The following is a 287422-nucleotide window of genomic DNA, read 5'->3' as shown; positions in this document are numbered from 1 at the left end:
TACAGTGAGAGCAGCTAAAAATGACCCTGCAGCTTCAGTTGTCTTTCAGGGACGGCATTCTGTTACTGCTGCTTCAGCCCTCCTTGAGATTTTTTGCTTACTTGTGTTCTTCATGTTACTGTTAAACAATACTAGGTTGTTCAGATACATTGATGAAACTTGTATTTTTTTCTGGAAAAAAACATAAGTGTTATTTACTTATTTTTCTTTCCCTTGCTAGGGTGAGACCACAGATTTTGAGTTGTTGAAGCATCAGCTGTCAGATCCAGACATAAAGGTAAGAGCCTTGGTAGTCAGGGGCCTGACGATTTAAAGTTCAGCTGTCTGAGTGTAATTATCAGACAAGTCATTCTGGTGCTTACCCAAATCCTTTGCTTTAAATATTTAGCTGCATTTAACAGCTTTTTGCTTTGTGGAAACTACTGGGATTAAAACTCAAAATGAAAAAAAAAAAAGCAATTGTCTCTTTCTATGTATATGTGTCTTATATGCAGAAACTTGATAAATGATACCTCATGCTCATAGGCTTTTTGCTCTAGAGTGAGGAACTTTTTGCTTTATCATGGGGTCTTTCTTTGTTCCAGATAAGCATCAGTGACATAGAAAGGCAGTGTCTTTACTTCTGTAGATCAAACTATGGTTTCTGACTTTTGCAGCCTTTAAGTTGCATGAATTTTTACCTTCTCCTGTGCTCACTTAAAAACTTGTTTAATCAAGTAGTAAGATACATATGCATGTAGTAGCTACACCCAGAAGTATTGTTTCACAGCTCTTCTGTATAGCTGTGACTACCCACCACATTTGCTGTCTTTCTTTTTCCTTTTTGTTTTTCTTTTTTTCCTTTTAATTAAGCCACAAAGCTGTGAGAAGAATGCTGCAGGAAGCATGCTGTATTGAGTTCCTTTTCTCTCTAAAGAGGACATTTTGTTAAATACTTTGTTTTTAGCAGGCCTTTTGGAGGGTACAGGCAAAATCAGTGTAAAATTTTCTATGTAGGTTTGCTACTGTTTCAGTATCTCTCTTATTTCAAGACTTGAATGTTCCTTCTGCTTAAACTAGAGCAAAAAGAAAAGAAAATTAAGATTGAATGCCATTTCTTTTAAATATGTTCTATGTGAGTGAGGTTTGCATGCCTTGCTCAGTCTGTAGCTTAAGCCTTCCAGGCAGGCTGTTGGTTTAGGAGTTGGTTTGCATTTATTCTTGCATTCAGGAACTTCCATTGGTGAGGACACATACTTAAAGAAATTCCTTGCCTGTTGATGTGAAAATAATTATCTGTCTTTGACTTTTTATTTTAAGGTTTTAGTTATTTTCTGGTAATAGGTAATACTGTTTATTGGAGTAGTTACCTATTTTTTTTTCTGCTTATTTTAAGGATGCCCAGATCCTTAATTGGCTGCATGAATTTCGAGCTTCTGTTGCATATTTGACCAAAGAGCTTGAGCAACTGGTCAGCATTTTGCTGGTAAGTACCCGTTTTTTATATGGGAAGATTAAGAGTTTAGTACTCGCAAGATTTTTCTTTGACACCTGGGTCTTTGTTTACTTTCAGAAGCTGCCATGGTTGAGAAGAAGCCGGGAGGTAGTGGAAGAGTATCTGGGGTTTCTTGGCAATCTAGTGTCAGCACAAACTGTCCATCTTAGGCCATGCCTCCGGATGATTGTATCACAGTTTGTCCCCCGTAAGTTACTTTTCTCTTAATCTTCTTTGTTTGCATATCAAAATGTCTTTCCTAGATAAATTCTGTATAAATATAATGCATGACACAATTAATTATTGGGTTGGGTTTTCTTGCAGTTGATTACTTTCTTACCTTGAATGGTTGAATTGTGACACAGATAGTTTTCTGTACCTAGATTTTAGAAGGCATATTCTAGTGGCTAATACAGACCCCATTTATGAAGATGTCTTGGAAAGGGATGAACCATATAATGTTGTTATTACTAAAACTGGAAAGCTGCAGTGAGGATTATGTCAAGAACCTCCTGGTTCTGTGAATGAAACAGGTTTTTTTGATGAGCTTCTGCTTATTTTAGAAAGTCTTCTGGGTAATTTTGATGCTTTAGTTCTGATGAAGACTGTCGTCCAGTGTGTTTGATTTGGCATTGAAACCGTTACCTGTAAGGTTTGTACAGTTTTGATATAATAATCTCACTTTTTGCTAGCTCGAATAACCATCAGAGAAGATGATGTGGATATTTCAGATTCTGATGATGATGATGAAAGTGAGTATAAAGGAAGCATGGCTTATATATGCTGCTGTAATACCTTTACTAAAGAAGTATACAGTGCATGTTGCTCCTTTTTTACAAAATTAATTTAGCTGGGTTAATGTCAAATATTAAGAAACAGTACATCCTTAAATTCCCAAGTCAAACACTTTCTTGTACTCAAATCAGTGGTGTGGTGACCTGTTCCTTGTTACTTTCGAAATACTCCTGTTGGTACAGTATCTTTAGGAATAAGGCTGAATGCATAGGAAAACATTCCTTGTCTTAGATTGTTTCAAAGCCAAATAAAAGGTAGGAGTTGTTTGTTTTACATTTTATTTACCTCAGTAAAACTAGGTAGTTTGGGGGATTCTTGAGTCTTTTTTTGTTGTCTGCCTGTGATAAGTTCAAATACACTTGATACTTTTAACAAACATGCCGCATAAATTAGTGTGGTTATTGATAAGGCAAACAGGTAGCTAAATGTATTTCGAGAACTTCCTGGTTTTTTATCTTGAATGCTGGAATAAATTTCAGTTCTGATTGTGATGACCCCGCTACTCTTTCGCTGTTCACTTGTGACACTGTTTGGATAAAAAAAAGCTTGTTATGGAAGCCTAATTATCTATTTGTTTTACTCTTGTGAAAATGAGGCATAATGTTCAGATAGATTTTATTTAGTTACAGACTTGGATTTAACATATATTCTAAATACTTGTGTATTGTGGGATAAATTTTGGATTCCAAGTTTAGTGTTCAGTATGAGAGCACGTAACAACAATACCTGGCCTTGGGGCTGGCAGTGCATTTAAGGTTTATTGATTGTGATGCCATGAATTTTATCTGGAATTATTTTTCATGCTTATTTTGGTAGTAAGGCAGTTCAACTTTAAAAAACAACCAAACGCCTAGCATTTTGGCAAATGCAGTTTCCTTGGGAATCTTTAAAACAATTAGTTGATACAAACTGGTTTTGCTGGATCCTGATTTAGTTTTCTGTAACCAAATGCATGAGAGTACTTTTTTCTTTCTCTAGACCTTTCTGAAAACTTTAATACATGCCATAGAGCATTGCAAACCGTTGCAAGATACGTTCCTTCGTAAGTATATAATCCTGTGGTTTTTGTGTGCCCTTTCCTTGCAGATTTAAAGCTTGTGAACTGATGAATTGGGGTTTTTTTTCTTCTTTTAATTGGAAGTATAGTACTTGGTTTCATTGCATGATTTTTCCTCATATTCACTAATTGGTGGAATGCTGTATCCAGTCATTATGAAACTTCCATAGACATCAGCAGCTGAAAATCCAGATAATGGAAATAGGAAGCAGGGAAAGTCATGTTTATAGCACCGTATTTGAAGTGGCTTCTAACAAGTCCACAGTGAAAGTTTGCCACTTCTTAACTGTTCTGTGATCCTTTTTTACAATTACTTACCTTAAAATAAAGTTACTGTGAAATAAGCTTATTCTAGTCTGTCTTTAGAGTGCTGGAGCTTCAATATTTGCTCTCGTATTAACCTGTAACTTTTGGTTGGTTTGTTTCGGGGATTTTTTTTGTTTGTTTAAATTGTAGGACACCACAGTTTCTCATGCCGATACTTGTGGAAAACTTTCCTTTCATTAATAAATCGGAAAGGACTCTGGTAAGAGCTTGAATATTTTTGTTTATTTGTTCACTTGTTTTTTAATGTATAAGTATAATCTATAGTATGACAACTGATTTGGTAGTGTTGAATGCGGATTTTTGTTTAAGATGTTTGTGTGGGTTTTTTTTTAATATATATATATATATAGGTGTGTCTTTTTAGTATAAGGTTGTCTAAGCATACTTAAGTTCCTTGTGCATAAGCATTATGCTAGTCTTTAATGACATAACTGCATATCTTTTCCACAGGATTGCTTTCTTAATCAATGCACAAGATGGACCTCTTTGACGATGAATCTCAGGGTTGTATAGTAAGGAGACGGTAGGATACCTGTCTCATTTGTTGTCAAAAATGGAAAGTATTTATCAGAAGAACAGGGGATTTGATAAGCAGAGAGAAAGCAATGGATGATATAGATGAAATCCAAGTTGCCAGTAGTGTAGGGTGTTAAGTTGTTTTATTACATCTTTGGTATAGTGGTGAAAAACAAGCTGGAAACTTTTGATGGGTTACAGCTCTTGTGTGATCTTTGTATTTGCTTGTTCCAACTTGATATGTTGGCACTTTATTTTACAGAAAGGCAAGAGTCCTGCTCCACCAGCCGAGTTCAGTTGGAGCTGTGTTTCAAACTTATAAGTGCTGAAGAACCCCCGAAGTTCTTTGTATACCTTGCTAGTTTGGGTTTTTTGTTTGGTTGGTTGTGTTTTTTTTAAATCCAAATAATGTTGGGCACCAGTTCCCTATCTGTAAAATGAGGGGGATAATAGCTCGTACATGGTGTTAGAGAAGAATTTTTATTTGTTTGTTTATTTAGCAGCTCAGTGAGGAGCAAGTTGTGAAGAAATTCATAACTGTGTTTTCAGGGCAAGGTTTGAGTGAAGTGTAATAAAAATATGGTCCATGCATTGTTTTTAAATATTTCCAATTTATACATTCTCATTAAACTATCCATTTAATGTACTGAGTGAGCCAAATGGCCTGTGGAAAAATCATATGTGCTCATGTAATTAAAGGTTATTATAATGCATATTCACAAAGAGACTATGGTGCACTTAAATGTGGCACTTTACCTAAATTTATGTATTGACTTGACAGTTTTGCTATATGAAAGTTGCAATGTTGTGTTTTGTACATACGTGTGTATACATGGGTGGGCACATGTGCACTTGTCTGTTAACCTGTTTGAATTACAATCAGAACGACTCTGAGGAGACTTACCTGTGGAATTTAGAATTGTTGTCACTATATTATAATAACCGGAAATGAAGATGTATTTAGTCTCACTTTAAACAGTTCTGCTGGATCTGGTTCTAGATGTAGTGAGGAATATGCTTGTTGTTTTTAATTTTCCTAGAGAAAGTTTAGACATAAACTCCTATGGAAATGAATAACTCTTCTTATAGAATATTTATACTCATTCTGTCTACAGATAATTGGATAAATTTGCATGGAAATAGTAGATTAAGAAGTTAATAATAACACAGCTTAGCAATTGAAAGTTGATGTTAGGCTTACACATTAACTTATTCTAGATTGAATACAGTCTGTTTAAACCTGTTTCTGGCTCTTTAGATAACAAATTAAGAAGCTTGTTTTCTAAAAATCCTTGGCAGAAATGAGACTTTCTGTTAACATTATTATAGATATCAATTAATTTTGTATTATAGGAATGTTATGTTCATAACCTGCTACGAGTTACAGTGTACCTTCCAACTCTGAGGCTTCAAATTCTGGAGCTTATTATTGAAAAGCTGTTAAAGTTGGACGTAAGTTTGCTCTACATCATCTTTTAAGGAAGCTTGGTGTTAAAATACACAAAGTGAGAAATTAAATATGCTTCGGTATTAAGTGCAACAAAAAATATGTTGCAGTAGCGTTCACGATCATGAGTATAAAACCAACCAAATTTGCACTCCATTCCCAGTCTCAAGATGTTCTCACACCTGCGGGTAACTATGATGTATACTGTTATACCCTGCATGGAATCTCCATGGCAGAATCAAAATAACTGTTTCATGGTGATCAGTGCTGATGTGCAGAGAACTTGCTTCTCTTTGTTTGGTTGATTTGTTTTATCATCCCTTTGAAGTAAAAGGATTTACAGTCTTAAAGACAGGAGGAGTACCATTGTAAATGATCAAGGCTTTTTATTTTGGAGAACCTCAGCACGTAACAGTCTGGGGAAAGCTTACATTCTGGAGGTAAAGTTTCAGGCAGTTTGGAGTGCGTGTTTGTGTAATACATACGTATCATTCCCTTTTAAAATGTTTATTTAGTCGAGGACAAAATCTAGCTTAGAAATTGTCATTTCTTCATAAATAATAAAGGTTTCATATTATTGTCATGGTCTTATAAAAGTTAATTCTTGTTTGCCACTGTAGGTTAGTACTCCACAGCAAGATATTGAAGACGCTGAAGAAACTGCTAATAACTCTGATAGTGAGGAAAAATCTACAGAGGAGGGACTTTTTGACATGGTTGGCTATCTTGTTCTACTAAAAGTTTTTTGTTTGGTTGTTTTTTCTTTTTAGTAAAATTCTCACTTTTGAGGTGGCTCTGAGCTAAGTGTAGGAATACATTATTGTTTTGTCATTACTGCGCTGCACACAGCTCTTGAAACCTGGACAGCTGACAAATGATTAACGTGTTCTCTGGTTATTGACTTTATTCATGTAAATACCCAGCATACATGCAGTGAATCAATTTAATTATGTAAAAACACAAGCAGGTATACATAAAGCTAATCAAAGAATTCATGGTAGTTGGCTTAGTTTACAAAAATTTGCTTACACTAAGCTATGTAATTAGATACTGCTTTTTCAAAAAAAAAAAAAAAAAAACAAAACTTTAGCAACTGGAATAGAAATTTAGTTTCACTTTTCCTGTAACTGCTGTCTTTATGATGTTGTGTATATGAAAGCTGCATGACTGCCATTTTATCTGCCAGGAGGAAGATGAAGAAAGAAAAGGAAACAAAGTTGTCTCTTCCAGTAGTGAGAGAATGGCCCATCCACTTGCAGAGCGCCTTGATATTTTGATGACCATCCTGTTTTCCTATATTAAAGATGTTTGCCACGTGAATGGTAAGAACACTGAAACTATAATCAAATTTGTTGTTTTGCTAACAAGTAAGAAAAACATAAGAGGAGTTTTTGCTTTCTGCTGCTGGTGCAAGATAAAGCCCTCACCCTTTAGTGGCAGAATTCTGCCATCAGCAGGCTGTTGGCCACATTCCTGCCTTTGCCCGGTGTATTCCGCAGAGGATGCGAAGGTACACTTGTGACTTCAAAGGTCTAGCCTTCAGTTGGAGACATTTTGCTTAGGTAAGTATGATGCTGTATCCAAACTGTGGCATTACAGTGTGTAAGGGTAAATAGAGTTTTGTTTTTGAATTGTGCTGCAAAACTTAGGGGATGAGAAATACCTTCTGATTAACCATGGTGTTTTATCATTTGCTCTACTGTATGGCTTTGAGTATTAGAATTATGGATCCTTTCAACCTCACAAGGACTGGAAGTAGATTAAAACAACCAGCCACGTCACTCAATTGGAATTGCTACAGCAAAGCTTTGTGTTACAGGAAAAAAACCTGAAAGAAGTGTCTTACCCTGGCATTTATTAAGGGTTTGAATTTCTTAGATTTTATGTATTTAAAACAGTATATTTAGAAACCATTTTGCTGTATCTTCTTCACATAAGTCAGGTAACTTATTTCTTAGTGTTTTCTTCTGGCTCTTCTGAATTAACACATTATTGTAAAGTTGCACGTCTACCAGTTTTATACATGTATATGTGCATACACACAGAAATTCTCTATATACACCAATGTAAAAAGCAGTAGAACCGAAGATCTGGAAGGTCTTACTGTAAATATTTTTTAGATGTCAGATAAGCCTAGAAGCCAGCTTGACAGCGTTTCTTTACGTATTTCTTACTGGATTAGAAAGAGATTAATGCCACTTTTGCAGCATGAGGGCAGGAAAAAACCCTGAAATGCCTCATTTTGTTCTGTTTTCTTGTTTTGTTGTGTAGGCAAGCTTGATATCAACAACACAAAGGATTTGTATCGGGATCTGGTTTCTGTTTTTGACAAGCTCATTTTACCAACCCATGCTTCATGTCATGTACAGTATTTCATGTTCTACATCTGTAGCTTTAAATTGGTGAGTAGAAGCTGGTTTTAAAATGCAGTGTCTTCTGTCATTTCTGCATCCTTGTTTTGGCTTTTTTTCACAAAAAATAGTTGTCTTCTGCTGTAATTCTAGTCTGAAGGTAGTACAAGGATTCATTAGTATTTTTCCTTTCTTTTCCTTCTCTGTTATTCCTTTCTTCAAGTTTTTCTTTGTGGTTGCTCTTCCCATGTTGTTCATAAACTGCAAACAGATGGAATCAAAGCTAGTGTGAAGGAATTTGGTTAACTCTTTTACAAGAATTGGTTGGACTCTTGAACCTGAGACACAATGCTCCAGCAAGTTTCTTCAGCATCCCAAAACTGTCTTAAAGATACTGTGTTAGCTCTTCAATTTGAAATTTGTGTCTCCTGTTTGTTCCTCCCCCCATTTTCCCATCTCTCTCAAGCAAACTACTGTTCTTTCTCATACCATATAGAAATAAGAACAGGCATACTTTTTGCATAAGAGTAGCTAAAGATCCAGTTAAGCTAATGCCCTGTCTCTGACAGTGGTGAATAGTGGATGTGTTGGAAAGAATATCAGAATGGGGCAAGCATGTTACGAGGGTAGGATGGCCCTGCAGAGGGACCTGGACAGGCTGGACCAATGGGCTGAGGCCAGCTGTATGAGGTTCAACAAGGCCAAGTGCCCAGTCCTGCACTTGGGTCACAACAACCCCATGCAACGCTACAGGCTTGGGGAAGAGTGGCTGCAAAGTTGCCTGGCTGAAAAGGACCTGGGGATGCTGGTTGACAGCCGGCTGAACATGAGCCAGCAGTGTGCCCAGGTGGCCAAGAAGGACAAGAGCATCCTGGCTTGTATCAGGAATAGTGTGGCCAGCAGGAGCAGGGAGGTGATTGTCCCCCTGTACTCGGCACTGGTGAGGCTGCACCTGGAATACTGTGTCCAGTTTTGGGCCCCTCAGTACAAGAAAGACATCGAGGTGCTGGAGCGTGTCCAGAGAAGGGCAACAAGGCTGGTGAAGGGTCTGGAGCAGAGGCCTTATGAGGAGCGGCTGAGGGAACTGGGGTTGTTTTGCCTAGAGAAGAGGAGGCTGAGGGGAGACCTTACCACTCTCTGCAACTCCCTGAAAGGAGGTTGTAGTGAGGTGGGTGTTGGGCTCTTCTCCCAAGTAGTTAGCGATAGGACAAGAGGAAATGGGCTCAAGCTGTGTCAGGGGAGGTTTAGATTGGATATTAGCAAAAATTTCTTCATGGAAAGAGTAGTCAAGCATTGGAACAGGCTGCCCAGAGAGGTGGTGGAGTCACCATCCCTGGAAGTGTTCAAAAAAACGGGTGGATGTGGCACTTTGGGACATGGTTTAGTGGGCATGGTGGTGTTGGGTTGATGATTGGACTGGTGATCTTAGAGGTCCTTTCCAACCTTAATGATTCCTAGTTTTTACTTTCATTAAAAATTATCCAGCCACCAAGCCAGGAAACACAAAATTGCGACTCTACCCTTAATTGGTTTAGTGGTGGACTTGGTAGTGTTAGGTTAATGGTTGGACTGGATGATCTTAAAGATCTTTTCAAACCTAAACAATTCTATGATTCTATGATGCTTTGCTAGAATACTCTTTCAGCCTCCAGCAGCAGTCCGGTAACTTCCTGAGCCAAAGTGATGTTTTTTCATGATAACAGCCCATGATGGACAAATTAAAGGAGACAATATCTCATGATATTATGCTTTTTGTGCTGCTGTGAATTTTTGGCATCATGAACTTCTGTGGCAAAAAGTTCCACAATATAACCATGTAAGGTGAAGAATCACTTTTTTTCCTCTAAGTTTGGCTTCCTGCTATTTTCATTGGATGTCCGTGACCTCTTCTGCTACAAGAGACAGTGAACAGTCACTTCATGCTTACCTTCTTACTGCTTTTGGTTTTAAACACTTCTCGTGTATCTATTCCTGACTTTTTCCTACACTTCTGGTTCCATTTACTTTTTACAACTAAGTATAGAAAAAAACACAGAAAAGAGTGCCCTTCCATCGTGTGTCAGAATAGTTATTACAGTTATAGGTAGATTTTTTTTTTTAATGGTTTGGTTATGGAAATTATAGGAAATCCGTATTAGGCATTTATTACTTAAACAGCGTCATCAGCATAACAACTCATGATTTCTATGTATCTTGTTTCCAGGGGCTGGCTGAGGCATTTTTAGACCATCTTTGGAAAAAACTGCATGATCCAAACAATCCTTCAGTGATCAGGCAGACTGCTGGGAGTTACATTGGCAGCTTCTTGGCAAGAGCTAAATTTATTCCAGTTGTGTAAGTTGTTTTGATATATGAGCAGAACCAAACAATTTATGATGATTGCTGAGGTTAAGTACAGAATTCACAGAATGCACACACAGTGTTGGTCTTCTATTCCCACTGCTTTGCCAGTAAGCCTGTGTCAATAGTCTTGTTTGTCCTTTCTACCGTACTGTTTCAGTATTGTCTTGAAGTTTCCAGGAAAGTTTTGCATTTACAGGATGCAGACTAATGATTGCTGGGATTCATGACTTGCTGTTTAAGGCTTTACTTACAGAGAAATGCTGAGCACAGGTAGGTTATGTTGACTTCAGGTAGAGTCATGGATGCCTGGTATATCTGATGTTCAGAAACAGATATTTTTAATGCCCTATGTTAGGCTTTTTATGTAGACTCTGAGACAGGGAAGTCAAGTGTTCAAGGATTTGATACAGATGGATTAAAATACTTTGGCAGATGGGTGAAAATGTCTTCTTTTGTACATACACATTCTGTATTTTTATGCCGTTCAGAGTGGGCTTGGTGACTTTAATGTTGAACTTAATTTGATATTGGAATTACTTGTTGGACATGGGAGGCATCTCTCTCTATACTACCTGTAGCCCGGGATTCTAATTGTTCACTGTGCATTTCAAACGCAACGTGCGTTCATGGGTTCATCTCTTCTGGCATCTTGTGCTTTCACTGATTGGGGTTTTCAGTGCTGATACATTGATTCATTTGATGCTGAGATAGAGAAAGCTCATAACAGAATCTCCTTTTCTACAATGATATTTTCTTACTGATGTTTTTATAACCACTGAGATCCTTGAATACTTGTTTAACATCTTTTCTACACCATTTCAGGTGCTATTTTTACACTTGTTTTTTTTCTCCTTCATTATAGTACAGTAAAAGCATGCCTGGATCTTCTGGTTAACTGGATGCATAAATACATTGATAATCAGGATACAGGGGCTAATGCTTACTGTGATGTAGCTCTCCATGGGCCATTTTATTCTACATGTCAGGCGGTGTTCTATACACTTATTTTCCGTCATAAGCAGCTTTTGGATGGCAACTTAAGGAAAGGTGAGTATATTAGGCTTGAACGGTATTGGGACTCCTTTGCAAGTTTTACTGTTGATATGTTTGTAATGGTCAATTCAGTCAAGTATCTGATGGCAAGTTTATGTTGTGCTCTGAATAAAATGAGATGGCTTGTACACCTGTTGGACTACCAAGCTAAATAATCTTCTTTTTCCCCACTGTTGAAAACAATGCAGATAACTCCTCAATGTTGATTTCTGGCCCCGCTTACTAAGCATGTTTGAATTCCAGCTGTATAAAAGTAGTGTGGGCTTCAATTAATAATCTTTCTTGATGACACTGTGCCTCTGTCAGTTCCTGTAATGGGTGTGTAAGTGTAGTGCCTGTATTAGAAGGATCCCTTGGCTGTGGCAGGTTACTGAGAGTACATTTTGTGCTGAACAAGCTGTGGGCTAGATCTCTACGAGAGCACCCTAGGATATGCTTCTGTGGTGTTGTGCAGAGTGCAGACTGGTCAGACTGGAAATTCTTAGAAATTAAGTTAAGATTACAGAATATATAACCTGTATTTGTCAATTGTTCTTATTTTGAAGGTCTGTCATATCTGCAGAGTTTGAATTTTGAGCGCATTGTCATGTGTCAGCTAAACCCTCTGAAGATTTGTATACCCTCTGTTGTGAACTTGTTTGCTGCCATTACCAGGTACCTACTCATTTATTTTGATTTCAGCTTGATGAATGTGTATGTGTGAACATGGGTTTTGTTAGGAACAGTATTGACTGTTATCCAAAAGAACTCATATAACATTGCCTATATTCTAGGTGGGATAAGTTTCATTTCTGGTTCAGTTTCAGTGAAATCCTGCAGTACTGTGAAACTGATTGTTTTGTGTTGGAGCCAATATGATTCTACTTGGAGTGAAGTTTATAGGAGTGCAGAGGAAGATAACAGACTCCTTACCTTGTGACTATCTTGAAAACTAATTTCAGTTAGAAAATGGAAGATAGAAGTGATGTTTGTTAAAAAACCAAACTTGTATTTAAATACCATCTGAAATTTTTGCTTTCTGTGTGCTAGAAATGCTTATCTTTTCTTTATTACCTTTTTGAAGGAAATACCAGTTGGTGTTCTGCTACACAATTATCGAGAGGAACAATAGGCAGTTCATACCAGTTGTTCGGAGTGGCACTGGGGGTGACCTTGTGCAGACATGCACTAACCCACTTGACAGTTTCTTCCCCTTTGATCCCTACATACTCAAAAGGTATAGTTTAAAAATAATCAACTTGTTTTGGCCTAGTAGAAAACAACAAACTAAAAACTGTAAGAAACTGTCAGTGTTTCTACAGTTCAGTTTGTTCCCTGATCTTTAGTACTTTTCATGTGGCATATTTTAATTAGAGATTGTCAAAGGTTTGAATTGAAATTTACCCCCACTGTGACATATGGCAATGAAGAAGGAACAGTACCCAATTTCCTGGAAGGTCTAGTTAATATGTTTGGTGACTTTTCTTTTCGCTTTCCTTGTTTCAAGCAGTCTCTAAAACATTATAATGTTAGCTTCACACATATTTTGTTGGAGCTGCGATGGTGCTGTGTCATTTTTTTTCTTGGTTTTGTTTTGGGTTTTTTGTACCTTGAACGTATTGCTTCTTGATTGGAGACTTATTTAAAATACCTTGCTTTATTATTGAATAGTGGATTATTTGCAGCTTTTCAAAATGTCTAGCACTATCATGCTTTAATCACTTTCTAATGTTAGAGGGCAACATTCTGGCTGCTTTTTTTTTGCCTCTTAAAAAAAAAAAATCCATCTTTACAGAAGGGAGACCTTTCTTAGAAGTAGAAATTATTAAAAGAAGCCATACAATATTCTAAAAATCTGGAAGAAAATTAGGGTTATTTGCGAGCATAGTGTAGCTCTTAAAAATACCCAGCTAGGCATTAGGAGACCTGACTATCAGAACTCCTCAAGCACACTGTTGTAACTTATACCTATCAGCAAAGTGGAGTTATTTCTTCATGGGATTAATTGGGGATTATATAGGGATTAATTGAATAGTTTGTAAAATGCAACAGAGGGCTATCAAAATGCCAAGCATTTTATATTGTATTATTAAAATGAAACACGTGACTTTTACTGAATATATTAACTGATACTGTGTTTTAACTCCTCTTTCAGATCAAAGAAGACTATTGATCCTTTTTATCAGTTTTGGGAAGAGCTGAGTGCTGAAGATCTTGAGAATCTGAAGAAACCCATTAAAAGGGTAATCTTTTCTGATCAAAATGCAGTTCAGCTTTTCCCAAACCTCTATCAGCTGGTTCTATTGCAGGATTAATTTTTTTTTTAGTAGATACGAGTACACTGAACACTTACGGGAAGCTGTGATTGAAATTCGGAAGCTTTAGGGATTGATCCATCCTTGCTTTGAGAACACTTGTCCCCTCTTCTGCAGAGAAGTTAGTTTGGCAGCACAGGACCACTGTGAACGCTTATGAACACTCAGAATATAGACACGCTGATGTCACTGGGAAATCCACTTTGCAGATACAATTTAGTTCCCGTATTTCATAATGAGAGTACATCTAATTCCTTTACCATTCCAACTAGTCATGACAATTGTAGTACAACCCAGGTCCTGAATTATGTCCTTCTAAAGCTCTGTGTACCTTCTTGCAGAACGTCTATCCTATGTTAGATTTTTGAGTTCTTCAAACAATGCGTTTTTCTTTCCTTCCTGTGATAACACGTAAAAATACTTTACAGTGTTGTAGCTTTGTTAACTGACAACTTTGTAAACTTTCCTATAGCATTTTGATTAGCAGATTTGATTGTTGTAACATTTCAGAATGTATTTTAGGAGTACCCTTTTTGGTCTCGGCATTCATTACTTCTGCCAAATCTTAACAAGAGATCTGGAGTGTCTTTCTGCTCTCACTGATCCTTTTAAATTTATGCAGGGTACTTCTGAAGATGAAGATGATGACTTTTTGAAAGGAGAAACCCCTCAAAATGATGGTGTGGTTGGAATTGCTCCAAATTCTTATGAGTCAACTACCCGGAGCCCAGTGAGCAGCATTGGCTCCCCTCCAGACTGTTATGTGCCGTACCCTCAATGACGTGGAGAATTGGAAGTGAAAAGGTTGAAAACTGTGTGCAATTTTTTGCTCTGTAAAGAGACTTTAGCTCAACTTTCCAAACTCGCAAATGTTTAAGTAACTACCTTTAAGAAAAAACATTGTTTCTTAATTATCAGATTTCTACAGATATGTTATGATAAAGTCATATATTGCTAGAAAAGCCTAGAGAATAAATAGGGTGATATTTTACAAATTTCACATTGAAATGGTTTTTATGACTTACAAGGATTTTTTTTATAGTTTTTCCTGACTCTTAAAACTCTTGTTTACTAATGTTTCTCTACCAGGTTTTATATAAAAGGGATGAAATTCTGGTCTTTCTTCCCACAGATTTGTGTGGGGACCAGAATTCCATTGTCAGTATTTAAACTGTACTCTGATGGCTGGTTTTCAGTTGGTTTCAAAGTAATGGTATGATCCCATGATAGGGAAGCCATGAATTGAGTCTGACAGTGATTCTTTTGCATACATCTCTTAAGCTTTTCCTATCTGTAGAACAGTATTCGGTAAAGCCATGTGATAGTGGAAAGTGTATTCGGATGATAAGCATTATCGTTCCTTAAATATGTAGCTGACACACAACTTTCCCAGCTATGAAAGTTTAGACTTGTAAAAGTGATGATTGTTGGAAGTGTTGAAAATGACAGAGTAGCTGAATGTATAATTTGTAGATAGTTTTCTTTGGGGTCTTTGTGAAGGACTCCGAGACCCATATTTATTTTCAGGATTTGAAGTTTATATGTGAATGCTGAAAATATAAAAAAAAATCTTCCCTCATAGAAAGAAAGTGATGGTATCACTGGCGTCTGTGTGTTGTCCATGTGTCAGTGTAGAGTTTCTCTGCATAGGTTTCTTGTGTCCTTTTCATGATTGCTGGCTTTTAGATTTGAGTAAGAATATAAACAGTGTGTGGGGGGGAAATGTTATTTGTGTAACATTTAGTTGAAAATTTTATGCATTTGGGACTGAACTCTAATTACCCTTCTTTAGAATCTGAACTTGGAGGCTTTCCAGACAACACTTTTATTCAAAGCCATTAAAGATTGATGCAAACAGTGCAATTCTTACACTTTTGAAAAAACACATCTCCCTATGTAACTAAGGATCTCTCTGTGTAGTCTAGCTTCTCGATGTTAGGATGTTTGTTCTGACAGACTGCAAAACAGTTTTGGGGATGATACTGCAAAATGCATCAGTGGATCTGTTCATTGTGGGATAAACTGAGATTTAGTTTTTTGTTTTAATTTTAGTCCTCAGTAATAAACAGTAGATTTCTATCTGAAATAATTGCATTCTCTCCTGGTGTGGAAGAACCCTTCTCACATCAACAGCAAGGAAAGCATCCTTCGAAGGCTGCCTTTTTTTGTTTGCGCTGTTACGTCTGTGGGAATGAAGTCACTCACTTCTTACAAAATGAGGCTGTGTAAAACTTTCCAAGTTGTAATACCAGTGTTGTGGTTTAGCCCCAGCCAGCATAAAAAAAAAACCAAACCATCAGCGTGTTATCGGCATTCTTCTCATCCTAAATGCAAAACACAGCGCTATGCCAGCTACTAGGAAGAAAATTATCTCTATCCCAGACAACCAGGTACGTGATTCAGGAACTTCCACATCTCATTAAAAGCAAAAAAACCAAAGACGTAAGTGACACGAAGTATAACATTTAAAATGTACAGGCATTGAACTGTCTGTACTGAAGTTGCATGGTTAACAGTATACTAAAGGGACTTACTTAAAACAAAAATCCAATTAGGAACTCTGCAGTGTTTTTATTAAAATCTCTTCTGTGATAGATCTGGTTTGCTTAGTGTAATTGCAGACAGGTGAGCTGGCAGGTGCGGGCGTTTTGCTAAAGAGACTTTGTTCTGTAAATCCTAATAGTAGAGGAATGCTGATTCAGAGGTGGAAATTTTGCCTTACCTGAGAAATACAGCGTCTCTTCTGGAGAAAGTATCTGCTGGAACTGTTTGCTTTTGTGCAAATTGGATTGGGAAGGTGGAGCTGGGGTACGGGGGTTGTGACAGTCCCCGGTGCCCCGGCTGCCCTCTCTCCCCGCAGGGTGAATTTAACTCCGCTGCTACGATTGTTTTTCTTACTGTTCAGGCACGGACAACCGGAGGGAAAATCCCTGGTCCTTAAGGAAAATCTGTCGTCTTTGGGCTTGTCTGAAAACTTCTGTGGGTGCGGGGGGGAGGACAGTGGCGTGGGTTTACTTGTAAGTTTGGGACTTTTATCGCTGCTATTTCCAAAACGATTTCTTAGAAGAGCTCGTGGATAATCTCGCAGTCGCAGAGGGGATTTATGCACCGTTAACGCGTTAGAATCGCCAGGCGCTAACGTGACCGGGTCTCTTTTCCCTCGCTGCGTGCCTCCGGCGGCGGCCGCTGCTTCAGGCACCGCCCCGGCCGCCGCCCCCCGCAGCGCCCGCCTCGGCCGAGCCCCCCCCGCCGCCGCCGTTTCCCGGCGCCCCGCGCGGCGACGCCCGGCGCGGCGCGGCCCGGCCCGGCCCTCGGCAGGAACCGCGGAGCCGCCGCCGCCTCCTGCCCCGGGCCTGGGCGCTCACCGAGATGCCGCTGCTGATTAACGGTGAGCGGATCGACCTGGCCCGGCCCACGGGGGACACGATCCGCGCCTACCCCCACCTCGAGGTGAGGCGGCGGCGGCGGCGCGGCGAAGGGGCCCGTGGTGGGGCCCGCCCTGCCCTCAGGGGCCGCGGTGCCCGCGGGAAGACCCGCCGCCTCGGCCGGGCGAAACGGGTGGCGGAGCGGGGCGGCCCCCGGGCTGAGGCGGCGGCCCCAGGCTCAGGCGGCCCCGGGCTGAGGAGGCGCCCGCTGAGGCGGCCCCGGGCTGAGGTAGCCCGGCCTGGGGCGGCCCGGCGGCGGGGGAGCGCGGCTCTGCACCGCCCGTTCCCCGTCCTGTGACCACGAAAGACACGGGTTGGCTGAACATGAGGAAAAGCCGCGTGCCGGGGCGGGGCAGCGGTGAATGCCCTGAGGCGAGGAGCGGCCGGAGCTGCCCTGGCGCTGCCCTGGCGAGCCGCTGGCTGCGGGGCCGGGCCGGGCCGGGCCGCCCGCCCCTCCCTGTGCGACAGCGACAGGAACGGGTGATAGAAGCCAGCGGTGTAACTTTTAGGAAGGCATTAACCTCGCTTTCAGTGCATGAATGTTGTAATCCTAACGGCGGACCGTGGGTCAGGAGCTGCTGAGCAGAGCTGTTTGGGAAGCTGCTTTTCATCAGGAAATGCTTCTCTGTACAAACAGCTTTTGCAGAAAACCAGTGCTGGTTTGATAAAACTGTGAAGTGGTTTTTTGAGCCCCAGGATGGAAATTCACTGCCTACCCAGCAGGTCTGTGACGGAGCACTGCGGTAGTGAGAGCCCTCCAGTCTGGGTTTTCCATGCACTAAGCATGCTGATAAATAGCGATATTTTGATAAGTACTAAATAAATATGCTGGATTGTGGCAGTAGAAGACTGAAACTTTTACATTTCAAAAGTTTCCTGCCCTGATTAAACTTCCAAGATCGGCTCTGGTATTGTCTAATCTTGGCCAAGTCCCGTTGCTTTTTGTTGTACCTCCATTTTATAATTTATAAAGCAGGGGAAAGGGTTTTGTTTTTTTATGGAATGATGGGATTTAATGATTAACTAAATCAGTGGCAGGAAAGTGAAAAATTCTCAAAATTCAGAATACTCCATGATACTCTCTCTGACCTGGCTCCCTTTGCTTTTCAGAGGTGATGTTTCTGTCAAGTAATGGATACACCTGAGAATTCAGCCACTGTAGTCTCTATTATCATTTATCTTTAGGAAAAGGCAAAACTTCTAAGAAGTCAGCCTGCTCAAATTGTGGAACCTAAAGGTCTTCTATATGTCCAGCAGAGAGAATTTGCGGTGACTACCCCTAAAGATGGTATGTAGGAACATAAACATGTTTTCTTCTGCTGAAGCAGTGATTGTGAGAGCAGAGTTCGTACAACGTTCCTCTCCTTTCAAATAGGTTCTGTTTCCATTCTTGGATCAGATGATGCAACTACCTGCCACATAGTTGTGCTCCGACACACAGGTATCTTTAAAGGACCTTAAGAACAAAGCCTGTAACTCTGAAGTAATGAATTAGTATTGGCGTATGCTGCATTAATAAAGTAAACTGCAATTGCATTTGTATAAACTTGAATCTCAAAAAGTCACATGATGTATAAACTGAATGACGCGTTCAAAGTTGGCATCTTTAGTGTCAGAGTTTCCGTGTTCTGTTTGCTCAGTGAGCAGCTCCTGAACTTGATCTGCTCTTGTGCCCGGTGGGTAGGGGCAGTTGCAGACCTTGGCTGTGTTCAGCAGTTCAGGCCTGCAGGGTTTGGTGGAATTTGTGGAAAGATCCTCGCTACGTGCCTGGATTTCTGCCATTAGAGATGTTACCTGGTCCTGGTTAAGAGGGCACTTGTACCCTTCACGGGAGTTCTGGTGATTCTATAATGGGGCACACGAAGAGGTTATTGCCTCATTCAGTCAGCCTGTGTCTTCTGCTGGAGGCTGCTGTCCTCAGAGGAAGAGAAGGTGCTGGATGCAGCTCTTGCGCTACTACAGTAGCGTAAACTGTTACTGATTCCAATTACAATTGCATGACAGGCTCCACCAATGCCATGAACTCTCTTCTCATGTCTTCCTCAGGCAGTGGAGCTACCTGCTTGACACACTGCGACGGATCAGACACAGAAGCTGAGGTGTCACTCATCATGAGTTCAGTAAAGTCTTTCTCTAACACCACAGGATATGGAAGGTCAGCTCTGCTTTTTTGTTTCTTGTGTGCTGTTTTTCACAAAGGTTATTGTGGTTTGTAAGGTGGGGAATTTTTATGTGATTATATGGGGTTCAGACAAGGCAATTCTGCGGGAAATATCTCTTGATAAGGACCACACATAAAGTGAAAATTATTTCCTTGATGACGAATTTGAGAGTATTTTTAGCAGTGGTTTAAAGCATGGTTCTGTTCTGAATAGTGTCTCTGTAGAATGCCATTGTGAGATTTTGTGTTTACTGTTTCCCAGTTAACTCTTGTTTCAGATGAGCAAAATTTTCCAAACAACTTTTTTTGGTTTTACATTCTATTTTTCCTTCCAGACTGTTGGTCTTGTAGATTCTCTTGGGATCTGCAAATCCATCTGGGATTTTTCTAAGTCCCACATTTAGAAAAAAGAAAGGGGGTGCGGGGATGGGAGAGTGGGGGAAAAAAGCTCTGTAACAGAATTTAGCAAACAAGATTCATTCTGGATGTGGGGTTTTTTTGCCCCTGTAGTTTGAGACGAACAAAAACTCAGTGAACTTAGAAGATACGGTCTCTAAAAACTCGTGGTTTGTCAGGACTTGTCTTTACATAGACACTTCTCATAGACACTTCTCAGACAAGAACCCTGCTGTATGGTCCAGAATAGTTGTGAGGAGGTCACGGGAGCAAAAATCTTCATGTTTAATTAACCCTTTCTTGGGGAACTGAAAGGTGGTTACTAAGTTTGGTCCAAACCAGCGGTGCTGACCATCGGAGATACCACTGGGTTAGATAGTACTGCATGCACGTAATACCTCTTGAAGTTTTTAATTCGTGCTATTTCCTGGATGATCCCTGAAGTGTTCAGAATGGAATTATCATAACTTGCTATGTAATGCAAACCAAGTTGACGCATGTGACAGTAACAAGTGAGGCTTCTCTAATGATTGCTTTGCAGTCTGGGCTGGGGATTATTTTGTAAAGCTATTCACTTTGGGATGTCTTTTTAACTGCTGTTTCCTGTTATTCCATCTCTGTTAGGCTCGAAGTGCACCTAGTTGGAGGTTTCAATGATGATAGGCAGTTATCACAAAAACTTACTAATCAGCTTCTTAGTAAGTCCACGTTTTTTCCACTCTCATGTCCAAAAAATAGTTCTGACTGGATTTGGGTAAAATTTGTTTGTAATCTGAGGCCCCTGTTTTTTCACGGAAAGAAATCTGGATTAATTTGGAACGGTGTTTTCTCTGCCTGAGAACTTGGTACGGAGAGGGGTTGGAGTGCTGAGGCTCGCATATGGCTGGTGTGTGGGATGGAGGGTCTGGACTTGTAATTTCTTCCTGGCTTATATTCTAGTGTGTAGAACTGGAGTGCAGGTCAGCTGGGCTTGATCCCTGGCTCTGCTGCCGATATGCTACGTGATCTTGGTCAAGTGTCGTCACTGTCTATACATGTCGGTGACTTCATTAGTTACTATTCATTTCGTACCTTAATGTGATGAGGTAAAATTTAATTATTGTTTGGAATTGGCTGATGAAAGATGTAATGTCTGGTTTTAAAATCTATAGTCCAGAGAAGTGATTGCAGTGCTTTACAAATTGGAAACGTAACGTACCTGGTGAGCTGTTAAGTGCTCTGGCTCGTGCTAAGTACTTCCGCAGTGTGGAGGCCTCGGCCCCACTGGAACGGGGAAGGGGCAGGGATGGGGGTAAATGTCAGGATTGGAGGGAGGTGGCCCAGGGAGATAAACAAAAAGGAAAATGGAGCTGGCAAAGGTCCTGGGGTGCACCCTCGTGGCCATCGCACCGAGCCATTCCTGTTAGCTGTGTTACGTGTCGTATGAGAGCTCTGTACAGAATGAAGTATTTTGGTAAAATTTTTTTTTTTCCCAGCCTTCTGATTTTCATGTATCAAGTTACAATTTAAAACAGTAATGTTGTATTGCTATTAGAACTTCCAAACAAGAGAAGGTTTTTGGGTTTTTTTCTGGTGTGTGGGATGGTGAGAAGCATAATTAAAATACAGCTAAGACAAGACAGGGTTTGCTCACTATATATTTAACATTTTCAGAAAATGCATTTAAATATAAGCTGTTAAATGTATAGTGATCTAAAGCAGGGCTGATGCGATGCCAGAGCTAAAGCAGTGTCCGTAAAAGGAGTAAGTGGCAGAACACTTTACACAGAGTAGCCATTTGTGATAGCAAAAACATGCTAAATTAGTGTTACGTTTAGTAGCTGTGGCTTTAATTTGATAAAAGTTAGTTGGAAGCAAATCTGCCAAATGCTCTTTGCTCTGTTGCCTTATCTAGGATCAGTGCGTTAGGTATCTCTGCCCATCTGCGCTGCAGTGCGCAGCACGGGTAATGCCCCCTCGTCTGTATACGGCACCCGCTTTGCCACCAGTCACGCTTACACATTGCTGCTATCGTTGTTGCCATAGGAGCGTTCGATCTCCAACCAGATGACGTTCATTTAGTGACTTTCTGCGTAACAGGTAAGACGACGTTTCCTTGGGTTTTGAAGTATCTTTAGCCACTGAAGTCAAAGTGCAGGGCTCTTTTCACACATGGCTTTTTTATCTGTCCTGTAAGAAAGAAGAGCATTTTCAGACCTTTGACCTGCCGGGCTGCTAGGCCTGCCTCCCTGCAGGTGTGAATGGATTCATAAACTCATTCAGTCAGCTCGTAGTGTGTGACGTCACATAAAGGAAGAAGTAATTTCCTCTTCTTCATATCATGTTCGGGTCGTATGTCCATCATCTTCACATTTCAGCGCTGTTGGTGACTTACACCTTTGAAACCTGGCGTCATGGTAGTTTTGCATTGCGGGTTTTTTTCCTGTAAATTGCCCGTGCAGAAAGTGGAGCGACAGTTGGCTGGAGCTGGCCGTACTGTTAGGAGACAAAGAGTTCTACTCCAGGCCCCAAGCATGGTGTTACTGACCTCTACCTTCTTTTCCGTATTTCTTTTAGGCTTCCTTGGGGTTTTTTTTCTGTCTTTATGCAACATCAGATCTGTTCTTCTCTGATAACACACAACAAATGAATGCTGCTCAGAAAAAAATCCAAAGTCCTAGGAGTTTGACTTTTTTTTTCTTACAGAACTAAACGACAGAGAAGAAAAGGATATTCACTTTCCAATCATTTATGGAATAGGTGAGTTAAATTAGAATTCAGTTATTTTTTTGTAACTGGATTGCTTTTCAGATTTCAGTCGCAAATGGGCTGCTTTTGATGACTAGGTAAAGCCTGTCCTAAAAGTTAAGGGCTGCTGTTGGAGGCGCAGGTAGAAATGGAAGTTTTCTTCTGGTACCGCAGTTAGGTGGATGCACGCACGGAAGTGGCTGTTTACAAATGCAAGCAGATTTTTTTTCATTTAACTGTACTTACGATTTTGTCAATATCAAGCTACTGTACTAGCCTTTGGGGTTAGACCTCAGCCTTCTTTCCATTATTCATTCTGTTTTTCCTAATGAGTGTAAGTATCTCTGAAAATGTTCTTCTGGACTATTGCACTGCTGCCAAAGCAAAATAAGTAGAAATATGCTCTCGCAGGCTAAGGGGTCTGAGGTACTGAGAAATACGAGAATAGTATTTGGTGGGTTCTAACGTTGCTGTAGCACAGTCGTGTTGGGGACATGGTCATTTTAAACAAGTGTTTTGTAAGAACGAACTGTTTCTGTATTTAAACTCTATTTCCTACCAGCTGTGAATGTTAAAACAGCAGAGATTTTCCCTGCAACCTTCCCAGAAAAAGGGCCGGATGAGGATTTGCGTTCAGCCCATGTTTTAACAGGAGCAATGGTGAGTAAAAATAACAGGGGAAGAAAGGGTATTTTTGCTGGAAGGGGAGATGAGTTAGGGGCAATGAAATGTCAAAAGTTTGAGGAAAGAATACAGCGGTAGTGTTCTGTTGGTGACAAAACAACTGAGAAAGAGGGAGGAGTAGAGGCAAAGGGTAACGGTGGGGATCAAACCGCTTCCGAGCTTTCAGCTGCCAGGGTAAGCCTTGTCGTGGAAGCGCAGCTCTCACCTGATGTTACGACTAGCCCTACAGCTTGCAGCAGGGGAACTTGCTCAAAGCTTCAGGTCATGGCCATAATCCCAGCAGTATCTTTCAGTTCTGCATTTGTTGTTGCAGTTTAATGTCTCATTTGTCAGAATAATTGGTTAATCTGAATGAAGTGGGGCCGAGCTAGCACACAGTACGACGGCTAGACAGAAGCTGCAGCTTAAGGCCTTGCAGATTAAGGGAATTTGCTCTCTCTTTCACCTGTGTAAGCTCCGTGTTGTTACAGCTGACTAACATTTATGATGCAAAGATGGAACAACTACATATTGGGCCTTATTTCTGGAGGCCTTTCCCACATGTGGATTTCTGGTTGGAACAAGATGATGAACAGATTTTACAGGTACCTGCAACTGACTTTTGCCCCTCCCCTCCCCCCCCCCCCCCGCTGTGTAGAGAGAAGGGTACGGTCTGTCAAAACTTCCCAGTGTACTGCTGGGGAGGGTGGGAAATAATCTTACTAAAAGGCAGAATAATTGAGACCTTTGTATTCTGAATGTCAAGCAGCTCTTGCTCCCATCTTGTTTTTCAGAATCTTTCCACATCGCCCCTGGCTGAGCCACCCCACTTTGTTTCCCACATTAGATCTACATTAACATTTTTAAAAGAACATCCATTTCCATCTCGCTCCCTGTTTCCTGACAGGAAACCTCGCATCTACAAAAAAAATGAAGAAGGGCTGTGGGAACAGGTTTGTTCTGACAAGATCTAACCTGGAACCAACCACCACAACCACGATTTGTTGCAAAAAGCATATTGCTGGTCACAAATACTATTGTTCCTGTGCTTTTCAAAATAAAGTATTTTGACAGAAGTAACTTGCTTTTTCTGCATTACTTATGTAGGAATTACTGCTCCTTTGAAGTAAGAATTTGGCTTTGTTTATGTTCCAGTGCTCCAGTACAGTAATCTGAGTGGCACAGATAGAGAGGTGGCAGTGCTGAGAGACCGAGAAGGGAAGGCATTACGTTGGTGTCTACTTTTGAAAATTATTTTCCACCCAAAGTGAAAGGAAGTTGCACACACTTAAAGCTTACTAAAACGTAGGGAAGCATCATTCAACAAAACTTGAGTAATAATTTGAAGACTCTTTATTGAAACATTGAGATAGTATCGAAAGAATGAAGCTCACTCCAACAGAACTACTGGTTTAACACTTCCAAATATAAAAACATTAAAAATTAATCTTTGTGGTGATAACTTTATCCCCAACAAATTACTCTTATTAACATACTTCATTGCACCAAAGAAACCAATAAGGAAGACTAGTCAACTTAATTGTTTTTGCACTTTAGAAAAATTGCACTCTGATTTACATAAATTACCCCAACAGCAAAACTAACCTTGTTCATGGCATCCCCGCCCCACAGGATCTAGAAGCTGAAAGTCAAATCAGGCAACAGTACAGTTCAAAAACCCCAAATTTTTCAGATTATCCAAGTCAGTTCTGCTACCACTACAGCCATTATGGTGTAAATGTATACCTTTTAGGGGAGGGGGAAAAAAACCCCAAACGAAACACAAAGGAACAAACTACAGTACTTGTATCCAGTTCTATAGCAATGGGATGGTTTTCCTCAAAAGCTTTTCCAAAGATCACCTTTCCACAAGAGGCTCTGAAAATATGCAAAGTGCTTAAGATAATTCTGTCAGGGGGGAGGACTTCTACACCTTAGCTTTTTTTTTTTGATTTATCCAAAGCTTTGCTTGTGCATTAAGTAGTCCTAGACACTATGATGTTGTGCTGTAGTGTAAATAACCTATATAATTTCTTTGCGTCTGTACAATTCCTACCATAGGTAAGTTACTGTTATTCAAAAAATAAGTGTTGAAACCATCACAAGTGTATTGGGTTTTTCAAGCTTTACTACAGCTAGCTTTAAAAATACACAACAGAAAGAACTCCAGTTACACTACATAAATGTGTTCAACAGTATTTGGTTTATAAACGGCGTGCAAAGGAAAACAACGGTGTGTTGGTGATTCTTTCCAGCGGCAGAAGCAAGCAGCCGGTCAGGCATGCAGAGGCACTATTTCTTTCTAAAAGGCTGAAACCTCATTACCTTAGCCCCCACTGTACCGAGGGCCTTGGCTGAATGGGTCAAGTTGTACAACAGCAGGAAAAACCGTCAATGGTGAAGTACTACACAGGCGTCCATCCCTAACGCTCGCCGCACCGCAGCCGGTTGGCAATGTTTTTATGTAAGGGTAAAAAAGAAGCAAAACAGAGCTAGTGTGACTGCAGTAGATGTTTTGCAGGAGGCAAAAGTGATTTTTAAACATTAAAAAAGTGAACAATTGGCAACTGATTATTTTTTTAAGTGAATTAACGTAAAATGAGATCACTTTACAATTATTGGGTACAACTGTATTCTTAATCTTGTGTGTGGCTGATTGGTTAGTTAGCAACTATTATCATGCTTAGATTCCTACAGGAAGGATAACTGCCAACTGCTTTTACAAATCTTTACAAGCAGTTAAGAAATTTCCCTAGTACTTTGGTGACACTGACAAGTAGAGGATTAAAGCAACTGTAACGAGTGTACGATAAATCTCTGTCCCACAGGGGGAATTGATATTTGTGCAAAATCCCAGTTAATAAGTTACAGTAGTTATTACTGTACTAGCATGTGGCACTGTTCACATTTTAAATGCATCATTAATACCCAGGGCACGGGCTTCCTCTGCAAAGTCTGAAATCCATGCTCTGGATTTTATCTTTGACTTTCTTGTTCCTCCACCTTTGTGCAGTCGCGTGGCGATTTGTCACTTTGAGCGTCCTCAGTGTCTGTCTTTGTGGCCTGTGCCGCCTCCTTCGGCTCCTCTGTTTTTTCTGTCTCCAAAGGTCCTTCCTCTTGGCCAGGGGACAGAGCTGGGGGTCTCTGATCCATCTTCTCCAGGTCATCACAGTGGCTGACTGAACTGGTCTCACTGAACGCATCAGAACTTCTTAGAGACCTTTTAAAAATTTTCTGACCTGTGAAGTGTTTGAAGCATACAGTACCAACGAAGGCGGCAAATACAAGATGTGGTACACACAAGTTAAGTTTCAAAGAAAGAATCTGAATTTTACAACTGCAAAGAAATAGCTTTTATTTGGGTGCTAAATTGTACCCTAAACATAAACATACTTGCTTGCAGTTAAGATACGTATGCAAGGCGATAGCACCTGTTATTTTATCCTACGTGCACAGAGACTTAAAATTCAGCTGCAAACCAAGCTGTCCATATGCACAGTGAAGTTGTTCTAGGGTAAAAACTTGCACTGAAAAAAATCGCAGGCTGGAAGCCAACCACCTCAGAAGGTGAGTTAAAACTATGGTTTCCCTGCCAGTCAAATCAACATTAATTACTAATATAACTACACAGAAAGTATCACAGATTTAATAGATCTTCACCTTAGAATGACTTTGTCCACAAAATATTAGGTAGCAACAGAAATACAGTTGCTCAAATACATGGTTACACATTAGTTACACTTTTATTTCAAATAAAACTTTCGGCTTGTTTACCTGCTCATTTTTAAAATCTCAATAACCTCATAATATTCCAGAAGAAGATTCCAGACTTCATAGGCGGTTGTTAGTTAATGGGATAACAACTTCCTGTAGTCCGAGGAAGAATTCTTGGGGAGAAAACAGATGGGGCTGGTGTTCTGTGCCATGTTTAAATTAAGGTTTTTAAGGCAGACTTAAGGCACTAGAAGGTGAGCTCTAGTTCCAGATATTATGGGAGACAGAAAATCATGTGGGTCTTCCTGTGTCGCACAACTCAGCCAGCAGATGTTTTAGCAAGTTTTAGAAATAAACCTAAGACTTCAAAACTTACCAGGAAGTCTTTGCTTTGCAAGGCTGGCAGTAGGAGTTGGTGGTGGAGTAGTGCCTGTTCCTTGGGCTTTTGATAGGTATGTAGCTTCTGTGGATTCTAGAGAACCTGCAGGTTAGGAAAAAAAAAAACGTATCAAGTTGAATATAGCAAAAACTGGACAAGTTTTCTGTTCATCTGTATTTATAAGGTGTGTAACAATCTTATTTTTACTGCACATTTCTGAAACTGCATGTGCTAGGTTGGGATGGAACGGCCACTCGGTGGTAATCCATTTCTGAGTGCCTGGGGACATGAGCGCGGAGACTTACAAAGATGAACAAATTTCCCCTCACACTCACTTCACAACACTGCTACACCCGATAATCCCTTTCCCCTTCTCCACTGGGCACTTGACGTATTCCCAGCTGCAAGCTACTGAGCAGTGCACTTGGAAGGGGCGTCTAGTTATGGGGGGGGGAAGTATCCCCAAGGAAGCCTTGCTGTTCCCTGCCATAAGAGCCTTCCAGCTGGTGCATCAAGAATCAGAAAGATCCCAAATACAGCAGAAAGCCTTCCTGGGCGTTTACAGCGAGACACTCAAAGCTGGGCTATTGTTCTAGGTCCGGCAGACACTTTGCCGAGTTCAGGAATATTCTTAAAGACTGCCACAATTTTTACAGTGAAAAGTTATCATTTCAGAAAGTAATTACGTTAGTACACCAGTCTTAATGATGTAAGAGCTACAGACAGTTCTTTTCACATCACCAGACATGAATTACAAATACATGAGTGAAATAATAATTTTTTACATGGTAATATTCCATTCATTACTGTCTCCCACAAAGCCACGTTCACGCTAGTCCTCAGCTAGTTTTAGCCTGTCCTTGTCAGACATTGCACTATTTAGCAGGCAAACTAGTACTTTCTCAATGTGGCAATAGCCAGATGATATCTCAAACCAGGATTTCAGAGACATCAAGTTCCAGTAGCACAGCGGAACATCCAAGTGCCACTTTGCAAGCACGCTCAAGAGGATACAGGTGCGTATACATGGGGTAGCAACGTTCCAAGACCTGAGCTACCCTGCTAGCTTACATGTATTTATAAACATAGCACAAAGGCCAAACTTTTGCAGCATATGCAGCCAAAAGTCACAGAAATGAGTCCTGCATTAATAAATGCCAACGTCTAATACAGCTTTTTTTAATGTGACTCAACATGCAAGAACAAAATGTAAATCGTACAAGTGAGGTTAGAAGATTGTCATATTGGGCGTTACAGAAATAGTAAAGAGCATGTTCTTTTACGTCCTGAGGGTGGATTGTGTCACTCACGATCAAATCAGCACTGTGCTGCAATTTTAGTATAAAATTGGAAACAGTTCGAATGACAGCATAACATGGCTGCAGATGCACTGAGTCCTACCTGCTGTTAAATTAAATGTTCTTCCCTTTGGCGAGGCTTGGAACGGAGAAAACCAGTTCAGCACAGAGCCTACTACAGGTATTTGTCGTAGCAGTCCCTGCAAAGTACACAATGAAACACTGGCTGGTGAGCAAGCTACCTACGTCGTGACAAGTTATTTCAAGTTACCTAGATAACTGATTTTATAGCCTTACCTCTTCCAGAAGTCGTTCTTCATTTGCTTTCTGAAGCTGAAGTTGTGCTTCCTGTATTCCTTTTCTAACAACTTCAGTCATGTTTTCCAACAGCTAATAAAAAAAACAGAAATTACATTATTATATATATTATTTGGACTTGAAACTGTCTTTTTAGTTCAGATTTTGAGGATGCGGATATTTTTCTACTTTAAGACAGTATTTGACAAGCACTATTTCATTATGACAGTAAATTAAAGAACGTATAGGCTGACTGCAGGATTTTTAAAAGATGCACCCAGAGGGCAGAAGGTAATTTTAAACAGAAATGGTATATATTTTTTCTTTTACTTAGAGACGAGCCTGTGACCCAAATTCTCCAAAGATCTGCTTAGCACATAAGCATTCGTCAGATGCTGAACCTGACTGGGAAGAATTTTTAGGTTTATAGAGTAGATTTTGGTTTCTCTAAGTGTCGAGTACTTAAACCACCCTCACAATAAGTCTAACCAGGTATGTGTCAGTTTAACTACAGGTTCAACTTTGTTTTTCAAATTTAATATACAACTGCCAATCTGATCCCTGTGGCGTCCTATGCCAGCACCAGTGATGTTTTACACTGCAAAAGACAAGCAGCTTACTGGGAGAGCTCCAGAGGCAATAAATGAACAAGCCCAAGAGATCAAAAAACAAAGTCACAATTTTGTCACATGCAAGACAAATGCCAATTTCCGTAACTTAATACGGGCTTTAATATTGCACAAGGCCTAGATGACAGGCACTTCCTCCAAAATGCCAAAAATTAGGGTTACTGTCAGTTAATAAAAACAAAGGAAAAAGAGGAAGCTGCTCCTTTTCCCTGGGGGAGAGGCAAGCCAAGAACTGACCACCACAGCAAGCTAAATACCCCAATGTACTGGCCTCAGAAGGGAGTGCAACTGAGTTTGCAGGTGACAGCAAACTGGGTGGGAGTGTCAATCTGCTGGAGGGTAGGATGACCCTGCAGAGGGATCCGGACAGGCTGGAGCGATGGGCCGAGGCCAGCTGTATGAGGTTCAACAAGGCCAAGTGCCCAGTCCTGCACTTGGGTCACAATAACCCCATGCAACGCTACAGGCTTGGGGAAGAGTGGCTGCAAAGTTGCCTGGCTGAAAAGGACCTGGGGATGCTGGTTGACAGCCGGCTGAACATGAGCCAGCAGTGTGCCCAGGTGGCCAAGGCGGCCAACAGCATCCTGGCTTGTATCAGGAATAGTGTGGCCAGCAGGAGCAGGGAAGTGATTGTCCCCCTGTACTCGGTGCTGGTGAGGCCGCACCTCAAATACTGTGTCCAGTTTTGGGCCCCTCAGTACAAGAAAGACATTGAGGTGCTGGAGCGTGTTCAGAGAAGGGCAAACGAAGCTGGTGAAGGGTCTGGAGCACAGGCCTTATGAGGAGCGGCTGAGGGAACTGGGGTTGTTTTGCCTAGAGAAGAGGAGGCTGAGGGGAGACCTTATTGCTCTCTACAGCTACCTGAAAGGAGGTTGTAGTGAGGTGGGTGTTGGGCTCTTCTCCCAAGTAGCTAGCGATAGGATCAGAGGAAATGGGCTCAAGCTGTGTCAGGGAAGGTTTAGATTGGGTATTAGGAGAAATTTCTTCACGGAAAGGGTAGTCAAGCATTGGAACAGGCTGCCCAGAGAGGTGGTGGAGTCACCATCCCTGGAAGTGTTCAAAAGAACGGGTAGACGTGGCACTTTGGGACATGGTTTAGTGGGCATGGTGGTGTTGGGTTGATGATTGGACTGATGATCTTAGAGATCCTTTCCAACGTTAATGATTCCTAGTTTTTACTTTCATTAAAAAATAATCCAGCCACCAAGCCAGGAAACACGAAATTGCTACTCTACCCTTAATTGGTTTAGTGGTGGACTTGGTAGTGTTAGGTTAATGGTTGGACTGGATGATCTTAAAGGTCTTTTCCAACCTGAACGATTCTATGATTCTATACAGAAGGGGTTGCATTTAGAGTACAAGGAAGAACCACCGTGTTTTCTCGTCCAGTCAAGGTGTTTGTCTTAAATTTTGGTTCTGCCTTTTAGTGTGCTTATCTATGTGTCCTAAGGGCTTGCTGGTACTGGAGTAGGGTTTTTTTTTTTCTAAAAGCTTCCCTCTTGTACCAAACATCACTTATCTAAACGATGCAAGTGTCATTCTCACCGATTGGTTCTGCTTCTCAGTTTTGGATCAATTGGTGTAAGATCCTTTCAGTACCACGGATTTACTGTAGCTGGTTCCAAGGACTGCATCTTTCCAAGTCCTCCACTACTCTTTGCTCCTCCCTAGAAGCTTCAGGATCAGAGTGGCCCATATTCCAACATTTGGTTCCTAATCTCTCAACTACAACAGTTAAAAAAATGAAGGTACTCTACAGGCAAGCCATCTTTCATCTCACCCTCAAAACAGCATAGGAAGTCAAGAGTGGGCAGAAAGTCTCCAGAAAACACTGTTAGAAAAAGTTTCATTGCCAAAATCAACATATGCCTATGGGCAGAAATAGGCAAAGGATTTCTGAAGTTCTATTTATTTTTAGGTGAGGAAATTAAATGCCCAACGCTAGAGGAATGAAAGGACATTCATTTGCGATGCAGGTCATTTAGGAATTCTACTTAAAGAACATTTGGAGAACTCTAATCAGGTAAATGCTTTTACAAAAAGGAGTTGCATCATCAGCTTTATTACTTCAAAAGGTAATTTGTAATTTCCATTTTTCAGCCACTAGTTTAAAATTTTTCACACATTTTAGGGCACAGTCTTATTTTAAAGCTGGTATAAACAATCTCAATCCCACTGCATCTAGCAGTGATGAGAAACACCAGCTCACAATCAGCCCCCACCTTCTTTTTTTTTTTTCTCCAGCTTAAATTTTAGTGATAAAATGAGCCTATTTCAGTACTACTGAAGTTTTTCATTGGAACTACTGAACACAGGACCATGAAAAAAAATCAGACCACAGAAATCAGGTCATCCACAGAATATCAGAATCCTGTAACAGGACTTTCCTTATGTGGCCACAGATTATTACTTCCACAGTAATTAATACAATTTGTTGTGGGCAAATACAATTTTTACTTTCACAAAGAACAAAACCATGTCCTGAAGCCAATATGGAAGAGGAAAAAAGAAGGCGCTGAAATGCTGTGTGACTTATTAATACATACTCTTGAATTTTCTTCAATTTCTCTGCCTGTTGCTGCAATAGTTTCAACTAACTCCGACACGTCCAGATCATCAGTTACCATGCCAATATACACACAGTTCTTCTGCCCTCCAAATTCTGGACCTGTGAGCACAGGGAGAATCAAAGTCTTTGTGATGTACAAAAATGCATTCTCGCAACAGGTGCAACACTCATGCTTGCGAATCTGGAAATCCTAATACATACACACACACACTTCAGTAATTAAGGGCAGTATCTGCATAGGTATAAATTATGCAGACTGAAAAAGCTCAGCCCTGTGGGTTTTCAAAAAGAGAAAAAACCCAACATCTAAACAAGAAAAACAGCAGGTATTTTATATAGCCAAGGAGTTGTATAACAAATATTAGGGTTGAATATGCTTCAAACTCATTACTTTCTGCCATTTACAGATTACTTGGTTCCACAATTCTAGGGCACTTAATTTTTGAAAGCTGACTAGAAAAAGATCAGAGTTCTGAGTAAGCAAATTAATATTATTTCAGCTATAATGTGACACTGTAAATGTGAAAGTGCTGCTAATTATCATGAAAGTCACCTGAAGCTTTTAATCTACCTACAGAAAGCAGTAAACTGGTCAGTGGGTTTTGAATAAGACCTGCCATTCACTAGATACAGCACTAACTGAGAAGGCTCAGTTATGAAGAGGAACACTGCAGCTTTTGTTCCTTCTGACAAGGAAATGCTTTTTGGTTTAGTTGCTCATAAGGCAGTTTTCACAAGTAGTTCTGCAAACAGTGCACCTTGCTCACCCTGCTGAACATTTACCAACTGAAACAGGGCTGAGGAGGAAACAAAGTTACAGATGTTGTTTCCACAATAACCACATATGCAGCAGTGTAATTTTGCATTATGATGACCTATGTACGAATGACCTATTGAACCGTTATAATACAGCCACTAAAATGACTGTTAGCTTGAACAGAAGTTTTTTAAATAGTGCAGTTACCCAAAGAAAAAGTGAGATCCGACTCCAGTTCATTTAATTTTTTCAGAAGTTCTGTATTGATTTTTTCTAGTTCTTTTTCTTGTTTGTCATCATTCTTCCCATCGCTGTGATAGTTGTATCTTCAAACCAAGCCAGAAGATGGTAATTTCACTTTACAGTACATACAAAAATATATAGACATTTACCATGTTTCTAGAAATTTCTGTATTTTACGAACCAAAAGCCTCAAAACATTACAGCTTAGATCAACAAGTTTATTAGCGGGGGTGGGGGGGTGGGGGGGGGTGGGGGGGTGGGTGCTGCTGCAAGCTTAACTGAACACAACGGATTTCTAGGTAATATATTGATTATACTTCAACTGTTTTGACTACACAGAATCCTTCCCAGCAGGCAGTATCGGAGGATCGGAACAGACACTTGAAGGGTTTTATTCAGTATATTAGTGAATCCCATTATAGATAAAAATCAAAGTTATACAGTAGGATGCACTTGCATATTACATATCCATCTAACAGATCCACACACTGCCTCCAATATCAGAACTGTTGCCCTAATTTTGCAAAACAGCTCTTCAGCTTTTCTTAAAAAAAACAAAACACCACCAAAAAACACCTCAAAGTAAGCAACATTAAAAAGATATTTTTTTACAAAGCACTCAAAAGCTTCAATGGGAGCAAAGCCAGATACTAATCAGCAACCAAGACATACAAATCGCCACTAAAAAGATCACTTATTCCTTTCTGTTAATGCACAGTCTACCCAAACAGATAATGAAGAAAGTATTGAAAAATTTACCTTACAACACCTAATCCTGGCCAGCTGAGATCTTCAATATACAACAGGCCAACTGTTCTTCTCACTTCTTGCTCAAATTCTTCTCTCAGTTGCAATGTACTTGTCAATACTGGTATCTTCATTTTTAAGCAGTCTACTAACTGATCAACATCTTGTATTTCAGTTCCTAAAACTAAAGATCTGATGTATTAGTGTGTGATACAAGTGAACGGACATACACATAGATGTCTGAATTAAATAAGTAATCTGTAAAGAAGCCATGCTAAGTCGATCATAAATATAACTTACAGAGAGTACTGAAATATCTTGATCTATGTAAGAGTGTTTTTCCTTCAGTTATCTAGCCACTGATACCTCAAAATGGAGAGAGCTAAAGATTTCATAGAAAATAAGCTAATAAAAAGGATTTTCTGATGTTACAAACTAATAAGGACAATACCCTTTTTCATTACATAAGTAGCTAGAATCAGAAAAATTCCTCTTCCCATAGCCAAACAGACAATGAATTAGCTTCCATGCTGTTTTTAAACAACCCACCCCCCCCCCACCCCCCCGAAAAAATCATCACAGCATCACCAAATCATTTTACTCTAAAATCTACTTTTCAGTGTACACCAGGATCCTCTCACATCAGTGTCGAGTGTTTTGATAGCCTAAGCTATTCACCACACAAGCTAAAAGGAGATACCATGCATCACCCTGAGCCCCTGCAAGTTGCTCTGTGCATCTGCTGAGTCTACACAAAGTACATATACAGTGCGGGCTTAAACATGAAATTTAAGACACTTTCCAAAACACAGATTTTAATTTTTTTTCCTCCTACACCAGTAATTATAGAAACACCTACAGGTTTAGTAAATAATTCTTCTAGTTAAGTAGTTATATTTTGAACACATGCACCATTTCAGTGTTGAAACACCTGTGCAGAAAGGTCAAGCATCATCTTCTTGTGTTAAGCAGCTGAGAGAAGGAAAGGTAGGGATAATTTATCCTTCATATTTCTTTTATAATTGTCAGAAAGGAAGAGTTTCTCCCCTTGCTTTTCCTAATGAATTTAAAAAAATAATCAAAGTCATTCTCTGCAGAAGTAGTGATGCAATGTCACATACAACAGCTGAGCTACCTCTACCACACCCATTGTCAAGGCACGACAGAATGATAAAGCCAGGATAGTTTTGTTTTGCTTATTAAAAAAATCCTCACCATAGGAGAATATACTTAAGCGTTTCTTGAGTATATCTGCTTCTACACCCGCAGATTGTTCTACAATTCTATAGCAAATCCCAGTTTTTGCAAGTGGCTGAATTAAGTGACTGTTACCTGCAGAAGTCATTAGTGGGCTAAAACGCACACATGTGCCTTCATCTTCCAGTTCTACCACATCAACTCCACTGGCAGGAACCAGCTGTGCCAACTGCTCTCCTAGCTGAAGGGATAAGGGACAGTTAAAGAAATGTACAGAGCACGACCTCCTGCAGTTGCTGAGTCAAGCTAGACTCTTCCCACAGCTAAAGAGAACCACACGCTAAACACAGTTTTCTCTATTTCTCAAAATCACTTCCTGTAATAAAATACTTTAGCTTGCTGGTAATATGACGAAGTTGGACATATAGTTAAAATCATGAAAATTCAGGATAAGCTACAAGCGTTACAAGTCAGAAGTTTCTGCAAAATTGTCATTAAATATGCCATGGTTACTACGCAATTGATCCAAAACAGTTATGTGCTCAGCTCTCTGAAAGCATGAGTTTCTAGAATTAATTCTCTTAAGATCTGGAAAAGAAAGGCTGCCTATTCATGAATACACAGACATTGTCAATGAAGTATCTAGCCGATTAAAGAGTTCTAAAGTTTTCACATATTCCCACAAGACCAAGGAAAAAAACCATGCGCTACCAAAAGCTTAAGATGCAGTAGTAATTTCAGTCATAATTACACATAAATTAATCAGAAACGTGAAAGCAACTTTTCTTCAAAGCAAATTCATCTTTTCAAATCCACAATGCCCCCTAGTTTTGCGAAGGATATCAGATCAAGAATAACTATCAAACTAGTCTACCAAAGGTTTTATAATTACTGATGAAACTCTGGAAGCATGCCATTGTCACTTCTTTTTTCCTCAAGAGAAAAAGTATCCATTCTTACCCACTGATTCAAAGTGTCATAAATGTGTCTTTCGTTGCTTATTATGGGGTGCTGAATAGCTGAGGCCTGTGCAGCATGCAAGGTTTGATCTGAATCCAAAGATATAAGAATCACAGAAGTGGATTTTTATTTACTTAACTAAACAAAAAGGCAACCTAAAATTTAGATAAAAGACAATTACATTTCCCAAGTAATGTAACACATCTACACAATGTACTGGACCTCAAGCAGACTAACAAGGATTTTTTTTTTGTTTTTTTTAAAAATGTATGCTGAACATGACAAATTCTAGAAGTAAAACAGAGCACTGAATATACTAGTTTTAAAAACAACAAATAAAATACTTTTCTCTGATTTGAGGTTCAAATGCCCCAATGCAAATAAAAACAATGTTTTCACAAAGCAAAACCCTGTCACAGCAGGCTGCAATATTTAATTCGAAGCATTCAGCTACTTTTTTTTTTTAATCAAGTTTTACTGATTACTTTCTGTTTTAAACCACACAAAAATAATATGAAGGATTTAAGAGACCATTATACACATAAAACATGCAGAAATGGCCAAACATCTTACATCCTTATAATGAAGGTTGGTGACTTCTCCCTAGTAAAGCTTTTCAAATAAATGCATCAACGTACAAAGCAGTCCACCCAAGTCACTGGACCAGGATGAACAGGTTTACTTTGTAAGTGCAACCACTAATTAAGATTAAAACCAAAACCAAGCCTCCCCCTTGCCCAACACAAAAAAAATCCACAGACAATGAAAATCAACACTCATAACAAAGTTTTCTAGCAGTCTTTTGCCTCAACCCAGCTGGACATTTCCCCACCCTTAGAGTGTGCACACACAAACAGCACAATGTCCTCCATTGCAAATGACAGGAGAAAAATCCTCTTTCTTGGACAGCACATCTAAGTAAGGATGTTCTGCTCAGAGCCACATGTAACATGACTACTGTATACCCATGACAGTATTTCCAGAGCTGTTGCTAATGTGTTCTACTATTTTTAAAACTATTGCAACAGCAAGTGTAATCAGTAAAACAGAGAAACATGGTTCTTGCAACTAGCCACTAGACGTTTAAAAGGAACAGAAAACCTGAACAAAACCGAGGACGATCTTCCCCCATCAGTACACTCAAACACATCTTGCAGCTTATGAGAGACTTCCATCATCTGCTCTCAAGACCAAAATCATATGCAAAACTCTCCTCACTCAAGAAGGCAGAAAATGACTTGTTATGAAAATTTAAAACACTGAAGTCTATCTAAAAAAAGAAGCTATCACATGTATGGATTCCAGCACTAGATTATGACCAGCATTCACAACCTTTCTAAAAGCATGTTACACAAAAGAGAAGTGCACTACATAACATTTACCTCATCAAATTAATTTATGAATTAGTAGTTTAAAAAACTATACAGAGTTTTTCTGGTTTTGTTTTTAAATAAATCACATACCTCTATTTGAATATTCCCGGAAGAACTTGAAAACCACCACTGGTGAACTCAGTTCATCTTCAACCTTAAAAAAAAAAAAATTAGATATATTTTCACATTTTTTTAAAGATTTAACATTGTACATAATTCCTTAGACTGCTGAGCAAAGCAGATAATTTTGTTTTGCCAGCAGTAACAAAGTTCACACTATCTCAGTATTAGAAGTTAACTCTAGGAGTGTGACCAAACGTATCTGTACACACATGAAAGTAAATCATTATTCAGTTAAAGCAGGATTGTATTGATTTAAGGTATGCATAATTAAAATTTGGGCACTATAAAGCAAGAAACCTAAGCAAGTTCATTAGCAAATATACCATACTAAATAGTTTATTTAGCTTTAAGTATTTTCAGACATTAACATTAAAAAAAAATTCTCTTGGAAATCGCCCCAGATTCATTGGAGAACATCAAGAAAGTTCCAGCAGGAATAACAAGATTATAATTGACCCTGCTTTGTGGGTAGGAGAAATGGACTGGGCAACTTCTGGAAGCAATCTGAGGCTACGTTTCACAATCCTAAAAATGCAAGATTTAAGTAGAAGGGGGAAGTGCCACAGTAACTTGAACTCCCAAGGCCACTAATACTGTTGGAAAAAAAATTTTTTACAAAAATTGTTATTGTCACTCAGAATGATCCATGAATTATTTCTTGCCCCAGAAAACTAAGCTGAATATATTTTCTCTACATCAAGTGTCAATTAAATTTAGGGGCCAGGGAGTAAAACCACCAAACCCTGTTGAACAGGATATGTCACAGAAACTGAATTTGGAATGAATACAAGATGTAATTTCTAAAGCTATTTCTGGTGCAGAAACATCAGCTGGGATAATTTTTGTGTACAATTTCACAGGGTTCACAGTATCATCTCAACAGCAGGGTCAGATGCAGGCAGAATGTATTAGAGAGGCTTATGGAAACTGGTTTCATAAATGCATTACTGAACAAATCCATGTTTTAAATGGAATTAAATCAACCTCTGGAAACAATTTCTGGATGTTGTTCTGTCAGCTCCACTAAGTGCATGAGTACCCAGCAATGGAACAAATGCAATCTAGAGATCACACACAACCAAGCTGCACAATTTCATTGAACACCAGAACTTAATTAGAAAGATACCAAGCATCTTCAAAACAACAGCTATGATTTAAGTAATATTTTTAAATAATTTTTTTAAAATCAAAGTTATTCTTATCATTTATCAGGCAAAGACTAAGCTATACAACCAAAGTATTAAATATAGACTGTACCGAAGTTTTAATGAAATCCAGGTTTTTCAAGTTTTCCAGCAACCTTTGACTCTAAAAGACCACAGCAGAAGGAAAACAAAAGGAAGAGGCAAAAACACAGTTTTAGAAGTTGAAAATTATTCTGAAAAACATTAAGTAGTCACTACCATAATTTCTGTTTCTGAGCAAACCCCTACAATGCATCAGAGATTCATCCAGTTCTTATTTGCAAATTTAGAATTTAATGGAAAAATATTTTCTGTTTTTATTAAAACACTGACTACAAAGTGATTTTCATTAAAATAAAGTCTTGGCATATTTGTTGACAAAGTTCCAGACATAATACAACTCCGTTGACTAACTAAAGCACGGTGTGTAGCGGAACAGTTAATTTTCTCAAAGCTACCATAGCAACTGGTTATGATGGCTTTCTAAATTATTTGCATTAGAAAAGACATTCTTACATTGTGGTTCAAGACAATTAATAGACTATTATAAAAGCTAAGGTCAACCTTAGATGCCACAAAATCTTATGACTAAATGATACTTTGTCACTCTTTTAGGTCTTTCATGCTAATAGCTTCTTCACTAACCATTACAGAAACTTCCCATTTTGCCCTTCCTTGAATTTTTAGTAAGTGCTGTACCTTAAGGAAAAATGTTTTGCATATAAACAATGTATTTAACTAACACATTATATTAGACTTTAATTTTTACTAGGGTAAGGACTCAACTTCAAAAATACTGCACCTGCCACTGTATCTGAAGAAGTGTTTTGAAGTCCTTTTTGTCAGGCATTTGTAAGTTATTATTACTTGAATCAATACAATGACAAGTAGAGTAGGAAAATAAGAAAATCTTTCTCTGAACAGCTTTCAAGCAAAACAGTAAAAATACAGAAGTGACTATATTGTTTTACTGTTTAGAAAAAACAAAGATTAAGTATTTCTCATTAAAAAAACCTAATAAAATACACAATCTAACAGTAAAAGCACATCCCTCCCCCAAACACTCTACAAACAAATGAAAGCAGAGTAACACAATATGAACCAATATGCTGTACTGTCAACAACTACAATATCTGTAGTTGATTCTTGTACAACACATCGCAATAATCAAAAATATGTATTAACAACTATTATAAAAACATTCCTAAGTGTAATGGTGTTCTGTGATAGCCATCTGGATATCACTCGTACTATTATTGCTATCTGAACTTTATTTCTGCTTGGAGACTCAAACTGTTAATTCCGATGGTGAGGATTCTTAAGAACAGTCTCCAACCCATACTCAAAGAAGTAAAGTATCCATAAACAGTGTGCCAACAAGCTGTTGCTTACTAGTTGCGAGGCATGCTTTATCCTCTCCACAATCCCATCGTGGCCCAGGTACTGCAAGGAGAGCCACAATGGCAGGGCACGGAGCTTCTCTACAGGCTGACTTGATGTCAGCCCAGCCGCTAAGGACTAAAGAGGAAAACAAACAAACCACTATTAACCTCTCCAATTATTCCATTTTTGCCAGCTTTATGCAATGTGTCACAGCTTAAATAGGGGAGCTTTTGCAAGTTATAATTTAGATGCTTATGAAGAATAAGACAGTACACTGTGATCAAAATTAAAGTCTCAAGATCTTGAGAATAATGCCTGAGAAGTCAAACATACCAAAGATGGATCCTCATGCCTGTAGAGTGTCACTGCAGGTACAGCCGGGAGACCCAGCCAGGAACCCAGAGTAAGAGTCATGCTGTCACATTTTGTAGCAGCCTGAAGGTTATTACAATAAGCAGAACATAAGCCATATATATTTTTATTAGATCATGACCTTAAAATCTATCTAGAAACTTAATATTGTGCTATAAAGTAAAACATACCAGTACAGAAGAGGAGACATAACCCAAAGCCAAAGTTGCCAAATTCACACTAGAAAAATAAAGTGGTTTTAGCACATATTAAAAATGTATTAAGAGATAGCATTTTAATCTTCAGTTTAAATATTTCACGTTGATGCATAAAGGGAGGTAATTTTTGTTCATATATTTTTCATTACCAATGCAGCAGCTGTTGCTACGTGGTATTCCAAGATTGAAAACCCAAAGGTAAAAATCCATTTCAATCTAAAAATGTTTCAGTCCAACCTTTGGTGAAATCATCCCCCGAAGTCCTACCCATAATTCAGCATCAATTTGGTATTAGAAATAAATAGCATGCAAATATAACACTATACAGTGAAGTATCAGGAAAACCAGAGTCTCTTAACTCCAGGCTCAAAAAAATTAATCTTAGAGCAATGGAGTCTTCATTAACATTATCCAAGTTCTTGGAATTTCTTTTCCTCTTGGTTTAATCCTCCTCCCAGTTATGCTGCACACTGCACCTGCAGCTGTCTTCTTGACAACCTTCATTAAAGTGTCATCTCTTCCACACTCATTTCATTCTCCTTTCTCCTTCCCAATGATCACTGTATAAACGTGTCCCCTGACTTGTCCTATAAGGTCTTTTTATTCATATTCCAAGCTCTTCAAAGCAAGTGCAGATAAGATTACCATCTGAGTAAAAGTAACCACTAACCTACGTGGAAATAACCACTACAATGAATTATTCCTGTATGTGTAAAACAATCTGTATCTCATACAGTGACAAAATTATAACCATATAAAATGCTTCACATGGCAAAAATAAAGATGGTCCTGTGGCCCTCTACCAGCTGGTTAGCTGCAGAATTATGTGCTGTCCATAGTCAGACTTTGTAATGAATATAGTTATACAGAAATAAATTTCAAGTTTCATACCCTTCTACATGGAGCCACATACTATACTGCTCACAAAGTTCCTTCAGTCGGCCAAGTTTATCTGTGTGCCCAGCACCTGGTGTCCCTTTGTTGAAAAGGAAAAAAGGCAATCACAAAGGATAAGCATGCAAACTAGGACTCTACATAAAAGGAGCTCTTGTACTGTCATCAAAATGTCCCACAAGAGCAGGAAAGAGGATGTTTAAGAAGAGCCTACTACACAGTATTCGTATCTGGTTCATTGTGACTTAAGAGCAACTGGAATTCTAGACAAAAAAAATAAAGATACTTGTTTTGCTTGTTAATATGTATTAAAAATACTTAGAAAATTATATGTCCTAGGCACTAAAAGACTCAGCAGCCTCAGATAAGAAATGCAGACATTTTTAGTATGTTCAAAGTATGACCTCAACTAAAGGAAACTAAACCAAGATTAATTTCTTAGATACTTTTCCAATTCTAAAGCAAGTAACAGTCATCTCCTTCATTCGAACAAAATTTAAGTACGTGAGCAGTTCTGTTTAATTAACCAGAAGAAAAATACAATTTTTAAAAGATAAAGTTGATGGCACAAGAGATTTGCACTCGTTAAAATAAGTTCTAGTCATATTAATACATCAACTGACATAAGCAGAACTGTAGCAGTACAATCCAACTTTAAATCAGTTAAACAAAAACCCCTCTAGACAGATAATTATTGTGTGGTCTTCAGATATTTCTTGGTATTTCTTGACATGCAACCACTAAGCTGTTTAAGAAAATATATTTTTATTTTGGATTTTATATATATTTGTAAAATAGTGTGATTTTTTTATTGTTTGTCCATAGCACTTACCAGCATTGGCCACAAGCAACAAAGGCAGTTTTCCAGACTCAACATCATCTTTAATCAATCTGTCCAACAAAGCAACATCCTGTTATCAATAAGAAAAAGATATTTATTTATTTATATTACAGAATTGTTTCTGCTGAACTGGAAAAATGCATTAAGAGTGAAAATGGACAGCATTCCAAAGTTCTGGAAGATATTCTTAATGACTTTGTGGCTTGCAGTTTTTTCTTCTCAAAGGTAAAATAACCCAAAGGTCAGATAAAGCGTTTGGGAAAAATACAACACAAATACATCATGTTGTTTGTAAATGTTCCTCTGACTACACCTATTCTAGAAATCTTGAACTAAAAAGCACCATACCATATGCCATTAAAAATATTTTGCAAATGACAAGACCAAGGTACAAGCTGCTGGCTTTTTAGAAGATTTCAATCTGCAATTTGTATAGCTATAACACAGAAGACTTAGAGGTTGAAAAAGTAATTATTAATGTACTGTTAAATAATTACTAATAATATTTTAAATAATTAAATAATTCTTAAAAAAAAAGAAAAAAGAGCTCTTAAGGAAGACAAACTTACCATTTGATGTTGAGATCCAAACATAGTGTTACAAGGCACACGGCACATGCAAGAAAGGGGCAACCCTAGCTGCAATAGAAACGATGGAGTTTCAACAACCAAGGCATACTCATTTCAGTGTTCCCAGAAATACACACAGTGGCAAAAAAAAAAGTAAATACGACAATAAAAAGCTGGATATCACATTATAAAGTAAGCTTCCTGCTAAAACTTATAATCAAATTAATAGCAGAGAAAAGAAAGCACAGGAGAAACTGGAAAAAAACAACAGTCAACTTTTCGTTAGCACATCAACTGTGTTCAGTTTTTCTAACAGAGACACCCATGCCTTGTAAAACAGCCTAAACTCAATCCTCCTTTTCTTGGTCACCCTTGCAATTAATACATCTTATAAGGAAACACGTGCTTTGTGCGTGGGCCATTTTCCACTGGAGGTTCACAGTCACTTTACTACTGAGTAGAGATCAATCTGCCTACTTTCATCATACAGCTCAGCTGACTACTCATGCTGTTAAGTCTGAAGTTCTTCCTTTCCCATGGAGGCAAATTCCAGACAACTTTTGGATCATTAACACGAGGGGGAGCTAGGGAATCAAAGTCTCTCTTACATTTTGATGTTTAACTTGGAAGGTCGCTTCACTTGGAAGACAAGTGAAATCTAGTTGATCATACTTATCACTGAACAGAAGGTTCAGCAAATTAAGAGAGAGAACTACAGTTACAGACTAGTTTGTTTTTATCCTTTAACAGAAATTGAATTAATGTCTGATTACTCAGTTCCAATTGTCTGCTCTACAATATACACTACTTCTCAAAACCTAAGATAAAATGCTATCACTTTTAAGTTCAGTGATCACCTAATGTGGACAGGTTACCTTACAAACAAAAGATAAGGCACAACTGTTAATAGCAGTATCTACTCTGTACTCAGAAGCAAAAGGCTCCCAAAATACTGATTCTTAGCAGTATTTCTTGTATCAAGAAGTTTCAGTCAATAACTACGTGCAACACTTGGCTTACCAAAGGCACCAACTTACACCAATGCACTTTTACCACCTACTTCCCAAGTCATTTTGGCCACGACAAGTTCCATCTATGATACCGTTTTTATGTCTCTGCAGTCTACATTTTTAATCTGTTATTAGTACCTCTGCCTGCCTTCTCCAAAGGCTTGAAAAACAAAGGCCCTAAAAACTTGACTCTTCATTTCAGTGCATGTTTGAAAAATATCACTAGTGCACTGAATGTTAGGTATGCAATAGGAAAGTCTGTATATGGCCTCAATTAGCTTATTTAAGTCTACAAACATTCATGCAAATAAATACTTGGCAAAAGCAACAAGCTTTAAACACAATTAGGATAAACTGGGTTGCTTTAAAGCACTGGATCATGAGGGTAATTTCACTATCCCAAACAAGACTTTTTGAAATGGGATCAGCACAGCCTACTTCTACTGTTTTCCTCTAAAAAAATGATAATGCTTATTGAAAACAAGAGTACAGGGCTGTCATTCAGTACAATATTTGCAATAACTCAGTGTTTGGAAATGCAGTATGTTTGGGGCTTGGGTCTTTTTCACCATGACCAATAGCTTACATAAAGTCCAATGCAATCTAGAAACAACCACTCATTTAAAAAAGTTAGCATATTTCCTTTCACTGGAAATATTCAGAAAATTTCTCTCCTCCCACTGTATCGTTGCTGCAAAATGCAGACTGTAAATGCAACCTGAAAGTACTTTTTCCAGACAAATGCTTTTAAATTAAACATACGGTCCACTACAGCTACTGAGGTTACCCCCAGTATGGGCTTTGCTTCCTTTGCCTGTATTTTATAATTATGTTGGAAATCACAATTAATAAAGCAATACCAACACACTGTATAACATTTTTGTATTACCAGCTTGCAGATATTTGCCTGGCATCAAAGTATGGTTTCACCTCAGACTCCGCTCCCCTCCCACCCCCCGTTGTGTTGCAGTTTAGTCATATTGCTATTGTTTCTACCATGAGGAAAAATAAGTAAGTTTTCAAAATCACCATAGTTATGCTTTTCCTAAAATCAACTTTTCTGAGGCCAAAGCTCAGTCCTCATTCTTCACAATGACCCTTTTCATACTGTGTTTCAACAGGCAGACACATCATCCTAAGTCTTAGAAACTTATATAATTTTATAAGCTATAAAAATCTACTATGTCCATAGAAAGGCAAAGAGGAGATGAGGATGAAGGGAATCTGCTCATGAGGAACACTGATCAAGCAAATGTGTGGAAGGAACAGGAGAGCTGCAGAGAGAGCCTGCTCAGCTTGCTTGGGGATAGATGTATTCAGTCAACATAGTAACATTGGGAAAAATCTGGAAGAAGCTTCACTTCTAACAGTGGAAGTTCCAGGCAGATATATGGATCTAAAGGAGAACGTTCACTGGCCCCAATCAATTTACACGACTGCTGCCAGCGGTATACCAGACTGTACTGCAAGTACCAGTCTCTTGCAGGAAAAGTCTGAACGTATTTTTAAAATCTAAATTTCAAAATCTAAATTTCAAGTAGGCAATATGAAGCCAAGTAGGTTCTACTTGCAGCTAAAACCCCAACTAATTCACTTTACCTGATTGCAGAGAGCTTGGCCCAAGCCTGTTCTAGCTGCAGAACTAATGTATATGACAGGCTGCTTAGTATATAGCACATTAAATCCTTCTACTGTATAATCTTCATAGTGTGTGTGAATAACAAGTCGACAGATTTTTAGGAGACCTTCACGATCATCTTCATGATAATATGCTGATCCGTTTTCATACCTGCAAGAAAAGCCAAGTAAATATGACCAACAAAACGAATAGCCAGTTTAGTGACTAAAATAACACTGACCAGCAAAGGAGCTCGCAGGAAGACAAAGATGATGATTAAAAAATCCTTCTATTTTCCCAGGATAAAGTAGGGTAGAAGGAAACTTTGATGAGACAGGAAGAGATTAACAATGAGGGAAGCCTAGTATATATCTTAATTTATACTCAGAGATAAAGTGAGAAAGACAAAAAACATCTGCATTCCTAAGGATTTCCTTTACAGAGTTCAAAACCTTGCTTACTAAGACCAGAGCCAGGAAGGAAACACAAAAGGCTTCATCTGGATTTAATATATATGTAAATTCTGGACTGCTAATTTTAAAGAGCATGCAACCTGACATTCTTTAAGTTAAGTTAGTAAAATTGGAATGAGCCACATAAAGTAAATGGGCAGAAACTTGCAAACTTTATTATGAAATCACAAATCAAGATATTTTGTAATACCCAAAATTACTGATGTCATTTCTATTTTAGAGAGTTCAAAATAAGACCACAATTTAGAACAATCTATTCAGCACACTGCAAGACAGTTTTCCAGATGTTTTATACATGTGAGTTACATAAATTAAGTATATTTTCCCCCAGGAATATTGTAATGATTTTATGGCTATTTTGACTTCAATCTGATTTATCAGGCATGTTTCCTTGGGGCTCGTAGCTGGGGGGGTGTCTCTGTGTCTGCTCCTCCCCCACCTTTTTTTAACCCTTCTAAGAATCAAACTCAGATCAGCTTGTTAACATGTATAGTCAAGAAAGAGGAGCAAAGTAACCAAAAAAAGAGATAAGGTATGAGTGTTCCATATTGAGGGCAATCCCTCAGCTGTCTTACCTGTAGAAAAGGAAACAGCAACAGTGAAAGTAGTAGGTGTGTCAACTTATGAAGCAACTTGCAAGCTAGATTTTTCTTTTAGCATTTTTGTGCAACACGTATATCAGTGGTCTTGCACAATTTAAGAGTGGCATTTATCAACAAATTTACATAAAGGCCCTGAAACGTCTTAGGTTATCACAGACTATCTGATGCACAGATACTGCTGAGTGTTCCAGCATTAAATTCCAGAATGACCCACATGCAAACCTTTACACAACAGTTCTGTGATCTAACATGGGCAAAGGGAAATTCCTCTAGTGTTGCTTATAGCTACAGAAAATGTCAAGATGTATGAAGCAGTTCACAAGCACGGTATTTGGTCAATGCTGCTGTCTATGGGGTCACAAAACTTTGGGCACCACAGTCCAATAGATACTCACCATTAATCACAAAATTGCAATGTTATTGAATATTTGATTCAAAACAGAAATGTTTCTTTTTGTTATCCATGCCATTTACAAACATCACTGACACACTCTCTATACACGCACACATACATTTGTCAAAATAGCTGGATTGCCTGCAACTTCTCAAATTTCATCATTGCACAAGGTTTCAACATCTTTAAGTCAAAGAGAGATAAAGATAGTAATTTAATTTATAAAATAATTCTGATAGAGGTAAGCCCATAAATGTTAAGAAAAATCCTTTTTAATTCTAACAACTAAATTTGGGTTAACCTCAGTTTAACTATTTTTACCATTTCATCTTGCACTGTGCTAAAAAAAAATTAATAAATCTTCTCCTCAGTAGCACTGGCAAGATTTTCTGAAAGATACAGTATCATGAGAGGGGGAAAGCAGGTGGTTTTTTTGCTTCAGGAAGAAAAAAAGGAATTTCTGATCAGTGAATCCACACACACACACACACTCCAACACCTCCACACAGCTGATTTCCATTCTTCTCTCATAGAACAGTTTAAGATACCTATGCTACATGATGAAACAGGCATTTACGAAAGATTTCACTGTACTGTAAATTTCAGTAGTGTCACCTACCATACCTGGAAAAATAAACTAGATCCAGTAAGAGCAAAGGAGAAGTTAACTGAAAACATCTTTTAAAAATATGAAGTACCCCAAGCCTCAGCAACATAGCATATGCCTCAAGAAACAAGGATTTAGTTAAATGTTTGACCAACTATATGTCTGCAACTGTACTTTGGCACATTGCTCTACCATATGGCAACCATGTTACTAATAAATTCCTGCCATTCAACAAGAAGTCTCTTTTTCTTTTTTTTGAATTATATGATGTGTTTCAGAACTTTCAAAGAATATTTGTAAGTTTGTGGCACAGTGGTTTTTTTTGTTGACATCCTCGGTCCAGTCACACACATTTTTAAACAATTATCACTACCTAGTCATACATAAGTTATTCACAGTGACTCACCTGAAAAGCCTGCAGAGCCAGAGAGTAGTATCAGAAAGGATCCTTGTCGTAAGTTTTCTCAGTCTTTCCCTGTCCAGCACCGATATATAAGCAGCCAAACTATGTCCCAGTAGAGCCATGTGACCCTGTTCACCAACATTTTGAAGTCTGCAAGCCAGAACAGAGGAACTGCCAACTAAATACAAGTCATGAACATCACAGTAATTTTAGGTTTGTGTATTTTTATTGTAGAGTGGCAGAATTTGTTGGCATGCAATTTTAAATATTTAGCAGCAAGAAGTACAGTATACCACAGTCACCTTCCCGTCATTGTGTATTAACATACTAAAATGCCAGGGTAGACAAAAGCACTTGCACTTCACTTGGCCTAGCTGCTTACAATAATGCCTCAGCTTCTTTTTTAGCCAATCAGCTAGCACGAGTTGGAACTAAGCACCTTACCTGCACTGGGACTTAAAATCTGCATTGGGACTTAAGTGCATTAAACACATACCTTTCCTCACGCAGAGAAAACTCAGGAGGCTTATGATCAGTATCTTTAGAGGCATAGTTTTCATTAGTTTATTGGGCTTTTGGGGGTTTGTTGGGGTTTTTTTGTTTGTTTTTGTTTTGGTTTTTTTTTAATCTCCAAACTGTTTTTCAAATGTTAGTTTTCAATAATCTTCTGCAGATTAGTTAGTATTATTTCCATTTTACAGAAAAATGGAAAACAATTTTTTTTTTAATTTATTTTTGTTCTTTAAAATCTACAGGGAGAGATGTTAAAAAATTATTGGTATTCAAAGTTATATAAGACTTTCAGACTTAAAACAAGTTTCAGAAAGTAGAAAACAAAATGAGCTGTCACATCAGAAACAATTCCCTTGTATAATTCCATTTAGTAATTAGTAATGAAAGCTTTATAATTTTAATCAAGCCAAGCCTAATGCATTATTCTAGTTCACCATGTAATTTAAGTTGCCTTTTAAAAGTTACATGGTTACACAATATCTTTATAGTTTAAAACACTTAAGTGTGAAGTTCTATAATAATCAGAATATTACAAAATCAGGTATCTTCCACATACAATAATTCATACTGGCTTTACCGGTAGGCCTGTGAAGTTTCCTCTTCTTCCTCTCCATGCATTAGGTTCTGAACTAACTGAAGTATGCTCACCATATCCTGGCCACTGGTGTACCGGTGAGGGGAAAACAAAAACCACATATTAAAAAAAAAAAAAAAAAAAAAAAAAAAAAAAAAAAAAAAGTACCAGCATCAAATGAAGATGCCATCTGGGACACTGCCCAGTAAGACATGAAGACAACACTGCACTTTTACAGAATGCTGAGTAGAGCAACAAAAACAGTTCTTTGCTCTCAGAAAAACAGATCATGAAGATGATGTTGCTGAATCAATTAATTCAAAACCCTACTTAATTATAGTAGGACACTTCAATAAGTATGAACTCAGACTCACAGGAAAACAAATCTACTGAAATCTGAAAATTTGGACTGAAAAGTTTGACTTGACAATGTTTCATTGCTTATTGCTACACAGCAAAGTAAGGTAATAGCTAAGGATCCAAATTTCTCTTCACGTTATCCAGCTTCAGCTCACAAACTCAGCACATCTCTTAAACAATTACCTACAAATATTAGTTTCTGGTGAACAAAAGCTACATTGGACTTCTGACATGATGCACTCTAGCATGGTAAAACTGGAAAAGACCCACAATGCTTCAACTTGTATAATTCCAACTAAAATTTACAGTAATATAAGAACTTACACTGACAGTTGAAATGGCTTTTTATTCTTAGGAAAGCTAATTCAGTGTCTCCACTCAAAACCAAGTTTAGTTTATGTACACAAAAGACTTAAATAGGTTTTGCAATATTTTCTGAGGGCTAGCTTGGGCTCCTGCAGGATCCTCTTCCAAAGAGGCTACAACCAATTTACATCTTAGTTTTCAGGTACAATGAACTTACCTGCCTTATGCACGAGAGCTCCATATAATTTTTTAAGACAGCTGTGCTGAAAAGATGGGGTGTTTTTGTTTTGTGGAGTTTTTTTAAGGTTTTCTACCTTATCAGTCTCAGCTACTACTTTTTTTTTTATCTGGGTGTTTTAATGAATCTTTATTCTATAGCACAAGTTTATATATATTTAAGTCTCAATCACAGCTGTATGTACCAATATTTCATTAGATTCCAACAGTTCAAAATTTCAGTCACCAAGGACAAGTAATCTTTCTCTTTTTCCTACGTGAGTATGGAAATAGTTGGTATGACGACAATCTCTTTCCCCCCCTCCCCCCACGTGAGTACGGAAAAAGTTGATATAATGCCTGGCAACGTTCATGTTTGCATTAATATAGAAGTTATTTGGAAAACAAACATGTTACATGTATTTTACAGATTCTGAAAAGTAAAGAGCATTATCTAAAAATTGTTGTTGCCTACCTGCCTTGGAGTGGTCCAGGAATATCCTTCCGCACATACTTCTTTTCATTTTCCTCCTCCACTTTTCTAAGTTAAAGACACAAGAATAAACTGTTTGTGTTTTATAGCATCAAATATGTAGTTGACTTTGACTTGCAGAAACACACAGACATGTTTGCAGTCTATGTCACTGACAACAGTTTCATAAATAAATCAGATGAGACGAACACAAAGTTTAGCTCAGACTGAATTAAAGAGTGCCTAAGTTTTGGTTTTTAGTTCTTTAACAGAAAACATCAAACTTACAGAAGAGTTTCATACATATAGAAATTAAAAATTACTTGCACAGCAATAGGAAAAAAAAAAAATCTAACATATCCGAAAAAAACAGACTTGCTGGACTTGCTCTGAATATTACACAACACACATAAAAATACATATTTGTTTTTAAAATCCCATCATTTGAGAAACAATGGTGATTTGTATAGGTGTAAGCTTCAGAATGACAATATGACCTTAAACTATTAGGAAAATTAGTTCTTTCCTGCTTAATGTCAGTGACACTAATAATCCTCCCCTTAGCACAAATAGCTATTGTTTTTGTAGTTGTTATCCTTTGCACATACCTTTGATTGTCTTCTAGCATCTTCATTGCTTCATTCAGATTCTTTCCCATTTCTGCTAGAGTAGGGTCGACCATCTTTCAGGGAAAAAGATAACAACTTTTACGAAAAGAACAAAAGAAATACTTATCTTACTACTGTCCCCCCAACATCCTCACTAGGAATTCATGCATCAGGCAGATTCTTTTAGTTAGTCTGTGTGTACTTATTTAAAAATAACAATACATTGTATATCCTGAACTCAAAATATACAAAATAAGAACATATTACTGACCTAAAATAACCCAAAAGAACACTCAGTTGTGATCTGGACTTTATTATTGATAGATCCAATTTTTTTCTCCACAAGGAGAACTTTTTCCAAAATCCTCCTTAATTTCTAGATACCTCTTTTGGAGTTCAATGAATAACGACAGAAAGAGCATCAGAAGGCAAGAAGGATTTGAGAAGTGCAAGGTGTTCAAGTAAGTGCTCATTACAATGCTTTAGCTAAAAAAATTGGCCACTTCAGTGCAACTGAGTGATTTTTTTTCTTTTTCACAACCATTCCACACCAGCAATAAAACTTCAACTATTCCCTGAAATGTAAAAATTCACATCCGGTCCTATCCAAAATTAAAACAAAACAAAATCACCAAAAATCTTCTAAAGGAACACTCTAATCTTTCTACAGAGTATGGAAAATAGATACCCTAAATACAATCACAAGTCTGTCAGTGGCAAATCTCATTTAGAAACGATCCTTTTACTTCACCTGCACCAAAAAACCCCTATTACCATATTCTCAGTTGAGTTGACCCTGACTTGGTAATGTTAGGTTAATGGTTGGACTGGATGATCTTAAAGGTCTTTTCCAACCTAAACGATTCTATGATTCTATGACAGTCTGCTCTCATGATGTACAGACTCTCATTTAAAAAAAAAAAAAACAACCCACCACCAAACAAGAGAGCAATCAGCGAATAAGTACAACACTATTCTTGCAAGAAAGTTACCTTCTAGAAAAGAAGTTGTTTAGGAAGCTAAACACTGAAAAATGTGACCAATGGAGGTTTTAGGTCATTAGGTATTTTGATGCAAATTCAGGGGGAAATTTGCATAAATTGACAGTTTGTTTTTTTTTTTAAGATTGCCAGTTCAACTAAGATGTATTCAAATGTGTTCAATTAATAAATACTAGGAGAAATTTAAAAAGCCAACATTTCTTACCTAGGAAACACAAGAAGATACCATTTAAGACTGCTCTAGCAAAGGCAGAAATAAAATGGCAGTTTTCCCTGCCATTTCCCCATTCAGGTTTCCCTGTCAAACTTTTACAACAGTCATTTTCAAAACAGATGAGAAAACACCTAATCCAAATACTCTTGTAAATCTATTTTTTCCTATTTCTGGTACCTTTAAACCAATTTTTAATCTTACCTTACTGGAGAGATGCCCTTTAACTAGTCAAAAGAGTAAAACTGACCTGCAGCAGGCAGCTTAAGACAGACTGACATGCAGAAAAGGTTTATCTACCAGCAGTTGCAGCCCTCTAGCTACACAGAACAGGTCAAAAATCCTGAATTCATTGCTGAAAACCAGGTAACAACAGATACTTCTTAAAGAGACCATCAGGACAGAAGACCTTTAAAAATTGTTGAACTTATTTCCCCTGAACCAGTGACACGTTCAAAGATGAGTAAGTAGTATTTTCCAAAGAACTGCTTTTGCTTTGAATAAGCCTCTTTTATGAGCTTTAACCCAAGAAGCCTGGCAGAAGCTTGCAACTGACACAAGAGATCTAGACAGGAACATTTATCCATTTAAGGATTAGATGCCATCTAGAAGCTTCCAGAGAACATGAAAGGTATCATCCAGCAGTGTCTGATTTACCTCCAGTGGTTGATATTAAACTGTATTTGAAAAAGAAATATACCCCATTATGAAGGTAGAAGGTAACACCACTGATAAGATCCATCACATTAGACAGCAAGAAATCCTAAGATACTCAGGTGACCCCGTTACAGAGTCTCTTCTCCCCTCCTCTGCTTCCCAAATGTATTGTAAGCATAGACTCCCCAAATTCAACATCAACCCTTTTTCAAAAGGTCGGCCCACATACTCAAGCCTCTAGTAGTAACCCTTTAGATTATTGCTGAGGTTGGGGGGGGTACTAGGGGGAAGGGCGGTGGCTGTTTTAAAAAAAAAATAATAATCCAAAACAAGTTTAAATATTTAAACTTACACTATCCATACTGCAGGCATATAATATCTCATCTGCTACAGTATTTGAGAAACAGTAATCCTAAAGGCCTGCACATGCTTTCCATCACGGCTGATGGAAATGCGTGCAACTGTTGCACACATGCAACGCAGGCAAATATGTTTGCTCATGCAGATGCAGACACAAAAGCAAATCTAATTACAGAAGGCAGTGGGATTAATTTACTTGAGGATTTTACACGATTTTCATCCAGAGGACTGATCAAGAAAAGAAAAAAAAATTAAGTTGAGAGTTACCATATGTTCAAAGACTAATTTTACCAAAATATTTAGAGATTTAACTCATATTATAGCAAGTAGTAGGTGTCTGAAAGAATCAGTAGCCAAGCATGGTCACACTGGATCAAACCAAGATTGACAGCTCTCTGTATTCTGTTGCTTTAGAAGTGGCCAGTAAGAAATGTTGGGGGGAAGAACAAAAGAATAGTGCAAGTATTCAATAATATTTTCCCACAAGAACTCCCAGCATTTAGCAATAAATGGGTTTTTACACTTCTGGCTTCTACAACATCCACTGGCTATGAGGTCCACAACTTACTTAAGCACTGCATGAAAAAGTGGTACAAATACAAAAAGTTCAAGACCTCATCACAAAGATTAAAAAAAAACCCACACACTGAAAGCATTTGATACTCAGAATACTATATATATATATACACACACATATAACTAGAAGAAAAATTTAAATATGATCATTGGCAGTATTTCCATACATTTTCAGTGGTTACCAGAGTTGCACCACATCAAAGAAACTCTGAAAAGAAATCTTACCTAAGAAATCAGTTTTGCTCCCAGGAGACTTTAAGGGAGTAATTGACTAGACATAATTTACTGATTGTGACTATTTCGCATACTTTAATTCAGGTTGCCACAAAACGTGATCCATGGCTGGAAGGTAGTTATTTGCTTGAACCTTCCTCAGCATCACATGCAAATATTCAAACAGATCTGCTGTAGATGAGGACACAAGATGTAGAGGCATTACAAAAAGGGCTCTGAGCTGCTTTTGTTTGTTACTAACACAAAATTCACCTGCTGGAATTACATCAGATGTTAAAACCTGCGTATGCCTACCTTGTGACTCATCCTGTCTCGCTTACTAGTAATTACATGTGCATGAAACCCTTCTGCCAATAAGCTGGCAGAATACATAAAATACAATTTAAAAAGTCATAAGAAGTTATGCTAAGCTCCATAAAACGCTATGAAATTGAGCAAGTCTTTGAATTCTGATATGGGTTTAATTGGAAAATGAATCCCTTCTGGTTTTTTTCCAATTGCTAAGTGGACATGCAGCAATTTATTTTCTCCTTTGAATTATGGGAAGCCAAAAAAAAAAAAAGAAAAACCTTTTACTGCTGCATACTTAATTTTATATATGCTTCCTCCTCTGCTCACATTAGTAAGGGCATGGAGGTGGGAGCAGAAGACTATCTACTTATTTTACGCAGCAAGAAAAATAGGTGTGGCAAAGTTGCAACAGCAAACCACTCAGTTAAGAAAGGTTTCTGAACACACTTTAATAATATGCCATAATAAAGCAGTATGTTGCGTTAGTTTAGTCTGTAAATGAGATCAAGTGTGTATAAAATCCAATCAGTAATAACCAGAATACTTTTTCCATGTTCTTGAACTGTTTTTAGAAAGCCTGGCGGACAAGTTCTTGAACACCTCCTGTAACAGAGGACAACACACTTTTTGAGAGGGTTAAAACAGCTCCATTAGACATTATATTAGCCTTACTTTCTGCACTCAGTCCTTCCCCTGGCGTCACAGGATCTGCCTCTGATCAGTTAGGTGATCCTTTCACCAGATGAGTTACAAGACATGCAATGTCCTTTCAAGCTGTAAGAAGGCACCAGCCACAGCTGCTTCCTTCAAGGTGTCCATTCAGCACCCTGACACCTCCTGCCTCCTTAAGCCCTTCAAAGGTCCTGACATTCACTACCCTACTTTGATTTTTATCATTTGTTGCCTTCAAAATGTATTATTCCAATTCACTAAGGTTAACTTGCAATAGGTTTGATTTGTGGTTACTTCCCTGTTTTGTAACTAATCCATTACTATTTTTTAAGCACTTTGAACTGTAAACTCCTTCTGGTTTTATAGGCAGTACGTCACACCTTTGGGTCACTTGGCAACTGGGGAAGCATAAGGGGCCATTCTCCAGCTGTGATAAGACTGAACGTTAATTACAAATTCAAAAAGGAGCATGTTGCTTCGTATACCAATGTTTTACAATCTTGATTTTGCATTTCCATAGGCTATACTCCTAATGTAAGAAAGGGACAATTTTTAAACAGTCCACATAAACTATTGTGTGTGCAAAGAAACTCACAGGGGTAGCTCATTATATATTTCATGAGAAGTCTCATTTCCCCCTACATTATTATATTTGCCAATAAGAAAGTTTTACCATCAAAACCCAAGAAATGTCCTCAACAGTAAATTAATCTCAAACAATATCAGTATTCTATCAGTATTCTTCAGCCAAAAGAACACTGGGTTTATTCTCCAGGCTAAGAAAAGTTTTAGATAAAGCCACTTCATGACTCTTAGGCTTGAATGAAAATGGCACTGTATCAGCACAAGGCTTCCACTTATAGGTATTTGCTTGTTTAATCTTTATCAATACTTCCCTGACATGCAGCAGGATTTGCATGCAGGTCTGCTGTCACGAGTTTCCGTAAAGTTACCAGGATGTTGCGGTAATTAACACAGTAACAAAAGACAAAAGTCACAGGCTGAGCAAGAAACCAAAACAGTTTTTTCATGTTTAGGGAAAACACAGCTGTAGAGACAGCAAGAAGTTACAAGGAAAGAATTTGCCTTATTTTACCAAAGTCACCTAACTTGAAACTTAAAGTGTTAAAATCCTTCAGAAGATTGGTCACTACTATTAAAATATAAATGGGGGGGATCATCAATCCGTTAGCCAAACTTCTGAAATTTAACACAGGCTTCCAAGAGAACTTAAATTTGAAGTTCACCCCAAAAAACATTTCTGGATTTCAGCTAAAATTCATTCTAACTATACCACTTATGACACACAATATTATTACATAAGAAACCCAAAACTTTTGTCTGATAAAACAAAGATAATTTGCAAAATCAAGCTATGAGATTGTTGGTGTGCACACCTGCATGTCAGATTCTACAATGGTTTTCCTCACAATCCTGTTGTGAAATGTTTTCAATTCTTGGGAAGTTTCTCATCTGCTAAGAAAATCTTTTTCCATCTGCAAGAACCTAATGACTGTAGTCATTCAATGTCACCATGCATTACAGCTAATTAGGTGATTCACAAAAATGCCTTCTTCATTACGAAAAATACAAAATTTTGACAAATTTTAAGACAAGTTAAAAAGTACTTATCATTGACATCCAAATAAGTACATGTATAAATACACGAGGAGAGAATCCATGGTTCAAATAAAAGACAGTCTCAGATGTATTATGATAATGCTTAAATAAGCACAAGATAAGTGGACACACATTCTCTGACTATAAACGTATCCCAACTTGGATGAATTTCAAATGCGTTTAGAAAGAAGACTTCTTATATATCATGCCTAAGACTAGATAAAGTGCAGATTGTATGGATTTACAACAATCTTAATCAAAGACTATTTCAGGAGGGCACTAACTGCTAAGTGGCTAGAAGACAGTAATAATATTGTGGCAGAGGACTACAGCTTTTACCATACATGGGGCAAAAAGCCATGATAAACCAGAGAGGAGGTAAACCAAATGATAACTCTTCATGCACATCTATTTGCATATATTGAAAAATCAGACATGCAAGTTTTGCAGTTTATAGACTATTCCTTACATCAATAATACAAATAACCAAAGCATGGACTTTTATTCTGCTAAGAAATTTAGGTGTTTAATTCTTACACAGTGTTTTTATTGCTTCTTATGATGACCTAGTCAAACAAAGTTTATAAGGACTCTGTCATACTACAGGACAAACACTTGCCCTGTACTAATGTGTCTTCTTTAAATAACTGCACATCGTACCATTACTTTGCTTGAGTCCAGTTGATAAAAACCATATTCCAAACTAGTATATTCAATTAAGTTTTACTTAAGTACTTAAAACTTTTCAGACAAGCAGTTGTCACTGTAACTTTTGTCGGCACTAGTAAAGAACTTAAGCTTTTAAAGGCTATGGAAGTCTTTAACACTGTATTCTTCACGTGGACTGTAATACATCAAACCATTTTGCTACCAACTTATTAACCACATCAGAAAGATACTTTCTGGATTTCCTTACTAGAGCACATCCCATTCAAACTCCTCTAGCCAATTCCAAAGATTACATAAAACTGAACATGCTGTGCACAGTAAACGATGCAAAGGGGAAGGATGCATTAACATCTCTTAAGCACACAAAGTGTAAATTATTTCAAACGTATACTGCCCTCAAAGACATAAAACAGCGGCGATAAGCTATGTATGAGCAGCCATTCCATCCTCATTTGGAGGGCAGCTCTTCAGAAGCACAGCAGGTGCCATGCAAGCCAGCAGAAGCGTGGCAGGTCCCAGATTACCAGATTCTGACTGACTCACAGTGACAAAGGCAAAATAAGTTTTGTCAGTCACTTACGGCATTACAGAGTCAGTATTTGCTTTGTACAGTAAACTGGACAGAAGAGAGCAAACACAGGGCAGCAAACACCTCCAGTATAAAATGAAAAGAAAAAGTCAAATAATATTTTCTCTACTGTCCTGCTGAAGGCTAACATTCCCAGGAAATAAGCTCCATCTTCTTTTTAAGAAAACAAACAAACAAACAAACCCCCATTGCCAAAGCATTTCCTGGTAGTTATTCAGACTTTTTATAGATCCGGGGCACAGAAACAGACGGCGTTCACACAGGCGGCGCACGCCAGGCGCCGCGGCCGGGGAGCGGGGGGGGGGGGGCACGCCCGTGGGCTTCACTGGGGGCTCAAAGGCTTCGTGAGGCAAAGTTGACTCAGGCCCGTGTGGCGCAGCCCCCCTCGGCGGGGGCGGGCCGGGAGCCCCGGCGGGGCCGCCACACCGCCGCAGCCCAGGGGCTGGGGGAGCGCGGCACCGAGCCCCGGCCGCTGCCCTCGGCCCCGGGCCGCGGCCCCACCGCCCCGTCAGCGACGCGACCGCCGGGGCCCGCTCGGGGCCCGCCGCGCCTCAGCACCCCTCCGCCCGCAGGTGCCCCGGGCCGCCCTCTCCCCCGCCGGCCTGGCACCGGCGCGCCCCGCAGACCTTCTCCAGAGAGGCGTCCATGGCCGCCGGGGTCCCCGGTGCGCGCCGCCTGCCCGCCGGGCACTTCCGCCTCAGCCCCAGCCGGCTCCACGCTGGCAGCGCTGACGAGGCCGCGGCGGGCGGGGCGGGAACGCGCTCACCTAGGGAACGGCGGCAGGCCCGCCCCGCGCCGCGGCCGAGACCACCGCGGCAGACGGGCGGGGAGGCGCCGGGGCAGCGGCGCCGCGCGCCGTGAGAGCAGGGGCTGGGGAGAGCGCGGGCCGCTGCCCTGCCTCCGCGCGCCGCCCGCTGCCGCTTCCCCCCTCCCCGCTCCAGCTGGTGGAACGGCCCCGGAGAACGACCGGGGAGGTGACAGGTACTGGCGCATGCGCAGCGAGCGCGGCCCGGGCGGCGACGGGCTCCCGCCGAGAGCGGGCGGGAGCTGCGCGGAGGCGCCGCCGGCACGTGGCGGGTTCGAGTCCCCGCGGCGGCGCGGTGCTCCGGGAGGGTTCCGCGTGGCTCCAGCCTTCACGGACCTCCCGGCTGTCACCCCGGCCCGCGGGGGCTTGCTACGGTGGCACCAAAACCCGTCGTGCACGCACGGGGCCCGCAGGGGGACGCTGCACAGCCCCGAAGAACGGGCTTCGTCCGGACTCGGGGGGACCCCGAGCGACTCCCGCCCCGGGCCATAGGAGAGCACGGGGACGTGCCCCGGGGCAGGCGGGAGCGCAGCACGCAGCTGCCTGCGGGCTCCCGTCGGACAGGCAGTCCCGCAGAGCCGAACCCTCTTTTCCAGAGCTTTATTTCTGTTCTTTCAAGCTAGAGTTATTTTTCAGGACATATTCCTCTTCCTTTTAGCGCCATTTATATTACTTAATAGCACAACTTGCAGATATCATTGACGTTCTGTTTTTTCCATGGCCGTTGTGGTTTAAGCACTATTCAGCAATAACAAAAACATCTCTGCATTATCAACACTGTTTTCAGTACAAATCCAAAACATATACTAGCTACTATGAAGAAAATTAACTCTACCCCAGCACGTTCTCCACCCCTTATTCCGTAACATTTACGTCATGCTCAGGTCTCACACTATCCAATACATCCTCATTACCCACCACCGCCCTTCCCATCCTTTGATAGAATACAGGTATATCACTCCCTTAGTCTATGGACCACCCTTGTAAAATGTCCATAAAATGTCCACAAAGTGTCCACTGAGTTCATTTAGACCATGACTTTGGGCTCCATCTGTTAACGGTGGTCACTCAGGACAGGAGAGGTGGTGTGGGGTGTGGAGTTACTGGTCACCAAAGCCAGCTCAGGTCGGGTCACTGCTGTGCTTGCACTGCTTCTTGTAAGGCTTGTCCTCCATTGGTTCAGGTGGTTCCTGCTATAGCAATTCCCGTAACATGCAACCCAAATCATGGGTTATGACAATTACAGGCCTGTCAGCCTGACCTCGGTGCCGGGAAAGATTATGGAGAGGTTCATATTGAGGGAACTCAACAGGCAAGTGCAGGTCAACCAGGGGATCAGGCCCAGCCAGCATGGGTTCATGAAAGGCAGGTCCTGCTTGACCAGCCTGATCTTTTATGACCTGGTGACCCACTTGGTAGATGATGGAAAGGCTGTGGATGTCATTTACCTGGACTTTAGCAAAGCTTTTGACTTTTGTATCAGGAATAGTGTGGCCAGCAGGAGCAGGGAGGTGATTGTCCCCCTGTACTCGGTGCTGGTGAGGCCACACCTGGAATACTGTGTCCAGTTTTGGGCCCCTCAATACAAGAAAGACATTGAGGTGCTGGAGCGTGTCCAGAGAAGGGCAACAAAGCTGGTGAAGGGTCTGGAGCACAGGTCTTATAAGGAGCGGCTGAGGGAACTGGGGTTGTTTAGCTTAGAGAAGAGGAGGCTGAGGGGAGACCTTATTGCTCTCTACAGCTACCTGAAAGGAGGTTGTAGTGAGGTGGGTGTTGGGCTCTTCTCCCAAGTAGCTAGCGATAGGACGAGAGGAAATGGGCTTAAACTTCACCAGGGGAGGTTTAGGTTGGATATTAGGAAAAATTTCTTTACGGAAAGGGTGGTCAAGAATTGCAACAGGCTGCCCAGAGAGGTGGTGGAGTCATCATCCCTGGAAGCGTTCAAAAGACGGGCAGATGTGGCACTTGGAGACATGGTTTAGTCTAGTCTACCCTTGATTGGCTTAAGAGTAGACTTGGTAGTGTAGGTTAATGGTTGGACTGGATGATCTTAAAGGTCTTTTCTAACCTAAACGACTCTATGATTCTAGTATTAGTAGTAGTAGTAATAACAATATAATAATAATAGTAATAATAATATACAAAGCAAGTGATGCACAATGCAATTGCTCACCACCCGCCGACCGATACCCAGACAGTTCCCAAGCAGCGATCGCTGCCCCCCAGCCAACCCCCTCCCCCCCCCCAGTTATATACTGAGCATGACGTCACATGGTATGGAATAGCCCTTTGGGCAGTTTGGGTCAGCTGGCCTGGCTGTGCCCCCTCCCAGTTTCTTGTGCACCTGGCAGAGCATGGGAAGCTGAAAAGTCCTTGACTAGCATAAGCAGTACTTAGCAACAACTAAAACATCAGTGTGTTATCAACCTTATTCTCATACTAAATGCAAAACACAGCCCTATGCCTGCTACTAGGAAGAAAATTAACTCTATCCCAGCCGAAACCAGGACAGTTATTAAAATGTATTTCAATATAGAAGCCATCCGTGCCTATTTGTAGTCATTCCTGGTAGATTTCATGATAGTTTGAAACGCATTCATCCCGGTTGCTATTAGGACACAGAGTGAACTACTGCCTCCAGCCTGGAGATGGTTCCCTAAGTCAAGGCTGAGCCCATTGCCAGGACCCCGGGGAAACTCCGGGCGCTCCCGGATGCACTCGTCCTCTTCTGCGGCCAAGGGCTGCCTTGCAGGACACAAGCCTCCCTAGCTGTAAGCTCACTACACGGACTTCGGATCCGCTTTGTGGCAATGGTTCCGTGTGTACAAAGCTGTGTACACGAGTCCCTTGAATAAACATACATCACTTCTGGCTTTCTCCTCAAATTGCCTCAATAGCAAAGGGCAAAGTGGAGGAACTGCATGGGCTGCTGCTGCTGCAGGTGTGCATCAGCCCTGCTCAGTGAGGTAACAGACACCAGACTGCAAAACAACAGCAAAATTGAAAAGTCGTAACCTACTCATGTAAGCAAGCAATAAGGAGATAATTAGAAAGATAATAAGCAAACACTGCCTAGTTTTCACTTGTCTCTGAACTGCTGCAGCAATACTGCACAGTGCATCCAGGGTGCATCTAGACCAAAGCCCAGGACGCACAGTGACCTACTTCTTCCGAGTGAACCCACAGTCTCCTGGAAAATAACGCCACGAAGCGAGGCGCGGGCGCCCAGCGATCCCCCGCGGGCAGAGCGGAGACCGGCGCGGCCGCGGGGAGGCCGAGCCCGGGGCTCGCCGTGGGGTGCCGGCCTTCCCGGGCAGGGGCAGGGGCAGGGGCAGGCGCGGCGCGGGTGGCGCCCCGGGCGGGGCAGCCCTGAGGGGGAGCGGGGACCGCAGAGATGGCGAGGGCGGCGGCGGGCGGGCCCGCGCGGAGGAGGAGGAGGAGGCGGGCGGGCGGAAGAGGCGGCGGGCGATGGCCGGGGCGCTGCTGCGCGGCGGGGTGCGCCGCTTCCCCTGGCTCTGCAACGTGCTGCTCTACGGCGGGCTCTTCGCGGCGGGCGACGCGGCCCAGCAGCTGTGGCGGCGGCGGCGGCGGGGGCAGCCGCCCGACTGGGCGCAGACGCGGCGCGTCGCGCTGGTGGCCCTCGCCTTCCACGGCAACTTCAGCTACGTCTGGCTGCGGGCGCTGGAGCGGGCGCTGCCCGGCCGCCGCCCGCCCGCCGTCCTCGGCAAGGTGCTCTGCGACCAGCTCCTCGGCGCCCCCGTCGCCGTCCTCGCCTTCTACATGGGTGAGTACCGCCGCCGCCCAGGCACCGCCATCTCGGCGCGGCGGGGGCGGGCGCGCCGAGCAGCGGGCGGCCGGGGGCGCGGACCGCAGAACCCCGGCGCACGCACGCCGGGCGCAGTCCTGGAGAGCGCGCACCGAAAACGGCGCTTCGCACCCCGGACAGGCGGGGGTGGCTGGGTTACCCCCTGCCCGCCCGGCCTGCCGGGCGGCGATCGCTGCGGGCCGGCGCCCGCAGCCCCAGAAGCGCCGGTGTGGGGCTGCGTGGTCCTCAGGCAGCGCGGCCGGTGCGCGCTGTGGGTCCCCGCCGAGGCGCTCCGGTACCAGGCCTCGGAAGGCGGCGCGGCCGCTCGCGCAGCTGCGCTCGGAGCTGCCCGGGGAGCGGCTGGGGACCTGCGAAGGCCGGTCGCTCTCCCCGGGCGCGCCCCTGGGGCAGCCCGGCGCAGCGCCGCGGGCACCGTGCCGCTCCAGAGCTTTAGGTGAGGGGCTGCTGTGCCGGAGGGGAGCCCTGCCTCGGGCTCGGCTGGGCCCGTCGCTTTTAATTAGTTGCAAGGAATTGAACACACCTTACACGGATTGTGCCGCCCATCTCTGCTTGAATTGCTCTGCTCGGTTGTCAACATCAGCCGTCTCGACAACTGTAAATGTCAAGAAATACTGTAGTTCAGCAAATAAACTGGACCACCTCCTGCTGCGAGAGTATATAGAAATACAGCATACTACTAATGTATAATCTCAAAAGCTAACAAATAGGAGAATTTAGGTAGACTAGTATCTGTTTCAAGGATAAACATGAGGGAATAAGAAAAATAATAGCTGAGCCTAGTGTAACAGAAGGCTCTCATTTAATTTAAACTTCATGTGGAAGAAGAGCAAGACGGGTACTCTTTTTGCCTGGTATTGAATCATAGAATCATAGAATCGTTTAGGTTGGAAAAGACCTTTAAGATCATCCAGTCCAACCATTAACCTACACTACCAAGTCTACTCTTAAGCCAATCAAGGGTAGACTAGACTAAACCATGTCTCCAAGTGCCACATCTACCCGTCTTTTGAACGCTTCCAGGGATGATGACTCCACCACCTCTCTGGGCAGCCTGTTGCAATTCTTGACCACCCTTTCCGTAAAGAAATTTTTCCTAATATCCAACCTAAACCTCCCCTGGTGAAGTTTAAGCCCATTTCCTCTCGTCCTATCACTAACTACATGGGAGAAGAGCCCAACACCCACCTCACTACAACCTCCTTTCAGGTAGCTGTAGAGAGTGATAAGGTCTCCCCTCAGCCTCCTCTTCTCCAGGCTAAACAACTGGGAGATTTGCGTTTTATGACCCTGACAGGGGAATCATTCAGTGCATGATTGAAGAGGAATGAAGCGAAGGAAGAAGTTGAACACCAGACACTTACTCTCAAAATCCTATCTGCCTGTGTCAGAATGTAAGCAGGGAATTGCCCAAGGACCAGAAGGAGTTGAAGGACCACAAAAGGGTAAAAATCCCTGCACTGGGTAGCAGTATGATGTCATAGCAGAATAATGTATCCGTTGAGAGATACTGATAACCTTGTGGCATACAAATACCTAGAAGGATACCTAAGTTGGACTAAGCGACTTTGGGCCTCTGCTTATGCGCGAATGTGTAGCTTTTCATTTTAGATTGATTTGTTAAAGCATGTTGTCTAATACCTTTGCTTAATATAGGTCACATCTTCCAGTTAAGGTGGGTGATCTTTGAAGAGCTTCTACAGCTCTTAAAAAGATGTAGTCTTAATTTGACACCTGAAGATTCTAATGGCTTGAAATACCGTTTAAAGGGTTTATTATTTTGAACCCTTTAAACAATATTTCATGTGATGGTATTTAATTCAGTTAATTTATTTCCAGTTTGCATGTGTCTAATATGTAATTTCAAGTCATACCGCTTTTCTCTTGATCTTGGGTGTAATGATGGGGGCCTGTCGTCAGGTTGTGTTTTCCTAGAGTTAAGGGGAGTTTGGATCAATTAGAATTTATTTAAAATTTTGGAATGTATGTGGAGGGTTAAACAAGTAGGTTTTGAAACTGTTCTGCTTGTGAATTCTAGAGTTTGGATTTGCTGTAGTTATTTGTGAAGGTGAAAAATCACATTTGATTATGGCTGAAATTTAAAAAAATTAGGTGCTCTTTTCCACTGACTTCAGTGATCTGTAGGCACCTAAACTCCTTCAAGGATCTGAGCCACTTTTGGCAATTCAACAATGTGCAGAATGCCTTATTCTCTCTCTCTCATGGGTGTAAAAGGTACTTTCATCATACCTGTTCCACTGCCATACCACTGGTGACTTATGTGGCAGTAGAACAGCTATGATACACCATCTATACAGTATATTCCAGGTGATCTATGGTGTCAACGCCGAGCAAGTCAATAGATGAAGAGATATGATGTAGCACTATTAGGTAGCCGGAATGGTATTTTTTCTTTGTAATGATATCAGCTTTTCTTCCAAAGCTATTGTAATACATTTTGAGAAGAGTTTGGGATATCATTGAAAAAAAGTGAACATTTCATTTTTGTATTTTTTCCTGATTGTTATAAATGTTTTGCCACTAGGTATGAGCATCCTTCAGAGAAAAGAGGACATCTTTTCAGACTGTAAAAAGAAATTTTGGAATACGTATAAGGTGAGGCAAGCAATTCACTTATCTCCCAGCTAAGCAAAGAAATAATATTCTTGGATAAAATATTTGAAATACTTCTTCCTCCAAAAGCCTTTGTTTCACTCTATTATTTGATTACATGTAGGAAGCGTTAAGTACCAGCAGTCATGGGAAGTCAGGGTAGTCTGGAGCAGGCACTGCTGCCAGATGGGTGAAATGATGCCATTTTAAAAATGTACAATGTTTATATACATAACACTTACACCCGGCTCCGTTTGAATGAGTGCCCTACAATACAACACTAAGACTGTACTACCTTTTATCTTAAGAAGTACCCACACACCAGTGTTTAGTTAGTAACGCTGCTGACATCACTTACATGAACACCTGTTAAAATCATTAGTTAGAGAGACATCTTTTTTAGGAATCATTTTCAGCCTGTACTTTTCAGTGACAGTCTTCTCACTTTGAGAAACACGATCCCTTGTTTTAAGAAGACTTTGGTATAAATAGCTGGTTTTGGTTTGCATTTCTACATACACAGGAAAAAAATTATCCATGCTACCTCAGAGCTGAGCAAATTAAGAATTTGAAAGATTTCTCAGGTGCAAGAAGAATGATAGAGTAGCAGAAAAAACATAATAGATGGAGAAACTGTGATGCAATGTGAGTTTCTCTTCACACTGGAACTATATAGGTAGGCTAGAAAAGGATTATTTTTATTCCTATGGACAATGATTCTAAAAACAGTGCCTGCTATATCCTATCAAAACATAAAGTTTCTATTGACCTTATGTTTTATGAGTAAATTATCCATTGAGTTTTGCAAAAAAGCCTTACATGTATGAGTAACTAGAAGGAGCATTGCAAGTGTGAAATAAATAGCATTCAGTGGTATTTTTCATTCATGACTGAAACAAATGTTCACATATTTAAACATTTGTTCACCCATCTGGTAAATGTGGTTATGTATCTGGTGTCAGGTGACTATGAAGATTTAACTGTGCTTAAAGTTTTGTATTTAAAATGAGTTAGAATAATGTGTTTGAGAAACTCCTGGCATAGAGGCTCATGAAAATGATTAGAAGTTTCATATTGCAACCTCTAAGTTAAGCAACTTAATTTACAACTGCACAGTTTTTATTAACTTTACTCAATTATGTTTCAGTGTTTGCTAAATGTGGTAAGAAAAAATTAATCATTGTAGTTGAAGTCCATAAGAATAACAAAGGATTTGTTTTCATTTCAGACGGGACTGCTGTACTGGCCTTTTGTGCAGGTGAGTTTTTAGGGCAACTCAGTGAGCCGTTTTTTCTCATAAAACCTGATCCGATGCATTCATACTATATGTAACCCAGTGAGAAGTCAGTGGAGTTGTTGGGTGTGTAGGTGTAAGACCTAACAATGCCTGGAGCACTAACTGAGCTCTCTCTCCTTCCAACACAGCTGTCAAACTTCATTTTGGTCCCTGTTTACCTGCGAACAGCTTACACTGGGCTCTGTGGCTTTGTCTGGGCTACCTTCATTTGCTTTTCCCAACAGAGTGGAGATGGCACAGCAAAGTCAGCTTTTATGTGGCTCCAAAGAGAGAAGGTCAATGCAGATGAAGAATCATCAGAGAAATAAGCACTTTAGTTCTGAACGCTTGTTAAACTGAGTTTATGAAAATCAGTAAACCGCACTGCAGCCTCATTGCTGTGTTTAGAATAAACATCGCAACATTTGTTGGTTAGTATAAGCAGTGGAACAGTTTGTCTTTGTGCCTGTTTATTTTTCATAAAAGAGGCCAACTGTATATTGGCATTTAATTATTTTCATGCTGCCAGCCCATCTCTTCTGGGAACAACTGACTTACAGGGCAGTGTAAGCATTTGCACATCATGTCAGACTGCCTCACTGGGGAGAAATATTAACTGTAATTTAATTTTCAAGCAACTTGTAATTGCTAGAAAAAGGGGAATAGAACATTAAATCATCAGTTGTCGGACTTGACAATTGTTATCAGTGCAAGATTGCTTTTGCAGAAGAAAATTTAATTGATTTCTTATTTAAAAAGTGACATTGAATCTGTTTTATTCAGAGAAAACAAAAGTGCTGTGTTTGTAGGGACCACTTCTCTATAGGGGCAAACTTGCTTTATTCTACATGAAAATCTGTATAGCAAATGAATTATTTCACAGAATGTACAAACCCGATATATATTTGTACATCTTTTATCTTAACTGGGAGAATAAAGATAACAAACTTTGGTCAGAGTTCTTTGGGGTGGATGCTGCATATTCACACTTGGGGGAGGCGTCAGTCATAAGCAGCTCCTGCACGATGGAACCTAACTAAATACTGCAGTGAGCCTTTGCTGTATCTGTCAACAACTTCCTCCTTTGCCCCTCAAGGGTCAAAGTATGGAAGAGTACATGGGAGTCTTGACACCTTCACTCTTTTCTACTGTTTCATTATGTTCAAGATATAATGAAGATTTTGAAGAAAAGAGCATGGGAAGGAAGGTAATATGAATGCCAGAATCCATCTCAAAACAATCCAGCTATATATAAGGAACTTCCACTTCTTCTTCAAATGGCTTTTAAAGATTCCTGTTCATAGAAGACATTGGGTAGCTACACATAGGGACTGGGAAAAGGTGAAAATTAATTATAGATCTGCTTTGTCAACTGAGGATCAGGTCTGGGTGCAGGTGTGCTCATTGGTATTTTTTAAAGGTGCATCTGTATCTCAGAACAGGAACTGTGCAAATTTCTGTGATTGCAGTAAGGTGAAATCAGACCAGTAAAGGAGTCCTTGGTTTATTAGAATGGGATTTTATGTCTTGAAGTTACTAAATTCTAAGCTTGAAACAGTGTCTGATTTAACCGATTTTGATTATGATTGTAAAGAGGAGACTCAACCCTTTTTGTTACAATAATAATAAACCCCTTTGAGGAATGTCTGAATTCCTCAGTCTTGTCTAAACAGTAAACCAAAGCCTGCTTAGGCTATAAATGTACATTCCTTTGGCCAGCAGCTGTACTGCTTACAATTATTTGTCACTGTGGGAGCCCAATGTTGCTTAGCTCAGACAGGGAAAGGAATCATGCAAGCACTGCCCAATCTATTCCAGGTAAAATCAACTTGTTTAGCATAATCCAGTGGGCAAGAGTGATGCAAGGTACCCGTATGGCTTTGACTACAGGACTACAGCAGATGGGAGGCGGGTAGATGGCAGGGGGGGCTGCTTCTACAGTCTGTTTTGCTGGCAGACAGGTGAAGGTGCCTTCCCTCTCAGGACAGACAAGTCACTGCAATTCCATCTTCAGCTGCACAGGCAGACCTGGAAGAGGACACTTGCATATGATCTTAAGGTGGAATTCATTTTAACTGACTTTTGTCACCTGTAGTGTGGACATCTGCAACTTGGCTAATCAGTTTAAGCTCTGTTTACAGCCAGTGGTGGAAAATAGGCAGTTTTAGACATCTGTTGAAGGGTATGGTGAATTGTGCAGTGTAAGTGTCTATTTCTTTCCATCGATACATGAGACTCTCGGGTGACTGGCTGCTGTGTAGGTAGCTTCATTGTAGAAGCTCATATTTGGTGAGTTGAATTCCCCTGGTTGGTGTCTATCTTACATGTCCCTATGGGAGCAATGTAGTGGGTGTTGCTGCGTGAATCCCACAGTGTGAATTGGGCGGTCCTGATGCTGGACATTCCAGTAGGTGTAGAAATCCACAGAGGAGCTAACTGCATTTTATCTATCTATTTAAAAAATGAAAGATGAATGAGTAGATGTTTCAGACAGCTATAGCTGTGAAATTGTTATTGTACGTAAAGTCTTCAGGATAAAGAAGCAATTTCAGTAGTGTTTTTTCTGTTGATATTTTTAGGATCAGAGTAGTGTTTTAAAGTCTGTTCTATTCAGTGAGACTTAAAAGTTTCAGACAAGGTGCGCTAATTAAGTATTTGACTTTTTTTTACAGATGCTATTTATTTTTATTTCTGCTTGTGCCTTAAGTGTTTAATGATTAATAGAAATCACTTGGAGAAGGGAACTGGGAAGTAGTGGCATTATGAGGAGAGTGAAATAGTGGTGTTGATTTGCTGTAAGCAGTATGCAATGTTCTGCTGCAACTCAGTGCAAAAAATATTTCTGCATGGGTATAGTTGGTAAAACTTAATCTCCAGGTGCATCGAGAATTTAAAACTATTCTCATGATCTGTATAATGCTGCTGCTTTTCTTCAGCAGGAGTACTTAATGAATGGAAGATCCATCTTTTATTTTAAATGGCTTAAAAGCTTATACAAGCTGTGCTTTATTACTGTATGCTTTTGTGCTGCTAGCTTTTTACTTGGGAATTTGAGCTAAATTCTGCTTTGTCTTCAAGTTTCTCTGACTGTGGGCTTCAGGGTTTCCCTCCACATTGCTATTACTTGAAGTACAGTTCTTTCATGTAATGGAAGCCTGTAGCTCTTATATTTCAGTAAACTTCAGATTCTGCATAATCCTTTCATTTCCTCTGTTTCTCGTGTTAAGGTACTTGACAAGTCCCTTTTCATATTAATTTTTTTTTTTTTTAATTATGAGCACTGATTGGTCTTATGAACATTTCAGACCCACATAATACAAAACAATAAAACTGTGTTGGGACAAATTATCAGTGTGCATAAATTAATGCACATTCTAAAGATTTTCTGCCTCTGTCAATTTGGTCTGAGGATCTAACCCCTTAGTTGTTAAAGACTTTATTTTTTCTTGACAATTTTTTGGCTTAGATGATTAATTTCACAGAATAACAGAATGGTCAAGTTTGGAAAGGACCTCTGAATGTCCAGCCCAGGTCATCTAGTCCAACCCTATTTGACACATGTATAAACTTTTGTTTGCTGCTTCTAGTAATTCAGTAATTTCTTAAAAGAAAAAAAGATGGGTGAGACTTGTCCTACTGTCTCTCCACCACCCTTTCAAAAACAGTTGTATGCGCTTCATGACTATTTCAAGGAATTGCACTGATCTTACTGCCATCTGAACATGCAGATTTCCATAACCAGAAAGATGAACAGAATTATACATCACGTAGGTGCTCAGGAAGGAGGGAACACACTGCCAATAGCTACTGGGCATGCATTCAGGTGATGTTTTCATGTCATGGGTCCTCTCTAAGAGCAAATGGGATGAGAAGACATTTATATCAAGTGCAGTTCCAGCTTCATGCTATTCTGGATAGCTGTGGAGATGTAGTGTCTGAATTTGATAAAACGAGAATTTCAAAATGTATTTTTCTACTGCAAATCTTTCATGCAAATGTACCTCCTGTGCTTACTGGTATGTGAAATACATCCTCTAGGCTTGGAAAATCTGTCTTTTTCACAACAGAAACAACCATCCAGTAACACAGCATAAAATAACCACATTCATACTGCAGCGAAGGTGAAACTGGCTGTAGTTTGTTACCATATCTGATATATTAAGTTCTCTTGTATAGCACAACCCTTGAATGCTACGCAGCTTCAGCCTTCTGATTCTCTGCTCTAAGTGCCAATGCTTTTTGCTCGTGCTGCTGCCTCTACTGCTAATGCCAATCCAGTGAGATGTACAAGAAATACTTGAATTTGACTAAAATAATGAATTTCAAGTTGACTGAAAAAATGTCTGTGTTTTTGCAAAGGCTTAATAAACATTAAATGCTATTCTTTGGCTCTGTCTTTAACTAGTGTGTGTATAAAGCAAGCCAGGTCTTATGCAAAGTTCTTATGGGATCTTCATGGGCCACATGCAGCAAAAAGCTCAGTTTGATGTCATAGACCTTAACACAGCAGCAGAGTAAAAGATAAACAGGGGTTACTCACTCCCTTTAAAGGTTAGGTCCATATATCAAGTCATGTGCCACTTCTGAACAAATTCAGAACTCCCATCATCAAAGCCATATGCTGAAGCCAGTGGACTTAATTTCTCTTTTATTAAAATGAGGTAAAACTTTGATGATATTACCTGTTTAGATGATTAATACATTTGCAGAAGGAACTGAGGAATTCAGGCAGGAAAAAGGTATAAAAAACTTCTAAAGAGAACAGAGGTTAGCAATGGGGTCCTTATTGAAGGACTACACAGTGTAGGTTGTGTGGGATACTCTTGAGAAGGAAACTGTTCAGAAGATTGGAGGCTGAAGGGAATAATGTATTCCACAACTGGAAGGGAGGCACCACCTCCATTCCCTGCTGTTAACTTCTTGTATATTTAGAATGAGGAGGAAGCTTTATGGAATGGTTTCAAGTTGAAAAATTCTGTTCCATAGACTTCATGGCCAACAGGGACAAAAAAGATCATTCAGTCTGAATACTTGCATAATGTAAAGCGAAGAGTTTTTCCTGAATCAAACCAGTGATGTCAAGTCTCATGCCATCTTCTAGAAAGGTATCCAAAGACTTTAAATAATGGAGGATCTTAAGAAATTATTATGTATTTTTATGAAATTTTATCACCTACCTAAATCAATCTAGCCTTAACATTCTAATAAGATGTTGTTACTCCCTTTCTGACAAGATTTAAAGAGTTGGTACAGCAGGCAAAGCCTTCTGTATGTATTTAGTGGTAAGCTGTTAGAGATTTTGTTTATTCCTTGGATAAACTACAATAGGTTTAGCTCTGTTAGCCCCTTGCTAAATCATTCTTCAGGTTCTCTTGTGAACCCTTTTTTGCTGTGCAACCTCTAATTTGAAATGTAGACAGCAACGCTGTAAAGATTAATCCCAGTGTCTGTTTCACATATGCCTCACATAGATAATATTTTTTCTACTTCTGCTTAATATTCCTGTGCTTCAGCAGCCAGACTGTATGTGCTCCCTTAATTTCAAAGTTGCTCTGAGAATTCACATTCAATTGCCAGTCCACAATGATCAAAGTTACTGTAATCCATTTTAAACAAGAATGAAGAATGCAGATTACATATCTGTATGAGTGTTGCATATAGTCTTCAACATCATCCACCCTAACACTGCCTTCCCTTTTTTTGCAGTTTATTAATTTAATGTGGCAGTGCCCAAAAGGCTTGCACCATGTATCCAGATAGAAAAACAGACTTCATTGCAAAAAGTGTAGTAAAAGGCATCATTCCCCTCTATGCAACACTGGTAACAATTACAGTTTTTTGTGCTGAGAAAAGTCTCAGCACCAGAAAAGACTAATGAGGTGTGGAGTATTTTCGGAAAAGACATTGTGAAGGACAGCTCTGCTGTAGCAGTGGGTACATGAGAGAACTTCAGAAACTGAAGAATGGGCTTTTTTGTTTGCTATGTTCAGGGAAAGCTAGTTGTGAAATGGGGCTGTAAAACAACAGGAAAAAGGACAGCAGGTCAGAGTCTGTGCGCACACTCATGGTTTTTGTTAAGTGATGTAACATGGGACACCTATGCAAATGCTCCCCTCTGCCAGGAGAAGACCTTAAATATGGGATCTTGATGCAGTCACTCTTCTCCATTTTACACTGTCAAGACTGATTAAATCAAAGAGAGACCAGGAGGGAGCATGAATATGTAACCTAGTAGGTAGTTGTCACCAGAGATACAGGGAGAGTTCCTAGTTCTGTTACTGTACTTTATCCAGTTACAACAGAAGTAAAATGCATAAGCACTCAGATGGCCGTGATAAATACAATGTCTGGCCCATATGGACTCACAAACCATGCACACAGAGTTCTACACCACATGAGATCCTTTATCTGTGGGGGAAGTGTCAGCTTTGTTCTGAATTGTGTGTTCTTTTATAAGGTATAATTTGGCGGCAGGGTAAATTAAGTTACAACATTCTTGCCTGGAATCAGTATATAAGTAAGTGTCTCACTATAAGTAAGATGTGCATTTACTGTGTGCGTACGTAAGAATTAAACCCTCACACTATTACTTCTTAGATTTGTCAGGAAAGCATCCTTCCTCTCATCGCACAAATATTTAGAAAAGAAAATACAAGCTTTTTCGTGAGTTGTTCTTTTTCCACCTCTAGTCTTTTCCTTTCTCTTGTTCTATGCTGGCCTGGAGAAATCTACCTCTCAAAGCCTGGTTCCCTGTGGTATTCTTATCTTACCATTGCTTATATCTCTCTGTGAAGTAAAAACCACCTTTACTTATCTACTGAGGGTGTTCAGCTACTTCCATTTCATGCACAAAACACCATTAAAAAAAGTTCTAAGCTATTTCATGCATGATACACCAGTGACACTGAAGGATTTTGCATTAGTTCAACATCTAGCTCAGAACGGTCATCATACAGTAATGAATTATTATGTGTTTTAATTACACCTGGTATGATACAGCAATTACCTATACAGTGTTCTGCTTCCTGTTTTGGGGCAGAAGTTGAAAAAACAATGTAATACAGGTTCTCTATTACTGAAAGCCAAACTTGGAGAGAAATTCAAGTCATTAAGAAACCCTTTCAGAACTCAGGGCTGTGACATTATAGCTTCCAGTTCCAGTGAAGGAGGTAGCAAAATGCTCCACGGAAGTGATGGGCATGCCTGTTAGGATGCAAGGTAGTGGAGCACATACAGTGTGTAGGAACATGGATGAGCAAGACGCTGACACAGTCTTTCGTGTGCCTCACAGCTTGTAAGCAGTTTTGAGCTCTCTATGTAAGATTCAAACTTGTGTAGGTAAAATGGAGGCTTACAGAAAGTGACCTTTACATTTTGGACTAAGTGAAATGAAGAAAGGCTCAGGCCGTAAAAGAGCTGTGCTTGGGGGTGCATGCTACTGTGTTTGCACATTTTATACAGTATGTTTATTACTTTAAAATGGACATGCCCACATACACACTGAAATATTACTTATTGTCCGCTGTGTTTGCAAGTCTCCTAAATGTCCCAGACCAATTTATCTCAACATCTAAATTTACTGAACTCAAGCATCTGTTTTTCTATGTATCTATGGCCACCTGTCACTGATACAAAAGCCACCTGCACAATAATGACTCACCTGCACAATGAGTCCAGTCATAGTGCTGGAGTTGGCTCCAAATGCCAAAAATAAGACTCTTACATGGACGACTTACTGCCCATGGTATTAGTAACATATCTGACAGATGCTATAACAGCTTTTTCTGTAAAATTTGTACCTTAAAAGGAGAGAGAAGGTAGAAAGAGTTTACTAAGAGTTTAGAGGAGTTTGTTTCTGAAATCTGTGTTATGGTTGCAACTACAGCCATTGGTCTATGCAGATTGTTTCCATTCTTTCTACCAGACATATATGCCCTGCCTCTTCTGCTACTGCATCTCCTGAATTTGTGCTGTGTTTCCTGACCTTCTGTACTGAAAATAGCTGAGATGAATCTGAGTAAGTGGAAAGTACTGTGCCAGCTTTAGTAGTCTCTATTACTCACCTCCCAGGAATGTTTGCAAATAGGCTCAGTACAGGTACAGACAAGATTGTCAAACACGGACACTTAAAAACTTGGTATAGTTGAGCATAGACCATTGATTTATCAGTTCAGTTTCACCCAAACCATATTTTAAACTGGCCAAATGTTTAACAAGCTATGTCCAGCCTAGACTGTGTTTTGGGAGCTCAGTCCTGCAAGGCTCTGTCTTGATTTGAGATAGAAAAGCAATTAAGTACTCCTCCTTCTTAAAGTTATCTAAATATTTGTTAGATCAGACCCAACTTCACAGGATAGATCTCCAAATTTGGATAAGAGATAGGCAGTCAGATGCTGTAGCTCCAGTGCTGCCAGTTAACATGTATTGCACACAAGTCAAATCATAAGCAGCAATATGCAGAGATTTTAAAAAATATAAAATTTCCCTAGGAAATGTCCCTAGGACACGAAGTACTTTAGTACAGTTCAACCCAGACACTGTGAAGCATGTCGTATCTAACACATAATTAGTGGCACACCGTTCACTAAAATTTGCCATTAAATGCTCGTCTTTTGCTTCCATAGCTCTATTAGCAATTCAGCTTTGGAGAAATAATAAGTCGAATATATAGTCAATTTTCTTCTGGGTGCATGTTTGATGAAACAGTTAATGCACATAGAAACCAGCACTACATTCATACAACAGTTCACATGGAAACATTACTAAAAATTTAAAAAATCAGAATAAGATGACATTTAATAGGTGTTCGGGCAGAAATACTTACGAACACTCAAATATTTGGATCACTGTCATACCTCAGACTCATGACATTAAATTCGAGGCACCTCATTTGTCTTTTAACAAGCTCATTAGAATGCCTTGCTTGCCTGCAATACACACTGCTTTTAAGCTATAGATGCACTTTTCTACCCTGACAGAGATGTAGGGTAGCTGTGGAAAAGGACCAACATCCTAGTTACTTTGCTGCAACTATTATGAATTATTTATGAAGTTACTTTAGCCTAAAAAATATTTCTAAATGAATGGTTCGTATATGGAAAGGCTGTAATTCTAAGTAAAGAAATAGGTATAAAAAAGGCACTAACTTAAGCATGAGCTAGGATGCCTAAAAAGGGAACAATATAATAAGGACATGCATTGGCTTATGAATCCAGGCCCTCACTCTGCAGCAGTTGTGCTACAGCAGATCCTCTTTCAAGTGCAGAATGGCAGAGCCCAGGCTTCTGAGAGTTCCTTCATGCTAACATGAAATTGAAGGTGGAAGCTTACAGCAAGAAAGTATTTTCTGTATCAAGGATCTTGTAATTTTTAGCTATTGAATTTCCCTTTTTTTAATTAGATCTTATTTAATTATGACTCTAAAAAGCAAATGAGATTTACTCTGGTCTAATACAGGTCTTTTAGGGAGAGTGATAATACAAATGTATAAGAAATATACTTAGAATGACACAGTCCTGATTTTCTGTGATAACTTGAATTCATGATACAGTAAGATCCCATTTACTCAGACAAGCTCATACTGTGTTATGACATAGGCTAGGGACACTACACATTAGAACCATTCTCCCCCACTATGTAAAGCTGTCTATATAGACTGGTCATAACCAGAGCTGCACAGATCCTCGTTCATTAGTAAGCACTGTGCTGAGTAAAGCTTTGTCCATTTACCCACAGTGCTCACCCTGGCCATGTGGCACACCAGTATGTAGCAGGGATTCTGGCTGCAGCAGCCTCAGACAACCCCTGTACTTGGTTATGGCAGTCTGATTTCTACTCATGCCACAGGACAAAGTTGGGTCCTTGAAAAAGTCACGAGTTGGCTCAATTTCAAGCACAGATAAAACCCATTATTGCAGGGATTATTTTATGTGAATGGTGTCCTACAACAACCCTATTGTGTTAAGGGCTTGTGTAGATTCTTTATCTTAATGGTGGCCCTCTGTCTTTATCCCACAGCAACTCTGCTGCATAGGATCATGCAGGGGAGGAAGCGTCATGAAGCTAAGCATGTGCTTCTAAAATATGTTTGACTATCAAGTTTGCCAACAGACAGACATTTTCCTTTAATTCTCTATCACAGCCTTTCACCTGTGCCAGGACATTTTTGTGCCATGCATATGCCTGGCAAGTGAGATCTGGAGGTGGCAGAGGCTGTCGCACAATAGTGTGAACGTGTGGAGGCTGACACCCCCAGGCTCCTAACGCATTGCTGAAACAGCTTGTGGGGTGCAGGGTCAGAGGTTGCACAGAGTACCAGGAGTAACTGGGGAAATTTTAAGGATCTGGAACTGCAGAGAACCCTAAGAGTTGAGGGGCGAAGATTCAAGAGGAGGTGTTTTCACAGGAAATAAGATTAACCATGACATCAAATATTAAGAAATTATGGTAACTCCTCCAACACAGAAATGTTATGAAACAAGACTTGGTGTGTAAAAAAATATTGTAGGACAGATTCATAGGAGTCCCACAACCTTATGCAAGCAGTCAACTCACACAAGCACAGTGCCCCTTCTGTCCCTTCTAGATGTGCATCTGGGTATTTATGCATACAAAATGGAGTAACTGTGCATAATCCACTTAACTGCATTTTGTTTCTTCGGCTGAGTTGCAGGTTTTTATTATAATGATAAATCAACGAAAAACCTGGGCAGAATTTTAACACTTTCTGTTATTTTTTTTGTTAGAATGACAGTACTGTTTGACAAAGAACAATGACCTTGACTTTTACCTTCTACTGCAGCCCACCCCAGACCCACAGAGCAACTTCAGAAAACCCTTTTGATACACTAGATGTGCTCATAAAGGCAAAAGAGCTCTGAGAACTTCAGGCTGTGAAAGCTAAGATGCTTGAGAAGCTCCATGAAAGCAAAGACCATTTTCCCCCAGCTGATTTACAAGCCATACTGCCATTAGGGATTTTGCCTGAGTAAAATGTGCCTGTTGTTATATAGTGTCGTGTCTGCCATGGGACATCACTGATGTCTAATGGGGGCCAAAGAGCAATAGACAGGAGAGTGGATTTGCCAACTGCCATTGACCAGCTGTAGCTCCTGATGGCAGGACTTAATTGAGAAATGGGAACTAAAGCAGTCAGGGGAAATGACCACAAGAGCAAAGTGCACCTCTATTTTTCTACCAGGCATTATCTTATGAGCAGTGAGAAGAGACCTGAATTTTTATATTTTCTTCCTTAACACAGCTTTCAGCAGAAGAAAACCAACCTTTGTGAGTGAAGGAATGCATATGTATTGCTGAGGTGCACTGAAGGGCATCATCAGTAGGGGAGAAATTTAATTCCACTTGTAAATGCAGCAGTGAAAATGCTCCAAAGTCACAATAGCAAAAATGCTAATCTTAGAACATTAGCAAAATAATTGGTACATACTTAGGCCCCAGTCTTGCAAAAACTTCTGTGCAAATGAACTCAGCGGGACTGCTTCCACATACCTGCTCTTATGTTTAACAGTCTGCCAGACTGGGCCCTTACTGGGTTTTGTGACTTTTTCAAAATGGACAGGTGAAAACTTCCTAGTTACAATGAATCGCCTCACACATTCTTTGCTTTACATAAGTAAACTCTGTGCATCGAAGTTTCTAGCTAGTGGGTGTTTTTCTCCCATACTAACAAATGCAGAGCTTTAAATATTCAACCATTTCTAGGATCATTCCTCCATCTCCTAAACAATGCACTTGGATTATAATTATCTAAAAAACTTGAAGGGATGGATTGAAGCTAAATAGTCCTCAGATCCACCAAAAATTGGCCCTTCTCCCTAATCAGCCTGTTTCCCTTAGTCCAACTCTCATCCAGATCCCAGATGGGCTCTTATCTTCCTCCCACACTTGTGTTCCTCACTTCTACAAGTGAGTCAGTCCAGCCCACCCCTGCAGGCAGCTGCACTGTCACCCAAAATCAGCTGTGTAGAGTGCTGCCACCAGCTTTTCTGCTTGACTCACAGCTCTGTTTGGGCTCCATCTCTAAAGGTCAAAACCAATGAGGATGGAGCACTGCACAGTCAACAAGAGCTCTTCCAGCATGTCCGGTGCTCAAATCATGGCATGTCCCTGGGGAGCACAGCTGACAGAGAAAAATCAGAGTGCCCTGAAGACCTTCTAAAACGTTGTCCAACTCATTTTAATTTGTTAGCTAATTCCAGTTCTCAGAAAAAGCAGAGAAATGATAACAGAGATTTCAGTGTTATAATTTTAAAAGTGATGTGGAGGTTTTCTCTCCTCCAACATGCGAAGCACCCCCCAAACAAAATTGTTCATGAGTAAAGCAGTAATGTGTGTCAGTCCAGTTAGTAAGTACATCACCGAATATAGAGGTAGTACTTCTGAAACATTGATGATTGAAGGGTAAGGCAAAGTTTGTAGGCAAAGGTAGGTGACAGGCAAACAAGTTTTCATGCACCCAGTATGCATTCAGCATTAACAGTACCCCACGACCCTTCATAAATTGGGCAAGGAGTGGTAAAACCCTGATTTGCTGTGGGGCATTGGACAACCTGCCTAACTCCTGCTTCATTGTCTTTACATCAGAAAAGATACCACACACAGTAAAGTGCAACGGGATTTCACCAGGAGAGGTACTCTCCAACTGTAAAATGCTGTTCAGGGTATTTATCCATATGACCTCCCCTACAATAAAGAAAAAAATTAATAATAACAACAATAATTATCACCACACTTGTACTTTCTGCATAGTCATTTCCTTCTCTTCTAATCCCAGCAGACTGCATAAGCAGCAAAGCTGCATGCTTATGAAAAATACATATGGTTATGAGAAATACAAAATCCCATCCCTTGTTTGGGTGCTGTCCTCTGGCTTTTGGCAACATGATGCTGGAATGAATCTTACTCCATTCAGTGCAGGACTTTGAGGAAAGCCAAAGGCTGCATGTAGAGCAACCTGAGATGTGTCAGACTGCAAAAGCCATGAGTGGCTGTGGATTTTACCATTATTCCCCAGCTGCTCAGGCCAGGAGAGGTGCTCAGTGCTGCACTGGCCGCAGGAAGGACAGTCCTCCCGTGCCCTGGCAGTGAGCGTATTTACTAACTCTCGCTTGCCCGAGTCGCTTCGGCAGTGCGATGGGAGTGCACACCGCAGGTGCAGGGACGGGCAGAGACAAAACCAGCTAGCGAGGGGCTCCAGGCTGCACGGCCCCATCGCTGTGGGGGTCAGCCTGCCCATCCAAGCGGGAGGGAGGGAACCGACCCGCCCCGGAGGGCCCGGCGGGCGGGGCGCGGGTGCAGCGTGTGCCGGGTGACGGCCCCCCGCGGGGGCTTACGGCTCGCATTGTTTCCCTGCCTTCCCCCGCCCCAGCCCCGCACTGAGCATGTGCGCAGCGCCCCTTCCCTCCCTCCCGCCCGCGGGCCTCCGCTCCGCGCAGAGGAGCGGTGAGCTCCGCGTCGTCTCCGCGGCAGTCGGGCCGCAGCCCCGCTGGCATGGAGTGAGCTGCGGAGCCCCGCGCCGCCCGGCCCGGCCATGGAGCTGAGGAGGTCCATCTCGGCCAGCGCGGAGGCCGAGAGACCGATGAGGCGCTACGGGGCAGTGGAGGAGACGGAGTGGAAGGCGGAGGCGCTGGGGAGAAGTGAGTGGGGGGCGCGGGTGCGGGTCTGCCTCGGCCAAGGCAGCCCCGAGCGGCGGGGGGCGGCCGGCTGCGGCGCGGCGGGGCGGTGCGGTGCGGTCCTCCCGGCCCCGCGGCCGGCGACGAGCGCACGCCGGGGGCTCCTGTTAGCAGGGCGAAGCCGCCTGGGGCTTCTCGGGGAGGAGGGGGTGTGTGACCGTTTTGCCCTCTGAGGCTGGTGCTTCCCGAGGGGGCTGCGTCGGAGACACAGCTTTCCTCTCTCGAGGGACAGGGGCTGGAGCCGTGCGGGTGCAGCTGCGGGCACTTCAGCGTTTCCTTGCGAAATGGGTTGCTCGCTGGCTCGCTCCGCAAAGTGAAGCCATGGGAGGGTGGCTGAGGAAGGATGACTGGGACGTTGGCTCTCCCTAGTTGTTTATTAGGTGGGATTTAGTATGTGGGTTTTCATAAATATTGGTGATCTTTATTGTGCTTCGCATTTGAAAGGCACAGATGACAACCACGTTATTCCCTGTTGTTATCTCAGGCAGAGGGTACAGGAATACAGCACTTAGTTCACTTCTTTAGTGGTTGCACTGTATTTATGAGCTCAACAAATGCTCTGTGGTAGAAGAGCTTTCTTGAAATCATAATTTTCCGGAAAGCAGCAATTGACATAACCTTTCCAAAGTGCTGATGGAAAGAGTACTTAAAAAGATATGTAGTTGCCAATTCAAGTTATCCATGGGACCTTGTCTTCTCTAAGGTATCAGTTATTATTCTTTTATTGGCAGAACTATCTTCTTTACAACCTAATAAGCCTGTAAACCCCTTCTAATTTTCCAGGTAACCACTGAGGCAAGAAATCTTGAAAAGACTGTCAAAAAAGCTCTGTACTAGTATAAAGAAAAATATTTTCTAAGTTTCATCAAGCATTTGATTAGGCCACAGGGAAAAAAAAAAGCTTTTTGTGTATCTGTTGTGATACCTTCATCTTGGCTGATACTGGGGTTGCTGAAATTCTTGATTCACCATCCATCTTTTGATGTGATGCCTTTTAACATCCCGTGGCTTTGGAGCATCCTGGTAGCAGATTTTAGCCAGCACTTTTGCTATGTTTAGACTTTTCAGATACTGCTGTGTTCTGGAATCATACTTCACCTCTGGCTTCAGTTTTTCATGCATATGTTATTGTCTACCATATGCTGATGACAGGGGTGTAACTCTCCCACTCTGATGCTTCAGTTGCAGTGTTGGTTTTGTTGCAGTGTCTGGCATAGGTTCAGGACTGAGTAACTCCACACTTTCTAAAATGGAATTGAAGACTAAAATCACTGTTGACTGAGTTGGTTGACTCAGACACATGCAACAGTTTTGCAGGTTCTCTGGCATGATACAAACATGTGCTTTTCTTGTTCTCATAAATATGTCTGGTTTTGTTGCAGAGCTCAGGAGCTGAGTGCAGTGCAGCACTTTTAATAATAACTGGTAGCTGGAGGTGACAGAAGGGTTACATCTTGCAAGCTTTGGACAAAAGATCATCTGTTTGGCAGAGGGCAGCGCAGAGGCTGAGTGGGAGAACCGATCTGCTCAAAAATATGTGCTCAGCATTGAGCTTCCACCCAAATCACAGCTTGACAAGGTACCAGAATGGGCTGTTGGCAGGACTAGAACCAAGTGTCCAGGTGTCTGCACCCTGCCTCTGCTGCTGAGCTGCCCTTCTACACACTAGATTCAGTTTAATGAGAATATTTCTCTGTGTATAACAATTTAGATATAGAATAGGAAGTAATCTAGAGGCCATGGTCTGTTCTTTGAAAAGTAGAAAATTATTATATTAAGACTTCGCTATTTGAATAATTGATCTATTTTGTTTGCTCATAGGCTTTAACTTTCTTAAAATACTGTGGAAAATGCTATTCATGGTAGCTGTTTTAGATGATCCCTACATACCTTTCTTATTTTAATACTAACATTGACTTCTGGTCACAGTTTTGCATTGATTAAAAATAAATAGATCTTACTATTTACTTTAATGGTCCCTTACAGCATAGGTCCTAAATTGCATGGCACGATGACAGTAGTCTCCAGAAGGTCTGGGAAGAAGCTGAAGAAGCGTCATCCTCTTTTTTACTAATGTCAACAATTAGCCTTTGGTATTTGCATATCATTTTACATATGAAATGCTAAGTAACAGTATTAACAAAAGCAGAAGCCTATTACTGCATATACATTTGTTGTTTTTACTCTGACGATTTGTTGTGTCTTAAATCAGGATCTCTTTGGATGTAGAACTTGTGTATCTGTACAACACTCGGCACAAAGGAGTGCCGTTTCCTGGTCAGTGCCTTTTGATGTGAATGTAGTCACATCATAAGAGAATGTACATCCTGATTATGTCCATTACAGAAAGAATGTCAAGGAATTTAGGTAGTTTCTATTTAATTTGTTAAATGGAAAGGGAGCTCTGTGCTAACTTCTCTATCTGTGGTACAGGAAGCATTGCTGGTTATTGGTTATAACTAAAGATGAGTTTCTTCACGGCAGTGAAACATAACATCATGCACTTTTCGATTGTACAATGGCCTCTTTCAGCCAGATTATCAATGGAGTTAAGCTGGTTCACAGTTGCTGAGGATCTGATGCCCTACAACCGGAGGGTGTAATGATCTCCAGTGGGTTTGCATGCAAAATACGAAGCAGATTGTTTAAAGGTGTCCCTTTAACAAGATACTGAAGCCTTTCTCTTCACATACAGGAAGGAATTTCCAAGGAGTAGAGAACATTAAAAATTACAGTTTACCATGTACAGAGGAACTCATGCATTTTCTAGTGCATGCATGTAAAACACAGTCAGGCTTATAAATTGTCAGGCTTGTATAATAATAATGTGGTTACAGCCTTCTCAGTAAATGATTTTTACAGTATAGTCTTGGGGGGACTGCTTTGAAGCAGAACACTCAAGCATTTTGGTCAGTCCTCATTACCAAGCGCACAGCTTCATTTAGAATCATCTGTCTTGCCGTCGGCAGGGACTTATAATGCCCTGATTAAATAACTGCATGCCACACCAGGGAAATAGCCACAAAGAAACAAAGCAGTTTTTCACCATCCTTCTGAACACTGCACTTCTCAGATATATTTCTGCTGACCTTTTCCTTCCTCTTTCAGTTTGTATGAGGTCTGGAACTAAATGCAAAATTCATGGTGAATGCTCCAGCTTCAGTCAGTATAAGGAAGCAGAAATGCCAGGAGACTGCAAAGGTTATGTTTTGATGCAATTTAGTGCACCATGAAATTTGCTTATTGTTTTTATTTGAATGGTAACTCAGCGTTGGAGGTAAGCCGCCACACTCCTATATTGCAGAGGTCCACCTTTTCAACTGTCTTTGAATATGAAGTGGAGATTAGGAGAAAGGGGCCCTGTTACAGGCCAGCACTGAAGAGGAAGATGGAGATTCCCAACATGACACTCAGTAATAGCATGAAGCCTTTGTAGCCAGCTTTACTTGCTCTCCCTTTGTGCTGTGAATGTTGTATCACAGATTATGTCCAGGCAAGGTACTGCGAGATGGCAGTGCACTCCAGAACAGCACCAGTGGGATGATTTTATCTAGTTCTGAGATTGCTCTGGATTGTTCCAACAGCAGAAAGATAGTACTGTTCCAGGTTCACAGAGATTCTGGGCTGACACATGTGAAAGCTTATTTCACCATATTCAGTTAGTTTATCTTGAAAACCTTTCTAAGCTCGTTAGCCAGAAAGAGACTCTTGTATGTATGTATACGCTCCGCTGCTGAGCACTGAGAGTGGTTCAAACACTGAAAATAGGCACTATTTAAGCAATTGCATTTCTTGGCAGCATGGGAAAGTGCATGGCTTATATCTATCTGGAACATTTTTGGTTCAAGACCAGTTTGTTTTAGAAGTGCTATTATGCACAGAGATGGTCTTTCAGCTTGCAGAAGCTTGAAAAGCTAAAAAGAAAGTGACCGTAGATTGCAGTAACATAGCTAGTGGTCCTGTAGCCAGGTCGTCTTTTCTCTTTGGTGAACAAAGAATAAAGAAAAGGCATTTATACACTTGCTTTATCTAATCTACTGGGAACTGCTTGTGTCACCTTTAAGGCCTGAGGTCATTAATGGAACAGAATGGCTGCATCTTAGAACAGGATCTAGCTCCTGATGTATTAATATTGCTTAATAACATTTTGTAAAAATTCTGTTGCGATACTAAAAAATCAATCAAGTAGCAACAGAGAAACATATCTGTCTTGCACAGCAAAGCCTGCACAGCTAGTGTCCTGTGATGTCTATCTGTCATTCTGGTCACCAACAAGTAGTTAGGATGGATTTGTATTAATCATATGCCTCTATGTATTAGTTAAAAAGTAGGTAAATGCCAATTTGTTCTTGAATTTTTGTGTCAGCTTTATAAAATTTGGAGATTTAATACATCTCTGTATGTCTAGCACAGACAGACTGGATATTATGTTGGTTCCTGTGAGACATCAGTGTACTCCTGTGTATTCATGCTGGATTGGTCCCAAGTGACTGTAGAAGAGCAAACTTATTTAGACTCTTAACAAAAGTGGATGCAGCCCTGGTACTTGGTGGGGGGTACAGCTGCATGTCCTCATTCTTCTTCCTCCTGTATTGCTTCATGAGAGTGAAAGGTGACTTGTGTTGTCTCACAAGACAGGGAAGGAAATGCGATTAGAAAGTTGTAATGGTGCTCAGGGCTGCCAAGTCAGAAACTACAGAGCAATGCTGGGAATTTAGGAGTTCTCAGCATGAGGGAAGACTCATGAGTTGGGACTGACAAGGGGCTGAAGTTTACTCCGCAGTGCCCACAGCTAAATCCAAACCTGCATCAATTATAGCTGTTTCTATCATTCCATAGTTAAATATTCAAACACACACCTTTGGGCCTTCTTCCATGAACCCCACATCTTGCACAGACATCCACAAAGCATAAAAAAACCCCTCTCCTTTGCTGTAACACCAGTCAGGAATGCAGTATGACCCTGCCTATCATGCTCTCGTGATACTGTCCCCCAGTGTCATCATGTCTCCACTCTGATTAAAAAAATAATTAAAAAAAAAAAAAAGACGTTTCACAGGCACAAACAGAATTTATGTAGCCCAACTACCACTGCTGTTCTTTCACAGTGATGCCCTTGTGTTACTGTAAATTCCCCTAAATTGTTAATTGTATCTATTACTGGCAATAAAACAGATAAAACAGATTAGGCTCATTCAGACCATCTATTAAGATAGGTGGGAAAGAAGCTAACTGAAGGCTATACACAACAGCATTTCTTTTTATAGAAGCAGCAAGTCTGCTGGCTTTATGAAGGTCTGAAGACCGGTTTCAGATAGAGAATGTAATTAATATTCTTTCTATGTCTCCATTTAAAAACCAAAAAGACTGTGTAAAAATTTTGAAAAGAGAGTGACCAAGAAATTCAAATATGACTGTAAAACACTAATAGTGAATCCCACACCTTTTTAGAAAATATTTGACAAAATATTGTAATCAACAAAGACAACTGATTCAAAGGATGATGCTAGTTCTAGATTTTTTTTTTCCTGTTCATAATTATTAATGTTAACATATTTATATTATAGTTCAAGAGGAAAAGCAGCCTGTGTCTGATCTGTGAAACCAAGACAGAACTCCTGCACTGAAAATCAGAAAGGATTTCTAGAAAGGATTGAGGCCGTTTTCTACAAAACAGTTGTAAAACTCATCTTCTTCAATGGCAGTCAGATGGCTCTAAAATTCTCCTACACAGCTTAGTGTTTTTACAAGTCACTGGTGATTTTGGCTAGCAGCATGCACATACAATTTATCTGCATTTTCATTGCTTATCCCCTCTTACACGTACTAAGTCCTGAACCTTCTCCTTCTGCAAACTATTTCTTAAATACAGAACCTACCACTTAATAATCTCTACCAGGTCATTCCTGCATCACCTGTAACTCGTAAATGAAGTTTTTGTTTTACTTCATTCTTGGTTTTGTTTTACTTCACAAAGAGCCAGGAGAATGATTTACAGAGTGAGACTAATCCAGTTTATACTACCTACATATTGTCTCATTTTTCTAAGTCCTCCTCCTACAGCTGGGTGCCCAGGCAGCTGCTCAGACAGAGGACGAAGGAAAAGGGAGAACTGGAAATACTTTAGTGCCTCAGAGTGCATTCCTGCTAAAAAGTTGGTCAACAATGGGAGGAACTGTGACCCTTAGAACAGCTTCTTCCAGGTGCTACTTCATGTTGGTCTCCAAAGTCCACAGAATTCTGTAGCACAGATCACCATAGAAATATACTTTCCTATCTGGTGACAGAAATAACATCAGTTAATGGGCTACCCTTGCCCCCATAGTCTTCCTATCATATTTCATTAGTTTTGCCCTTCCTTCACTTTTCTATCTAGCTATGGGGTATGTATGTCCAAGGTTTCTCAACAGAAAGTGCAGCTAATTTACTGCCTAACTTGTCCCATGGTTCTGAACATAATTGTCTCTTGACAATGCTTTGTATCCTACGGAGTCCAAACTGTCCTACAAAACACTGACGAATGAGAAGAACAACCACCAAGCCCACCCCAATCTAATGAAAGCCAAAGGGGCTGAGTGTAGCCGGAGTCTGGCTAACTCTGGATAGGGGCTACCTTGCAAAAAACATGTTGGTTGTTATGGATCAGGATCTTACTGCTGCACATCTACTTGCATATGTCAGCAAAGACATTTGGCTGAGATACTCATAAATCAGAGGGTTAATGACTTCCAAAATCTCTGTGCCCAACTGTGTGTACCAGGCAGAAAATGAACACTTAATGTGTAATGCCAGTGCCAGCCAATAGTTGTTGGAAAAGTTATAGGTGAGGCTAAAGTGTCATATTTGGGACTGTTGCTCATGAATTTTCCTATTTCCTTTGAAGATATTTTACAGAAAAAATGCATTAGACCTGGAAAGTAGGACACTTTGAACTACACACATCATCCCTGCTGCTGGTAGCCTGTGGGATTACGGACTCTGTGTAATTTTTTTTGACTGTGTTTGATAATTGATCCCTTAGTTACATACCATGTTTTCATCAGAGTAACCACTTGTGAGAATGTGTGTGTGTCTGCCTCAAGGGTGCGTTATAAAACAGGATTAAAAACTTACATTCATTACATACTGTGTATCATGCGTGAAGTTTATAGAGTTTTCGTGTAGTTACTGAGCACAAGAAAGGTTGGAACTCAGCACTCCGTAATCGTGAATCCCAAAGTGCTTTTCCTCTGTAGCTGAGTATGTTCCATTTTCATAGAAGTCTGTCTTAGTAAAATAGTCATAGAGTCGTTTAGGTTGGAAAAGACCTTCATTGAGACTCAATAAATAATGCTAATTTATTTCCATGAAACATGTTGTGCTGTCTAACTAGATAAAAGGCATAGCATAAATGCATTCAAAACTCAAAGATGAAAAATGTATGCTTGGAGGGCAAACTATGAGAAATCAGCAGGAGTACCCTTGGATAATTATGTTAGTTGCCCTTCAGAATCAGCAATGAAACATGAATTATCAACATTTTGTCAGTTCATAAAGGGCAAAATATTTGAGAAAATAATTTTAAGAGAATTTGTAATTAAATGAGGATGAATGATTTTCAGCGAGACAAGTTGCTCATTGCAAAAGCCTAATGATCACAAACACCACCAAAATGCAAGAGGTAATTTGCTATTGTAAGAATATCAGCAGTGTTTAAGGATCTTTTTATTGCCATGAATCCTTCCTCCACCCAAACCTTTATTCATGAGGGATTTAAGAGGTTTTGTACAGACACATTTGGGTTTTTGTATACTGATAAAATTGGAACAAAAGAATCTCCTTATAAAATGGTTTAATGGTTTTGTTCATCTCTTGGAGAAAACGACTCCAAAACCAGAAAAGGAATCAGCAGTCAGTTCTACCACTAATGCCCTTTCAGTACATGAGGCTAAAGTAAGTTTTAGGATAATTGTATTGAAGCCAAATGAGCAAGACGGTGACCTGACCTCCCTGGGAAATGACAGATAAACCTGACTGACAGTTTCTTAGCTACAAATACAAAACGCAGTCATGACTTTACTGACATCAATGGAAATTTCCTCACTGATTTCAATAAAAGCAAAACTGGACTGTGCTCTGTGCCTTTGTCTCCTGGAGCCCTGTTCACCTCAATTCTCTTTAGAAGACTCTGGTGAGGGAATTTGGGGATTGTGTCAGTTCTATGAGGACTCCCCTGGGGATCCGTGTCAGGCTGCCCTGTGAGTTTGGTGTCTCTGCCCTCCCTTCTCACTGGGCATGTCCTGCAGAGCCTTGGCAAGGAGCGATGAGCGTTCACTCCTTGGAGAACCGTTTGCACTGGCAGGGGTAATGCCATTTCAATCTTCTTGTTTCTGAGCAGTGAATCATTAGCTAATACACTGGAGCCCCTACGGTGAGTGGCAAACTATCCTGTTTCACAGGAGAAAAGGAAGTCACAGAAATAGTTATGCATTTGTGCCCCCGCGCTCCTTATCCAATCTGCAGTTTCCCTCCTCTCATCTTCTACCATGGATTCCCATACAACTTCCTCTGGGCACTGTGCCTGGGAGGGGACTGGAGTTACTGCAGTTTGGCAGACTCTAAGACGGAGACATTTTCCTTCAGGCTGATACTTGTCTGTAGCACAGACAGAGTATGTGGGATGTGATAGTGAAGGGCAGCCATGGAGTTTTGAAAGCCAGTGAAATCAAGATCCATTTGTCTCTGCCTTGGTAAGCTGTGAAACATCCTGCAATTACAAAATTTCTTTCTCTTGTACAAAGAAAATGTGACAGCCTGCTATCCATTTGTCTCAGTGATACAGATTAAGACTCTGCTGAACTGCCTTTGTTTCCTCACCTCTGAGACGTCCAGGGAGGCAGTCAGCTCAGCCTCATATCAGCCCAATGCCAGTCATGAGGAAGAATGTATTAGCATATTTAAAGAAAACTGAATCAAAATTAAGTATACAAAAGCAATTAACTTGGTGAAAACAGAGGCTGCTGGAGCATGACTGCACATCCACAGATGAAAGGCAAGTGCAAAACATATTTGTTTGCCAACTGTCATCATTATTTTGTGTGAGTTGAAGAGATGGAGCCCTGTGCTGTTTCACCTGAGCATACACTGAGAAAGAACCAGCCGGTTTTGGCACTACTGGCTTTGGCAATTTCATCTTTAAGGAAGGGCACAGCTTTTGCCTGTGGCTCCCTGGAAACACTGTGTGCCTCATATGTTGGAGAGCAAGTTCCCAGTATGATTCTCTGCTGCCTGGCCTTCCACTTTGCTGTCGGACTGTACACGTTGTATGCCCATGGCCTTAGGAATAGCAACATTCATCCTCCTGGGAAATTACTAGTCTCTTCTCCTATGAAATGTGAAACGCCTTTTTTCTTGGCTTCTGAGGAGCATCTTCTCAATATTTAATTACTTGCTGGAGTGGAAATCTGTTATGTGAACCAATTCCTTTACTATCTGAAGCAATTCTCCATACCAGTATCACTTTGGCCTTTACTGGATTGGACTTGTATGTCTGTATTTATCCAATGGTTTTAAGGTTGCCTAAATTTATCTGCCAGCTGCCGGGAAGATGTTTAGACCACCGTTAGAAAACTGTGTTATTAGAGAATCACGTCACGGGGCGGGGCGGGGGGGGAGGGGAGGGGGGGGGGAAGAAACAAGCTTTCTGGTATGCGATCTGATAATTTCAAAGGAGAATATGGTAAATATGTGAAATTTAGAAAAGTCAGTGGCCATTTTACTATTATTTCACTTGCAATATATGCTGCTCTTCAGCAATTGATGCTCATAGGAGAAACCATAAAACCATATATTCCTAAAGAGGTTTTGCAAGACTTTTTAAGACTGAACATTTCGTTGACTTTTTTTTTCTGAAACAAAAAAATTAATGAAGATAGAAAAAGTCTTTTTAATATGTCAAACTAAATAAGCTTTAAGAAACTGACATTAGCTGTAGCTGGCACTGTTACAGCATTTGAAACTTAAATGCTGAAGCTTTGTGTTAGTATTATGGGATCAGAATGTGACTCTACTGAGGAATAAAATGGAAAGCCACAGGCTGTTTCCTTTGACCACTGAGCAAAATGACAGAAGTAAATGAACAAGTAATGGGTGTTTCTTAATATTGCTTTTTAATTCTCCATCTCATAAGATGAATTGATGAAGCATGAATTGCTTTCCTTGGAGTGTGGCTTAAACCCAGTCTTGCTCCAGATGGGAATGTGCATTGATTTCAGTGGGAGCTCCACACTAGGGAAGGTACCTATCACAGTATCTGACTGTTCCAGTTTCTATTTACAGCCTCCTGATAGTGCTGCATCTCTGCAGGGCTGTGGCAGAGTTGGGCATGGAGATCCCTTCCTGAGTCTTCCTGACTCCTGGCAGTCTTCCTGAGCCAGGCTAAAATAGCTTCTTGTAGATAAAGGTCTAACCCAGTGCCACTGAATAAACTGACAATGAGGGCTTTTGGGTCAGACCTTCAAAGGCAATTTTCCCTCATTTTTTGTGTCTTGTTTTGGATCCATTTTCTCATAGGAACAGCTGTCAGATCATATACACTGTGCAAACTTTCTCACCAGGCTGCATATAGCTGCATATTCTACCCATTCTCTGAAGGATAAACTGCTCTTTAACGTGCACAAGGTTGCATTTTCAATTCATAACATGATGGGAAGAGGTGAAAGGAATATGCAAAAAATGAACGGTAACTACATTGTCAGCATCATGATTTATTTGAACGTAAACCAAGTTTTCATTTCACACAGATTTATTTTGAAAAAGAAAATATTATTTTAAGCAGTCAGTCTGTTCCCCTGTCCCTCTGTCCTGCATTCCCCTACCCCCCAGTGCAAAGGCATTAAAGAACAGATACTGAGAGCTGGGTACTTTAGGTACAAGCAACTCCAGTCTCTTTCGCACAGCTTTAAGATAATCAGAGATACACTAGAAAAGATAGCCCCTGTTCTTACAAATCAGACCTCTAGAAATAGGTACCAAGTGCAGTTTGATTTCTGGATTTTTTTTTTTTTCTATGTCTCTGAGGCACTGGAGGCCACTAGAGGGAGGAAAAAGGACTGGTGCTTGTGGTGTGAGAAGCACTGAGGTACATGCAGGCAGTCAGTGACCAGCATGGTCCTTTTTATTTCTGTATTTATAAAGTGAACAAAGTGTTCAATAGCGATGTAACAGTGGGAGTAGGATGATAATTGGGGGAGGAGGGGAATATTAGGGCTTGGCTACATTTTATGAAATTATTTCCATATACTAACATGGGGTTCTGATAAAGATGGGTGCCAGAGCTCTTATACTGGCTCCAGCAACATTTTCCACTACATTGAATTGTTGTCTTTGATATACAGACACGGTGTGCTAGAATGAGTGACTGTGACTCAAACCATAGCACTCCTACTTAGGGTTTGTATATGCAAAACTGCAGTAATTTGAGGACTGGACAGACCACACCTAATGCATATAAAGCATTCAGAGTTTGTGTAGTCCAAGTTGTTTCTGTTCAGCAGAGGTATAATGCAAGGGTGCTGAAACTTCAAGCTAATTCCCTATCAAAAATAAAAAGCATGTACGAGAGCTCTTCCAACAGGAATCTTAGCCAGGCAAAGTATTTTTTCAAGCATCTTCCTAGTTTTATTTTTTTGCAGTGATTTTATAATTGCTGATGTGAGTGTTTTCTTCAGTAATTGTTATGAAATTTTATTGTGTTTACCTTTTATGTAGAATAGTCTGGATATAAAATACCTTGGTAATAATTTCTTATAGTGAAGAAAATCATAGCACTTAATTTCATTGTTTTAAAATTATGTGGCTAGTCACAACAGAGTAAATCTAATGTAACTGTTTTCATGCTGGAATGGTGTTACACCACTGTGTTGCAAGCAAAAAAACCCTGTCTCCTTCTGTGAGCCCTCCACACGTATACGTATTTACACCAAAGAAAACATTGTCCTTATAGCACGTTTTCATTCACTCTGCAAAAGGGAGAAAAGACATTTCTTAGAAGTCAAATCATTTGCATGTTTGTAAGGAGGCCATCCACTGCCCTTCACAGGAGTAAAATATACAAGGACCAGGAAACAGAACCCCTTCTCATAGAATATCCTTTTAATAATTTACCCAGGCTTCCTTATTCTGGAGTGGTAGAAAGGCAAAATATCCCAGCTAGAAACCATCTACTAGAACAGATGATCAGAATTCTCATCAGTTTCTAGGTACTATGGAGAGTGCTCTTTTACAAACAGTAAGGACAGTTTTCTGTCCAAGAAGACTGGATAGCAATGACATTTCTGTGCACAAAACCAGGGCATTATCAGATGTTGGCTAGGATAAGGTGGGTGTTCGCTGGTAAGTCAAATAAAGAAACAGGCAGCATGGAGATGGTCGTTTTGAGATGTGTATCTTTCTAAATGAATCAATATTGCCAATGAGCTGAAAATTGTGCGAACAGATGCAAATAAAATAGCTTGAACTATTTACAGCAATACTTGAGTATTAGTTTATACCCCAATCTGCACCAACACAAATTAGGTCAGAGATGATCAATTCAGAAGAAAGGTTGGTAAAAATGGGACTCATCACCAAAGGCTTACTTAATCCAGGAGGTGATTAACTTTGCATAATGACTTCTGAGGAAATAATTAAAAGGAACTTATCTTTTTTTTTAAATCAAAAAAATCCTCTTAAAAATGATAATTTGTAAATGGAACTTAAAATTTCAAACAACAGGTAAATTTATTACTTAATCCAGTAGAATTTACTTAATCATACTTCTGTAAGATCTATTAGTCTGCAAATAGCAACATATACGGACAGTGGTCTGAGGTTATAGTGAGTGTGTTTTGTCTATTCAGTCTATCTGATAATATTTCCTAAATACAGTGAATATTATTTTCTTGGCTGGTTGCAAGAAGTTTTCATATAGCAACAGGGGAGATATAAACACCTAATAAAATAGGAAAATCTCATTGTAAAGCCAAAGAATTGAATAGAAAAGATTACCTGAGGGGGAAAGAGGAAGAAAAAAGGAAGCAATTTAAGCTAAATTCATTTTTAAACCCAACAGATTTCATGCTGGTGGCATCCCAATATTTTACTGAATGACAAATCTGTTTCTAGCTCTTTTTGAGCTTATGTTTAATTCATATAGGGAATTTCCACTTACAGGAGTCTGGTCTGTTGGTTTTGTGGTGGCTGATTCCCAGAGATGTGTATGTTCAGCATATGTCAAAGATCTAGACTTCAAGCTTTGTAATGTGGAGATGTACTGAGATCAGATTCTGGGCTCAGATGAAAAAAAACAATTAGTTTTTCTAAGACCTCCCTCATAAGAAGGCTGGCTTCTCATATGAGAGACCTCCAACTTTGCACTAAGTATTTGTATCACACACATTGATTTTTGCAAAAACAGGGAGAATTCTCTTTCATTTCCTGGTGTGAGGGGATGAGGTCACGTATTACCTTGGTACTGAGAATTTCTCTGGGCAGCATTTTAAATGGGACACATTCCCAGGCTGGGTGTATAATTAAGAGAATCTTCTCTAAGGCTGTGATATGTGATACAGCTGTGACTGTGATAAGAAACAGCTGTTTGTTCAAGAAAGTAAGCAGCTCCCTTTCCACCCCAAAGCTGCTCAAATCTTGGGTCTAAGCTGCTTATGAATAAAGCACAGCAAATTAGGGGCCTATATCTTCCCTAAAGAGGTAGGTGGGGAGGGGTGAGGAACTGGCATGGCCATTACTCTGTCCCTCTTCTTGGCTGGTGGAAAGATTTGGCAGGTGCAAGTTGAAATGGAAAGATGTACAGCAATTTACTACAGACCTTCTGAGCCAGGAGGAAAGCAGAGAGCACAGCTGGATGCAGAGCCGCTTGGCTGGTGCCCCTGCTGTCAAGCTCAGAGAACGCCAACCTCTGCACCAAAGCTGCCTGACACTCCTCACAAAATCCAGGTCAGGCTGAGGCAGGCTGGACAGTAGTAATGACTTGTTATTCACAAACAAATGAGCTAAATCGCTGGGTTTTCTGCAAGCAGCACTTACTTGAGTACTGAAACAATATCATGTAAGATCAGTTAATTTGTCTCATCTGCAGAGTTTTTTGGGTTTGGTGGGTTTTGGGTGGGTTTGGGGTTTTTTTTGTGTGTGTAGGGGGAGAGAGAAACCAGAACAGAATATTAAGAGAAGCTTCTGGTTTTAGACCTACTGGGATATTGAGGGCACCCTTCTATCAGGTTAGGTCAATAGGAGAGTCACTAATATGAAATACACAGTGGTACATCTCCTAGAATGAGATGGAAAAATGCCACTCTATTATTTCAGTTACAGCAAGACAAATTAGGTTGCTTAGTTTCAGACTGACGTGTAATGTGGTCTGGGGGAAATTGCTTTCACACCTCACCTAAAGTCACTGGCCAAATGTGTGAAAAATCCTGTTGTCAGAGCATCTGGCAACAAGGAATGTGGTACTGATACCCAAACTAGAGTTTATTTAAAATTGGAAATAGCAGTAGGAAGTCTGGAAAACGTTCTTGCACAATTCAATTACAGTACTTTGTTACATCTGTCATAATTCTCTGCAGACCTAATTATATGGACAGCTCTTCTTTAAATCCCATTCAAAACCACTTAATCCTCCTTTATACACAACAGAAATGGGCGGATGAGATACTACAGGCTATTCTGCAAATGGACTATACTAATCTTGAAAAGAGAGTTTGTGACTCAGTTCATGCACTGGAGATGCTGGAAACTGAAGTCTGAAATGGTCACACTAACCAAGATGATGCCCTTCCAGTGTGCTGCAATTGCTCTGAAAAATTTCTGTATGTGAGCAAATTCTTTTTCCACTCTATCAGAATATCTGAGACACCAGTAATCTACACTCTAGTGTTGCTAGATTTTCATGTCTCATGTGTGGTAAGAACTGTACTGAGGTGATACTAAGCTGGCTACTGAGCAGTCACTTGCAGACCAGCTGACATCTGAAGATGTGAGCTGTAGTGACCTTATCACAGCCACCATGAGGGGGAAAAAAGTTAAACCTGCCAAATTTAGAATCTGGATATTTGAAAACTGTCTCAACTCAGCAATGCAATTTATATTAAAGCAGAGGATTCAGTTTCAGCTGAGTGGAGAATCACATGTGAATCCACAAATAATGTCTCTAGGGTTTCTTAATTCAATGGGACTTGAGTTTAAAAAGGATTTTATAAAAAGACATTAATTCCAATCTCCCTTTGCTGTTTTCATGATTCTGTTTTCCTCATTTTTATGCATTTGCCCTCTAACAGGCTGAAGAGATGTGTGCAACCTTGTTATCATTGACTGTAATAGAAATTGGCTGGGGCATGCAAATTGCCTAGACAGAGTCATGGAATCAACTTCAAAGTAGCAAGGTTGAGCCCTATAATTGGAGTGTCAAAGCCCCTAAGGGTTTTCAAGACCCAATCTGTGAGTGCCATTTAGGGTAATTTATGTTAGTGGACATACTTCTGCATACCCTGAATTTATTCACATCAGAAGCACTTCCTGCAAATTTCAATCACATTAAAAAAAAAAAAAATCTGTATTTTTGACTTAATATTACGGCACAATCAAATCAGGCCTGGGGCTTTTATCTCATTGTTTATGGAAAGACTTTCACAGGAAGTTATATTTATCTTACATTTTCAAAGAAACATCTAGTTCAATATTAAGCTCTGACTCCTTAGGCATTTATTGCTGAGAGTGCTGAAATTCTGTTTCCTGATCTGTAAATATGCTTTGTATTAGCTTTTAAACTGCTGCCATAGGGGGTACTACTGAGGAAAAGTCCTCCCTCTCCACCTAAAATTGACTGTTTAGGGGACTATCCAGGTTATTGTAAGCCACAGATCAAAGACATGATATAAAAATAGAGAAAGCTAGTAGAACTCTCAGTAGTAGAAAAAAACTACATGTAAATCATAATGATAGTGCTATAAACCAGCACCAAATCAAACACAGATTTACAGCTAGAGAAGAAATTATTCTAGTTACAGATAATTAGGTAGTAAATTGTCCTATTGTACTGAGTCAGTTCCTTGCACAAGCAAATACCCTTAGATCCAGATGGAAGAATATGAAAGCAGAGATGGTGCACTACCTTGAAGTGATAGTTTAATTTGATGGGATGGATCCTTATGACTTCATACATGGAGAAAGAGTCTGGAATCTTTGTGTGGGCAATGTCTGACTGCAGAGGACACTGGACCTCAAAAAGCTAAATCCTACCTTAAAGAGTAAAACCCCAGATAATGGTCAAATTAATCTTTTCTACTTCCTGAGTCCACCCTCCTGCAACTGCAGACAATAATACAATACCTGAGCTTATTCACAGGACCTGTCTGGGTTTTTTTCCCCCCACAAAATGAGGCCAGACCCTTTAAAGATCTGTATGTTCTGATCTTAGTTTAAAACAGCTTTCCTCCTCCTTTCTTCCAATATCCCACTTGAAAGACTGCTTCAGAATGTTATTGCTTTGAATAGTTACTAGTTTCCAGTCTAAGCTTATTCTTCACCTCTACTTAATTTTACACAGCCATTATCATTTAACATAAAAAACCCCTTTCTCCTGTCCTTGATCCTTTCCCCTTAGCTAATCAAAATCTCCATCTTCACAAGTAGATGAGTACCACAATTTTGACAGCATCAAAAGTCAGGAGAATGCTGAAATCTGAAAGCTTAAGTGCAAGATAAAAAAAATGGAATTTATCATCCAAATACTGGATGGCAGTATAGCTTTTAAGATACATTAAGTCTGAATATCACATTAAGTCCTGTGCATCACATTAGATTTCTACAAGAACTCCAGACAGGTTCAGATTCACAAGGTCCTCATTGTCAGGGCACGATGAACAACTATTGAGAAATGAGCTGTTTTTTCAGGAGATCATTACAACCAAAATGAAGTCTTCTATGCACAGAGCAGTTTCTTAAGACTAGAGAGATCTTTTTCCTGGGGGAAGTGTAAGATTAAAGGGTTGCATAATTACCCACATAGGAAATTGGAACTGTCATAAATTGACAAAAGACAAAGCCAAGAATAATTACTGCTTATAAATTTCTCAGGATAACAAACAAGACAATTTAATTGATGCTTTTTTTGAGAGGCAAGATCTTTATAGATCTTATCGTTATGGACTTGTGCTGATAAATATCTTTAAATAGGAAACAAGGGCAGAAAATGGTCCCTCAATTAGAAAGCTGGAACCATCATTTAACCACAAAACTTCCAGTTAGCAAAGTACTGAAGACCATCCTTAATTAGCAATCACTTTTACTGCCTCAATGTCTATTTCTGGTTGGGAATATGTAGTTGAATTAGAAAACTCAAAGCAGGATCTCTTTCAGGTTTGGTTTTTAAACCAGCCTTTCTTCAGTGGAATACTACTGGATCTACAGAAGTACAGTATAAAAGATGCAAAGCAACTAAGAATCTCATTTGGGCACTGGGCAGGTACAGGCACTTTCTTACTCAGATGTAAAAGGAGTCATTGTGTGCAATACTTTGAGTATGATGCCATAGAAACCAAAGGACTTTGAGAGTTAGAGGAAGGAGTTAATATTCAACACTGAATCTGGCATTTATATTTCAAGAGAAATCTCAGTGAGACCACAGTGTACGAAAGCCTGAAATGGAAAAGAACAGACTGCTGCCAACAGGCTTTTTGCAAAGGTAAATAATGAAAAAATAAAAGGTCAAAGCTTGAAGATAAGAACAGGAACATACAGGATAAGCAATGAGAAGAATCTTTTAATAACAAGAAGCTCTTAGATATGTTACAGACAGGGCAGTGATTCTGGAAGTGCAGTGGGCAATTGCACACAGTGCTTTTTATAGTCTCTGCTTACCTAATTTTAAAGTGGGGTCATATGGTAGAGTGTGAGTGAGACACTTTTGAAGTGGAAACTCAGGTTGTATATGTCTAGACTGTAAATCTAACTGTGATAATTTAAAAAAAAAAAAAAGTACTAATGACCTGGACAAAATAAATCCCAGTATTATAATTGTGCTATTGCACTCAGATCACAGCTGACTGTTCGAACAGAGCCATCTCCAGTCACATCAGATGATTTAATATACCTTGGAAGGAAATGATAGGCCAAACAGAATGATCTCTGGTGGTTTTTAGCAATAGGGTTTTTTTGTTACCATGTGATGATTCAGGGAGTCATTCAAATTCTGTTGAATCCAACAAAATTACAAATGTCAGTTCTGTCTTACTAGTTTGCTTTTTTCTGGCATTGTTTTTTCCCTCAGCATTGACCAAAGGCTAGCATATCACAGCCCAGCTCCACAAAATTTATCAGGTTGTTAGTCAGTTTTAGAGAATACCAACAGATTTCTACAGATTTCTGAAAAGCCAAGTCTGAGCTTCCAAGACTTTCAAACTTATTCTTCTCCTTCAAAGGCAAAAATACCTGCATGCCTGGAAGGGTAAGTCATATATGACACATGCAAAAATTTAAAAAAGAAAAAAAAAAAAAAAGGCTGAAGTGAAAGACTCCTGTTGACTTCAGTGAGCCTTGGATTAGGGGAAGGGACCTGCAGAGCTAATCATCTCCACAAGACAAATTCACACTTTCTTGTCCCCTCATCTCTATGGTGTAGGGCTTACTGCTAAGATTTCTGCATAGAAGAAAACTCCCAAGTTTTGTTTTGCTTATCATTTTGAAGTTAGTTACACGTGCTTAGTGAATGCTGATCAGACTATTCAAAGATGGCAGAAAATATATATAAATTATAACAGATGCAAGCTATGCATAAAACTGCACACACTCATTATAAGTCGTGGTAGCCTATTATTGGAAAATGGGAAGGAGTAACTATATATTACATAAAGAGATTGATATTCAGTGTTGAATACTAAACAAGACTGAGAGGTGGTCAAATACTGAATGACAAGAGGCAGATGAATAGAGCAAAAGAAATAATCATAGTATCCATATATGACTTCTTCCAAAGGTTGATGAATTTGACAAATTAAATTCAGCAAATTAATTCAACGAATTAATTCTGCAAAATTTGAAACAAAACCTTCCAAAATTGGTGTATTTGCCATATGATAAATACATCTTTTTAGGTTGCTCATGCCTTTCCTAGTCTTTACTAATACTGTTAATATGTCCTACAATCAGATGATTTTAATTTTGATTACAAAAAAAATTAGTCCATTTCCATAAGCAATCTGTGCAAAACCAGCTATCAACCTAAGGGATGGCAGAAAGTGTTTTTTGTTCTTTCCTTTTATTCTTGCAAAATAAAAATATTTTCACTGCAGCTGATGCTGCAACAGTGCTTTTCCCAGTGATTCTAACCATTACTATGAAAGCAGGATTTCCTCTCCTCCCACAAATGGCAAGTTTAAATGTGTGATAATTAATTGTGATCATCTCAGAGAAATGTTGTGCTTCTCTACAGGTTGTACCAGAGCGTGTCTCTTAAGACACAAAATTCCGATCTCTTGACTGAGGAGCTGCTGAATGGACCACAGATGTGAAGGGATTGCTCTAGTCTAGTAGTTTATCTCAGTACATAAGCGATCTTTATGCAGCCCAGCACAGAGCTGAGGTGGCCAGTACTTTGTATTTCAGATTTAGTGCAAGTATAGATGCACCACAGTTCCCCATGAATCAGAAATATCCCCCATCTTCTTTTTCTCCTTCCCCAAATGACCGTTCAGAAGCAGGGATATTTGGTGACTGTGACACTCCCCGAGATCCTGGCTTCCCAAAGCCAGACACCTGCACCATGTCCAAATCAACCCTGAGCCCAGGCAGTCAAATGAGCAGGAGTGGTGGGATGTGCTCAGCACCATGACAGTCAGGTTACTTTCACACTGGTACTATCCAATGCCACTTTTCCCTTTCCCCCAGTCTACCCATTTTAAATTGCACAATGTTGCCTGCCTGTTAAGGAAGCCAGGAACAAAATATATTGCAGCTGTTTGTATTGTGTTTAGCTATTAGCTATATTTATATGGTAGTTCCAGCATAAAACATTGAATAAATGCCATTCCACACACATGCCAAATTTCATCATTGTTAGGATTCACAGTAATAGAATGCTGCAGCAGGCTAGATTAGGAATAAGCAATTAGATGTAGCTTTTTTTCTGCAGAGGTTAGTTATTGGCCACTGCATCCTGCTCCAGATGGGTTAAATCAAAAGAGGAAAAAAAAAAAAAATCTCTGGGCCTCTGAATACATTTGAGACAGCAGTAAAAGGTATAGTAAAAGGCCTGGCCACAAGACTAGCCATTCGTGCCTCCAGGTGACAAGCTAGTGACAAACTAGAGAAATGATCTGATTCTTTTCACATGAACATTTTTATCTGGAATATTTTGTCCTATAACAATTTATTTTTCTGCATTATGCAACTATTTCAATTTCCACCAAGTGTGCTGTTTTTAAGTTGCACCATCTCGTTATCTCTTCATCTGTCTCTAACCTGTGCCTCCTGCTTACTTCTGCTTTGGCTCATCAACTAATAGCAGTCTTGAAAGTCTTGATTTTGATACCTGAAACAGCATTAAGAGTGCACTTGCTGCACTGTGCTCTATTAGCATTTAATATACTTCAGTGAAAAAGGATTAATCTGAGAATTTCATTGAATTTTTGAGAAAGACCCAAAAGTGCTGACCCAGATTTGGAACAAAACTTAGCCATTAACAGTATTTTAAGAAGGATTATCTTATTATTGGGCAATTTAAGGGAGTGGAAATAGGCCTCAAATTGCTCAGTTTAAATCCAATCCAGGACAACAATGACTTAAAATATTTTTCAACTGAAGCACTGTAATTGAATGGGCTGAGCAGCCAGGTTTGTCACTGAGTGGTGTGCACGTTAGAGAAGCCATGCAGCTGATTTGTACTGCAATCCTTTAAAGCGCTCTCAGCAGTCATGGATTGAACAAACACAGAGTCTCATTGAAGATGGTGCATCCATGTCAAAGATGGAAAAACAGTGGCAGAGTAGCTGGGCTATTACCCTTACCTATGCTGGAGCTCTTCTGTTGCTAAATGACTGAGATGACTCTTCAAGGCTGAGTGACTGATAGTTTCCAACAGCAACAGATTCACAAGCAAGAAAAAGATAAACAATGGTCTGAAGAGACACCGTGATCAGCAGACCTTGTACTGGCTCTGCCACAGACTTGCTATGTATCCACAAGCAACTCATCACTCAGCTCTTTCTGCTTCTAGACTGCAGACTGCCTGCATACTACTTTAGGTGTTCACGGAGTAGAGGTCTGATTGCTCTTCAATGTGTGGATACTAGCAGAATAACAATAACATCGTTTTGGGTTCCTACAGCACAGGTTTGGGACCCTTTGTGTTACTGATACACCTCACCTTCTCCATGCCTCTGTGTTTTACAAAGATGATGACAACAAAACCCCCAAATTAGAATTAAACCAGCTAATGGTTGTAGAGCACAATGAGCTTGTCAGTGAACAATATGGTCGCATCAAGTAGCAGCAGGATTTTTGCTGATAATTAGTTTTTCCTTACAGCATTCCTTACCAATCTGTCTGAAACTATTGATACCAGGGGTAATGCATTCTCCCATTTCTCATTGTATCACTTCAGGTTTCTTTTAAAGTTTCCTTTGCACTTAACTGACTTAATAGGCATTTTATTTTTTTGTTGCTTTTCATCACAGGTGGCTAATGTTCCATCTCTGGCTGGCACACTGAGGATGAAATGCAATCATTAAGTTAATACCCAGTTTAACTATACCAGTCTGCATTTAAATGGAAGCAAAAATATGCATAAATACCTTCAGGTTTACCTCTTCAGTCTCTCTCATTATATGTAATAGCTTGATAATTTTATTTCTACATAGTAATTATTTTCATGCTAATATCTTTTTGTGCCTACAGTAATATTCTACTTGTTTCTTTGTCACTGAAAATTAACCTGGAGATTGCACAGCAGACAAAATAGTTTCATCCTGTCACTGGCTGTGACTAACCTCAGTGTTGCCTCCACTTTTGCTTTATGAATTTTGGCTCATTACTAGAAACAGAGCTTAATAACTATATATGCTAAAAAATAGTTGAGTAATGCATGCCTGCTTTACATAAAATTAAACATTTCTTCTTCTGTTTATGAAAAGGTAAGAGACTTCTGCATGACGCTGTTCAGAATCATGTCTCAAAGCACTAAAGGTGTCATTCCTCACTGGGACAGAGCTAGAGCTTTACTCAAAGGCTTAATAATGTTAACATATTCTTTCCCAAGTGGTTTACATCCCAGGAGCTCAAACCATTTTATGCAAATCAATTAATTATCCTTCAGCATAGCTGCTGCCAGGTAAGCCAAACAGTTATCCACAATATTAAAAGAGAAATTCAGACACAAACAGGTTGGTGATTGGTGGGGATCACAATGGTGAAGGTATGAGGAGGGAATCCTGACCTGTGGCCTCTTCAGAGGCTTGTATTTCCAGAGTGTCTTCACACCTGTGCTCTACTGTTTCAGGATTTCTGGGAAATACGGTGTTCTAATTTTTCCCTCAAAGCCTGCCTTAAAAATGCATACTCTTCAGAGGGGGCCAGTGGGTGGTATACTGCAGCTGTGTTGGGTTTATGAGACCTATGGACTCACCTATATAAAGGCAATTGGCAGCTGTCAAAGGAGCTCACTTAGTCTTTACATGTTAGGAAGGGAGGTTTAGAAAAGCTGGAGATTTGATGCAAAAATGGTATCATTCCTTAATAGTGCACAGGTGAACATGCATAAAGTATGGATTGACTTCAGTTCCTTCTCCTTGGAAGACCATGCCTACCCCTCTAGAACTGGCTCTTAATCTCTTCCAGCACCACAGTGTCTCCATACTCAGTTCTCTATATCCTCACCTTCAAATTTCTTCCCATTTCAACTGCCCGGTCTGGTTTTTCCTCTCAAAGTTCCCTTAATCCAGCTCTTGCCAATCCTTCTCCCAGTTTGCGATCTCCATGAGAATTAATCACCTTACAGTATGTTCACAGCACATGTACTGCTATGAAGATAAACTAAACCACTACTTAGATCTCTGTATTATTCTGGCTACATCTCTAAGTTTGCAGACAAGTTGTGAACTAATATCTTATGGTTTCTATATTTATTTCTCTCCACTTCCAAACTTGTGGTGCCTTGCTTACATTTGTGATTCTTTTGAAAACATTGCATAATTTTGGACAGCTTCCAAAAATATTTTCTCTGTTTCAAGCACATGTTGAGTGGGATGTGAAGGAGAATCTGTAACTGTTCTGTGAGAGGTCAGACTAGACTATGGCTTGTCACACTAATTCTTGTGTTGGCTTTAGGCACATACTCAGGACATAAGGCTTGTTCATGATTCCCCTCCTGAATTACTGAAATCACAGTATGATAGCTGATGTGATCCAAGGGGTAACACTGGCATTTACAGCTAGAGTTGCAGAGTGGAAATAAGATAGTTACTTTTTTTTTTTCCTTTCTGAGCTCTTGAGAACTGATTTTAAACTATGTATGTATGTGTAATATATTTGTGGCTTATCTTTCTAATTACCAGTATTATTGGCTTTAATTCATGGTAGCATCAGAATAACTTCCTATCTCCTGCTTAAATACTTTTGGAAAATAAATTTGCACCAAAGCTAATTATGCTGCAAGCAGTTAAAATAACTCAGCAACCCTGAAAAGCAACAAGAGGCAAAACTATACTTACAGAATCTTTGTTCTAGTTTCTTTTGACTGATGTCTGATAATGATGTCTGATCTAGTGAATATTGAATTATAATTCTGCCCATCTGTTAGTGGTAGCACAGCACGTTAGGTACTCTGCTACTAAGTTCAAGACTTTGCTGTGGTTCCTCTTTCCCACACCCCCAGATAAGGGAGTGAGGGGAGGGAAAGGGTGGGGCTGCACACAGTCCCTAAGGCATTTTCAATGGTGTTCAACCTTCCTCAAACAGATCTAGAATTTCCAAGGTTTTTAGGTTCTATTTCAACATCTAAGTTAGTGGCTGGGATTTCAAAAGACTCACATGCTTTACAGTGTGAAGCTAGCCATTGATGACACAGCTGGAACAACACTTCTTAGGACATCTAGGCTATAGCTCAACTAAATATACCACAACAAACACAATGATTTCTAATAGGAAAATCCATCTTCTACAGGCAGCAGGTGCGTGTTCAGACACACAAGATAGCCTTACTTTACCAACCAGTTTTGCAAACTGAGTTTTAAAGACAACTACTGAGAAATGGTTCTTCTGTCATGAAAGACGTTTCAAAATCTGTGTCACTTTTTTGCTCAGGATTCTGTTATCTTGGAAAAAAATAGTGATTTTTAATATGTATTTGCCTACTTCCTTCATTATGAACTGAAGCTAAAACCTACAGACAGTACTAGCCAGATAACTTTTTAGAAAAAAATTATATATTTTTATATATAAGTAAAATATATTTTCTTTATATCTTATAGAATTTCATTACTTTGCTTCCATTTTGGGAGAACAGGTCTTTGTGAACTAAGCTTATGCAGGGGCTGTGTTTGCTGAGATTTTGTAGTTTCATTCCTACTCCAAGTTTCTGTCAGAAATTCTTGTCAGCTGTTTGTGCTTAGTCTGTCATGAGGGACTTCGGAATTCATCTCCTCTTAATTAATCGAACAGCTTTTTTTTTTTCTGATACTTTTTGTCTCCTGTTTTCTGCATAATCACACTGAGTACATTTTGACCTCTCCATTTTCCTTCTTTAAACCAATACAGCTGAAACAGGCCTGCTTTCAGGAATATGTCTCCATTTGGGTACCAAAACATGCAGGCACTCTATTTTTTAGTCTCTAAATTCTTGTTCAAAATGAAGGCCAAATATGGTGAACCCTTAGAACAAGGTTTCCCAGAGGCCAAGTTGCTCCTTCCCAAATCCACCTTCTATAAATTGGTTCCTTCTACCTTCAATGAACACAGTACATAGCCCTGTTTCTCTCTGGATCAGAAGAGGTAATACATCAGTTATAGAGAAATAATCATAGAAGGACGCTGGCCTTACCAGTTGCCAAATAATTACTACAAAGTGCTGTTTGTCTCCTCAATTGATTTCAATGCCCTAGTGAGAAACACTCAGCCCCTTGAAGGATTAAGCCCTACATAATTTCTGATCACATCCCTGGTTCCTCTCCAGTGGGTCTGGGCTTCAGCTGTTAGTCAAGCTGAGATGGTGAAATGGCATGGAGAGTTAGAAGAATTAAAGATGGGAAACCTTCATCAGTTTGCATTGCCTGCACTTGTGCCAAGATAGGACTCTTCAGAGTTGCAAGTAATTGCTTTGAGTGAGTTTCATAGCAGTCTATGGCTGTTCTTTCAAAGTCTGTAGTGATATCAATTAAGGAACAGTGGCTATAGTTATGTACTGGGCTGGGATTCCTGAGAGGTACGACAGATTGTGACTAACAAAACGAATGTCACTTTGGCTTAGGGATTCTTTCACTTCAAAATGGTTACATTGAAAGTAATAAGCAAAACAATAGAGAAACCAGTCACTGTAGCATTCAGCTAGAATATTCTTTACTACTTGCATTAATTACACCATAGTCAGATAGCTCTGTGATTAAATTTACATTCCTAAAAAAACCCATTAAGACAGTTTGACTAGCTTAATTCATTTTCTCTGCTTTCACACACAGATCAACTTGACATCATTTCGATGGCTGAAACAACAATGATGCCTGAGGAAATTGAGCTTGAGATGGCAAAGATCCAGAGACTTCGGGAAGTCTTAGTCAGAAGAGAATCAGAACTCAGGTTTATGTAAGTATCAATACTTCTGGGAAAACACTATGCAAAATTAATCAAAATAGGAAAGAATGCTATTTAGAAGACTTTTATCTGCTTGACATTTTAGAAGGAAGAACGATAAAGAGCATCCCAGTTAGGTGAACACTTGCAAAATGCCATTGGGAAATGATTTTTGTAGTTGCAAAGGAAATGAATTTTTTTATTCAGCACCTTTTTTATTCAGCATGATTTGCAGAAGACATAAAAGGGATCTATTACTTACAAAAGGAAACTTTAGCAAAGTAAGTGTCTACAGAGCATATTTTTATACCTGACTTCAATCCTTTGTGGGAAGGATATTTGTCTGAAGAAAATATGAACAGGCAGAGGATTTGGAGCTTCCACAGTCTAACCTAATTCAGGCTTTATTCCTCACTTCATTAGTGGTCTTAGACAGTTCATGTCACAAGAGACCACACTGTGTTCTAGACTAATAGCAGCCAAGATTTGACATTTGTTAAATGGAAGCCATTAAGTTATGAACACAAAACACATTTTGATATATCAAATTAAATAGTAATACTCCGAGAGAGATTTTTCAAAACTGCCAAAAGGGCCAGGCATAGGAGCCTCACTGAAGGTTAATGAAATTAATCCAGTTCTGATGATGAAGTCAATAGGATTTATATTCCTAAATCACTGAATTTAGAAGACCAGGACTTATTAATAAAGAGTATATTATTTTGAAGTCCTGTCTGTCTGTAAGTACCTGAGGTCAGAAACTAAGACCTTAGCTGACGGGCCAAGAACCTCAGTAGATGTAAAACCTGCTGAAGCCAGACCCTTGGCATTAATGAAGCTACAGTAGCCTGAAAAGACTCACTTGCTGTCGTCTTCCTTTAAAATACAAAGACAGGACTGGTATTTTAACCCTTACACCTGGAGGTTAATTTCAGTGCCCTGACTTGCACTGCCAGAAGTTGAAAGCCTCACCCTCAAACAGCACAGACATCTGTCTTTGAGTGTTATCCAAGACTTCAGCCCAGAATCACTGCTTAGACACCTTTGGAAATAAGGACTGGTAATAGTGACCCTGACCTTTAATAATGCTGTAATGGTACAAATAAAGTAAACAGGAAAGATTTTGTCACACCCACTCCTGGTAGTCAAATAACTACTTGGTTATTGGCTTGTACATAAATTTAACCTGGAAGAAGCCTCATCACTTGACCCTGCACTTCTCTTGACATTTTCTGTATCAAACAAAGCACTGAAATAAACTGTCCCAGTGAATGAGAGCCATGGAAGACATCTGCTTGTCATCGTCTTGCATGTTCTTCACTTGTTCTGTTTGTTCTTGTATCCAGTCTGTTCTTTTCATTTCCCCCATGCTCACACTCATCACAGTCTTTACTCTGTACTGCCTAGCAGGTGTTTGAGTAATGAATTTAACACAGAGAAACTGGCTTATTGAAAAGGGACTATAACTGACATTCATACTGTGCAACTGTATTCTTCCTGCATTAGATATCATCCAAACACACTCTGCCTAGAGCTACCCCAGAGCACTCCCCAGCCATTCACTGGCTGAGTGAGGAAAGCTCTTCTGAGCATCAAAGTCTCCACTAGGTTTGGCCCTAGGTATTAGCAAAGTAGGCAAGTGGCAGAGGCAGGAAATGCCAGAGATGGCCCCAATTTTTTGTCTTTTCTAAGTCATGGAAAGCCAAGCTTGTTGCTGCTGCTGCTGTCTTCAGCAAGAGGGACTGAGGTTTGTGCCACTGCCACAGACCCTCTCACTCCTTCAGCAGCACCAGGCCAAGATGACCACTTTTCCAGGGATATTCACACAGCTTTCTAGCCCGACGGCTCCCTTCTCTGTGGCAGAATATCCTGACACTGCTCATTAATACTTGAGGCAGTTAAATTCAGTTTGTTAACACCACTGAATGAAATGGTGAGATAGCATCTGTCTCTGCACTGGGACTCTACTTGCAAACAAAGACTGCACTGATCATGATATTTCAAGCCCCGTCTAGGCTTCCCATCTTTCTAAACCCATTTATGCAGGCAAGTTCTTCATACTGGCTCATCAAGTGTGAAAGAAAAAGCAGACTCCCTCACTCATCAAGGCTTCCAGAATTAGAACATGCTTCCCTTAATAGCTTTTAGGAGTCAAAAAAATTGTCTATTTGACTTTATCTCATTTTTTAAAAATGTTTTTACATTTTATTCCTGACAAGTGAGAAACATGTTGCTAGTGATGCCCAAGTAATACAGCAACACCTATTCTTTACTGCCTTTCATTCTGGATAGTTTACAGTGACAGAGGGGCTCGGTTGCATTTGTCTTCAATGACAAACATCTTTTAATGACAACTGTCTTTTAATGACCTCTTGCTGAGATTAACAGCACAACTCACAGTTACCTCAGTGGTCCAATTTTTCTATCTGTTTAACTAAGCAAATTTACATAAACTCTAATTCATAGATATATTGTGGAAGACTTTATATGTGGCCATATTAATTTTTTTCATTTTTTTTCCTGAAGTAATGCATTGCCAGTGTCCCAAGACCAGAAGTCTATATGTAGGTCATGAATTTTAGTAATTGTTTTCCTCTGACAGAACTAGATTCCCCTGTGAATGACCTATACAACCAACTGCATGAAACTGAGCTGCCTCAGACAGGTTTAAGGCAGACTCGACTTTGAACATGTGGCTCCTAACTAGCAGTACTACACCTATGCTCAGACCACTAAGTTCAAGACCAGCTTTAATGAGAACCATATCTCTTTAGTTCTTGTACCTGCTTTAGCTTATCGTATAACAAAAGGATAAAACATACCTATAGTAATGGAGAAAATGTGTGGTATGTTTGTATTCTTTTTTTTTCCCCTCATGCTGTTAGCAACAGAGTAGAAATTCTTTTGAGTTAAACTGGGCTTTTTTTAGTCCTTATAAAAGCTTGAACGCAATGAAATAATTCCATATCACTTACCCATTCAGCCACAGCTTACATCTCTAGCTACATTTTTAAAAGTAATGGTTCATTCTTCTTACTGTCTGTCTCTGTATTACTGATTTTTTTAATTCATATGTAGCCAGATCTAAAGCTAGGACAAAGTACGTTGTAGCCATGCTTTAAAAAAAGTAAATAATAAAAATAAAGGAAATAAGCTAGAGGGCTTGTGCTCTGAGTGTATCACCAGCCCTAATGGTGGCCATGGCTCCCTCCTGTTAGAGGCATACAGCCTGTCAGCTTTACTTACACGCCAGCAACTACCACAACTCTTCACAGAACAGACACTGTATTTTAACGATATTCACACTCAGGAATAAGAAAACAAAACACTGCAAGCTAGACCTGTTGTTGATGGTAATCAGAGCAACTTCTTCCCCTGTCAGAGTGATGCAGGTTTAATCCATGGAAGGAACTTGCTCTAAGACTAATTGAAATTACTGTTTTCCTTGAAGAAGACGCACAGAGAAGATTGAGATGGGATAATAATAAAACTCACATTACTGATGTTTGAAACAGCTCTGCAACAACATGTGTTGTCTTTAACTGTTACATCAATATTTTGCCCAAACAAATGCAGTAGCCATAAAATAAGGGCATTTGGCAGAGAACTGCTCCAGGTTAGCGTATCAGCCAGTAAAAAAAACCCCAAAACCAAAATACAAACCCAACTTAAAAAAAACCCTAGCAAGGTCTAGATGCTCAGTGGACCTGGTGTTTGTTTGCATTTTTCACACTTCTGTGCATGAACCAGTAAAAACTTTTCCTGCCGATATGCGAGATCATCGATAATGTAATATTCTTTCAGGCAGTTCTTCAGCTGTGATCTATAGAGCATGCATGTCTCTTCAAGCAATATGAACTCTACATGAGGGAGTCTTTAGCAAAAATACAGACAGCTTTCCTTGCTTTGAAGGTTAAGGCATTGAGGCCCTATTTTTACCATAGTAATACCATGAAGTCCATATTCCCTCTCCCCACTGAACAAACTGACACCAATGACTAATGAAGTCTGTAGGACAGGACAACAAAAGGGATAAAATTAAATATGTTGCTCCGATGTCACTACACAAATGTTACATTACAGTATTCACAGTTGGTAACACTTCAGTATCTAAATAAAATCTTTACTGAACAGTTCATCATCAGTAAAAGCTTTAGAAGAGTCACCCTGTAGGGGTGAAAGAAAGAGTGGGATGGTGAAATAAAAGCCAGATACTTAATCATCATTATTATTTCAAAGCAATTCCTAAAGTATTTGAGAATCAGGCAGTGGGATTAAACTCAAAAATAAAAGGATTTAATAGTATTAGACTTAAAAAGTGGTACAGAGTAGTGTTCAAAAAACATACAAAACTGTATGTGGGGTTTTTTTCTTATACATACTCAAGCAGGCTCTGTGTCTCATCTGTTAGCCTATGACTATCAAACATACTATTAGTTTAACAGACCCAGATTTTCCGTTTTCAAAATTAAAGTGAGGAAAATTTCAATTATATTTGAACAAATTTCACATACATTTCTGTGATTAAGTATTGAGTTAAAACATCAAAGCTTGTTTTTTTAGTTTATGAATTTCCCCCCACCCCTTTTCAACAGTCGCACTGTGAATAAGTTGCTTTGTGCTGTACTGGATATTAAAATTACTCACAATCTTCACTCCAGGCCATTGACAGAAAGGTTAGTCTCCTCAGGAAGAAATTTTCCACCTTTAGAAAGAGATTTGGACACCACATCAGCAACAGCAACTCACATGATACTGAAGTCAGTCACCAGATAAGAGACTTCACCTGCCTGCAGGTTTATGATTCTGGTTAAAGAAGGGAAAGGGCAGCAAAAATTCCTTTCATAAGGGGCACACTTCAAAGTTTAGAGGGAGTCCTTCATAGAGGCCCTTCCACTGCACAGTCATGCAAGGCAGTGCTAACTGCTTGCCCTCACAGGTGAAATGAGCTCTGTGGCTGCATGACACAAAATGGCTGCCATTCTGTGGCAGCTCAACCACACAATACAAAATGGCTGCCCTGTCTGTGGGGCCACTGCAGTGACCCTTCCCCTGACACCCACCTTCCTCTTGCAACAGCTTTGAGGAATTTTTTTCCTTCCTTACAAACTCTGTGTGCTTCCCTTATTGTCTGCTGGGCTGTGTGGCATAGAGGGCCATAGGCTGCCAGCTAAGGTGCTCAAAAAAAGCGATGTTTTTCTAGCGACCACCTCCAATGTCCCTGGCTCCAGTAGGAGGCAACAGAGCACTGGCGAGTGCATCTCAGGGAGTCTTCATGAAAAACAGGGGATGTTTGGATGCAGGGCTGTTAAATACATGTGTCCTCTACCTGTCCTTCAATAAAAACACTCACTGCTCAGATCACCCCAAGTACAACACCTAAGGCGGCCATGTACCCTGGTCCAAACCTGAGCTCAGTGCCATTTACGGGGCACAGCTCTGAAAATTAACCTGTCTGGCAGACATCTACCAGCAGCTTCCAGAAACTGCATTATTCCTGACTGGTGGACAAGTCAGGTATGTACTAATATCAATCAAAATTTTTTTTTTAAATTCAGAAGATACCTTTAAGAAGGTGTTGCAATTTGTCTGCATCTCTATACCAGGCCTACAAATTATGTCCACAGCCCCACAAGGCAATACATATTGTTTTTTAGTGACGGAACAATAATTTACTGTTGAAGGGGAATCCCTGTGTTTGCTCTTAGACAAATACAGGTATTTCTGTAGTCTGCCTTTCACTGTGTTAAAGAACAACTTCCCCAAAATACAGAAGTGAATATTCAGTGAGAACAATGGAAACAGGATTTACCCTGTTTAAAAATGAAACACCAAAAATTTTTAAGTGAAGACCACAAATATCCATACAGTTTCAATACATGTGATTTTTCTCTCTTTTCTCTGCTTTGTAGTCTTTTGTATGCTCTTTTGTCTCTGCCTTGCAGATAGAAGTGGAAACTCCTTACTGGTGTACTAAACATAATGTGAGACCTCATTTCAGTACCTAAAAACTGAAGTACTTAAAAGCAAAGATACATTTAAACAGCGTAACTTCGTGGAACTCTGAAGTGAAGCAAAAACATACAGTACAGGATACTCCAGTTGACATGTCTGATTTTCAGATTTGTGAGGTTTCTTTATTGCAGAACACAGCTTTTTAATTTTGCTGAGTGGAGCTCAATAAAATTAGATGTGTGACAGCATGTTCTTAATCTGTCCCCTGAATTTTTTTTATTTGAAAAGGGAAGCAGCTGAACTCTCACCTGTTTAACAGATCACATGCTATATACCACAGTGAAATAGTTCATCTTGTAGCGTATACTTTAAAAGAGGCCAGCTTTCTGATAATTCTTGGTTTTCTTTTTATCAATACGAAGAAATAAAGAAAGCAAAATCAGCTGAAGCAATTGATTAACAGGTCATGATGTTTCTCAGACCTTGGTGCAAATTGCAAGTGTCCTGGTTTCAGCTGGGATAGAGTTAATTTTCTTCCTAGCAGCAGGCATAGTGCTGTGTTTTGGATTTAGTAGGAGAATAATGCTGATAACACACTGAGGTTTTAGTTGTTGCTGAGTAGTGCTTATGCTAGTCAAGGACTTTTCAGCTTCCCATGCTCTGCCAGGTGCACAAGAAGCTGGGAGGGGGCACAGCCAGAATAGCTGACCCAAACTGCCCAAAGGGCTATTCCATACCATGTGACGTCATGCTCAGTATATAAACTGGGGGGGGTTGGCCAGGGAGCAGTGATTGCTGCTTGGGAACTGTCTGGGTATCAGTCGGCGGGTGGTGAGCAATTGCATTGTGCATCACTTGCTTTGTATATTATTATTATTATCATTATTGTATTGTTATTATCATTACTATTTTACCTTATTTCAATTATTAAACTGTTCTTATCTCAACCCAGGAGTGTTTCTCGCTCTTACTCCTCCGATTCTCTGCCCCATCCCATCGGGGTAGGGGGAGTGAGTGAGCAGCTGCGTGGTGCTTACTTGCTGGCTGGGGCTAAACCACGACAGCAAGTCAGATAACAGCCTTTGTAAGCCTGTCCTTTGCTTAGCTCCATGCTGTTATTTCCTCCTTTAAAAAGAAAAGGAGGGCAGCTGCAGACAACTGTACACTTCATATCCAGGAAGTCCGTACTATTTCCAGCTGAATACCTGCTTGCTATGAAGAATTACCTAAAGTCTACATGGAACCAATTTTCACATTATAAAATCAAGCCTTCCTCAATTAGGTAATGCCACAATTTACATTGTGCAATCACATTTTAGCTCAGGCAACCATAGTCACAGCAAAGCAGATGCACTGTGATTTGCTCTGTAATTACATTATCAAATACTATTTTTGTCTCAAGACCCTGCCTCACTTAGTGCCCAGGATGGACCTCCTGAGGATATGTCAAGGTTATGTAGCAATTGTGGCTGTTTGTAGCATCTCTGCTTCTATGCTACTGATATTGTGAAATTTCACAAGATTATGCCAGCAGCTGTTGTGACCATCTCCAGCTAGCCCATGAAATTAAAATATAGCTTAAAGCCATCATATGCTATCTTCAGCTCTTCTGGGTTTATTTTCAGAAAAGCTGAGGACTCAGCATGTATTGATATGAAGGAGACAATATGTACAGAAAAGCATCAGCTTGTAGCTAGCCAGCATTCCCCCTCATTTGCTTCTCAGTCTTCTCTCAGCTCATTTCTTAAAATGTTCTCTATAAAAAGAGTTTTGGGTCAAACTGTAAATTTTCAATCTGTCTTTGCTGTTAAGGAAAGCAAACACACCACTTCAGAACATGTACACTCCCTCCCTTTCTCATTCTCCTGCCCTGCTTCCTTTTTTTCTTTCCTGATAAGATAACAGACCCAAAAGCTGAGGGAGCTGCTCAGGCAGCATCCTGTTCATTGAACATTTATTGTGTTACTGCTATGGATACTTGTGTGTGGGTTCAGAAACAGTTTAGGATTCCTATCACTGGGGGGCATGGAAATCTACTGTGCTGAAAGACACGATTGTAAAAATGGCTAATCCATGTGTTAGCTCAGTTTAGCTGACAGAGGAGACAGACAGCAAAACCTCAAACCTCTACATGATATAGGAGCAGATCAAAATGGAACCTCAAAATCATTTGTAGTGCAAAATTCATGCATTTTAAAATGTATTAGCATATTCTGACCCACTAAATATTAATAGTATAGGTGAGGTCTTATCACCAACAGTTACTGCCTATGCCTGTGAATAGAAAAGGCATGGAGTTCTTATAAAATATCATTCACTGTCATCATGAAACGCTCCTTGGGAAATCTGCCAGTGCCTGATAACTGCTGGCTTTCCAGATGGAAAGCAAAACCTGAAGTCAGCTACATTGGATGACCTTGCACTAAAACTGTGGAATTTGCTTCCACCTGTGATAGCTGTCTTGGGAGTGGTTATTTCTGCCATGTAGGTGATACTGAATGGCGATTTTTTAATGTATAGGGAATATAAGACATTAAATAGTAAGCCCTATTAGGTTGCTTTAGGCAATTACTGAAAACAGTGTTACTTACCTCATTAAACTTGTTTTATCTCTAGAAGTATTATAAATATAACACACAGTATTTGCTTAATGTCTGTGTCATTATTACATTGCTAAACTAATACTATGAAAAAGCCAAATCCACCTCCACATTGACTTAGCAGAATTAAAATTGGTCATTGTCTATGTACATTCCCACTACACACTATTAGATGACTCTCTCTTCTCCAGAGTGCTCATAATACCTAGAGCATCCAAATTCTCCATGGATCCATTCTGGTTTTTAGACCGTTTTACACTATTATGTTTGCTTACTTGTAATCCCAGGAACAATTACATTTTATGTAGATAAGTTTGCTACAACTTGATTTTGCTGTGGTAATAAACTCATACTAGCAGTCCCACAGCTTCGTTAGCTGTCCAGAGTACATAATCAATCCCTGGTTTTGTTTTTTTTTCTTGCCTCCAATCAGGCTTACTTTTTCTTTACTTGCCTTTTTAACCTTTATCCTTTTCCAACTTTGCAAAAAACCCATAAATCTCTGTTTTGCTGCTGTGACATTGATGTACCCATTGCTAGTAGTAGAGGTGGGATAGCCAGTAATGGTCATTGTATAGGGTATTGGACATAATGGTAGAATCTCAAATTTAGGTCAAATTCATCATGGAGAAAGATTTATAGTCCATATTCCTTCTAAGGACAATAACACATCAACAGAGGTCAGATAGGATTCTCACCTTTATGTCTTTTGTGGTATGCACAGCACATTGGTATTTTAAAGTACAAAAAGGTAGGTCTGCTGATTGCCTGGCTTTATGCAACCACTGCAAAGTGAAGCAACATGAAGTTACATGAGAACTGCAGAAGTTAGAGGTTAATTCCTTTGGTGATAATAAACTTCAGTAAACCAACTTAGAAATCCTACATTTTAATTTAGAATGAGTGCAGTAAGTAGTAGACTCACAAAGTGGGAACATGGAACAGACAGTCTGTCATTACTGGCTAAACTCAAAAAGTAATACCGTACGACAAAGCCTGCTTAGGTGGAGTGTTTCCATTCTGAAGTGAGAAAAGGCAGCAATGATTGCTGTCTTTGTATGAACAAAGTTCATTTCAAATTTTAATTACTTTTTCAACCAAATATTTTATCTCTGTTTCTAGTAACTCACTAATGTAGCATCAACTGTGACTTTTCAGTGGCTTAATGCCATGTATGGCAACAGTGACACACACTGAGCATCACCCTTGGCTAATTTTGATTCGTTCTGTGCTCCTTTTTGTCTTTGTACTGTGTATTATCTATTTTATCTCCTCTAAGGTTAAGCATGGAATTCTCTTAGGGCTGTTTACTTATATGTACAGCATCTAGTACTTTTCTCTGAGTTTGGCACCTAGCTGTTACTCTAGTGCAAAGAAATAACACCAACAAACCCAGATTTTTTTTCATGAATAGAGTTGTTGTTGCCAATGTTTTCTGATAAGATCTGTCTTTTCATGGAAAGGAGTAATAAATCTTTTCTCAGTTCTGCAATCTCAACAATACGATATAACTTACTGTGAATTCCTTCCTTTTTTTTTCCTGATTGTATCTTGCTCTAGGAACATAGGATGCACTTTGCGATGCTGTACAGGAGGAGGTAGTTGTATGATGATAGATATTTTTCAATAAATATACACGTCAGGTTGTTGGATTCATAAGATAACTTACCATCAGGGAAAATACCAAGCCCAGCTTTAAGAGGGATACCACGGCTGTCCCATTGGTATAGCGTGGTGTGGCACACACTCTTCTGCAAGATAGGATTAATTTGTGGCTGTGACTGTATGTCCCCATTCACCTTTCCCATCCCAAGCACATTGCAATGGTGTCTCACCTGCAAATATCCAGAGTCCTTGAGGAAATAACCAGGAAACTGTAAGCTGGGAAACTGTACAACCTGGTTCCTGTAATGGAAGTTGTCAGATACTCAAAGCTTGAGGCTTCTGAGGTTAGGACAGCATTTCTAGGGGACTGCCATGGATCTAGGAGTGTCAAAGATGTCAGTGTGCCCACTGTAGAACTGGGAACTCCTGGAAGGTCCAGCTCTGGTGAAGGTCTCCCAGCTCTTCAGATGGGAGCCTGGAAGCCTCAGGAACATGAGTTCAGGACAGAATTGCAAAGCTCCAGACTGTGCACTTAAAGCTGAAAGTATAAATACAAATCAGCTCTCAAAGAGGAAAGAAAAATGCTGTCCTGGTTTCAGCTGGGATAGAGTTAGTTTTCTTCCTAGTAGCAGGCATAGTGCTGTGTTTTGGATTTAGTAGGAGAATAACGCTGATAACACACTGATGTTTTAGTTGTTGCTAAGGAGTGCTTATGCTAGTCAAGGACTTTTCAGCTTCCCATGCTCTGCCAGGTGCACAAGAAACTGGGAGGGGGCACAGCCAGGCCAGCTGACCCAAACTGCCCAAAGGGCTATTCCATACCATGTGACGTCATGATCAGTATAGAACTGGGGGGGGGGGTTGGCTGGGGGGAAGCGATCGCTGCTCAGGGTCTGGCTGGGTATCGGTTGGCGGGTGGTGAGTGGTTGCATCACTTGTTTTTCCTGGGTTTTGTTTCTCTCTCTCGTTGTTGTTGTTATTATTATTTCAATTATTAAACTGTTCTTATCTCAACCCATGAGTTTTCTTACTTTTGCTCTTCTGATTCTCTCCCCCATCCCACTGCGGGGAAGGGTGAGCAAGCAGCTGTGTGGTGCTTGGTTGCTGACTGGGGCTAAACCACAACAGTCCTTTTTTTTGGTCAACTCCCCACAGTATAGCGGAGCTATATAATGGAGCTCTGCAGAGCCATCTAGTTTGCCCTGTTTGACAGCAAACAATCAACTGCAGAGGAAAATATGACATTACACTTCCAACTGTATGGCAGTAAAAATGGTACGTTAAAATACTCAGAAAGGGAAGGCATTTTTTTAGTGGTGCATAATGATAAACATATCATTAGCAAAGTATTTAATGAATTGTAGACTTAGTACCTGTTAATCGAGATGTTTGTGTCTTAGAAAAAAAAATGTAAAAGGAGGAATTTTCATTATTATCTCTGTTGGACAGCTAGGAAAATAATTATTTAATAGAAAATTTCCTTTAAATAGCATTTTCTACATTGAATGTGTGTTGTGGGTGTCACAAATTGCTGTTAATAGAAGAGGAAGCAGTTCTAGGTATCTTTAATTTTTTGACAGTCATTTTTAGATCAGTAATTTAGCACTGTATTCCCAAATGTAACCTTTAATCCCAAACTGGTTTTGATTTCCCACTTCTTGGCTACCTGTGGTCTGGTTTGCATGAGTGGATGGTAGAATAAATTGTCTCCCATGTGACCATGTATCCAAGATAATGTATTCATAACACATCATGCATATATAGTACTCACAGTTACTGTGGCCCACCCTTCTGCACAGTTGATCTTCCCATAGGCAAGGATGCTCTGTAATATGTAACTCTTGACCTGTGGTATTTCAGCGGTCTGCTCTCACTTGCCTTCTGCTATAAATAGGAGAGTATAGATCAGTGATGATTCAACAGTGAATTGAAAAGTCCTGAAATGGACTGACTGTCAGTGTTTAATTTTATACCAGATGCCTTTATATTCTTTTCAGCTTTGATACCAAATAGTTGCTCTTCTGGTTTTAAAAATAAGAAAAGGTCAAATATGGAGGCAAATTAAGAAGGAAATTTACCATCAGTTCTGCTAGAGACAATACGTAGCCAAACCTAGAGTTTCCTACTTCTGCTGCATAATAACAAAAAATAAAACTACTAGACCAGTTTAAATGAACCATGCTCATAAGTTGGCCCTACGCTTTTACCTGCAGTCTTCTGTATACTACTGCAATGGGGTTAGATACTTCTGAATTTAAATCTCACTTCTCTATTATATGTTTTTAGACAAATTAACTTAGTCAATTTTTGCCATGTAGAGAAATATTCCCCTCCACAGTGGGGCATTTCCAGGAACGCTCCTCTTGTTACTACTGAAGTTGACAGTAAAACATCGTAACTGGCAGAGGAGATGGCCAAGCTCAAGAGAATTTAACAATGTCAGTGAGAGCGAAATACAGACAGCTTCTTTAGACACTGTTCTGAATTTCTGTGAAATATGCCTTAAATATGACCTCCAGGGACTGAGATTTTCAAGTCCTGCCATCTTCAATTGTCTGAAACGACAGCTGAATTACAACATTACTTTGCAAGTTGCAGTGCAGTGCTTCTATCCACTGTTCCTCCATGAGAGAGCACTTTTAACAAGAAAAGATAGACACACTTATTTTAATAGTTAAAGTTAATCATAGGAATTTTGATTTGTAACCTGACCTGCCAAGCAGGCTGGTCAGCAATCTGTTATCTTAATTGCCAGCTCTGTGTCTTCCAGCCTGAGCAGCACCAGGTGCTGAGCTAAATAACAAGGTGATAAACACACACCATAATGACTCAGACAACGTGTGCTATATTCATTAAATATTGCCTGGGATTTCACAGATTTATAATTAGAAGCTTTAAGAAACTAAGATGAGTTGACAGCGACAAAATGGAATCAAATGTAGAAGAGGGGCGTACATAAACTCCTTGATTTCTTCTATTCCCAGAATACTTTCACCATTCCAGATTCCCCACAGCTTCAGTCCTTATTTTAACAAATCTGCAGCCTGACAACACATTACCATCTCTGGCTGTAGCAATTCTCTTTTATTTCTTCTGCACAACTCTTTACTTCAATCACCCAAATTTCTCCATCACTGCTGGCTGCTCTTGGCTGGTGTTCAGCATGTTAATTGGTGACACCACCAACAAGCTGATCTTCTTATCCCTATATTGAGACCTTCTCCAGATACATGTAATTATGTCAACTTGTGACATCTGATTCTTAGGCCATCTCCTAGACTGGCACTATCAAAATCTTCAGAAACTCTTAACAATTACAAGCATTTTACTTCTGGGACAAGAATATATTAAAACAGAACTAAAAATAACCTAAGTGCCTGCAAGCCCTCTTGGAAGAGAGGGAAGGAAACCAACAAAACCACTCTACATTCATTTTTTAACTTCAAGCACTTTAATGCAATAACAGAAAACAAAAGAATCTCAGACCTCCTCTTATAGACATGCTAGAGGGAGCACAGATCTATTTCTAGCTTTGAAAGACATTCAGCAAAGGCAGCAGCTCTCTAGACACACTGAGCTGCTCTGGTTGTCCTGAAATCAATGAAAACAATATTTGATGCTGATGTAGCTGTTATTAATAGTTCTTACTCTTGAATCTTAAGCATTTGACAAACTTGTTGACCATCTCTTTTTCTTTGGCTGACCATTAAGGTGAACATTTAGTGATTTTCTTACTGCCTTTTACTATCATTTTTGCTTTTTTCCCATCCACGGCTCTAGATGGCACCTAGGTCTTACACTAGGGAACCTGGTTTTCTTCCTCAGCTGAAAAGATGACAGAAAAAATTAGCTGTTATGCAATAATTTCTATTGAAACAAAACACTTCTTCTGTGTCCAGCACAGAATGTTTCTTCTTTAAGTCCTGTCTGCCATTATCTTCCACAGCCTCCGAGACCTGCCAGTGCACAGCTGAATGGGAGGTCTCCTCTCTGTTTCCTTGCCTTGCTCCCCCTCGGTCCAGATGGTGCATGGCAGAGGTGACTCATGCTGTCACCTCACTTGTGGATGTTATGGGAATGACAGCGCTCAGAGCATTCTTCTCCTGGTAACTGGACCATAGAAACATGTATAGGGGCTGAGTCACTGTGCCAGATTACTGCAGACTCTTCCGACCCACTTATTTTCCTGTCATTTTGTGACATGTTCAGAAAATCTTTTGCTCATGCTGTTTATTCATTATGAGCTATTTTATCTTTTTTTGGGCAAACAGAGAGTCTGCTTTTAGATTTTGATGATATAGCTTGCAATTCCAAGAGAGAAAAGAATAATACATGCTTAGCGATATCTCCAAGCATACAGAGGGTGTCTTGCAATAACCCATCAAGAAACAGAAAAGCAGAATTGCAGACAGTGTGTCAGGAATACATGAAAAGAACACTGAGAATTCATCCCTAGTTCAATACTATTGCAATTACTCCAGGAATGAATCTGGGCTCTTAATAAGACAAATGTTTTATCATACTCGTAACTCATGTGTTTAAGATTCCTGGGCAGACATTTAAAGCTCAGCTCTGGAGGAAAAACTGACATATTATAACTGCTGTTTGCTTTTCTAATGTTTTGTCTACAACATCAAAAACGATTTCACAGGGACTGGAAAGAATGTACTATCTATTCCAGAGAACAGAGTTCAGCAAAGGTTCTTTGTATATTGCAAGTTTTATACAAATGTCTTGAGCAGCTTTGCATATAACTTAAACAGGCCTGGAGGGTGTCATTTCAGTACCCTATGCCATGGTGTGTCTATAAGGAAAAAGCCATTGCATTCTGCATAAACCAACAACCTGACTGTGCTGCTCTCCTTCAAGAAAAGCACCAGGTGCACAGGGAGCATAACAGTGCTCTTAAATAAGCTGGACAGTAGTCTGTGTAACCTCCTTTTGCCCATCCTGTACTCTAATAGAGTTGATTTTTAACATAGGAGAGAAAATACTGCAAAACTAGGCTCAGCATGTTTCTCCAGCTTCTCTGTAGAAGGTTAGGGTACCCAAAAAAGTTTTGTTTTCTCTATTCTGCAGATTCCTGCTCTCTTTAAGATTCCCAGAAGCTCTTTTTACTTTCTAAAAAGAGGTCTGATGGTAATACAAATATGCTCTCAGTCAAACCCTGCTGACTATCTAGCTTTCAAATGAGAAACCCACTGGGATTTGATTTTTTTTTTTTCAGAAGCAGCATTAACTTCTCCTGGGCCTCCTGTAACTGCTCACATCCAAGAACCAGAGCATAAGGGGGAAAAGAGAGGAAGGTTCATAGTAGCAGTACAGATTGACTGGCCTTCCGAGAGCTTTCCTTCACAGGAGTTCCTCCTCTTCCCTTTTCTTGGAGAGCAACAAGGTGACTCTTGCCCAGGACTGCAATTGCAGCCCTACATTCAGTATTATTTGCTAGTAGATGTGCTTTATAGTTACAAGCAACTATACCTCCTGCTTTCGTTAAGTCAGATGGATGAAGCTTTCACACGGTTTTTATGAGTATGTCCCACAGCCCTCCTTTAGGCATTTAACCTTTTTTTTTTTTGTCTCCTAATCAGTACCATAGAGTGGATGAAACAAAGGCTGTTTGACACAGATGAGAGGAAAGATGTTCCATGTCTTAAGGGGATTGGCACAGATGGTGGTTTTGGTCTTTGTCCATCATCAAAATGCACTAGCCTACAGAACTGGGACTCCAGAGAGATCATCTGACTTCCAACTTTTGGAATTCAGATTGTCACAGAGCTGTTACAGCCCTTAAGTGCTTGGCCATGTATTTACTTCTCTCCTGTGAGTTACATGGCAGGAATAAAGTTTAGGTCTTAGGAAGAAGAGATGCTAAGAATATATATGGAGAGTGCTAGCTATATGCTCTGCAGTCAGATTAAAAAAGAGCCAAAATAATGGGAGGAAGTGCAACTACAATTGCAATATGAGGCCAGTACCTTTGCCACAAATTGAGCATCGGGGCTGTAGGGATTACTGAGCATCGATGATCTTGCTCACTTGGAACATACTGCCAATGATATTTTAAATTCCTGAAAATCCTGAGAGAAGAGCAGTGACATTAGCTTTTGGGAGTTCCTTGAGGAAGGCAGGGAGCCAAACTGATAGAGTGAAGTATTTTAATTAGTATATTTCCAGTCTTCCCAGAATGAAGCCAAATCTACCCAATTGGGATATTAAAAAAAAAAAAAAAAAAAAAAAAAATCTCCTCTCTCTGTGTCATGGAGATCTCTTTTGTAGAAACTCACTGTTCTCTATTTGAGGATCTGGCCACTTTGCTATCATATGAATACAGCAGTTCAATAGTAAATGTTTCTGGCCAAGAAACTGTCGTCTTTGTTAACCATGGTCATTTTCCTCAAATATATTAACTCTCATTATATTACTATGACACCCAGACTGCATGAACATTGAATGGATAAGGAGCTGTGAGGCTTGCTCACATCCCAGCACATTTTGAATATTGATTGTCCTGAGAGGATAGTGTTTAAGATTGTTAATTGATAGAAGTAATTTCAGTACCATTTAGCATGGCAGATCTCAAGAGTAAAACAGGCTTTGCTTGTGATCAGCGTGAATAATATGGGGACCCCAAGTAAGAATAATTATCTGTATAAACATGTCTGCCTCCAAGTGTCCTAAACACATACAGCAGTGAACTATGGACTAGCTCTGAGGCTAGCATGCTGATCTTCCCAATAAAAATAAGTCTTACAAGACAGATGTATGGTGGGAAAGCAGATCCCCAGCAGAGGTGACAGTGGCACATAAACAAGGAAAAGAGGTCAGCAGTACAGATTATTATTAGAGGTATTTCACTGTCATATTTTGGGAAGAAAGAAGTAAAAAGGCAGCAGTAATAGCTATCATAGCACAATGAAAGTAGCAGAAGAGACAAGATGGAGTTAACCAAAGCAGCAAATAATAGAAGGATCAACATGTTTTAATAACATGAGCAAAGCAGCTGAAGGACAGCTCCCTGCAGAGACCTGAGTTCCATGCAGAGGCAGCATGGAGAATAAAAGCTCTTGGGTTGCAATTAAAATCTTATTTGTGCCAGAAACACCTACTTTTTCCACTCCTGGCTTAATTCAATAATTTGACTGCATTATCCTTTTTGCGCTCACTCTCACATACACACTCTAACCTCTCAGGTTTCTTCTCTTGAAATACCACTGTGACAAGCCATGTTCTGATAGCACTTCAGCTACCTTCAGGTGCTTAGGCAACAGGCAATCCACCCTTCAGGCACAGGGTTATGAAACAAGGACTCCGGAGATCTGTGGGCAAGGATAGTGTTGGTGACATCTGAGTTGAAGAAAGTACAATTAATCACAAAGGCTGTTTTCTCTATTCTTCAGGGTGTGATTTCAAAATGGAAGCCCATGATGCAGCCCTCAGAACCAACACCTGAACCTTGGTTGCCAATATGGCTGAGACACTAAAACAAAACATTTGCCGGGAAGCTAATGTTGAAGTTTGCTAGCTTCCAGGGGAATAATTCAGTATAGCAGCTCTCAGGATAGGTATCAGTTTCAAGGTGCAGTTTCTGCTAATGTTACAGTTAGGGTTTTTTTAGCCATCTTCTGTGTCTTAACATTAATAGACTTTCTGCACACGTCAGGGATTTGAAGCACTCACATCAACCATGGAAGACATTCACCTGAGGTGCAAGACCTCAGAATAGTTATATGCCCAATTATGACAGTTTCCAGATCTTTGCTATCAGGGCTAAGTTATTAGTCAGGTCACAAAAAAGTTGGTAGTAGAATATAAACCTTGTCTTAGCTGTGCCAATAATGTATCAGCTTCTGCTGCCCCTTCCCAGGCTCCCTGTTATTCTCACCCTTGCTCTTTTCCCTAGTGAAAACTGTTGCTGCACTATGTGCAATATGGCACACCTGTCTTTTTCCTGACTGTTAAATATACAGTTGCCTGTTCCAGAATGTTCGGTGACATTCAAGAAAGCAAAAGGCATCTGAAATAATCTGCAGTGACAGATATGACCTACAGACAAATTAGATCCCAGTAAGAGAAGTAATCAAGGACTCAACAGGCATTTAGTATTAAATACCTTTGCTATCTGTTAAATTTGGTGAACAGTATTGGTATCCCAAGGTTAAACCTCTGCATTTCAAGCTGACGCACAGGTCCCAGGCAAGGGACAGTATCGTATATTCAGATGAGATCTGTCTGATCCCATCAACATAGGATGGATTTGCATGTCTCTGACCATGCTTTTTCTGTTTCTGCAGGATGGATGACATCCAGCTGTGCAAAGACATTATGAACCTTAAGAAAGAGCTGCAGAGTTTGGTAGCAATCCCAGGTAATGGCTATCTCCAACCCAATATTAGGATAAGGCTTGGGTGATGCACAGGTGGGGATGGTGTCAGGAACACACCTCTGCCCCTAGCAATCAGAAATCTACCCCCAAGGTTGAGTTTCATCTCTCTTTCCTCTAGTCATTTTTTTCTTCCCATTTTCCTTCCTATCTTTAATCTCCTGGTCTCTAAATTTATTTTCATGCTGTATTTCACTGCTCCCTTGGCAGCAACCCTGCAAATATCACTCAAACAAGGTGCACATTTCTTAGTTCTTGCACTCCCTTGGCAATCTCAAGGGAACCAAGTGGCACAGAGATTGTCAGGTAGAAAAAAAAGACAGAGTGCTGAGATACCTGAGATTAAAGGGAGAAAGGAAAGGGATTTATAACCATCACTGTGAATGTGATTGTTTTTTTTCCTAGATACACCAATTCATTGTCACACCTGTAGTTAAATCTACCTTCTAGAACAGAGTAAACCAGGTTTCTACAGAAAGCAAGGGGCAAAAGTCTGCTTTGTGTTTTGCCTTAATTCTCTGCAAATTCACTGCTGTAAGGAGGGGCAGATTTGTGGGCAGTTTTGCAGTCCTTAACTCCAAACTCCAGCTGAAATCAATAAAAAAATTTTGCTTCACTACAGCTTTGCTGTTTTAGATCATCCACAACAGCCCTAACCTGTTCAAGAGAAAGGTATAGACAGATCCTGCAAAACACTCAGCAACTGCAGTGGGCCACTTACCCTAGATATTACTGTATGGCCTCTGGCACCCTTCAGAAACAATTTGCTGCTGCCTAACTGTTAAGGACAAGTTTTGACTCTGCTTTGGTTATCCTCATTTTTTCCCCCACGTTTTATTGTGCAATTTTAAAGGACAACTTCCTTCCCAGAAAGAAGAGAGAAGGTCACTCGTGAAATAGGAAACAGGGGTCTACTCTGAGGCCACATGTTCCTAGTTGTATAAGAACTTCTCCACATTTCTTTGCACCCAAAAGTGGATTATAGTCTTTCTTACCTTTTCTTTCTTTATACTTCTTAGTTACTTATAGGCCACATTTTTAATTTCTAATAACACTGTTGGTGTGTTACTGGTTTAAATGATATTGGAAAGGATTTTGAATCCTAGAAAATATCTATGAATGATTCCCCCTGCCTTGCCAGTTCTAGTCTGCAGCGTTCTTACCCTTACTTTTAACTGACAGTTAGGGTTGATCAGTTTTCATTTTGTTTCTGGGCTTTTTTTTTTTTTTTTTTAAAAACCTTTTAGAAACTATTTTCCTGTCACAAAGTCTTAAGCAGAGATCCACAGACAGCAGTTTCTCCTTAGCACTTTGCAAATCTCAGCAAACTTAAGTATGCGCAGTTCCAGCAGCACCACCTTTTGGCAGACTCACAAGAAGAATACTTTGTCTTAATGAAGACAAAGCAGCTGCTGGCATTCACACAGGACTAGGTGCTGACACAGCATGTGCCTAACCTAGGAAAACACTTTCTGGAAATGGGTTCATTCATAACATCTCTATCATAATTTTCCTATTAGTGTACAGATTTATATAGAGACACCTGTGCTTTGGTTTCAGTAGACAGCAGCTGATACGGTTTAGCCAATTTCAGTAGACATGGCATCAATACACAGCACACAGTACTTTGCCACAATTCAGGATGCTTATATTTGGCAGGCAGTTTCCTGAAGGATATCAGGGAGAGCACATCTCAATCTGGGAAGAGAACAGATTGAAAGGAAGTAGAAAGTAGCTTCTACCTTCAGTAGTGAGGAGATCCCTTGCTCCATAGACCTAAGAGGCAAAGCAAGAAAAAGCAGTGATTTCTAAGCTTTCTCCTTTTTCTCTGCTGCAAATTCAGCATCTCCGCTGCATTAATCACAGGAATTCTCCATTGGTAACAATGTAGGGGTCTTGAAATCTTCATAGCAGTCAATAACCACCTTCCTTTATTATTTCTAAAAGATAAAACACAGAAAATACACCCCAGACAAGGCAGCCTTATGTTCCATTACAAATTATTTCCTCTGCTACTGGCAGACCATAATTTAAAATTCTCCAAGGAGTGTGACTTTGAGATTGAGACTTACAGAATTTCATTGTCCTAAAAATATATTCAAGGTGCTTTTATCTCGCTAAGAAATGGATTTATTGCAGAAATTCCCAGCAGTAAGCATCCTGAAGCCCATGATCCAAAATTAAGCTGTATTAAACAATTATTTTCAAATTTCTGATTTATTTAGCTGTTTAAAATATCTTACCAGTTCAATCAGCAGACATAACATAGCTTGGGTGCATCAGACTGTAGGCAGCTTGCCCTTCTTCCCACAACTCTTACTATACTTAATTTTGTGGTTCTCTAAATGCAGTTCTACTGCTCAAAACCAAAATTCTTGATTTAATGCAAAGTGTCTTCTCAGTTAATCAAAATTTTCAGCTTCTTGAGGAAATACGTGGGCTGGGATTTGCCTCTGGCTTTCTCATCTCTGCTCCACTTGCTAGGTTTGAAGATTTCTGTCTTAACTACGTTTGTTTAATAGCCTTAAACTACAGCTCTGTAATCCCCTAATGAGTTTTAGTTTGTGACAGGCACATCTTTCATGTCACAAAAAACATTGTTCATAGACAACCTAGTCATTACAGACTGGCCAATTAACAAGGACATACATTAATTACTCAGATTTTTGAAGCACAGCAAAAACACTTTCATTTATTTTTCCAAATTTCACAACTGATGCTATTTGTGTGGATTTGCAGCTCACCTGCCTTCCCAGAGTAGAAAAAAGTGGTGCAGTCAACAGCCAAAGCTGTCATGAAATACAGAGAAATGGTTCCCTTTGGTGTGGTCTCATTTCCCCTGAGGTCAAAGGGATTTTGTAGCATGGCCTTTAATGAAGCATCCTGGACTGTTTTCTTACCAAGGCTCTTTAAACAATTCAAAGCAGTGTCTTGCAGAGTAATTTAATATTAAAAGTAAGCTTGGCAAGCCCCACAGAGTCTCCAGACCATTAAGCTGATCAGACACAACAGCAGCAAGTAGAAGAGAGAGAAGAGGCAGTAACCAGAACTTGCTGGGGTTTTGGTGACTCAGGTCTGAAGAACCATTGACTTCAATCAGCAATTCATTCTTAGACAGCTGCAACTCCCACCCCCTGCCCCACTCCCTAGGACCCAAAGTAATAGTCTTTTTTCTCTGTTTTTGACCAGAAAAAGAAAAAACGAAGATGGAGAAACAAAGAGAGGATGAACTGATTCAGAAGATCCATAGACTGGTACAAAAAAGAGATTTTCTTGTAGATGATGCAGAGGTGGAGAGATTACGGTAAGAACAAAAAGCAACTGAACTTATTAATGAGATTTCACAAGTCTAATACTACACTGGAGTGAGTGACAAGATTTACAATCAACACTGATGGGAGAAAATTGGTCCTTTAAAACAACTTACCAAGTTAAAAGCCTCCTACCCCAGTTCCATAGGAAAAACATTTAAACTAGATTACTGCACTTCTGTGGCTCTGTCTCATTAATGATTCAGAAAGTGCCTGGGCATTTACCATTAAGAAAAGAAGGATTTTTGCTGCTACCAGAGCATCCTCTTGGCATGAGAAGCAGACATGAAATGGAATACTACAAGGGGCATATTTGTAGACATTAAAATCTGTTGGTTTTTTTTTTTTTTAACAAATTATTAATGTGGTCAGGTTTTATTATTACTATTCTCACCCTGCCATAACAAGAAAAAAAAAGAGAGAGAGAATGCAATCACTAACACAGGTCTACCTAACCTAAAGCATAAGTGAGTTCAGAATGGTTTCATCTCAGTATTTTAGCCCAAAGTTGCTGAGAAACCTGTGGTCGTCTTCAAAAGTTCATTTCTAGCTGTTTCACTGAGATCCCAACACTCTACAAATAGTCAGAGTTTTGCTATTACTCCCCTGACTCTTTCAACAGTAAAGATTCAAGGCTCATAAATCCATTTATCCTAAATGACAGTATCTCTTCCAACACATTTAAATTCTAAGCAAGCAAAGGACAGAAGAAGGCTTGCCAGAGTCCTGCAGCTGATCAAAGAGCTGGTCAAAGTCAGCAGCTGACAAGAAGCCTGAGCTAGTAACATAATCCAGAGCTCTCAACCACTAGTTTCATGTGCAAATCACAAAAACCTCAGCAGCAGCCAGACAATACAGAAGCCCAGTTGTAGGCTACTGAAAATGTACTGCTATGCACTATGCAGATGTGAATACATCAGTGTCAATTCACATTTGTGGTAAAACCTGAGGCTTTTCTTTAAAACTCTTGATAATAAAATCTGCTTTTCCTCTAAACTGAGATATTCCATCAGTGCACTCATTGTTAATGTTTAAATAACAAAATAGCAACTACACTAACACAGAAGTATCATTAATAGATACAATCAAGGTTAGCAACACAATCTTTTTATTTTGGGCTTAACACTGTCATCTTCAGGCAAAGAGAAATATAGTTGGTTTTAGTAAACACTAACAGCAGAAGACCATGAGATCCAGTCTTTTGTCTAAGCAGGCCTTTAAAAATAAGCAGTACAATCACAGCAATATGTATCCTCTGCTTTAGTTTGTAGAGGAAGCATTGTGAAGCACTTGTGAGGCCAACTTAAAATAGGTGATACATTATTGTTTAAATCTGCTGACTAGGGAATATAATGAATCCAACACTGGTTTCATTTAGGCAAATATTTTGCTCTTTAATAAGCAGCAAAATTAAGTGTTTTTTAAAAAGTTCATTGTTTACTAGTGATTTGATCCTAGCTACTCTAGCTTTTACTGTCCCATTTACAGATAAAACATTGTTATTTCTGTAACAGATACATTTTCCTTTCTTTCACCAGAGAGAAAGAAGAAGACAAAGAGATGGCTGAATTCCTTCGCACCAAGTTAAAACCCTTAGACAAAGCAACACAATCTCCTACCAGTGAGTTCTTAAATGTTAAGTAAAACAAGAACAATAGGAGAAACTCCAAAGACAACTGGATAAAAGAGCATTATTCATTATGGGCCAGCCTCTGCCAAAAGCTAGGTTAATCTAGCTAGATCACCCTGAAACAAGATAGTCAGCAATTGTTGACACACTACTTAGAATTCAGGTGCCCAATTACCCCTTAAAACTGAATCCAAGTCATCTATGGCAACTTTAAAATTGCTTTGTATGTTTTAAATATGCAAAGTATATTTGAATACACATTGCCACAACCTGCTTTTGTTAGCAACTAGATTTATTTTTGCCAATCATTTTCCCATCTGGTTCTGCAAAAATAACTGGAAAAAAGCCCTCTTAAGATATATGCTAGCGTATCTAAAGCAAAGTTTGCCTGTTTTACTGCAGGGAAGATGGAAACTAGAGAAAAGACCGCAAACTTCCACAGCTGCCCCAGATTTCTTACATCTAACCAGCATAAATATGCTTTTCTATCACCTCAACCCAAATCACTTATTGGACAGAACTACAAACACTAGTTTCTCAGAAACTAAGCAGATTACACAATCCCTTGGAAGCTTTTAGCTGCAACTTTCAAACAACACAGTCACAGCGTGAGCTCTGAAAGTTAACTGATTTTAAATGCAATGTTAGAGATAAAAAAAGATTCTTTTCACTCTGAAAAATTAAAACCTACTTTTATCTTGTTCTCCTAATTACAACATCCAAGTTGATAATAAACCAGCAATATTTTTGTTCTTCAGCTCCTTAGTTGCTGGGATTTAAACACAGTAAGATGACTTTCTGTGCAAGGACCTGTTTTCTGACCCTGTGGCTGTGAACAGGGACACCTGGATTGAACAAGATGCAAGAAGTTTACCCTCCCCGTTGAGATGTCTGGACACTTTAGCCCCTCTTGACTCCCTCCCCTGAAGAGCAGGGCAGGAGGGGGAGCAGTGGTGGGCAGGAAAGGCTTGCATTCTTTAAGCCAGAAGTAGGAGCTCCTGGTTTTAATGGTGTCGTTTTGAACATTGCAGGCAGCCCAGCAGAAAAGAAGGCAGAACCTCCTCCAAGCAAGCCCACCATTGCCAAAGCAGGATTGGCTATTATTAAAGATTGTTGTGGGGCCACACAATGCAGTATCATGTAGCTCTGGGCTCTCTACCATGTTTGTCTTTTCAAATGTTCTCACTGAATGAAACTGTAGGGTGAGGGGAACTACCAGCGTCCTGCTAACGGAATCAAGAGCAACTGGTACAACAGTAATACATGGAATGTACAATGGCAGGTTCTTCACTGTTGCATGGATCGCTCAACACGCATGCCTAAAAACAAAAGAAATCTATATAGTGGCTGTCCAGTGACCAGAAAAGATCTGTAGTAGAGTCAACAAAAACACCCCAGTGATAAAAGTGAATGAAAAGAGGATATATTTCATCCAATAAGGTGTAAACCAGCAATTTTAACAGGCCATTGCTTTGTAAGAATTTGTTGTACACTTTTCCCCCTTGACAAACAGCACTCAAAAATTGCTGAAATACTCATTTAGGCTACTTTTCAAAACAAAAGCCACAAGTAGCAATGCTGTATATAGTGCAACTGATAGATGAAGCAACTTTAGGATAACTGATGTTGCATACAAAATACTTACCAAACTAATGTGATGTTCAACTACTTTGCTGTGGAGTTTTGCTTCCAATTCTTCCTAAAGACAAGGAGGATCAGTGACAAGGGTGCTGCAAGTAGAGACAGACTTTTATATCACATATGATTTCTGAATTACTCAAGTCAAATGAATATTGTTTGCAGCAGGGAGAATAAGTCTCTGGTAAAACTTTAGCAAGCACAGCTACGGTAATCTGCAAGTAGATGATGTAGTCCAAAGCTCTTTTAGATCTCCACCTCACATGGAGTTGGAGAAATACCCAGAGAGTTTTGTCCACTATTAGAAATTACGTGCAGTATGAGATTATGTATCACTGGTAGGTTGCTGGGAGGAGAGTGGAAGACAAACAAAATTCAACTAATATTTAAACAATGGTTAAAACAACTATTAATTGCATATTTCATGACCATAACAAATATAAACTATCCAGCATAGGAAGACACTTAGCCACCCAAGACAAAGTGACCACAAGACACATATACAAATACAGAAGTAGATATTTGTGATAGGAAGATCATAGTCTACACAAAATGGGTTTAAAATTAAGGGAAATACAGAAAGACTTATCTGTGTTTCACCATTAAATGTGTTTCTGGTCTCTATGCAGATTAAGCCTTGTGGAATCTAATATCTTTATATTAGCTGTAAGTAGCTGGTTTGTCTGTGTGATGGTATTCCATGTAAGTGTACTGTGATAGGTGTAAATAGTAAAATAAATGTACATGGATCTAACGTGAAAATCTCAGGCTTAGAAATAACAAACAGATAGCAAAAAGTCCCTAAAATAAAAGTGTTTCAAGAGGAACTCCCATTTTGTGAAGCCACCTAAGTGAAATGTGCACTTATATACAAAGGAACCACAGTTATAGGAAAGCAGAAAAAAATTAAACAGCTATTATCCAAAAAGGATAAACAGTACTATTGTTTAGAGAGAAAGTATCTTATTAAGGTTCAAGAAGATAGACACCATCTAAAGGAACTCAGACTATACTTGTACAAATAAAACATAATCCCTAGCATTGGACTGATTCAATGAAGAACATTTGCATTTCCAGAATCACTTGTTTCAGTATTGCAGACTCACTTGATAAAGAACCTCCATCACTAAGTTGTTTAAGGATCAAGAAGGAAAAAACACAAAAGGTTTCCACTAAGACATGAAGCACTTTAATTACTTTGACCAAAGACGCAGAAAAGAGGACAAAACACATCCAAAGGCTGAACAGTCATATATAGTTATTGCAACCTTGTTAATACATACATCATCACATTAAGCTCTGTAGCTGTTAGTATCTACTGTATCCGGTATGGGTTGGGCTCTGTATAGCACCTGTGTACACTAACCAAGTTACAGGGAAAACTGCTTTTAAGGGAGAATACACACCGGAGAGGAAGACAGACCCACTGGCTTCTGTAAAATTCAACAGTCTCTTGAATTTGCTGGTACCAAATTAAGAAATCAGGAATTACCAGTATCTTAAGACAAGAGGCAGGTGTTCAGCGCTGTTAAAGGCAAATGGAAGTTAGGAAAAAACCTGTAGCGAAGCACCAAACTTAAAGCCTTCGGAGGATCAACTCTTAAAACCAAGTGTTGTGAATGCTGGTAAGTAAAGGGTCCTGAAGAAGGATTTCGCACACAGTTTTTGTAAGGCAAGAGGTGACATGCACATTAATGTTTAAACCAGGCTGTTCTGATGATCCCTGCATGCTGCACAGAATCTACAGTCCCTTAGGGAAGAAATGTGAAATTGGAAGAACATAGGTTTGTATGAAAAAGTGTCATTAACACGAAACGAAGCTAGACATTTCTGGGATGTAACACTCATGACTAGGCTACAGAGCCCCCTCCTTTATTTAAAATGAAGGAGAGAAAACACAGCAAGTATGAATATGTAATATTCATATACAGTTAGCACTGGCAGCCAGTGCCCCAAAGGGACTTGATCTATAGCAGTATTAATGAGAGTGAACTTCATTTTCAGAAGTTCTAGCTTGGCTCAGCCAGAAGGTTTTATTTGCGTGAGTGTGTTTTGGTTTTAATTAGCAAATGCTTCAGTTCTGTTTTTATTTGGGTGGGTTTGAACAGCTTGCCTGCAGTGCACCAGTGGTTCCTTTAGAAGGGTTTCAGTGATGCTGCTTAGCAATGAAGTCCTGGATTTTTTAGACTGTGAGGTCAAATTCTCAACTGTGTTCACCACTGGCTTACAGTGTTGTCCATCCAGAACACAGCAGAGCCCTAATGGCTTACTTCAAACATAATGGTTGTAATTAAATGCATTAAACTTAGGAAGGAATTAAGTGTGTAAAAATCTTGGTCCTTGTTTTTAAAAATCAGACTAAACCACTAAGTATTCCCAAGTACAATGAAGGGCTTTAACTTCCATGATCCTATGAACATAGCACATTATGCAATCCCCATATGTAAAATCAGCAGAAAATATCAGACAAGTATCTTTAGGTGACTACATCGAGTAACTGGCATCATTTCAGAGCTGATTCTCAGATATCTCTTACTGTCTGCAAAGAGGGACATCGGTTGACTGAAGCACCCAAAATCTCTTCTGGAAATCGTGGCTGTTTATCACTTCAGAAAGGCGGCAACGCATCAGAAAGAAAATTTAAGGTGGATTTGACACACTATTTCCTCTATGCACTGGTAAACATGGTTATATTCAGGAAAGGATCTTGGTCTACTGAGAAAAACAGAAGTGCTGAAGTGCTATTTGTACTAATCACCAATTCTACCAGCAAATGGTTCTCTTGTACCTTCCCCTAGGCCTACTGAATCTCTTCAGCAAAGTTAAACATATTTCCAAATAAACTAAGCTGCTGTGTTATAATAAGCATACGTTTCTTCCTGTTACTGAAGGAAATAAGTAGTTGTTGAGTGGGATGCACTTACTGTGCTGCTATACTTTTCAAAGAGAACAAGGTTATTATTCTGTAAGAAAGGAATAACTTGCTAAGTTAGTGATGCTACTGAAAGAAAACTAAAGGATTTTATCTTACTGAAAAAAACAGTTTCTCCAATGACACTCCACAAACAAAAACCACCAAAAAAGCCAATCTCATTATGCTCCTTGATGCCTTTGAAACCTCACTGCAGCCCAGAGCACTGCATAGATAAGAACACAGTTCCCAGCCCTACATTGAGAAGATAAAGGTCCCAACATATTTGAGTATCAAAAACATTGCCAAGCCAGAAGGGCTTAACAGCAACTAGAAAAAAAAAAAAGAATCAGCCCTGTCTGGTCCGCTCACCAGAGTGGTTTTACAGATGCTGCCTGAAGGCTCTGGAGATCTCTGGGACCAGAGACTACATGACCAGATACAGGGAATGAGATGGAATCAAGTGCATCTAGGGGTGGATCTCATGTTGCTGCTTTGCTCTCATTGCCCCAACCTTCCTCCTGTGGGAAGCAAACACAATGAAATAAAAATTTGTATTAAAAAAGTTTTGGTGTTGAGAGTCAACTAAGGAATATCTAACAGCAATGGTATTAAATCATCTGAACAAGAGGTGTGGAAGACAAGTTTCTCTCCTCCCCCATCTCCCAGAATAAAATAATTCAGCTCAACAGAAAGCTTTAAACATAACCCTGCAGCCAACTGAGGAATCCTAAGTAAAAAATCAGCAATACACAGAAGAGAGATTGCATCATCCAGACTTTCTCTGCCTAATTGTACCCTGGTGACAAGTTACCAATGTCTTGTTAACCAAGACACAGTCAACAAGAGTTAACAAGTACTTTCATAAGTACACCCCCTCCACCCTCCAGAAAGAACAGTACTTTACCTAAAAAACAATGTTAAGTTGCATTTGACTGCAGGCTGAAATGTGGGGCTGCAAAAGGTAACTAGGGCATGCTTTCATGCTTGTGGCTGGTGACCATAAGTTCATGTGTGATTCAGGCTTTGTCACACTTTGTCTTCCTACACAGGCATAAGAGCATGTTTTTGTTTGCAACTAAGCAGATGGTTAAGGAGAACAAGCTGAACAGAATACTGGGAAAACTGATCTCAAACCATGCCACTTGAAACTAAAACATTTACAGCAGACTGAAATCAATTACCTCAAATTACGAGTTTGAGTTTATTCTACACAAGATGTGTAGAATACACATATCCTACCCATATCCTGATCCATACTCCCTGCTTCTGAAGCAGTTAAAATCTTCACTAGTATTTCAGAGGCAGCTCTTGAAAAGTAAGAGTTTGACTACTGGCTCCAAAACCAGAGAGATCTCAGATTTTTTTACAGTTAAGACCAAATTAAAATTCCAGCTGAGAATGAATAGAGAACCTACAAGTTAGACTCACTAGTAAACAATTATCACAGAAAATATTCCTGGTCATGAAGGAAAATATTTTTCTTATTAGGAAGGAATTTGAAGGAATTGAGTTCAGATTTTTTTTTAATAAACATGATTATTTCTCTTACAGTAGAAAGACAACCACAAACTCATTACACACAACAACCCAGAGAATATGTATTCTGCAGTAGAGAGTCTTCCAAGATGTGCAAATAAACCAAGTTGCTCTATGTGGTTTGCAAACAATGGAAAATTTCTTGGTGCTCCAACATATATAGTAATGTCAGCATTTGAAAAATCAAGTGCCAGCAGGTCACCACCAAACTCTCACATTTCAGGAGCAGGCTGAAGAAAAAGCAAAGCCATTTCTTCTGTTTTGACCTTGAAGAAAGGGCACCTCCCTTTCCCATTCCAGACCCAGCATGTATTCCCAAGCAGCTCAAAGTCCAAGCTACTCTTCCAGAGTAGTCACGTTACTTAAATGAACACAGTCCTACTCTACCCCAGCATAAATGCTACCCTTGTTACCAAGATGCATCTTGTTCCACATAATCCCTTCAATCCAGTAAACAGCCAGCCAAGCAGGCTGCTTTGAAACAGGATCATATCATAAAAACATTACTTTAAGGTCCAAAACTTACTCTTCCCTCCACATGGATACGACACTTCACATAGGATCTTGAGAACACCTCAGTATCTAGACCTGGACCCACACAGCCTAGGCAACAGCTTACGAATAAGGAAGCGTCTAACAGTAGCATTTCCCTTACTTTTAAGCTTGCATCCTTTACAGGATTATTAGTTTCTTAAATAGAGGCAGTAATACTTCATGTGAGGTTGAACTAATTGTGATGAGATGTTTAAACTGATACCTAAAAAGTAAACCTCACCAGCTACAAAAATCAGTTGATTATAATGGGCTGATGTTTTACAGGATTAGGCTTTCAAACCTACATTGACATGCTTTAGACAGACTCATTCCAGCAGGTGGTACAGCTAAACAGAGAACTTTCAATTCAGGATTTTCAAGTTACAAGAATAGAGAGCCCATGCACCACAAAAAGCTACCAATGATAGCAGCAATGCATTTAACTGTTTTTGCCCTCACTTAAAAACATCAGAAATTCCATTGACTGGAAGTATATGCTTAGTTTTCCTCCTAACAAACAAATCCTAAGAGTTCCACTGAACGGGCCTTTCAAGCCAACAAGAAGTGACTGGATTTGAAACGCAGAAAAAAGTTTTATGACTACTACTATTGAAGCTTTTGTAAACAGACCTATATCCCATTACTATTTGCTTGTGCCCCTTCAGACCAGAAAACCCCTCTGATGGCCTAGCTTTGTTTCACTACGCAATCAAAGCTACTCTAATAAAATGCCATATATGCCAAAGTTCCTCAGCTACTTGACAACATAGAAAACTGTCACTGTAATCTTATCTTCTGTAACTGAACAAAATAAACCTGATGAACTCTTACAGCCCTCAATCAACTTATATTGAGCAAATACAGGTCTATGGAGAAGTTATAGCCAGGGCACAAGATTATCCAGTGAACTGCAACTGCCACAGGCACTGTTGAACACACTCCTCGTGAAGCATGAGACAGCAGTGTCTTTATTAGCAAAGCTGAAGAGACAAACCGCAAGAAAGCAGCAGTCTTTACCTTGATTTACAACTGCTTAATTTAAAACTAAGTGTATCAACTGAATGAAAAATTCAACTTGCTCATGGAGGTCATGAATGTGACTATGGATTTGAAATTATAATAATCCACTTGTTTCTCAGGCAAGTTCATGCTCTTAGATAGTGACTCATGTCCAAGAGAACACAGACAAGTATGTCACCCCTGGAGGCAAGCAAATGACAGATTCTTTCCTGCAAACATCTTCCCTTTTAGGATCTGAGTTAGCATCTTGAGTAAGAAAGAACACCCTGTCTCATTAATGAGCTCATGGTGCTCCAAGAGCCTCTGTACCAAGACCTTATCCAACTGCAACCAGATTCCACACAAGTTAAAAGTATAATGTATCAAAAGGTTTTAGCAGATTTACCTTTAAGAGATCATTTACACACCTGAAGAAAGTTAAAAAGTAGAAATACATGTCCTTAGAAAGCAATGGCAGAGTCCAGAGTCAAACTGAGGGTGGCTGTTGTTGACAACAGTGCAGTCTGGAGGAACACCACTGCAGCTCCCCCAGCGTCACTGGCAAGTGCCTCAACGCAGGGACAGTAGCAGAGCTCACCCTGCATTCCTGGTGTCCTTTCCCACCCATCAAAACGTGCTCTGTGTCCAGAGCACCGGGAATCCGGTAAGACAGTTGCCATCAGGCTTTCAGAGCTGGAACATATTGTGAGAACCCCACCCATGCCCACAGCAGTCATGGCAGCACACAGAGCTTCAGCCCCAGGAACACCTCGGTGACCAGGCCTTGTCTCATGCTGCTCCCAGCCTATTTGATAAAGCTGCATGTAACAGACCTGCAGGGTCTATGTCAGAGCTAGTGAAATAATTGCTGGCCTGTTGACCGCTCCATTTTATGGCTTGAGCTTCTACCAAAAATTGCTCCAGGTAAGTTCCAGGGTAGTTTAAGAAAGCTCAAAACCAGCAGACATGATTGCAGCTAACTCCAAGTTTCTTGGAGCCATTACCTCATCCCATCTACATTGGCAAAGCTGTTTGTTGTTTTGTTTCTTACCAGTAGACTTCATCACATAAAATAGGTTTTCTGGCAGAATGCCTTTTTTTTTTTTTTTTAAATTTTTGAATCCAGTAGCTGAAGGGCTGACGAGACTTGTGCCCACAGCATGACATATTGTCCTGGCTTTGGCTGGGATAAGAGTTAATTTTCTTCCTAGTAGCAGGCATAGTGCTGTGTTTTGGATTTAGGATGAGAATAACCTTGATAGCAACAACTAAAACATCGGTGTGTTAAGTAGTGCTTACACTGGTCAGGGACTTCTCAGCCTCCCATGCTCTGCCAGGTGCACAAGAAATGGGGAGGGGGCACAGCCAGGCCAGCTGACCCAAACTGCCCAAAGGGCTATTCCATACCATATGGCATCATGCTCAATATATAACTGGGGGGAGTTGGCAGGGGGGCAGCGATTGCTGCTCAGGGACTGGCTGGGTATCAGTCAGTGGGTGGTGAGCAATTGTGTTGTGTATTATTATTATTACTTTATTTTTATTATTATTACTACTACTATTTTACTTTATTTCAATTATTAAACTGTTCTTATCTCAGCCCAGGAGTGTTTCTCACTCTTACTCTTCTGATTCTCTCCCCCATCCCACCAGGTCAGGGGGAGTGAGCGAGCGGCTGCGTGGTGCTTAGCTGCTGGCTGGGGTTAAACCATGACACATATAATAGTGCTTGGACCCACTGGAATGCCTGAGGCTTTATCATATCCTGTATCCCAGCATCACTGAATAAGGCTGTAGGCAAGTCAGCTCAGCATTACTGTATGTGCCTGTCCTGGGGGGGGGTATCCACCCCTTATTCTATACCATCTACATCATGCACAGGCCCTCCCCTTTCCAATGTGTTCTAATTAATCACCACTGCTTTCCCTATCTTGATATATATACACGGATATAATTCCCTTCGTCTATGGCCCATCCCTCTAAAATGTCCATTGAGTTAATTTAGCCCATGACTTTCGATACTGTCCTGAGAGTTAATTTTCTTCCTAGCAGCAGGCATAGTGCTGTGTTTTGGATTTAGTAGGAGAAGAATGCTGATAACACACTGATGTTTTAGTTGTTGCTAAGTAGTGCTTAGGCTAGTCAAGGACTTTTCAGCTTCCCATGCTCTGCCAGGTACACAAGAAGCTGGGAGGGGGCACAGCCAGGATAGTTGATCCAAACTGCCCAAAGGGCTATTCCATACCATATGATGTCATGCTCAGTATATAAACTGGGGGGGGGGAGTTGGCCGGGGAGCAGCAATTGCTGCGGGAGTGAGTGAGCAGCTGCGTGGTGCTTAGTTGCTGGCTGGGGCTAAACCATGACAGTGCCACTGCCAGAAGCCATTCTGCTTAGTATTAATACAGGTTCCAAATCTCAAGGTAAAATGAATAAATGTCAACTCTAAGTCTGCAACAGCTGATGTTTCTCACCATCTTTCTTCCTGAATTACTATAGACTTATTTCTGGCACCATGTCACAGCTTACAAATTGCTTTGCTTTTGAGCTAGCAAAGGCTGCTCTACAGCCTCCTTAGACAGCCATACAAGGTTGGATTATAATCACTCCAAAACTATGTTTGGCACAGACACATTTTAAAGGAAATATTTTGAAGGCTTTTGCTTTAGGTCTATCTATGCTTTAGGTTTATCATTTCCAAAAGGATCACCTGTATCCTCACAAGCAATAGGAACACTCCAGTTTCCACCATTTGTCTTGGGACTAAGAACAGTCCCTTATAACACAAAATACAGAGCTAAGCACCAAAAGTATAAGCCAGATGCTTTTATGCCTTGCTGTACATACGCAGACCATCTGTAAAAGCAGGAAGACCATCCTGGTGCAGGAATACCTTGCTCAACTTTTCAGGTGGCAAGCTGTCTTAGTGACAGCAAGGAATTCCCGTATCTGTCATCTTGCTACTGCAGTTACTCTTGCTGCAGGCATTACCTATGCTTTCAACAAAGTCCAGGATATCTTGAAAGTCCTGCAAGATATGGGTCCTTCAATATACTGACCACAAGCTTTTAGAGATACTGTTTTCAGGAAGTTTTCCTCTTCCTCCCCTAATCCATTTATGATTATGTCATCCTAGCATTCTGTCCTCTGAGAGCATCCCAGAAGTTTCCACATACTTGTCATATTCCACCCCCACACCTTTATCACCACACCTAAATCAGCATTTAAAAAAACGCAACAGAAAATATGAAAGCAATCTCTGCTTACAGGGCTATTATGTGAACTGTTCCTCTCTCTCCTTTTGCACAACTTGACTGTTTCTTCCTGAATTCCCTTTACAGATTGTATGTTTATCCTACTCTTCAGGTAAAATTAAATTACTTGCCTGCAGTCTGATAAGGTGCTTAGGTCTCACTGCATAATATCCACACTATCCTCTTTATCCCAAGTCTGTTGGCAACAACCTTCAGTCATCATTTAAGAAACCTGTCCTAATAGCTTGAGCTTAAATTTGAGATGTCTTCAAATGCACCAATCTGCACTTCAAAAAACTCTCCCTTTAAGTGCAACCAGCATGGTCAGGCTGCTTCTGTCAAGCTTGTCACTACTTATAGCCAAACTGTTTAAATGCTTTGGGAAAACAAATGCAATTGTCAGTTGCAATTAGCCAAAAGAGGAAGAACCAAACAGAATCTTTCTTAGATAGGTATTCTAGATACAATGCAGCTAAGGATTAGATAGGACTAGTGGAACATCTAAAAAAGACCTTAAAAACTGATCTACCCTAGAGAAACCTTTTTTACTTTACAGAAAATGCTCAGAAATAATACCTAGAAAGTGGCATCTCAGAAATTTCTTGTAAAATGGCATTGTCTATATCAATCTGCTTCCTGTAGCATATGTATAGGACTACAAACCATTTTAATAGTCACTTGAATTAAGGTTTGGGGTTTTTTCTTCCTAATTTTCTCCATCTATGTAATATTAAACATAAAACCAGCCCATACAAGAAGGAATACTATGTTAACAGTAATGCACACTGGAATAGTAGAGACATTGTGTCTCATCCTCTGAACAAATAACCAGCTAAATTGTGGGAAAATGTCTGAAAGATCACTAGGTGTCTCAATTGTTCCACAGCATACATCCACTCTAAGACATCACACTATACATTAATAAAATGCTGACTTTAAAGTACATCAGCATTTAACTTTCTATGGCTACAAAGACTGAACAAGCTTTGAATGAGAAATTACTTAAAGCCAAAGTTTTCAGACTCTAGTTCTCAAAAGGTACAAAAGATTAAATAGTCAAATTGCAAAAAGGTTAGCTGCAAAGACACTTAACACATTTCAAGTGTCAGAGGCAAGAAACTAAGTGACAAAATTAAAAGGGTTACTCTCACAGACCGATAAGCAGGCTTCACTGATAACTGTTTTTCAGTTGCTCACATTTCTGTAAATGGCAATCTAAGCAAAGCAAGGCCGTGTTTTTCCCTTCAAGCAGTCAGTTTTTTCTCTCCATACCAAAGTCCTGAGACTCTAAAATACAGAAAGCAATCTGTCCTTTGTGGCCAAAACCAAAGTCCTCAGCCTATTCTACAGAAAGATTGCTTTCTGTCTTACTGTTCCACACCCAAAAGCTTTGCTTTGTCCAAAGGAAAAGCCTTTCAGCTCCTCTGTTCAGAAACTTCAAAGGCTGAGAAACAGCCTTATGTTCTCTGTTCTCTTAGACAGTCATGCTTCCTATCAGCATTATTCCACATCATACCTGAAACATCAACTAAGTCAGTCACTTCCCTAATGCCCTTCTCTGGCATTATGCCCAAGTTGTTGTGCCTTTTTTTTTTTTTAATTACAGTTAATAGAAATAGGAGTTAAACCAGAGTTCACCATGCAATTACACTCTGTCCTGTTACATTATGGCAAACAAAACAAGCCATATTAATTTTAGAAAAAAAATCAAGTTATTTCCATCATGACTTTTAAAAACTTTTTACTAATTTAAACAGATGGCTTAACATAAAATGAGAATGAAAGAAGTGGCAATGTTTGCAGCATGATTACAAAAGAACAATTAAAGTCAAACTCACCTTTTGAAGTTAATCACATACCGGGTGGTATGAGAGATTTTACTCATGCATACTTAAGACATTCACAACTACTGAAAGAATGAAATTAGAGTGGTGATTATACGGTTTGTGGTGTTGCTTAAGATGCTATAGAAAGTTTTTAAAAATTGCCTGCCCCTCCTTTTAAAGAGTGATATTTATGGAGAGTTTCCTGCTAAATAAGTTTTTTAGGTAGTTACTTTAAAATTGTTTACTGAACAAGCAAGTACTCTGCAAGGTCAAGTGAACACTTACCTACAGCAGGCCTGACATTTACTCTAACAGACTGTTCCACTTAACAGTTCCATTAAGCAAGAATATGTAATAAGACCACAAAAAAACCAAAGAGAAAGTCAGGAGCAGCTCATCCAGCTCTTTACTTTTGTCCATAAAGCTGTGAGATAACAAAACAGTCCAATTTAGTTGCAGATTTTTCTTTTAAATTATTTTGTTCGATTCTGAAGTAAAGTTCAAAGCAATCTAGTGAAGCTGCAAAGTAACTTGGTTGCCAGACTTGTAGTTCCTGGATAATTACTATCTTCAGCAAGCTGGAAAACAAGGTTATTATAACTCAAAAGTGACTTGTTAACTTTATTGCCCAGTAACACTCCATATGACATTATTCACATCAATTTTAACATTTTAAAGTGAGACAAACTCAGGAGGAACACCTCACTTCCACCTGTTGCATTTACACTCCTTTCTCCATTTTTCTCTTTAGGCTGATAAATAGGAGTTTCCTTCTAAAATAAACCTTAAACATTATGTTATATGAAGAGCAGTGAGAGATACTGAGAGCATCTGCTAACAGCTAAATTGCAAAAATTGGGAAAGCCCTCATTCTCCAGAACAGCAGGTTGTGGATTTTTGGTGTTTCTTTTGTCTTCACTGAAATCCCAAGTTTTAGCACTCTGCTCTGTCCGGATAATTAAACTTAATGTGACACAGCAAGTTAAGGATACTAGGACAGGTTTTTTTCAGGTCTTCAGACAAGGACAAGGGTTATGCTTGCTTGAAAATTTTATTGACACAACTGTTTGGTCCCAACACACAAAACAGCACTTGAGCCACAAAAGAAAGTGTCCAAACAAAGTAGACAGCTAAGAAAAGAATTTTTTCTTCTCCTTCCCATTCCAAGAAAAAGATAGTGCATAAATTGAGGGCTTCAGTGACAATTTTTTTTGAACAGACATGAATCTGAAGTAGTACATTTAATTGTTAAATTAAAGAGTTTCATGGTTGTAATGCTTTTAAATCTGTAAGTCACATCATTCATTTAACCCTTTGGATAAAAAAATATATTGCAATTCAGTTAGCTATTTTGTTACACTATGAACACAACTTCTCAAAAGTATTATTCTATTACTTTCAAACAGCGATTTCATCAGAATCACACATGAATCCAGAAAAGATATGCTGACCTCCATAAATGGTATAACCACCACATTCACTTTGACAAATACCGTATTTTCCTCTGAAGCAAAAACCTGGTTTTCTTTAGTACTCCAGATGACTTGTAGCTACATCTCATGAAAAGATAATTTCAGGTTGGTCTTTTCTCCAATGCATGCTTTTCTGAAACAAAGATCTAGACTGATCAGTGTTAACCTTATCAAACTTAAGGTGAAAGCAGATATTCTTGCATTTAACTCATTAAAAGCATTCCAAGAAAGCTTACTTCTAAATTTCTCTTTCCGTAGCAGTATGTCTGTAGAGGTTTAGTAAGGTCTCAAAATACTGTGCCATAATGCTCAGAAAAACTTCCAAGTGTTTCTCTGCATTCACAATGGCTATAAGTTCACTACTGGTAATGCTTGCCTAAGTTTAAAAGATTTTATAACAAAATCTGACTAGTAAAATTCTGTCTATAGCCATTATTCAGTGGCATTTCCTGTGGCTGGCTGAGAAATTAGAGCCTGTGTTCCATCTTTTGTGTATTACAATAGAATCCACCTAAAAAAATATTCAGTTGGCCAGTGGAAAACCTCTAGTATAGGTTCTTTCACCACTACAAGCAATTTGTTTGCTGCCTGGCAAATACAACCCATTGTAAATGCCACGGTTACCCAGAATGGGTATAAAGTCTCATACACTGGACATTTCTGCTAACTAGAGTTAAGGCCATCCACTGACTTAACCTCTCTTCCAAGGCTGGCCCTTTCAAAAGCCAACACAAGATACCACAAATTGAAAAAAGCTTCCAACACTAGGAGTAAGTTTTAGAATAAAAACAGACACAGCTAAAAGACAGCACCATCAAAGAATAAGCTTCCCATTTACTGAACATGCTTAAAAATAGAAAACAAGGTTAAGCAGAACAACCTTAGCATTTCCACATGTAGTTAGAACTTTCCTTACAGGTGGAAATAGCATCAATACCTTCCATCACAAAACGTTTTAGTAAGACCTGCTCCATTATCTGTAATTTATGCATTAAATGCATATTTCAGAAATATCAGAATCTTCCTAACTTCATTTCTAGACACAATAAAATGTGTGTGTCTGTATCTTAAACCCACAACACTAAGACAGTCTTTTCCTTAACCAAATCGATGCCAGACTGGAACTAAATATAAAAGGGAAGCTTAAAGCATCCATATCCTGGAAAGCTCCTAAATGGAACTGAAAGCTACAGAAAACATTTAAAACAAGTTTTACAAAAAAATCCACATAATCTTCTACAGACATCTTTAGCCAAAAGAATTTCCAATGCAGTTACAAGTCATCTGAAAGGTCAGAGAACAAGTTTCTCCTCTGGAGTACAACTCCCTCACTCTTGTCATTTCATGTCAGCAAGTTAAAATTTCTCAACAGGCTTTTGAAAGACAGATCATGCATTTTATTAATACTGTCTGAAACAATACCAGTAAGCAACAGCCTATAGAATACAATATGCTACATGTATGATTACACCACCAACAAGGCTTAAAGAAAATAAAATCTGTTCCATTTTAGTTGAATTAATATTTTGCTTTTACTGAACACACATTTATGAAAAACTGTAAAATTTAAGAATAATTTAATGAATGCCAGAATTTTTTTTCAAAATAATAGAAAAAATCTGCTCTGCTAACAGCTGTGTTCAGTGTAAAAGGAACAAAATCTTCACAGAATACATTAAATACAAATTAATTCTTCTAGGCCTTTCATTAAAATACGTAAGGGCTAGCGAATAGCTTTACTTTGTGCAGAGTCCATAGGTATTTGTCTTTCACACTAAAAAGAAAGAGTTAAAGCTTGGTTACAGGTGCAAGTGAAAAGTTTGCTGCCAACTTCACCTTGTTTTTGTGTTGCTTTTTGGCTGGGCTGTCCATTGCTTCCTTGTTTAGTTGGGTTTCGGAGGACTGACAGGGAGGCACTGAAGCACTCTCTATGGTGTTAGACACCACAGAACCAGAGGTCAATGTTTCTTGAGCTGTGGTAACAATTCTTTGTTTTTCCTCTTCTGTTAAAATCATTATCTCTAAAATAAATAAGACAACTCAATTTATTGATGCTTTGGTCTTGAAAAATAAAGAATATTTCTCTGATAATAGGCAATAAAATATTTAAGAAGAACTTGTCAGCCTGATTTGAAGCCAGAAGATGTGTCATGTTCACCTCTGCAGCTGATGTGATGTTTGCTTGTGGCTCCGTCTGCATCACATACTATTTAGAAGGTTTAATTTAATTCTCACACATTAAGTCTCTCAGTGCTCAGAAAAGCACTATGAAATTACTGTGGTGAAAAGGTTGCTACAGGCTGGCAAAATGCAATTTTAGTGGTGAATAAGGTCCCTATAAAATTCACCCCACAGAATCACAGCAGAGTACTTATGGTCAGTACTCAAGAGTTTCTGATGAAAGCCACCTGCATTTTCAGCACATCCCATTGTGCGATATATATACATATGTATGTATTTAAATGGTGCTTTATATAATCAACCATTTGTCTGATGCTTCATTTTCCAAATTGTGTAAGTTATCATCCATAAGTAATACCACATACGCAAGCAAACTCTTACCAGAGAGAGGTGCAGGGCGTTCCTCAAACTGAATGAGGTCTGCAGACTCAAGAACCACTGGATCAGGTCTCAGTTGCGGGGATGGTAGGCAGGAAGGAACTGGCTCACACAAGAGGTCAACGGGAGATGTATTTGTGAGGCAAAGTAGTTCTTGCTCAGTTTGATTAGAAACTACAAAAATAAGGAAATATCTTTCACAGTATCTGTAAGCTGTGAAGGTGTCACTATTTCAGAGTTGATAAATGTAAAGTCTTCAGATGTGATTCTGAGGATTTGAGAGCTATGCTGTATTTGAAACACTAATATCAAACTAATTCAATTTATGCTAACTAACCTCAGATTCATTCAAGAGTTACTTTGCTGGATCAAGAGCCTCTAATTACAACACAGCAGACAAAGCAATAGTATGTTAAAATTACTGCTTGCCTGAGTAAATATACACCCCTATAGTAAAATCCAGTATCTGCCAAACTTGAGTAATAGAAGAGCTGAGGAAACAAGTCCTACAGGAACAGTCTTTAACAGAGAAGGGCCAGCTACCAGACAACTCCCCTGCAGACATACCAATATCCTATGAACTGTTTATGTACCATCTAACACATTTACGTGTGAAAATTAAGCTGAAAGTTTCAAAATAAAGTGACTTGCCCTTATTAAAAGGGACAAGCCTAGACTTCTGAAATAATAACTCAAGAACCATTCCACAAGTTCTCCAACCTGCAGGTAGTAAAAGAATTGGAGACCACAGCAAGATATGAACTATGAGGTCACCATTTCCCAGTTATTTTTATTTGGAGACAGATTTATACCAACAGGACTGTCATTACTATTATTTGCAAGAAACAAAATCAACATAAAAACACCACAAAAGAGCACTACATTCTCATACGAATACAGGAGATATTCCTAGCAGAATCTGCTACTGACCATCTTTTCTCATTAACTTTATGCTTATAGACTTAAATTTCCACCAAAATACATGGGAAACAGTATTATAGCAGCTATGTATATGCTGACAGCTGAGGACAACAGATGCCCTTGTCAAGGGGACACATGCCTAACTACACACTTTGGGAGAAGTTCAACAGCTTTCAAGCCATAAAGCATTTCTACAGAAGTTCAGATCGACTAACTCACACAGCTTTCCCCATGCTGCTTTCATTACTCTGCTTATTTCCCCTAAAATAATAAATTTCTTATATAAATCAATTTTGCATTACCATTGCTAGGTGTTCCTAGACTTAGTTCCATTGATGAAGTGGATCCTGGGGTCTCCATAATATGTCCATTATTGTCAGCAAGTTGATTTCCATGATCATCCACATGATCAGCAGGGGGAAAACTAGGTGAGCTAAAACGAGCTACAAAAGGCAAGTTCATTTGGTTCATTTACTTCAAGTCATCTCTTAAAAAAAGAAAAAAGGAAACTAAGATAATGCTCAAAATTGAAATGGCTTACTTTTCATATCATTCTTTAGTACCACAATTCTCTTATGGCCATGTCCTTTAATCCAGACCACCTATAGGGAAAAGAAAAGCAGAATTAGACATCATACTAAGCTCAAAGACTGAAGTGGCTTACTCACTGCCTTTCATCTAGCCTTGCACTGGCATTATTTCTAAAAGTAAACTAAATCATGTTGCTAGTTGTACTACATTACCCAAGTAAAAGCTTTGTCTTAGAATAATTGATGCCAAAGGCAAACTACAGGGCTAGAAAGTGTACTAACTATGTATTAACAAAAAACTGTATGTTTAAACATGGAGTTGCAAAATTCCATTTTGTCACTTCCCAGAAAGATTAATTTACTTAAAGGAAATCTTATAGTCATGAACTGGGTCACAAAATTATCCTAGAGCACTTAGGACGTGTGGATGACAAGATGCCGCAACAAAATTCCACTATGTGGCACTTCTGACAAGGCCCTACAACTCTTCACTCATAAAACAAATAATCTACCCTGATGAAAATGAAGCTTCAGTACTGTACAGTTGTTCATTCATTCAAGACAGAAATCAATTATCTCACTTGATAAAGATGCCAAGGATGTTTGCAGCCTCACCATGAACAGTTCTTAAGTGAAATTTGACCAAAATATGTAAAAAGGAAAATGTTTTCTTGTTCTTATTACACAGTCCACATTTCTCAGAAGCTATTAAAAACACAACCAGTATAAACCTCCTTGGAAAAGGTACTCCAGTAATTCACACCAATTTACAGAAACCATAGTTGTGTAACTATTTTTAATCCACACAGAAATCTCAATATAATTGTGCAAAAAACAGAATTCTTCACACCTGTGGAATTGCTCCTAAGAGCTCTTCTAAATTATTGCATCCATATGTTTTAGGTTGCAGCACTTCTCCTGTGTATTTGTTATATGCTACTGGGAACTCATGAAGAAAAATCTGCTGATAATGGTAAGTGTGAAGTAAGGACCTTACATTCTTTGCAAACATATACAGATTTGTAAGCTTCACATATTCTTCTGCTGCACCATTAGTAAAAACCTATTAGAAAAAGAAAAGAGAACGAATTAGAGTGCGTAATTCTGTATCCTCTAGTCACAATATCTTTTCAAAGTATGAAACACACTAGAAAGAAAAAAGAGCTTACATACCTCAACCAAGTAAGGCAGACTCTTCAGGAGTTCAGTCAAGGTCATAAATCCATACTCACACGGATTAAGCGAAGTACTATGGATTGTTTCATAATGCTGTTTAAGCTGTTCAACAGAGAGAAAGGATGTTCCATCCCAGGACATCAGCAAGACTAGCAATTGGGCAGTCAGTGTCCGCAGAGATTTTCTATTTATCAGCTGAATTTGCTTGCCAGACTCTGTGTCAACAACCTAGGAAAATGAATTGGGAATGAAGTTAGGGAAGAGATTAATTTGTAAGTTGTGTAGCTGGGGTTTGTTTGAGCACAGCTGTATCTGACATTACATACCAGCATCTGATACTGCCCTAGCCAAAAGCACACAGGATAAAGAAGCTTTTACATGGAAAAAACTTACTTTAAAGATACAAAAGCTGTGTAGCAGTTTCTGTCCACATGGTAGACATGATTTTACTCTTTGTTCCAAACCAGCTGGACCTGACTGAGCTCCAGCTTGGACACCAGCTGCTAAATTAACAGAATTGGAGCAACTAAACCAGCATGCCCACATCCACATAGATGTAACCTTTCTTTTCCACTGACATGTAAGACCATCTATCTATTTACATTCAGAGTCAAAGCCTCAAACCATAGATCAAAAAAAACCAGGAATATAAAACATTAGGAGACTGATAACTACTATAGTTATCAGGAAATGATTGCTTTTACACAGTTAGAAGTAGGAAAAAAAACAATTTGTATTTTTAAAATAAGTACTATAATACAACATTTTACTCATTAATTGCTAAACAAGCATGAGTTTTCCCCAGAGAAAGTTGAAAGGTAACAAAAGAACAAGGAGAACATCATAGGAATATAGAAGCTATGTTTGAAATCCCTTGGAATTTCCTCTGCCCCCCGACTTAATGAAATATTGTTTCTAGAGTACAGTATTAAGCACACTGAGACCTATAGCTTGAGACAGGAAATACCTTAACACAATATTACTTACCTTTCAGAGGAATAAACTACAAAGATAAAAGATTACCTTTACAACATGGCAAAGTTTTTGCATTAAAGCTGGAACTGAGCTAACATCATAGTCATGAAGACGCAGTGTGTATCCAAATGTTTTACTGTACTCTGTCAGTAAATCAGTCATCATAAGGCAGTTATCTTTCTGAGACCGCAGCAGTTTAACAAACTGGGCAGCAACTGCTTTGACTTGTTCCACCTCTGTGAGTGTGAGAATTTTCTCCTCCCCACATTCCAATACCTACAAAACAGAAATTACACTTTGTTAAAGTGATTTGCCTAGTCTGGATGAAAAAAGTGTAATCTGCAACTAAAATTCAGTGCTTGCAGGCAATCATTTGCTATGTAGCAGGGCTCAGCTACCTCAAAAGATACCTATATAGCAAGCAAAACTATGTAATTTCTGAAATACAACAAAATAAGCAATTAAATAGTTATTAACTTTAAAGCAAGTTTAACACAACTTTAATGAAACTTAGCTCTAATTTTCATGCACTGAATTTTGTAAATTTAATCCAATTTAGAAAACTTGAATTTGTTAATAAACTTAGCCTGAATGTGCTAAAAGCCTCAGACTATTTTACCAAAATAGCTATATCAAAGACTTTTTTTTAAGAACAGCTGTCTAACATTACAGGTGCACAGTTTATAACTCACACTAAAGTTAATGAGAAATATAACCCCTGCTGCAACAGTTGTGCAGATCTTAAAAATGCTTTAGTACAGCTTAGAATTTCAGAACTTACAAGCAAGACATCTGGTATGGCTTCAAAGAGTTCAAGTAGTTTTGTAAAACCATAGTAAGCAAGCTTGCACTGACGACCGAAGTGGTGGTGATAAGAAGGAATAAATTTATTGAAGGGCATTCGAAAATGGGGTTGATGGCGCAGTAAGTCTACTACCTCTTTAGAAAATTGTTTGGTTCTTTCAATTTCTTCTTGTGTACGTTCTAAAATTAAAAAACAAAGGAAGAGCTATGTACCAACACACTTACAAAATGCAACAGTATATAATAAGAAAATATGGTGGTTGATTTTCAGCTTAATCACATATCACACCAAGTCACTATTTTCTTCTACCACTGAAGACCTTTATTAAGCTTACATGTTTAAAGTCCAAAATAATCAGGTGATCAGCACTTTAGAAGATACTAAAGAGCCAAATATGTTGGTATTTTTGCTGTCTGGAAACAACCCACTGTCTAATCATTCCACAGAGTTTAACTACATGCAGAAGTAGCAACATCATTTTATGTGTTTTGCCACCTGCTCTCCTGTCTGTTCTAAGTGCTCCTAGAACAACAAATTCATTTTGCTAGAAGTTCATAACCAAGTTTGAGGGTAGAAACACAATTACCAAAAAAATCTAAGTCACCCCTACATATTTTAGTTAGTACTAAAATAGTCAAAGAACAATTTCTTTGGCAATAGTAAAAACATATCCATGGACATACCTCTTCTGGGAATACCAATTACCATTTCATTGTCTTGCTGTGATAAACAGATGGTTGTATCTGGAATTTCTGATATAATATCAACCAGTTCACACACTCCATACTCAGTAACATCCCAGTCCTTAGAGAAACACCTGGAAGTTTCAGAAAATTGTATAGTATAAGCATTAATGCATGCTGCATAAGCAAAAAACATGTAAGATGAGAGAATAAGCCTCAAATCCTAAAAAAGCGTAATTTTCATATCGGCAATAATACTAGCATGTGAAACAAAGGGGAAAAGTACTCTTAGTTCAAATTATCTATCCATTCTAACCAGAAAAATAAGATACACTGATAGTTCACATGACACTGGAAAAGTGAGCTGTACATACCAACGAGTGGATGCCTCAAACTAGTCATGGTGACAATATAAATTAATATTTTTCAAGCTCAAGTTTTAAGTGATTTAAGAAAAATATAATTATGTTATACAGCTCTATATGGCTACCCTTTCAGTCTGTATTGGCTTAATAGTTACAGACATATGCTCTTCTTAAACAACATTAGGTCTCAAGAGAAGGCAGAGACCATATCCTTGAAAGCACCGTATTAAGGTTTACAATACCATGTAATATATTAAAAGGTATTGTACTCTCCCCACCTCACTAACAGGAATCTCTCAGAAGCAAGGACACTTCACATATATTCTTATTCAACAAATGGCCAGAGCTGACTAAAATGGAGATGCACATTTAGTAGATTTAGAACCAACCAATAATTTATTTTTGCCAATAGTGGAAATCTAAGTAGAAGCATGCATTCCCAAGAAGGAGCTGTCAGCACATGCAGCACAATAGCATACATGCAAAGGCAGACCACATGTAGCACTAAGATGCTATGGTTTCCTCAAAGCACATTACAGACTACTGGCTATCTTCATATTAAGGACTACTGGCTATCTTCATATTAAGGACTACTGGCTATCTTCATATTAAGGACTACTGGCTATCTTCATATTAAGGACTACTGGCTATCTTCATATTAAGGACTACTGGCTATCTTCATATTAAGGACTACTGGCTATCTTCATATTAAGGACTACTGGCTATCTTCATATTAAGGACAGCAACATTCTTGGTTCTTCAAAAAACACCCCTATTTTTTACCATGCTAAAACAGAATGTTCTTCCTGGCAATAGCAAGACAGGTATTACTCCTCATTTTTGGACCATTGCTAGATCCAGTTAAAGTAGTAAGAGTATCTATTGACAATCAGTCTATTTATTTTATATTTCCCTCAAAAGAAAGCCTAACACTAAATTTCCCCTTTATTGTTCATGTTAATGTGCCATGACCTGCTTGCTTAAATCCAACCTTGCAGTCATGGCTTCAAAGAGAACTAATGAAATACAATAATTAATTTCAAACTCCAATAAAGTGAAATGAACCAAGTACTAAAGGAAGCAGTAAAGTCTGCCAGAAAGCTTTTAATTTTTGTTTTCATTAGAAGTTTGAACCTCCGCTTCGCAATGAGGAGGTGATATAGCTGCCACAGTTTTGTACTAAGATTTAAAGTGCTGACTTGTCTTGCACTAGGTTTTAAAACCACTGTTGATAGACATGCCCTGCACGCTTGTTCTTGTTTCATTAAAGATAACTTACCAGTGATAAGCCTGTAAGAATTCCCTCACAATAACTTGCTTACTGGCCTGAGATTTGAGAAGCTTCAGTAAGTCTTGAGTAAAGCGCTTCACTTGAGCTCTGTGCGTTAGGGTTAACAAGCGTTTGGAACCCATACCAAGAATCTGAAAGAAAATTTTATTTGATCACTCACATCTAGCATCCTCAGTAAATTCTTTTACAAGATATTTAGAGGCCAGTTCTAGTATAGGTAGGCTAGAAATAAAGGCAATAGAGACAGTGTTTGGAAAGGCAGCCTCATGAAGCCATATGCTTTCTGTACTAAGACACATTTCATCAAGAAATTAGGAAATGCTTCTTCCGCGAGTGCTATTGCAACTGTTGCACATTTGTATTAGGTATTTTAAAATTCTAGAACCCACTGGTGGTCAAAGTAGTAAGCTGATGTGACCATAGTGTTTCTTTTTTTGTAACATAAGGCCACATGACTTATTTCACACAGAAATCCTTCAAGTCACAGGCTACCCATCACAGCTAACTTACAAGCACTCAGCATTTGCTGTGTTCTTATGATAAATAGCACAATTAAAGCCTTTTACTCAAGTGCTAGCCACAGGCTAAAAGCACCTTCAAACTTTATTCCCGAGGTTTAGATTAAATAAAGCCTTAATTTCCCCAGAAGCTATTTTGAAAGGGTGAGGACAATTAAAACAACAAAACAAAACCAAAAAAGACAACAATTACACTCCAAGGTTCAGTTAACCATCTCTTTCAAGGTGGACTAGGTAATTGCATAGCATATATTATACAATACCAACCAGTAATTCAGACAGTTGAAGATACAAGTACAATTCCCCAAGTTAAAAGGAACAGTGCCATATAACTCACTTGCAGTACATGAGGCACTGCTTCAAGCAGCTCCATTAATTTAGAATACCCATAGTCAGACACACGGCATTGTTTTGCAAAGTGATGATGGTACGTTGGGATGAATTTACTGACAGGTATGACGCAGGATGGTTGGCTTTTAAGTAGATCTATCACTTCTCTACTGAACTGAATAAGTTGTGGATTACCTACAGGGCTCTTAGAACGTAGAAGCCACGGATCTAAAAAAAAAAAATAGTATTACTGAACCTTTCACTAACAGTCTTCCACTAAACACTGCACTTTATTCACGACACAGGCTAGAGCACAGGAGAAAAAAAAAGAATGAACATTCAAGCTAAAAATTTCTCTTTATAAAAAGTTTAACAATAATACAAGATGTTTAGTTTATGCTACTCTTAATTTTTTAGCAGAAAGATTAGTTCAGAGAAAAAATTTTGAATAGAAATATTTACCTGAAGTAGGAGGCGGTGGTTTGTTATGTATCCATTTAATAACTTTAATGCCATTTTGCGCAGTGGCAATGTTAACTCCAGGAACACAGGTAATTAGATGTTCTAAAGGAACACCACCCTGTCCTTCCGGCACCATTTCCAGATCATTGAACTCTGACATATAACAATCAGGAAAACTTTGGAAGAAAAAAGCTTCCATTATACACTAAAATACCACTATAACAATTGTCCTAAAAATACCACTGTTTTCAGACACTTCCTGAGCAAGAGGCTTCAACAGCTTACTAACACATTACAGAAGTCTCTATAAAATGCACATTTTAAACAAGTGTCTTTTTTGCTCAACAAGAATTCAAAAAACAACAACTTCATAAGGCACTTATTTGCTGTAAAAGATACCACCTTACATAAAAAACAGAGTTTTTATACAACAGGTAGTTTCAGAGTATTACAACACTAAAGTTTTAAATCTTTAACCTATCAACCCTTACACTAAAAGCCTTTAAAATTAAAATACTTTACCTTAGTAAAGGCACAGTACCCTCATGTGTCTGTAGAAGACTGTGAACTTGGGGAGCAAATGTCTTCAGAGACAAAATCACAAAAGGAATTCTATAAGAATCTGGATCAAACTCATGCTCACTGTAAAAAGAAGAGGTTGAAGTTTATATGCTCATTCTACACATAGCTTTATCATAGTATGCCTGTGCTCACATACACACCCATAGTAAATATTATACTATATGCACATAATATACTACTACCTGACAATACCACTATATACAGTCACAAGCAGCTTCCATCTTTTCTTCTTCACAAAAATTAATACAGCTACAGCAAGTTTCCAGAAGAAAAGCAAAATTTAGAAGACCACATTTTTATCATCATTAAACTTTTCAAATTAAATTTTAGCAGCACATGCAGTTAACAGTGAACACCTAATAACTACTTTAGTAGCACAACCTGGCTGCTATTGAATAAAAAATTTTAATGGTTGGACTGGATGATCTTAAAGGTCTTTTCCAACCTAAACAATTCTATAAAACAAAAAATTTAATATATGGCTTCAGGAAATCTTCAACCCAGTAGGAATCACTCACTAAATGTAGCTGGAGGACAAAGAAGAAAGATCAGTTCCAGCTATAATTCTGTAATAAAATTCAGGCTAATAGAAATCTCTAGTATGTATAGCCTTCCTATATAACCACAGGAAGGTAGCATACCTTTCAGCTTCTGCTTAAAAGGTATTCAATCTTGGCAGCCATGCTAGAATACAATAATCTTACCTGAACAGACTGATCCATGAGAACTGCCCAGAAAATTCTGTGCCACCTCACTATTTTCTGCCTGACTTATTCTTGTAAACATATAAACAGTCACTGGAGCATGCTCTATGAATATATATACACACACCCCTCAACTTTAATATACCTGTAAGTGTTAAATGCTGTTCAAATATTTTTAAGATTTTGTAGTATTTTATACACAGCTTACATAAAGTCTTTATTCAGGCAATGCTGCTTACAAACAGGCTCGTGATATTCCAGCTCTTCAAATATTATAGGACTACAGTTTGCTGATGAACCATCATGTGACTGTGAAGATCCCAATGGACTCTGCCGGGCTTGGCTGCTGGGTAAAAGGCACACCAGCCGCCCACCTCCTTGGTCACGGATTGCCACAGTATCCGTTAGTTTATATAAGTCTGATACAATTAACTTATGCCCAAATCTAAAAGAAAAGAATTTAAATAAATACACATTATAAACGCAGCTAGAAAATGCAGTAATCCGCATTTTTGTTTAAGAAACAGGAATACACTAGAAACTATTCTATGTAAAATGTTAAGGTAACTAATCTATTCGTCCCAATGTATTAAAATGAAGTAAAATACTGAAAGTATAACCCCCTAAGAAAGGCCAGTAATACAGCCATTGCTCTGGATAGATAATATGCTGCAACAACAAAAAAACCCATAAAAGTCCATTCTATTACTCTCTATAATTCACTGTAAACAGTCACACAAGATCAGATTCTTTTTAGAAGTACTAGAGAAAAAACAACTGAGAACTTACTTTTTTTCATAGATTTCTGTGAATTTGAACACAGGCAGACAACAAGCAGGTGCATCCTGCAGAATGGACATTGTTTCTGAGCTATAAAAAAAAGTTTTGTAACATTAGCACAGAATTAATCTGTTAGTATTAGTCTCCAGCCCAAATTGGTGAGATATTTACAGATGCAGTTTATGAACTATGAATATAACACGACAAGGTACATTCCCTTCCATCCCAGCATTACAAACATTGACAGTTCAGATCAGGGGAGTGCAAGTAGTAACATTTCTGCTAACTCATTAGGTTACATCTCTAAGGAGCTGCATCTTTCATAGGTGGTGGTAAGATTTCGAGCATCTATAAAATGCAACATTAAAGCTGCAGCATTAGAAGTTACCAGTCTGGTCATTACATTAAGAACTTTGAACAGGCATAAACCAAAAGGCAAGAATGAAATAAAGTTGTAAATTATACAACGGCAAGTAGTACATAGTTGTAGAATACTCAACACTCCAAGCACTATTTTCACTGTAGCTTTCTGTGAAAAGAAGTGAAGACAACTTTTTTTGTAATGCTTTCCTTCAGTAAGGAAAAAGTTGAAACAGAAAATACTTGTATTCTCACTAGCATCAGCACTCTAGTTCTATCATCTTTCATATAGAAAATGGAGATCAAAGAAACACCAACAGCATTTAAACTGTGAATCCCACCCTCAAAGAGAAATTCATGTGCACTTTCTTGGAAGAAAGAAGAAATAAAGAAGCCAAGTGTAATCTTAACTCAGCTATACAAACTAAGTTATAGAGGTACATCAGTATTACGAAAGAATAGTGGTGAAACTATAAAACACTATTAAACAGAGATCTAGACTCTTCAGATGCAACTTAAAATATAAGCAGTGTAAAAATGCTAAACTGAAAACTAGCCTACTTGTATTTAACACATTAATCAGGTCATAAGACAGATTTTACTTTATTTCCCTATCATTCCTTTGCTCAGCATTTTAAATGATCTCTCAGCTACTAAATGCATGCTAGAGCAATTAAGAGGATGCCAAAGTGCTTATTACCTAAGTAGAGAGAGTGATTTACTAGCAGTTCCTGTTGCTAATGAGACCTGGATCCTTTTACTGCCAATTTTGTATCTGTGAAGACTGTTGACAGCACTGATCGCTTCTTGCAGATTTTCCATCTGAACTGTAGCCTTCAGCTGGTAGTCTGTATGAGGACTGAGCTCTACGCTTTTTACCTGAAAGGAAGAAAACACCTTATACATTTATCACAAAACATTAACCCAAGGCAAGCCAACACAAGAGTAGCACATTCTTGCTTTGGCCAAGAGCCAAATACAATGCAAACGGGAACCGAGTATGATGAACCATGGCCAACAGGACAATGCAAACAAGAACTGAGTGCAATAAGCCTTGGCCAAAGCAAGACCATGATACTCGTTTAACACAAGCACCATCTTCCCATGTAGAAGATTATGCCAGAAGAATGTCATCTACAGATCAGACAGAAATAAAACCGCTGCAGAAATGACCTCTCCTTGCATAGTTGCTTTTTACCGATTCACACCCTCCATGTCTTTTTTGATCACAGAATCATAAAATGCTTTGGGTTGGAAAGGACCTTTAAAGGTCATCTAGCCCAACCCCCCTGCAGTGAGCAGGGACAGCTTTCACTAGATCAGGGTGCTCAGAGCCCTGTCCAACCTGACCTGGAATGTTTCTAGGGATGGGGCTTCCACTACCTCTCTGGGCAACCCCTTCCAGTGCTTCACCACCCTCATTGTAAAATATTTCTTCCTTATATCCAGTCTAAATCTATCCTCCTTTAGTTTACAACCATTACTCCTTGTCCCATTACAACAGGCCTTGCTAAAAAGATTGTCCCCATCCTTCCTATAGGCCCCCTTTAAGTACTGAAAGGCTGCAATAAGGTCTCCCCACAGCCTTCTCTTCTCCAGGCTGAACAACCCCAACTCCCTCAGCCTGGCCTCATAGGAGAGGTGCTCCAGCCCTCGGATCATTTTTGTGGCCCTCCTCTGGACCCACTCCAACAGATCCTTGTCATTCTTGTGCTGAGGGCTCCAGAGCTGGATGCAGTACTCCAGGTGAGCTCTCACCAGAGCAGAGAGGCAGAATCCCCTCCCTTGACCTGCTGGCCACGCTTCTTTTGAGGCGGCCCAGGATATGGTTGGCCTTCTGGGCTGCAAGCACACATTGTTGGCTCATGTCCAGCTTTTCATCCCCCAGTACCCCCAAGTCCTTCTCCACAGGGCTGCTCTCAATCCCTTCATCCCCCAGCCTGTGTTGATATCGGGGGTTGCCCCGTCCTCAGTTTTTACTGTGATTTTTAAGCTGACATTAGGAATTCAACTTTACAGCTTAAAAAGGTTATGCAGCTAAAGTCTAAACCTCTTCCCTGAATGACTAATGAGCCACTTACTAAGAATTTTATACACAAAACTTCAGAATACCAGATCTATGAAGACCACATGCAAATTAAGAATCTAGTATAAGTGATGATCTAGTCTTTTTAAAGGAAAAAGCACAACACTTCCTTTTAACAAAGTTGGAAAGTCATGTTTGGATAGCTTTCCCTTCCTACTCACTTAAAGCTAGACCACAAACATGTCCATAAATACATAAACAGGAAGTATTTAAAAAACAGATTTAATAAAGGTATTTTAGCCTTTACCTTGCCATGTCTTGAGAAAATTTCTTGTAAATTTTGCTGCAACTCTTTTCTGGACAATCTGTAATCTATATTACTGATCTGAATGTCTGCACCATTTGCAAAAGGATCAGGGCAGTCTGTACCACTGGTATGATTTACTACATTAAATGTGAGTGGAGATGATCTGTTTGAGAGGTTTGGAGACATACTCCTGGGTAAAACAAAAACATTTATGAGCTAAAGTAGCTATTGCACAATTCTGATATATACATCTCAAAATTAATCAGAAAATAAACACAGGTCAAGTGCACAAATACAGCACTTTGAAGGTATTTTCCTAGTACATATGCGTGCAGGCAAAACAAGTTTCAACACAAGCAAAACATCACAAGACAAATATTTCCTTTCTTCACATAAGAAATAATTCGCTTATGTTTCAAAGTCATCCAACTTAATATATTTGACACCAAGTCTATTATCTTACTAACACATTAAAAAAGTCAAATTCATTGATGTGATTTTAGTAACTGGCAAAGGCCAGATAATTGAGTCTATGAGATTTAATGGGCCTGGATAAATTTCTACTGGGAATGTCAAAGGCACTAAAATTAAGAGGAATAAAATGTCTATAATACCTCTGAAGATTTTTCAGAAGCTTTAAAGACAAAGTTTGCAGGAAACAATTGCCGCAGAATAAATTTCTGAAAGAGAGTTCACTCCATCTTATATTTACATCCACCCTCTGTTAGCTCTTATGCAGCACCATCATGGTTTCCTTTTTGCCTCCACATAAATCAGCGTATTAAAGTAATGGGCTTAGCATACGCAACTCCATATGCAGCTGTCAATAATCAACATGTATACTGAAGTCTCACTTCACCTCCCAAACAAGACACACTTACCGAGATGACCAACAACTCTGAGGCATGAGTAAAGGACTGAGCTGTCTTGAGGCCGTCAACTTACTGAAAGCAGAAGGATAGCTGACCTGAAATACAGTTTCATCTTTATCTTTTTTCTCTACAGGGGAATTGGTAATGCTCCTGGAAGCAGAGGTCTCTCTTCTATTTACAAATATATATAAAAAAAAGAAAAAGAAAACACATTATGTTGCAGAATTTACATTGAAAAAAGTGTAGCTAACATTGATGTCTTTATTTTTAAACGTACTTCTGACTACTTTTACAGGATGATTCTCCTGTTCCAATTTTTTTGGTTGCCAGAGACACAGGAATCGCTGCATTGGAGTTACTCTGAGGAGAAGGAATTTGTTCTCTTAGATGTTCTTGCTGGTTTTCAGTATTTCTACTGATGGTCTTTGATTCAAGGCGGCACAGCTCCTATAAGCAGCAGATGAAAGGTCAGCACAAAAGCACCAGACATTCCTTGCCAGAGACTTTCCTTGTGATGGAAACCTAGATAACTGACAAATTTTTCTTTAACAGCATTTTCATTGGCACTTCGTAACCAGGAATACTTTATTTTCTGTGACAGAAAATAGTAAACTGTCAATTAGTTGAAATATTTTTGCTGCACTGTAGATCCACCCTAGTTTTCCTTAAAACTAGCAAAGTGGATCACTCTAGATTGTTACACTCAACACCAATACAAAAGTCAAAACTGGCCTAAGATTCAAGACTCAGTAAGTACCAGCAGCATTTCCAAATTGAGAAAAAGGTGGCGGGGGGGAAAAACCAACGTCACTATACAGTACAGTTATTCATTAAATAGGACTGACAAGATAAAGCTGTAATGAAGCAATCATCAGAACATGAGGAAAAGCAAGAATACTGAACAAGGTAGAACAATACCTGTAAACTTTTAACATTTGTGGGTTTGATGATAGATCCGTGAATCTGGAATCCTCTCCCAGCAGAGCCTTTGGTACCAGAAGACTGATCACTTGAGTCTTTGTTGAGGAGGCACAGCTTTGTGTTCTTGTTAATTTTTTTAGGAGACTTCACCTTTTCAGTTCCCACAAAACTGGAGCTTTTTGTTTCATTAAGTTCTTTGTTTTTGGGAGTAAAAGACACTACAATCCTGTTACCAAAAACATCTTCATTTTCCATTCGCTTCCGAGCCCGTTCAGCACTTTCTTGATTTAAAAAACGGAGAATTGCACTGCTTCCAGAAATGCTCAGCACCTTCCCTCCACAGTTGTCTGACAAACGCCTGAGTCTATTACTGACACTTTTGCTATCTCTGTTTGTTGGCAGATTATAAACATATAATAGTGTATGGCATGCCTGTTTAAAGGGAGTAAGATTTTAATTTCATTATGTCAGCAAACCCTCTTGTTCAAAACCAGTATCTTTACACTGATTCTGGTGACACGTGCTCTCCCCCCACTCCCTCCAAGTCATTCTTTTTGCAGCATTCAATTTGTTTGGAAAACTCTCATACCAAGGTAGATCCTCAAACTTCCATCTCCAATATAAATTATAGTCAGAAGAGACTACAGAGTCCCTGATCAATGGACCAATACCTGATCAATTCTCCAGGTAAGAAAGCATCGCTGTTTGCAACCCAAGAATTTTATATATTCTACACATGCATGCGAACACATAATTCAGGAAATTATTTCAAAGAAAGAAAAGGCCATGAGTGCTGTGCAAAGACAACACAGCACATCCAGATGGAATCATCAGGAAGACAAAAACCCAAGAAAACAGTAGACAGTCATTCAAAACTGTTAAGAAAGCATCACAGAGCTGTCTTAATGCACAACTAAGCTCTTACCCTAACTTTCTGCCAGTGAAAAAAAAGGCATGTAAAATACATTATCTGATAAAATATTTAGTGATAAGAATGTGACCTTGATATTTTACTTATTTTAGTTAAGTACATTCTTCTTTTATTATTTCATTTTTTCAGTCTTAAAGCAGAAAGCATACATCCACATGGTAGTAACTGAAATACAGACAATGGTCAAATATGCAGCAGACATCATGTCTCACCATAAAAAACACACACATAATTTCAGCCTGCTCTCCCCCTAAATTAGGGAAAAAAGAAAAGAAAGGTGACACTTAGAAATGTCCGTTGCATTAAGAATTAAAAAAACCTTACCGGCATTTTCAGTGGTAACCTTGGTGGCAAGTCTGAAATAAATTCTTCAAAACAAATAAGCTCATGGGCATGATGTAAGAGCGCTTCTGAAGCCTGGTTTTTATGTACCAAAATTATCCGAAAACCATGTCGATGTCTCAGGTCACTGAGTTCCAAAGCAAAGTTTACATCCGCTGGAAAGAAAAAGGAAAAATAGAATGGACAAGAAAACACATGAAAAAGCTAAAAAAAAAATCAGATTAAACAAACAAAACCCCAGATCTCACTTGACAAGTTCTATTTATCACTGAAAATTTCCAATGAAAAAGCACCAACAGCTACAAGGCTTCTCAATAGACATAATTTAAATCAGCTCTTAGCATTCAGTCTCAGACAAGGGCTTCCTTTTAATAGCAACTTCTAGCAATTTATCAGCAAGGCATTGGACTGGTACTGTATACATCTATAACAAACATTTGTTTAGCTTTAGGGAGAAACCCAAAGCAACACACAGCAACAGAATAGTTGAGTGGCTTGCATATTTAGCTATATAGTAGGCTGCTACAAGAATAAAACACAAATCAAATACATTTTGCTCAAAGCATTCTGAAAGATTACCATAAGGAAGACTCAATGTGTTTTACTTCATTAGCTTCCTGCTGAAGCTGTCTAACTTTAGACAGTATTTATACACATACCTACTGACGCTCAACAAGACATCAGATTCCAATGCTGATTTAACTAAGCCAAGTTCTCATCTTACTGTGCCTACTTTTCCCTTGCTGCCACTGACATTATTAAGATTCTCAAGCAAATCAGTTAAAGCTGATTCTAAACACAACCCCTGGAAAGCAGAATAGTGCCATATACAAAAGTACTGTTGAAGAGAGGAACTGAATTCTGCACTGTAGATTAGTACCAGAAACACTTACTTGACACAAGAACCACAGTGGCAGGTGCAGTGTGTGTATCAGCAAATCTCCTAAGACTCTGTCTGAGTTTGTCATCAGCAGCATTCTTTGCTGTAGCATTGATGTGTGCAACAGTCACCTGTGGAAATACATACATACATTTGCTCTAAAGAAAAGCTTGAATGTGAACTATGCTTGCTTAAATTTAGTTTTTTTTTTAAATTAACATAAATACAAGCTTTCACATGCACCCTTTATTTAGATAAGTTAATGCACACGTGCATGAAATACAACATGTATGGATCTCAGACTGTTCTAATGAGCCATAAACTTCAACCCTAGTTTTTCACCAATGTCTGAGGGATGACTTCTGCTGTTCTGTGTTAAAGATCACCATTTACATACCTTAAAAACATTCCATAAACCCTCATTTGAAATAGAGGGGTGACAAACAGAAAGTACTCACTATCAATTCATTTTACCACACAAGTGGATAAACTGTCAACCTGTTACCAATCTGCAATTTAGGGGGTGGGAAGGGAATTTCTGACTTAGAAACCTGCACAAAAATTTAAAAAAATACCAAGAAATAAAAGGTATTGATGGAAAAATACGTAGTGTTAAGGGTGCCCCAATCAATACCACTAATTTACAAGTGTCCTCACTAATCAACACAGTATTCACTAACAAAAGTAAAAAAGTTAAGTTAAAAAGTTAGTGATTTAGTCACAGCTTTGAAGGATAACACAAGGAACACCACCACCACTTATTACTGGATGAAATAAAAATCCTCTGTGAACACTAAAACTAAAGCTAAAACTGTAACCTACATATAATGGAATCAGTTTCGGTTTTAAAAAGTATCACACCAGGGAAGTTCAGCATTAAAGGCCCCACCCATAAACCAATTACAAACTCATGCACTATAAAACACAGAAGCCAACATAAACCTTTAGTGAACAGGAATCACTGTTAGCGCACTCAGACTACACAAATCCTCAAGCAAGAACACCAAGTAGACACCGTTTTGATACCTGGCAGTTGTTTAGCTCCTGAATAACTTCTTTATTTTCTTTACTAATGTCACACACACAGATGAATTCTGCCTCTCTGTGACCTTTAAAAAACTTTTCACGAATCCTCTGTACAACTGCTATAGCTGAACGGCCAGTGGGAACTGAACAGTTTTCAATATCCCAGAAGACTCCAATGGGGGGCAAGTTTTCCAGAACTTGGCCTGTTATTGCAACTTCTGGAGACCCTGTACAGGTTTAACAACACAGCTCATTTTAATCTCTGAATACCAAAAATGTTAAACTTAGCATACTATAAACTTTGCACATGGGAAGCTTTATGCTTTAGAGAACAACATGTCCAGGAATGCAAGTTCAGTTTTATTTTCTTAAGGAATCAAAAAAACCAAACCAGGTGTTTTCAAAGTTTCTCTTTACAGGAGAAACTTTGTATCTCAAATCAGTCTTAAACAGAAATTTAGTCACTGTTAAGTTAGGATAAAGATGCAAGACAACTTCATCTTTACTTTTAAACTCTCATACAATAAAGTAATGTATTTAAAAAAAAGTGTTATCAAATGCTGAGATGGCATGTGCCATGAGAATTGGCTGAAGTGTCACACTAAATTCGTGGGTGCTGTATCAGTAACAAAGTAAAACATGAAAAATTTACAGTGTGCATTAGATAAAGAATCTAAACAAAACTGGATGAGATTACCACTATAGTGACAGTGATTATAGAAAATTAAGGCAGTATGGAACAAACACAAAGGTATCCTACAGATCATGAGAGTGAGGTTAAGAGTTTTTGCTATTACAGGCTAAGAAGTGCAAATGAAGTTTCTGGTGTTTCAGCACTCTGAATATCTATTTAATTTTGAATTAACATTATACACCTATTCCACCCCCACAAAACAACTGGAAAAGAAACACAAGGAATGACACAGAATCATCACAGGTCAAAAAACAATCTAAGAATTAAAGTTAGCCGAGAATATAAAATTAAGCACAGCAGACAAATGTCACATTTGTTTGTGTGTATGTTGACTAGTTATTCTTCTACAACATTCACTGGAATTGCATTTTGCAAGGACACTTAATTGGGGTGTTGCACCTAAAAAAAAATCTAAAATTGGGTGTCGTCTTAAAATGATAGTAAAACTACCCAATTCCTTATTCTTCTGTGACTTTAAGTTTGTAACTTTCATACTAGCTATGATTCTGTAATTGAAGCAGTGCTAACACTGTAGAAAGAACATGTAATTATTTCACCCAGTGTTTTCCTCTCAAGAACACTGAAAAAAGCTATATTGTAATCATAAACATTACACCTTTAATACATATGAAGTGACAATAGACACTACAGACTAAGACAAGGCTTTTCAAAGTAGGGCTGAAGATAATTTATATACCACCAGAACAAAATTGCTTCCAAGTCCTTAGATTTTTCTTTTTCTAGTTCTTAAAATGGTAAAAAATATAATAGTAAAAACATCAAAACTCTATGCTAACAACACAGTTAAGTTAACTAGGTAGTCAAAACAGCTAAGTCCAAGTTATGACTTTGCAAAACAGAAACAAGAGTGTTTGGGTTTTTTACTGTTTAGTCTTCTATGACTTTTATAAAAGTTTCCAGAGAACAGTGCAATTTAAGAGAACTCTTCATGTGCAACAATATTTAAGGAGAACATCCACTAAGTGCAAGTTTCAAACAAATGTGGTTTACCATATTTCTGTGGTGATTTGCCAAGGCTGCTCGCCAGCAGCAAACTCTTCTCATTTCCTGCTCGTTTGGTTCCACAGCCATTACATATTGGGATAGGAACAGGTGCAGTCTGTGCACTTGGAAGAGGAATATTTGGCCAGATTTTAGCAGCATCAACTAGGCTGTTCCTGGTTGGCTGTTGGGATAATTTTTCAAAATATATATTCATTTAGTATACAGTATTAACACATACTATTCCATGCTAGAAACATAGTTTCCCTCATGCAACAAATGCAAGTTCAGATGTACTCTACAAAGTTAATTAACAATACCATCACTGCATGAAGGAAGCTTCTATCCTAGAGTCTTTCCTAGCATACTTAGCTCTAGATTTCCAAATGCAAGGGAAGATTCTATTAAACTGGGCACATTGAGACATGCCATCTTTAAGAAGTACTAATATGTATCCTAAAAAAAAAGACCTAGCATGTGAAATCAGCACAATTAACCATACAAGGCTGAATCATCTCCCTCTCCCCAAAAATAGTGGTCATAATTCCAAACGTACTGAATTCACCATTTAGTTTATTGAAATGAAGATATTTCACTTCTATATTGGAAACTCAAATTTGGAAGTTTAAGTAACACATCTTGCAAAGTTGAGTATATTACTTCACTTGAAATTCCTATTAAAATTCAAACACAGTTTTAATCTGTTGTAAAGTGTACCAAATCAGTATTGAAGTATAAATTACAAATTTGGGAAGACTGAACCAAGACCTATCAAACCAAAACAAAACTAGAATATCCTTATAGCATCAGACATTTCACCCAACTTACAAATGGATGTTTATTGATCAGCTGCCTAAGGGTACATGTTGTTAGCCTTTTGTCAAAGTCACTCTATGGAACACTGTAATTGGAGCTGTCAAGAAGAGGTAACTGTCTTTCAAATCCAGTCAAAATTCTGCTCGAGTACCTTACAGATCCCCTGTGAGCTAAACATTGTGACAGCCTCTTTTGTCTTCCTATTGAACTGGAACTGAATTTTACCTCAGAAAAAGAGATCTTCAAAAAGGATACCTGGTATATTTGGACTGTGCATGAACAAGGAGGATGCAAGCTGCAACCCATGGAAGCTGATGCTTTGCTCAAGTAATATTATTTCAACATTAACCATATACCATGCTTAATGAATGAGAAATGTGACATGTACAAACCTTGCTCAAGCAGTCATTGCAGTAGTGGGAGCCCTTTAAACAAACCGAAGGTGCCATGTTTAGGTGCAAAGGGTTGGCGCACACACGTGATGTTAGCTCCGACTGTGCAATATGCTCATCCAAGTGGCCTGTAGCCCCACTTGTGAATTCAGAACAAGGAAAGTAGCCAGAAGATGTGCAGCTCTGAAGGGCTGGAAACTGGTGCAGTTTGTGCATGTTACCATGACAGGACTGGAAATGGAGTTTTCCACAACAGGGCAGATGTTGACAGGAAGATACACTGTTTTCTGTGCACATGCCAGGGAACTCACTTGCAATGCCTGCCAAATTGCTTCTAGCTGGAGGGTTCTTCAGTGAAGATGCAGACTGATAAGCAAATCCTGACCCTACTTGACAAGTAATCGTCCCAGTGCTTTTTGAGTCTAATATTGTGCTAGGGTGAATCAAATTACCACCACCACCACCACAATGCATTTGTGGAGTACAAGAAGAGTCAGAGCCATGAGCACAGCAGCTTACTTTCGGGCCCGGTGAAAGTGGTATTTGCTGTTGCTGAAGAGGATGAACATCAGGAAGCGGTACTGCTGGAAACAGTTTAGAGCCAGCATTATGAGGCGATGAAGCATCCTTCAATTCTACAGCAGCTTTCTTGTTCTCCATGTAATCTTTCTGGAAAATGAAAGCTCAGTTACATTCAGATACATAAATAAACCAACAATTTTATTGTATAAGCAAGCATATTTTTAGACTGTTACAATTTTGATAACGGAAATTTTGAAAAGTGTTATCTTTATGATTACTATTACCTCACTGTCTGAACATGTAAAATATTAGAAGAAACATGCCAGTTATGTGTGCCAGCCTGAGGTATATTGGTTATCAGTGGATTTTGGAAGGAACAAAACCAAAAAGCTGTAAACCAAATAGAAAGGTCTTGCTTTTTGAAAAGGAGAAAACTGTTAGGCTGAGAGATACTCTGCAACTGCAAAGCAAAAAAAAGATTTATTTCCTTTAAGAGCAAACATAGATGGATGCAACGTAAAGTAAAAAAACCCCACAGTTTGGAGCTACATAAGTAATCACCTTTTATTTTGAACAAAGACTTTAAAATTGTATTAGTTTTAGAAGTAACACATTAAAAGACTAAGACTTTAAAAAACTAGAAATTACATCAAGAAGGTAAGCTAACAGAGGACAGAGAAGACAATTTTCACAACTATAAGCACTTTTCGCCTACTCTGATTTAAGATATCAAGATGTACAGACATAAAGGCATAGAGAGAAATACAGGTTTTTAGGTGGTAGGGTTTTTTTTTTTTCAAATGGCAGTAGTGAAAACTAAGCAAGGTTATGAGAAGCACTACAGTAGTCAAGGTCAGTAGAGCTAACCTGCATACAACTCAGTGCTCCAGAGCTTTAGGCCTGTACTTTGGAACAACTTCTACTTTCCAAATTAATTTAATGCATTTCCTACTACACAGTAATGAATAATTGATTACCCAAGTTCAAAACCATTCCTCTACCTGATGCCACATCTTATGAACTGAAGATACATTCTGCCAAAAATCTGTCTGGAACTGGTTTATATGTTAAGTTCCAGAATATATGGCAGCTCCCTTCCTAACCCCTGACACATGAGAATAGCAACACAACAGGATACATGCTTATCTGTTTCCGCCATGTCTTTTACTTAAAGTCAGACTGAACGTGCACGAATGAGTGTTACTTAACAGCTGGAGCTTGCTTGCTCAAGTCAGCCATTGTGTTGAACTATTCTTTCTACTCCTTAGCATTTTGCATCTGAAGTGCATAGAAGCATATACAGTTACAGAACAGGAACATTTAAAGAAATGGAAAGAAGGAAAAATCAGACATTCATGAAGAACAGTATCCATAACTGTTGTAACTACTATATAATAATAGTAATTCAGAAAATTCTAAGTTTGCCTCCAAACTAAATTGATAAAAATCTGGAAGCATGACAACTACTTCCCTACTCTTTAGCAATAACTTCATAGAGCTTTCAAGAAGCTGCCTTATACACTTTTTAAGCAGTCAGTTGTATTATTCCAAACAGAGCTATAGAGACTAAAGCCTTTCAGGCAAAGCAACTTGCCTGCTTTCACCAACACTGATGACAGCGCTGTGAACACAGCTAAAGACCTTAAGTTCTCAGGTAGATTTTGTACTTACCATGGTAACTGCTATCTCCTCTTTCTCCCCTCCCCACTTGCCCCCTTTAGTCAGCAACGACAATGCCGTCAGTTATACAGCTCTGTACCAGGATATCAACTATGCTTTTAGTAAAGCAATGAATTACCGTTTTCGCACTGCAAGGCAAAGACTTTTCAGCAGCAGAAAAGCAATTAGAAAGTTTCCAGAGCCATGGTTTAGCATCATTCTCTTGTTGCTGAAGCCATCCAAATGATCTATTGCAGAGGTTGTCTGCTTCTCTGTTTCCTTCCATCATACAGCCAAACAAAAAGGTTCAACATTCTTTCATCCCCCCTTCCTTTCATTCTTCTCACCTGCTAAAGAGAAAAAAATGCATGCTTTACATATCTTTTAAGGTAAGACAGAGAAAAACCACGGTGGTCTTATGAATTCCACTACTGCTAGATCACTGAACCTATATTATTTATGTTAAATTTAATTATGCATATGGGACATGGCCTTGACTATTCCTGTTTAGTGCAGGAATATTTCTCATGACCTGCAGTTCAGGTGAGGTAGTCTGAGGAAAACACTATTTAAGTCATTAGCTACAGAGTCCCAGAAATGCATTGCTGCTGACATGAAATGATTCCCTGAAAATGTCAGTGCATTCTCCTGGCAAAAGAAGCCAGGAGGTAGGTTTTCAAGAAAATCATCAGTAAATACCAAATAGGTGCAACTGAACTCAGCTGAAAGAATTAAACTGCATATTCATTGCTTTTCCACTGGTTAACAAAACTACATATACCTGTATTAAGGACACAGCATTTAGTGTTTAAACAGAGCTTTAAATTATTAAAGTTATTTACAAATACTTCTAATTCTCAAGCTGCCCCGCAGCACACCACACCAGTTTAGCTTTACAGAACCACAAAGAAGCAAAGCAACTTGCTTAAGGCCCAGCCACACTGTACCAGGAAAAGCTATATTTAGTGATGAAGTCTTCTTACCCTCCAACAATATACTGCCTTCATTAGGCTACACTCCTTCAGGTTTTTTGCATTTAATGTTAAACGCAATAACCATGGAATACATTCCATGGCATTACATTTGCCCCAGCGTTACTTTTAACCACAAAAGAAGTGTGACTTTTTTTTAAAGCAGAAATGTTTATTCACACGAACCCCAAGTGCCCCAAAATTATGTTGCATAAAACATCAAGTTAATCAAGTTCCCTAGAGCATGTTACTTTCAAAAACGTCTGGTAGCACCAATTCGTTCAGGAATTAAAACGGTAACTGCAGAAAATCAAAAGTTATGCTAACTACACATGTCCGCGCGTTGCCCTCTGCGGCTCGCAGCTCCCTGGGTGCTTCCAGCCCGGCCTGGCCCGCAGCCCAGGGGGCGACGGCGAGGCCCGACCCCCCCTCCGCCCCAGGCGGACAGCCCCAGCGCGCCCCAAGGCGCTGCCGGGCAAACGGCCGCTTCCGCCCGCGGGGCGGCGCCGGGCCGAGGCCGTTGTGCAGCTCCGCCCGGGGGACGGGCTGCTGCCCGCGAGGGGAGCGGGCCCCGTCCCCGCCCGGCCGCGGCGTTCCGCCGGGGCCTCCCCTCTGCCGCAGGGCGGCGGAGGCAGTCCCGGGCTAGCGGGAGCCAGCGGGCCCGGCTTGGCTCGGCTCTGCCCCCGCCCGTCGCGCCTCACCTGAGCCGCCCCCAGCGCCGCCGCCCCTCACATGCCGCCACGGCCCCTCACACCCCTTTGTTGTCCTCCCTCCTCCCTCTCTGCTCCCTCTGCCGTCAAGCGACGCCGAGCGCCGGAAGCCAGCCCGCTGCCGCAAAGGCGACTGTCGTAACGCTCTACTCCCTCCTCCTCCTCCCCGGCACGCAGCGGGCCGGGCCAGGCGGGGAGCGGTGGCTTTTAAGCCTACCCTAGGCCCGGGGCTCCCGGGCGGGGCGGGGCCGGGAGACACCCCGACCCGGGGTAGAGGGGCTGCGGGGGTGCCCGCGCCCAGCTGGAGGGTGCCTGGGGCCGCCCTGAGGGGATTGAGGGCGGCACCTGAGGGGATGAGGGAGGCCCCGCCTCAGGGACGCGCGGGGCCCTCCCCGGCGGGACCGCTGAGGAGCGCCCCTCTTCCCCCCGACGCTGGGGCCCGCCCGCCTTCCACTGAGGGGGCGAGGTCTCGGTCCGGGCGCACCCGAGCCCTGGCCTGCAGGGCTGGGCAGAGCGGTAGGAGTCGGCCCCGGAGGGGTCCCCGGGAAGCCCTGTGGAGGGGCCTGGCCTCCCCGGCAGGTACCCGAGCAGGTGTGCGCGCTGCTCAGGCACGCCGCAGGCGGTGAGGAAATTGCCACAGCGTTGAACTGGGCTCTTCGAGGTAATCATTTTTTGACGCCTTGTGCAGAATTTGACCTTTCACTTAGAACTTTTTTTCACACACACAGGAATCTTTGTAGGTTGCTAGGGATGGCCAGTTCTAACCATTTTCAAGAGCCTGTTCCCTTGAAGGCAGTATCTAAGCCCGAGGACAGCAGTTAAGTGTCTGTACTGCTCAGAAGTCTGCTGTTTGCTTATTTTAACAGAAGTGTCTGCCCTCTCCGTACTGTCCTCTGTGTTGCTTTGGGTATCATTAGCTGTGTATAAAGAAATTCCCCAAGTAAAATAGATACAGCTTAAAAACACAAAGCAGTTACTGGCGAGCAAAAAAGAACAAGCTTCTAACAAACCACTGGATTAGGCATTAGTGTGGTCCTGACTCCCTGATAAAACACCTGAAGTCCGCTGGCCAGAGAAGCATCAAGAAAAGGCTGGGCCTCCACTGCTACCTCAGTTTTAATAACTTGTCATTCACTGGGTTTGTTGATGTGGGTGACACTGACAACCCACTGAAGATAACTGGGTTTTATTCACTTCAGGATTTTATAACTTGCCACACTGATATTTCTCCTCTTGAATCCTTATGCTACTAATAGTCCTTGTCTCAACAACCCTACCTCTATTTGTAGTTTTACTTGTCTTTTTACAGACACAGGTCTATCTCACAATTTAACAGTTCCCTCAGAAGGCTGGGCCGAGGCTATGCAGCAAATCATATCATCCAGGGTGGGCTTGGTCCTTGGCATGCAGGTAGCTGAGCCCCTCAAGGAGGGGGGTTAGTGACAGAGCAGGGTGAGTGTCTACTTTAAGGTGGCTTAACATCTTCTGATCATAAGTGATATCATGGTATTAGGCTAAGTTGTCATTTTGCCTTCACCTTTGCCTAATGGGCTGCGGCCACCAGCAAGGTTAAGAGTCTCCTTAGTGACAATGCTCATATCTACATCCAGTCTTGCCCCTGCCACCATGGTTCACTCGGGGTGTAATGCTACTGTGTATCAAGGCCTTGAGTGGTGTTACGTTTTGCTTTGCTTAACAAGCCAGCACTATTAATGAGCATTTGACAGTTTCATCAAAAATTTGTCAGTTCAAGATATCAGAAGGGTTTTAAAGTAGTGAGATTCTGTTTATTGCTTAAGCATATGCAAATCCAATTTTACATATACAGACAGCAGAGATTTATATAACATCTTTAAAGAGACAGAAATAGGTTTCATTGATGTTAAATACTTGCTCTTCAGCGATAGCAATATTTCAATATCATATTCTAATACGTATGTTTATCACATCTTGTTATGAGTATCAGTAATCCATTAAAAAAAAAAGTTCAGTAGTTTGTAATGACAATTGACGATCAGTTCCTGTTCCATCCATAGAGTGAGTGGTTATGTGGCAAGTTATTTAATTCTTGCAGCAAAGCAAATCTTTTTTCCCATAAGAAGCTTATTGTCAAAAGATAAGGTGTTGCAACCTTACCAGAACTTGTATACATTTTTGCCCACTTAGCTTTCATGGAAGAATCAGTGTGGCATTCTCATTAAAATAACCAGCACGTGAACCCTAGCACCACAAAAATCTACCATTTATTAATTATTAATCAGCAAACTAAAAATAAATGCATAAAATAATTTCTTCTTCTCCTCTACTAATTTTAAAACAAATGTTTTCATTCTCCTTGCAAATGAGGCAATGATAGTAATTATAGTAACCTTTTTTTTAATATTTATTGCTTGTATACAGTAGTGCCTCTGAGCCTCTGGCATTTGTTAGGGTGCTGTTACACTGTTTTGGAATTGGATGAGAGGCTAAACAGCTTCCTCAGAGATCTGAGAATTTTTGCTATGTTTTACAAGCATTTCAAGGTGACAACTATTAAAAGTACTCAGGTATACCTTTGATATAATCTGTGTACTCATACTATCCTCCAAGATTTGTTCCAAGAGTTGAAGTAGAATGTCCTGTGTCCCCAACTTGTGAATAATGTGTAAATTTTTTAATTACTAGGGATGTACTGCAATAGTATGTGGTTTATTTTCTGTAACTTATCCAATAATAAAAATATTCTTGAGTAATGACAGAATTGCAAATTGCTGTTAACCCAGTTTTTTAAATAGCTGATTTAGGTTTCTGTTCATAGTTGTATAATAGTTCATCTCCATTTACTGCTGCTGAACATCTGACCTCAAAATATAATTATTTTGTTGAACACCTGACCTGAAAGTATAATTGTTTTGCTCACCCTTTTCAGTTAAAGTCATCTTAGCTATGGATAGATTTCTCCTAGTGGAATATTCTTGCAGAAAAGTGTCCATCCTCGTTGTTACAATCCCAGTCTTGTTCTACAAAGTCTTTGGGAGAGGCACATTAAGTCTTTTCAGGATCAGACTCTGCTCCAGGCCTGGTATTGCATGACAGAAGTAAATGAAACTGGGATAGGGGCCCCTGGGTGTGGGTGCCTATCATCCAGCAGTTTGTAAAACGTGCTGCAGGGGTGTGAAGTGATGCTCAGTGACAAATGGCCATATGTATGTGGGCTGGAGTGTGTCTACACATACGCGGTAATTTGTGGTTTTGTTTTGACTCAGGAAACAAATGCCAGACACACCTGATGACCAAGTGTTTGTGTACACTGTTGGGTAGGAACACACCTAGGGCACTTGAGAAAGCCTCCGCATAGCTCAGTCCCCTCCATATTGATCCTGCGTGGTGAGGGCATGGCAGGTAATGTATTGACTGCGCTGAGCTGCAGCTCCGTCGCATTGTCTGTGGGGAGCTTGTTCCCCCCGCGGATGCTTGCGGCTCGTTTTCTGGAATGATGACATCATGCTGAGATGTAGATGAGCGCAAGTGTCTAATATTTCATAGACTGCTTTGTCCTTGCGACACAGGCTTCAGTGACGCTGAAGCTTGTTCCTTGGTTGTGAAAAGGGGACTTAAGTCTAAAAATGTTGTGCTGGTATTAAATAGTTACAGTCACTGTCTCGCTGCTTGCTCTTTCAGAAGAGGCTTTGGAATAAACAAATAGTATATGGTGTAAAGCTTTTCCTCTTTTAGAACATTTCAAGGGAAAACGCGTATTTAAAATTACAGCACGGTGGCAAATGCTGATTTATACCGGTAACACCTTAGAAGATGCAGGCCCTTGCGCCCACTGTAGCTCATAAAACACCGATGAAAGGGTTTAGCGTGGTTCACGCGTACCAGGGCTGAGCGTGAGCATGCACAGAGCACGCAGCCGAGGACGGGTCGTCGCTCCCGCTCCGGGGGCCGCGGCTGAGGGCCGGGGCCGGTAGCGGGGGGCCGGGCCGGGGCCGGCCGCCCCCCCCCCAAGCGCTTTTTGAAAGTAACGAAAGTTTCCAAACCTCCCAGCAGGCGCGTTCTGGCGGCGCTGATTGGCGGAGCCCCGCGCGGCACGTGACCGGCAGCCAATGGGGCGGCCGTGTCGGGCCGGGCTGGGGAGAGCGGCGGCTGCCGGCGCGGAGCTCCGCGGTCCTGCGGCGGCGTTGGCGGTGAGAGCGTGGAAGCTGCTCCGCGCCGCTCCGTTCCGTTCCGTTCCGTTCCGTTCCGTTCCGCTCTGCGCCGCCCGGCAGCTTGCGGGGGGGCGGGCAGCGCTCCGGGGCTCCCCGCTGGCGGAGCGCCCTTGCCGCGTGCAGAGGAGGGAAGGGCGGTTTCGGTGCGGCGCAGCGCAGCCCCTCCTGGTGTCCCTCGTCCTGCGGCGGTAACTGGGGCAGGGTCGGGGAGGCAAGGGGAGACGGAGCCGGGACCCGGGACCCGGCTGTCTGCGGCCCCCCTCCTTCCCGCATCCGTCCTTGCGAACCTGAATCTGCTTCTGGAGTTGCTCTCGCAGTTGCTGGCGGGGAGGGGAGGGGAGTGGAGCGTGGGAACCGTGCCCGCTGGCTTAGCTCCCTCCCGGCCTCGCGCCCCGAATGGGGATGGGATGGGAATGGGATGGGAATGGGATGGGAAGCCCCAGAGCGCTGCCTAGCCGACCTCCTGGCTGGCAGCTGGAAGCGTCAAGGTCAGGCATTTCAGGAGAGAAAACTTTGCGGAGTTTCGCTTAGGAATCGCTGGCAACTCAAAAGTATTGGAGCTGGACTGGTGTCTGGAAAGACGAGGGCTTTGCTGAATTAAGCCTTTTGGTCGAGAAGACCCTGAGAAGATGATAACTCTTTTCAGTGCTGGCTGGGGGATTCTGCAGTAATCCAGGCACTCCGATGACCTCTTCCTTTTCTTTCTCTCTTGTGGTGATTTTCTTTTGTATTGCTTAAACAAAAGAAAATGGGCCCTTATGTTACAGGAGGACCCTTGCGAGGGGACTATTTTAAGAAAATGTAATTTTCATGGGATGGGAAAGCTATTTTTCAGGAGCAAAGAGTGGTTTTGTTTTAGTTTACAGTTAGGAAAAAAAAGTCTAGTAGGAGCTTCATCATTTCTGCCATGGATAATTCGGTAGTATTTATGGTAGTGTTTTACTCTTAGTTTTTTTATTACAATATGAATTGCTCTGACTCAGACCATCAGGCCTTGCTACAAAGATAGGCCAACATTGTTTACCAAACTAAAATGTTCTTTTGTTTAAAAAAAAAAAAAGAAAAAGTATTCGTTATGCAGGGTTGTTTTGAGTCCTTTATTCTAGGACTGAAACAGAATCTAAGTTGAGGTCCTCATGAATTTGGTGAACTCAGACTCTGATTCCCAAATTGAAGTTCCTTCAATAATTTCCTGTGTGGCTTTTCTTAGTGTTTCTTTTTCCTTAAGAATTTTGCAATTCTGCTCTCACTTGTATGAAACTGTTTCCTGTGACATTTATGCTGAGGTATTTTTCTCCTTGCAGAAGTCCCTTCCCCACCCAGGAACACTTCCACTTCCTGTATGATGCAGAGGTTTTGTAATGTCTGTGACCAGCACTTGTGCTGCTTGCACGCAGGAAGTCTGGCCAGATGTCTCTTCTGGCTTCATGTGTGCGAAAACAAGTAAGATGCAGCCAGTGTGTGCCTGCTATAGACTGTGACTTTCCTTGTTTTTTCCACGTTTGTCAATGTGTAACAAAACATTGCTAAAACCTCCTTCACCTCCCTCTCCCTCCCCATTTTGTAGTAAGCCTAGACAATGAGAAGTTCCTAATTGGTTTAATTTACTTTCCAGGCATTCTGCTTACTGTCTCCCAGCTGTTAAAAATCAAGGGGGGGAGGCAGCAGGGGGAAAAACAAAAAATCAAAGCCCTTGCCTTTCTACAGGCAGTTTAGAAAGATGTATGTGAGTGTGTTTTGTTTTGTTTTTAAACAAATTTCAGAAAATCAAAAAAAGCTTTAATACTTTGTCTAAAACTTGGAATTTTTCTTTTCAGTTTAAGTCTGTATCTTTGGTTAGTTTGAAAATCCCTGTAAGCTGAGATGTATTGGAGGTGTACAGGGAACCCAATACATCTTCCTTGTGTGTTGCGGACAAAAAGCATGCGCCTGTGGCGTGGGACAGTAGTGAAACAATCTCTGCCATGTTATGTCATCTCTGTGGAATAAATATAGGTCCACAGTCCTTCCATATATGTGCAGTTTAACAATTAATTTTAAATTATAAGTATTCTTTAGTAATGGTAACCATGAAACAGAGCGTACTCTTAACGGATAGCATCCTTAGTGGGTCCATAATCTCATGTTTACAAAGACATACTTAGAAACCGAAGGGGACAGCATCTTTATGCTTCTGTGAAAGTTACCAAGGTTCTGTGGAACTCTCATATCTTATGGCTTGGTTAGGGAAAGTTCTCTTGTATGTGACCATGCAATTTTAAAAAAATGCAAATTAGTACATTCTTCTAGTCCTTCCAAACTGCTGTATAAAAACACAAGTGAGAGCCAGATATGAGCATATTCAAGCTTTTGAGGCCAACAGGAGCTGTGTCTTTTGGTTCCAAAGGGTGATGTGAAAGTCTTCGGGGGCAAGATGTCTTGCACTCCTTCATCTTTATCTTGTCTGACTTCTTTTTGTTGACTGAACACAAATATGAGATTTATTGTAATGTTTGTGTCAGAAGAATTCCTATTTGGAGACTTCTGAAATATATTTTAATTTGTGTAGCAAAACCAGGCATAGCCTGGGTGGAATCTGTATTTCTTCAAGAACAGAAACTTCCTGTTGTCCAAGTGGTGAGGAATAACCATCTAAAGGAAGCACTGGCTTGCTGTTCTCTGGAGTGGTTTGACTCCTTTGTGGTACTGACTCCACAGTAATGGATGCTGGTCTGTCTTTTTTTCTCGTTGCATCTGCATCACTTCTTTGTGTCTGGCCCTCCCTCCCTGTCCCTCATCTGTAAAAGAGAAAATTTTTTTTCCTTACAAATGTGCTGCAAGGATTGGGGGGGGTGTGTGTGTGTGTGTGTACACAGTGCCTTGAGCATAAGGGGGATGCCCATTAACATCAAAGGCACTTTCAGTTCACTTAAAAAATAATAGAGTAGATGTGTTGTAAACTATCCTAGGTCAAGAATGTTAATTATGCTTGGTCATGCTTTTCTTTTTAATGGGCAAAGGTACTATTTGGAAAGTCACTCCTCCTTACACTCCTTTTCCTCTGTTTTTTCCCCAGTGGATACTTCTGTAAATACATACAAAGAGCAGCAGCCTTTTGTGTCAAGAAACTGACATTTTATGTCAAGAAACTGAATTATAAAAACTAAAGCTTAGTAACTTTTCCCCTTGCCTGCCAGCTCCCCTTCTAAATAATAATGTAATTTCTGTGAGTGTGTAGCTGTTACTGTGCATTGAGGTGGGTGGGCACAGCCCACTTAGCTGTGACAGTTGCTTACTCTTTGCTCAATAATCTCCTGAAACTCACCTAGGCTGTGAAAAGGACTTGTGCTTTGCAGCACTGCTTGGGTATGTAAGAATTGGGCTTTAGATCCCCAGACTACTTTGAGTACTTGATACTGTTGTCTGTAGTAGAGGTAAGAACCACTTATGTTTGTCTCAGTAGAGTTACCAGATAGATAGCAGGCTGTTAATCCTGTTTAAACCAGGTGATTTTTTGGAGAGGACAGTCTGGACACAGGTTATGAATAACTTTTTCCATTGCGTTCAATAGATGTGCAGTGGATGCACATTTTCTTTGGCTATGACATGCTGCTCAGAAGGCCTACTCCAGCATTTCTTGAGTATCATAAATAAGAGTAGAAGGCAGGACTGATGTCTAAATGATCTTTGAAGGCTTTGGCTATTTTCTTTCCTCTTTATTCCATCAGAATTACCTCTAGGAAACGTTTTGCTCAGTAGATCTGGAACTAAAACTTGGTAGAAGAACTGTGTTTCCTCAGTCATTAGGTTTCAGCGATACAGTTTTCTGACAACTGCCATTGTCATGAATGGTTCAACTCCACCTTTATTTACTGTCCTTGATGTATTTGTGTTTCTATTAAACTGATAATGTCTATGTGGAATCTTTGCCTCACCCAGGGTTGCACATGGACAGGTTATCCAGACCATTAGGTCTGATGTTTCTCCATTGTCATATAAAATTGTATTTGCTAGTGTTAGAGTGCATAATGTACATCAGAGGGCACTTATTTAATTGTGGTGTCTAGATGCTTAAGTCTTCAAGTGGGAGTGACCAACTTAAGGTTCTTGATTCCCTTGTGGCTCTTTCACGTGTCTTTCCCATTTGGGACTATGTCCTGTGACTGGGTCTATGCTGGCACAGGGACAGCTGGATTGCTCACTGGGTTGCTGCAATCTATCTGCATACCTAGTCCAGCCAAGTGGTATCCCACTAAAACCTCTGTGGAGCTTTTATCCTCACTTCCCTGGGAATTTCTGGAGCTACCTTCTCCCATGGCCCTCTGAGGTATCCAGGTATATTGTGGCTCTCAGCCATACATGGACTGCGATATTTCAGATATAAAGTCGGGTAGTTTTGTCTATGTTGACCTAGGGAGAAATTTTTCACATGTCCAGCAGTTATGTCCATAAAAAGCTTTGGTGTTCCTGGAAATATTAACACAGGAAATTAGTATCTTGAGTACCTTATCTATGTCTCTGAAGTTTCTCTTTAATTTCAGGGTAAGTGTCTTTAGGATTGTTGAAATCGACGTTAATTGCACTGTCTTTGCAGTTGAAGTTGTGCCTGAGATGTCTTCTCTTTCACTTGTGTTCTGCATACATTGGGACAGCTGTGGCTAAAGTCTGAGGTTTGGTGCTCTGTGCTGTGTAGTCAGAGGGTGGGGAAGGTGCTCACTGCTGGGGATGTGGTGTAAGCATGCAGCAGCCTTGGGAGAACTAGGGAAAGGGACCTGATTACTCAGTAGTGATTCTTCCATGTTTATCCAGCAGAGTCCTGTCAAGAGTGGTCTTTAGTTTGGTCTCCAGGCATGCAGTGACTTCCTGGGAGGAGGGGTGCACTGCTCTGCAGCAAAAGGTACTGAGGTAGCTCACTGCGTTAGCTCTTATGCTTGATCCTTTAACTTTCCAGGGGGGAAGAAATGAAACAGGAGTTTTAAACTTTGAGGACTCATCATGGAAGACTCAGAAGGACATAACTTCGGCTCAGTGGAAGAGGAAACCAGATACTGGAAAGAGCAGGCTATGAAATACAAGCAGTGGTAAGGCAGTGGCTTTATTCTTCTAAGTTGTTTGATAGGCTGCTGTTGTGGTTTAAGCCCAGCCGGCAACTAAGCCCCACGCAGCTGCTGCTCACTCCCCCCCGGTGGGATAGGGGAGAGAATCAGAAGAGTGAAACTGAGAAAACTCATGCGTTGAGATAAAGACAGTTTAATAGGCAAAGCAAAAGCTGCACACACAAGCAAAGCAAAACAGGGAATTCATTCGCTACTTCCCATCAGCAGGCAGGTGTTCAGCCATCTCCAGGAAAGCAGGGCTCCACCATGTGTAATGATTGCTTGGGAAGACAAACGCCATCACTCTGAATATCTGCCCCTTTCCTTCTTCTTCCCCCAGCTTTATGTGCTGAGCATGATGTCATATGGTCTGGGATATCGCTTGGGTCAGTTGGGGGTCAGCTGTCCCAGCTGTGTCCCCTCCCAGCTTCTTGTGCACCCCCAGCTGCTTGCTGTTGGGGTGGGGTGAGAGGCAGAAAAGGCCTTGGCTCTGTGCAAGCACTGCTCAGCAGTAACTAAAACATCTCTGTATTATCAACACTGTTTCCAGCACAAATCCAAAACATAGCCCCTTACTAGCTATTGTGAAGAAAATTATCCCAGCCAAAACTAGCACAGCTGCGTAAACACTGCATGCAAAGACATAGATAGCACCACATAGGGGAGTAAATTCAAGGTAGTCAGGCTATCTTGAGTGGTAGCAGCAGCAATGCTTCTGCATAGAATATGGCAGCCCAGAGTCCTTTATGCTTATTTGAGCAGTGAATCTGTGCTGCTGTGGCACTGATGGTTTTGGTCCCTGCTCTGGTTTGAGTCGGACTGTGTGTGCTCAAGTTGTGCCTCTGACTGCAGTCTGTGGACAGCCTGGGTAAACATTACTTACTGCAAGACCTTGTGGGGGTGGATGATCTGGGCCATTGCAGACAGACAGATGCTGCTGCTCGCTCTTTATATCTCTGTGTAGATCCAGAATGGTTTGACATCATGTAGATGGACGAGGATCATCCCTGGCTGAGAATGGACATGTTTTGCTTTTCCCTTTAGCTCAGTGTGTTGTTCTAAATGCAGTAAAGGGTGAAAAAAATCCAAACTTTTTATATGCTGATATTGGTGGGACCTTCCTTAGACCAGGTGTTCAGACCTTTCAGTGCTGCTTGTTTAGCTTGCTGGAGGATTATTTCAATGGCATTGTTGAAGAATGTAAGAATGCCTTTCCCTCCATCTTTCTCTCTTTTTCTCACTTTTTATTGCTAAATGGAAATGGCTTTGTTCATATTTCCAAATAAAAAATTGAAATGAATAATAGATTAAATACACAGATGGTAGTAGACAATGTACAAGCTAAAGAGACTCCACATGTCCTCAACGCCTATAGTGTGAAGACAGACTTTGGGTTTTTTCTCTTTATTTGGGCTTTTTTTATTTACGAGTTTGCTATGGAGTGGCTTTCCATGCTTGAGGGGGAAACAGTTGTGTATGGTCCTCTCTTCCTGTTGAATATATATGTTGGAGGAGGGCATAGAGCGTTCTGTGTTAAAGGGCAGTATTTTTTTTTTTTTTTTACCTTGAGTGTACAAGAGGTATTTTTCTTTGTTCATTATGATGAGTTCTGTTGCTGGAATTGCTCTCTAGTGCTGAGAATACACAGGAGGAATTGCGTGAATTCCAAGAAGGGAGTCGAGAGTATGAAGCTGAACTGGAGACTCAGCTGCAGCAAACAGAGTCCAGAAACAGAGACCTTCTGTCAGAAAACAATCGTCTGCGAATGGAACTGGAGTCAGTTAAGGTAAGAGTGGATGATGCATACAGTATCTGTACATCCTAAGTACAAAGGTAAATGAGACAAGCGTGTGCAGATTCAGCTTGCCTTGTGGTCAGGGACCTTCAGTATTGCAAAAGAATTGAACAGAAAACTGCAAAAAAGAAAATCTCTTGTCTGCTTTGAGGGTGCTGGATACCTTGGTAATGTTCCTGGACCCTTGTTCATGGGTTGTGGTTATGTGTCAGGATAGATTTGAGTCAGGAGAAAATTGTTTGCAGTAGAGTGGAGAGTAGACATGTACAGAGCTGCTGTTCCGTTCCTTCTCCCATCTACTTAGTACTTTTGTTCACAGCTTTCTTGTCTGCATTGTGCAGACACAGATAATACTGCAGAACAATCAAAATACAAACATTCCATCTGTGTTCTTGCATTACATAAGAAAACTCAGTAGTTTTAAACCCTTTTAATGTAGTTGTGTGTTTATTATCTGGCATTCCAGATAAGCTGGGAAGCAGCAGATGGTGGGTAACACATAGAACTGAGAGGCATAAAACAGTTTCAATCCTGGTTTCATTACTGAATCTGTCTGTACTTGGGGGAAAAATAATTTGTCCTCTTTACACTTGGTTAGCCTTCTGTGAAACTTAAGAACCAGCTGAAAAGTGTTAAATTCCATAATTATAAAACATAAATGATATGAATTTATTGAGATTGAACTTCTTACCAGAGTGACTTAAGAAATAATGAAGCTATCTAAAGTATGAAGAGTGATGTGTCTGCCTCATTTCAGTCTCATTAACTAGTCCCCTGTGCTGGTTGACAGGTTTAGGAAATACTGGTAAGTTTTCTTAAACTTGGAAAAAAAATTGTCACTGAAATTGGTGTGCCTTTTAAAAGTTTGATTTTGTTGGCCTTTTACTTCAAGGTGAGGTATAGTCATGCAAGAAACACTACACTGTATTTAGTAGGGCTAGGTCAATGTGGAAGCAGAGATTAAATTAATTACAATTCTTCTACTCAATTGGATGCAGTAATGAACTATTGGGAGTGAAGGTATTTGTATAAGTGATTAATCACTTATAAGTGATTCATCACCAGATTAATCCAGGTTTGCAATGCCTGTTGTCTAAATTACTGTCTTAAGGAAATACTCTTCCGTTCCAGGCGGAGGTTCTGTCCCTCTAGCACCAGCTTAGTGATTCCACTCTGCCCACCCACACTTTTTGATAGCAAAACCTCCAAGGCTTGTTTCATTGTATTTGTTACGTTGCACTGATCTTTGTTCTTGCTGTATTAGTGCCTTAGCAGTATTAAATGCTGTGCATGTTGTATGGAGTATTGGTCTACTGTTCCGTGTAGCCTCATAAACCTATGTAAGTTGATGGGTTTGGGGAGAAGGCATAAGTTTGACAAAAATAAAACCTGCAGCTCATTTAATTGAGGAGGGTGTGGACTATTTTCTTTCTCTAGAGGAGCTAGGATGAGAGGAAGGGACAATGAACCAGCCAAAGCAGTCAAGAATGAAAATAGTAAACAACATAGAATCTCAAAAAGTGGAGGGTAAACATATTTTAGAAAATCTTACATTATTCTTCACAGTAGATAACTTTATTAAAACATATTCTACTTGAAACGAACCTTTTAACAGTTGGCTATTCATACAGCCTGAAAACTGCAGTAACAGCCTGCAGTGAAGGAACAGAGACTCCATTGATGGCCAGATCAGCTGATAGTTTATTACAATTGGCTAAAAACAAAGACTCAAACCTTGCAGTTCTGGTCTTTTATCTGAATCAATTCAAGAGCAAAGCATTAAACTCGTGAAGCTATTGAGCAGCAGTGTTAACTGAGCCCATCAAGGGTCGGTGTCTGCATCTAGGTCAACACTAGTGAACTTTGCGAGGCCCACACAGCTTGTGGCTTTGAGCTTACCAGTGTGTAACTATGCTTCAGAGATCCAGAATTATGGCAATGTCACCGCACTGTAATCAAGAATTTCTTAATTCAGCATGGGTATCTCTTTCCCTCCTCCTTGTCTATGCATTTCATGTGCTAAAATAGCTGTCTTCAAATTACCAGTCATGCTAGACTACATGCCATGGTTTTCAAATTCCAGTGCATGGATTTGTTTTCAGTGAGTTCAAGTGTGTTGTACTTAAATTCTGGATGGAGAAAGCACTTCAGGAATGCCACTTGTACAGCAATCTTGGAGTTTCAAAAAAATCTCTGGCATGTTGAAGTGATCTGATAGCTAGGTGGTGGAGTGTAAAGGGTTGCAGTAGACAGTGTGCTGTGAAGCTTTCCCTGTCACATGATGTGGAGCTAATTCCTCATATAGCAGCAATAGCAGGAGATATTTGCTTTTTTTTTTTTATATATTTTTATATTTGATGGAGAAGCTAAGCCTTCCTCCCTGCCTGTGCCTCTCATAAATGTACCCTTGCGTACATGCTGTAAAGGAGACAGTTTGTTTTAGGTTCACATCCAAAGCATGTTGCATAACTGCACCTGAAATGTTTTGTGATTGACAACTCTGAACCTGCTTTGGGCTCATAAAACCACAGGGGCAGTGGAGAATCCTGCTGGTTCCACAGCAGTATGTAACAGTGCCACACTTGGATATTTTTTTTTTTCCTTGTTATTTAGGCTCCTAAGTACTACTTGGCTTTTTATTGGAGTTGAAAATAAGTGGCTTCTCTTGCATCTTGCTTTGTGCATTGCTAAAGCTCTTGGGGCTCGAATTATGCCGAGTCTCACTGTCTGGGAAAGCAAGGAATGTCCCTGTGTTGTGTAGGTCGGGAACTGCTCCCCAGCACCATTGTTTGATAAGGAGTGACAGGAAGAGCTCTTGTCTGCTGGCAGCCCAGAAGTATGTAAGCAGTTGGCTTTGTTGGCATTTTACCATATGTAAGGTGATGTTTCTCAAAGAACTTCACAGCATCTGCCTCTGCCTTTAAATGGGGCTCATACAATGCCACAGAAAGAGAATGTGCATTGCTAAGTCCCTGATATGCTGTTTGATTTGCCTTTGATTAGGAAAAGATTGAAATGCAGCATTCAGAAGGATACAGGCAAATCTCTGCGCTGGAAGATGACTTGGCACAGACAAAAGCTATTAAAGATCAACTTCAGAAATACATTCGAGAACTTGAGCAAGCAAATGATGACTTGGAAAGAGCAAAAAGGTGATCCATGTTCTGTGTTTTCTTTTTCCACCCCTGGTCTGTCTTGTGAGCATGGTGTCACTGAGCTGTTTGTGATGCTGTGCTCGTTAGCACTGCCATTCTGAACTAATCACTTAGGTGATGATTGTGGTGAAGAGGTTTGTGGCAGGTGGGAAATGCGATAATTTTTTTTTTCCTCCCATTCACCCCACTGCACTCTTTCATATCTTACAAGCTAAAATAAAAAATAATAATAAGCCAAAGCAAACCAAACCAAACTGCAATGTTATCCCTTTTCTTGTGAGAGGGAGTTCCTCTATGTTCTTTGAAGATCTGATAGGGACGTCTTGTGCACTCTTTTTCAGAGCCACTATAATGTCTCTGGAGGACTTTGAACAGCGTTTGAACCAAGCTATTGAAAGAAATGCTTTTCTGGAGAGTGAGCTGGATGAGAAGGAAAACCTTCTGGAGTCCGTGCAGCGCCTGAAAGATGAAGCTAGAGGTTAGACAGAAATTACTTGTATTTCTCCCTTTCTCCCCTCCTGGCTTGTAGCTGTTCAGTCCTCTCCATATATCTTAGAGCTTGGCTTTTAAGTTTGCGTCTTTTAAATCTGCTCTCTGAAATGTAGAAGCAAATGAGGAAGCTTCAAGACTGTTCCCCCCCACTCCTTGAACTCCTGACCTTGTTCCAGAGCAGCTCACAGAAGCAGAAGTCTGTTCCAGCCTTCTCCTAATCTGTGGTGATGCTTCAGGCCCTTAGGGGGTTAAGAAGAGCCAGTCCAGCTGGGGCATGTGCTGGTCTGGCTTCCTGTAACCCACGAAGGTCAGCTTTAATAACTGTTAATGTCATTGTTTCCTGGCCTGTGAAAAGTGGAGTCAATGAAACACTAATGGGGCAGTAAAACAGGAGGGCTGTGACTAACTTCTAGTTACCTTTGAATAGCCTCATGTGCTAGCTTCTTGATATCTGTCAATAAGGCTGGGTGAGAGAGAGACCATGGAACTGGAAAAACACGTATTTTCAGCTCTGCTCAGATTCTGTGCCCTTGAGTGGTTTCCATAAGCTACAGCCAGGCTGTGGGGCAGAAGTGCTCTATCCCTTGGCAAGATAACGGTGTGGCTTCCACCTGGGTTCAGCTCAGGTTTCCTTCATGTGGAAACCAGGGTAGAGAAAAGGGTACAATAGGTAGGATCTCAACCTGGCAGCGAGCTGGAATGTAGCCAAGGTGTGCCAAGTTGCTTAGCCTCAGTCTTGATCTGCCTCTGCTTACCAGCCTGTAACATTTGGAAAGGAGTTAATTCCCTGCCTCGAAAGGAGCCTTGTGAAAGGGTATGAAAATTAAAGCCAGATAATAGCAACTGAACTAATACTACAAAAACATCTTGAGTCACAATCCTAGAAAAGCCTTTAGTGATCATGCAGATTTTGAATGTACACCTGGAGTAATCTTTACAAGGATAAGTGACTTTGCCTCCCTTGTGGAGGTGAAGCAATCTTTTGAGCAAAACAAACTTTCTCATTGTTTTTTATCTTGGTGGATACGTACTCCAAAGGCTTGCTTTGTGTTGCTTCCTTCATAGATCTACGACAAGAGCTTGCAGTGCAGCAGAAGCAGGAGAAACCCAAAACACCAATGCGAACTACCCTGGAAACAGAAAGAACAGACACTGCAGTCCAAGCATCCTTGTCTGTGCCTTCAACTCCCTCAGTGCACCGGGCACCCAATGTCAACATACACACACCTGCGACATTTAGGAGAGGTGACTGACAAGGAACCAGCACAGAAATACTATTTGGTGCTCTTGTTTTTACTATAGTTTCTGGCTAAAGGAGGAATTAGAAGAAGGGAACAGAGTTGAGTGTTTCAGTTAAACACACCTAAAGCCAGTCACCATGCTCTCAGTATTCATGGACTGTGATTTCTGGGGTTTATTCATAGGCTGTTCATTTCCATTTGATTTGAACTGTCCAGTAATAATAATTGTGAGGGACAAGATGAGCTGTTGGGACTTTACTATTAGTTTACAACTGTCCCAGAGATGTTGGGCTATCTTAGGGGAAGGATTTTAAAAACTTCAGTGTGATCTTTAATGTCACACTCATGTTACTTGAATTGGCTTCTCTGTGAGAGTAGGTGCTCTTTGAGAGAGGCTTTCGTTTTACTTTGGAACAGCAGGACACTGACAAGTCATCCTAGCTGTCTGTACTAAATGACTATATCTCTGCTTTCATGTCAATAATGTTACTTATTTTTTTGTGAGCACTGATTATTTCAGTATTTCAGACCTTCAACACTAGCTCTCCCATCTTCTTAGTTAAAAAGCCAGAAATTTGTGCAACGGTGTTCATGTGTATGTATAAATGCAGGGACTTGTACTGTCACATTCTGATGATTTGATATTATAGCTCTGAGCACTAACAAAGTTTGATTGTGGGCTTCAGTACGCTTAATCTAAAATTATGTGTTTTGTGTGGAGGAATTAATGCTTCTATAAAAGTGAGAGGGTTTGGAGATTTGTAGTAAAATGAGAGATGATGGCCCTCCCGGAGGACATATCCCTCTGGTGCCACTGCAGCAACAGAGATGCAGAGTAGGCTGGTAGAACAGATCTCTAGAAACCCAAGCCACAGCATGTCTAGAGACTTTAGCTTAGGATGGTGTAACTTGAGCTGTCTCAGGGAGACAGTGCTTCATATTCCTAATGGATATGAAGGATCTGGAGGTGAGGTACAAAAACGTGAAGATATTGATGTTTCCTCTGCTCTGTATATCAGGCTGTCTTCTGACTTCCAGTGTCAAAGGTTTTGTTTGGGTTTTGTTTGTTTGGTTTTTTAAAATGAGTAATGTATCCTTCTTTAACCTGCTCTGCAGGCCTTGAGGACAGTTACAGTACAACCCCTCTCACACCTGCTGCAAGAATATCTGCACTTAACATTGTGGGAGACTTGCTGCGAAAAGTGGGGGTGAGTGATTACCTGCTAGCCAATGCTTTTGGAAAGGTAGAGCTATCTGAAACTGCAGCCAGCACTATTTGTGCTGCTGCTCAGGGGAGACTGGAAAGAGTATCTTGTCCCCAGGTTAGCTAAGTGTGGCCTTGAAATTTGGTCTGGACTTTTGTATGTTTCTGACCAACCCCTAAACAAAGATGGACCCTGCTCTGCTTTTCTAAGACTTTATCCACATGGGGTTAAGATCTTCCTCTACAAATTTGGTGTGTCTTTCCACACATGAAAGTGCATGTGTGGAAAGAATAAATTGGCATGAGTAAATTAAGAAGGGATCTGCTCCCATGAAAGGCAGAGAAGAAAGGCTGGTGCCTGCTGTCCAGAGGGCTTCTGGTGAAGTTTGCCTTAAGAGTCTTTTGAGCAAGGCCTAATGTCATGTTAAGCTGTAGTTTGACATTTAAGGTAGTGCTGATGCTGGAAGTTATCCCATTACTTCCTTCTGTTTTCTCCCTTATGCCCAGTGCTGTGTTGGCACAAGCATTTGTGTGACTTTTTGATGGGCTGAGCTGCAGAACTGATACAGCTGGAGTCACCCAGCAGCAAAGGTGGAGTGATGTAGGATGGAAGCATGTGGTGGAGAATAGGGCATCTGTGGCTCAGTTCCCTCAGGTGTACCACCTAGTACGTACAATCTAATATGGGTCTAGGGAAGCAGATAGCTCAAATGAACATTTAGTAATCTAAAAAGTGATGCCTGTAAGAAAGATGTCAAAATCTCCCTGAGGAGGCTGAAGATTTTGTGTTCCTGCTGGTGAACAGCATCAATTCCTTAACCTCCCCTACAGAAACAGAGATTTAGCTTTAGAGAGATGGCTGGCTTTATCTCTTCAAAAATTCAGAACTCGTGTGGTGCTGGGGTTTAGCAGGTTCCTCTACTAGACAGCTCATTCTAAAAGAAACAACAAACCCCCACAAACACTCTTAATGCCATTTTGGTGTGCCATAATGCCGTCTTGTGGAAGAGAAGGGTGATATCTGACACTTGCCTCACCTGTGTTTACATTAGGCTTTGGAGTCCAAACTTGCATCTTGCCGAAACTTTGTGTATGACCAGTCTCCAAACAGAACGACGGTGTCCATGTACATGAACAGAGATGTCCTTGAAACACGTCTGAGTCCTCATCAGCCTCTGTGTGATACAGGGTGAGTGCTGTTCTCTCCTGTTGTGTCTTAGTGAGAACTGTTGGTGTTAGCACTTAGTGACTGGTACTGTTCCATTTAGTATTAAGTCTTTGTTTTGTTAGAGACAGATTTGTTTTCAAAAGATATGGAATTTAGTTATCCAGAATTGATTTGAATGTTTTAGATCAGTTTAAAATTTGGAATCACTGGCTGCTGAAATTTGAAGACTAGCTGGAATAAAGTTTTGAAAACCACAAATTCAAAGCAAATGTAATACATGTATTTTATTATAAACCTAGTGTAAATGGAATGAAGTCCAACAGAGGAGCTCTTGCTTGTTGGCTCAATTTGTTTTATGTTCTTGTACAAGTGCTCTCTCAGGAACATTATGGTATGTAGGGATTGCCCTTATCACAGTTAAGATTGTCATTTATGGGAGAACTGGAAAAAAGGCAAATAATGGGCTCACTCAGTCAGAATGTTTTACGGTTGCTAGGATGTGTTTCCAAGGAGCAGCTGACAGGAAGTTACCGACTCAAATTATAAATTTCTCTGAACACTTGAACTGGTTGTATTTTTCAAACAAATGAAGAGAAATCAGCAAGGTTATTGCAAATTGCAGTTCAATGTCTGCTTAAACCCTGCCAATCCTGTACTGCACATTCTTTAGATTCTCTGTAAATTAAGTGCCTATAGTACAGTTTGTTCCAGACTTAATTATTCAGCTAGATCCTTGCACTGGGAATGCTGGTTTGTCCTGTTACCCAGTGCCCAAAGTTGTTGCGTGGAAGGAGTGTTCCACATTGTACTTGCTATCCCAGCCTGGGGAGAAACCACATGAAAGCTCCTACAAGAAAGCCTCAAGTGCCATACATTTACATATTCATGCAGCTGATTATACATCTACTGCTGTAATACTAGAACTGAAATTCCGGCACCTGTAAAAGATAGTTTTTCACTACTCAGAGGAAACAGAGCCCTGTGTTACAGTGGAAACTCAGCCCAGTTAAGTAACGGGCTCGCTTAGTGCTCAGAGTGATATTATTTTATCTGTTGATTTCTCAAGCTGGTGGTGTATTCTGGAAGTGACCGGTTACTCTGAAGATGGTAAAACTGAGCAAAAAATGCACTAACTTCTGTTTTGTATTTGCAGGTTAGTGAAACGCCTGGAGTTTGGAACACGGCCTTCAAATATTCCTGGACCAATGAGCCATCCTTCGCAAAGTGTTGTGAAGATGCTGCTATGAAAAGCCTTGCTGGCTTTCGAAAAGGAAAAAAAAAAAAAAGATATATTTTAAACTTTAGTTTTAAAGAGAATATCAGTGAGAATCAGGCAGGAGTCTTGGGGTAGGTGAGAACTGAACAAGAACCTGCAATTGGCAATGGCCTCCTGAGGCCTTGCCCAGTCTGGCCTCTCAGCTGACTTCTGTGTGTAGTGTGATAAAGCAATGCTGCCTAGCAGTGCAGGACTTCAAATTGCTTCCTACATCAGTTGCTGTAAATAGCTCCTTGAAAGTTGCTGCTTTTGACACTGCCAGTCAAAGCCATTGTCCCTCTGCTTACAACAGAGACACTATTTCCTATGCAGCTCCTCAGGCTTTGGCTTTTGGTGTTACTACAGCACCATGGTGTTCTGGCTTAAATTCTGGTTGTGCTGGCTTTCTATCATGGGTGTTGTGTGCTGCACTCACCCGGATTAGAGGAGTGCTTTTATGTGGAGAAAGGTGTATTTCTGCAGGGAAGCTGCTCCGCTCTTTGTGGGATGTTTGCTGGTCAGAATCTTGCTACACAAAAACTTGCCTCTATAGTGGTAAGATGGGTTTTTTTAAGCAATGATTTGCCATTAAGAACAGGTCATGGTTAAAGGTGAGTAATGCCTAGTGCTCAGAGTACTCAGATCCCAGAGCTAACAGCAAGGACTGTTAGCATATAAAGTGGCTTAGCATGTAGACATCTTTTTTTCCATGTCGTGGCCCAAAAAGCCTGTTGTAGGAAGCAAGAGACCTGATTAAGTTCCTAGTTCTAACATCTTAATAGGTGGGGTTTACTGCTTTTCAAAGCTCCGTTATTAATGTGACTTGGGTATTAGTGATTTTTTTCTTGTTTTATTTTTTCTATGAGAATATATGCTTTCAGCTGTTACTAATTTAGAAATGGTTTTTTAACCTGAAAAGTCCTTTATGCTAGACAAGTGTATATGAGTAGGGAATTATTTTTAAATCTGTTATTTTCCCTTATAGAATATTACTGCATTTTGGTTTGTTTTTTAAATGGAGTAGGTTCACTCACAGTATTAATGTACCTTATAGAAGACTGTACTTGCAAAAATAATGATGACTAAACAATTTTTATGTTTTTTGTGGGGGGTGGGGTGGGGAGACCTTACTTGACAAACGAATGCATAAATGGGTTTGGGGTTTTTTGTTTTGTTTTTTAAGAAAATGCTGTGAAAACAGCCACTGAAGCATCTATTTCTCTGGAATAGGAAATAACTACAGATCATTCCCATTGTTCAGGCCATCTACAAAGTTGGCTTAACTGGGGAGCTGAATAAAGCTTATTTTGAATGCCTAGTTGTTGATTCATTTTGAGGTTTTTTTTGTAAGTTGTCACTTTGGTTTATGCACAGATGTTTGCTACCAGTTTCTCATCTGTTTCTGATCAATGAAGCTATGAAAGAGACATTGTTTTGCTGAATCGTATGCAAAGATTTTCCTACACATCTTTCTTCTCATGGTTTCCTGCCCTAAAGAATGTAAATATTGCCATAGCTAAAGATGGCTCTAGGATTTACAGTGCTTAGTATTGGCGTTGCTCTCTCTTAAAATCTTGAACTCTGGCTCTTTTAACATGATTTTTGTCCTCCCCTCTCACAGGGAGTTGACACTTTTCTTACCCACGAGGAGCAGAAGTGTGTGGGCTACTTTGTTAGTTGTGCTGACGCATGGAGTACGGTTCAGAGGACTGTGTAGCCTAGAGGGATCAGTGAAGACAAGTTGCATTTTCCTTACCTTGCCAGAATTTGCCCGCTTGGTGAGCAAGTTGGCTTGCAGTCAGATTGAGACACAGCATTGAGACAAGGTAGAAAGTTGGAAAATCGTGGCCATGCTAGTATTATATATTTTACAGATGTATTATTAATGGGACTACAGATACAATCAGATGGACTATGGGTGGATATTCTATTGAGAACCACCAAAATAATGTAGTCCAGAACAGTCATCTCTGTAATGGTACAGAGAGGAACTTTAGTTCAGCTGCTGTTGCAGAAGGATGCTTTCTGTGGTGTTACTAAAGAAACTCTGACTCCCTATTTTGCACAAGCTTTGCAGAACAGGGACTGGAACCTGAGTTTCTGAAGTGATAGGACAGTGCTCTAACCATCGAAACAATCTTTAACATTATGCATGTGAATTTTCTAGATGAATTCCTTTTAGAATGGCTCCATGTTCAGTTTGCTGTTTCTGCTCCAAGTATTGGTGCTTAAGACCATTCTATGTGAAGTTTGACTTCCTTGGTCTCCTTGTTCCCACACATGTAGGCTCACAAGCTGTGTGCTTAACAGCCAGCTCTTGAGCATGTTTAGAGAGCTGGGCTGTGTGGCTGATCAAGCAATGAAGAGGTGCTAACCCCCCCTCCTCTGCAGCTTGTCATCTTAATTGTTCTAAATGGATTCTTACTTAAACTCTTCCTTTACTCTTTCATGAGCAGAGAGAATTCTTTGGGCTCTGATTCTGCTGCCTAAATGGTGCCTAGTCTGAATCTCCACTTCATGATCTCTCTGCCTTCTGGAACAATGCTTAGATTTAGAAGATGATTGCATTAGCTGTCAAGGTGGATGTTTTTGCATGACTTTCTCTCCCTGTAGTCATGCTGGTTAAGGTTCACAGGCTGTACAATCTAAGACATCGAGTAAACTTGCTGTACTCGATTTGGAGTAATTCTACACCTGGCTTTGCTGTGCGTGGCTCTCTACTGCCCCAGTGTGACCACAAAGCTAGCTCCTATCTGAAAGTACTAGAGCTCCACGGATTTGTGGTAGGTCCTGGTAGTTCCCAGGAGTGGGTTGAGGTCCTGTTGGAGTGCTCCAAAAATAAAAAGTAACTGCGTGTTGATCCCTTAATGCAGAATGGCTTGGCTTGGATCACTGCATTCAGTGTGGGCTGCTATTTCTAATTGTTTTCAGCCTGCTTTAATTGGAAATATCCCAATGCATACAGGCTTCAAGGGTGGGTTCAGTTGTCTAAAGACAGAACCTTAGGGCCCTGCCTGCTTTCCAGCTGCTGCACCAGAATGCTGCAAGTCTTCTGCACGTCCTGTGTCATGTCTGCTAGCCCTTGGATACATCCTAGGGCACCTCAGTTAGCACCGTGTGTCCATGAGGTAACCAAACCTGTCCCAGGTATGGGACATTCATGTCATTTTACATTCAACTCAGTGTACATTCATTTTTAATTCCTTCAAATGCAATTGCTTAGGAGAAAATCCGGGGTTTGTTCTAATGATTACAATTAACCTTTTCTAAAAAGTATTTGAGTTGTAAAGAAGCTCTGCTGTGTGCCCCATTCCCTTTGGGCATGCTGTATTGCACCCAAGTGACACCTGTACACAAGAATACTGGAGTAGTTTTTATAGCCTTTTATTAGTGTGTAAGCACATCCATGGTGCATATAAAACTGTAACAGTTGGCTTAATTTGAACAAATGATATTTTATTTTTCAGTAAGTGATTAAAAAGGCACTGCCACCTTGTGAATGGTGCATTGGGGTGTAGTAACCAGGAAAAACCCCTATATTGAATACTCAAGACAAAATGAAAGTTTAAGTAAAGATTAACTGACCAATGCCTTTTTTTTTTTCCCTGCAACAGTCTATCAAATCCTATGTAAACAATAGTTCACTGGGATTTAAATCATCTGAGCTACTAGAACTCACTTTCTGGAAGATTCTCAAAGAGAGTTACTCTGTTAAAAAGCCCCCCCCGCCTTTTCAAATACATTTCATGGTAAAATAAGTTTTGGAGTACTTTTAATGTCAACCTATACATTGGAGACAAGGCAGTTGTGCTTTTATCATTGTCAGAGGAGTGGGTGTATGTGACCTTGACACTAAGAGTAGACTTATACAGTGCTAAATATCGTCCTCCCTTCCCTTGCTGCAGTGCAATTTTTTAAGCGTGTTTATTCACTGGCTTTTGTTCCATTGAAATCTCCATCTCTTGCATCCACTTCTTCATCACCTCCTTCTGTTGCATTCTCAATTACTCTTCTGCCTCCAGATCTACGGGGTGGGGCAAAAGATGCTGGCTCATTTCCCCTCCTGCAGTAAGAGGGGGAAAAAAAAATAATAAAAAATCAGGTGTTAGGTCATTTGCAGTTCTCACAACTAAGCATAGAGTTTTGTAAGAGTACCTGCGGGGCTGATGTTTTTAAACACAGAACAGGCAAGAGCTTTGGGTCTCTCGTACAACTCTCTGTTCTGTAGCATGTAAGAGTAATTTGCGGACAGGTTGAGACTCCCAGTTGCTTGGCACTGTGATGGGATTCCTGTTCTTGTGCTTAAAGTTCTCCTCTAAATAGTCTCCTCTGCCCCAACCCTGCCCCCCCGCACCCCCTTCCCTTCATTTCACTGTTTTCCCCTATAGGGACTGCAATTGGTTGTGCTTAGAAGGAATGGGAAAGGGGGCTGCTTGTACCCACAACAGCAGGGGAGTGTGTTTCCTGTCCCTTTAGAAGAGCAAGGAGGGAGAGTGAGCTTGTGCTGAATTTCTGACCTGCAGTCTGAATAAGCCCACCAGTTACTGAAGGCCCATGAGACCTGGGACTGGGGCAGTGCTGTGGGTGTCAGCAGGCATTTTTGAGCCCCCAGTCCCTCTCTGCAAAGGCTGTGTTGGTCAGAGTACCACAGGTGCTTTGCTATGTATGGCATCCTAGGTTGTGAGTAGCTCCAATCTCTTTCCCGAAGGAGAGAGGAAACCCTTGCTGCTTTGGAACTGTGTTGTAACTCAGGTGCTGACACTGAACAGTGCAAGTGTCTTGCAGAAGAGCTTACAGAAAATGCTTTTTCCCATCTCATCCCCTTTTCGTCTCCCATCTCCCTCCCATCCCCATATATTTCATAGCCACAGCCCAAGGCAGGGACACTTTGGTCCTCAAGGTTAATTTTTTGGGGAGGTGTGAGCAAGTGAGACAGAAGATGGCTTTGTCTCTTCTTGGCCTCCATTGCTACTGTGCTACAAAACACTTAAGTTTTGTAACGTGGCCTCTCACTTGCCCCTCATTAAGCAAACCTTTGTAAAGGCTTGAGACCAGAGACATAAGCAATAAAATAAATTAATGATAACTGAATGTTGTGCCAAAATTACTAATTTGGTGTTAAATACATCTGACTCTGCACTTTTGGGTACAGCAATCATGCATAAATATTTAAAGGCTTGTCTTGTCCTTGCAAAAGACTAAGCCGGTGTTGTCCTTTCTGAAGTAGCTATTTAAGTCCAAAGTTCAATCTTCCATACAAGGGAAACGGGTAGGAACACTGGCTGGACTATAAATTTCAGAGGCACAAATCTGTGTTTCCAAGGTGGAAATGTGTCATGTAGTCTGTCTTCCACAAATCTGCCCTTAAACTTCAGTGTGAGCAAGCAATTAGCTGGATAACAAAGTTTCATTTAAGCTCTGCTGTTAGTTAACCTTAGTTGTTCTGGTGCCAATGGCGTGTATTGAACACAAGGGTAGGGTATGTCACTTCTACGCTGGCGTGAGCTTGGCAGAGTCTTAACAGCAGTGTCTACTATTTTACGATAGCAGATACTTGTTATTACTGTTTAACAAGAAAGTTCTAGTTAGGTCAGCAAATTCATTAATTCTTGTCAATAAAGATAGCAGTCTTCGCCAGGAAGAACTATTTACCCCCTTAGACTCCTGCTATCTGGACTCAATTACTCACAACTCATTTGTAAGATAACTCTCTTGATGCTGCAGTAATTCGCTGAAGTGCCGTAAGAGAACGTGGGACTGGTGGTGAGTAACAGCAAGAGTCTAACCAAATTGTGCAGTACAGTTTTGGCTACAAAGAAGTGAACTAGTGACTTATTAACATAAACTTGTTGCAATATGCATAAACTTAATACTTCTTTAAACTGGTATTGGCCCTGTGGATAAACACTTTGTTTATATCTGTTCCTCTTAAACAGGTTTATGGGTTTGGTAATATTCATGTGGTCATTTGCATTAGTACCTTTAGAATAATGCGTATAGTTGAGACAAGCCTTGAGCATTAGTGTTTGCTTAGCATCTCTGTATTCAATCTACCTTTGAACAAGTGCTACTGGAGTAGTGCTTTCCAGTAGTCTGACTGGAAACATTAGGCTGACTAAAAGGCACATGCAAGGACAAGACATCATCTTTAAATATTTGTGTATTCACAGCAAAATCCAGCATATGTAAAATAGAAGATATACAAATATTACAAGGCAGTAGCTCTTTAATTTTTGCAACAGCAGGTATTATTCCTATTTCCAGAGAATGTCATAAAGTATAATATAATGCTGTGCTAGGTTACAGTGGCAATATTAATTTCTGTGTCTGTGCTTTGTGTTTTAATAACAGTAGACAAGCAATATAATGCCTGCAAAACAGCTCTAAAAGCCTAAGTAATAGTCCTTTGTAAGCAATACAGGCATGGAGCGCTATGTAATGAAAGGCAAGATTTTCTCTTTTGTCTGTGATTGTGTGGTGTAAGTGTGATAAATCACATGCAAGTAAGATCTTCTGAAATCTCAGGTGAGTTAGATGGGGTCTTACCTTAGAGTCAGCATTACAATATGCATAAGAAATGCTGTGAAATTCTAATGACATGCTGTGACACTTCATGTTCATTAGTCCTTTTAATCAATTTTACTAATCAGTGGTGTATTTGATTTGAAGAATTTTAATCTTTGTGGCTGTGCACAAAGATGAGGTGCAAAAAAGACAATTTTCATGCAGAAAAATTCAGAGTACTTTAGGTACTCTGTTGGTAGAGCTTGTGAGAATGCAACATTGGTAAGTCTACATCAGTACATAACCTGCTTGTAAGAAAGATGTATCACTGATGAACAGCTGATGGTAGCTATATTATTGTAATATTTGTCTCTTTTGATAAAACAGGTTAATGCCAAGATATCCAAGCCTTCACAGTTTGCAGAAACCTCACATAATTTTTACTTGGGCCAAAGAAAATGGAAACTTGTGCAACACAAGCTAGCTGCAAAGTTGAAGGCATGGTACCTGCTTAGTCATGCGAAGGTTCCTGTGTCCCTCTGAAACAGAGATAAAGAGTCCTGGGCAGTTATACTAAGCACATGGTCATGATCAGGGGTAGGTAGATTACTTTTAAATAATTAAACAAAGTACATTACATCCAATTACATTGCATTTAGATATAACAAAAATGAGCCTTATGCTATTCTATGTAAAAAGGGCTGGACTCAGCTGCTCCTTTGGAAAGCAGCTAGGAGCATGCACCACCCAAGATGGTGCTAATGGAAAAGGCTACCACATCCCTAACTCTTCACTTTGAAGTAAATCTACATCTGAAGGTTCATTGTTATTGGTATGTTATTGGTAAACACACTGGCAAACCGCTTCAAGAACACAACTAGGCAGGTGCTTTACTTTCATCTGAAATACTGTTGGGTTTAGGTAGAAGGCAGTTTTATGGTGTGATGATGCAGATAGAGCAATTTCCTTATTCAAGCCAGCCTCTTTATTTCAGTGAGTTGGTGTTTTCAAACCCAGTGACTGCAGGAGAACTCAGGTACGTAGCTGACTGATCACAGCTTTATCTTTTTCCTAGTCAGGTTTAACAAGAAGATGCAAAAGGGACATTTTGATCTTTTCCTTGGTCTGATGACACTGCATCCCTTTGTGGTGAAGTCCAAAGAGACTTTTGGATAAGAGCCATATAATGTGCTTTGTCTTTTGCTGTCTGTGATGTTGTCTAAGACTGTTTACGATCATTGTGTGTGAGTTGTGCATGTGTGAAAGTGTGAAAAGCACAAGCATTTCTACCCTTTTGTGACTGCTTCTGTACAAATAGATACAGCCATTACATAAAGGGTGTTTTCAAAAGCAACCAAGCCTAATTCTGTTCCTATTTAAGGCAACAGGAGTATTGATTAGAAAAAGAGTAAGGTCTGTGCCATGTTATCACAGTTGTTCATCTTGCAGCTGAAATCCTGAGACTGCTGCAGTCTATGAAATGCACTTCACCTTCTGACTTTGGCCTCTTGCTGTATCTGCCAAGCTAATACAAGGAGTGAGTAACTTTGCAGCATGATCAGTGTGTGTTCTTTACTTGAACAGATTTTTTTTTTTTTTCCCACTTCTCTAGTTTAGTTCCAAATTTCAAAGCTGTCAATGAGTGGGAATGGCTATCCCAAACAAGGGCACTCTACCTGAGCTTGCTCTTCAGTGCTGCAACCTCACGGCCCAGGGCGTCGTTACTCTCAGTAGCCTCATCCAGCTCTCTCTGCAGCTTCCTGCGGTTTGCGTTGATACGCTGAGACTCTTCCTCAGCCTCCTCCAGCTGCCTTTTCAGTTGCTTGAGTCGTGTGTTGCCCTTCTCGGCCTAAAGGGAAATTTTAGAGTAACGCTTTAATTCAAAACAGACCTAATAGCTTTACATTCCTCATTTTAATTTCATACTTCTCTTGGGAGTTTTACTGAAACATGGCCTGAATCAAAGGCAGAAGCTTAAAATCCAAAAAATGTAAAAATAACTTGGCTTTGTGGGAGTTCATTTTGCTGGTAGGTATTGTATTCAGACACTACCTTGTTGTTTCTTTTGCTGCACAGTCCTACCTCTGCTTTTGTGGCTTGCAGGTTGGTGTGCATTAAGTAAAGCTAAAGTTTTCGGACAAAATGCGTTCATCATCTCCATATACCAGTGAGGATGTTGTGGATGGTCCTGTATATCACTGTGCAGACTGTTGCAGCTGGTGGATTGACAAGGAGTAGTGCTTTGGCACTTGACTCGGCATGGAAGAAGAATTATATTGTCCCATCTTTTAGCAAAGGGCTGTATAGCTCTCCCAGCAGAGAAACGAAGCAGACAGTCTGCTTTCTAGAGGCATGTTTCTTTGAGGCAGAACATGGAATCTTCCTTTCTTAGGGTAAAACCTGAAGATCCCTGTGCCCCAGACTAAGACCCTCATGACACAGTCTGATACCTGATCTTTGTACTGCTCCGCTTGCTTTCTCTCGTCCTCCACCTGCAGCAATGCATCCTTCAGCTTCTTGTCCTTCTGGCGCAACGTCTTGGCTGCAGCCTGCTTCTCTCTGCAGATGACAGTGCAACATTTGGTGATGTGGAAAGTCTGTAGCCTTCACCTGCCTCAGGCATGTTGCTCATGAAACTGGCACCGAGGACCCGTATGTTAAAGGCCTTACTGAATTTAACAGATGAATTCTAAACAAAGCTTAAAGGTCATGTTCCTCTGATCAAAACAAATATGTGTCTTTGCTGTATGCTAGAGGTGCTCCAGGAGATCTGTTCTAAAACACAGAGTGATTTCCTCAACAAATAATCCTACAAATGGCACAATGTGGCATTTGCCACAATATGGCAATTAACCTGGCAGGGTCATAGGGCAGTTGTTCCAAAATGCAGGGGAGCAGATCCTTGCCTTGGACACCAGTAGAACTTTTCAGCAATAAAATGATTCTTAATCAGAACCTGTAACAACTCCAGTTACTGGCCATATGTCTAATAAATGTTAAGTGAGGGAGAGACTTCACCAAGCCTTAATGGCACTGAGAGCCTGATGACACAAACCCTGTACGCCTTTGTTTACTTTCTATCTCATTAACTGGAATAATAAATGGACAGCTGTGCCCTCTGTGAGACCAGTACCTGGCTTCCTGTTCCAATTGCTCTTCCAGAGAAGCAATTTTGGCCTCCAGAGCAGCAATTGTAGTTTTGAATTTGGACTTCACAGCTCCCTCCATCTCCTGCAGCTTACTCTTCAGCTCTTTGTTCTGTCTCTCCAGTTGCTGCCGAGCATTTTCATTCTTCTGTGCAGTTGAGCGCTCTGTTGCCAGCTCATTGTTCAGCTGCTCTGCCTGCAAGGGTGAGAATGGATGCTGTCAAAAGTGTTGCATGCTTTCAGAGAAATGACAGGTGGTAATTTGGGGTGGCAACTCTCCAAATACTTATTCAGAACTACAAATAGCTTTTGCTGGCATACAAACAGAAAGTGACGTGCTGAAATGAGCTCTACCTGCTGTACCGCTTTCCTCATGCGATCACCCATTGCATCTATGTTGCTTTGCTCCTCTTCTAGCTCTTCCTCCAGTTGGGCAATTCTTGCCTCCAGGCGCCGTTTTTCATCCTGGAGGCTTGTCCTGTAAGTTTAAAGTTAGTAAGTGTGTAGTTATGGCTCTGACCAGTTGAATGTGTCTGAAACTATTATGAACTGCCAATAATTAGTAAAGAAAAGAGAACTAGGTATTTCAATGAAACTAGTCATATGTGTGCATGTTGTGTTGTCAAGACCAGACAGCTGTTGGGAGAGGAACATAACTTCTCTTAGCAGCCATGCAACATTCAGCAGCATGTTTACAGACTTACAGACTTGTGAGTAATCCAGTCTATTCCTACCTTCCAGAAGTAGCGCTTGCAAGTTCCTCTGCCATCTCTTCTTTCTCCAGATCTGCTTGTTTGCGAGCTCTCTCTGCAGCAGCCAGATCCTAGGAGGAAAGGAAAAGGCAGCATAGTAAAGAAATGAGCAAGTAAGTGTTCAGACAAACAGTTATAGCACGATACACAAGACTCTGAACTTCCTAAAACTGGTGTAAGATGGGTTGTCTTGTTAACAGAATAAATTCTTGTCATATCATGATTCCTAGGGAAGTACAATGAAATACATTATATTCAGCCTATCAGCTGGTTTCTATTTTACTGGTTTTGGTCACAAGATTGCCATTTAATACATGAAAGAATAATGGCACTGCCAAGACTTCAGGAATTTATAGCTCTTGAAAACAATTTGTGTTGGATCATACAGTTAATTTCCCTTTAAGACTGGTGAACTGTGCCTTCCTCCAAGGTGATTTTTTTCAGCTTAATCTGGCTATGCTCAGTTGTAGATCCAACAACTTGAGTAGAGTGCATGGAGCACATGGAACTTGTTACAAATTCTTCTTATAGCTTTCCATCCCCAATAGCTATTGCATTATTTCATTGCAGTTCTATTTTGCTACTGAAGGTCATGTGTAGTCTGTTTCATACTGCTCTAAGTTTCCCACATTTTACCTCTTGAAGCTGGATGAGTTCTGCTTCCAGGCCCTTTGCTTTCTTCTCATTTTCTCTGGCTGTAGCAAATATTTCTTCTCTGGCAGCCCGTGCATCATCCAGCTCCCGTTGGTAGTCCTTCATCTGAGCCTTGTTGAAAAGAATAACAGATTTATTTTTGTCTGTCTTTATTACAGTTTCAGTAGAAAGAAGTTTGAGCAGAATAGAACACATACATTTACATAGTCATAATGCCTGCTTAAATTATATTTTCTGGAGAGATCAGCTAGCATGTTGGAAAGGTCTGAAATGCTATTCCATGAGCAGCAATGCTTCCACTTGCACACTGCGGCTTTTGTAATGCCTATTGTTCTTATTTCCTCTGAATATTTGAGTTACATGTGCAGTCTTAATCTTTCTGATAAATCTCTTTTTGTTGTTTAGCTGTCAGCATGTGACAGAACAGTTGATACGGATACTTACAGTATAAATAGGAAAATGGTAATTCAGAGACAACGTGATTTCTGAACAGTCTTTTATGCTTTTGAGTCAAGTGTTAGAACCAGGATTGAAGCCCTGTAATAGATTTTGTCCTGTAGCCCTTTGTCTATGTGGCAATCTGTTTTCTTTCTTGTGGGTAAGTCAATAGCAGATGAGTGTCAGCCAGAGAATTTTGGAAGCTCTTTGCAATGATGAAATTTAAGATTTTCATGGTTTGCCATGTGCAGTTTTCCATTGTCATTCAAACCGAGCATTACAGTACAGATCCTTGAATCTGTGAGTCTAGTTAAAACTCCTCCTCTAACCAATCATGTGTAGCAGGCATCAAGTTGACAGGTGTCACCTAACTTTCATATTGTGGCTGTACAAAAGACAGCAGTGGGAAAAACTCTATTTGTGGGATTACATACCTGTAATTTGCGAAGTTGTTTGATGGCTTCTTCCCGAGCTTTATTAGCAGAATCAGCTTGGCTTTCTAGATCTTTAACATCAATCTCCAGCTTCTTTTTGGCTGCAGCTGCCAGGGCACGTTGCTTCCGCTCATCTTCCAGTTCTGTTTCATATTCATGGAGCTGATCGTTAAAGGAAACAACTTAAGTTTAGCAAAGTCCTTTAGCACTCTTAAACACTCTGTGAATGACTGAATAATGTATAGAGCCCCCTATCTCTCTATTGATTGTGATTTCCCCGGCAGTTAAAAATTAAAGACTCTTGGAAGGAGTCAGCAATTTGGGTTCTGTATTCATGGAAATAGGTATATTACAAGACAACAGTACTACAGTAGTTGTCCGTGCTGTCACAACACTGCTATACAAATAGGTTCTGTCCTGTCTGTTTTAACTTCCAATACTTTTGTATCCATTCAGTGTACCTTGGGAAGGCAGATATGTTAGAAGCTGTCTTTTTTCGCTTGCACTGAGAATACAGGGAAGGTTCTTCTGACTGTGTCAGAAATAATAATTCATATGTTTTGTACTATATTGGTTGTAGTGTTAAATTGCTACATCTGTTGGTAATTGTGCACCTGCTACTGAAACAGGAAAAAAACCTATTATGCAGTTTTGTGCCTTTTTTTAGTACAATAACCTACTTTTTTTTTTTTTTTTTTTTATTTGCCAGGCACAAGGCAGTGTAATGTTTTCTTCTCATTGTAGTAAGGTGCTTTTAATAATGGCATGAGACTGGGGACTTTCAGCTGGCTTGGTTAGATATTTACAAAGGCAATAATAGGCAATAGTACCTGTTTAAGGAGTTGTCTTCTCTTCTCCTCATTCTGTTCATCTCTGGCTTGTAAATCTCTTTCAAACTGGCCCTTCAGAGCCTGCATATTAACCTCCAGCCTGAGTTTGGCATCTTCAGCAGCCTGTAGCTCATCCTCTAGCTCTTCTAATTGTGTCTTCATCTCTTCTACTTGTTGTTCAAGGGTCCGTTTAGATTTCTCCAATTCGTGGACCTTTCAAGCAATTAGAATTTAATAGACTTCTTATAAGAAATAAAAATAATTCTAGTTAAACACAGTCTACCTGCAGTATAGGCCACATTTGAAAATATCAGCTGTGGAAAAGGAATGAACTAATTTGCACTGAAAAAGGTAAATTAGCATTTTTTGTACACTTGCAAATCTGTCTTAAAATAACCTGAGATTCTCTTTATCCCAAACTTTTATTTTTAATCTAGTCAAGTATCATAATTTATTTAGTATTAGAAATAGTATTATCATATCACTGTAATAAAAGTAGTGATTCGCAATGCATCAGTGGAAATTTGCAGCTATACAAGTAAATGTTAGGCCGGTGGCAAAGTCAAATGTAACTAATAATCAGATTTGCGGAGTTTACAACTTCAAAGCTACTTAATAAACTAGTAAATTATTTAGAATCTCTTTAATGTTTTTTCAGTCTTAGAAATCAGTAAGAATCTTCTTCATGCTTGAAGTCATGTTAAAAATAAAGATGGTTTACAGTTACTTCGCTAAGTCTCTTGAAAGTTTGGGCACAAATGGAATAACCTTTGAATTTTGTATGAAATATCTAATCTTGCTGAATGGATTTGTGTGCTACAGAGAATTTCCCACACTGAAAACAATGATCTGTTTGTTAGCTGCTATTTTAAGTTATTGTTGTGGAAATTGTTCTAAGCCCAAAACTTACATTCTTGCCAACATCATCTTTGGAGCTAACAAGATCTTCCATTTCAGCTTTCAACATTTTGTTCATTCTCTCCAGTTCTTCTTTGGCTTCCAAAGCCTCTTCAAGTGCTCGGGCCAATGACAAAGCCTTTGTTTCTTTTTCTCTAGCTTCAGCTTCTGCTCTGTCCCTTTCATCTGCATATTTTGAAGAGATGTTCTTCTCTTCAGCTAGCATCTGTAAAAAGGTAGTGTTAATACAGGAAGTCATTAGTAATAGGGTTTTTCTATTCAAACTGCCATGTCAGTTGTTAATGACAGAAAAATCTCTGCTTTTTGATAAATGTATGTAAATACAAAATTAACCAGTGTATGCATAATTAAATTTTAGGGTGGTTTTTTTTGTCCCTGCTTTATCTTTCAGTAAACTAGTGGAGTGTCTGACTTCCAGAGAAGTGATAACGCAGCAAGGGAGAATCTTAAATCCATACCTGATCAAACTTCTTCTGTTTCTTCTCCAGGTTGGAGACCAGCTGACGCTGGTTGTCTAAGTCCACTACCAGGTCATCCAGCTCCTGCTGGAGTCTGGTCTTGGTTTTTTCCAGTTTGTCGTAAGAAGCAGCCTTTTCCTCAAACTGTTGTGTGAGACTTTCAATTTCCTTCTGAAGTTTCTTTTTGCCTTCTTCCATGGCTTCTACTGTGCTGGAATATTCCTGTAGCTTCTTCTTAGAGTCAGAGAGCTGAAATTTGAATTCAGAGGACAAATCTTTACAGCAGTGAAAACAAAGCTTGGCAGAGAAGATGGCCAGGAGACAACCAAGACCCAGAAATCTTAGCTAATTTGACCCATGCGAAGCTAGTGACCAGTTACTCATCACCCAGCCTTCATAAAATGAGGCAGACCACAGACCTAGTATGCACGTGCAGGCCTAGTGTGCAAGACTGTCTTGGGAGCTACCTTGCTTTTGTACCTGTCCTAGAGATCACGCTTTAAAGAGGGAGACTGCTGGCTCCATTGTGGAGCTTCACTTATGCTCTTTGGGCTAACAGCACTACTCCCCTGAAGGTCCATGTGCTGTGCCAGGATAGTTCTACAGATCTGAAACCTCTGGAATTACTGACAAAGCTCTCAGTGATGGAGCCTAATGATGTAGCTATGGCACTGATACCTGTACTGTCAGTGTTGAAATATGTCTCTCCAGATTTTGTTTTGCTTCTATTTCTTCATCCAACTGCTCTTGCAAGCTGTTCTTCTCATCCTCCAACTGACGAAGCTTGGTAGACACGTTTAGCTTCTGCCGTGTTTCTTCCTGAAGCAGCTCCTGCAGTCACCACATCAATCAGCAATACAGTCATTGGTTTAGGTCTTTTTATAGTGCATTTTATAAATATTGTAGGTGAGCTGTTACTGGATGCAAGTTTACCTGTGTATCTTGTAGCTGAGATCCTAAGGTTGCAACATCTTTGGTCAGTTTGATTGTCTTGCTTTCTGCTTCATTGAGCAAACCGGTAACATTTTCAATCTCAACCTATGAGACACCACAGTGAATAAACTCAGTTATTTTGCACAACTTCAAAATCTTCCTCCAAACTTTAGTTTGCTCAAGATTGAAATCTTAACTTTGAACAGGATCTGAATCTGCTCCTATGCTTCCGGGTTACCTCAAGCACCAACAGTGTTTCTAGCTTAACTGGAATTCACAATTTTGCTGTAAGTTTTCTGGACAATATGTGAGATTTAAGTCCTGTGGAACTAAATCCTACACACAAACTCTGCAGTGTCTGCACGTGTCATCTTTGTGACCTGTATATTAAGACCCCCAAGGTCTAATGCCATTTTTGTCTAGTTTACCTTTTTTTTTTTTACTTTTTATTTACTTTTACTTTTTTTTATTTTACTACTACATATCAAAACCTAGTCGTAATCATAAGGTAATACCAGTATACTCCTTTCAATGAATTGCAAAGGAGAATGGGGATTTTTGTGGGTTTTCCTTCCTCTTCCCAAGTTTGACAGAAGTTGATGCATTTTGATTATGTTTTCTTATTTATCCACTAATTTAATAAAGAAAAGCTTACTGCTGCTATGAACAAAGTTGTAACAATAAGCTTGATTAGTATTGCTGGACATCGAACATCTACTGAAGAACCATTTTAAATTATCTTTAATTATTTCTAAATCATAGATAAGTGAGCTTTCTCCTTTCATTGTCATTTTTTCTGAGCACATCTTATGTGTTTAATAGCTGTTTGATAGGAATGTGGCTTCTGGAAATAGATTAATGTTCACCACCACCCAAAAATGAATGAACAGAAAGAAACTCTGTAAAACAGCAGCGCAGTCACTGAACCAGTGGTGGCATTACAGGCTGCAACAACTGAGATCTCTCACTGCCATGAGACAGAGTGGTTATAATTGTTTGTGTGATAATTGAGGTAGGCGTTCAACGTAGGAACCCTACAAATGACAAAAAAAATGAACATTTCAGCTGAAGTTGACAGGGCCAGGATTCCTCCAGATATACCCTCACAGAACTGTATAAACCGGTTTTCTCAAGCCCAAGATATCACAGCAAAAGATCAAACTCCTTCCTACCTGTAACTTATGAACTTTTTCATTGAGTTCTGTCCGAACACGCTCTCCGTCAGCATATTTGGACTGTAACTCTTGCAGCTGTACTTCCAGCTTCTTCTTTTTGTGCTCCACATCTTGTTTGGCCTGATTCAGGCTCCTGACTTCATTAGCCAGATCAGCATTGTCTTTCTCCAGTGTCTGTTTGGTCTTATCCAAGTTTGCTTTAGCCTACAAGTATGAAGTGAAGAAAGATGTTCTATAAAAGGAAGCCATGTTATCTAGTGGATAGTTTTCAATAAGATGCATTTCTGTTTACCCGTTTAAATTGTTCCAGCTGTTCTGTTAGTTCTTCCACAGCTTGGGTGTGCTTTTGCCTCATCTCCTGGACCTGGGCTTCATGAGTTCGAGTCTCCTCCTCCAGAGCTCTCTTCAGCACTGTGACCTCCTGTTCACGCTTTGCTCTGGAAGGTAACACACATAAATGGAGCAGCAGCAGATAAGAGTGTTCTAGTCACTGGGAAAATAGCACTACTGCACAGTTACTAGACAGTATTATACTGAGCTTGGTGACATTTATTTTTGACCTGTGTGCTACGTGTCTATACCTGAGCTCTTGCTGGGTGGCTGTGGTATCCAAAGTATCCTCAAGCTCTGTCTTAAGAGCCTCCAGCTCTTCACCTAGGTCTCTCTTCTGTTTTTCTGCTTTGTTTCTTGCAGCTCTCTCAGACTCCAAGTCTTCCTGGAGATCAGAGATGTGAGATTCCAATTCACGGATCTTCTTGAGGGCATTGTTCTTCTGACTAGTCTCATCTTCAAGCCTGAAAAGAGAGTATTTAATTTTATATATATTTTTGAAAAAATCATTTCACTTTGAGGAAATCAGTATGTAGAGATTAAAGGTTTATAGGTTCTGTGTAAGAAAGTACCAAAGAAAGTGGCGGGGCAGGAGGGGGAGGGACTGACACAAAAAGGATCTGGCGGCTGTACTTTATCAGGACACAATGCCTGGAGATGCTGATCAGCCGATTCAGCAAAAGTTTTGGTTGAGTGTTGTCCCTCTTAAATTTATACAGAAAATCCACTGAGACTCTGGAATGGATCAAGGTCAGACTCTAAAATAATTTCTACCTTTTGCCTATGAAGTATGTTGTTGCATTTCATTCTTTACCTGACAGCACTGCCAGTGCCATTGGAAAGAGGAGTTTTCACTGATATCTGGAGGTAAGATTATGTGTCTATGAGCAAACAATTGTATAATTATTTTTCGCAAAAGGAAATTTGGAAAATGGGGAAAGCATGCAGGGAGGATGTAACTGAGAGATGAGATTCATGGCTGCAGCATCTCAGTGTCTGGGAAGGGGAGGGACGTATGTTCCAGCCTGGGTTTTCAACCTGTGTGGAGATTCAGGAGTGAATACCTGGCTAGAGCAGCCTGCAGCTCTTCCTCCTTCTTGGCTAGTTGTGCCTTCAGCTCAGCAATTTGTGCCTGGAGCTCTGCGATTTGCTCATGTAGGTCACTTGACTCCCCTTCCAACTTCCTCTTAATTTTCTCCAGTTCTTGTCTGCTCTTCTCTTCTTTCTTCAGTCGCACTGAAAAAGTAAGGATTTTGGACATGAGAGTGTGCTAGTGCAAGGAGTCCTTAATCCAGTCTTGAACTTAGGCAAAAAATGTTCTGTCCTCCAGTGAAGCCATACATTTAACTACAAGTCACTGCATTTCTGAAGCAACGTGCAATACCTCACTGTCATCACTTATTTCTAGCCACCCCAAAGAATCATTTATTTAATCTTTCTCTAGAAGAAGCATTAATTTTTTCCCAAATTTCTCTCCTCTACTCTTTTGTACGTAAAAAAACCCCAGGTACCTATGGATTATGCACCCTGGGGTTTTGGTGATTCTCATGCAGAAATTGGCTTTAGCATAAGAAATTTGGAAAACACCCCAAAAATTTTTCAGAAGTTCTCTCCAGATTCTGTTTATTGGGTTTTTTGTTGTGTGTCAAGGTAAAAAAAACTGATATAAACCACTTTTGTTCATGTTACCTTCAAGTTCTGAAATCATAGATTCATGTTTGTTTTTCAGCTTTGTAAGATTTTTGGCTTTTTCTTCTTCTTCTGCAAGATTTGTTGTTAGATCACTTATTCTTTCCTCAAGGAGTTTTCTTTCCTTAAGAAAAATAAAATATTTCTGTCAACAAAAGTGTCTGTCATTGGTGATCATGAATCAACTCTTTGCCAACTAAAAATGTCCAGGATACTGTCTTTTTTATGCTGTATTTCTTGAGATTGTAGTGATGCATTTCAGTTTGTCAATTACAGGGGAGCTGAGGAGCGGTGTCTACAACTTCCATATTCTCTAATCTGCTGCTGTTAGAATCTTGTACTCACTCTAATGGCTGGTAAGTACAGGGCCCAGTTCAAAGGAGCATCCCCTTTCTAAAAAGTACTGAAATACATGCTTACTTCCAATTTTAATCATGAAGTTGGGTTGAGATTAGTTGAAAACAAAGAGCATTATTTATTCTGCTTGGGACCAAGAAGACATGTCTTCCACTGATTTTGCTTGAAGATATTGTCACCACAACAGACCTCAAAAACAGTAGTTTTACACAATTTTGAATTGTTTAAATGAGTGTGGAAAAATTATCAGGAATTTGTTCAATAGAGGCTGGACTGATGGTCTGGTGAATCTGTACACCCATGAGACTATGTAGTCAAGAATATTCTTGTTGTTCTAGCAGAGAGAAGGTTTTCTCGCATCTTGCGCTATTTTCACAAAGTAAGAAAATGGACCCACAATGCTTACCTTGGTTAGCTTGTTATTCTGATCTTCCATTATGAGAATATCATCTTCCATTTTCTTTATCTTGCCATCTGCTGTTACTTTTTCAAGTTGCAATTTCTGCCTTGCAGCTTCTTCTTCTTCCAGCTGTTCCTCAAGGTCCTTTGAAGGGAAAAAGAAACCCACAAAACATGAATTCTGGAAATAAAATACTGCTTAGATTATAGGAAATGCTTCATGTTTGTCAATCAATTGATCTTACTTCAGTGGCACAGACACGTATTCTACAGAGGGCTGCGTAGCAAGCACTTTCATAGGATCTGAGGTTTGCCAGTGTCCATTTTTTTCCTCTGTGAGATACAAGTTATTGCCTGTATTTGTCACTTATGCCTCCTTACCAGCATTTGTTGTTGCATCTTTTTCTTTTCTGCTTGCAGCTGCTGGCTGCGCTCCTCCTCTTCCTCAATTCTGGCTTCCATCTCGTGCAGAATCTCTTCCAGCTCTTGTTTCTTAGCAGCTAAACGGACTCTCATCTCTTCAGCTTCAGCATACAGTTCAGTTTCTGCCTGAAGCTGTTCCTGAAGGAGGTTCTTCTCTTCACAAAGCTATGCAAATAAAATGGATAGGAAGTTGACTTGGATTGCAAAGTGCCCTACAGTGTCTTTTACTAGATAGCCCTAGAGTACCGGGAGGCAGCTCTAACACAGGTTCTACTGAAGTAACTGGGAGTTGGTCTGCACTGAACTTTTGTGCTGGACCATCGCTGTGAATACGATCATGAGTACAAAGAAAAAAAGACACCTTTATTGTAATGGCTTCTAGAAATGGTGAAAGAACAGCTAGTGTTTCCCAGAGGCTCAGAGCTGTAAATCACCTGTGTGTGTTTCAGTTCCAGCTCCTTCAATTCACTCTCTGCTTTTTGTTGTCTTTCCTTAGTTTTTTGTAGTTCTTCATCCTTGGCCTGCATTTCTTCCTCTTGGCGGGTGACTTGCAGCAGTGGTTTCACCTGAAAATAAAGATTTTTTTAAGAATGTTTCCTGTCAGTATTTATGTTACTGAGCATAGTACTTAAAGGTGGCAGGCTGACTGGCACTAATGGTAGCTCTTGCTCAGGTAGTGGACAAATACTGTCCAGCCAAGCTCGATGTAAGCATCTTTAAACCAGCAAGCCTCAGCAGTGTTGCTCTTGGTCATCTCTGTGTTAATTCTTGGAGCCTTGTGAGCACCTCTACCTCCAGTAGTGTCACTTTTTGAATGGCTTCAAGCCTATTTTCGTCCATTGATAATGTGCAAAAGCTACATCTTCTGCACAGAAAGGCAATTTGCACACGCGGGTGTGTGTTACTGCTCATTTCTGGTTGCAGAGGAGGTTCCTATCAATGCAAGTAGGAACAGTTTTCTGAATCCAAACTGAAGGCCATTCTTGAAAAAACCCACATTCATTAGGCAAATAGACTTAATTTGCTTGAATGCCTAGCAGGAAGATGTTTAGAGTCCCAGTTAAGGAAGTCCTGAGCTACCAAGTCCCCCATAAATACATAACTGCATGTTCACAAAATTCAGTTTTACTCTGTCTTCTCATTATCCACCCCTGTGAAATTATTTCATTTTTGGCAATTAAAAATCCCCAAACATGCAAAATCTTTTATGAATCTCTGCTTAACTAGTTTGGTTTCTTCTCAAGCTAGAACTAACTTCAATGCTAATGGCACTAAATAACTATCCAGAGTATCTCTAACCCAAAATTTTGTGAAGCTAATGAGGTTCTTGCAACGGACTTTGGAACAAGGAGTGTGCCTGATGTGATGTGCCTTGGTATCTTGTGCTTTTCATTTCTTTTGGAAAGCTGAGGAGATTCACTGATAGCAGTCACTCACTTTAGTGAACAGTCTCCACCATTGCCAGTTTCTCAGCTTCAGGTAAGCAGCACAATTTCTTTGGATAACCTTCATTGCAGTCAGCTGTTGCTGTCTCTTGGCAAAGGCTCTGTGATTAAAAACATAAAGCAAATTGGTTCAGTCTGAGAATACAAGGTGTCTGCAAGATAGACACATTAAGCAAAGAAACTCTGGTATGAGAGTCTGCGGATTAGCCACATGTTTTGGGAAGTCTGGCACAAATTCTTTCATCACTTAAACAGTGCCTATGCTTTCTTGAGGAAAGGTGATAACGCTGTTTAGCTTTCTGGTATTTTATTTAGTCTTCTGTTTTTTAACTGTTTGCACTCCACAGGCAGGTGCAAACCACAAAGTATAGATCTAGTTCTGGATGTGAACATCTTACCAGAGTACATGGGCACTTAGAACTTGCATTGATCATCATTCCTGAAACCTAGTATATTTAAATTTCTTTGCTTAGCAATTTGAAAGCCTTGGTAGTATGCAGAAAAAGGACATTATTGTTAATAGTTTTGTGATGTACATAAACTGAGATCATGCTAGATGATCACTGCTTCCTGACCAAGCAGTGTAAGAAATTATTTTATGTTTTACAAATGCCAGTGGTGCTGTTACTTGTACTAGTGCATAAGACTCCAGTCATAGGCTAGGATGCTCCTTCTCCTGCTTGTACAAACACATGTTTAAATGATCAGTCATTGCCTCAGAGCTTACTGTACAGAGGGTGTAAGTAGCCTCGCAATGTAATTACTTCCCTGTAATTATACTAATAAGCCTCTTCTGGGCAGGAAGCAAATCTTTCATTGGACACAAGTTGAGTTCCAATGCAATACAAATAAGAGATAATAATAAAATGTCTTAATATCTTCAGTTATACAGAGAACTAAAGGCTACTGTAGATACTCTGCTGCAGAAGACATTCTTTTTGTTAGTACATATTCTTACTTTCTTGCTAGGTAGCCTCGGCACTGAGCCTGGAAGGCGATAATAACGTCTGTGATCTTCAGGTCTCTCTCTTCTTCCAGGTGAGCCAGAACGCCGGTTCTGAAGAAGATTTTACTCTGTCCAATTCTGTACAAGTTGGGATCAAGTTCTAATGCTTTGATCTGGAGGAAAACAGGGATATTTAACTCCAGTGCTGAGGTTTAGGGTATTAAAAATTACTTCTTGTTTCTGTTCGCTCTCAATAGCTTTTATATAATTATAGACCTGATTATCAGTAGGATCAAAAATGCTTTCCTCACCATCAGTATGCAAGCCTGCTTCCCATCCATGAATCCTTTAGGAATAGCATTTGCAGCAAGAATTTCGTATCTGCCAAAAGATGTTGATGTTAGGGAGGTTGAAACACATCAGATTATTTTGTACAGACAAACATGTATTGCACCACTACTAAACCCAGAGTTAGGACTGAGTGAGGGATTCCTACCGCTGACGGAACTCCTGGAAGACAATCCTGTTGGGGAATCCCTGCCGGCAGATACGAATACCTTCCAAGACACCATTGCAGCGCAACTGCTCCAGCACTAAATGGGCATCAAGTTTGCCAGCCTGAAAAGGGAACAGAAAGTATTTTTAGTAGAGTAGAAATTTACAAAAATGTTACTGGCTGCATATCTATGTGTCAAGATATTATGCAGCTCTGTGATGTGCTGGTACAGTGAGCAGCTCTACATGAATAATGTGCCAGGATTCTGAAAACTGAGCATTTGAAACTTACCCTTTTTTCATGATTTGGAATGATACAGCGGACAAAGTTGGGATTGGTATTCCTTAAGGTGGTCATCAGTTTGGTCAGCTGCTCCTTATAGAGTTGTCCAACAGTACGGAACATGCCTTTCTTGGTTTTTGAAGCACTAGGGAGTGAGCTTTCAGTCATCTTGGCCATCTGGTCCAGCCCAACTATACGGTCCACTGAAATATAAAAGAAGGTATGAATGGAACTGCTTATATAAACTGTCCTCACCTCACGTTACACCTATCACTGGCATTGTTAAACTGCAACTTCCCAAAGAGGACCAATATATATCTGATGCAGTAGAAGCGTACTAACAAAAGTACTAGAAGAGCCTTCTGGGTAAATAGTCTACTTCTGTCAAACATGAAAGTGAGGATCTTTGTTAACTAGTGACAGAATGGAGCAACTGAATACACAGAATGTATTTTATTTTATGTTTGCTGTAAAAAGGACAGTCCTTCTGCAAAATATCCAATTGGTAGATTGGTGTCAGAACCAGGAACAACAACATGTCTTGACTCCATCTGTTACCCAGTGGTTCTCAAAGTCTAGCTAATAATTCCCCTCAGTTATTTGATAATTGAGAGACACCTTGCTGGTGTTTGCATGCACATTTATGTCCATGTATTAAATATTTATACTGTAGTATAAGTGTTACAGATCCATATAAACTTTTTAAAATCAAAGTGTTTTATATGCATACAGATATTCTTCTGGTGGAGTTTAGCTGAGATTATACATCTTTGGAGAGAACTGTGCAGGATGTCTGGGAGAGGAGTGTGTAAGGTAAGTCATTCATAAAACCCAGCAATAACCTGTATTAAATGAGGTCTGCAATATCACATATTCAGCAATGTTCTAACAGTGTAATGAATAATATTATTCAGCAACAGAATAAAAATTAAGGAATTTTTTTGATAGAGCTTAAAACTATCTAATGATGTTTTCCATAAGTATGTCTTTAGAACACATTATTCTTGTTTCTTAGTTCAGTCTCTTCTATGCTTATCATTTTCACACTTGTGTCCTGCCAGCAAGGGATGGCTGTCAAAAAGTTCTAGCAGAAATTTCTCCCTTTAAACAACGTTACTGATTTAGAGTTGTGATTCATACCGTCTTTCCAAAGGTCTGCTACAAATTTGTCTGAAGACTGGTTCAGCAGAGAAGTCACATTGTCATTTAGTGGATCCATGTTCTTTGTTAGCCAGGCAGTTGCATTGTAGGTAACCTGCAGGAAACAGTGCTACATCAAAAATCTGTTCTTGATAAAGATATCTGGTGTGTCCAAGAAGACAGGGCACTGTATTAACACAAAATCACACAAATAATAATAATGTGAAAAGCTTTCTATGGTTGAGAGCTGAGTTGAGTATTTATTCTTACATGTACTAGCATCTTAAAAGCTTTTTGCAGACATATCCATGGCAGGGCATCTGCCCTGCTTTTAAAAAAATCTGCTTGCTAGAAAAGAATCTGAATTACTTGGATTTTCAATAAGCCCAGTGCTGGTTATTTTTGTTTTCATGTGAGCTTAGCACAACCATGAACATTTTGTAAATCTTATTTCATATATTATGTAATTAAAGCACTTAGTATATATATTATACAATGAAAGCCATCCCTTACCAATGTAGGTACTGGAGTGTTTCTTTTTTGCCATCTGGGCAACAAAGAATCAGAAAGTTCTCTAAGTCAAAATAGCTCAACCTGTCCAGTACCTTTCCTGCGTAATGCATTATACAGAACTCAGTTTTATCCTTGAGTTGCTTGGGCTTCTGGAATTTAGGATGGTTGCCTTGTTCTTGACATAGTTTCTCCACAAAGGATGTGTCAGTAGCTTTGGGGAACCAGCACTCTTCATCCAGCAGAGCCAGGACACCTGGAGGGTTGGTCTGCAATGTGAGCAATATCAGATCAGTATCATCACAGGCAGAGACAAAGAAAGAGCACCAACTTCTTTATCCCTTATGTTACAAATCCTCCCAGATAACAAAGGATCTGAAATTCCTTAAATGGCTCTCTTACTGTACTGATACATAACTGACCCTGATGCAACCTATGTAGTGTTCCACCTATAGAGATATAATCTTACTGGTCTTTCAATCAGCTCAATGCAAGGTTGCAGGTCAAGGCCAAAGTCAATGAAATTCCATTCAATGCCCTCTCGCTGGTATTCCTCTTGCTCCAATATAAACATTGTGTGGTTGAAAAGCTGCTGAAGTTTCTCATTAGTGTAATTGATGCACAGCTGCTCAAAGGAATTGATCTGTGAAGAGGAAAAAAGTGAATTCATAATGTTAGAGAGACCTTCAAGAGGGAACTTAAATGACAAGATGAAATTTGCTATCTTCTATTTCTTTTTACATATTACAATAATTCAAATATAAGGATCCATATTTTTCTAACATAAGGTCTTGAAAATTTAAAGTAACTTCTCAAGTGGTAAATCTTTGTACTGGGACCTGTTTGATAAACCATAAAAAGCAGACTTTGGCTCTAAACACTGAACCCCACAGAAGGCCAGCAGGAGCATGCTGCCAGCCCCCAGCCCTTCCTGCCCAAGGGAAAGGCAAGTGGCCAGGTGTAGTAGGCCTGTGGATTGTGTTGGCCACGGGCTGCTAGCCACCTTGAAAGAACCAGATTGTTTTTGTGGCTCTGAACTTAGATTTTTGTCATCTTATATCCAAACCACTGCATGATAATAAGGAGTTTAGCCAGCTTGTGTCCTACAGTACATACCTCAAAGATCTCAAACCCAGCAATATCAAGGATCCCCAAGAAGGAAGCACCTTGTCGTTTGGTTTTATCTAGAGCTTTGTTTACGCGAGCTAGAATCCAACGGAAAAGACGTTCAAACTGTGCCTTGGCCAAAGCCTCTATGGCAAAGTCCGCCTGGAAAAAAAAAAGAAAGACAAAATTGTTAGTGAAAGAAGAAATCCAATTAGCTGCTAATTTCTGTAGAGATAACAGACAGAAAACTGGCATTTCCCTTTAGACAAGAGGTAAGAAAAAAAGAAGAAAGGAGAATAGTTTCAGGAGAGCTGAGCAGACTGCAAGTACATACCTGCTCTTTGGTCTGAGCTTTCTGAACAACATCTCGTCCTACTTTGATCCTCGGGGTTAGAATAGATCTTGTGAAATCTGTTACATTAATCCCCATCAGGTGACACACTTTTTGTGCAGCTAGAATAAGAGAGTGAGATTTTATTTCAGATTGAATTTTCTCTTAGCAGGTCAGTAAATGAATACGAGCAGCTTAGAAAGTATGCAAAGTTATTTATCTTCCTTAAAAGCTCCTCTATTGTACATACAAGAGATACTACTTGCCATGAAAGTATTATTCATGATCCAAGCAACAAATTCACTGTTCATCAATTTATGGATTCAAGATCACTAGAAAAGGTAATGATAATTGAGCTGATTTTAAGTATGGTATATCTTTTAAAGCCTGTGAAGTATATATGTAATAACAATTAAATAAAAAAATACTGATAAAGAGTCCTTACTCAGCTGCTATTTTATTAATTTCTTAATGTTAACTAGATTTTTTAAGTGGCAAATCATACCAGTATTGTCTGGCATAGAAGCTTGATCAGTGTTTCTCTCCTTCTTGAAGACAATATTACCCAGTTGTAGGACAGATGAAACAACCCTCAGTATAGCTGTAAGAGAAGCAGATAATATAAATGAGGAACAGAATGGACACATTTTGAAAGCTCTATTCTCTGCAATAACGAAGATTCATTCTATTGCCTGTAGTAGTCTGTACCTCTATGGAAAGAGCTAGGTTTGCTTTAAAAGACTGTGCCATAAACTGCAGGAGTTTGAGAGCTGATTGAGCATCATCTCAACAATCTGTGCAGTGGAGTAAACAGGCCAGTCTGGGAACACCAGCATGTCCAAGCTAAGTTGTGCTGGTTCCCCAGGCAGACCCCCGCATCTCAGGAATTCATTTCCCACTCACAGTGGCCTGTAGCATCTTCCCTGCTCAGTCACCTGACAATCTGTATCTTTGCCTCTAAAATTAAAAAAAAAAATCTATTAATTACTAGCAGCTTCAAAAATGTGTGGCATTTCTGAAGCTCCAGTTATGCAGGAACATGTGGATATTTAGTTGTGCAACTAAAATCAAATGTATACAAATCTTTGAAGGATTAGTGTTGAAGTACTGAAAAGTAATTGATTAATGTTTGATTACTAAAATATATATAAATGTGATGTCGCCTAACTTCAGGTAGTAATATCTACTGATACGTTACAGATGAGATTGTATGAATCTAGCGAGTTTCATTTGTTTATTTGGTAAACTTACACAGGAGACTAATACTGTCCTAATGGGCTTATATTTTAGAGCATGAAATCAAAGGGGTTCAGACAGTAATATAACGACTCCTATTGTTGTAATGGAGAATGCTGCTGGCAGCACCAATACACGTGCCCTGGCAGGAGAACAAACCAGCCTTCATCAGTAACGTCATCTGAATTTACCAAGGCTGGGATTTGCACTGCTGTCCTGCAAGGCAAGGCATGTTTTTTTCTCCACATCCCTCAGTCACTGACGCAGGGGTGGGATGTGATGGAGCTCTGCTCCCGGCTGCTACAGCTGGTCCAAGGCTCCAGTGGTGGGGTGACGCTGTTCCTGCCACCAGGTGTCACTTGGGGCATGGCATTTTGTATCCATGGGTAATGCACACCGGCATGCACCAGCTGAAGCCCTGCACGCTCCCAGGAGCAGTAAGAGGTAAAAAGCTACGCAGATAGATGTCTCTGGCAGGCCCATATTTTCAAGATAGTTTAGTTGTTCGTTCATGCTCTTTGTTTTTATTTGTCTTTTCTCAGTGAATACAAATCAGTGAATAGAAATATGAGCTATTTGAGCCTGTTCCATTTCTTTCAAAATTAAATCAGAATATTTTGCAACTTCTTCATGTTAGTTGTTGGAAAATTCTGAAAAAAATGGCTTTAAATGGTCATTACTGCTGTTAGAGCTGGCTTGAATTCAGTAGTCTGTTCTGGGTGTGTATGGAGTTCTTCTAGTGAGATATCGTCCCTTTTATAAACACAAATTACCTTTCAAAACACCATGTGTTACAGTACTTTTGCGTGCTGACAACTGCACTGATGCTGTGGAATTCAAATGGGTCAGAAGTGCATGTCATGTTCCTTCTACAAACAGGACTCTGAAATTTATAAGACTTATAAGAAAAAGCCTTGCAATTCTGCATTCAGATGGACAGCAAAATATTGTGACAACTATTTTATTTGATCCACATTTAAGTTATGGTATAGAGCTGCCCTGGGCATCGCCACTTCTGTGCATCACAGAGATAATTTCTCTTTGATATATACTCTGTTTTCCAATATAGGTGGTCATCCTTCAATATTTCTTTCACTGTGTTTCCAGGAAGTGCTGCCAGTTTAAATCTTTGAAGGAGGTGGTTTGCAAAGAGTTTTTGTTATTGGCTTCAGTTGCTCCCACTGGTACCCACTGCAGCAATGGGAAAAGGTAGGCCACTGTAGTAATTTTTTAAGTAGAACTTTTCTAACAACCTAAAAGCAGTAGACCATAATTAGCTCTCCTTGCAAGGCACCCTACTACTCACAAGACTTCCTGAAGCGTCACCCTGTTTAATACAAAGGTGGCAATGATTCCAAGGAGGCTGTAGGGTTTTGTGTCATGGATCTATGATGGCAGTTTCAGTGTCTTCGCTGCCAGTCTATTCTCAGCCCCTGCTATCCTCCCCGCCCCCCCCCAATTCCCACTGCTGGTTTATGTTGTCTTCAGGCACTGTACTGCCACTGGTTTGGTTGCTTGCTGTTACTGGCTGAGCCCATGCTGCTTGTGTTATGTGATTTTGATCCTGTGTTTAGATCCTGCCTTGACCTTGTGTCTCTCCTGATCACGCAGAACTGAGTTCCCATATTATTCTTAAGGTAAAGTAAAAATAAATCTGTGCTTGAGAAGTTTTGCCTTATGAGAGAACCTTCATTCTCTTTCCAGGAGATACCTATGGTTTAATTCATGTAATACCTCCTGAGAAGGAGGGAAATCTATGGGCACTTAATTCCCAGTGCACTTCTTAGAAACAATAGCTACATAATGGTTGGTAATAGTTTCACACAGAGGAAATAAGAGGCGAAGAGGTTAAACAACAGGGGTACATTTAGAATCCTCCACTTGGTGGTTCATGCAAGATGACACCTCCAGAGAAATGCGGACATACAATCTAAATAATCTTAATTTTCTTATATGACTGTAGAATCTTACTTCATATACATATTTTGCAAAGTGATTATTCTGGACAGAATTAAACTCTATGCATTTGCATCTTTATGTAGTGTCACTTGCAGATGTATACCTTGAATACAATCTTGCTAACAATTCTCACCTATCTGTTCCTCCTCAGTAAAGCCCATAATTGTCATGGCTTCCAAGGTCTCCTGGAACATCTCATCATCTTGTTGAGCAGGAATAGGCACGTGGCCATTAGATAGAAAGGTATAATTGTTGAAGCCTTCCAGCAACAGATCATCTAAAAAGCAAAGAAGAAAAGCCTTAGTTAAGTACATCAGCTTAATTTTTTTGGTTCATGACTTCTCCCAATGAACAACAGGAAAAAACCCAGTGTTTTCACCAAAGGAAGACTCTGCTTGTATGAGGAGTTTAGGGTTTTGTGGTACACAAATATTTTCAAAATAACTTTTCATTTAGCCAGCTTGATTTTGTTAAGTTTCCAGTTTTCATTAGTAACTGGGGAATGTCTCTGCCCCTCAGTGAAATTTTTCACCCTATGGACTCAAACCTGAGCCATTCATCCCAAAAGTCTTTCATTTAATGCCATGTGTAATCTACTCAGAATTACACCTCTCCCTAAGGGGATTCATGTCAGGTAATAATAAGAATGGAACCAGGTAACAACCATAATGGGCCAGACCAAAAGACTCTTCAGCCATATACTGTGGCCAACAACAGATTCTTAGGTAAGGAGCACAAAAACCAGGGAAAATACAGAGTTATCCATTGCTTTATACATTCTTTGGCAACCAGTCATTTAGGGACAGATGTCATATTTGAACCATGATGTTCCAATCCATATTACATCTAATCCTTTTTTTGGATCCACTTACACTTTTCACCTTCTCAACATTCTGAATCTACAGGTTTCACAGTGTAATAATGTGCTGTGTGAAGGACATTCTTTTAATTTATTTTAAAACCACAAGCCAGTATTTTTATTGGGAACCCCAATTTCTTTTGTATTAAAAAAACCCCCAAAATACAAAAAACCTCTTCCCTATTCATCTTCTTGGTATCATTCAGGATGGAATCTGAATGGGTTTGCATCTCCTGTAAATTGAAACATCCTGTAAACTGCAAACAACCTGGCTCAAACAGGTGGACATCAGTTGAAGCTTTCTTGTAATTCACTTGAAAGAAATATTTTCTATAGCTAAAGAGCTGTTTGTTTATAGAAAGGATTGAATGACATACAATTAAAGAAGTTAAGATAAATTACTTAAGCAAACCATTGCTCAGACTGTTAAATGAGATCTAAGAATCATTAGCAAGTAACTTACTTCTCATTTGTTCAGAAGCTCCAGCAATCAAATAGTAAAAGATATGAAATGTTCGCTCATCTTTAGCCTGACGAATAGCACGGGACTTTTCAAGCAAATCTGTTTGTCAGTGTGTTAAAAAAAAAGAACAATAACTGTCATGGTTTAGCCCCAGCCAGCAACTAAGCACCATGCAGCCGCTCGCTCGCTCCCCCTACCCTGATGGGATGGGGGAGAGAATTGGAGGAGTGAGAGTGAGAAACACTCCTGGGTTGAGATAAGAACAGTTTAATAATTGAAATAAAGTAAAACAGTAATGATAATAACAATATAATAATAATAGTAATAATAATATACAAAGCAAGTGATGCACAATGCAATTGCTCACCACCCGCCGACCGATACCCAGACAGTTCCCGAGCAGCGATCGCTGCTCCCCAGCCAACTCCCCCCAGTTCTATACTGAGCATGACACCACATGGTATGGAATAGCCCTTTGGGCAGTTTGGATCAGCTGGCCTGGCTGTGCCCCCTCCCCATTTCTTGTGCACCTGGCAGAGCATGGGAAGCTGAAAAAGTCCTTGACTAGCATAAGCAGTACTTAGCAACAACTAAAACCTCAGTGTGTTATCAGCATTCTTCTCCTACTAAATCCAAAACACAGCACTATGCCTGCTGCTAGGAAGAAAATTAACTCTATCCCAGCCAAAACCAGGACATTAACATATTTCAGTCCTTCCTTAATTGTGCCATCAGCCTCAGAACCATCAATAACATTGTTGAAATATTTGCCACAAGATTGTCTAAGATGAGCTGTCTAACATGAGCATGCATCTAATTCTGTGGCAGGAGCTCTGGTATTGGTATAAATCTCACCACAATGAGTAGATAGATTTCCTACCTCTTATTGTATGGTAAATGCTGGTAATCATGGTAATAAGCACTACAATAGACATAAATGCTTCTAAAATCAGATATATAAAAATAGTATTCACAATGTGATTCACACTACTTTTAAAATTAAGTACCAATATGATTCTTTCAACATAAGGTGGTGCTGCTAGGAAAAAAAGCTCTTGAGGCCAGTATTGTAAGTATAAAAGCAATAAAAGCAAACTTTATTTATGATCCATTTTTATGACCACAAACTACTAAAAATGAAGTCGGCAATAGCATAAGTATTTCAACATCAGTCAGTGATTCACTCTTTAAAAACTATAGCGCAATAGGTAGAACTTCCAAAAAATTAAATCCTGATTTTTTTTCTAAGAATCACTTGCCAAAATAAGAGCAGAAAGATAAACTGTTGTTTGATGCTACACTCAAGAATTAAGGTCTTTTTTTTATAGCTGCATCTTTCTTTCCCATTTCTTGGAGCAAGCGGCTCCTCCTCTATGCAAAGATTAGCAATGCAGCACTGAGAAATCTGGCTACATATGAATTTGTTCATTAAAACACACTCCCTCATAAACACAACCAAGGCAAGAGGCAACAGTACCTGGCAAGCAAAGTCAGGCTAAGCTGAATTTCTCTGAAATGTCTGTACTTTTCCCCTGAAAATATACATCAAGGTTATTGATATATAGCTCACTGCTCTGGGTGTGTCATTTGAAACAGCAGGGCCATATTTAGCATCCAGAGCAGACAAGTTCTCTGGAAATATCTAGCACTTGATGCTAGAGGGGCAGGGGCATCAGCACCGGCAAAGTATTTGCTTCACTTCAGTTGAGTGAGTTTCCAGAATATGTAATTTCTGACCATGACAGTTCAACAAAATATGCAGAGATCAAATAAATTTCAGGATAAATTGTCCCTTGGTTTGACAAAGGGAGAGGAGCTGTAAGGACTCTGACAGCTCTTCTGACCACACCATGTTCTTTGGCTTTTCCTGCCTCTTTTGTCTTTATTAATGTAAAGTCTTTAGAGGGGTGGAAGGGAAAGGTATATTACTTTTGTTAAAATGACCCTTCATTCCTCCAGACATGAACTAGAAAGCTGTCATACTAGGTATCATATAGACTTATCCCTTAACAGGTTATTCTCAATGCTTTTTCTTGGAATGCCTCTATCCCAGTACAACATATATGACTTTTGCTATACCTAAACAGCAGGAGATGTGCAGCCACTCAGTCTGCAAGGCTCAGGACCCTTCCCTTACAGAAGCCAGGGTGCACAGGGCCAAGGGTGAGATCATATTGAGCATCTGGACTTCAACCCAACGTGCACTCGGCACTGGGACTAAGTGCCAAACCTGGACTTGAAAACTGGGAAGCACTCTCCAAATTCCTGGGTAAACTGTAGTGATAATACCAAGTATTCAGTGTTTTTTTCAAGGTGCCTGTCACAGCACCGGTAAGAAACAGTAAAGTTTAAAAACTTTTTATGCAGCTGGAAATGTAGACCACAGGGAACCGGAGTGACCCATGCAGGATCACACTGACACAAAACAAAACAACTGCATAGCTCTCATGATCACATGTAATCTTAACCACAAAACAATCTTTTCCCATTATTGCGTTATTGGGGCTCTGCTTTTAAAGTCCCCTGCTGTTGCCTTAGGTATGGTGCTTCCATTTTCTGAAGCTGTATATGGGGAATAGCACACTTTCCTATAGCTGAGAAAACAGACCTGAAAATGTAAACGTGAGAGTAAGACAAACCTAGAAGCTGGTATCAGCATAAATGGAACCACTTCCCTCCATCTTTGTTTATACCAGCCTCAGCAATATTTGCCTTTCTTAGACATGCAGTGGAGCTTGTTTATCTTACTTTCTTCTGCTCACGCTAGTTAGCTTCCAGTGCAGCTCACTGAAAAGGATACAAGTCTCTATGTTTGCTCCAACAATGTAGCCTGTCACGTCAAAGTTGATGCGGATGAATTTGCCCTGTGAATGAAAAGATGATCTAGATTGGGCTGTTCTTTCAGGTTATGCCAGCTTTTCCAACATTAGTATTTAGCCTGTTTAATAAGACATGTACATCATCCTCTTAAGAGTAACATGCTTGATTACCTCCTGCCAGGATAACCCATGGAAAAGCCTGAAAGGAAGTAAACCTCTCTGATACTCCCTCTGCAGAGATTTGCCCCCACATTTTGTTCAGGCACTTAGAGGGAAAGGAGCCCTCCCTACAGGACCAGGCTTTGACAACATCTATTTTGTACTCGATTTCCACAAGTTCAATGAGGGAATAGCATTGGATCTGTGTAATTCCCTCTGCTAAGGTTTGTCCCAGAAAAAAGTGTCATCAAATAGTGATAGCCCCCAGCTTGCATCATTCTAACTTGAATCTGTATGACTGTTTTCTTTTTCTTCTGTAGTTTTTAATATATAAATATACATTTTTATATATTTATAAATATATTTCCTAGAAAATATATTTATTTAATATATTAACTACTCTTGCTAAGTAACAGTCATACCTTATGAGATATATGCTCAACAGTGGTGCAAAGAAAAAGAAAGTACAGATTTTGTTTGCAAATATTCTGAAGGTGGATATATCCTGGAGCAGGAATTGACTCTGGAAGGCCACACATAGACTGCTAAATACTGAGAGGAAAATGGTACTGTCAGGTTTGACCTTGATCTTTGATCTTCTATAAGGCCAAATTCCTATTTCAGAGAGGGATTCTGAACTGTTTTTAAGGGATTAGTTTTAAGATGCTCTTTAGAGAGAAGTACTGATGAGGGCCACTGTCTGTACATTGTGTTTTAAAAGATGCTGTACCTCCCCCCCGACATAGACACAACTGGATTTCTCCTACTTACGAATCTGGAGGAGTTGTCATTCTTCACAGTTTTGGCATTTCCAAAAGCTTCAAGAATAGGGTTTGCCTGTAGAAGCTGTTTTTCCAGCTCACCCTAAAATTCATTCAGATGTAGTTAACCCAAAGCTTCATAATTAAATTAATTAAACCCAACACATGTACACTGGAGAAAAATGAAAGATAATTTAAGCCTCTAACTTTTTTTGCTGAATACTGCACTTCATGTGGATTTGTTTTCATTCTCTGTTAATCTTTGTGTTTATATATTTGTGCAGTTGACTGCTGTCCTGTATGCATGACCCTTTTCCAGCCCTGTTGCCTGTGACAGATCAAAGTCGATTAATCTGTTTAGCATCATGACTGGCCTTTCTTTAAAAAAAGGGTCATTCAATGTCAAATATTTTTTTTCCAGTTTAATATAATTTTTAGAAGGGATATTCTTAAAGGAACCTTTAGCATGTCTTTTTCAAGTTAGTTTATTGAGATCCTTTGCTAGCAAATGACGATGTAATTAGAATAACTTGCCGAGAATCATTTTAATGTAATGCAGCACAAAGCTACAAAGCAGATTTCATCAAGTCTATTAATAATGATCCATGCAAGGCTATTTAGGTTAATATGGAAATGCATTGATTTATTTCAAACTAGGATAATGAATTCTCATGCAAACACACAAACTTCGTATTATATTGTTAATTGTGATAGGTAATTGCTAATGAAACAAATCATGCAATGAAATGAGCATGCATTTAATACTCCTATTTCTAAACAAATCAATGAAGCTGAAAAAAATCTTTTGCTTATGAATACAACTTTTTTAAACTTTTCATTCAGCTCTGTCCTATGAGGTCACTCACTTTCACATTTGCTTCTTGTCATCCTATTCTTTGAGTACTACTCTGCAGTAACATGTATTATTTCAAATAACTCACCCTGAAAAGGAAAACATCCTCGATAGATAGTATGATATCATTTAAATAACTTTAATTAGAAAATAAGGCAATATTTTGGTTGAATCTAGGGGAAATAGTTTGGAAAATGAAAGTGCTTCCTAATTAGTGTGCGAAACTGGCAACCTTTTTCTAAATGCCATTCCTGAATGTCTTGTAACTTATGTGGCAATGATGAGAGCTGCCTTAAAAATATTAAAAAGCAACAGATTGTTAACAAATGGCTAAACTTATCTGCAGGAAAATGAGCATAGATCTTTTGAGAGCTAAAGCATGTATCAAGACTGCATTTTGAAAAAAAAAGAAAAGAAAAAGCCCACCAAAAATCCCCCAAAACTAACTACCTAAGAGTTGAAAGAAGAAGGAAGATTTCCAAGCAAGCTAATATAGGAGTCCTAGAAAAAGTAATTAATTCCTAAAGTCCTTGAAGTTTCTCTGTATTGAGCAACTCTTCCCAGTTATACTCTGTAGACTTAAAAACTCCCCTATAAGCATAGGGTGTTGCTGAAATCAGATGGTGACAGCTGAAATAGAGCCTCGTCTGCTAAACTGAGATAGATACCACTTGCTTCTAGTGAGAACTGAACTATGCCATAAACTTGGGGTATAAAACTGTGGCCCCAAATTAACAGCGTTGTATGCAGCTGTAAGTCCACTGATCTCCACAGAGTTGCCTATGCCAGCAATGAAATTTTTTTTTCTTTTCAGAGAGCTTTTCAAATGAAATACTAAATTAACTAAGGGGCAACACATTGCCCTTTGTCATAGCCAAAGTCTGAAAGGCAGCAGTCAGAATGGGGGAAAAAAGACCCCATTAAAACAAAAATCCTATTTGCCTGGCACAGAAACAGAAAGAATATGCCAGCAAACCTGCCTATATTCCCAAAGCACTGGTGTGCTGGTATGGCACACCACAGTAGAGGAGGGCCGATGAGGGCCTGCAAGAACTGCCGTAACACACCTGCAGATACACGCTGCAGTGAGAATTGCTGTTACACATCATAGCAGCAAGCTAAGAACATGCTAACTTTTGTGGATGTGAACAATTCTCAACAGTTACATGACAATGTAAAATTGAAAGCAATATCAAATGGAAAGCATGCAGCCATACAAATCACTCAAACACTGTGAGGTTTAGGAATTATTTCACAACAGTCCTAAAAAGTTCAACCTGAAGCACAGAAAACATTTGGGTATTTTCATTCAGAAATCACATTGCTCAGTTTCAGGCTGAGTGGCTCTTTCAGGATCGTGGAAATTTCATTCAAACTACGGCAATCTGAACACACACATATAGAAGAGAGTGATATTTGAAAGATGACCCTGCCTGTGTCAGACCTCATTCTTTACCATGGAGCCTGACACAGTTAGGGTTGATTTGTGAGAGCATTTGGCGCTATTGTTGCTTTTTGTCATATCATACAACGTATTTCAACAAAGTCTCTCTGAAATTTTCGAGGTGCAACAATAGCATGCAGATCTACACTCAGTGCCTTAAACACACATCAAACAGTCTAAGTTACTCACGTAAGAAAAAGATGGACCTTGCTGTATTGAATAATGTGGTATAAAACAAGTGTCAGTATCATTTCCATTACACAGACATTTTTATTGTTTTTCCTGTATTAAAATAACCAATACACAGTTTCCATGCAAATAAACCAGGAATACAAATAAAAACGATCTATTGCAGACATACCAAGAGTACAAATACCATTAACATATATAGAGCATTTTAACTGAAGGAAAAAAGCCCTGAAGCAAAGGGATGGGATTTGGATCCAGTCCCAGGTTAGTCTCCCAGGACCAGACAAGGACAGATATTTTTATGGTAAACCCCCAGTTCTGCTCTGGTGCAACTGAGGCATTTTGCTATTCATTATTTTTTAATGACTGAAATCACAATGTCAGTAGTCCCAGTCACTGAATTACTATTTGTCAGCATGTTATAGAACAACTTAGACTTTCTCTCAGCTCCCATCTGGTGGGTATTTGCCTTCAGGTCTGTCTCAGGGCCAGTTTGGTCCTGAGACTCATGTAATTCCCCAGAGGAGTCAGAAGCAACTGCAGTTACATGCCCATTAGGAATGGCCTTGAAATCACAAGTTCATTTCCCCTAGCCACGGAGTGCGACTCAGTAGGAAGAAACATTTTTTTTTGCATAAACATTCAACAAAGGACAACTATGCCTTTAGTCTTGGACTGTTTCCACTAAATTCAATCACAGATTTCTAGAAAATACTACCCAAAGGGACATCTACTCCCTCCCCTACCCCAAAGCAGGCTCTGCTGTACTTAATCAACAATTATTTATGGTGGAAGAGGCCAGGCTGCACACCCTGTGCTCTCAGGTCTTCTGTCCGCTGGCAAACAGGGTAGGCAAGGGCAGCTGCAAGACCCAGAACAGGTCTGGTCATGAGATTTTTTTTACTTCATTTCCCACTACCCTACTAATTACTTATTTTGGACTCAGTCTTGCATTTGGGACACACTGAAATGTCTTCCTGAATTAAGCCTGGTTTGTCATAAAAGTGAATTGCTACATTTTTTCGCAGAAGTTTTTGAGTAACATTCAAAAGGCTGGAAATGACGTAGGACCTGGAGTTGTATCATTGAAAACAGCAAAGGCAGTTGAGAGTCTCAGCCACAGCAATCATCGCCAGGAACTGTGCAGGTATAAGCTCGTATTATGGTTCAGAGCAAGAAAACAAACTCTAGTCACTAAGGCAAGATTATTAAAAATTTCGAAGGAACAAAGTACTTTTAAAAAATTGTGCCTTTCGAAATTGTTCTCTGTGACAGGGGAGTAAAAAGAAAAGGCAAGTTTTATACTGGGACTCTTTGCTAGTCAGTAAGAAAATTTGCTTGCTAACAAAGCCAATCAAAACTTTAGACGTTTAAATGCTGGTATACATTTTTGTCATGCAGTTGGACAATGTATTAGTTAAAGGCTTCCCCAAACTTCTTAGTTGCCAGGGGCCAAGGGTAAAATAAGGACCTGAGCCCTTGCAGACTTCAAGGCCTTCATGCTAGGATATAAATAGGTGGTATGCATCTGGAAAGCTATGAATATTTCTCTTCTAGCAAAGTACATTCTGATTTGAAGCCTAAGGGGGTGTCAAACAAAAGTTTTTTTCCATAAACATAGAGCTGTGACGTAATTGTGTACTCTTAATATGTCGACTGTTTGGCAAGCCACGGACGTTGACTTGCTGCTAGCATGGTCAGCTCAGTACAATCCTAACAGGCTTGAAGAAGTGTTGAATACGGAAGAGCTCACTTACAGTGATGCTGATGTCCTTTTTGCCCTTATGTGATGAAGCAACAACAGCCAGGTACTGAATGACCTTTTTGGTATTTTCTGTCTTGCCAGCACCAGATTCACCTCTGAGAGGAAAGAAAGTAACACAAAAGAAGGTAGGTAACTAGTGGACTCTTTCTGCCATGTGATGTATTTAGTGTATAAAAACAGGACTGGAAACTGCCTGGCTCAGTTAGTATTTACCCCAGAACACTATCTTTCCAAATCCACCTGACTTCAGCGTGCGAAGAATGCATTATCAGAGCTATATCTCTGTCCCGTTAGTATTTTGACTGGACATTGGGCCATTTAAGGCAGTTCTAAAACACGATGCATTTTTGAACAGCAGTTCATCTTGCTTTGGCAGCATCTGAACATTTATGAGAAGTGGAGCTGGCAGGGAGTCTGCTTGTATTTTAAGACCAAAAAATACAACATTAACTATGATGCGGTACAGGAGTAAGACAAAACATCAGCAGTAACACAATAGTTTTCTCCTCTGAAACTCTGGCATTAAAGTAGACTAACAGCTTGTATCAGTGCTGGAGAATAAGCGAATGATCCTGCCTTATCTGAACTCCATGTTCAAATGCTGCGTGAATTCAGTGGGACCAGAGTTGGGACTGCCTGAGATGTCTCTGCTAACCGGATAGTAAGGGACATCTCGTGTGGGGACATGTCTGACCAGCAGAATCGGCATCACGGCTGTGCTCCGTGCTGTGTCCCTTGGGAAGCAGGAAGGCACTGGTAACTTTCCACCCCTGGGAGGACTGCCAGGGTTAAGTTTATTTACAGCTCTTAAGCCCTCTCTTAAAGTAAAATACTGGTTTTCAAAACACAGGTACAAGGGCCAGATTTACACAGTCTTTTCTCAGAAGAACATTTCCAGCCTGGTTTTCCCTCTCTAAGTGTCACATTACATAGTCTCACGTCTTCTAGATACCTTTGGCTCTGATGATTATATAGACAAAAATGTTTTTATACTCTCCTGTCTCAGCAATCACAAAGGGCATTAAAGTGGGTGTGGATGTAATAAACTAGTTCTTTCAACTGTATCAAGCTAGTGCTGTGACGAGGGCAACAGTCTAAATGTAAGTTGGACCTCTTTGTCTTTGGATTTCTATTAAAATGGATTTAACAATAAAAAGAACAATACATTCAAAAATCCCATGGATATTTGTCAACTCTTTTGAAGCTGAAACTATTTAGCTGGATTTGTTGCAGTTCTGCTTCTTTTCCTAATTAGGAAATATAGGAGTTAATTTTCCCTACCAAGGGACCAGTGATAAATGGACATAAAAAATGTGAGTAAGTGCTGGGCAGAACTTTCAAGACAGGATGACATTGATGTAAACCTTAGGAAACCAGAAACAATTCCTGCCTGAGGTATGGCACAATGAGAAGTGTTTCTTCTGGCTTTTAGAGTTTTAACCAGAAATGATTGAGATGAATATGTTCCTTTTCACAAGACCTGGGTTAATTCGCACAGTTTAGAGGTTGGATTCATCTCTGCCTGGGCTTCAGTGCTAAAACATTTCAATGTTTTATTGATAAAAATTAAGTGTCCTGGGAACAATTCCAAACCAAGCACACCAATTTGAAGACATATGCATACAAAGTTTTCAAATAAACCTACCTTACAACTTAGTTTCTTTAGAAAAAAATAAAAAACCCCAAACTTTCTTCAAACAATCCCCGGGCTTTGAACTATTCCATTTTATTAAAGGTTATTTGTAGTTCATCACTACATGAATTGCATTTCCCAGGGCAACTGTGCCCATTATTTGGCTTTCCCCTGAATCCCTGTGAGTATTACCATATATGGCATCATTTTACTTGTAATTATCCTACCATACTGTAATGCTTAAGTTACTTAACATTTTATTCTGTGCTTTCATCCTTAACTCTTTGCTCCTGCACAGGCTGAGGGCTTTCCTATTTTCTGCAGACAGACTTTGAGGCTTTAACTTCCTTTTGAAGTGGACAATAAAAAGTTCTTCAGCATGAAATGGAAATGCTTCAACACAAAATGGAAAACAGACAGGATCTCAACAGCTACAAGTAGGAAAAAAATCTCTAATGTCAATAAGTAATGAAGAATAATGTCCATAGCTGATGAATACGTCTAATTTTTCAACACATGAGATCATTTTTAAATGTCCATGACAATAGACAGGTCTGATAAACAAGTATCCATTAAGCAACATTAGTAGCCCTCATACTCTGAAGGATGCATCGCAGCTGTATGACAAGGTCTAGATTGCATCTCAGTGATAAAATACCATGTGTCTGAAAACTAACTAATAAGGAGGAATGGCTAGATCAGGTTCAATGCCTCTAAACATCAGGAAGCTTACAAGGGGAAAGACCTGGGAGGAGGAGAGCATGTGAATCTCTTAGTTTGCTTCACAGGTGGATGAAATTCTTCCTAGAACTGTTGAGCTGCAACAGAATTGGTCAGGCTGATTTTTTTCTCTGCATCTGCCTTGAAGTACCATCATTTCTCAGGTGGCAGAAACAACTTTCATTGTGAGGTGGTATGAAAAATTGCACCTGTTTTAAAATCTACATGCTCTCTCAAGCTCAGTGCCTGAATTTTTAAAGACGGGTCTTTTTCTTGCAAGCATCTCTCAGAAATTTTGGCACGGACCATACCCAAGGGGTTCCCCCCAGGAGGCATCTGCTCCTCTCTTCTGAGTGCCTGTTTTCCTCAGTCTTTATCCCTAAATTATGTTCCAAAGTGGGAGTTCACCATATAAACGCTGTTACCACTGTCCTAATCATGTTCTTTTGGGAGTACACTGATCATTTGTTTAATTGAAGCATCTCGAATAATTCTTGTTGCCCACCGTACAGAGAGGAAGCACATTTACTGCCAGTGCTCTTCTTTGCACCCAGCTCAGATGGGCAACACAAAAAACCAGATCAAAAGCAGGTCCTGTTGCACAGTTCTGATTAGCCCAACAGCAGTACTTAATCTACTTTGCATACATGTTTTCCTCCTAAGAAACTCCTTGGCTTTCCCAGAGCAAAAGGGTCCACTAGGCTTACAGTCTTGCTCTGTTAAAAACACCCTCACATTGTGTGGCGTAGTTTAAATTTATTCTTCCCTCATTTCTTGCCAGGCATTGTTTTAGGAACTCAGTACAGGATTTAAGACACATAAGCTCACATATATAGTACTCGGCTATAATAGAGTTTTTGCACCACATGAGCTACTAAATCCTCCGTGACTCCACTACCTTCACCTTAAATGAAAATTATCCCAGTTAGAATAGGTTTCCAAAGTAGGACAAGGTGAGACTAGCAAGTTGGCCTCACTGTTGTAGAGTGAGCCTGTGGTGTAGCTAGAACTCTTGTATGTTTGGGTATAATTGGGAAAAATAAGTTTAAAAGGGTTTTGTTTTTTTTTTTTAATTTTGAAAGTTTTCTATATTAATATTGTGATATAAGACTTAGCTTAATTCCACTTTTGGAAACATCTAAAAAGTAACAGCAGAATTTATTTTCAGCATTTGTTTCAGTAAGCAATGAACCACAAAAATTGACCGTTCACACATCTCTTAATCTGGCTATGCTGGCACTGTGGGAAGCCTCTTGCATAGAGCAGTCAATGAGGGGCTCTAAATCACATTAGGGCTTGGCAAGCTTCATCCTGCAGTATGAGATGTGCAAAGATAATGAAAATCTTTGTCCTCAACCAACTGTACCCTCCTAGAGACGTGGCTCAGAAGCCAGCCCACTGATTCTACTAGTTTACTTACAAAACAATACGCCAAAGGGACCGAGCTGGTTCAGCACCAAGCTCCACCCTGGGTCTAAAGCTACACAAGATATCTTTGTGGGAGAAGGGCCAGGCAGCAATGCTTGCCAGCTCCAGCCTTTGAGATTTAGTGAGCTGGGAAAGAAAAGAGTTTAGCTCTCTCGTGGAGGAGTCTTTTGACTAATGGGGCTTTGCAGTTTGGAGAATGTTCTGGATCATTCTGCTTCTTGCCACGTGTCAAGGGAGAAAACAGGCTGAAGTCCCATGGCCAGGTGAGGCTCTGGAGAGCTTGCCCAAAAAGAGAGAGGGGAGGAAGGGGAAAAGGGCAGGATGGTCACTGCCTCATGCAGTATTTTGTCTGTCACTCTATCAAATTAATTGGAAATAGCATCCTGCTACCATATATTTTGGTAGAAGCTATTTAAACTAAATGCATGTATAAAAAAGTAAAATGTAACAAAAACTATTTGATTATAAAATGTTTAACAAGCATTTGTTTTCACAGTCTTCACATTCAGAATTTTGATCAGATTTTTTTCTCATTCATTTAAGGTGGTTTCTTGTTTAACTGAAGCTTGTGTGCAGTCCTTTTAGCCACATCTGCTTTCTAGAAAATATTCTACCCACTCTTTTCAGGAAGTGGCTAAAATATGATAACCCCAAGATCAGACAGGTTTAAGGGGAGATCTTTAAAACACTCATGTGCTTAGCTATACAAGTAAGCACCTGTGGAATTTTTAGTAAAAAACCTTTTGAAAACTCCAGTAGGATCCACTTGTATCTGTAAAAATTGAACAACTTAAAGGCCCTAAGTCTCCTTCAAGGGCTGGTGCCTTTATTTACATTGGAAGAAGCTTGAAAAATCACAAGTCTGTCCACTGGCCATTGCTTATTCAAGTCACACTTAGTTGCTGAGGCAGCAAGGTTGCTCAGGTCTCTGAGTAACAGCACAGATTTCTTGGGATTTTTCCTTCAGCAATATCTAATGTGCTGGTCAACACAGACCAGCATGGTCTTTGCAAGAGTGAATACAGAATATTGCATGGCTAACTCCGGTGTCAAAGAAGAGAGCCTGCAGTGGGGGATGCCTAAGCCCAGGCAGGAATTTCAGAGAATCCCAATAGCCAGGCAGTGGTGGGGGCTGCCCAGAACAGTACAGGGACCAAAACACAAGGGTGGAAGTCTTAGCTGCCTTAATTTGCAGACACATAAACCAATAAGATTTCATACCCTTAGTGCAGTATTATATATTGTACATTTATTATTTATGCTATGTTATGTTATAATAATGCAGCCACAGGTATCTTAGTAAGCACAAACATGGTATAAAGTTTCTTATGTTCCAGAGAGGCAGCTTGTAAATATGCATGATAGGATGTGGGGTTTTAAGGCTGACTGTAAAGTGGCACAGAGCACCTGGCAGGGAATGACATGAGAGGGTGTTCAGTGGTGCTGCCCATGGGAAAGAGCTAACAGCAGAAAGGATGTGTGCACAGAGGAGAGTAGATCAAAGGCAGTAAGTGTGTAGTTATTAAGAAAATGTAAAAGAAATAACCAAATCTAGGAAAGACAGGAATTCTGAGGAAGCATTAGAACCCATGAGCACTAAAGACAGATGGAACATTTTAAACATACCACGGTTAATCACACAAAGGGTAGCGATTGCAAAAGAATGCAAACAGTACTTAACCACATGAGGGTAGGTTCAATGAGCCAAGGGTGAAGTCCTGAGAATGGGTACATTTATACTCAGAAACACAGAATGACTCCTAGTTCTCAGATCTATGCCCCTGTCTATGCCCCAGCTGCATGTCAGGTGAGTCCCAGGTAGTCAGCATCCCACCAGGCCTTTGGTTTCCAGGTGAGCTCTACTAACAATGGAATAACTTTGCAGAAGTAGTACAAAACACACAGCACGGAGTACTTAAAAATAAAGTGCACAATTTCTGCATGTGTTTTGTTTTGTCACCGGTATTTTTGCTAGCCTGCTGAATTCCCATAAGGTAAATAGCAAGAAGTGGGAGACAGGTAGCAATAAGTGGAAGAATGCAAGAGTCTACATTGCAACATCACTAAACATAAGTGAGTTTTTGGCAGCATCCACAACTATTTGTATGTGAATCCTTACAGCTACATTTTTTTACAATTTAGGTACCAGGCATTGGAAAGTTTGAGTCTATAGGTATTTAAAGAAAAGATACCAGCTGATCAATGCCATGAAGTCTTCGGTTGCTGTTACATATTCTAAGCAAAATGATGATTTCCTAGAATTTTTAGCAATTCTATAAAGTAATGCAAATTGCTTCTGCTCAACAACTGCCCAGCTGAAAGCGAAGTGAACTTTCTTCTTTCTGTACAGCCAAATAAGGCCAACAAGGATGATAAACCAGTAGTGGTTAAAGTTGTGTACATTGGTTTTAGCTTGACTAAACTTTTTAGTTTAAGACATATGTGAGGACTGTTTTAAGCTATGGGTCATGATGGCCAGCCAACACAGAGCAGTTATTCTAAATGTCTCAATGAATCACTTACTGTGGCTGTTTTCAAAATGGGAAAGACATTTCATTCTCTCTACTTTTTGTATTACTGGTGTGAAACACCTTACGTTTCCAGCTTAGCTTGCCAGGTGAAAAAGAAGTATTTTCGTATTTTTTTATATATATGGTAGCTGTCAGAAGTGGACCCTTTAATGGATTTTCATGAACAAAAAGGCATAGATTTGCAAAAGACAGCCCCTTTCTTAAAATTTCTAATATTCCAAAGTTAAAAGAAGATCTGAAGATTTACTAATGGAAAAATAAACTAAAGTACAGGAATAGAAGGAGGAAATGCATATTGTAAATCAGTCTTCATTACCATGACATGCTTCTTCCTGGGAAGAAAGTGATAGTCAATTTTTATGTCATTGCTGCATCAATTTTAGATTTCTTTTTGGTATTAATGCATTTTTGGAGAGATTCTTGATTGATATATTTGCATGTAATGAAAGCTTGTAACAACAGAGGTCAGAGCTATGCTAGCCCTTATGGTACTGGGTATGGTACATAATTTTTACTTAGGTGATGGTTTTTTTCCAGTCAGCAGTGGCACTCACAAGTTACTGTATGGCTGGTGATCAGTAGCAGTGCTTCTTAAAAACTGTAGTATAAATATATATTCAGTTACTCAGTAGCCACAGTTTGACAGATAACCTAAAACCAGTTCAATTTGTGGAATAGTAAGTTGTGCACAATAAAGCTTATTGCAATAAAATCCCTTCCTGACCCATGATACAACAGCTACTCCCCCCGTGCTGGTGCTATCTGAACACTGGCAGGTCAAAACTCAAGGAGGAGGCCTTCAGCAAGCCAGGTCACAGAAAAATCAGAGAGTTCAAAACAGGGCTGGCTTAGCTAGTATTTCACTATTGCCTAAACCAATTGCATAGAGACTGCGGAAAGGCCCAACCCGCGTGGTGCTGCTGAGCCCTCTTGGCCAACACTCCCCTGCCTTGCGCACAGGCTCCAGGGGTGGCCACTGCCAGCAGGGAGGTACCAAGCCTTCCCCATTCTAGCCACAGTATATGCAAACAGCACAAAACCACAGCATGGACATAAAAGATTGCACTTTTCTACAATGACAACTGAATTAGGAAGTTATGGTGAGTTACCAAGAGCTAAAAATGAAAAGCAGTTCAGTAAATACCCGGAATGCTCTGTGTTCCTCACTTTTCTCAGTTCCTCAGCTTCCTCTAGGAAGCTCTTAAAATCCCTTGTTCTCTCTACACATACAGTTTTACAACCACACTCCCCAATTGTTCATTGTAAACTCTTAAATATCTGAATTCAGAAAGTCAATTTAAAAAAATAAGTGTGCATTAAAGACTTCCTACAGCACTGATACCTGCTTTTTATTTTATCAACAGAAAAATCCATTGGGACTGGAGTTCAAGCTTACTGAAGGTGAGGAGAATATGTCAGTTCTATCAGAATTTGAATCAACTGTGAATAAAGACATACATTGTAATATTGAGGTATACTAAAATAGATTAGTTTACTTACGTGCACAGGATAGACTGGTCTTCTCGATCTGTGAATAAAGAAAAAAATCCATTAATTAGGGAAAATGGCTATGTCCTGACAGAAGCACTTATATTTATAAGGATTTTCATTGAACAGCCTAGACCTTCCAAAATCTGGCATCCATGATTAGTCAAAAGTGCCGGGTTCACATCTTATTTAATTTGCTTTTCCATTTAAAAAACATCTCTAATGGAAATATTTTGTACAAAAAATGAACAAAAGGTTAAGAGTTCAAAAATATTTTTTGTAAATTCCATTAGAGATGAACTGTAATGAGGACAGCAAAAAGATCAGGCTCTATAAGAAGATTATAACTGAAAATTTCAAACCTGAAACTGAAGTTTTTACTATGCTTACAAAGTGTGGCTAGCAGCCCACTTGAGACAAAGTCTGGACAGATAAGGCATCAAAAAATAAAATGGTTTAAGCTGGTCATGCGAAGGTTTAAATTTTGAAAGCAGAGCAGTTCAAATACCTGAATAATGTACTCTCCACTTCAGACTGAGACAACTTTTATCAAGAAGACAAGTAATTTCTCTGAGATATCCTCCAAAGAATAAGATAAAACGAGATACTTTCCCTATTTTACAAGAGCATGTCAACAAGTACATAAGTATTCTTCATGCTTTTCACTATGAACAGGACCGTGAAACACACTGTGGGTCAAACTTTATAAAAAGGTGGACCAAAATCTCCATTTCTACTATATGAGGCATGTAAGAGGTTTCTGTGCAGCAGTCCAGTAGGCTGTAATGCTGCAGCAAGGTTTAGGATTGCATCCTAGCTCCATAACCTGCTCTTGCAGCATTCCTCCCTGCTTATGCTTTTGCAGTCAGACTTTCTCTTTACCTTCAGAACTTTTACACAGAATTTTCTACCAAAAGGCTGATCTCAGGCTGAGATCTCTAGGCTCTGATGGACAATGAACAACCACTGAGGTTTCATAATGTGCTCCACAATTCTAAACTATTTTGTAAAGCTCCATGGAAGCAAGACTTCCAGAAAAGTCTGTGGTAATGGGAGGCTTTACAATTTGCCCTCTATCTAAAGATGCATGACTAGCATGTTTGCTGTGATCGGTTCTGAAGTAGAACAATTTTTTTCACTCTGGGAATGGTCAAACATTGGGACAGGTTGCCTGGAGAGGTGTGGTATCTCCACCCTTGGAGCTGTTCGGAACAAGGTGCTGAGCAACCTGCCCTGGCATTGAAGTTGGCCCTTCTTTGAGTGAGGCTGTCACAGACTGCCTTGTATAGACTGTTAAAAAATCTCACTTAAGAAAATAAATTTCCAGGCAGGTCAAATACATTTTTGAAAAGTGTGCATAGTTTACAAATCTGAGACTTGAGGCAGATAATTAAGGCAGAAGCAAGTGTTTCTCTATGGTATGGCATTATTTATCAGATGTAGAGCTAGCATTAACCCAGTGGAACCTCTGGTCAGAGGTTAATACATGAACTCCTTCCTCCTTTTATTCAGTCTGTGGGCTGACTTGGAGGGCTACCTATCTGATTGCTTGCCCCTATCGCTGACCCTGTGTGTAATAAGTGCCATGAGATAAACAAGCTTTCTGTACTGTGTGAAGATAATGGAGACAAATTCGACCTATTAAGCTTGCAAGTTGTAATTGCTGCCTGGACCACGGCCAGTCTAGGAAAAGCAGTAGAGGATTCTGCTATGGCTTGGATTGATATTAAACAACTGTTCTACTCCCAGTTCCTCGATAGCTGTAACATTAACTGGTTTATTGATCACTCACATGGCAAATGGTCCCACTTAACTGCTTTATTGGGTAAATTGGTGCAAAATGACTCAATACTTTTCTACTGGAGATATTTGTCAGCAATCAGTGTGGCAGGACTCTTCCACGTAAACATCTGGGAGGAGAGAAGCTGTGAGCCATGTTTATTTTTCACTGCAGGATACTAGCTAGGCTTTCTTTTAAGATAAAGAAGTGAGAACACGGTAGAATTTTTGCTAAAAATACACTGTTGTGTAAATAGAAACCATGGGCATATATTGATATTGCATCACAAACCCATAAATACCATAAAGAAAATAAAAGTGACTCCCTGAGAGTCACTCCAACAGAGTTGCCAGTGGAATTTCTGAGCTCAGGGAACATTAGAAAAAGTTGGTCTCCTCCAAGCCAAGTATTTTCTCACTACTCTTTGCTGCCCATTGCTGCCCTTCTTTTGCTCCCCAGTAAGTGAAAAACCCCTCCTGAAAGTATCTCATGAACTGGCCCACCACAGGGGTTTGCATGAGTGCATGCATATGGGCAGCTTCGCTAAAACGTAAGAGCAGAAGAAGGATTAGGAAAGTCAGAAGTCGCACCAAGTGCCCTCTGCGATAGAGAACAGGCTGTGCAAGCCAAGCCTGAGTTACTGAATGTCTTTGGACTCTATTACCTCAGCCCCTCATGCAGGTACAGGGAACAAATCCTGCTGAAATAAGAGGGATATGGAGGGAATGGTGGGTCTTTGGTCCTGGAAGGACTCAAACTGAAAGCAGGGACTGCTGGGTGGTTGCTGGGTCTCCAAGGATGCCTTCTGGTGAAGCAGCACTTTGTGACTCTGACTACCAGCAACTTGCTTGAGGGCTATCAGGGGTTCTTGGAGGGAAAATCGAGATTATTTATTTGATTTCAGCTTTCTCTTGTAGTCTAAAAGGCTTCCAGGAGTGGACCTATGCGATTTGCCTGTTCTCTGTAGGTGAACAACCCCATGGCATTCTTGCAAACTTCTCTCTTGGTCACTGGACTTACCCCCTTCTAACTCCCCTTGTGTTTGGCAGTCATATGAAGTCTCGAAGCTTTCAGCCCTGCACTGCTGAACTGTGCAGCCTGTCCTGCGAAACCGCATGCTGACAAACTGTCCTGTGCACCTTCATGGAAGAATTCCAGTTGCTACTCTGTTTCCTTCAGCAGTTCTAACAAATTGTAAAGGTAAGGATGAAACATATCAGGAAATCTAATCCTATTCTGTTATGACTTGAGCTGCAGACACTGGTCTCATTTACTTTCAAGGGCTCTCCCATTTGATTGCTCCTATTTCTGTTCTGGAATATTTTATTCTATATAGAAAGGACTGTGGCCTATTTTGGGAGTCTGCAACTTTATGTGGGTAGACCTATCAGAAGAGAATGACTTGCACGAATAAAGCTCCTTAAACATAATTCCTGGAGCTTAAAAAGTAACAAAATATGTCTTCTAGCTTCCCATATCTTCTTGGTTAATGCCTTTTTTAAAAAAAATGACACTATCTGGAAGACTATCATAGCCACCCCCTGTATGTCTATATTAGATGTTTTGGACATTTTTTAATTTTCTCCTCAATTTTTAATGGAGATCTACATCTACATTCTAAAACCCACCAGCTTTCCTAAACATGCAGCTGACACTTTTTTTTTTCTGGAATCTGCCTCGCTTTTTCACCAAACACCTCCAGATCGCTTTAAAGAATCATATGCCCCTCTGTTCTTGATAGACCAGCTAGCTCTGCTTAATCACAAACAAAATCATATGGTTTATCACAATGAAGCAGCAAGTTGGCAGCTTTACCATAAAAGGAAAAAAACAGACTGAAACCATATTCCAATGCTCGCTTACTGCTTCTTTACATTTGTTAATAACTACACTGCCTAAAGGGGACTTTTCTGTACAGTCCTGCTGAGGACACAGTAAACAGATGGCTTTTCACAGCAGCCTCCTTTTCTAAGATCTTGGGAACTGTTTTTCCCTCCCATACCTCCCAGTAACTACCAGGTTGTTTGTTTTTCCATCTTTAACTCAAGCTTGCATAAAAATGGCTTTGCAGAAAATAGATAACCTTCCTGAATCTGCAGAAAGCTGTAATATATCTCCTACATGATGATTTATTGCCAGAGAACTTAATAAAAGCCTAATCATCCACATGGAAACTTATATCTATTACTACTGCTACATAACCTGACTTTTTACATTTGTATTGTTTATCACTTATTTGCTGTTTGCTGCGAGCAGGGAAGATGGCAGAAGGCAGCAGAATGACTCATCCTTACTGGACTGGTGTCTCAGCTCCATCATTACTGGAAGCTGGCAGTGCTGCAGATAGAAGTCAGCCACCCACTTCCAGCTCCTCTTCCCTGGCCCGCACTGCCCTCTCCTTCCTGCTTGCACTGCCCTCTCCTTGCTGCTGCACCCAGCGTTCATGCAGCCACACCGTGCACCAGCCAGGGGTGACCCACCTTAAAACTAATTCAGCAAAAAGCAAGGGGTGGTTTTCACCTCGAGCAGTTTTGCATCATGGCTGCATGAAGACTGGTGCTGGCAGTGCAAGCGTTGGAATGAGGGTGTCGAGCCCTTCGTGTGGCAGCTGTGCTACTGGGGAGCTACTTCAAGCACAGGAGAGAGAGGTGGGTGCAGAAGCATACGGTGATTTTTTATGATCACCGTCTCTAAGTGTAGTAGTAGTCAGCTAGCTTGTCTGTAAAGACAGTCAGTGGGGCCCAGTTCAGTGTGGTAGCTCCTGGAGACAGATGCGCATATAAAATGCTCTCTTAGTCTTTTTGATTAAAGAAAACTGAAGTAGACAAAGTTTATTCTTGTTCTGGCTGGAAATGAGCATCAGTGACTGTGCCTAGGCAATAATCATACTGCATTAGTGACGTGGTCATCAGCAGATTCAACGAGCACTCCGGTTTGAGCATGAGACAGCATGACTGTGATTTGTAAAAGGGCTTGAGGTGCTCAGAACCACTTGAAACAAGTGGAAATTTTATCTCTGCCCAGCCAACATCTCTGTTAATTCCTGTGTCCTGTGAGATGTCAGCTTTTCTGCATATTTGGAAGAAAGTCCAATTATCTGATTTCTGTTAACCGTAGCTAAGTGTTATTACCAGAACAACTTTGATGGGACTTAAACGTCATCCCTAATGAATACAATTAACCAAGTAAGTCTCTAAAGTAGAGGAGTACACTGTGCACAGCTCATGTTTTTTGCTGTATGTTTGTGCCAACAGAGGAGAGGGTGAGAATGTGAAAGGCTGTGATTCCCAGATGATGAGCCTGCAATAGGACCAGCGATCTGCAGACACTGAGGCTTGATTCACCAAAAGATAAAAGTTCCCTGAGACATCTGAACAGGCTGATTGCTCTTGGCCAAATGGCCCTGGTCATGAAGTACCAGAATGCAATTCTTCAGTCTCATGAATCTAAGATATATTTTACTTTGGCAAGAAGAAACTATGCAAGTTTCCCAGATAAGAAGCAATACTGAAGTTTCACAAGGAAAACATTCAGTGCCCTGATCCATGTGTATGAATAAGAATTTTTGTTTATATTCCATTTGCAAATATGCTTACAAAAAACTATGAAACTCTCTATGTCTATATGTGTTGCGTGCACACACACACACAATCATGTTGACGCCCACTTTCACCACTCCGATGTGAATACAATTTGGCTGAGTAACTGGAGTTATTTTGAGGCTTGGTTTAGTTTTATGCACAAAACATGAGTACGTTTTTACAAACAAAAGCACAGCTTTAAAACCAGCTGGGGCCCTCTTCAGAGATGGAGAGCCTCCAAAATGGCATGTGCAAGTAAATAAGCAAGTAAAGTGTGGGTGTCCTGGGCTTGTGATGCAAGCTCTTGTGGGAGCTCCTCGGCTGCCGTGCCAGCTGTGCGTGGTTAGGGTGGGAGGCGGTGGAAGAGCATTCTCTTAAAGGTTCAACTGATGATCTATTCCCTCCTCTTTTCTTTCTACTTGTTCTCCCCCTCCTTTCTGCTGTCAAGAAGAATTCCTTGCAAAGGGCGCACATGAATAACAAGGCGCAAAGCTTCCCCAAGAGTTGGTGGGGCCAGGAAATTATTATGAGTACCAAAAATGAATAGAAGGAACTCTTGCTGCCTCCTCTGTCCAGCAACCCAGCGTGGGAGTCACAGCTGAACCCAGGCTGTTCTACGTGCAGTTAACGACCACAGCAAAGGGCAAGCCAGCCCCAGTGGCTTCACCGCTGCTTGGGAGAGCATGTTAGGAATGACAGGAGACAAAGAGAGGAAGAGTGAAAGAGATCCTTATGCTGCTGGGATCAGGCTGATCTATGCTGATACTAGTCTCATGTTAAGCAGAAAACTCACGTAGCGTCAGGCCAAAACAATTCTCCTGTTTCAGCATAGGCTGTAGTGTTACATTTTTCCCTCTTTCCTGCAGATAGCTTGTAGCCTTTCCCAGCTGTTTTACCCCATCCCATTTTTAGGGACAAGTAGCAGTATTCTGCACAGCTGAGTGAGAACACTGCAAATGACCTGCAAGAGCCAGAAGCTTCTTGCAGAGCTCCCCTGGAAGGCTTGCTGCTTTGATAAAGGATCTGAGGAAAGAACACTGCTCTGATGTCAGGGTCTGTTCAGAGCCCTGGACAGTGCTGGATGCAGAGCACAGAGTTCAAGAGATGATCTGGAAGACAGATATGTGACTGTGGCTTAGTGGGATGAGCTTATGCAAAGTAAGTTTCTTGTAACTGTGGTTACATCAAAAATTATATTTACTGAATCATGTTATTCTAAAAGCACCTGCTCTCTCAGTCCTAAACATATTTTATATGCCTGTCTTCATGAATAACTCTGCTGTTACAGTAAGGAGAAAGGTCTGTTTTCAGGATGGCTTTATTGTTGCCTTATGGATCCTCCTTCTCTGCTGCACTGTAGCTCTGCCTTCTGGGATACTCTCAAATAAAGGAACTGAAATAGCTCCAGAAAACAAATGTCATATAAGCCACAGGAAGAAAAAAGATTGATACTGTAAAGCAGATACTTAGTGCTCTGGGTTTAGAGTTGAATTAACTGTATTTTGAACACTTGTGTATCTGAAAATGTAAGATTCTGAAGTTAGGAACCTAAGTTATAATTAGGGAATGAACTTTTATATAAGTAAATAATCTTCAGGAGTATAATCTTCAGGAGTTCTAAGGATTTTGTTATATGGATTATTTTGTTAGCATTACAGTTAATACATCAGTACTCAGGGCTTTTTTTGGGGGAAAGACCTGTTTTGTTGCCTTTGATATCAATCACCATTGGTGTGTTTGTGTGTGTGTGCTTGTATGTATAGTGCTTGTACCAAAATGACAGGGTTTTGATTGGTATTTGCAGTCAGTAGAAGTCTGCCTGTGGTCAGGAAATTTAGACTGCCTGGAAGCCTATCACATGTAAGGTGATCTTTTTTTCATTGTGGAGAAGAACTTTGTCTAGTCCAAGTCTTGGTTTAGAAAAGAGCAATTAACTCTGATATGCCAAACTGACTATTTGTAACCTCTAGTCAACTCATCAGGTTCATATTTCAAGTAGGACAAGTAAAGGAGCACAGCAGTCCTTGAGATTACAATGTGCTGTGCACCTGGAGAAATGCTGTGTGATTTCATTTGCATAGTCAGGTGAAGCGCAAAGTGGTTTTGAATGAATTAGTTTCTTAATAACAATAACTGTTGTGTGTATGTATGTAGTTATTACAAAGAAATCAATACCGGGTATTAATCTAGCTGCTAAACTGAAATTTCTAGATGCTGTCTATTGTTTTCCCCAGTCAGATCTAAAACCCATAAGCTCTAAACCCTTAAATCCTTAAGCTCCAAACTGGGAAGCCCTAAGCATTAGGGCTGAGCCTGCAAACCTTGCTAAGCCATAGTTACTGGCCTCAATTTCTGCAGAATCAGGCCCCTGATGAGGACATTTAAATTTCAAAGTGTTTTGCAAAGTCTTGGTTTCCTGGAGCACCTGAGGTCGCTGCGAGATGGCAACCGGTCACGTCCCTGTAGTCTGTAGGTGTTGCAGCCTCGTAAGTTCATCGTAATAGCTTTTTCATCCCTAAATTTATGATTTTTCTTTAGAGCAAAAACCCCTTAGCCTGTCAGTAGGGACTGCAGAAGGAGGAGAGCACTATGAATTTCAAAGGTTTTGTTTGCACCCTTTGGGGCCTGACTGCTTTCCCATTTTTGCTCATTGACATTATTGTTAGAAAAATGGAGCACATCTCAACTTAGGGCTCCAAAGCATTAGACTGTAATGAAAGTAGCCCCAAAACATGATTTGAATTTGCTTTGCTAGGAGAGAGAGGAGCAACACTGACAGATCTAGCAGCTAACTTTGGAATAGTCTCCACTGGTGGAGAGGGAGCATTTTCCATGCCCGTATTTGCCAAAACTATTTGCTTGACTTTGAAACCTTCCCACATGCCTCGACACAGATGGGTAAAAGGATTGTTTTTCCTTTTTGAGTCACAGTGTTTGTGGACTGCCGTTCCTGCCAAAGAATTCCTCTGAAAGTTCTAGAAAGCCCATGTCGCCCTCTGTAACAGATCTTTTCTGGCTGTGCTTTTTGCAGGAGCACATATGGGGTTATAAGGTGTTTTTTCCCATGTTACTGTGTAGCAGTGTCTAAGAACTGCAGCATTAAACTCGCCTACCTTGCAGCATGCTCCTGTAGGCTGTGTCCGCGATAGCGTAGATGTGGGGCGGCATCTCATGCCTCTTCTTTCCCTTGTACATGTCGATAATCTTCTCTGAATAAATGGGCAGCTGTTTGTATGGATTTATCACGACGCAGAAGAGACCTGAATAAGTCTGCAAGGAAATTAAAATAAAAACTGGAATTAATATCACGTGCCATATCTAGTCTGGGAAACAGAGGCATCAGCTATGTTGAACTAACAGGATTTTAGCACATAAGACTCTTTTGTATTCTGCCTAGTGTAACAAGTGAAGCGGCATTTTCTGAATGTACATGTATGGGTGGTTTCCAAGTGCACAAATAATTATTTCTAATAAGCAGACTTCTAGAAAGTATATGAATTTAGCAATCTGTAGAAAGACCATGCTTTGATCTGATGTTAGAGCTTCTTGGCTTCAGTTCTTTTCAGTACATAGTGAATCACCATTATCTGTGATGATGTAACAACTGTAATACTTTGTAATATTTCTTTATGTTTTCATACCAGAGTATGTCCTCTGCTCAGGTAGGTGTCAAATTTTGTAAACTGAAAACCTAGGTAAGAAGCTTGATGTTAGAAGAAGGCTTTTTAAAAAAGATTATATGAACACCTTATAATAATAATGATTGATGAGAGTACTTGAAAAAAAATTGCTCAAGTTCCAAATAGATGTCTCAACAGAATAGCCATGCCTTCATTACATGACTATTTCTGTAAGAAATTTAAGGAAAAATGTGGTTTCTGTTCACAGTTTAATTAAGGTATTCATATAAAAAAATATACATAAACAAAAAAGAACATCGGCTACCAGCTGATAGCTGTTCATCCCAGTTTTGTTAGGTTTTTTTAATTCTCCTTTATTTTGGAAAGCTCCAGCTATTGAATTGGGAGCAGAAATAATAGCATATGGTAATAGATGGTGAGCCATATATCACAAACAGTTACTAAAAGGGAGCAGTTTGCAAGGGTTTCCATGTTTGTTTTTTTTTTTTTTAAGAAAAAATTTAAAACCCCAAAATAAAAAATTACAAATATAGAGGATTGTAATTGCAGGGATAGTGGGATAGTTAAGCTGGCCCATGGCTGTTAGTTTTAAAACTATGCCAGTTTAAAAAAAAAAAAAACCAAAATAATGAAGTTACGCTCTTTCTAACTTAGGCATAAGTGAGTTTACTTTTTTTTTTTTTTTTTTTTTTTTTTTTTGCTGTGCTGTGTGAATGAGTGCTTTGTGGTGTGCAGCTGCTGCCATGCCTCAATCTCCAGGCTGTGTCCAAGGATGGCTCAAGCTGCCTCGGTTCCCCCCATAGGAAGCACTGCAGCGCAGGACTGTAAAACGGCATCTGGGAGGCTTGGCTCTGGGCACAGGGATTTCCCTTTCCTGACCATAATAGGAAATGGCACAACACTGTCTCGGCACAGCCTGAGTGCTTTATATGGCATTCAGCAAAACACGGTGAGAGCATCCAGCAGCTTCCAGCAGCGAGGAGCAGGTTGGGTGCTCCACGCCAAGCAGGAGAGAGTGTGGGGTGCTCTGGGTGGTGATGAGGACCTCTCCTACCATTACAGGTTGTGACTGCATTTCCATGGTCTCAAGTCAGATACCAAGAAAATCAAGCTGAAGATCTTTGCCAGCTCTCAGTATCCCTGAGCTAAAAACCTTCGATATAGAATCATAGAATATGGAAGGTAGATAATCACTGTGCTGGATCTTCATTGACGCTGGAGTTCAGAATGAAACTGTGCTAATTGTGTCAAAATGAACTTTAGTGCTGCAGCGACAATAGACTTGAAAAGTGGCAGTTTTTTTATCCTAGAATGACTACCAGGGCTCTTAAGGAAAGGATAGCAAGGCCTTTATTTTCAGTAGAAATAGATTTACTGTATGCACTCAACTAATCATTCTCAACCAAGTAAATAAAGTAACAGGGGAGTAAATTTCCAATTGAGGAAATTATTTAGGCCTCTCTTCGCTGAGACTTACAGGCATTTGCCTGAATTGCCACATGCAGGGCTGTTGGCACAACCAGGCATACAGCAACATGCCTTTGAATGACTGAGAGGCACAAGAAGCAGGCTACTAAGGCAGGGCAAAAGCCTGAGCTGATGAAGGAAACTCTGTTTCTAACTGGACTGTGACTGATACCTTCTCTCACCTTGGGAAAGTTGACCAAGACCTCTTGGTTTCACCGATTATAGTTCTACATATCTGCTTTGCAAGGATTTGGGGAAAACTGATTCATGTATATGATGTTTTAAAGATGAGCAAGCCAGTTGGCTGAGCTGTGATTGAAATGGGGGGGTTTGACGTTGCCATGCTTTAAATCATTCTCCTTGGGGCATGGCCTGCCCAGAGAGGGAGACCCACGTTGTATCCCTCCCTAGAGGGTCTGGAGACAGAACGTGATTTGAGGTATCTTAGGGATAGTGTCCATAGGAGTGCTGAGCTTGTCTGTCCTTTGGACAGTCACTGCTAATGGGTATTTAGGAGAGACTGGCACAAATACGCACATCTACGTTGTAAATGCCTATATTTGGGCAGAACAATCCCACCTCTGGTTCCAATATGCATATATAGTTTTCTGTATTTAAGAAAGCATTTTGCACTGTTAGGTGAAGACTAAATCCTGGGATTGTTTAACCTAGAGAAGAGGAGGCTGAGGGGAGACCTTATCGCTCTCTACAACTACCTGAAAGGAGGGTGTAGTGAGGTGGGTGTTGGGCTCTTCTCCCAAGTAGCTAGCGATAGGATCAGAGGAAATGGGCTCAAGCTGCGCCAGGGGAGGTTTAGGTTGGATATTAGGAAAAATTTCTTCATGGAAGGGGTGGTCAAGCATTGGAACAGGCTGCCCAGAGAGGTGGTGGAGTCACCATCCCTGGCAGTGTTCAAAAAACGGGTGGATGTGGCACTTGGGGACATGGTTTAGTCTAGTCTACCCTTGATTGGTTTAGTGTGGACTTGGTAGTGTAGGTTAATGGTTGGACTGGATGATCTTAAGGGTCTTTTCCAACCTAAACGATTCTATGATTCTACATTAGTAGTGCCTATGCATACAGGCACAAGAAACTCTACTCTCAAAGCCACTGAACTTGCATTGATATTTTACTGATGTTTATATAATCATTTTTGGTCTAATTTGTGTGTGGACAAAGCAGATTCTGTTTGTTCTGAGCAATGTGAAACGTGAGTTAGGGGGAATGCACTTCCTGCCCTTTCTTAATTATCTGTGATGAAGAAAAAGGCCAAGGTGTTTTTCCAGTGTACAGTCACTCTGTGAATTTCTGTACTGAATCTTTTTCATTTAATAATATTTAATATAAATGCAAGGGGCAGATGATTTGATTTGCCCCCCCCCCCCCCCCCCCCCCCCCCCAAGCTAGGTTGACTTCTTTTCTTTAGCAGAATTGGGAATCCCCATTTCTGTCATTGGTGCTCTAAAGAGGAAACTGTTAAAGGCAGGTTTTCTTTGTATGTGTGGGACTCCAAGGGAGGCAATGTAGGCATTGCATGGCAAAGCCAGGAGAAACTGTTTACAATCACTTTTGCAAGTGGATGAGAACAAAATCTCAAATTCTCTTTAGATGTGCCCCCCCCCCTTTTTTTTTTTTTTTTTTTAAAGGTATGACAGTATCTAGTAGGGCAGCTCTGTGCAAGGCTGGACAGTTTTAAGCAGGTTTTGGCTACTGATAATACTAATAACTTGTTGTAATACAAGCCAAAGTAATTTATTTATAACTGTTAATTTCCCACCATCTTAAAATCTAGTCTCTCAAGAAAGAAAACTTAATTTCAGATACACTTCCATTTATGTCTTCATGAAAAATTCTTTGATCTCTAATTGCATTATCCACTTTTTGAAATTAAATTCCTCTTCCTGTAGGAAATGAAAGTTACACAAAAAATCCACAAAGTAAATATATTGGCAATCCTGGAACATCTATGCAGAGTGTTGCTGAGAGCAACAACAAAGAAATAAACCCCACACATTTTATCCCACTACTCTTCCAGTAATTAGTTTTAGATCTTGCAACAATATAGAACATGTTCAGAAAAATTCCATTTTAGTAATTAATGCTGCATGTTCTGATATAAAGTACATAACTCTGTATGTTCACCCGCAAACTTAAAATCCAATAAACTCAAATACTGAAAAGATGGAAAGTCTAGCTTCTTTCAGTAATCTTGATGATGTGCATTTTGGTACATTCCTGAAGGAAAGATCTTGATCTTAGCTCTCTTAAGTTATGCATAACAGATAAATAGTTCCTTTCTTGTACTATATATAACTATCTTATTTTCTGCTTCATTTCCTACTTTCCAATTTAGCATTCCTCATATTAATAATGAGAGCTCTACTTCTGCTTCTAAAACCGTGTTACTTAAGCTCTGTACTTTCTTTCACTCATCAGTAGTCTGTCACGCAAGTAAAATTTTCATAGATTAAAACTGTAGATTACTTTTCTGAAGCACAGCATAGGGATCCTCCATGTAAGATCAAAGATAACAGCTAAGTTCCATGGAAACTTTCTGGGCTTTCTTACTGTGCAGTTTGCTTACTGTTCATGCAGCTAGATTACAGGCTTATTAATGTCAAAATATGCTTGTGTTAATATACTTGTGTGGACTGGAAAACAGAATAATCTTGGCCCTAATTCACATGAACATATAGAAGATTATAATTTGTCCAGGCTTGTCTGATCTGTAAGTTGACCAACAAGGGGAAAAAAAAAAGTTTTAGTGGATGCATGACTTCAGTTCAGCAACACACTGGAGCATATAAGTACTCTCACTTGAATTCCAGTGGGTTTATTCATTTATTCAAACATAAGGTTTTACTCAAGCACCCACCAGACCAGAACTTGTTAGCTGCCTTTCAGTAGGAGTTTTGCCTGAGAAAAGACAGCATGATTTGGCTTTTCCCTATGTTCTTTTTGCGAGTTACTGGAAACTTGTTCAGTTTTACATTGAAGTAATTCAAAAGTCCCTATTGATTTATTTATTTCAAAGCAGCAGGACTGAGGTGTTGCTCAGCTATCAGAGTACTTTCCAAGCCAACAATATCCTTTCAGAATTAGCAAGCTTTGGGGAAGAAACCTTCATGTGTTTTTAATTAAGTAAAGAAGCAATTATTAAAGAAGCAGGAGAGTCATGGGGAATAAAGTGAACTAAATACATTTTTGGTGCTGAGGGGTGAGTGCTTGCATGGCAGTGTTACATGCAAGGACTGTATCACTGACAGTCGGTGGGATCCACCTCATTTGGGATGGGACATAGTAGCATGCAATAGGAAATGCCGTGTCTGTGTTTGATTCTACTTACATAAATTAAACCTGAGAAGTATCTCTCCCTTAGATTGTGCAGCACTGAAGCTTCATTGAGGCAAGTCAGCTCTGCCATGTCCTCCACTTTGGAGAACTTCGGAGGGTTCATCTTCTGGATGTCATCCTTACTCAGTGTCACTTTCTTTCCATTTTCTGCCAGTTCAACTGTCACCTCATCCCCTTTCTCTTCCTTGATACTTGCTGCTTCAAATCCATGTTTCTCTGATGGAACCCAAACCAGTCTCTTCGCTGACCAGTCAGCCTGGGCAAGTGGGTTGTTAATGAAGTTTTTGTCCACAAAGAGGAATTTCTCATCGTCACTGAGAGCTTTTTGAGCCATTTTGACTCAGTAGACACCTGTTGAGGAAGCAAAACATTCTGCTTTAAGGGGAGGCAAACGTAGAGCTGTTCCAGGCAAAACACATCTGCCATGCGGTAAATCCAAAGCACTATAGGTCCCGTATCATAGCTCACATTCCCATGCAGATACTTTTGGGTGCCAGCTTAGATACCTTAGAGTATCTGTGTTCAGATTCCTGTTCCTTTGTTACTGTGTCTGAAATTGCCTAAATCAAAAGCTTCATGGCACTAAACCAAATGAGGACACCTGAGCTTATTACTTGATTTTGTTTATGTTGTAATGAAGCTCAGAGAGAGAAGTAAGGCATAACTAATGTATGTGCAATGAGACTGTCAGGACTGCACCAAGACTGCCAGCTGAACAGCTTCCTGCAGCCTCATCTCTTACCCATCACAAAGCGAACTGAGTTCAGATACATAAAAAATTTCTCATCAACCAAGTACTGTTGGGTGCATATTAAAGTACTAGTGCAATAATTAAATAATTAGTAGAACAGCTCCCAGGCTGTGTTCCAGAAAGGACAGAAATTAACTTTTCTTGCAGAGGACTATTTCCAATCACTCTAATACCATTTCATTTGGAGAAGTAGAAGGTTAAGAAAAGGTCAAAAGAAAACACAGGAAAAAAAAAAAAATTATCAGTACTACTGATGAAGGGGAAGTAATTCAGAGTTATTCCCTTTCCATGGTTCAGACAGTGGGAGCTGATTATTTATGAAGGGTAAAGGTCTACCACATGAGAGAGAGAAGAAATAAGACAAGCCTGGAAATTGCATCAGCTATTAGATGCTCAGATTGGAAGGATAATGCATCTATATCATGCAGTTGCACATGGATAAAACAGCATTGTGCATTCACACTTGGATAAAGCAGCTGGATGTATCTATTCCGTAGGTGAGAGCAATGGGAGGGTTTTTGCTGCTTTGCACCGTGTCTGGGAGGAGGGAGGCAGCTTCTTTCCTGCTCTGGCCATTGGAGGTTAGGATGTAGCTGCAAGAGCTTTGCTGATAATGCTGGAGCTTTTGTAACTGTTCTGCTCTGTCCTATGGGACACACAGCTCTAAATGGGGAAAGGAGTAAATGGCGGACTTCTTGTGGTTTGCTACAGGGCAGGAAAAGAGTGGTGCTAATCAGGAAACCTTCCATGCAGCGGAGCAGAGAAGGGAGCTGAGGAGGAGCTACAGTGGGGAGCAGGGAAGAGTGTGTGCCCAAGAAAAACATCTCCAGGAGACAGACGCTGTTTCATTTCCTTATTGAGAATGAATTTAATATTTACAGCCTTCAAACAAACATGAATCTTGAGGGAGTATGGAGAACTGACTGCTAAAGATGTCAGCCATCAACCCGTAAACAGAACAATATTTGTGAAGACCAAGCTCTGTGGTATGTAGCCAAATGGACACCCTGTGCTCTGGGAGTATCAGAGATTGGTTTCCAAATATTTGTCCCTGAAGCCTTCCCACAGATTAATGTTTTTTGCAAGGCCAGACTGTGTGAGGGGTCTGAGAGAGAAGCATGGATCATGCAGAAGGTGACATAAAGCTTAACAGAGCCCCTAGAATTTCAGAGGCGCCTGAGAGGGTTAGATGATATTGCACTGAAATTCAGCGGACATTAGATGCTCCAGCTCCTTAAATTCCATCAACAATTCTCTCATCTAAAAAAAAAAAGAACAGTTTTCCTCTAAATGTGCTTGTTCTAGAGCTACCAGCCTTGCCTGGAAAAATCTCAACAGGAAAATTCACCCAGGTCATCCATGCACATGCAACGTGCATGGTGGTGTGGGTGAACAGGAGGGAGACCCTAACAGCTCGGCTCTGTGCGTCGCCGCTGGCCCGCGTGCAGTGTTCACCACCACCGAGCCTCTGTGAGGGAGCTCTGTAGGATGTGGCCCTTTGCTCGCTCCCAGGGGATTCTTGGAAGAGAGCTGCAAGAGGAAACTATTTGACCTCTGTGTGGATTAAGGCAGAAAATGTTCCCTCGTTGCCAAGAGGGCTGGTAGAGGCACACAGTTCCAATAATGGAGATGGTATTCTCTCCAGCTGAGCTTTCCAGCTGGCGGCCACAGGGTGAAGCTGGCCGGACAGGGGAACGAAGGGAGCGCTGCCCCATTGCCAGGGCTGCAGCTCCAGGAGCAGGGGGCTCGGGGAGCAGCAGGAGCCTGCTGTGGCCTCTCTCCTCCTGCTGTGGTAGCAAGGGGCAAGGCATGTTCTCCGCCCCACTGCCCCAGCAGTGTGGGAGGAACTGCTGCGGCGATGGAGCGGGAGGATTTTGGTCTGTCCTAGGCCTGGAAAAGACAGCTATATGGTCATCCTGAAGCATCAGAAAGCTGCCCGTGGCTAAGTGCCAAGTGACAGCACGTTCAAATCAACAGGAACTCGGTACTGCTGTCAGAAACACCAAAAATTAGACTGAACCGCAGAGCTGCGTTTGTGTCACAGAGTCAAATCCTGCTACTTTGAGGCTGCCCACAAAAAAAGATGGTGGAAATCAAGCTGCCGAATCATCCTAACCATGTACCTCCAAAAACCCAACCAAAGATTAAACTGTTGGCCTGCAACAAAGCATGTCACCAGTGGGATGACCCAAAAGTTATTCACTGTTTTGTTGCCAAAGGATCAAAGGAAAGTTCCTTTCCTTTTTACATGTTAAGTCATAAACATCTTCCACAGATTACAGCATGAAACAGAGAGCTGTTCTGTCTGTATTCTACTATGTTCTCCTACTTCTTCCTGCACGTAATACTTTCTGCACCTTGCTATTTAAATTCAGTCTTTTTGAAAGCGAGATGAGATTGGAAAGTATAAGAGGTGGCATGAACTGCAGAGTTTGGAAATACAAGTTCTCATCCTCTAGATCTAAGCACTATGTTTGACTAGTTTAAACATGGTAAGAATAGACCTCCTACAAGAAATAGCGAATAGACAGTCTCAACTGGATCTCGTAACTCCTCTGAAACACAATGTGGAGAAAACACGGATTTGTGTAAAAAGAACTTTTAATGACTTATCCTCTGGAATCTGGGGATAAAGTTTGAGTAGCAGCTGAATACCACTGTAGGAAAAAAGGAAATGCAGTTGTGAAGTGTGGATTAATGAATATTAATTAATCCATATTAATGTTAAAGGAAGGTTTATGAATGGAAGGGGTAGAAGATGAGCTCCACAAACCTAACTAGATTTGTCCTAGTGAGGTGCTGTGCACTGAACTAATGAGCTGCCGAAGCTTTCTGATTAATAATTGGCAGTAAACCTTCTGGTCCATCTCTGATCAAGACTGAACTGCACTGGTCCAGCATATGATTGATATTGGGGAAGCGGGCCAAGGGGAAAGATTCATTACTGCCTATTGAGAACATTCCCTGAGAAGGCAAAATTTACCCCTTAGCTGGTTCCTGGATTTCATCTGTAGGGCTGGCTGAGAGAAATGGAGACCAATATCTTATCTGTGCAAGAGGTGGTAAGAGGTTCTTATCTATTCTTTTAGGTAGATGATAGCCCAAATCATGTACAAGAGTGAATACTTCTATACTCAGAGGTGAGCTATCCTGAGGAAAAGCAATCTCAAAAATACTACTGATATGAAGTTTCTTGCATTAGAAATGTGCCAAATTACACCAAACTGGATCCATCTGTTATACTTGTCTAAACCCCAGATGTGCACGTATGCATGGGCATGCATACTTCCACAACTTACTTTCTATTCCTCCTCCTGTGATCCCACTGCAGATACATCTGGCTGATCTTCAGTTTTTTCCCTTATCATGTCAGTGACAGAGGTTGAATGCTGTCTTTACAATCAGTTAATCCTGGGTATATTATTCCAAGGACAAAGTATAAATATCTCCAGGAAGTGCACTTTAATTAGAAGGTTATTGGCCAAGCAAAATTGCCTCCTGGGTCAGAGCTTAGAGGGACTGCTTTTCTCCTAATGAGAAGATAAAGGATACTTCTCCCTTCCTCTGCAGCATGTGCATGTCAGTACAAAAGCTTATCACAGCCATACAGGGAATAATAATTAGAACAGAGGAACATATAACCGAGAGCGGGAATTATTTTTCAGAAACCAAGTCCTGCTCTCGTAAAGAGTTTCTGATGGAAGAGTGTAGCAGTAACCTGGTGCTTGAGTCAAATGGCGTTTCTTGGGCTACAGTAGTTCTTGACTATGTTCTTTCCAGGTTGCTTATGTTTTACTTTTCCAGTACTTAACTGAATTACCCAACTGAGCGTTGCTTGGAAAAAAGGAAATCTAGGGGTGAATCCTAATCTTGTGATGCTTGTTTGGGAAGCGGTTCCCCAGCACAGTTAGCTTTGTCACGAGCACTGCTGCCCATCTCTCCTGGCCTTTCACCTCTCCCCACTGGTCACCGGGCCCACCCCTCAAATGCTCACTCTCATCATGGACATTTTCATTGAACACGGAGGTGTCTCATCAGTACTGGCTTATGGTAGTTCACCCACGGAAGAGGGAAAGTCTGTGTTTTAAGAAAGAATATTTTCAGTAATTTCACAGGGCTGGTTTGGGTGTTTTTTTTAAAATGGGTTCTCCATGCGCTTTAATCAAATTGTGTCTTGGTCTCCTATCAGGTCTTCTCACCTCTGTCAGTGCAAGTTACTACATAACTTTGATTAAACACTTGATAGCTCTCTAAATACTCCAGAGAGATTGCCCCCCGGTTGTTACCTGTGTTATAAACAGTAAAAATTAGAAAAGAAGGAAAAAAGACTTGAATTGTGTCACGTGGGGATAGATTCCCTTTATCTGGAAAATACCTTATCTCAAATACCCCCAAATGTCATTCTATTAAGTAAATCAGATTCTGCATGTTCATTAGAATTCATAAATAAACCGTATTATAACTGGACTTTGCACAAGTTGGAAAGCTATCTCCAGCTCTTGGCTTCTTCTAAAATTAACATACTTAAAAGAAAAGCCAATGGATTTGCAACTAATAAGTCTCAGTGAATTATAAAGAGTCAGGATCCTCTGCATACATCCATGCATGCTACCATATATGGCGATGTTCTTCTCAATACTAGCTGTTCCACAAAAATGTAATGATAACAAATTCAAAACAAATACCTTTTAGGGACTAGCGTGTCAATTGCAAATGAGATAATAAAAATCATTGTTTACATCTAAGTGAATACAGCCAGAGTATCATGTACTAAATAAACTAAAGTGACTACTTAATCAAGTGCTTTGCTCTCGGGGGGTTCATCGCTTCAGCCTCTGTGTTAGTGGCCTGAGGGAACTGTGAGCTTTGGGAGTTCAGCAAGTCAGCCCGTGCACAGCATCTTGGTGCAAGCTGCAAAGCTTTGAGTGAAAGAGAAGGTGGGCTTGTTTTTAAGAAGTGCGTTTTAGATTTTATTGAGACGTATGTTAGATAATAATGACAAACCTTCTGATTTCCCTTGTATTTAAAATATCTCATATTGCTTCTTAATTATGCACACACATATGCCTCTCACATACATATCAACATTTATATATGTGGGCATGCTCACGTACGCACACGTACGTGTGTGCGTGAAAGAAGCAAGTGAACTTCTGGGACGACGCTAGTGCTGCTTTCTATACTGCCATCTACTGTCGTCTGAATTTACAGTATTTTGTTAAAGTTAGAAGTTTGTTGCTCTATTTTCCCTTTAAAAAAAAAGGCACGTCGCATTTGGAATTACTTGAATTAGTGTAGTTCAGTGAATTATCAGATTAGTTTTGCCTAAACTTTATTCCCAGCATATTAAAAACACACATTTGTAATGCTAAGGCATTTTTTTAAAAATGTTTCCACTTCTTCTTCTCATTTTTAATTATTTTTCCTGTTTAAAGTACAAGTAACTGATAAGCTAATTATTTGATTTGGTTATACTTTCTTTAAACAGCATGGGAAATGCACTAAGTTCCTTTTACTAGCACTGAAAAAGTAGAAATACTTCAAAAAGATCAGCTGCTCAGGCTACCACGTTTCTTCGTTACTGAATGCGCATGTGATGCTTAATTGCAGCAGGTCCCCGCCACCATCTGGCAGCGCGCAGCACCTTGCGGGCTGCGTTGCCGCCGGCTTGGAGCGCAACTCGTGCTCTGCAGCCAGCGTCTTTAAGGCTCGATTCGGCAATAGCACTGTTAGAAGTGACTAAGGAACAGGCTAGAGCATCCGTGCACGCTTTCAGATGTGCACGGTCCCTCATGCATTTTAAACAGAACCCGATCAGTAATACACAAATGGGGATAAACCATTGGAGCGTGTCTGATAGGTCTGTTCCCATTTCTAATTCGTGCGCTACCTGCAGGTTAATTCACTGGATGTGTTTGCAAAGTAGCGTAATGGTCAGCTTGCCAAACTGCTGCATCCCGAAGCGCGGCCAGCCCCCAGCCCCATCCCCAGCGTGGCTCTCCGGCCCCCGCGGTACTCACAGGCGTCCAATTAGGGGAGCAGAGAGTGAATTGGAGAGTCGGGAACCTGTACAGCCACCAGCTGGGACAGTCCAAGTCCTTGCTGCCTTTGCAGCCTCCCTATATAGAGGAGGAGAATCTTGTCAGTGGGGAGGGGCCCTGGAAACCACGTCCTGCTGGAAAATCCTCTCAGTACCTGGGTTAAAGAAGACAGCCTGAGCCAAGGACCTCATTCCCAGCAGGGCCTAACCCCGGGCTGCTGCCCCTGCCCTGAGCCACTCTTTAGGGGAGCGGGCTGGTTCTGGCTTTTGGAAAGCTATGAAAGGGGTGCCCCTAACTCCAAATGGATGCCCCTAACTCACAAGTTCACAGGTTTTGCTTTTTCCTAGGGTGAAACTGTTTGGCCAAGCAAATGGACCTTTAACTGCTGCCTGCCTTGGCTGCGTCCTCACCCCTCGTGGCCCCCTGCCCACAGGGACAAGGGGCAGATCACGGTCCCGCGTGGCACAGGAGGCTTCCCACCCGCCGCCAGTGCGTTTTCTCGGAGCTAAGTCCCCGCGTTCGAGGATTGCTTGGGAGAGGAGGGTTATTCCTAACACAGCTGGGATGTGTTGGGTGGAGGTTGCTCTGGGTCTCCCTGTGTTTACGTGACATCTGGAGCCTGGGGCTGGTTTAAGCCTCCTTTGCCCCCGGGGAACAAGAGGGTCATTTCCCACCTCCCCAGCGAGGAGTTTCTCTTGCGATCCGGTGCGCAGCCCAGTTCCTGAGAAAGGATTGTAAATACTTTTTCATGTATAAGAAATACCTCCCTCTGTCCATAAAAGGAAGAAGAGAAGTGATAAATAGCTGAGGGGGAACAGTCGCTGGGATGCAGTGGAAAGAACAGGCGGCAGGCACCGTGCGCTGGGGGGGCGAGGAGGCCAGGGCGCTGGGAGCCAGGCCTGCAGGGGTGAGGGAGTGATCTGGTCCTTGTCAAGCCTCCCTCACACCCCCCAAACCTTCAGTCCCCAGCCGTCCCCCCTCCTTCCCCCGCTAGTAGCCAACAGCCTTGTGCAGCAAGACCTGTGGATGGAGACATCCCAAAAAGGGAAAGCTAGGATCCTCTAGGAATTCCCATCAACGTGCCAAACACAAAATACCGAAACAACCCCCTCTCAGCAACAGACTAAATATGGTGTATACCCAAAGGATCAGAGCACAGTCCTGGGTGAAATAATTTCCCTTGACATCAACAGTCCTGTCTTCTCCGGAAAATAAACCCTCCTGGGGAAGACGGATGAGGCTCATACTGGTCTTGGCATCCTAAGAAAATACCTATGAGGGGAGGCTGGGCCGAAAACTTCTACTGTCACCGGTCAAAGTACCTGCACTTGCAGGTATGGCAGACCTGTAGCCCCTTTCTCCAGCTCTGGCCAGCAGTGAACAAATGCGGGCAACGAGGAGAGAGGGGAAGAGCATCGGGGTTTCTTCCTTGCAACAGTTCAGAAATATCAGGCACAGACTCATGTTCAGGCCTTAGCTGGAGAAGTCCGTCTTTGCCAAGACAGTCGCACAGCCCCGCAGCTGCGGCCTGTGCTTGCAGGTGGAGGGTCAGGGCCCGCCGCCTGGCGAGGTGCGGGGCTGCCACGCAGCCGTGCAAAGCCCTCCCGGGAGCTGAAAGGCAGCGGTGTCGTATCAGACTCGTGCACGTGTGGCTGTGCTGGAGCAAAGCCAGGTGAAATGATCACCGGGACGTTAAGTCCAAGAAACTTGCCCTTGTTAGCAGAAAGTTCCCCACTGGGTAGTTCACTTTTTTTTTTTTTTTTGGCACTTTGTCGGTTGCAAATGTAGCTTTTAAATAGGAATACAGTGAATATAAAATAATGAAATGCAAGGGGATCCTCTGAAAAGTATGATCATTTTAACATTCATCAAAGTTATACTAAGAAGTTTCTTTTAAATCCATGCAGCTGTTTCAGAAAACCAGGCACATTTTAATAATAGCTTAAAAAGGAGTGGAAATTATTCCGGCTGGTTTGCAAACCACTGCATGTGCACATGCAGGCTTGCTGCCTGCGCAGTGTGTTTAACAGAGGCACTGGTGGAGGGTGATATGTGATGTGACATTAAACGGAGCTGGAAAGTCTAAAAAATATTACTGGCTGAGACTGAAAGAGGTACACTCTCAAGCCATGTGGGGTAGGAACTGATAAGTGTCTTCCAACCTTCACTTAAAAGTTAACATAGGACTATACTAATATAATAGCCTGACTGGACTTTCCTAAATGTTGTGGTATTTTTTTAAACCAAAGTTGCCTCAAAATGAAAGCTGCGGATTCCCAGTGGACAATGCCTTTGTGACAACAAATAAGCTTTATTTAAATGCCCCCGATTGGTTTGTTTGTTTTAATTACTTTTCTAGGAAAAAAAAAAGTATTGAGCAGCCTGCCCTTAAAATATCTCCTTGCTGAATTTGCACTGTAAATATTGTACTTGGGGTGGGGGGGGAACAACGATACAAGGAGGACTGGAGAAGGAAAGAAATGAACTTTCAGCTGCCTTACCACGGTGTAACCTGAATACAACAGAGCGAAAAAAGAAAAGCATGGATGATGATGTTAGTTTGTTAAATAATGTGTGTCAGGTAAGCAATATTTTTGTTTAAAAATGTTTTTACCCAAGTTTACCAAGCATGTTTCTCTATGCTGACATATGTAATTGGAACTGATGAGCGTACGGGTGGGTTACCACCTGTGCTGAGCTGTGCTCTTGCAACAAGAGGGACGGTCTGTGTCCAAACCAGAACAATTGATCATGAGAGTAGTTTGATGAGGTAAAATAGTCACCAACTGCTTAATGTTAAGTTTTGTGCTTAATGCTGGCTGCAGGTCAAGCGAACTATGTGAAGCACACAGGTCAATCCTGAACCAGTTGCACACCAGCTACTACCGAAAGGGTGTCTTTGCAAGTGTGAACAAATATTTTAGGGTTTCTTTTCCTAAACATAATCACCCAAGGATAATCGCTCCTCCGGAAAACCGATCAACTGACACCGAGATTTGGCTTGATACAAAGGGTGCTCAGGAAGGAAAGCGTAACCGACTCTTTGGAGCGTGTTGATAAAGCTTAGAAGAAAAATTTCCCCTGTGCATGACAGAAACTAATACCTCTGAAACAGCACTGATGCTGTCGAGTCTGTAAACATAGTTTCCTCTGATTCTAGTGGAGAGCAAAAATTTGGTTTTAAAGTTGTTTTGGTGGTGTTTTGTTTTTCCACTTGTGGGTTAAGTTCTTCCAGAGTCCTTTCCAGATCTGATATCCAGGCCAAACCTCACTGGCTCCTTGTCACCTTCGCTTGTGATAACATGCTTAGACAAAGAACAGCCTCTTTTAATGTAATTCCCTCCATAACAATCTCCAATTACAGTGTTCTATCTCCAATAAAATTCAGAAATGCATTTTGCTCATTAAACCCCCCAAACTTCTAAATGCTTATATCTTTTTTTTTTTTTTCTCATGTCAGTAGAAAGAATAACGGCAGTTAATGCAAGACATCAGTCTGTAAGTAACCTAGACAGAGCTTCTTAAATTGAGAAAATTATTTCTGTGCATGCTCACCTAAGTGATAATTTTGTCTAAAACCTGAACCTGTGACTCTAGGATTGTGAATTATTTTCATCTAAATACTGACCTTGCTTAGCTTAAACTTTTAAGGAACAAATTTTTGGAAAGTGCAGCCATCTTGTACAGGCTTTGCAATTCCTCTTCATCAGTTAACAAGGCAGCCTGACATTCATAGGACTTGCTACATGTCTGCATCTTGAAAGATGCTCTCATATTTCGTGTACTGTCAGGATAAATGCTAGACCATTATTAATGTGATTAGACCAGTATATTTTCATAGACATATGTCTAAGCTTTGTTGTACAAATAAATATCACTGGAAATGCACTTTAATTTGATTTTAATTTGCTTGTACAATGACTATACTTTGAAACAAGAGATTGTTCCAAAACCCCAAATCTGTACTGCATGGGTATTAAAGAATTAGATGAGATACAGGTCGCACCGAGAGCAAACAGGCGAGCTCCCACCCACCATCCCAGCGCAGGATCCTGACAATAGGCTGAAGCTGCAATGCCTGAAGAAAATAGTCCCGAGATTCCCTGTCTTAAACAGATTTCTTCTCTGATTTCAGATACACACCTTTACCTCTCAGCTCAGTGAAGGACACCCCTGTAACCGCCTCTGCTTTCATGGTTGTGGAGACCACGAGCCTGCTGAGCTGTGTGCCTGGGAAAGGGCAAGGACCAAACAGCCCTTTGCCGCCTTCAACCAGAACAAACATTGTACTTAATTTCTACAAGTAAAAATCCATTTCCCAGGGAGCTCCATGGCACCTGGGCACCTTCCGTATGGTCTGTGGTGGGAAGACAGAAAGCAGACGCAATGGCTTTGATTACACTGCAAGATTTGCATAGCATAGGTTAGAGCTTGTTTCCCGGAGACATCTTCCTTGCCCTTGAAAAGATGATTCCTAATATACATAACAATTTGACCCACTGGTTTATGGAGAAACAGGGGTCTAGCCTTTAACCTCTGGAAAACCAAAGTTAAAAATTCAGGGATTTCTGTGGCCAAAGCAATCGTAGCCGCATTGTTCAAAAGCTCATTTTTGCAGCTTTCCATAGAGGCGCTTCTAGCTCATTCCAAAATTAAGGTAATTTGCAAATAACAGCTTAGAAGACCATTTTTCTACTATACTTTTAGACAGAGAAATTGAGAGAGAGATTAGTGATTGTGAATATTTGCATTAATGTGGCAGGAAAGACCCTAGTAACGAGGCAGAATCCCATGGCAGTTTTCACACAGATGGCTCTTCAGCCAAGTAGTTGAACCTGACGGTGGCATTAGCACTGAGCAAACAGTGAGGGCATACGGAGATAAACTCGCTTGATTATAATTATTATATAGCTATTATAATTACCAATTATAATTGATGCAAAGCTACAGGACTTAAAGATGGGTTTGATTGAGGTATATTTGCAAACGCATGTCCTCCCCTCTTGGAAAGAGTCCCGAGATACTTACAAATCAGCAAATGGGGAGCCGGCGGCATTGCCAGTCACACGACGGGCATGAACTCGGTGCTGAGGCTTCAAATGGACAAATGCAACTTCTCCTTTCAACCCATAACCCAACAACTGAATGCAGATTCACATTAGAGTAGCAGCTAGGCTGCTTATCAAAATAAAAAAATACCTGTAATGCTAACTGGGTCAAATCAAGATAAAGGCAAAACTTTGCAGTCTGTACAACTTGGGGTCCTTTCACTTAAATACACAAACTGCGTGTTCTCTTCCTCTCTTTTTTCCCCACTTACCGTGCCATTTATCTTAACAATTAAGATTAAGAACGCAACCCTAAAAATTTATTTACACAAAACTCCTCTCAGTACCACTGGAAACATTGATATCTATACACTTTGTTCAAATCAGTAGAGGAAAAATAGCTAACCTGTTATTTTTGATGTACCCCTGTAAATTTGGCTTTTAAAATAAATTACCATTTCAAAACCTGTAAATACCTCAGCTAAAAAAAGTTTGGGAATTGGTAATGTACCATCAGTTTTATTTTTAGCTTTGCCTGACTTGAGTTTCATGTTGTTTGGGGGGAAAAAACCAGAAGTTCCTCCCACATACTCAGTGTTACACCATACAATTTATAGCAACTCCAGATGGAAAAGACTTACTGTCATTTGTTTGCTGGCACAAAGATAAATATAGTCCTCATTTCCGGAGAATTAAAAACAACTATTCCTCTAAAGCACTTCAATTTTCTATTCAAATTTATTTTCCCACACTTATCCAAAAGTAGCAGCTTCTTCTTTTTAAAGAAGAATGATCGAAATGCTTAGTTTGAAGACTTTCAAAGTACCATACAGAATAAAACCTAAACATTTTATTTCAAAACACAGGAAAGACACACAAAGACATAACATAATTAGGAAAGTGCAGAAATTATAACTTATCTGATAGTTTTTATAAAGTAAAAACAGTATTTTTAAGCCCAATTCTAGACACATGCTTCACTAATCTGACTTCATATGCAGTCTTCCTTCTATCAGCCCTGGAGGAAGAGAGCCTTTGCTAACATTTTTTTCACTGACAGTAAGTATGACCCCATCATCCTGTCTCATGGGTAGATCTAACAAGCAGAAATGGTCCCACTGGACATATTGGGGAAATTGATGCAAAGAAGAATTTCCTAAATTGACTCTTACAGAACTTTACACGAGAAATTCGCATATGAAAGATATCATCTGTTTATACTTTGTAAAACAAGAGGCTCTTCAATGCTCATGCCAGCCATTCTTCCTGGTTCTGGAATTCTATCTGAAAATGAAGCACAGATATAAATATTCTCACGCATCTGGAGATCCAAAGGCGCAAGTGTTATTTTCTACTATTACCAACTTTGATACAGAATATCGAAGGTATAGGAAACTCGGGCAATTTTACAAATGTATTCTTCCATGAGAGATCTTTGCATTAACAAAGATTAGATTTTGGACAACTTCAAATCAGCTACAGTGAATGAACTAACAGAAACACCAGATTCCATATGTTTTATCAGGATTCCCAGTCTGTATACCAGTTTATTGGAATATTAATTCAACTAAATAAGCAAGATAATTTCTAATACGAAAAGCAAGTTAGATGTTAAAATATGGGACTTGGAGGATTGAATTTATGAATGGACTTATCTTAATATGCAGCCTAATTAAAATAGCTAGATAATTAGTATTTTAAACCTCCTGCCTTTAGGTCTCCACTGACATATTCCACAAACACATGCAGAAAGTAATTCCAGACTACAGTTACTTAAAGGTTAAAAGCCTTAAAACGGTTATATTTTTGTTTAGTTCAAAAAGCAGTGTGCTGTCATGAGTTATGCTGGCATGCTTAATCCTGAGTTTTGTAACTAACTCTAAACAATTAAATCCCCACGTGAAATTATATTAGAGTCAACAGGGCAAAGTGACCCTGCACAGAGTCAATTTCAGAACTGAGGTACAAAGTTATACTTTAAAAACAATTCTTCTATACACTGAATTTGATTTCAGAAATGGAGAAACTTCTGATAGGAGTAATTATTCTCTAACAAAGAGATCATTTATAGCAGTTTCGGTATTGAAATTTTATTTCTTCAGCCCCCTCTTCTGGCAGAAGGGAAACAACATTGTCTCGATGAATTAACTGTTAAGTCGTTTAGTACTTCTCTCACACTTTTTAGATGTCAGTAATATCTCAAGCCTCATATTTTTCAAATTTTTGGATAAAAAAGAAATAGTTGATAGTACTAACGCAATAGTACTAAATGCTCACAGTGGAAAGTGAAGTAATATGCCAAGCAGACTCTTTGAAGGAAAAAACTGGACCAACGATCCCTCTCATTATGTAGCTTAGGCAGTATGAATTGTAACCAGTCAAAAAGCAGACCAGAAAGGGAAAATAAGATTTAGTAGTGTTCTAGTATAGAGCAATGAACTTGGAGCTTAAGCTTCTGCAGTCAATGGGATGTGAATTATGTCCTCAGAAAAGGTTTATGCCCATATACAAAATTGACGGCTAAAGAGTTAAGAACTTTCTACAGAAATTAGGTAAGTTAAAACAGATGAGAAACAAAGAGATACACCCACTATTTAACATACTTTACTGAGAATTTAGGTTAAATTCTTCTATTAAATTGCTAATGTAATAAGACTGTCTCTAGCTGACCCATTCCAGATTTGTAATAGTATAAGGGAGTACAATTCGGCCAGTTTAACTTTTAGGAAAATGGTAAAGCAATTTGGTGGATGACCTTTCTGATACTGAGCATTGGGATATTAGTATTTTCTGGTCTTTACCAGTAACTGCAGAGCTGCAAAACTAATTAGAATAGCACAGCTGTCCAATTTAAATGAGTTTTCAGTTTTAACAGTCCAAAAGCCTTAAGAGAATAAAGCTAAATAGTTAGGTTTTTTTTCCTCTTCCCTCTAGTAACTAACAAGCAGTTGCAGCTACCACAAGGTAACAGGAGCTTCACAGTACCTTGCACTGTTGAGAAATTATATAAAATTGGCTGTCTGCAATTTTTAAAAGTGTCTGCTTTATAAATAAAATACATTCCCATATAAGAGAGAAAGTTCTACTACTGACATGTTTAAGGCCAGTCAAGCACCTCCGAGGGCAATCAGATTTGTATGCCGTATATGCTGTCCCATTAGCATACTGGCAGAGAGAAGCAGGCCTAAGAGTTGGTGTAAGTTGGTCACTTATTTAAACAAAGGCACATATACGCTTGTTTTAGAGATCATGTGTGGGTCTTCCTTGAGTTTCTTAAATGAATATATGAGCAGCAGGTATGCTCGGGTCACACAGCTTAATGGTATTTTTGAGGTATAAACACCGTTCTGCTGAAGAATGTTTCTTATAAAAGAGGCGTCAGCTCGAAGCATTCCTTGCACAGAGGAGGTACATGGTGTCCATCTGCATGTTTATGCTGTATCATATAGAAAATCTAGTCACAAATAAAACTTCCGCAAAAATGACCCCATATCCACACCCACCTTTTTGATTTCTCTCAGTAGGTGGTTTGCCAAGGTTCTGCTTCGGATAATTCAGCAAAGACACTTTTGGAAGGGTATTCTGGGTACTTTCTTCTTTACCACCATGTAAGAAATGAGAGATAATTCCATACAAGAGAGGTCTGCTTAAGAGAGAAATGACAAAAGCAGTCTATGAAGTCTGTGAAATACTGAGCATTAAAAAACCCACCCTTTTTTCAGAACTTCTGAGACCTTAATGTTTACTTCTAGAGTATGTACAGATGTCTTCAGAATAATTATTTAAAATACATTATGTCAAGTGTCATTACATAAATAAGCACAGACCTAAGCCCACCCCGAACACCAACTCTCCTAAAAAGCTTGCACTAAGAGACACTCTCAACTGAGCTCTAGATCTCCTGCAAGCGAAGAACTGGAGCATGCTTAGCACAAGAACACAGATCCACATTCGCACGCGTGCAGTACGAAGGATCAGACTTTGGTGGGCATCCCAAACTTGATTCTTCCTGAGCACCTGGCAGATTCTGCCAGCACAAGCTACAGAGAACACTGAATGTTTTAAACCTACTTCAGTACCCTAGCTCATTAACGCGTTCTTATTGGAGCACTATGAATTTGTATCTAATCTCAGAACACAAGAATCTTTTTATTGCTCTACAAAGCAACTCACTGATATGCAAAGAGCGTATCTGTTTTCTGCTTCTGACTATAGGGAAGACTGTATTGGTAAGAGACTTGTATTTTGGTGTGCAAGTACACTATCTGGAGAATGCTGTATAGTTGGCAGAATTAAATTTTAGTTTTGAGTATGTTTGAAAATGGCCCCATGTTTGACATTGTGAGTTTGAATCCGGCATGTCAGAGCAGCCTGGTGATCTAGTCACACTTCAGTTGGTGAGAACATTTATGTGATTGATAATAACATTAAAGAGAAAAATGTATGCAGAACAGAACTGTGCATTCCAAAATCACTCCTTACATGGATTTTCCATTTGCGTCTTCAACTATGTTCAGCTCTTTGGCAAGAAACTGCCTATCCAAGGGCACTTCAGGCTGGCCAGATTCTGGAAAAGAGGTTTCCCCAAAATTCTTAAGACTGTTAAGAAAAACATCACCAATTGCCTTTTTTAAAGACTGCTCAGGAGACTTCAAAAGAGAATGAGAGCACACACCTCCCTTTTAGACTACTAATATCTAACAGTATATTGTAATTCCAGGGAACTCACTTAAACATTAGTGCTTCATACTCATATAATTTACAATAGTGCATGGCAATTTTTATCTTTACTCTAAAGAAATCTAAAAAAAATATTAAAGAAACCTTACAGTAGAAAGATAAATTAATCAGGCAAACAACTCTTTCTCTGAAGAAGTACTGTTATCAAACAGATTCCATACATTAACTACTACATAGACTGTCTCCATTCCCTCTTCTCAAGATGAACCTTTGTGCCTGTAATTTTAATAGAGTGAAACATATCAAATTAATAAATAGTGAATGTAATTACTGTATCTAAGCACAGCTACGGAACTTTGAATTTCAAATATAAGTTAGCAATAGCTGCAAAAATAAATAAGTGCTGTAACATATAAATTATGGCTCCCATTTAGACGTTTGCAGTCTAAACAGCTCTCAAATATTGGTATTTTAGCACAGCCAGTAGCTGTAATACTTAACTGCAGCTGTTAAAAAATATGGACCTTCTTCACAGTCTTTTTTTGTTATTTAAGCTGAGGACATCTGATCATGTTTCTGATACAGTCTATATGCTTGAATTGCCAGAACTGCTGTAATTTAGACTATCAACTACTTTACATACGTATTACTTTAGTTTACATTATTCCTCAAAGAAATTTTGTTCATTTGTAGGATTTCTAGTTTTTTATTTTACCAAAATGCCAATTAAAAAAAATGCAATATATGCTTTAAAAATATTGTTAGCCATTTTCCAAAAAAAAAAAGCAGATATTTCAAGACAGGTATTTTGACTTTGCAGGCTGTTAGCAAGTTTTCTTGCTCCTGCATCAACTGCTCTGCCAAAGCGTTTACCCCAAGGATAAGGAAAGGGTAAGTTTTCTTGAAAACTAATGGTAGATTTGGCTTAATGCAGCAAGTAAACCTGTGAAGAGAGTGTTCATATCTTATTTATTTCTAAGGGAAGACAAGATCGTGCAGCTTGGTCCCACTTATTAATTTTGTAGCATCAGTGGCGTATCAGTACTCAACCAAACAATAAATGGCTATGAATAGAGCGATGACAACAAAAATTCAGCCCCAATACCTGCAGTTAAGACAGATGCTGCGTATTTGTATTTGTTATATTCCAGGTATTCACGAATTAGTTCGTTGATTAAGAGATTTTCATGAGACAGTGGTGGCCGTGGTTCACTTCGGTCATCCAGTGCATTAAAAACTTCAGCTCTGATCCTTGCCTTTATTTGTCCAAGAGCGCCTCTTTTTTCCAGTGTGTCCTTTAAAACTATTACCATAAAAAAATCTGTTAACATGAAGCCAAACGTATTCAAGCAGCATTTATCATCCACAATACAAACATAATTTTGGCATATTCAGTGAAATAGAGATAAGATATCGGCACCTGTGCATATGCCAGTAGGTAACAACTGCAAGAACGTTACAGATAAAAAGTAAGCCTTCAAATAAGTCACAATTATGGGTTTTTTAGTAAACATACGTCCTAGCAATTTCAGAAGCGAGATATTACTGGACCAAGGTGTTTTTAGCGAGTGAAAACCAGGCCAAGATAAATGACAAGGGCAGAGTGCTTGTGTGGAGGCTTAGGGACGTCTCCCCCACGGCTCCCCGACCGGCGGTGTGAGGAGCCGGCGGCCCCCGTTAGCGCCCGCGCCGACTACGAGATCCAGCCCGGCCGCCGGGTGTGTGAGGGAAGCCCGGCTGCCCGCCGTTTCAGCGTCCCGAGGCGCCTCCACCGCCCCCTGGGGCTGCCCACGCCCACCACCTGCTTTCAGCTCCGCCACCGTCGCCATCGCCGAACGGCCGCGCCAAGGCCCCGGATGAGGCCGCGCGCCGGCCGCCGCGCAGGCGCGGTGCTGGCGGACGGGAGCGGGCGCCTGCCGGCCCCGCCTCTCGGCGCGCGCCAGCCAATCGGGCGGCGCCGGCGGCCGGTGCGGGCGGTTCGAGCCGGGGAGGGCGCGCGGGCGGGGACGCGCGCTCCCTGGGGCCAGAGCGGGCGGGCGGGAGCGGGCGGGGACCCCGCGGGGGGAGCGGCTGCCCCGTCCCGTCCCGTCCCTGTGCTGCCGGGCGCCCGCGGGCCGGGACGAGCCGGGGTAAAGTGATTAGCAGTGCCTTCGCCGTGTCTATGGAGTTACCGCTCGGTACCGTGCCTGTGCCTGCCCGTAGTGCCGTCCTGCCCGCTGGGGCGGGGGGGGGCGGGGCGGGCGGCGTTTCGGGGTTGCTGTGCTTTATCCCCGCTGTAATTTCAAAGGTTGTCGATGTGTTTTATTGGTGGGGGGAGAAAAGGAAAAAAAGGCAACATGGAGAATGAGTGAGAATTTCTCCCTGATGCATAGCGGAGGAGTTTTCTGCCGGGTCCCTGAAAGACGAACTTTTAATTAAAAGGACTCGCCAAAGATGAGCTTTTAATTAAAAGGACTCGCCAAAGATGAGCTTTTAATTAGAAGGACTTGCCAAAGTGTAGCCGCACGCTGGGTGTTGCTTGCAAGTCCCTGAGGATCCCTGCTGTGTCTGGAGGCATGCACGTATGCTACGTGTTGCTGGGATGAGTCGACTATTTATTTTGTCAACGAATTAAGTATTTCCCAAAGGAAATGCAGCCCGTGTGGATGACCAAACTGGATTTGTCATGGTCTAGATGGGGCAGCCTGCTTCGGCTTGAAGGAGAATGTGAGTCTGCTTAAGCAGTAGAACGCTTACAGCCTTGAAGTGTGGGCTGGGGTTTTTTGTTGCGATTTTTTTGTTTGGTTTTTTTGACATTTCCTCTAAAGAAACTGTTTATATTATGACCTTCCAAAGAATCTCTGGCGGGGCGTAATAAGTAAAATTCAGGGAAAAAAAAGTCTTTCAAAGTAATGGTGAGGTTGATGTGTTCCTTTAACACAGCAGCAGCTTCCAGTGAGTCAGCAGCAGTAAGTGCCTCTGGCTGTCCTAAGTGTGCTGCCCGCATCCCTGGTGCAACTCTGGTGATGGACGACCACTTAACCTTCAACATGCATGGCATTTTCACAGTCAAAGCATTTTTCCGGCATCCTTCCAAATTTCTCCATGCTGTTGTGGGTCGCTGTTCTATTACACCTAATTTCCAGTTGTTGCTGTTTTCCACCCTGTATTGCCTCTCCAGCTTTAATTTTTATCCTACAAAGCAAAGTTTAGAGTCCAAAATAGAATTTTGTAGGGTGTTTTTTTTTTTTTTCACGAGGAAATGCCTTTTAAAATAAGATTGCCGTTTCCATTTTATGTATTAATCTGTGTTTTAAAGGATGCTGTTGTAACAGTGGTTTGTGAAATCCACATTTGGTGACTTTCTGGTACTCGGATCTTGGTTCTGTATCTCTTTGCAGGTTTGGGCTTGTGTCAGTTCTGGTTTTTCTCCTCCACAACAAATATTTTGAGTCTGTTACATTTTGCTTCTGAACTCTTCTGCTTCCCCTCACATTAATTATTTACTCTGCATTTTGACTGTGCTTTGGTTTACATCTTTGTTGTTGCTGTTGCTTAGAGTTTTGAGGGAAGGAGATGGAATTAATTGGGAGGGAACTAATTTGAGGTGCAGATCCAAGTATCTTTATTTGATGAGAAACATCATTGACCTGGTGCATGACCATTGGTGCAGGGACAGTTTGAGGCTGAAAAAAATTCTTATACTGAGGTAATTGGAAAGTTTGAATCCTGAAAGTGTGACTTAAGTTTTGTTAGTGTTTTAGCATACAATAGTATCTGGAGAAAAATGTGTGGGTAGAAACGTATTTTTTCACCCTCCTCACTTCATGCTTATTTACTGTCTTCTTGTTTGGAACAATCCCTGCATATGGTCTCTATATCCGAAATAATTTTCTGCTGTATCATTTCAACCATAAGTTTATATTCTATTATTGCACACAGAATACGTGCAAAAGTGTAAGGTCTTAGAGGTTGTATTATCTATTTAGCATTTCTTCTGGTTTACTATTTTATTAATAGCACTATTAAAAAAGACAAGGTCTTCCAAATTAACTATGGGATAGCTTGTATTAATTGTCAGAGCTATTATCATTTATATGCGCTGAAGAGCAGCCAAGAAAAAAAAATATTCCTTAGAGCTGAGGGGCAGTAGGATAGCAGACATTGGAGAGTGTGATGTAACTTTTTCAACAGGAGTCATAGTGAGCATTGAGGCACCAAAACCAACCCACCAAGGTATTTGATAGGACTGTTAAGATGAATGTAGAGAGTGCACAAAACAGGACAGAAATACTCTTAACACAAATAAGGGGAAGCAGACTTCAACATTTAGCTGTTCTCTTGCAATACTATAAATACTTTAACATGGTATGAACTAAGGTATGGGTTAAACTTACACAAACTTGTATAGCTACACCCAATTTGTTTGGTTTGATCCTTCTATGATGCTGCTGCTCAGTTCATGAAGGCACACCTGACCTCAACGTGGGCTGCACGCTGCTGCTGCTGTTCCTTGACCTGACACCCTGGGAGGGAGAGAGCCGGGGGACAGACCAGAAATGCCGCAGTCGGGTGGGCAGCCTGGCCACAGCTGGCCACCAGCACAGCTCTGAATCTGCAGCTAAGGCGTGTAGGTGAGTAAAGAAGCAATCTGTGATACGTTTTTGTACGTGTGATGCTTGCTTTTTAGTTATACATTAGACAAAAGGAGACCTGCCTCTTTTCTAACAACTTTGTCCGTTACCGTAATTGCTTTGGATGCAAAAAGGACATTTTAAATTGAGGTTCTTTATGTAACTCCTGTGACTAAATCTTTCAGATGTCACTCTAGGGTAGTATGTAACCACCCTGCATTTTAAATAGGGCGTGAAGAGCGCACAGTGAGGCACAGCTAAATGCAACCGCAGGGGTTGTGCACTTATTTCAACCAGTACGTATTTTGGTGCAGATGTGGTTGTGGATGAAGTTACTTTGGTTCAGTGCACGCCCAGAGAGGTGGCGGAGTCACCATCCCTGGCAGCATTCAAAAAACGGGTAGACGTGGCACTTTGGGACACGGTTTAGTGGACAAGGTGGTGTTGGGTTGATGGTTGGACAGATGGTTTTAGAGGTCCTTTCTAATCTTAATGATTCCTAGTTTTTACTTTCATTAAAAATAATCCAGCCACCAAGCCAGGAAGCACGAAATTGCTACTCTACCCTTAACTGGTTTAGCGGTGGACTTGGTAGTGTTAGGTTAATGGTTGGACTGGGTGATCTTAAAGGGCTTTTCCAACCTGAACAGTTCTATGGGAGTCAGCTTGAACTAGTTCAGGGCTTTGAAACCAGTTTAACTGCTTCACGCGGAAAAGCGAAAGAGCTGAAGGTGAGCCCAGGCTTTCACCGTGGCCTCCCCGAGGACGGTGCCTTGGCTCTGGCCCGCGGGGCCCGGGTGCCGGCGGGGCAGGCCGGTGCCTCCCCACGGGGGCCGCGTGGGGACCCTGCGCCCGGGGGGGGTGCCGCGGGGAAGGGGGGGTGCCGCGGAGCCGGTCGGGCCCGGCGGGCGGCTGGGGGCGGCCGAGGCGGGCAGGGAGGCGAGGCGGAGGAGCGCCGGGGGGCAGCGCTGCCGCCCCGCTTCGGCTGAGGGGGGCGCGGGGCCCTGCGTGTGGAACAAAGGCACGCGTGGGCGCTGCCCGAGCTCGCCGCCTCCTGGGCCCGTCCTCCGCCCGGGGCGGGGCCGCGGGCCGCCGCCTGTGCGGAGGTGACGGGCGGCCGCCGCCGCCGCCGCCGGGGCAGCCCGGGGTGCGCCGCGCCGCGCCGCCCGCCCCCGCCGAGGCGGGGCCGCGCAGCGCGGGCGGCAGCGCCGGCGGGGCTCGGCATCCCCGTGACCGCGGAGCCAATCGGGGCGCCGCGCTGGCGCTGCCGGCCCGTCCCCGCCCGCCCGCCGCCGCCGCCCGGGCACGGAGAGGTGCGGAGGGGGAAGCGCAGCGCTGCCGCGGGAGCCCGCGGCCGCCTTGCCGCGCCCCATGGGGATCGAGGACTTCTGCAGCGCGGACGCCTACGAGCCCTTCTGGGTGAGCGGCGGGAAGGGGCTGCGGCGGCTGGGCTCGGCGGCGGCTGCCGGTGTCGGCGCCGAGGGACGGCGGGCAGCCGGGTGGGACGGGGATGGTCGCGGGCCGCCGGCCCCGGGCGGAGCCCGAGGGGGCCGCGCCCGGCGGCGGGGGAGCGGGAGCGGGAGCCTCCCGTGCGGGCGCTCCCGTGGGGCAGGGCGCGGGGGGCTGCGGCGCGGCCCGGCCGAGCGCCAGCCCCGCTGGCCGCGGCGGGCGCGCACCGGCGCGAAGCGGCCGCGGGCTGGGTCGGAGGCGCCGGGCCGGGCCGTGGCCGTGGCCTCGCCGCTCTGCGGCTGGGTGCGATGTCCCCCGCCCGGGTCGCGGAGCGGGAGCCGGCCTGCCTGGCGTGCGGGGTTGCCGGCAGGGAAGTGCTTGGAGCGGGGAGCCGGTGAGCGTGTGCTCGCCGGGGAGGCTGGAGTTCCCGAGTTACCGGAGCAGTCGCTGCCTGCCGGGTTTGGCCGCTCGGCTGCGTTACTCGGGGCCGTGCGGGTAACGGCGATAACGGGAAGTGACTGCTGCCGCCGTACTGGGGAGCGGCGTGCCGTGCGGTGCGGTGCGGTGCTGTGCTGTGGCGGAGGCCGAAGGCACGCTCTCTGCAGGCTAGCAGCTCGATCGCATCTTTGCATGGCGGTATTTTCCCTTGTCTTCAATGAAGAGCGGTGAGCGCGGCCCGCTGCGGGCGAGCTGCAAACCAGCTATGCCAGGGTGAGCGATGGGGAAGCGCTGCAGCGTGGGGTCTTGCTCAGCTGAGACTTGGGGCTCCTCTGCAGAGGCGTGCGGGTGCTGGCAGCAGTGAGGCCCCTGGCAGGGCAGGAGCATGGTGAAAATCCGTCCAAGGAGGAAACAGGTTGTACGGAGAAGGAGGTTGTGTGGAGGAAGGGAGGAGAGAGAGCTGGAAGTTGGGGGTGTGTGTGGAAGTGGGGTGAGAGCTGCTGAAGGCAATGTAGGGCTAAGAGGAAAACATAGATTTTCTTAGACTGTTCAGAGAGCTTCTCAAGTATTCATTGGATATTTGCCAAATAGCATTGAGCTAATGAGCTGCCTTACTAGTAGAAAAAAACCCCAAATCAGATGTCTCAAAAAATGCTGTTGTACTGTCTGTCTCAACAACCATTAAGATATTAGTCAGCAGATATTTTTAAAATCACTTAGACTTTAAGATATTTAGCTTTTCTAACTGATCAAAAGTGACTCTGTTAACCTGCTTTTACATTACTTATGTTCGTATCTCTTTTCAGCTAATTTTCAGGTTTCTCAGAACAGGCTAAATTATGAGTTGTCATCAAACGTATTTTTTCCCCTCTCTTAGAATGAGACATTTTATTTGAAGAGCTTTAGAGAATACATGTTTCAGAATTCGGTTTATGGAAAAACTGACTTGAGAGTAGCAGTGTTGTGAAAAAGAGCTGCCAGTTCTTTGAGTGGTGGAATTGAAACATCAGGTAGAAGCAAGAACTACACTTAGGATGTTGGAAGCAACTGGTTTATATAGGATTTCTGATGGCAGATTCTTTCATTATGAAAACACTTACAATTCTTGTATATGCTACGGCCATTTCTGATATTTGTGGTGTCATAACTACTCCATACATTCTTTCACTAGTTGCATTGGTTCCCAAGAATATAGATGGTTTAGTGATTTGTGATCCTTCTCCAAATCACGTGGAGTCTGCCTTTCGTTTCTTCCAGCTAAAGATCCTGTGGGTGTGGTTGTTTGATTTCTGGATTCTTCTAATCCTGCAAAAGAATAATTGTGCATTCCAGTTGGTATAAGATGTGTCTGGAAAAATCTCTTCATTGCGGAACTTGTCCTCATAAACAACACTCTGTATTCACTTTGTTGTTGCATTATTCCCAGTAGTGGAGAGGGTGGTAGTGCTATTTTTGGTGCTTATGGATACTCTGCCTCCTTAAGTTTCTGGTATTTCCATTGTTGCTACTATTTGAAGCTGAAATTGTAACGGATTCTCAGAAAATGCATGTGTATATGCAGTGTTTCACTGAGCTTCTAGATATCACCTGTGTGTTGTGTGCTACTGTCTGTCCTGTCTTGTGGACTGCACTCTTCCGCTTCTCAGAGCTGGGTGATAGCTAGATACTCGGTGGCACGTGTTACTGCACTGTTGTGGTGAACTGTATGCCCGCATCAGCTGTTTTGGTTGGTGCTGAAGCCTTGCAGGTGGAGCAGCGGGATTTCCTAGCACTGGCAAACTCAGCTTCAAGGAAGAGATGTGTTTTCTGGCAAGGGTGGTGCTGAGTTTGGGGTAACTCAGTTTTAAATTGTGGGGGAGCCTTTGCAGTTTGAAAGGACCTAATGGACCCTTAAAGGCTGTATGCTAATCTTCTTAAGCTTTGCTGACCAGGATTTTTCTTGTTTGCACACCCAAGGAATGTTATTGTTGAAAGTTCTTGTCTGAGAATTAAACAGATTGGTTTTATTTAATACTTACTCCGAAAGGTTAACAGCCCAAGCAAGTTTGCTATCTTCTTCACCGCCCCGCTGCCCTGTTTAACCTGTCTCTGTGCTCCCACTCAGCGTATAACTGCACTGCAATCAGATTTGCTTACAGAACTTAGCTGTTTTCTTGCTTCCTTTGAACCAGCCTCCCTTTTTGGAAGGGTACTCTTTCATCTTTGCTTTTTCTAGCATCACTGAGTATCTCAGAATGAGTATCCCATCCATAATACAAAGAAAGGTACAGCTGTGTAAGTTAAAGTTACTATTTACTAATAGCTGTTGATGACAATAAAAGTTTGAAAAAACACTAGTGGGATAGGGGTAACATTTTGCACTACTTGCATTTCAGTTCAGCGGCTTCAAGGGCCTGTTTACACTGGAAAACTTTTTTGTGACCTGACGTGCTGAGATAGCTTTGCCTGGAGTATCACTAGTGTATGAGTGCAGTCTACCTTACTTCAATACTGGCGGCGGGGGGAGAAGAAAAAGTGAAGTGGGGTGAAGAACTCTGTCATTCTAGGTAAGCAGGGTAAGTGTCAAGGCAGGTGTTGAGCTTGCTGTACACCTCGGCCTGCTGACCTAGCTGTCTGGATATATGCCCACTCGCACAATTGGTGATCTCAGTGCAGTTGCGTTTTGAAACAGTCTGCTGGTTTTCCTTTCTCTTGAATAAAATTTTGGGGAAGTTCTAGTTTTTCAGAGCTTGTGAACTATGCAGTGTCACATTTAGTGAAGTCTTTCTCATGTTTGAAATTGCTAAAGGAAAAGGTTAAGAGTTTTTGTGACGCTTCGGAGTTTTCAAGGCTAACCGCTAGTAGGGCTTTTATGAAAAGGAAGTAGGAGATACGAAAAAAAAAAAGCAAGTTCCTTACAGTCCCTCCCCAAGTGCTCTGCCAGGTTTTACAGGAAGTCTCAGTTATTCATTAGAAGATGCTTGTAAGTCAAGTAGAGTCTTAAAACTTTTGAGGTTCTTGCTCATGCTTTAAGGCAATGTGGGAGAAATGGCTTCTATAAGCTCCTATCATGTCCTTCACAGGCAAAGACATTGTGTTTTTTAAAATTAATTTAGATAGAAGTTAACTCTAATTCTTCTTCATCTCAGTGGGAACTTAGTGGAAATTTTTTTTCCACATTTTTCTAGTTGGGCTTTTGGTTATTGAGGAAGGATTGAAAGCAAGTAATTCCATTCACTTCTAGGAGAAAAGCAAGTTTTCATCTCTGTTTTGTTTTTTAAACTAGAGTCCTGTAATGATTCAAGCTGTGTCTGCCTGCGTAAACCCAGGCCTGTTTCTTTCCTGTTGGTGCAGAAAGCTTTTGCGGAGCCTTTTCTCTGTCAGCGAAGAAATTGCATCCAAACACTGTTCTAAGTTTAGCACTTCTTCATATGGAACGAAACTACAGGAGATAAACAGAGTGGATAAGAAAAGGTGAGGCAGAGCCTTGCACACAAAATCCAGGGACCAACTTGGTGGGACCGGGCTCTGCTTCCCTTGCTGCTGTGTGGAGTTCTGTTGAGGCTTTCAGGCACGTTTTGTTTGCCTTAATAAATGTATTTTCTTGCGTGTTTATCCAAAGACATTACGCTTTGTATTTGGTTTGATATTGTTGTAGATAGGGGAGATCCACCTGCTTCTCTTGGCTGGTTGCAAGCATGTTAGGATCTTCTAAGACTATAATGTAGCTTGGTAGGAATTTATTAAGAAAAAAAAAATTCTTTAATTCATTATAATGATTAGCTGACATTTGTGAAGTGATACTGTGTGATGTAAACAGCTGCTATGCTTATATTGTTTGTGAGGACACTGGGACACTGATAGTTTTCCTGAAATAGACTTCTGAAGGAAAACCAGCCTTTTATGTAAGGAGTAATTTCATGTTCTGAAGTTCTGTGGCTTACGCTTTCATGCATTAGATGAGTACGTATCTTGCAACCCTGCAGCTTTTTGCACTGTAAAACAGGTCTTTAGTGTTTTTTCAGTGTGTTTGTGGCAGAGCTAAGGAGGAGGGAGTTTGAGGTGCTGTGAGAGTGGTGCGGAGTGAGCTTGGTAAAAGTTACGAGTTTAGACTCTTCCTTTAGTGTAAAGGTATCAAGTTTATGAATGCATTTGTGACCAGAGTTTAAGAGAGTATGCAGGTCAGAAAACTACTTGTATTTCCTGACATAGGAAGGTCGTATGTGGACAGCGTTAAGAACAGAGGAGGAGCAGCGGCAGTGTGTTAAACAGAAAAACCTTTACACAAGATGGTGCCTTTATTATAATTAACAGCTGATTGCCTGATTCTCATGACTTGGTTGTCACTGGGATTTTAGCAATGAAAGCCAGAGGCTTATGTGTCAGCTTTCTCTCATTTAAACCTGTAAAACATTTTTGTTGGTCATGTGAACAAGGGTCTAAATTTGCATAGAAATTAAACTTATATTAGAAATTAAACTTATCTCTCTTGATCCAAAATAGATCATTTTAGGGGAAATACAGGAAAAAGAAGCCTGACATTCTGTTGTTGATGGGGATATTCTTAACAGATGACCTGTCGTTCTACAGCTGTCAGTTCAAGGTTGCTCAGAAAAGTTAAATGAGGAAAAAAACCCAGCGAAATGCTGGAATAACTTGTGGCGTTCCATGCAATTACAATGCAGTTCACACTGAAACACTGTGCTATACTGGGACTAAGTGAAGGTTAACCCAGGTTGCAGTGAAGTCATTCTGGGTCACATCTCTAAAAAGCCTACTGCCGGGTACTGACCTTTTGCTTACTTTTAATAGAGTCGGAATTCCATGCATTACTGTTTTCTCACTGTTTGCATCTGTGGTAGCTTCAGATACAGTTTATCCCAACTTAAGCTGTTATCTTAGTCCCTTTGTAAGTTTATTACCCAGATGTGTTCAAAATTCTCACAGTGATTTGAACTCGAAATACAGGCTGTTGCATTATTAAACAAAAGTCCTGGTTTTGGTGCAAAAAGGAGACAAGAGCACGAATCTTTTTCCTGTATCCTTTTAAGTAACAGTGATTTCACTGAAAAACTTTACAGAAGGGTAAAAAACATCCTTTTGTTTCTGAAACTGTGAATAGTAGATATTTTGTCATGTGGCCAAGTGTTGTCTCATGGTACTTGCAGGCACGGCAGGGTACAGAAATGTTACATCTGTAGAAAGAGGCTAAACATTTTAATTTTGCAGGTGCTGATGCGATCTGTCATATGTTTCCCTGATACAAAAAAATAGCCATAGTTCAGTGGCTTTTTATCTTCTTGGATTACAAAAATCAGCTCTTGTAAATTCCACAGCTGCAGGTGCTCCTTTCTCTGGCAACTTGTTAGCACCAGCTTCTTATTTTAGGCTAAAGGGAAACAAAGGCGAAACATGCTTTTTTTTCTTGTAATTTTATACACAGTTTCAGCTGATGCAGTGCTGTCTATAACAAAGGATTTCAACTCTTTGTAAACATTAGGAAATACCGATGTTTGGGGTTTGGACAAGGAGGTGCAGACACCTGATTTAAGTTCAGGACCAGGTATTGGTAGGTAGAAGCTTTTTCTTGGCTGTGTTAACAAGTCAAATCTGCATTATGTAAGCCATTACTGTTGAGAACTTAGTCTTGCTAAAACAATTTCTAATAGAAAACGTTATGAGAAATTAAGGGTGTTTCCCTGTCACTAGAAGCACTTACTGATATTTTTCCCCCTAAAATGTATTTATATAGATGATTTAAAAATTTTAGGACCTCTTGTTTATCATGTGATTGTTACTTTTTTTTTTTAACATTCTCCCTCTTGCTCTAAAAATCTCATCTTGAGACAGTGTTAAGACACTATAAGAATAAAGCTTAGGTTTCAGAACTACTTTGAAACAAAAGAAGGGGCATGGTCTCTTCCCCCATCTGAGGTCACGATCTGAACATGGTATTTTGGGAGGCTGGGGTAGAAGGCTTGCTTGTGAATGATTTAAGGCTTTTTATTCAGACACAAGACTTACACATCAAAATCTTAACTGGAGACCCGTATTTTTTGAACTTTTGCTAAACTATTATTTGTTCCTTGCTTCCCTGACTACTACTAGCATTTTAACCAATGAGCTTCAGATTTATTAGCAGTGGTTTTGTTCTGTTCACAGGTTTAAGAGGAGAAATGTTTTGAGTTCTCATTGTTTGGTGAACACCCCCCACCCCACCCCACCCCCTGCTCAAGACTCTAGTGTCAAATAAGAGGAGAAAATCCTCAATTGCATGGTAGGTTTAATTCTCCTGTGGTAAAAAAAAAAAAAAACAAAACCCAAACAAACAAACAAATAAAAAAACCCCAAACAAAACCCACAACAAAAAAAAAAAACCCAAATCCCCACACTATGGTTTCTCCTGTGGGTGAATGTGATCTCCATGGGAGTTGGAGATCTGAATCTAATTCTTGCATCCCAATGTGGTAATTACTGTTAACACTTCTTATTTCACTTTTGTGGCAGTAGCAGAACAAAAAGGCAGAAACTTTTTGATCTAGTTGGGCTGTTGTTGGCCTGAAGAAATGTCTGAGAGCTTTGCAGGGATATGAGCACCTATCCTCACATGTGACCATGAAGGGAAGTCCTGAAATCTCTTCCCAAATCAGCAGTCTGGCACAACACTCTGTGTTCATTTGTTCCACTGCTTGTGGTAAGTGGTGTAGTTCTGTGCAGGAGCATAATTCCATCATTTCTCCTTGCAGAACTAGTTTTTAGAGTCTGTGGAGGTCTGCGAATGAGATCAAGTATTTGGTTGTGTGGCTTTTACTTTTTAGTAGAATCCTGGCTTTGTGTGTTCTAAAAATAAAAAAAAAACCCCACTCTTGGCTATCTTTCATTAAGCATAGGAAGTAGCTGTTGGAAAGACACTATTGTAAAATCGGTACGAGTATTTTAAATTTTTCTTCTACTTCCTATTTGCAGTGTACACCCTTAGATGATACAATAAACCAGTAAACCATTAACTTCATGTAGTTAGTATTAGTATTCAGAGGAATTGGCAGTGTATCGAATTCATTTAAATGCAGCATGAGCTCACTTTGTGTGCATCACAGCAAAGATACCATTTTACTTGTACATTCTGCGCTAACTTCAATTCGAAGAACAACTACTATTGTGTCACGGGAGAGATCCGTGCATTTTAAGTGACTTCCTGTTTATTAAGGAAAAAAAGCTAGAGGAAATAAATGTCAACTAAGGTGGAAAGGTATGTTTGTCCTTGTATATTGTGCTACTTCATCTGGAATTGATTCTAGAACCATTGGATCCTTTAATGCAAGTAGTACTTTTTCCAAAATAATTTCAATATAATTTGCATCGTATTTTTAAAGGACTTACAAGCATGTAAATGGGAAGCTTGTGATGGTTGCTTGTAGTGTCATATACCTCATTTAGTGCCTTGTTTGCCACTGTTAGGGATATTCTTACTGTCTGCTGCTTGTTTCTGTGAATATGGCTGAGCAGACAGGAGAGCTGCAGCTGTGGGTGTTTCTGCTGCTTTTTGTGGGAGTTCTGGAGTGTTTTTCTTGTACAAATATCTGTTGCTTGTTTTAATAACCTGTCACCTCTTGTGATTTAGCCTGAACAGTAAGCACAACAGGGCAAATGTTATGCTGGTGAAGACTGTGTATGGTGTGCTTGTTGTAGGCTCTATTTTAAATATGCTCTTAGAGAAACAGTGAGCTTCAGCACATGTTCAATGATCTGACTCCAAAATGTGAATGACAGGATAAAGATGCTATATTTACAGTGTTTTGAGAACATTATTTCAGTCTTTCTACAAAATTTCTAAAGCTAAATTGAATAAAACTTACTTGGCAAGCTGAATAACTTTGGAGAGCTCTTTCAAGTTCATCACTTAAAAAAAGACCTTCTTCTAACGTATTGCAAAATCAGCGTCACTGTAGTTCATTGATTTCCTTAATTTTCAGTGTGGTCAACGGTGTCACTATTTTTCTGTTGGTTTTGATGGAGAATGGTGGTATCAGGGACTTTTGAAGCAAGGTCAGAGTTCCTTTAAAGCAGAGAGAGGTCCTTTTCTGTGCCCCCCACCCCCTCTTGTCCACTGATGCTAGTAGTTCTTCTGAGGCTGTGGGCTCACCTAGATCAGGCAAATCTCCTATCTGGGGAGAGGCAGGAAGGAAATTTGCTGTCCTAGATAGTGTAGGTGTGGTGGGTTGACCCTGGCTGGACACCAGGTGCCCACCAAAGCTGCTCTATCACTCCCCTCCTCAGCTGGACAGGGGAGAGAAAATATAACGAAAGGCTCGTGGGTCAAGATAAGGACAGGGAGATCACTCGGCAATTACCTTCGTGGGCAAAACAGACTCGACTTGGGGAAATCAGTTTAATTTATTACCAATGAAATCAGAGTAGGGTAGTGAGAAATAAAACCAAACCTTGAAACACCTTCCCTCCACCCCTCCCTTCTTCCCAGTCTCAACTTCACTCCTGATTTCTCTGCCTCCTCCTCCGCAGTGGCACAGGGGGACGGGGAATGGGGGTTGCGGTCAGTTCATCACACGTCTCTGCTGCTCCTTCCTCCTCAGGGGAGGACTCCTCATACTCTTCCCCAGCTCCAGCGTGGGGTCCCTCCCACACGAGACAGTCCTCCACGAACTTCTCCAACGTGAGTCCTCATGGGCTGCAGTTCTTCATGAGCTGCTCCAGCGTGGGTCCCTTCCACGGGGTGCAGCCCTTCAGGAGCAGACTGCTCCAGCGTGGGTCCCCCGTGGGGTCACAAGTCCTGCCACCAAACCTGCTCCAGCATGGGCTCCTCTCTCCATGGGGCCACAGGTCCTGCCAGGAGCCTGCTCCAGCGTGGGCTTCCCATGGGGTCACAGCCTCCTTTGGGCACATCCACCTGCTCTGATGTGGGGTCCTCCCTGGGCTGCAGGCGGAGATCTGCTCCACGATGTTGTGGTTTAACCCGGCAGGCAGGTAAATACGACACAGCCATTTGCTCACTCTTCCCCTCCCCAGTGGGATGGGGGAGAGAATCGGGGAAAAAAAAAGTAAAATTTGTGGGTTGAGATAAAGACTGTTTAGTAGGACAGAAAAGGAAGGGAAAATAATAATAATGATGATGATGTACAAAATAAGTGACGCACAATGCAATTGCTTACCACCCAACGACCGATACCCAGCCAGTCCCCGAGCAGCGATCGCTGCTCCCTGGCCAACCCCCCCAGTTCTATACTGAGCATGACGCCATATGGTATGGAATAGCCCTTTGGGCAGTTTGGGTCAGCTGGCCTGGCTGTGCCCCCTCCCAGCTTCTTGGGCACCTGGCAGAGCATGGGAAGCTGAAAAGTCCCTGACTAGCATAAGCAGTACTTAGCAACAACTAAAACATCAGCGTGTTATCAGCATTATTCTCAAACTAAATCCAAACCACAGCACTATGCCAGGTACTAGGAAGAAAATTAACTCTATCCCAGCCAAAACCAGGACACACCGTTAACCTCCATGGGCTGCAGGGGCACAGCTGCCTCACCATGGTCTTCACCACGGGCTGCAGGGGAATCTGTGCTCCAGCGCCTGGAGCACCTCCTCCCCTCCTTCACTGACCTTGGTGTCTGCAGGGCTGTGCCTCTCACATAGTCTCACTCCTCTGACTGTAGCTGTGTGGGGTGTTTTTTTTTCCCCTTCTTAAATATGTTATCCCAGAGGCACTACCACCATCGCTGATGGGCTCGGCCTCGGCCAGCGGCGGGTCCGTCTTGGAGCTGGCTGGCACTGGCTCTGTCGGACACAGGGGAAGCTTCTGGCAGCTTCTCACAGGAGCCACCGCTGTAGCCCCTCTGCTCCCCAAACCTTGCCACACAAACCCAATACGGTAGGCTAAAGGCCAATGGCCTTGTGGCGTCTGAGGGAGGATGGCTGAGTCGGCTCATGGTTTTATCGGTGCTACACTGGGGAATTTTTTAATATGATATCTAGAGCTGCCAGATTGTGAGACTCCCTATTTCAGTGAGAAAGTGATGATACTATTATAATGAAAGTTGTCAGCTGCAATTACAGTGCTAGTGCCCAAGGGAGCTAATTGCTTGCATTCTTCTAAATGTAAGCATTGCATTAAATAAAAAAATGTTTTTTACTCTTAGGAAAATAAGATTGATAAGCCATATCTTGGTATTTTAAAGGAGGTGGTTCTTCTGTGGGTGATATCAAAGTAGTAGGTACACAGTGATGTCGGTATCAAACTCCATTTGAAGGAGTAAGTGTTGACCATGATACTATGATATCAAGATTCCAGTGTGGTTTTGTAATTTCTTTTTTTATATAGGTGTGTGGTAATGTTTAAGTCATTTTTCAGTCACAGCTGGTGCATGCAGGTGGATTTAACAGTGCGGTTGGCAGCCTGCATCTTGCGCACACTTGCGCACAGCAGGCATGAAACTGGGCAATTTTGGTCTCCATTTCTGCCAGTGAGAATTTTAAAACGTGCTGTGGGTCAAGTAGGATTATTGATGTGAGAACAGGCGGCTGCTCACTTAACAGCCTTTCCTGGCTGCTGGGAGAGAGGCAGCCAGCCACAAGGTCCCGTCCAGTGTCAAACACTGTTATTCCTCAGATTAGGCACGCTGGAGGCGTACCGCTTCCCTGTAGTCTTCCTTCCCTCAACAGAGGCAGATTATCTGATCTTTGGTGTTGCAACTTTGTCTTACAGTCCTATGGCCAATGTTTTTATCTTGCCTGTTCCTGAAATTTTAGACAGGAATTAATATAGTTCTTTATTTTCCTAGGGTTTATGCACTGTTAAATAAGGGGTTTACCTGTGAGTAGATCCACGTGATTCTGGGGAACGCCAAGCATTTTTTTTGTGCTCTTCTTGGAGGTAGAGGGTTTCATTTCAAATGTGATAGGAAGCCTTTTTGTGCCATAAGAGAAAATGTGCTATTGGGCACAAAACCCGTGGACTGGTATTTTTTTTCAGCCACAGTGCTGGTGATGGAAATGAAGACTGAGAAATAGGTCAGATAAATTTAAAAATACCCATTTGCTATTCTGGGATACTTTAAAATTGTCCAGGGATTTTTAAAAGGAAAAAAAAAAACCCCAACCTGAAACTATTTAACATTTGAGATGTGGTTCTTCTGGACTGGACTAAAACTAAGGCAACAGCAGATCTGTTCTATCCCAACATCTAGCAAGAGAGGAACAAGGATCACACGGATTCTTCTACTGTGGGTTCCTGCAGTCATAGCTTAAATTAAAGGCTGCTTCCAGCTTATGCAATCTTAATAGCTATAGACCTAACCCCCTTTTCCTCCTCCTCCTTCGTAGCAGGAGGCTGCTAGTTTGTGTAGGCTTTCTGTGGATACTTGGGTCTCTGTCATTTGACGTGCTCTTGCAAAGTAGAAGGGTTAGCTGGTCAGTTGGAGTGCAAATTGTTATTAATCTTTGAGATGTGAAAATGGGGCAACTTAGTGCTTTAATAGAACTTGCTAAAATAGTGTTTCTAAAACTTGAGTCAGAAAAAATGTCATTAATTTTCTAATTAATATCTGTTAAATACAAAGGTCTGCTTCAGTGAATGTTTCTGCATTGATCCGTAAAGAATTTTGGTTTGTGCTGGAAAAAAAATAAGACTCTGAAACTGTGTTTCTATAAAGCAAAGGAGAAGCATGTACTTTAAACTGGCAGAACTCGTCTGGACTTGTGTAACTGAACACTCTGATTTGAATATGAGTACATGTTGGTTTCACGATGAGAGTGACATGTTTTCCAGCCACAATTGAATCTCATAAAGCTATGGTATCCTCCATGCAGAACTTAGGGTATGCCTTTCTTTTGTAACGGATTGAGTTCCTCTTGACTTGGCCTGCTGAAGGCATTAATATCTCAGTTCAGACTGGGAGCCTGCTTCTGATGTGACCTCCTGGAAGTCCCCTGTCCTGCTTGTTGGTTCCCTCGAGCGTGGCCCGAGTGCCTTTCGGACAGGCGTTAACTGGGAAACGTGGTCCAGCGGCCGATGGGCAGCCTGGTCAGTCGGCAGGGGAGCCTGCAACTCGTTTCGTGTGAAGGGGAGTGGAAGGTGTCTCGTGAGGACCTTGGGCGCTCAGCAGCAAGCATTGGGTCTACAGCTCTGTTCCTGTCTGCGCTACTGCCTCGTGTAGACGTAGCCTGAGAGAATTGCACCTAGGGCATCAGCAGGAAAAAATACCACCATGTCTGTCTCTTCACGCATGCTTTCCTCACTTTTTGTCACCTGAGATGCATGTAAAGTGGAAGGGGCTTCTGCACCTCACCCGAGTGTAGCCATTTCTCTTGTACAGAGAAGAATAGAGTATTTCAGCTAAGCAAGCTCCTATTTGATATCAACAGCCTCTGGATCATCAAATCCTGGAAAAATGTGAAAGAAGATACACTGATGTTGCTGTAGCTGTTAAATTCTGGCAGTAATCTTACCCCAAACTGCCCATTTGTCCCGACTTCCTGTTCTTAACCCTGAAGTACCCTTGCATCGTACCCTCTTGCCTTTCATGCAGAAACACCTCCAGATAACTTGCAAATACAAAAGTCAAATGAAAGACTGCACATATTTTTAGAATATCCTCCAGCCAATACACATAGTAGTCATGCATACAGCACTTTATTTTATTTAGCCATGTGGCAGTGACGTGTGTTACCTGCTCTGTCCTTTCTGGTAATTGCCTGATTAATTTTACAGCAAGCATTTAAAAACACTGAAAAAGGAGATAGTAACTTTCTTAAGCAGTGTGTAGATCTCCAAAAATTTACTCAATGAAATAATGTAAATGCTCTTGTTTGTTGTAAAGCTGATTACATCCTGTCAACTTACTTGTATAATCATATATTAACTGTCTTAATTTGTGAATTGTAAGCTGTTTTGCAGAGTCATGAGACTTTTTCTTGGCTGTTGTGCTGGAGCAGAGCAGCTGGGACTTAGAAAGCCAAAACCAGCTGTGGGGTGGCTAAATGTGAGGATGACTCAGCTGAAATTTCTGGTGTTACACAGTCAGGGAACTTAATAAGCATGTGGCTTGCCCACAGAGTCTCTCTCACAGCCGCTGCCTTGTCACGAACAACTTACGTGACCCCTAGGCAGATACAGTAAAACATAATTGGTTATTTGCTCTGCCAGTGTTAATTTCCTTGAATTGGCTGTATTAAGTTTGGAGGCTTTTTTTTTTTTTTTAACTGACAAATTAAAAATTATACAAAGTGAGAAGAATTTTTAGAATGTCATGGAATTAGAGGAGAAAAATAACAGCCATGTGTCCTGTGGGTACTGTCTGTTGTGTCTGAGAAAGAAGTCCTAGATTCTGAAAGAAATTGAGAGGGAAGTGGGGAAGGAAAATATTTTTGTTAATACATTTTCAAAATAAGGTTTTTTTAAAAAAAAACCCAAAACATCTTAATATGGAATGGGCATATTTAAGGGGAAACCTACTCTATGATAAAATAATGTCTGGTTAGCCTCAGGTTGAAATTTTTGCAAGTTTTATATCTTTGTCTCTCTTTAGATCTGTTTTCCTCTCTTTGTAGTTGTGTTTGAAACTGTTTAATCTGTGGGATATGGGGACGAATAAGGATCAAAGTGTGGCGATTCTGAGCAGTGGGATCTGTTTCCAGCTTTGATGTTGGAATAGAGGGAGCAGGCACTACAGCTCCTTTTCGTTCTGTTTCCTCATCTATAAAATGTGGATAATGGGACTTATTTCTGTGACCAGCTCAGGCTTTTATAGAGGAGGATTACTGACTGCGATTATGTCCCAGTAGTGGTACTGGTATTCTGTGCAGTTGTAAGCTGTGCGGCTGTCTGAAAAAATGCTTTGCAACTGAAAATGACGCTATAGTTAACGAGCCTTTGAGCATGGGGCTGCTGCTCTTGGCTGTGTGGCTTTTAAACAGAAGCCAGTGAGCTGTGCTTTGGCTGTCGAATATTGCAGTCCATCTGTAGCAGCGGTATCTCTGTGTTGCGTCCTGTTGGAGAGTGGGAAATCTACAGCACTTGAGAGGAAGTGTCCGTTGTGATAATTTTACAGCAAACTCAGTAATGTTAAGGTAAAATTTCCTGCAAGAGATTTCCCTAAGTCAAGCCAATCATAAATATGGTATGAAAGTTCATTTTACTAAATAACCTCTCATTGTAAATAGTACTTGTACCAGTAACAGAAATGGTGATCACATTTTTATTACTGTAAGTGTCATTTTTGGTTTGATTTTATGGTGGTTTATCTTGTTTTTGAGAATTGTGTTGAGAGAAATAGGAAAACATTGAGTTACTTTGATTTACGTTTTCCTGTTGTGGAGTAGGAAACAGGCTGCAAGTGCGAGCCTCTTTTACTTAGTTCTATGCTCTGTTGTTATGAATTACCAGAAAGTCTCAACTGGGTTTGCTGCAGACAGCTTGGGAGCTATGAGACTGT

The 287422-nt window shown here is 40.5% G+C and overlaps 9 protein-coding genes across 20 annotated transcripts in view; 5 read left to right on the top strand and 4 right to left on the bottom strand.

The window, feature by feature from the left end:
* The window catches only part of RRN3 (RNA polymerase I transcription factor RRN3), a 15617-nt gene extending 397 nt beyond the window's left edge, over nt 1–15220 (top strand). Inside the window, exons 2-17 of one of the 2 annotated variants that reach the window (XM_075718350.1) lie at nt 221–277; nt 1376–1465; nt 1553–1682; nt 2167–2226; nt 3248–3311; nt 3783–3852; nt 5523–5621; nt 6237–6332; nt 6803–6938; nt 7888–8018; nt 10171–10301; nt 11173–11357; nt 11909–12017; nt 12427–12579; nt 13498–13585; nt 14280–15220. In XM_075718350.1, the coding sequence (XP_075574465.1) occupies nt 221–277; nt 1376–1465; nt 1553–1682; nt 2167–2226; nt 3248–3311; nt 3783–3852; nt 5523–5621; nt 6237–6332; nt 6803–6938; nt 7888–8018; nt 10171–10301; nt 11173–11357; nt 11909–12017; nt 12427–12579; nt 13498–13585; nt 14280–14438 (1758 nt within the window). In that variant the 3' untranslated portion in view covers nt 14439–15220. The remainder of the gene's footprint in view (nt 1–220; nt 278–1375; nt 1466–1552; nt 1683–2166; nt 2227–3247; nt 3312–3782; nt 3853–5522; nt 5622–6236; nt 6333–6802; nt 6939–7887; nt 8019–10170; nt 10302–11172; nt 11358–11908; nt 12018–12426; nt 12580–13497; nt 13586–14279) is intronic. The other variant, XM_075718351.1, reaches the window with a different exon arrangement.
* A 1796-nt stretch (nt 15221–17016) lies between these two features.
* NTAN1 (N-terminal asparagine amidase) lies at nt 17017–24097 on the top strand. Of its 3 annotated transcripts, XM_075718561.1 has the most exons (10): nt 17027–17107; nt 18268–18370; nt 18458–18523; nt 19129–19237; nt 20264–20337; nt 21665–21718; nt 22325–22378; nt 22929–23026; nt 23521–23634; nt 23824–24097. In XM_075718561.1, exons 1-10 carry the CDS (start codon nt 17027–17029, stop codon nt 24001–24003), a joined length of 933 nt encoding a protein of 310 aa, XP_075574676.1. In that variant the 3' UTR covers nt 24004–24097. The 3 variants fall into 3 exon arrangements, with proteins under 3 accessions (XP_075574677.1, XP_075574676.1, XP_075574678.1); XM_075718562.1 differs by lacking the exons at nt 18268–18370; nt 18458–18523 and having other exon boundaries at nt 17017–17045; XM_075718563.1 differs by lacking the exons at nt 18268–18370; nt 18458–18523 and having other exon boundaries at nt 17080–17107.
* Nucleotides 24098–26005: 1908 nt separating this feature from the next.
* On the bottom strand, nt 26006–58438 carry PDXDC1 (pyridoxal dependent decarboxylase domain containing 1). Of its 2 annotated transcripts, XM_075718362.1 has the most exons (24): nt 58418–58438; nt 54203–54205; nt 50912–50985; nt 50307–50372; nt 48953–49036; nt 47866–48012; nt 45365–45554; nt 42756–42824; nt 42178–42256; nt 41343–41427; nt 40425–40473; nt 40216–40317; nt 39892–40017; nt 38573–38623; nt 37283–37346; nt 35820–35908; nt 34995–35100; nt 33675–33846; nt 32880–32998; nt 31893–32014; nt 28718–28810; nt 28524–28620; nt 27120–27224; nt 26006–26268 (listed from the first exon to the last, which is right to left on the bottom strand). In XM_075718362.1, exons 1-24 carry the CDS (start codon nt 58436–58438, stop codon nt 26006–26008), a joined length of 2376 nt encoding a protein of 791 aa, XP_075574477.1. The 2 variants fall into 2 exon arrangements, with proteins under 2 accessions (XP_075574477.1, XP_075574476.1); XM_075718361.1 differs by lacking the exon at nt 54203–54205.
* A 3626-nt stretch (nt 58439–62064) lies between these two features.
* MPV17L (MPV17 mitochondrial inner membrane protein like) lies at nt 62065–66637 on the top strand. The gene is made up of 4 exons (XM_075719378.1): nt 62065–62380; nt 64965–65035; nt 66261–66290; nt 66458–66637. The coding sequence occupies exons 1-4, from the start codon at nt 62065–62067 to the stop codon at nt 66635–66637; spliced, it is 597 nt and encodes a 198-aa protein (XP_075575493.1).
* Nucleotides 66638–79857: 13220 nt separating this feature from the next.
* BMERB1 (bMERB domain containing 1) lies at nt 79858–130439 on the top strand. Its single transcript, XM_075719379.1, has 6 exons — nt 79858–79963; nt 105700–105823; nt 124266–124339; nt 127544–127658; nt 129204–129286; nt 130327–130439. Exons 1-6 carry the CDS (start codon nt 79858–79860, stop codon nt 130437–130439), a joined length of 615 nt encoding a protein of 204 aa, XP_075575494.1.
* A 12520-nt stretch (nt 130440–142959) lies between these two features.
* Nucleotides 142960–170620, bottom strand: MARF1 (meiosis regulator and mRNA stability factor 1). Of its 5 annotated transcripts, none has more exons than XM_075719375.1 (27): nt 170572–170620; nt 169039–169249; nt 166719–167387; nt 165520–165694; nt 163815–164041; nt 162802–162919; nt 161891–162063; nt 160633–161067; nt 159992–160161; nt 159724–159885; nt 158843–159032; nt 157210–157388; nt 156159–156239; nt 155578–155814; nt 154606–154725; nt 154084–154259; nt 153629–153849; nt 152762–152904; nt 151118–151251; nt 150411–150613; nt 149678–149905; nt 148652–148882; nt 148476–148541; nt 147490–147550; nt 147251–147391; nt 146031–146201; nt 142960–145489 (listed from the first exon to the last, which is right to left on the bottom strand). In XM_075719375.1, the coding sequence occupies exons 2-27, from the start codon at nt 169186–169188 to the stop codon at nt 145257–145259; spliced, it is 5094 nt and encodes a 1697-aa protein (XP_075575490.1). In that variant the 5' UTR covers nt 169189–169249; nt 170572–170620; the 3' UTR covers nt 142960–145256. The 5 variants fall into 5 exon arrangements, with proteins under 5 accessions (XP_075575490.1, XP_075575487.1, XP_075575488.1 ...); XM_075719372.1 differs by having other exon boundaries at nt 148329–148541; nt 170572–170619; XM_075719373.1 differs by having other exon boundaries at nt 148329–148541; nt 169039–169246; nt 170572–170601.
* Nucleotides 170621–179692: 9072 nt separating this feature from the next.
* Nucleotides 179693–190631, top strand: NDE1 (nudE neurodevelopment protein 1). The gene is made up of 8 exons (XM_009489760.2): nt 179693–179830; nt 181478–181631; nt 184644–184792; nt 185137–185273; nt 186353–186532; nt 187645–187736; nt 188785–188921; nt 190054–190631. The coding sequence occupies exons 1-8, from the start codon at nt 179745–179747 to the stop codon at nt 190145–190147; spliced, it is 1029 nt and encodes a 342-aa protein (XP_009488035.1). The 5' UTR covers nt 179693–179744; the 3' UTR covers nt 190148–190631.
* Nucleotides 190632–194079: 3448 nt separating this feature from the next.
* On the bottom strand, nt 194080–256777 carry MYH11 (myosin heavy chain 11). Its single transcript, XM_075719239.1, has 42 exons — nt 256754–256777; nt 249975–250333; nt 244634–244790; nt 236172–236199; nt 228352–228454; nt 226595–226615; nt 224119–224211; nt 223170–223233; nt 220370–220468; nt 219181–219324; nt 216358–216453; nt 215856–215974; nt 215531–215683; nt 214884–215057; nt 214510–214683; nt 213905–214019; nt 212774–212967; nt 212483–212604; nt 212298–212367; nt 211999–212159; nt 211033–211141; nt 210030–210161; nt 209554–209760; nt 209180–209317; nt 208417–208540; nt 207792–207963; nt 206979–207191; nt 206690–206834; nt 206395–206601; nt 205223–205327; nt 204968–205120; nt 204290–204538; nt 203824–204036; nt 202914–203126; nt 202084–202245; nt 201194–201322; nt 200540–200628; nt 200160–200283; nt 199793–200001; nt 199110–199218; nt 198336–198508; nt 194080–194218 (listed from the first exon to the last, which is right to left on the bottom strand). The coding sequence occupies exons 2-42, from the start codon at nt 250314–250316 to the stop codon at nt 194080–194082; spliced, it is 5943 nt and encodes a 1980-aa protein (XP_075575354.1). The 5' UTR covers nt 250317–250333; nt 256754–256777.
* Nucleotides 256778–262805: 6028 nt separating this feature from the next.
* On the bottom strand, nt 262806–268346 carry CEP20 (centrosomal protein 20). Of its 4 annotated transcripts, none has more exons than XM_075718863.1 (5): nt 268304–268346; nt 267608–267805; nt 266305–266389; nt 265326–265468; nt 262806–263106 (listed from the first exon to the last, which is right to left on the bottom strand). In XM_075718863.1, the coding sequence occupies exons 1-5, from the start codon at nt 268329–268331 to the stop codon at nt 263030–263032; spliced, it is 531 nt and encodes a 176-aa protein (XP_075574978.1). In that variant the 5' UTR covers nt 268332–268346; the 3' UTR covers nt 262806–263029. The 4 variants fall into 4 exon arrangements, with proteins under 4 accessions (XP_075574978.1, XP_075574979.1, XP_075574980.1 ...); XM_075718864.1 differs by having other exon boundaries at nt 265326–265465; XM_075718865.1 differs by lacking the exons at nt 262806–263106; nt 265326–265468 and having other exon boundaries at nt 266301–266389.
* Nucleotides 268347–287422: the final 19076 nt, after the last annotated feature.

Source organism: Pelecanus crispus, chromosome 11 (genome assembly GCF_030463565.1).
Source record: "Pelecanus crispus isolate bPelCri1 chromosome 11, bPelCri1.pri, whole genome shotgun sequence".
NCBI classification, from domain to species: domain Eukaryota; kingdom Metazoa; phylum Chordata; class Aves; order Pelecaniformes; family Pelecanidae; genus Pelecanus; species Pelecanus crispus.
Note: the sequence above shows the minus strand (reverse complement) of the source record. Positions and strands in the feature narration are given on the sequence as shown.

Coding starts and splice junctions, on each gene's coding strand:
- MPV17L (XM_075719378.1), top strand. CDS start 62,065: ATGGCCGGGGCGCTGCTGCGCGGCGGGGTGCGCCGCTTCCCCTGGCTC. Junction 62,381..64,964: donor CGTCCTCGCCTTCTACATGG/GTGAGTACCGCC, acceptor TTTTGCCACTAG/GTATGAGCATCCTTCAGAGA. Junction 65,036..66,260: donor AATTTTGGAATACGTATAAG/GTGAGGCAAGCA, acceptor TTTTCATTTCAG/ACGGGACTGCTGTACTGGCC.
- MARF1 (XM_075719372.1), bottom strand. CDS start 169,188: ATGATGGAAGGAAACAGAGAAGCAGACAACCTCTGCAATAGATCATTT. Junction 151,252..152,761: donor TTCTTACAGGCTTATCACTG/GTAAGTTATCTT, acceptor TGAAACTTCCAG/GTGTTTCTCTAAGGACTGGG. Junction 145,490..146,030: donor ACGCCCTGCACCTCTCTCTG/GTAAGAGTTTGC, acceptor TATTTATTTTAG/AGATAATGATTTTAACAGAA.
- BMERB1 (XM_075719379.1), top strand. CDS start 79,858: ATGGAGCTGAGGAGGTCCATCTCGGCCAGCGCGGAGGCCGAGAGACCG. Junction 79,964..105,699: donor GGCGGAGGCGCTGGGGAGAA/GTGAGTGGGGGG, acceptor TTTCACACACAG/ATCAACTTGACATCATTTCG. Junction 129,287..130,326: donor AGCAACACAATCTCCTACCA/GTGAGTTCTTAA, acceptor TGAACATTGCAG/GCAGCCCAGCAGAAAAGAAG.
- NDE1 (XM_009489760.2), top strand. CDS start 179,745: ATGGAAGACTCAGAAGGACATAACTTCGGCTCAGTGGAAGAGGAAACC. Junction 179,831..181,477: donor GCTATGAAATACAAGCAGTG/GTAAGGCAGTGG, acceptor ATTGCTCTCTAG/TGCTGAGAATACACAGGAGG. Junction 185,274..186,352: donor CCTGAAAGATGAAGCTAGAG/GTTAGACAGAAA, acceptor CTTCCTTCATAG/ATCTACGACAAGAGCTTGCA.
- CEP20 (XM_075718863.1), bottom strand. CDS start 268,331: ATGGCGACGGTGGCGGAGCTGAAAGCAG. Junction 267,806..268,303: donor GGTGGCGGAGCTGAAAGCAG/GTGGTGGGCGTG, acceptor TTATGGTAATAG/TTTTAAAGGACACACTGGAA. Junction 266,390..267,607: donor AGCATCTGTCTTAACTGCAG/GTATTGGGGCTG, acceptor CCTCTTTTCCAG/AATCTGGCCAGCCTGAAGTG.
- PDXDC1 (XM_075718362.1), bottom strand. CDS start 58,438: ATGGACGCCTCTCTGGAGAAG. Junction 42,825..45,364: donor GCCAAGCTCTCTGCAATCAG/GTAAAGTGAATT, acceptor TTTCTATTGCAG/CTAGGGTTGCCCCTTTCTTG. Junction 26,269..27,119: donor TGCAAAGCAAAGACTTCCTG/GTAAGTTTTGAA, acceptor AACACTTCACAG/GTCAGAAAATTTTTAAAAGG.
- MYH11 (XM_075719239.1), bottom strand. CDS start 250,316: ATGGCTCAAAAAGCTCTCAGTGACGATGAGAAATTCCTCTTTGTGGAC. Junction 212,368..212,482: donor TTCCAGGAGTTCCGTCAGCG/GTAGGAATCCCT, acceptor ATCTTTTGGCAG/ATACGAAATTCTTGCTGCAA. Junction 198,509..199,109: donor CGGAGCAGTACAAAGATCAG/GTATCAGACTGT, acceptor ATTTCCCTTTAG/GCCGAGAAGGGCAACACACG.
- NTAN1 (XM_075718561.1), top strand. CDS start 17,027: ATGCCGCTGCTGATTAACGGTGAGCGGATCGACCTGGCCCGGCCCACG. Junction 18,524..19,128: donor AGTTGTGCTCCGACACACAG/GTATCTTTAAAG, acceptor TGTCTTCCTCAG/GCAGTGGAGCTACCTGCTTG. Junction 23,635..23,823: donor ATGATGAACAGATTTTACAG/GTACCTGCAACT, acceptor CTTGTTTTTCAG/AATCTTTCCACATCGCCCCT.